The sequence below is a fragment of the Podarcis tiliguerta genome, assembly GCF_965153285.1.
Source record: "Podarcis tiliguerta genome assembly, chromosome: 14".
In the NCBI taxonomy this organism is placed as follows: Eukaryota; Metazoa; Chordata; class Lepidosauria; order Squamata; family Lacertidae; genus Podarcis; species Podarcis tiliguerta.
In genome coordinates this window covers 38,632,183-38,915,781 of record NC_139547.1, presented here as the reverse complement: position 1 = coordinate 38,915,781, position 283,599 = coordinate 38,632,183, and the positions used below count along the sequence as shown (strand labels likewise).

At 44.8% G+C, this 283,599-nt stretch overlaps 3 protein-coding genes and 2 long non-coding RNA genes across 10 annotated transcripts; 3 read left to right on the top strand and 2 right to left on the bottom strand.

Annotated features, from left to right (window-relative positions):
* Positions 1 to 1,408: 1,408 nt before the first annotated feature.
* On the bottom strand, positions 1,409 to 10,736 carry RSL1D1 (ribosomal L1 domain containing 1). Its single transcript, XM_083412557.1, has 9 exons — positions 10,612 to 10,736; positions 7,832 to 7,974; positions 7,268 to 7,406; positions 6,568 to 6,716; positions 6,372 to 6,473; positions 5,013 to 5,106; positions 4,676 to 4,798; positions 4,023 to 4,247; positions 1,409 to 2,114 (listed from the first exon to the last, which is right to left on the bottom strand). The coding sequence occupies exons 1-9, from the start codon at positions 10,648 to 10,650 to the stop codon at positions 1,938 to 1,940; spliced, it is 1,191 nt and encodes a 396-aa protein (XP_083268683.1). The 5' UTR covers positions 10,651 to 10,736; the 3' UTR covers positions 1,409 to 1,937.
* Positions 10,737 to 16,206: 5,470 nt separating this feature from the next.
* Positions 16,207 to 51,863, bottom strand: GSPT1 (G1 to S phase transition 1). 3 transcript variants are annotated; one of them, XM_083412544.1, is made up of 15 exons: positions 51,840 to 51,863; positions 35,598 to 35,645; positions 35,407 to 35,448; positions 33,394 to 33,621; positions 31,638 to 31,671; positions 30,844 to 30,921; positions 29,963 to 30,143; positions 29,100 to 29,254; positions 27,169 to 27,309; positions 25,875 to 25,968; positions 24,350 to 24,430; positions 21,245 to 21,418; positions 20,806 to 20,895; positions 19,189 to 19,357; positions 16,207 to 17,957 (listed from the first exon to the last, which is right to left on the bottom strand). In XM_083412544.1, the coding sequence occupies exons 3-15, from the start codon at positions 35,426 to 35,428 to the stop codon at positions 17,905 to 17,907; spliced, it is 1,500 nt and encodes a 499-aa protein (XP_083268670.1). In that variant the 5' UTR covers positions 35,429 to 35,448; positions 35,598 to 35,645; positions 51,840 to 51,863; the 3' UTR covers positions 16,207 to 17,904. The 3 variants fall into 3 exon arrangements, with proteins under 3 accessions (XP_083268670.1, XP_083268668.1, XP_083268669.1); XM_083412542.1 differs by lacking the exon at positions 51,840 to 51,863 and adding an exon at positions 50,018 to 50,698; XM_083412543.1 differs by lacking the exon at positions 51,840 to 51,863 and adding an exon at positions 50,018 to 50,690 and having other exon boundaries at positions 33,394 to 33,618.
* Positions 21,426 to 23,363, top strand: LOC310664036. The gene is made up of 2 exons (XR_014504755.1): positions 21,426 to 22,213; positions 22,267 to 23,363. It is a non-coding gene; the product is annotated as an uncharacterized lncRNA (long non-coding RNA).
* A 2,602-nt stretch (positions 51,864 to 54,465) lies between the features above and the next one.
* SNX29 (sorting nexin 29) lies at positions 54,466 to 276,528 on the top strand. Of its 4 annotated transcripts, none has more exons than XM_083412536.1 (22): positions 54,466 to 54,637; positions 62,398 to 62,462; positions 65,082 to 65,134; positions 67,108 to 67,232; positions 68,903 to 69,083; positions 70,697 to 70,767; positions 71,450 to 71,698; positions 72,905 to 73,283; positions 76,625 to 76,743; positions 80,735 to 80,816; positions 81,355 to 81,437; positions 89,240 to 89,303; positions 91,364 to 91,492; positions 102,805 to 102,887; positions 127,771 to 127,877; positions 153,319 to 153,435; positions 164,559 to 164,614; positions 165,389 to 165,470; positions 194,069 to 194,209; positions 215,765 to 215,904; positions 268,014 to 271,049; positions 271,472 to 276,528. In XM_083412536.1, the coding sequence occupies exons 1-21, from the start codon at positions 54,631 to 54,633 to the stop codon at positions 268,141 to 268,143; spliced, it is 2,463 nt and encodes an 820-aa protein (XP_083268662.1). In that variant the 5' UTR covers positions 54,466 to 54,630; the 3' UTR covers positions 268,144 to 271,049; positions 271,472 to 276,528. The 4 variants fall into 4 exon arrangements, with proteins under 4 accessions (XP_083268662.1, XP_083268664.1, XP_083268663.1 ...); XM_083412538.1 differs by lacking the exon at positions 271,472 to 276,528 and adding an exon at positions 267,471 to 267,507 and having other exon boundaries at positions 268,014 to 268,102; XM_083412537.1 differs by lacking the exons at positions 268,014 to 271,049; positions 271,472 to 276,528 and adding an exon at positions 225,108 to 225,210.
* On the top strand, positions 218,662 to 220,673 carry LOC310664037. The gene is made up of 2 exons (XR_014504756.1): positions 218,662 to 219,161; positions 219,550 to 220,673. It is a non-coding gene; the product is annotated as an uncharacterized lncRNA (long non-coding RNA).
* Positions 276,529 to 283,599: the final 7,071 nt, after the last annotated feature.

Below are 283,599 nucleotides of genomic sequence, written 5' to 3'. Positions count from 1 at the left end.
CCACCATTGGCTCTCTAATCTGGGGCTTTCAGTACCTGCACTTACAAAACTGGAGATGTGGCAATTGCAATCTTAGACCCCCCCCCAAAAAAAAAACCTTCCCTCTTGCAGAGCAAACGCCTCTTTTGTTATTCTTGCAGCAACATATGCCCTGTATCATTTGAAAACAAAGGAAATGTGCTATTAAATTCTTAAGTATTTGGTTTTACTCATTTGCAAATTTAATCAAAATCTATTAGACTGACTTTGCTTTCCATAATCACGTGGCAGCCCCAATTTCACTGGAGGCAAACTCTCACTATTCATGTTGGGTGGATGGGAACCTCATCTCTGGGGGCCAAAATGTAGCCCTTCAAGCCTCTGCAGGGCCATCTGGATTCTCCCAGGCCACACCCCTCACTGCCCCTGCTTCAACACCCCCCCCCTTGCATTTATGCTTAGCTGCAATGTGCGAACTATTCACACCTCCAGTTGGCCTTAATGAAGGACAGAGTGGGGTGTGTGAGTGTATAGAAAATAGCCTCCTGCAGAAAGGCAAACTTTGTATTTGTTGCTCAGTTCAGATTTGCCGATCGCTGGCATGTGGCTCCCAGAAAACTGCCCAGAAGGGAATGTGGTCCTTTGGCTGAAAAATCTTCTCCACCCCTGATGCACATATTCCATCTTACTAAAGCAGGGCTGTGACACCTTTTGGAGCCCATGCTTTTGGGGCTTTTCTTTCAGATCCACAAGTCCAGCAACTCACCAGCTGATCTCCAAAGACCAGTCTAGATATTAAACGAAGTAAACAGGGGTCAGAAGAAAGTAAAAAAGTACAAAAATCAACATCTCCATATTGAAACAGAGTTTAAATTTAGAATCATTTTTGTACTTTTTTTTGTTCTGTTCCACCCCTACCTGCACCCTGTCCAAAACAAAGAAACAAACATCAGCCCCTACTCTTTGTAACATCCAGACGGATGGCAAATACCGGAGAACCGGAAAGCTTATTTGCTATTTTTTGACATTTTGGTTGGTCCTGATCAAAGTCATGCCCAACTGTGGATTTTGAAAATAGCATGCAATCTAGAAGATGCAATTACTAATAGCAATCTGGAATTGATATTGGGGTTACTAGCAGTTTGCTAAATTAAGTATAATTTTCAACTAGGGTTAGAAGACAACAACTCAATTCTCAAATAAAATAAATATTCTCACCAGGTGAGAAGTATCTGAATAAATAATGTATTTGGAGTATTAGGAGGTGTTTTGTAAAAATAAAAAATCCTTGTTACCCAAGAGACTAAGGTTAGGAAATAGGCCCATTATTTAACTTTTTTGCTATAACTGTATGTCATATTAAATTGTATAATATAAAATAGATAATGAAGTACAGGCAAAAAAAAAAAAAAATGCAATGCACATGTCATAAAAGGAAAGTCTGACTTTATATAGATCTGAATAACACAGGTCTGTATTAGCGGTTAGAAACAAGATTACAGATTGCTAAGAAAAATGCTGGCTCTCTATAGCCACCCTGTTCTCAAGGTGACTTTTCTGCTGAACTCCATTGACTTTTACAAGCTGTGCTCAACAAAGTCATCCTATTGGTACAAAGACATCCAGTTGGGACACAGAACATCTCCCCTCTCTCCTTGCGTTCCCCACATCTGCTCCAGAGGGTTTGGAAGGAGGCGGGGTGGGGCACACGGGAGGACAGAAGAGTGAGCGGACAAGTCCTTGTGCTAACAGGACAACTTTGGTGGCTACAACCCTATGTTTAGGAAAGCAAGTTGGCAACGTGCTGCAATGCTGGTCATGTTGACTGCGGCACCTTCATTTCCCCAAGTTTAAGGAGTTTTCTTGGCAGACTTGACCAATTTCCCTGGTTTAAGGGTCACAAAATACTTTGCTTCTGTCTTCTTTGGGGTCTTTGTCTGCTCCTCCTCCAAGAAGTTTTAGCTTCGGGTTTTGGGTTTCTTGTCTCGTCCGAGCAATTTCGACCCAACTCCAGGTGTTTTCAGTTGCGGTCCTGGAGACGGGGATGTCTTCCTCTTGCCAAGGAGAGTTAGAGTTGCTGAAGCTTTTTTGCCTGCTTTGATTTCTTTTCCTGTGGCAGGACTAGGTTCTAGCACCTATATTGAAGAGGGAAAGCAAGAGAATAAAGGCACCCATCAGGAGTCAGCAGACTTTTTCCTTTTAAAAAATGATGATGGGAGCAATGATGAGCGGAATTCGGAACACACGGTAGTTTGATGTATGAACTCACCTGTTTTTGTTCACCATGATATGTGTTGAAAATAGAAAGATTTTATTTTTCTCCCCACTCACTACCAAATGTCACTGAGAATAAAAGCTAGTGTTGGCTCTTACATTTAAAGCCCTAAATGGCCTTGGCACTGTATACCTGAAGCAGCGTCTCCACCCCTGTTGTTCAGCCCAAACCCTGAGATCAAAGTCTGAGGGCCTTCTGGCAGCAACCTCACTGTGAGAAGTGAGGTTATAGGGAAGCACACAGAGGGCCTTCTTGGTAGTGGCGCCCACTGTGTGGAATGCCCTATCACCAGATATCAAGGAGATACAACCTTTAGAACATGGGTAGGCAAACCAACGCCCAGGGCTCAATCGCCTTCTAAATCCGGCCCATGGACAGTCCGGGAATCAGTGCATTTTTACATGAGTAGAATGTGCCCTTTTATTTAAAATGAATCTCTGGGTTATTTGTGGGGCATAGGAATTCATTCATATTTTTTCTTCCAAAATATAGTCCGGCCCCCCCACAAGGTCTGAGGGACAGTGGACCGGCCCCCTGCTGAAAGTTTGCTGACCCCTGCTTTAGAAGACATCTGAAGGCAGCCCTATATCAGGAGGTTTTTAGTGTTTAATGTCTTAATATGTTTTTGCATATGCTGAAAACCACCCAGAGTGACTGGGGCAACCCAGTCAGAAGAATGAAGTACAAATAAAGTAATAATTATTATTCGTATCTGGCACAAACTGCACCTGAACATCATTATTGGATTTTGTTCACCTATCAAGCAAAAAAATCTTTGCTTCCTTTCTTTCAAATCTCAAGCAAAAGATCCCCTGCCAGTTTGTCGCTTTCCCTTTCGACATTTTCTGTCCTTTGCAGATACAATGATCCCTTTCCCTGAAGCAGTGTAAATGCTTTTTCGTCTAGTGCACTCTTATGAAAATGTATTTGCCTATTTTCTTAAGTAAGTTACGTATTATATTTCATTTATTTTACAAGATTTATAACCCACCCTTCACTGTTAGATCCTGGGGTGGGTTACAGAGGTTTTGTCTAGAAATGGATAAAACCACCAAAATGGTAAAAACAAGTAAAATGGTTCCTGATGAAATAGTGAATTAACAAAAGAGGTGGAGTCCCCCCCACAAAAACCATATTAACTCTGTCAAAGGCAAGGGAAAGAGGTGTCTCTTCCGCATATGGAAAAAAACTGTAGAGTGAAGATAACCAAATTCACCTTTGAGGGGATGGAGTTCCACAATTTAGAGGCGGCCATGAAGAAACCCCTTTCCCGGCCTACCGTTCCCCCTGCTTCTGAGGGTGGCAAAACGACCACACAGATACCCTCACATTCCATTCCATGAGAGTACAACCTGTGCCCCTGTGCATACAAATACCGTACTTTTTGCTCTATAAGACTCACTTTTTCCCTCCTAAAAAGTAAGGGGAAATGTGTGTGCGTCTTATGGAGCGAATGCAGGCTGCGCAGCTATCCCAGAAGCCGGAACAGCAAGAGGGATTGCTGCTTTCACTGCGCAGCGATCCCTCTTGCTGTTCTGGCTTCTGAGATTCAGAATTTTTTTTCTTGTTTTCCTCCTCCAAAAACTAGGTGCGTCTTGTGGTCTGGTGCGTCTTATAGAGCGAAAAATACGGTAATTCACACAAACACACCCACAGCTTGTGCCTGTGTCCAGCATACCGTGTGGACAGCCCTGCAAGGTATCTGGAACAGAATCTTCCGTCAAGTTGAAGCTCCAATTGCAACTCAGCCAGAACAAGATTGGTTTACCTTCTCATTTTTCACACCGGGAGATGCTTCGATTGGAACCAGCTGTGGAATGTCTCCATCTTCATCTTCTTCCGACTTGACAACGGCAGAGACTGCTGCTGCTGCCTTCTTTCCCCCAGCAATGGCAGGAACCTGGTTGATTTCTCCTGTCGCCCCGGCTGTAGCCAAGTTCTTCTTTCCAGCTGTCTTTTTCCCTTTCTTTTTCTTCTTCTTTGCTTGGTTTTCCTGGAAGGCATTGATTAATTTCCTTAGCACCTTCATCAAGAGACCACACCAATACAGGCAAATGGGTACACACCATGTACCAATGCACATTTCCCAGAACGTTTTTGGATCTTCCCCCTAGTTCCACATACAGCCAACCCAGCACCCTCCGAATAGTAGAACTACAATTCCCAAATGTGCCTATTCGACTGCTTTGATCTGTGGAACCCAATACTCATTCTGCAGTCGTAAATCCACACCTACATTTTGGAACTCCCCGTCTATTGACCTTTACTGCTCTCTTTCCCGTGCCCACTTAAAACATTTTGTTTAAGCCTCTTCAGACATGCAGAAGTTACAAAATACTAAATAGTTGTAGTTATTTAACCAGCCAGGATGACCACTCTTGCTGAAAGTGCCCACTATGTACGCATGAGTCAGTCTCCTACCTGTTCAACTTCGGCATCTGGCTGTTTCTGAGGAATTCCTTTTATGGGATTACTACAGGTAAAGATCGGAAGAGCAACAGATTTGCTCATCTTGAGATGAAGGATCTTAACACTTTTCCAGATCTGCAGCAATTGTTGTTTTTATTTAAAAGAAAGAAAGAAAAGGAGGTTAATGAAAGAGGGCAGACACAAAGCAAACCACTTTAATAAAAAGATGGACGGCCCAATTCCATGCATATTTACTTGGAAATAAGCTCCACCAAGATTAATGGGATTTACTCCTGGATGAGTGGGCAGAGGAGATGCCTTAACCCCTCACCTGACTGAGCATCATTACCTGGGGGGCTTTCGTGGCTAACACTTTCACGGCAGCAACGACGTTTTCACAGATCTCCAAGGCCTCCATGCCACTATGACCAACACGTATAGAACTGAAAAAAGAGAGCAACACCTGGAGTCAATACCCTGCTGAATGGCAGTCCTTCAGCTGTCTGTTCTTTCCCTGTAAAACAGGGTGTTGCAGACTTTGGGGGAATGGCCTTGTGGGCCAAATGCAGAGGCCAGGTGGGGCAGGTTCAGCCTGTGGGCTCCCCATCACCTGCCCTGGAGGATCAGATTGAAGGCCCATCTAGTCTAGTATCCCGTGTCTTACAGTGGCCTCTGGGAAACTGAGAAGCAGGGCATGAACACAAGAGCCCTTTCCTGTCTGTATTTCCCAGCATTCCTCAGAGGAAAGCTGCCCTTGAACCTACAGGTTCCACCTTGGTGCTTATGGATCTAGATTGCTCTCTGCCACAGTCTCTCCCTGCTCACTAAACCCTGTTGCCTCTTCAGCTTCTGACACCTCCTTCTCCTTCTCCTCCTCCTCCCAGTCTGCTCCCTCTGACCACTCATCATCATCCCACCACCAGTTCCCTGGCTCTGAGCCTTCTTTCCTTGAGGATTCTCCAGCTTGGTGTCTCCTCTGCATCCAAGCCAGTCCATGACATCTTCCTTAAAATAAATACCAGGGTGAAGAACTACAAAGCATATAATGATAATGATAACACAGTCAACTTGCAACTCACTGGGAGATTGTAAAGCCAAAATCGCATATAGCCAAGACAACCCTGGAACTGTTCCCCACCCCTACCTTTCTGAAGTCGGTGCGCTGAGTGGGCCTCACTTACTGGCATCTGGGAGTCTCAGAGCCCGGTAAGAAAGCCTGAAAGCTCTTTCCACCCTGAAAGAACCGTTAAGCTGTCTATCTTGTGTGTGTTTAATCTGTGCAATTTCAGATGGCCAATTGCCAAGCCCGTAAGGCTGCGATCGCGCAAGTTAAATGTGCACAAGTTGCGAGTCAACAGTGGTTACCAATAATAAAATAATTTATATACCACCTTTAAGTTAAAGAAGAAATACCATGAATAGCCTGAGACAAGTCTGCTCCTTTATTAGCTTGGGTGGTAGTCAACTAAATTTTACGCAGAGCAGACCCACTGAAATGAACAAACAGGACTGAGTCAGGCCCATTAATTTCAAATAGTGTATGTTGAGTAAAAATTGGCTGAATATTTCCCTTTGTCTTTTGGAATTCCTTTGGGTTAGCATCATGTTGTAAAATGTCTCAAATGCCTGAGAAGCAACGCATAACTGCAGCCAGTAAATAAATTCATAGCCTGGATGATGATAGTTAAGTATCAAAATTAATACTTACTAGCAACAGCCCTTGTTCGTGACTGGAAGAATAGTGCCTTGGAGATGCTTGTTTATTTCCTTAGAGAGGTCCTTCGCTTTCAGATTCACAGACACAGGAGCCCTTATATGATAGAAAAACGCAAGATTTCAGGAAGAGTTCAGCATCCTTAGTAGCATTTGGTAGAAATGAAACATGGAGAAGTGAGGGGGCTTACTTTTTACTCCTATAGAAGTGTTTCCCTATGTGCGATGGCAGAAGCCGCCGAATCCGGTCATCAGCCAAAAAGAGAGAAAATCGACTCAGGAGGCGACGCTTTGCTTCGTAAGGTTTATATTCCTTTTTCAGTGTTTTGTAGGAGATGACCTTCAGATACAGGGGTGAGGTTGGTTAGATTACACTACAGCATTTAATTAAAAGATAAAATTATGATGATTACAGTTTATTTATATAGCACTTTAGGCTCAAAAAGCTTCTAGTGAAAAACAGAATATTGAAACAATAAAATAGAATTTGAAGGAACATAAAACGACATAATCACAATGATTCCAATGTATTTCATATGCCGCTTTAGACCTAAAGCAGTGAAGAGCATTTTCAAAATGAAATGTACAATAAAGCATAACATGACATGGATGCAAACCATTATGAGGCAGATTACTACATGGTATATAAATACTTTAAATCAGTTGTGGGGAACCTTTGGCCTGTCAGATGTGACAGGAGAACAACTCTAGTAACCATGCCTGCTAGGACTGATGGGAGTTCTAGCTCAGCAACATCTGCAGGGCCAAAGGTTCCCCTGATTTAGGGTACTTATATATCACTTAAATCACTGACATTTCTAAGATGAGGCCTTAGGCTGCATTCGTACGACAGGCTAAACCAACTGATGAAGCTCAGAGTTCTCTCTGTACCTCGCTGATCCTTGTGATCCCATGCTGGGACAAGAGTTTCCTGTATAAGTTCTCAGTCTGCTCAGCTGTTAAGCCTGGCTCATCTTTTGTGAATAGGCAAACATCTGATGTGGCCGGCAAAATATCATGAGGCAGTGTTCTAGAATGAAGAGAACAAGATTTTAAGAATGCACAGTAGTTTCCAGGAAAATAGATTATTTAATCAGTTAACACAGATAAGCTGCGAGGGTATGTTACCATTCTGATTTTTTTTTTTACGTGATTCTAATTATGTTTTTATTTTATTTTCTCAGTTATATTGAAAAGGTAGGCAAGGCTGAGAGGCAGTGGCTGGCCCAAGGTCACAAAGTGACCTTCATAGCTGAGTGGGGACTTGAACCCTGGTCTCCCAGGTCAAAGCTTGCTTGAATGTGGGCTGTGTCATTTTGGCTACATAAGTGATGTCACTCACAGCCTGGCCATTGGAAACAGAGGGAATGATTGACAATAGTCATGAATACAACTGAAGCAAAAGGCATCATGGTCAAAGACATTACAGCAGAGCAGCAAAACCCAGAGCCTTACATTTTGATGACTTGTTCACGTGGAGGGATTTTCCAAACGGTGACCATCAGAAATACATGCTGGTCCTCATTCAACAGCAGCTTCTCTGCCTTTTTTTGCTTACTGGCGCTGAATGCAAGGAGGGCCTGGGCTGCTTTTTTAATCTGAAAGAGCAAATTCACAAGAAGGTATCATTAAAAAAATTTGATAATCTCAAAGCAGGTAATAACCTCAGCTGAAACCTCAAATGAAGCATTACAGATGTTATAGAAAATGTGGGGTTGGCTTTTGCTGCCCAATTCCCGAAGGCACTGAGTCTCCTAAATCCATGATTGGTCAGAGATGAATGGATGGAGGCAAGGATCCAGTAGAAAGCAAGGCAGATCTTTTTTTTCTAGTTGCAACAGAGTCCCCGCCCCCTTGCAAGAAGGTGTGAGAGACCCAAAACAAGGGTGTGCAAGCCCCTATAAAGACTTTTGAAACTGCCCACCCCTTAGCCCAAAAACATCATAGAGACATCACAGAAGGAGGTGGTCTCCAGCAGTACTGTGAATGCAATTTCTCTCCTGTTTATCAAGGTACCCGATGAAGCCTTTCTGATTGCATTTGTCTGGGTAGCCCAGCCATTACGTTCAGGCTGCAAATACTTCTTTCCTGACTCTTTTTTAAAAAAATTACGCCTGTTGATAATTTGTTCACCTTCCAAGATACTTGCCAGACTGGGTTTGCAGGGAGGATTTGCAAGTGAAAAGAAAAATTGAAAAGTTTTCCCCATCCTCCTACTGCAGAAAAATATGTGAGGTACTTTGGGGAGAGTCAAAATGGCTTCAGAATTGCTCTCCTGTACTATTTAGACACATGGTTTATATACTTATATGTGTGTTTCTCCTGCCCACCTAGCAGTTCGAAAGCACATCAAAGTGCAAGTAGATAAATAGGTACCGCTCCGGTGGGTTTCCGGTGGTGTTTCCGTGCGCTGCTCTAGTTCACCAGAAGCGGCTTAGTCATGCTGGCCACATGACCCGGAAGCTGTACGCCGGCTCCCTCGGCCAATAAAGTGAGATGAGCGCTGCAACCCCAGAGTCGGTCACGACTGGATCTAATGGTCAGGGGTCCCTTTACCCTTTATGTGTGTTTACTGTATGCAATTATGAACATTATTCTATATCTGAGACCTTTGAATTCTTATAACACAGATGAACTCCACAAAACAGCATGATTAGTAACTAAACAAAATTTCTGATACAGAAACTACACCCACACTCCCCCTCCTGATACAGCAACCTCTCCAAAATGCATCCTTAGCAATAAAGTACTCCACATCCAAGCACCACTCTAGGCATTCCAACCAACCGTACAGATAACTAATCCCCAGCCAACCCATTATTAAAGGGCAAGTGTTTTGTCTACAAAAATACATAGCGGCATTAAGCATAATTTACAATGAGGTCAATCCTTCACCTCCATCTAGTGTAGGGATGGGAAACCTGTGACCCTCCAGATGTTGATGGACTCCAATTCCCATCATCCATGCTGCCTGAGGCTGATGGGAGTTGGAGTCCAGCAAGATCTGGAGGGCCCACAGGTTTCCAGCCCCTAATCTAGGCCAACACATTGGCATACAAGCAGCAAAGTAATCGCTTCACACCTTCCTTCATGTCATGCATCGTTTTATAAACTTCTATTATGCCACCTTTTACTCATCTTTTCTCTAACCTAAGAAGGCCCCAGAGCTGCAACCTGTCCTCATAAGGGTTTTGATCCATCCCTCTCGATTTTTGGTTGCTCTTTTCTGAGCTGGTATCAGAAAGCAGGGGCTGTCCTTTGCAAACAGTTCCAAGTTCCAATGTGTTTAAAAGTTACTTAGCATTCGGGTTTCTCTCCTACGGGGTTCGAAGTCACATCTAGCTGTTCTCTCTCCTCTTCTCTCTCTCCCCCCCCCCCCCCCCAATTTAGGGCTAGGCTGAGAGGGCCTGGCCCTGCTGAACTTCACCAGGGCCAGATTTAGGTAATGGGGCCCTTGCAACCAGTCCATGCAGAATGTAGGCACCCTATAGTGGTACCTCGGGTTAAGTACTTAATTCGCTCCGGAGGTCTGTTCTTAACCTGAAACTGTTCTTAACCTGAAGCACCACTTTAGCTAATGGGGCCTCCCGCTGCCACCACGCCACCAGAGCACGATTTCTGTTCTTATCCTGAAGCAAAGTTCTTAACCTGAAGCACTATTTCTGGGTTAGCGGAGTGTGTAACCTGAAGTGTATGTAACCCGAGATACAACTGTATGCAGAAATGAGCAAACCAGTGATATTTTAGGGAGCAGGCTAGCAGGCGGGGGCCATTACTTACATCACAGGAGCCAACACAACACAAAACACTGTTGCTCTATGTGGATTTTATTTTATTTGTTTTTTATCTTATATTTTGGAAATGTACATCCAGGTTCCCCCCTTTTAATTCTTTTGGGAGCCCCCAAGAGAGTGGGGCCCTAAGCTATAGCTTGTTTAGATGATACATAAATCCGGCGCTGTCAGATCTTGATGCCAGCTCCCCTCAGTCCTACTCCAGCACCTGTTTATCAGCACCCCGCCAGACTCCGAATCGCAGAACCGAGAGGCGCCCGTTGGTGCCGCGGAAAGCCCAGCGGCTGCCTCCGCTCCAGCGGGCGCCACGCCGGAGAGAAGCCCCCAAGTGCTGCATTCCCGCTGCCGCCCACCAAGAGGAGAGATAAGCCGCATCTTCATTGCGGGAACTTCCTTCCCCCTCCTCAGCCCCCCCCCCAAGCGGCGGCCGCCTCTCCTTACCTGCCCTTGATCCACAGGAAACTCCGCCGCTGGATCCATGCTGCTGCTTCTCCTCGTGCGCCAACACACCGCGGCGAGCGGCAATGACGTCACCCGCAGCCGACGCGTAAAAAAGGGGAGGGAGGGGTTTCAGCGGAGGCTGAGAGTGAACCAGCTAGACTTCCGGTCTAATCTCCATAGGAGCCGAGAGGGAGACGCTTCCTCTCTATGGTGAAACTGGAATGCTAGAGCGGCGAAGCTCGAATCTTGTTTCACTTCGGGCGCCATTTTTGGACTCTCTCGGGGCAGAGATGCAGGACAAGGGAGAAAACCCGAAATTTCAATGCAGCTGTTGCTGTGCTATTAATAACCTCCCACCCGCTCTAAATAAAAAGTAGCAAAGTCAGGAGTTGCAGCCCTGATGTCTTACCACCTGTTATTATTATTACAGTACTGTGATCATTGTTATTCCGCCTTTTCTCTAGCAGGGACTCAAGGCGGCTTACAGATGAAATAGAAACAGCTAAAAGCATTGGGGAAATGCGCTTTGAATTTTTAAACGTTTCAGAAAGGGAATCGTGCCTGCGCAAAGAGTCCCGTGGACCACCGTTTCTTCTGCTAAAAGCTGGATCTGGAATGAGAGGAAGTCCGAGGGGACGATTTAAGGAGATTGCTGCAACCACTGAAAGGCTTGTGGTTTTTCTGCAGGGACGGAGCACAGGGGGTCCTTGGGTTTTAACTTTTATTTCATAAAAATGTATACACAGCTTGTTTGTAGAACAACTGCAAAGTGGATTACAAAAAACAACAACAGTGGAATTGCAGGTAAAACAATCAAAACATTCAAAAACAATAGTTAAAAAACAACCCAGATAAAAGTATGCATCAGCCTTAAATACTTGGGTAGGCTATAAATAAAGCATGTGCCCAAAACAGTACAGAGAAGGCACCTGCGGATGCTAACCGAAAGCGGTCGAGTGGGCAGATCACAAGGAAAGTTGTCAAGGGTTTTATATACAAATATAAACCTTGAACTTGTCTGGGAATCTTTAGCTGGGAATGCATACCAACTTAACCTTAATATTTCTGCATTTCATAGTTACTGCTAGTGCTTAAGAGTGTCAGACCAGGGTCTGGGAAAACAGGGTTGAAATCCTCGCTTCACCCAAAAGGCTTATCTGTTCAGTCACTTTCTCTCAGCTTTAGAGAGTCACAGAATTGTTGAGATGATAAATTGGGAAAGTGGATAACTCTGTTTGCCACCTTGAGCTCCTAGGGTGGGGCAGAGGGAAGACAGGATGAAAATGTATGGGAAGCCCTCTCAGTGCTATGCATAGAAATCAGAAAACTGAAATAATAGTTTCATATGGATATGGGGTAATGTTGTTGTTTGGTCGTCTTAGTCGTGTACGACTCTCTGTGACCCCATGAACCAGAGCATGCCTTTGTGATAGGAATTTTGAGGTCTTAGATATATGGTAATGTTCATAACTGCACATACAAAGATCAGCACAGGAAGACCAACCTGAAGCCATTTTTATTCCTAAACTGAGCAAATGTTTTCTCTGCATGGTCAAAGTGGAAAAGCCTCCCCATTGTCTTTTCCTTCACAAATCCTGTCTTAAGGGTATGTCTGTGTTTGAATAGGGTGTGAGCCTGTGACATGACCCAGGAACTAAGTATTTATCACTACAAAAGAATGGCCAGGCTCCCCAGGCAATCCAATCAAGTAACCTGCCAGACAGGAGATAAACAACAACAGGAGAAAAACCATATTAAAAAACAATATTAAAATTTCTGTTTTAGACCGCCTTTTCTGTTCTGTAGGTGTGATGTATCTGAGGGGTGATCTTAGGTTACACCCCTTCTGTGATGTATGTATGATGTTTCTGGGGTGGTCTTGATCTACATGGTGGCAATTTTCAAAAGTCTATAAGGCCTTGCATGCCATTTTTCTGGGTCTCTCCTCTCTCCTGCGGGTGAGGGGAGCACCCTGTTGCAACAGATCAATAAAGATCAAGCCTACTAGCTGCTTTGCTTCTCAATATTCTCTGGTTGGCCTCTGTTATTCTCTCCTACCAATAAGGAAACTATGTAAGGACTCTATATGGGCTCTTGGATACCCCATAAGGGAAAAGGGCAATTTTTGTTTACAACACCTTGGAAACTCACTTTCCTCTCAGGGCACTTCCCTCTTATTTGCCAGGTCTTGGTTTTTAGATTGTCTCCCACTAGTTTTTCAAAATTATATACTTTATTACATATTTGATACCACTGAGTTGGGCAATGGTTTAGATTCATGTAAGATGCTTTAAGTACCGAGTCGTCAAAAACCTGCAGGTAGCAGGAGTATATTCTAATTTCATTTAAATGGAAAATAATGGATAAAATGATTGTCCATGTAAAGCAAAATTCTATAGCCGGGCAACAGAACCCATATCTGTTTACTTGGGAAATGCCTCCAAAAAGTCCTCAAGCTCTGCCAAATGCAGAATTTGAAAGGCAGCAGGGGAAACTGGCCCTAACCAGTAACAGTGGTGCTTTTTACATCCCAAAAATACAGCTTCTACATCACAGGTGGAACCTTTTTCAGACTGAGTGCTGCCAGGTAAGCCTCTCTGGGGAGAGCATTCTACAAATGGGGAGCCACCACAAAAAAGGAAATGTAGCATGTTAAGGAAATTTCTCACTCATCCTTGGGTACTCCTTTCCTGCAGTCTGATGTGATACAGCCCAGACACAAATGGTTACAGGCTTAGTGACAAGGCGGCAATATTCCCTTCACACTTTCATCTATGAGAGCAGTAGGGAGCCTGTGAGCTTCCAGGCGTTGCTGGACTACAACTCCCATCAGACCTAGCTGCTTGTAGTCTAGCAAAATCTGGAGGTGCACAGGTTCTCATTCAAATACTATAAGAAGCTAAGAATGCCATACATTGTAAAACTGCATCCTCCTGTCAGGCAAAGGCACTTACTAAATCTTTATGTGCAAACAATCTACTCTTAATTCCCACCTTAGAGCCGAACTCCTGTATTTGATGACACCCATTAAAATGTCGTAATACCCTAAATAATTTTAGCTGTACCATGCATATGTATGCATGTCAATTCTTTCCAAATATTTCATATTTGATAAATTTAACTCTGGTTTTGTCAGCAGTCCAATACCACTACCATCCTATCCATGATTTCGGTTCACATCCAATATTCAACCAGCAAAACAAGCAACCGTGTTTCGATTGGCCAGGGACACGACACTAAGCCTTGAGCTTTAAAAGAAGTCGCTGGAGGCATGACACAGGTTTTTAGTATTCTTTATTGGACCACAGTTTATTCAAGTTGTTTGACATGGAAGGTAAGGGGAGAAATAAGGCTGGAAAATGTGAGAGATTTTAGATGTTTTATGATTCCAACAAAAATGATTGACACTGGGTGGGTAGACTCTTCTCAAATGACATCTTCTGCGACACATAAAAGACAACGGATGTAAGATTTGAATCAATAAAAACCCTCAGTTTTTGCAACAGAGACCTGGGATTGGCACTTGCCATTGGCAGAAGGCAACCTTCATGCCATTTTCATTCATTGCAAGGATTGGGTTTGTTCAACTGTGTGCAGGAAATGCAGCAGTGTTTCCAATTTGTAGGTAGTAGAGGGCCAGGAGCCACAGGCTCTGGGGGTGAATGAAGCCCCCGCCCCTGACTGCTTAACACCCCCCTGGGTGTTTTCTTCCTAGCTGGAATGTGTCCTCATAGTGACTCCCGCTTGCCTATACAGGGTGCATATAGAAACCAGCTTACTGTATGAAAGTAAAATTTGCATTCATTGCTCCACCTGCCACTGGCATGAGGCCCACATGGATTGCCCAAGAGGATCCTCACCCTTTACAGAATATTAATCAGGAGGCTTTTATGGCACATTCAAGTTTTACGTTTAATCACTGCTTACATTACTAAGCTTTCAGATTCAAGAACACACTCCAAAGTCATTTATCATCAGCAGAGTTTGAAATAATAGTTTTAAGTCATGGCTATTAACACAATCAATCCTTTCCAATCTCACATTTCCAAGCCTTCTCCTCAAGCCTAGCCAGGGTTTCTATTTTTCCCCCTGGAAGAAAAATACAAAAGAGCCACAAACATTGATGAAGGGTTTTAACATGATTAGTGGCAAGATGTGGTCGTAGCACAGCTGCAAACTGTTTAACAGGAACTTCTTGACTTGACTTAGAAACATTCATTGATAAAATTGTAGAGTTGGAAGGGACCCCAAGGATCATCTAGACCAACCCCCTGCAATGCAGGAATATGCAGCTGTCCTATACAGGAATTGTACCTGCAACCTTGGCATTATTAGCACCGTGCTCTAACCAACGAAGCTATCCAAGCAGGAATTTATATCCTGTATATAAATTTGTGTGGAATGAGTAAACCAGAGGGTTTAAATTGGAACCTTTCTATCTTGAAGAGAAAAGATGGAGCCTCCAGAATTTACTTATTTGACTTAGGATACTAGCACTATCCTTCAGTCTTAATGCTTTCACAGCTCCTGAGGCACACACCTAGTGATGCCTCACATGAGTTCTGGTGCATGTAGGAAGCTCCCTTACCAATGAAGGTGCCTTCATTCAGTTCAATGGGCAGGGTAGAACTTGTGTGTAACTGGTGACCCTCCAGACATTGTTAAATCCCATCAACCCTGGACATTGGCCAGGCTTGCTGAGGCTGATGGGAGTTGTAGTTCAGCAATACCTGAAGTTCAGCATGATTCCTCAGACCTGCCCAAGAGGTTGTTTTACATTTACTAAGCTTGATTTAATACAATGAAGAGAAACTTGCAATCTAAATCACGTAACTGGAGAACTCTTTGGGACTTTAAAGCCTTAGGTTCTGAATGCAGTGGTAACACACATTAACACCCAAGCCCCCGTTTTCTTGAATCATGTCCTTTCCATTTCAATTATATTTAACCCTGGAATGAGTGCACTGCAAATATAACTGAATTCCATATGCCATATGACAACTTCAGTTAGCATTCCTATTCTTAAGTTCTGCAGTTCCTCAGCAAACACACATTTAGGGTAATGTAACTGATTCACCCACACTGATCACTGAGCCAAGGGGTGTGCTGCAAGTATGATATAAAGCACATGCAGAATGGAAGGCGAGAGGGGGGCTGAATTTTCGCACAGGGTGTCACTGAAATTTGAAAGACCAAAGTCTGCCCCTGTCCTCAAGTGCAACTTTTGCTCTAAAGAATGACTGCATTCAATGACTACTAGCTTATTTAGCTGCATCTCTGCCTCCAAGAATTGTCATTTGCTATATCAGGAAGAAAAAACCCTTCACCAACTACATTATTCACTAGCAATCATCTCAAAGGAAAGAGGCGGAGCTTGAGACACAAACACAGCACAACTTAACATCTGAAAATGGTAAGCTCATCACCTCAGGCAAATCTTTCAAAGACTCTTCCTTCAGCTTACGTTATAAAATAAGAAAAGGAAAAATCTGGATTATTTCTGAATTTTCAGCTTTATCTGAATTCTTTAGCTTTGTTTTAAAAGTTATCGACTTTAAAAGCTTTCAGATTCCCAGAAAAATAAAAGCCCAGAAATTTGCAGACATAATAAAATTTATTTAAATTTCATGCATTACGGTAGCTACAAGTGTAGTCATATGAAATTGAAGGACAATAAACTTTGCTTCGTCCATACAATGTAGCCTCAAGTGAAATGGATGGGAGGTTCCACAGTTACAAAGAAACAAAAAAGGGCAAACATTTTAAATTTAGAATTGTGTAAAATGAAACAGTCACATGACTGTAAACTTTAGGGGAAAGGGCACATTACTATTTGAACATACACTGCAAAGGATTTAATTGGAGAAGCACTTTGAACAATATTGGAAGTCAGCCTTCTTATATGAACCTAATAATGGAGATTTGCCATTAAACACTTTGAATATCATTGCACCTCCCTTTCAACTCTTTCCCTAATTGTTTATAGCAATGGTACAGACCAACATTCAGCCAAGTATAAAGTTTACAACCCCTGTTCCTTTGAACTGCCAACCACAAATCCTTTTATTCACTTTTGCTTTCCCTTAACTCAAATTGCTTTGATATGCAGAAATTTATAGACTGTGCTTGATTCTACTCTCAATTTTAATGAGCAAACAAACCTTCTGGATTAAATAAGTGGCACTTGCTGAATGAGCCATCATTCAGCCGCTGCCAGTTGAGTGAATACCTACCACTCCTCTATGGCCTATTTGGTTTGCTTCAAATCTCTTTTTTTAAAAAACAAAACAAAACCCAGCAACCAAAGATTCTCCCATCTTCCAAGTTAAAAGGTAGAATGAACAGCGCAACTTTATCATAAACTAGTACTTGTGCTTAGTTTTTAGACCAAACATCATGTACCAGCATTATTGCCAGAGATGTCACGTAACAGTCCTACTAATTTTATTGGTTAGCATTTTCTGCCAGAAAGGATTTGATGGTATAATTCAGGGCACTGTAGGTAGATCTAGCTCGCCCCAGTGCCTAAAAAAAATCAAGTTAAGTTTGTTTGTAGATAAAGTGATGCAACACTAATTAAATAGTACCATACTTGCATGAACATATTTAATTTTTTTTAATCCACCATAAGGAAAGGGAGAAAGAAAGTTTCTTTAGTACAAATTTTGTCAATTGTCTAATTGCTTCATTTATAACTTCGTCCGGGAGGCGGCAAAGGGAAAGAGTTGGGTTTCAGAAAAGCCTAAGTAATTGAATATTCAGATTACTTGGCAGGTTAAAAGCTAATGCAACAGGTGTTACATCTGGATAAAAACATTATTCAAAAGCAATTAAGATACTGAAAAAAGATTTCAAATTGAATAGTTTATTAACATGGTAATTGTCTTTGTAACATGTGCACACACGCTTGCACACTCTTAATGATCTGCCTTGAAAAATGTTTCAATATGCTGGGAGAGGGGAAATAAACATAAATCCTATAGATTTTTCATAATTCTAGGCAATTATGTCCACATCACTTACAAAGCTATTGCCAAATCTTTCCAAGGAAGCAGAATTTAGGAGGAAGGGGGAGGAAAAAAAAACTTTGGGGGGGAATTCAACAGTGGCATAGCAGAGCTCTCAATATGAGAAAGCTGACATAATGTGGACCTTTGCTGTGAAATCTCATCTTTGCAAATATAGGGAGAAGGTTATCAATGGGAAGAAAATAAGAAGGCGATGTGAAGTAGGCTTTTGCAGAGTCAATTTTTTCCCCTCACAGTATTTGTGCAGGCTTGTCAAAAACAATGCTTAATCCTTCTCTGGAACCAATTTCAGAACTTTTCCAATTGCAATGGTCTTACCTAAACAAAACACAGAAATGGTTTGTTAGGAGACATACATGTGTGAACCTTTAAAAAATCTTCCAAGTAAACAGTCACACAGATTTCACACAAAACCTGGTTTGCACTTAACAATGGGGGGGGGGGGGGTTAGCTTATTTGTACATGCAAGCCTGTCACAACCAACTATGGTTTGTTTGTGGTGAACAAACCAGAATATGAAACCATGCTTCTGATGCTGGCTTATGTATCTTGGCTTGCATGTTTTCTCGTTACCTCTGGACCTTGGGCTTAACCCTCCTTTGTTTTTGCATCTTGCCCTATACGCATGTGGCGATAAAGGAGCAAAGCAAGAAAATTTAGAAAATCAAACCAATGTTAAGTGGAATAAGCCACAGTTATTTTGCTTGTCAGAACCTGGTTTGTTCAACAAACTATGGCAGAAACAAGCCATTTAGTATTGCATATAAATGTAGAGAGTGCTACCTCAATCTACACACTAGTTTTTGCAGAGAAACTTATGCTCTTCTTAATGAACTGTAATAAAATCTTCCTTCCCAACAATGGAAATGGATACAGGGCTTCTGATTTTTTTTTTTTTGTACCAGAGAATCTGCATTTCAGCCCAAACCAATTTGCTCCCCCTAAATTCTATGCCAATTTTGAAATTCATCTGGATATTTACTAAACTTCAATTGATTTTCAACAACTGACATGCAGTGCTGTTTATATATGACAGTCAGCAGTTTGAGATACAGTGGTGCCTCGAGTTACATACGCTTCAGGTTACAGACTCCGCTAACCCAGAAATAGTACCTCGGGTTAAGAACTTTGCTTCAGGATGAGAACCGAAATCATGCAGCGGCAGCGCAGCAGGAGGCCCCATTAGCTAAAGTGGTGCTTCAGGTTAAGAACAGTTTCAGGTTAAGAATGGACCTCTGGAATGAATTAAACACTTAACCCGAGGTACCACTGTATCATCTTCCAGCCTTCCTCGCCCTGGTGCCCCTGCAGATGTTTTGGATTACAGCTTTCAGCATCCTGACCACTGGCCAGGTTGGCCAAGCCTCACAGGACTTGTAGTCCAAACATCTGGAAGGCACCAGGGTGGGGAAGGCTCTCATATACGTGCCTTCCAGAATTAAAGCTAGCCAAAGCCGATACATCCAAAGCATGGAATTTTATTTTCTATAATTCAGCAACACAAAGTAAAAAAAAAGCAAAAAACCAAGCCATTTTCAAATCCTCTTACCCTCATCTCTTAAGGTGAATCGACCCATCTGAGGGAAGTCTTTGAATGTCTCAAGGCAGATAGTTCCTGCCGTCCTTAAACGGGCAATACATACTTGATCTTGTTTAACAAAACGGGGCCGTGTCTTGCTTTTCTCTCCTGATTTTTTGTCTACCAGACAGATTAAGGCCTACAGAAGGAAAGAGAAAAGATATAAAGCATGTGCTCTCTTTTCCCAGCAGAAGCCCTGGTCCTTTAATAGCTGTTTATGAGGTGTCCAGCAGGAAAAACCACAACAGTTTCATTGTTATTTGGTTCTTCCCCACCCCCACCCCCTTAACCTGAAATAAAGCCTCTCTCAAAAGAAGCTCAACACCTCAACTGAAGTACAGGAAGAATGATAGGTTGTATCCAATGCTAGCACAATTCAGAGCAGACCCACTTAAATTACCGTATTTTTTGCTCTATAAGACTCACTTTTTCCCTCCTAAAAAGTAAGGGGAAATGTGTGTGTGTCTTATGGAGCGAATGCAGGCTGTGCAGCTATCCCAGAAGCCAGAACAGCAAGAGGGATTGCTGCTTTCACTGTGCAGTGATCCCTCTTGCTGTTCTGGCTTCTGAGATTCAGAATTCCCCCCCCCCCCTTGTTTTCCTCCTCCAAAAATGAGGTGCGTCTTGTGGTCTGGTGCGTCTTAGAGAGCGAAAAATACGGTAACAAGCACGGCTAACTTAGGTCCATTAATTTTAATGGGTGTACTCAGAGAATAACTTAGGTGGATGTACCACTATACAGTGGTGCCTCGCAAGACGAAAAGAATCCGTTCCGCGGGTCTTTTCGTCTTGCGGTTTTTTCGTCTTGCGAAGCAAGCCCATTGACGGAGTAGCGCTATTAGCGCTATTGACAATTTAAGGGCTAAAAACGGCTTTTTAAGGCTTGGGGGATTAGCGGTTTTGCTGCTAAAATGCTTTTAGCAGCTTAGCGATTCAGGAAAAGGGGTTTTGGAGCGGAAAAAAATTTCAAAATTTTTCGTCATTTTTCGTCTTGCGAAGCAAGCCCATAGGGAAATTCGTCTTGCGAAGTGCCTCTGCAGAAGGAAAACCCTTTCATCTTGCGGGTTTTCCGTCTTGTGAGGCATTCGTCTTGTGGGGCACCACTGTATATTCCTTTCACGAGGAGTTTTACCCTATGTTACTTCACCTGATACACACTTTCAATGTTCTTAGTAAAATACTATTTCAAAACATAATGATTTTGAATTACATGAATGCACTGGGCTATTAAATCAGGCATGCCCAAAGTCCATTTTGGGGGCCTAATCTGGCCCGCCGGTCGGTTTAATTCGGCCTGTGTGGCAGTTTATTTTAAAATCCTTAAAAAAGCTTAACAACTTTGGTCGGCCCTCACGGCCCTTCACTTCATTAAATCTGGCCCTCTTTGAAAAAAGTTTGGACTGCATTTAGCCATAAGTCATAACAACATGATGCTGAGACCATCTAATGGTGACAGTGGGAGATTACTAAATACACAGCAAAAACTGAGACAAAAAAACCCCATTTGCACAATTAATAGACACTTCACTCAAACCTTCTGCCACCATTGTGTATCTTTTAATCAAAGAAGATGAGAGAAATACTCACTGTGATCTCAACTTCTTCAATACAGGTATGAATATGCAGCACCGCATTGTAACCTGGGCAGATGATGGATTTATGCTCAATTATCACTATCTGTAATCAATAAGAATAACTAAGTAAACATAATGTAGAAAAACACCAATTTCTTATGGATATTGGATAGTAATTCCCTCATCTCTCTTTCCCTCTGGAGGAAGATATTGCTTCAAGCAGAAATATACGCTAGGAAAATTAACTAACTTGCAAGCAAACTGAATTTATTTTCTAGAAGGTGAAGACTTTCAAATCAAGGATTAACAATTTAATTCGCACATTGATACCACTGATTTCTGAACAAGATTTAATTGCTGATATACCCTCAACCTATGCATATCTGAATCAACCAACTTAGCATTATTCATTTATCGGTTGAAAATCAATCATGGTTTTCCAACAAACATACCTGAGCATCAAAAGTGCGTCCTGAATGACACAGGTTATTAAGATCACAGAGTATAAACCCTGGGAGGATCTCCTCCTCTTCAATTCCTTTCAGTCGAATCTTCAGATTTTCACCTGGAGCTACTGATTCAGTTTCTACATCATCGGAAAGGATCCCAAGGACTTCCACATTATGCTTCAAGAAAGCAACGTTAAGGCTTTAAAACGGTTTTATTTATTCATCAAACAAATTTTATATAACACTTGGTTGCAAAAAGCCAGATAAACATTTAAGTCATTTACAGCAACATAAGCTTAAACATTAGAATTGATAAAAACAGTTATCAGGAGTAGGTCGGCAATAAAACACCCGCTGTCAGTGAAGTTAACGTTTTTCAAATAAACCAAAACAGCACAGGCCTAGTGATCCCAGCAACTCTTCCCAGTAGGTCTTGCCCCAATGAGGCAGTAAAGTCCCCACCTTCTCATAGCTGCCTAAGGTGGAATCCACACACATATATAAAACGTTCTGAAAATGCTTTTTTAAAAAGTGTTTTTTTAAAAAAGGCTCAGCATCACCATTTCCATAAGGCTCAGCATCACCATCTAGTGCCATATTGTATGTTGCACTTAAAACAATTAAAACCTTTTATTTGCAGCTCGCAAACTCCTTGCCAGAGTTTTTTCCAAGCCACCTGAGACTTCTCTGTCTTTGCTCCACCCTCTTCATATCTCTTCTGGTTCTGGGAGATCAGGAGGCAGGGGAGCTGGCTTTTATATTGTGTAGTTAACTCCTCCCCCCCTTTAAAAAAAGTTTTGTATATTTGTACATTTGTACAAAAATACTTTTTAAAGTTTCCTTTTCTATAATGCAGTATGCATTCATTGCCCTGTTATTCAATTTATATATATATATATAAATCCTTCATTAAAAGTATATTTTAAAAAGTCTAACACAGAACCCCACATAGTGGGATCACAAACCACCGCAGTATGCCGGCCTATTGATGAACACACACAAATAAACTGATGGGCATTCTGCAGAGAACATTCATGTTTGCTCATGCTCAAGGCAAGCAGATTTAATTCTGCTGCTCCAGAGTTACTGGTGAAGTAACTGAATGCAATAGCCAGGAAGTCACTAAATATTTGCAGTCAGAAGAACATTTAAGGCAAAACTATCATATCCTCTTCTCCCTGGCCTTTTGCAAGGAAAAAGCCAAATACTGTTACAGAAGAAAGTGATTTGGGAGTGAATCGCATAATACAGGGTGCCACTTTCCAAACATCTTCACTTGCAAGCTAGTCAAACCTTTCCTTGCTCCAGACCACTCTAGCAATTTGCAACATTTCTCCCTCCCCCCAAAGTTGCTTACAATAATTTAAATACATGAGGCTGTATCCATTGCTAGTTTTACTCAGAAGACCCACTGAAATTAATGAACATGATTTATGTAGGTCCATTAATTTTAAAAGGTCTGCTCTGAGGAAAACTCCATTGGATACAAGGACGGGCATGGTAAAACTAAACTATCAAATCCAGAAACAAAAAAAAACCCTAAACAAAACAGTGCTTCCCCAACACATCTACTTTTCTCATCCTCTTCCCTTTATAGGTAAAGGTAAAGGGACCCCTGACCATTAGGTTCAGTTGTGGCAGACTCTGGGGTTGCAGCGCTCATCTCGCTTTATTGGCCGAGGGAGCTGGCGTACAGCTTCTGGGTCATGTGGCCAGCATGACTAAGCTGCTTCTGGCGAACCAGAGCAGCGCACGGAAACGCCGTTTACCTTCCCGCCGGAGCGGTACCTATTTGTCTACTTGCACTTTGACATGCTTTCGAACTGCTAGGTTGGCAGGAGCAGGGACCGAGCAACAGGAGCTCACCCCGTCACGGGGATTTGAACTGCCGGCCTTCTGATCGGCAAGTCCTAGGCTCTGTGGTTTAACCCACAGCGCCACCGCATCCCTTCTACCCTTTATACCTCGCACCAAAGGATCCTCTCCTCTCTCCCAGAAGGCTCCTCTATTAGCAGAAACTTCACTTTCCTCTGCCTCTCCAACACAATGACTATTAACTTAATCTTGCTATTTGGTAAGTCTAGAAACACATTTAAAATTTGTATTTTGAACGTTACCCCCCCCCCAAAAAAAAACCCCAGCCTCTGTTTTGTTGATGATTGGAGTCATGAAGGTAAGCAGAGAAAACTGGGTGTTGGTTATTTATATCTTTTGGAACCAGATGCCCCACGCTCAGATTTCAGACACAACATGAAACCAATACAGGGTTGTGAAACAAGGCAACTTGCTTGGAGGAGTATTTCTGAGAAACACCTGTTTTGAAAGGAGCCAACTCATGCCAAAATCAGATAAACCTGATGGTTTGTAGCAGTTTGCAGCAGGCACTTGGAGTTCTTAACATATAGCTTTTAACTTTCCATTGGTCTGTTAATAATGAACAGGGTTCACATAAAGTATGCAAGGCAGAGTAAGCTGGGTTTCAAAAGTTGCTCCAACAGATAGAGAATTCAGAACCACAAGGTATGAATTTTACATGGGTGCGTGAGACCCAAGCTCTGGAAAGCTTCCAGAAAAAGAAGTGCAACAGTGGAATTTTCTGCCTTAAAGACGGAAGAGATTGGTGATTTAGGATGACTTGTTTTCTACTTTTTCTAAGCAACCTTTTTAAAAAATGAAAAATCTGAAATGTTTTAGGCTATCTAGCACAGATAAGATATTTGAGCTGAAACTTAGCGAGCCTATGCATAAAAAGTAGCCACAGCATACACTCAACACTAAAGGACAGCATATTTCAAGCAGCTCAAGAGTTTGTCTGCGTTGGTGGCAAGATGAAACAACCCAACTCTGGTCAGGGCAAACCACAGCATTTCCGACTAGGATCCTGCTAATTGCAAATAAAAAAAACCCAGAAGCACATGTTTCAGGAGTTCCTCAAACTAAAACTAGGCTGATCATGTGCATATTTCTGCTTATTAGTGCCTAAGCACACTAAGCCTTCTCAAGAGCAAAAATGAAACCTCACAGGGGAATGCCGATTTTCAACCTCAGAATTATTCTGTAGGCTTAACACCAGAAAGTTAAGCTTCTTAAGAGGAAAACGTGCCGTACCTTGTTTGGCATCATCACAAGCTGCTGTCCTTTGCAGATAGAGCCTGATTCCAGCTTTCCCAGAACTACCGTGCCCATATCCTTCAACATGGAAAGAAAGGTTGTTTTTTAAATCAGCAAAATAGAGCCTACCGCGCTTTACAAAAGAGAATATCTGGCATAGTGCTAAGGAATTTCAATCAAAGCAGTAAGGAGCTTTTGCTGGAGATAAATTAAACCCAAGGGGTAAAATATTGCGAGTAACCACTAGGTAACTATATGCTCACATCTACATGTTATCACCCTTATATTTAAGATCACACGAGAGCACCTCCTTACCACCAGCAACTGCACCTTGTTAGGTGGCCACACAGACACTCTGAGGATAGGATAGGGTACAAAGACAAATCTTAATACTTGGGGGAGGGGAGAGAGATTTATTCGGGACTGAGGTTTAGGAATGCTAAACTTCAGCTGGTGTTAGCTGAATTTTAACTGGGTTACTCGTTTTTGTGAGACCTTCAGGACCTGGTGGTTTTAAACAGGTAAGCATGACATATTACCAACTCAGCTGTGGAATTTATCAAGTCTACCATAGACTAATGAAAGTCCTGCAACTATGATGCCGGTTAAATGCACTGGATTGGATTCCAAAGGCTCCCGTCCCTCATTCAAGGGGGACTCCCTCTGATACGAGGAAGAAAATCTTTGTATTCAACTCCTTGTGTAAGCAACTCTCAGTCAGTGATGCTGTCCAATTTTCAGTAGACACTTAAGACAAAGCTACGCCATTTTTAGTCCCACTGATACCAATGGGGAAAGTTTAATGTTTAAAATTCTGCTTAATTCTCTCATGCAAGTGAATGGGACTCAGTACTCAGTGCTCGCTGAATAACGTGACACATGCATTTCAGTTCATCTCAATCTTTTCATTGTGAGAAAATACACATATTGCTGTGACACTACATTTACAGAAAATGGAACCAGAAGAGTGCATTAAGGGTGCACACATGCACACTCCAGTTCAGTCACAGAATAACAAAGTCTTCAGCTTCAGAACTATAGGTTGCATGTTTTAATAATTCCATTGACTGCAGGGAAATGTTCTGAAATATTACTATGAGTTGTATTCAATGTTGCGCTAAAGAGATCATTTAGTAAGTGCAAATTATCTCTCCTCTCCTCTCCCTGCACATTCTTCTAGGGCTTCTCTTCCAGCTCTGAGGAGGGCCTGGGGGTGTAAACGGGGGAAGTTCTATCACGCTAGTGGAAAACTTTGTGCTAGCGCAATGAGTCAGCTGAATATGGCCCTATGTTCTTAACACTCCCAACTGTCATATGTCACCAAAACAGGTTAAGGTACAGTACCTAGATAATAGAGGAACAATTCAATTGCATTTTGCACATTTTAGTCCAATGGCAGGCTTTGGAGTAACATATTTTGGGGAAAGAAGGAAGCAGCCATCAGACACAGCTAACTATAAATGAGAAACTGAGCAACTAAAGCAATTGTGTCATATCTTCAAGGTAGCTGTTATTTGAGTACCTTATATTTATCAACAATTGGCAGCCTGATTGGTCCATCAACCGGTCTGTTGAAATTTGGCAAATTATCCAGATATGGAATAAACGGTAGCCCACTGAAAAAGAGAGCAGGGAAAATAATCTCATGCAAATCCATGGTATGTCTTTGTCTTGTTTAAGATTTTGACCTATAATGGTTCTTGGAGACAGTTAACTTCTGAAACAGTAACATTCTTCATGAGATGAATATACCTGCATCGCATTCATGAATTACCAACTTTTAAAGACACTGTATAAGCATAAATTCTACCAAATCTGATATAAAGTTATTTTCCCTACCATCATAAAAACATCTAAATATCCCTAGGAACTGCACAAAGGTTAGAAGATTGTAAGAATTCTCGCTTGCCATCTTAACTGAGGCAACAAAAAATACAGACAGGTGCCCTAGCTTTGATAATGGTTCATTTGAAAATGTAGCTTCAAAAATAATTTGAAGCTACCAACCTACCAGCAGTGCTTAAGGTTTAACCTGGATCAAATCTGCAGATAATCAAATTTTAACAGAAAGGATTTGCAGAAGGGCTATTTGAGCAGCCACTCGCCTTGTGATCCCATCAGTACTGGCCTGATCGCTTTTCTTCAAGCACACAAAACAAATATCAGCTCACAAACTGGGGTGTCTCTTAAGTAGTCTGCAGCACTCGCCCCACCTCAGTGCTCTAGGCAATCACTAAGAGGCTGGCCAATGGCAACCTTCCCATGGGCCTGCTCTCCCCAACACTCTGAACAACTACCTGGGCCTAAGCTGAAACTGCCTGTTTCAGAAAGTTTCCTCTTGACCCAGATTGGAAGTGTGCTGTGACAGACACCAACAGGTCTGTCAGGCTTGCTCTCGTCAATGATGATGATGATGATGATGATGATATAACAACAACAACAACCCAGCCAGCCAGCCTCTCTGGGCAGCTTCCAACATAATATAAAAACACAGTGAGATATCAAACATTTAAAGCTTCCTGATACAGGACAGCCTTCAGATGTCTTTGGAAAGTTGTGTAGTTTAGGCAGGTGCTTGAAACTCGCTTGTTCAGGCAGGCCTTTTACAGTTAATGGTGGTGGCTGCACTGAAGTGTGAAACTGTTTTGATTCTCTGCTGCTATGTGGGTCAGTAACAGCTATTTTTATTAAGACTACTTAAATATGATATTACAGGGTTTTATGACATGTGGCATTTTGCATTTGCTGCTTTGGATCTAGGTCTGCACAGAAAAGCACTGCATTACATTAAACAAAACAAAGATAAAGATACATACATATACCAAGGACAGAAGTCCGATTGTTCCTTGAGGTTTGCTCCAGTCAATCCAGAGCAGGGCATGAAGTGAATATCTTTTTTCGGATTGAAGCCAACTTTCTTCAAGAATGGCACCAATTTCTCTTTACATTCCTCATACCTGAAAGTTTCACCCAACAGAAGAAAAACCTTAACAGACTTTGGATGGTCTTGGAACAGCTATGTCAAAGGTGCTAGGGTGAGACACTGGGGCCAGGAGTTGTGTGATACTGCCAGTTTCGCTTTACATTTCACCTCACAATGCTTTCTTGATGGATATGAGCTTGAATCAAGTTTAAGTGAACATCTTTCCCAAATAGCAGACCTCTAAAACCACCTGCCTTTATCCAGAAACTTTGATGGAGCTGTTTATCTGTCAACAATCATAGGCACCAATGTAGAAGGGAGGCTATAGAGAGCAGGGGTGGGCAGACTTGTTAGATCTGCTTTGTATTAGCATCTGAAATCTACCAGCAAGAGCCAGATGGAAGAGACACATGCCAAATGAAAGAACAGGGTGTCTCTATGTACATTCTGATCCTAGGATTCATTTTCAGCACCAGAACTCAACTGACCTCATAGTTCTTTCATACAAAAGCCCACTCCTGGTTACCCTTTCTTCATTATAGTGGGCTAATGGAAAGGGGAGTGGGGCAAAAGGTCCCTTTTTGTCGCTGTTATTGTTAAGCAACTGGGAGCCACAAATCGTTGCCAGTCTACTGTAAATTTTGCCCTCCTCTTTGCCCTCCTCTACTATAAGGGATAGTCCTTGTATAAACAGGTTTAGAGGTTTGTGGGAATCAAGGAGAATGACATTGTGGTAGCCCTTGTAAAACTGTACTGTGTCAGAAGGCACATGGGTGAATCTGGCAGTGTTCTTTGCAAAGCACAGGCTTAGTATGTAAGGGGGAGATGTGAATTAGCAATTGTTCACTTATACTAGGTCAGACTATTCATTCAGCTAGCTCAGCAGTGACAGCAGATGCCCAGTCTCTCAGACAAAGACAGGGGTCTTCCTCCATTACTTACTACCTGAACCTTTAAAGGGGATGACAGGAACAAAATCTAGGACCCCTGAGCTATTAAGGTTAAAGGTAAAGGACCCCTGGACGGTTCGGTCTAGTCAAAGGCAACTATGGGGTTGCGGCACTCATGCGCTACTGGCGCATGGAGGACAGTGATGAGTGCCATGAGCTATTATAACCCTTTCTACAATATTAAAGGAAATATACAGTATTTAAACTTATTGTGAAGGCAAAAATGACGGCATGAAAACTTCATTGAGAATCAGCGGACCTCCTGAAATAAACTCCTATAGAAAACAGCCAGAGATGGGCTCTTCATCATGTCTAATTTGAGGGATTATTCCAAATTCTAGGGGCCATTCCAGTGACGTCCTTGCTGTCCCCATTCTAACTAACTACTGTGAGGGCATATAAAAGAGGGCTTGATGATCTGACTGCTTGATGATCTGATCGCCACATGAATACTAAGGTAGTAGAGCCACATGCAGGAATTTTAGGGTCAGCAGGGCTTGTGTGAAAAAGAGTCCTGTATTTCTGCAGCATGCATTTCAGTCATGTAATGCAGTGTTCCCCAACCTTGGGCCTCCAGCTGTTTTTGGACTACAACTCCCATCATCCCTCACTAGCAAGACCAGTGGTCAAGGATGATGGGAATTGTAGTCCAAAAACAGCTGGAGGCCCAAGGTTGGGAGTGATCTTGCACCCCAATGTCAACATTTAATCTTCCCTGTAGCTCTGGAACAACTCCACCTAGGTTTCCAGAATTTAGGACACCAGGGTATATTAGGTAGAAGACCAATCCCATTTCTAATACAAAAAGATAACATACACACTGTAGATAAAATACGTAAAAACAAAACAAGAATTTAACAAGAGTTCTACTCACCTTTCATTGCTCCAGTTCACAGTTGGATCATCCATTTTATTAATAAGAACTATTAAATGTTTTACGCCTGCAGTTTTCGCTAACATGGCATGCTCTCTCGTTTGTCCCCCTTTCTCAAAACCAGTTTCAAACTCTCCTTTCCTTGCAGAGATAACCTAGTTGGAAGGGAGATAAATCAACAATGTTTGAATTATTAGGGCTATAGCTCAATTCCTTGCTCTTCTCCAGTTAGAATTAAGAACTGTCAGAGATTTTAGGCTTTGCAAGGTGACCTATGTTGAGGATTGCTCCTTTAAGTCAACTGTTCAAATAATCTCAAGACTACAATTTTTATATAAAAAGCCATTATCTTACTACTACTAATTCCTTAGGAAAGGGTGTGTGGAACCTCAGGTTCAGGGGCCAAATGTGGCCCTCCAAGCCTTGATGTGTGGCCCTCGAAACTTTACACAAGCCTCACCATTCATTGTCCCTGCTTTCCACTCCAAATGTTTTTGTATGGTTAGAAGGTGTCCTTGAACTCTACTAACGGCTCTTTCTCATCCAGATGGGAGAATCGAGATGGGTGTGCAAACAAGTACAGAAAGTTTTCTACTACACCAAGGTAAAAATTAAATTTGTTGCTCCGTTCAATTTTGCCTCTACACCCACCCCTGCAGTGGCATGTGACCCCAGGCTGAAAAAGGTTCCATACCCCTGCCTTAGTTGATGCATACACAAAGTAAAAAATGAAATAATTTGAGACCATGAAACAGGTCACTACAGCTGCAAGAAATGTACTTCAATAAAAAACAGTAACAGGTCATCAGCTAAACATCTGCCAAGGGCTCCTTAACCCAGAGAAGGACTGAATAATTTCTTACCAACACAGCTAGATCAGCTTGAGAAGCACCACCAATCATATTTGGGACAAAGCTCTTATGCCCTGGAGCATCTAAAATTGTGAAGTGTTTCTTCTCCGTTTCGAAATAGGCACGGCCCACTTCCACTGTTTTACCTTTGTCTCTTTCTTCCTGGTTTGTGTCCAAGGCCCAGGAGAGGTACCTACAGGGAGAGGGAAAAGAGTGATCACACTAGCACTGTGTGGCTCAATGGTTCTCAAAAGCCAATCTAGACACACAAAAAATGTATCCAAACATTCCCAGGAACTCACAAGAACTGGGCAAGGCAGCTGAGTGTGCTTTCAAAGCCCAGCGTTCTAGCATGCAACTGAAGTAAAGGAGAGCATTTCTAGAAAACGTGTACCCACTGCCTTGCTAGCCATCTTCAGGAGAAGAAAAGGTTAGGAAGTAACCCCTACATAAACCCAGAGTGGAGTCCCTAAGGAAGCTGGATGGCAGCTAGATGGCATCTTGTATGCTTCCTTCAGGCAACTCCTGCAGCCAAGCTGGTGCTGATGTATTGCTTTCCTTTCCTTTGGACCCCATCAGTGAGGCTGAGAGGGGAGGTCCTGTCATCTGGGCAAGCCAGGACCTCCATATACACTGCCCAGGCTTGTGCCCTAGAGACGTCACTTCAGTGCTGCAAATGCAGCAAAGTTACTCTGAGTAGGACTAACAATGGCTGCAACCCATCAACTACGACAGGTAACAGAGGCTCCTCCTCACTCAGCCCCTAAGCTGGTATTCTCCTGAGTCAGAATCTGCTCTCCAGGAACTTTATCTATTTCTTGCCAAAGAGAGAGGGAAAAAACAATCCACATAGGTTAAAGCATGTTCATCATAAGATGTAGGGGGTTTCATACCAGGTTTCTCTGTTTTTTTCTTTCGCTTCTCTTTCATATTTTTCAAGTGTTCTTTTATCAACCATGCCTGTCAAGTACCTAGAAAAAAAAATAGATTCGTATATTGTTTAGAATGTAGAAGCTGCCTGCAGAAAGCAGCTTTATTTTTAAGGAGATAGAATGAGGTGGTAAATAAACCACCAGAAAGGTAAATAAACCATCCATACAGCTCACTGCTTCATTGGCATACACAGCAGCATATAAAGATAGCCAATCCACAGAAAATAGTTAAGACAAGCTGTTTTGGGACTACAATTCCCATCATCCCTGATCATTGGTTCTAGTAGATAGAAATGGGAGTTATAGTCCAATAACAGCTGGAAACCCAAGTCTGGGAAACCCTGGACTACAGTGCTGCATGAGAAGCAGGTTTTGATCAAACATTTACATTGAGAAACAGCATTTAGTATGGGCATATGACAATTTTGTAATCTGTATCAGGACTGGGGAAACCTGTGGCTCTCTGGATGTTGCTGGACTCCAACTTCCATCATCTCTATTGGTCATGCTGGCTGAGGCTGATGGGAGATGGAGTCCAATAACATCTGGAAGGCCTCATGTTCACCATCCTGGTCTAAACTGTAGAACTACAGGAAAGGTTAGGAAAATGTCTATGGGCATTTACAATAGACTTCACAATAGAAAGAAAACAATTGGAAAGAGATTCAGACTAATGCTGCACTGCAGGTAAGTCTACGTCAACAAAAGCAATCAAGCACAAACATTTCAAAGATTTGATAAATTAAGCTGCTTACATTATTTGTCCTCCAATTGTTGATTTGCCAGCATCTAGCCAAAAAAATGTAGAGAGCAATTTTTTAAGACAAATGGATTTTCAAAGTAAGCTTTCCCCAACCACCTAAGCTACTTCTGTCATTCCATTAAAGTGTTGGATTTCCCCATCATGATGTTCTGTTGTCTTTCATATTAGTATCACTAATGTTGCGAGGTCAAAAATTGCCTGTGGAAATGCTAAGAAAAATCTTCCATTGTTATAAATTTTCCTTTTCTAAAAATGCATTGCTTTATAAAATGAACTAGCAACAAAATGAGTAGATCGAATAACGGAGTTTAACTGGGCAGTTTGAGAGTGAAGTTGTTCAGTAAAGGAGGATGTAATGAACATATGAAGGCACACTAAGTGTGCAAATGATTTTGAAAGGATGTGAAGCAAAGTATGCCCTTTTCCATTCTCTGTATGCTGCGGCTTCTGTTTTTTTTTTTTTTTTTTAAAGTCCACAGCATTAGTTCTAGATGTCAGCGTCCTTAACAAGCGTTTTATTTATTTTACTCTCCCTGCAAGGAGACTTCTTATTAAGGAGAAAGAGCCCAGACACCACGTCATATGAGCAAGCAGGAATTCTAATTAGCAGTTCCTCCCCCCTCCCTGTTGCATTATGCATTAATCAACCATTTTAATTTCAGGGTTATCAGCTTTATGCGTAACTGCAACCAAGTCATTTAATTGACAGGCAATGCATATGCTAGAACAAGTGTCGGAAAACTTTGGCCCTCAATGTTGCTGAACTACAACTCCCATCAGCAAGCGTGGCCAGAGATGATGGGAATTGTAATTCAACAACATCCGGAGGGCCAAAGGTTCCCTGCATAGCCAGAGGCATTCCTGCATAGCAGGTACCACCGGACCTACCCTTACACACCCACTTGAAAGGATTCAGTAGCAAGCACTGAAAACACTGCTGTCTGAGACTCTAGAGCAGGGGTTGGCAAAGTTTTTGTGGCTTGGGCCGGTTCATGGTCCTGCAGACGCCACTGTGGGCTGGAGTGCACGCATGCACAAACACTATTTCTGGCACTCCTTCCAGCACGGAGGAGGCGTGTGCAGCTTCTCATTGGCTGCAGGAGCTTCCTGCAGCCAACGGGAAGCCGGTCAGCATCACGGAAGGCGGTCCCCGCTCTGCTCTGGTTTAGCGCGGCGCACGGGAGCCAACCGGGCGGGGGGGGGGGGGTCCATGGGCCAGTTAAATGACCCCCATGGGCCACTTGTGCCATGGGCCTTAGGTTGCCGACCCCTGCTCTAAAGAGCTGCTTCGAGTCAAAGAAGATAATACTGAGCTAGGCAGACAAATAGATTATGACAGCTTCCTATGCTTCAGATGTCTACTCAGCAGTAATTGTGAATGAGTCACTCTCTGCTGCACCTATTTGTTTTGGTGAGACACGGAAGAAAGGAAGGGTTGACTATGCACACTATTCTGAACTCTTCCAAGGAGGATAATTATTAGGTTGCCATCCCATAAAATTCTCTGGGACCGAGTCCCACTGAACTTCAAAGAAGACATGCCTAAGCCTGCACTGTCACTAGCAAACTTACTATATTCTTTAAACTTTTGCCAATCTGTATGAAAGGCAAACCTGCAATTTTATATAGAATCTAACATTAGCATCTAAAAAGGTATACTCTGAAAGCATTAAAGATGGTCCCCGTAATAAGATCAGGTTAAAAAACATATAATGCACCCACCCTCCCTGCGCTTATCAGCAGCTTACCTACATGTCCAATGAATACTACGTTTACGTGTTCTTTTTTGGGAGCACCTGGTGGTGCCATCATAGATTTAGGTTTTGGTAGTTCCTCTTCCTCCTCCATCATTTCCGGGGTGCCTTCCTCGGTAGGTCCTGCATCTCCAGAAGGTCCACTTGCTAACTCAGGTTCAATAGCTTCTTCTTTGTGATCCCATGATTCTTCAGGGGACATTTCCGTTTCTCCGTTTTCTACTGGAATTTAACAAAGAGTTTATCTGAACAAATGGAAAATTTTCATCTGCTTTCTTTTAGGAGAAAACAAAAGGTCAGCGGTACTTCAAAGGCAGGTATGTTACATCTAAGCAGTTAAAAGTTCTACTGCTGCAAGTTCCATCTTTTCTGATCTTGTTCTGCTGGCTGAGGCTTCTTTTCCAAAAGCTTTGTTCTAAACTGGATGTTACAAGTCATTTTCAAAGCATGCTACAATTCATAGGTATCAGCAGACTATTTTAAGACAATAGAATTTTCAGTTGCAGAACACACACAAAACACGTCACGATTATACAGTTTTTGAAGAGATTATACAGTTTTTGTATACCTATATTTATTCATTACTACTCAGTTTATGAGGATGACTGAACATTTGGTCCCTTCCCTCCTCATGTTCAAAGTGTTTCAAATATAATAACAGAAATGGAAGGGACCACAAGGGTCATCTAATCCAACCCCATGCAGTGCAAGGATCTTGCCCAACATGGGACTTGAATTTACAAACATGAGATTAAGAGCCTCATGTGCTACCTACTGAGCTAAGTTAAAATTGCCCATGAAAACTGGTCAGTCTACCTAAAGTATGAGACTATTTGAGAATTTGAAGCCCGACATCAATATACTCTTACTGGACATTCCACAATAGAGGTGGGAAGAATACGGGTAGGCAGACTTCAGGTGTTTGAAATCTACTCATAGTGACACCAGGTGACACTATGCTTTGAAATCTTGACTGTTGGTATTTCAAAGTGCAGCAGGAGACTGGATGAAAACCCTTTTGGAAACAGACCTGTGCTGCTCTTTGAATCTTTGGTTTTTGAAGCTTTAAAGAGCAGCTTGGGACTGCTTGCAAAACAAAGGGCTCTGCGCTGTTTGAAAACTCATCACCCTTTGCAAACAGCCCCGCACTGAGCTTTGGTTGCATGTGCACAGTCAAACCGAGAAGGGTTTAACCCCTATTCACCAGCTGATGAGCAGAGTTAAATCCGGCTCAGAGTTTGGATATGCACACTCTTCCACAGCAGTGGAATTGGGGTGTACAGTCAGTGAAGAACCAACCCCCTGCCCTGCCCACTAGCTGGCATTGGATCGACAGCATCTGTTGGGTAAGTAGGTAAGGCTTTAAAAGAATGGCCTCACGGGCCTAATTAGACACTCTGGAAGACATAAGATTGGCTCATGTGCCAGAGGTTCCCCATCCTTCAACTGAGGCAGGGACAAAAGGGTGAGTACAACACACTTGGTGGTATTCAAAGTTCTTGCTTCATTCAAGGAAGAGTATGCTCATGGAAGGGGTTATTGTGTGAATGGAAGCTTCTTCTGTTTGCAGAATGAAAACATTAGATACCATTCACTTAAGGAATTAAGGAAAATGCTTGACCACATGCTGATCCCAGAAGGAGTTTGTTTTCCGTATGAGATCACAGTCATTTTACACAAGAATTCAGTTCCATTCCCTCTCTTCAACCTGCGCTGCTGCTTTTAAAAGTCCAGTTTAAAGTGGAAGAAGCCCTTCTCAATACTTTCGTTTAACAAGTGGTAGTCAGAAACCTTTGCACACCAACTTCAAATCACCCAGACCTTTTGGTAGATGTTCAGATCTACCTTCTGCCCACTGGCTTGAAAGATTTTCAAATACAGGTACAAAGGGGCTACACTATGTTCTGTCACAATAAAACAGCAAAGACTCAATTAGCAGTATCTTCAATTAAACAAGTCAAGTGCTTTCAAACAGCACTTCTAGGTGTATTACATAACTGAACTTACCAACTGGTTCTGAGATTTCCATACTGACTGCAGCATTTGACCCTGTTGAAAGAGAATCAAATACAGAATGTTAAATTTGTGACATTAACTCAAGATGCCATGGTTAAACATGTTAGCAAAAGTTTAACAATGTATCCTAAATCACATAATTAGATCCACTTTAGATTTTCCAGCAAACACAAGCATATTACCTTCACAAGGTGACGGCTGTTCCTCTTGTGAAGATTCTGCTGATGCCCCTTAAACAAATAAGAGATTCAGCATTGATATAAATACAGAGATAACTGCCTTCAATAAAAGCTCAAGAACCAGAACAGCCAGCAAATCTGAAGTAGAAACAAGGAAAGGGCTCTAGGCTTTTCACCCTACTGTTTGCCCCCTTCCTGTTCCCTTAACTCCTTAAAATCGCAAGTGTTGAGACATGCACAAGAATATGTTTGGTGAGGTTTTTGGGACACTTTGCCCTGTTTTGCATGCGATGCTAACCCATTGTTTAAAGCCGCAGAAAGCCTTGAAATTGTGTGCTCTCTCTCCCCTCTTCCAGCAATGCCACAAGGACATCAAAAGCAACCACTTTTAAATGAACTAAAGTTCCCTGTAACACTCAAACTCAGGGAACACTGGTTAGCCAGTGGTTTGCTAGTAAGCCAGGATCATAAGCCATGGCTTGACCTTGGCTTGCTCAAACAAGCCATAGATTAAACTAATCAGTCTTGATATAATGTGGAGTTCTGGTCAATTAAAAAAAAAACCTTCTGAACATGCTTGGGTAGGGGTCCAAGAACAAGGCTCACTGCTGCTCATTCACGTAATCCTAAAACATGGTTTACTGCTGCTAAATGTGCCCTTTTAAAATTTGCCAATTTAAAAACAATCTTTTTTTGAATTGTAGCACACAAAAAGCTATCTATTTGCCCGTATCATCAAATGAATCAGACTTCAGAGGTTGTGATTCTAATGGCCCTGTTGTAAGCAGAATCAAAGCACTTTACAAACATGTTGAACTTTGAAGCACCACAGCGGTTAGGAGTAATTTTCCAAGTATCATTACATAGGACTAACATGCAGAAAGGAGATCTGGTGGTTTGTTTCCCAGATTCCCTACTATCTGGTTGATCCAAATACGAATTTGAAATGCTTCTGAAGCCCTTAAATTTCATTTTAATGCATTTGAACTTAGTTATGTTCACTATAAAAATTATGCATTATTTAAAGCTAGAAGGTCAAATACAGATTAGAATATTCACATAAAAGAAACTAAGTGCCAAAACAGCAAACTGAGAAAAAGAAAATACAAAAATGCACAAAAGCACCAAACTCGGGCTGCAGATTTCCGTAAGCCATAGGTAAAGGTAAAGGAACCTCTGACAATCAAGTCCAGTCGCGAACGACTCTGCGGTTGCGGCGCTCATCTCGCTTTACAGGCCGAGGGAGCCGACGTTTGTCTGCATAGTTTTTCCAGGTCAAGTGGCCAGCATGACTAAACTGCTTCTGGCAAAACCAGAGCAGCGCACAGAAATGCCGTTTACCTTCCCGCCGGAGCGGTACCTATTTATCTACTTGCACTGCGTGCTTTCTAACTGCTACGTTGGCAGGAGCAGGGACCAAACAATGGGAACTGACCCTGTCGCAGGGATTCGAACCACCGACATTTCGATCAGCAAGCCCAAGCGGCACAGTGGTTTAACCCACAGCACCACCCGCATCCCTATCCATAAGCCATAATGCCCAGCAAAATCTGGTTATATTTGGTGCTCACTTAATTTTCACATTTAAAATAACAAATCTCTCTTTTGGTGTAGGGTGGGAATCAGATGTGTGCTTGTACACCCCGCTTAGCATTTGGCAGTAATTCAGAATGCTGGCTTACAGCACACCAGTGGATTTGTAAAGTAAACGTACTGTCTGCTCACACTACTACAGGAACCAGACTCTCAGCCACTTTTTTGGTTCTGCTTGCGCTGCAGGCTCCAAAAGAATAGAGCAAAGCAGGCCATGCTGGCAGAAGGCCAATATTACAGGCACGAAGGGTGAATGCAGGTCAGGCAGAGCAGAACACAGAAGATAAAGGCAACAGCAATACCCTCTTCAGGGCAGTAATTAGAAATGCTAGATGGCACTAGACAGAGTGTACAGTTGTGCGGGAAGTGGCTGGCACTAATGACATATCCTCCAAGGGTAGTGATGTGAGTTTTCTGGAAAATGCTGCACTGGAAAAAATTCTGGAAATAAAACTTGATATAAATTATAGTAATGTGTAGTGGGTTAAAAAAAAAAACTCTTTCTAATGCCCTAGAGCAGGGTTTCCCAAACTTGGGTCTCCAGCTGTTTTTGGACTCCAATTCCCATCATTGCTGACAACTGGGTCCTGCTAGCTAGGGATGATGGGAGTTGTAGTAAAAAAAAAGAGCTGGAGACCCAATTTTGGGAAACCCTGCCCTAGAGCCAAGGAATCCAACATAGTGCCTCCAGATGTTGCTGGACTCCAACTCCCATTATCCATACCATTGGCAATGGTGGCTGAGGCTGATAGAAGTTGGGAGTCCAACAAGAGCTGGAGACCAGCGCTTGGCTACCTCTACCCTAGGGAGTGTTCTAATTCAGCATGTTTACTTTACCTTTATTTAGTAAACAAAGCTAATTCCCCACGTTAATTTTATGCCCCAATGCACCACAAGTATTTCACCTGAAATATTTGAGGAATCAAATTAAGGCACACTTAATGTGCTTTAAAGATGCTATTAAGGAGAACCGAACTGGAATATGTGCTTGTAAAAATCTAAATACATTATCACGTACTTCCCTCATTTTGTTTAAGCTTAAGAAAAACAAACAAGAGTACTGAAAACCGTTGGCGCAATAAATTTCAGCAACGCAAAGAACCATATGCAATTTGCTGACTTGCATAGGGACAATCACCTGAAAAACATTCATTACAGCTATGAAAACGTCAGGCTTGCCTAATATTCTTCAATATTGCTAATATATTTATGACATTGATCGCCCCCAATAGTGATAATAAATCCTTGCCTTGGAAATTTGCCCACCCCACATCACTGTCCAAAGGTTTAAACAATTCAGCCAGCAAGCCTTAACACGGTGTGCTACAACAAAATAATGATCAGGAGGCCCACATTTAGAACAGAGGAGAGGGCAGGCTTCCTCCAGAGACTCAACTCTTCCTCCTTTGCAATTTCATGGAGCCAATTATATGGGGGATGGAAGAATGCTCACCTCTTGAGGATCGGATGCTGGTAACAAAAGGGGGAAGTCATGACATCCACCCCCTTATCAAGAACACAAAGAAGCATCCAAATTGCTGCTGCTGGGGAACACAATCCTAGGCCCCATCTACACTATACAGTCAAAGCAGTATTGTACCACTTTAACAGTCATGGCTTCCTCTAAAGAATCCTGGGAAGTGTAGTTTATCAAGGGCGCTTAGTGTTCTTAGGAAGCCCCTATTCCCCTCACAGAACTACAGTTCCCAGACTTCTCTGAGAGAAAGGACTGCTGTCGAATCTCTGAAAATTGCAGCTCTGCGATGGAAATAGGAGTCCCAACAACTCTACACTTCCCAGGATTCTTTGGGGGAAGTCCTGGCCTTCTATGGGTTTGACATTTAGGCAATCCACTTGTCATTTCCTCCCTCATTCTTTGTAAGTCTCTGCAGGTCTAACCATCCACAGATAGGAGAAAGCAGTAAGAAAGGAAAACCAGCTGGCTTTTCAATTTGTTTCTCTCTTTTGCTTCAAGAGCAGTATGCGGTCACGAGAACCACTGCCTTAAAATAAGACAGGGGAGAAGGAAGGAGTTAATGCTACATAATCACTAGGGATGTAAACTGAACGATCTTAGAAATGTCGCAATCCTCTATCATTTGCAGTGAATTACTAATCCAAAAAATATGTTAGGGACAGGGAACTACTTTAAGTCACACTGAAGTGGCCGAACAAGCCCAGTGGGATTTAACGTTTCCTTTAAAGAGCAGGTGCCCATGTCATGCCACTACCTGCTTTTGAGAGTCCCCTTGTTTTCAAGAGCGGTTTACCACATGGCACGCTGGTGCTGCTCAAGAACTGCGCTTGTGCATGCAAAACGTTGGAAGCCGCCTATACTTATAAACATGGAATCTCCTATTCTTGTGCAATTACAGTGGTACCTCGGGTTAAGTACTTAATTCATTCCGGAGGTCCGTTCTTAACCTGAAACTGTTCTTAACCTGAAGCACCACTTTAGCTAGTGGGGCCTCCTGCTGCTGCCGTGCCGCCGGAGCATGATTTCTGTTCTCATCCTGAAGCAAAGTTCTTAACCCGAGGTACTATTTCTGGGTTAGTGGAGTCTGTAACCTGAAGCGTATGTAACCCGAGGTACCACTGTACTGTATATATTAATCATTTTTTTAAAAAGATGGAGAGAAAACAGGAAAATTAAACCAGAGTAGAGGTCAAAATCTTACTTTGAGCTTATGATGAGGGAATGAGACTTTGTGCTGACCATCAAGCAGTGGCTTTTTCCACTTGCCTTGCTCCACCCTCCAGCCTTCATAAGGGAACTGTTTCGAGAGGAAGAACTGTGAGGGGAACGAGACTTTGTGCTGGCCATCAGGCAATGGTTTTTTCCACCTGCCTGGCCCTTGGGGCCCTAGGAGCCTTCAGAATAGAGCTGCTGCCATAGGCATTATGGGTATGTGTCTTTTGAAGAACCGAGCAGAAGATTATGAGTCATGGGGTGAGGAGAGAGAGAGTGTGTGTGAATTCAACAGTGCTTCGTTTGGTTTTGGTTGTAAGATTGTAAATGTTAATTTTGTTTTGTGAATTATGAGTGCAGTAATGCTTTGTGAATCTTACATGACTTGTTGTGGTTGTGCTGCTTAGCCTATTTTTTTAGTTGTTTTATTCATAGTCTTTTATAGAAGGTGGTTGTTTTACTGATGATTTGTTAATTATTCTATATGATTTATGTTCTAACTGGGATGCTCTACTATGTTATAGTTATTTATTGTATGTAAGCCGCTTTGTGATTTGTGTGTGTGGAAAGCAGCATAGAAATATAATAAATAAAATAAAATAAATTTAGTAACATACAAAACTATCTAGTTCTAGTTAATCCTTTCTAGTTCAGGATTTAAGTACTCCTTCCAATAGCAACTGCATGATAAAAATAAATAAAAACTGTAGAATGCAGACCAAAACTACTTAAGCCTTTTTTGCAGTCAACTCACACTGCTGACTCATTCAGTGATGAACTACAAATCCAAACCCTTTTTCACCTGTACTATTGCGAAATCACGTTATCCTGAATCCTACAGCTGTGCATTTGATTTCTACCCATACCCCAAATGCAGAACTGCTGCACTTTTCTCTGCTGAATTTCATGTTAGTTTGGGTTGTTTTCTCCATTCCAACGCACGCATTCTTTCCCTCTCCCTCCTTCGGCAGCGCTTTTCTCCTCAGGGACGGAGCAATCTTGTCCCACGCCAGGTGCCGTCAAGGGTCGGCTCGCCTGCCTGCCCACCTCAGCAGGGTGGCGCTGCGAAGGGGGCGTGTGATGCCGGCTGCTGCTGCGTTTTCCTCCTGCTCCTCCCCCCTCCCTCAGTCCGCCCTTCCTTCCTTCTCCTCGCCCCTTTTCCACACCACTTCTTCACACGCTTTCTTCCTCGCCGCCTGCCTCCTTCATTCTTCCCATGGCGTTCAGGTGGATCATTGCGGTGGCACCGGCCGCCACTTGCGGGTTGGTGGGTAGCTCAGTCTTCTTCTCCGCAGTGCCTCTTGGGAAGCGGCAGCAGGTAGTGGGTAAAAGCTCCGGTGATGCCCTGGTTCCCCTACCTCCGTCTGCAGCTCCTCCGCTGGGGCTGCTTCTTCTGCCTTCGCCGGCCAACGCAGCCTCCTACCCCGTCATGGCACCTGGCTGGCTGGAGAAGCCCAACTGCGGCTATTGGGATGGCAACTGGGACAGGTAAAGTGAAGCATCTTCAGGCTTCTTCGTGGGCGGGTGAAAATCCTTCATTCCCCCCCCCCAAACATAGTCAGGACCCCCCACAAGGTCTGAGGGAGAGTGGACCAGCACCCTGCTGAAAAGGTTTGCTGACCCCTGCCTTAGGCTGTGCTTTCCTCCTCCAAGCTGCACAAGGAGAAAGAAAACTAAGTAATTCTGGGGGAAGTTCAATGTCCCCCACATCCATTCCTAATGTGCTTTAAATCCCTTCTCCACGTGGAAGCCTTGGTATTTTTCCAAGGCTTTTTAAATTTTGATTTCAGTCAGTCCGGTGCTGGACTTTTTGTTTGCTGTGCCATTTTATTTGTGCTTTTTGTTTGCGTGTGTTTATTTTATCATCATAAGAATTCTGTGTTTTAATGTGCATTGTTTATTTTTGCATCGTGAGCCACTTTAGGCGCAAATCATTGTGGAAGAGCAAAATATAAATAATAAACTTTACCATAATTGAGTGTGTGTGGGAGACAGAGAGAGGAGAGAAGTGTACATAACATATTAGCAAACTCTTTGCCCTAAATATTCCCCTGGAGATTATGCTCAATTATTGTTGTACACTTCAGTTGTGACTGTTACAAAGCCTCCTTTAACTCTGATGACTGCAACAGAAAGCCAAACTTGCTGGACTTTTCCATCTTTTTGCAAGGGCAAACTTTGGTACTGCTTTTGGACAACACCCTATTAGGCTTGTAAACAACTACTGTACTTGCCTGCCTGCCTGCCTGAGGCAAGTGAGTATCAGCTCCCTGCAATCTGGCAAGGCAACTCAACTTTCCCCATTTCAGACTATCAGTGCATTATATGGTTTTACCTGCTTTGGGAATTTGGGACTTCAGAAATTCTAAATAAACTACTAACAAACATGGGCAGATAATAAACACACAAATGTGCAAATGTAGCTTTTCAGGTAAGGCTGCACGTGTGGTGTCTCTTCTCATAAAAAAGAAACAATTTTTGTCATCTGTACTGTAACCAAGCCTACATACATGTAACTGAAATACACACACATTCCTCTTCTCTCCTTCCCTTGTATTCTCTATGCTGAATTACAGGTTGTGGAAGCCCCTCGGAGCAAGCACCTATCCTATTATACTCTATGAATAATCACACATATTGATAGCACAGAGAAAAAAGCTCACAGGGTGTTCAGCAACAAACACTGCCTTATCTGGTAAAGCTACAAAACAAATTACAGCAAAATTATTTAAATGTAAGCAACATCGTTATCACCAAGGCACATATGGACTCATTGGGAAAAAATCCTTATACAGGCACAATAAGAAGGAACTATCCTAAATTAAAAACATGACTGTTTTAGTAGCAACAGTAATGGGTGAGAGAGAAATCCATTTTGCTATGTGCAGTTGGCAACACAGGACAGACACCACATATTCGACAAGGATAAACAAAAACAGGAACCTTTTACATCATCCCAATTATTACATAATCAAAAATATGTGGTTTTGAAAAACTGAATCATATGTCTATAACAATGGGCTTGCACATATGAAGGCAGTTTCTGCTAGTGCTGTAGTAGAAAGTGAGGGGCAGATAGGGCTCATCAACCTGGCAAGGTAGGCCATCTAGGAGAACAAAATCGCTGATCCTAAACCTCCACGGCCTTGTGGGATATATTTGGGAGAAGAAAAGGCTATGGAGTAAACCCTACACAAATTTGGAGTGGAGTCCCTAAGATGGTTGGATGACACCTTGTATGCCTCCTTCCAGAAACTCCTGAAGTTAAACTGCCGCCAAACGTTTTGCTCTGCTTTCCTTTGGACCACGTCAGCGATGTGTCTTGGTGTCTGTGCAGCTCAGGACCTCCATACACACTGCCCAGGCATGCATCCTGGGAAGGTCACTTTGGTGCTGCTAACACAGCACTTTGACTTCACCCCTGGAAACGTACTCCATTGTCCCTTGAGACAGATAGATGCCACCACCAACAGCAACACCCTTACACTGAAACTTGTATCCCAAGGTAGAGGCCGCAACACACAATTTCGAATTCAGACTGCTTAACTATACAGTCGACTCTCAACTTACGCAGGAGTTACATTCTGGGGTTGGTGCACGAAGACAAAATCACATGTAGTCAAAGCATATTCTCCAAAGGTGAGTGCAATGGCAGGTGGGATTGCTGACACCCCCCCCCCCGGACACCTGCCCTCCTTTTCATTTTTTTCAGCCAAGTACATAAAGCTGAAGTCGCACAAGTTAAATGCACTTAAGTTGTGAGCTGACTATACTACCTTAGATGTCACCTGTGGCTCCTGACTTACCACACTTCATTTATTATACTTCATAAAAAAGACTGTGGAAAATAATACAGGGCAGAGACTACAACAAAAGGGAGAACTGGACATTCCAGATTGGTTCCTGAGAAGTTCAAAGAGCACCAAGAGACATTATTACCTGTGTGGTTGTCGAGTAAACAAAGCAGTGAATGTCTCAAAAGGAAACCCTCAAAGTGTAAGGGCTTTTGTTTTATTTTTCTATAGCAACAATGCATGGACAGTCCAGTCATGGAATATTTTCAAGAAGTCCTGTAATAAAACATTAGACCACATGGGCGGGGTATAAATAATAAAAATTTTATTATTATTGCTTCCAAATAAACTTTCCAATGTTACAGGTGTGTTTCTCTTAGTGCTAAATACAAAAAAATGGCACACACTGCATTTCACAGTTGTCTGACGTCCACACCCTCAGACCACAAAGCCTGCTCCCTATCTCAATTATTGTAATAATTAAATTTTTACCACGCCCTTCTACCAAAAGAAGCCCAGATGTTTGTGGCCTGGTTAGCATAATTTAGTGAAGAGGGAAAGGCACTAACTACAGTGAAACAAGCTCTGACATCTAACACATAATTGGGTTCAAATGAAGTCTATTTAATGTATACAGAAATGTTAAGAAACCATTTTGAAGAAACTGGTGAAACACGCATTTTAGAAGCTTGCAGATCTTCCAAAATGCTTTCTCTTTGTTTCTAACAATATCAACAAAAAATGTACTTCATGAGCCAAGGTATTAATCGCTAAATGAATTACATTGCCTACTGCTGACTGACACAACCCCTTTGTTTTCCCTGTGAACATTTAGCGAAGCAAATAATAAGCAATAATTAAAGTGAACTCTGCAATAAGGTCTGGGAGAAGACAAGGAAAGAACATTAAATATTTAACCGCCCAAAGACAGCAGTACTTGTTGAGCAGGAACTATGCCATCTCCTCGCTACATTTGGCCTTCCTGTTCAAAGACAAGAATGCAAGCAAGGTAGGATGATAGTCCCATCAACAGGCGCAAGATGAATCACCAGTTATTTTGTGTCAAGAGCAGTTCTGATCTCACAACACCATGTGGGCATCCCAGACTGCTTTTGCAGCACAGCAAGACTGATGGCAGAAATCAATTTCTGTAAAACACAACCCTAATCTATGCAAGAATGGGCAGACCCAGGATGACTTCAACCCCAATCCCAACCTACAAGCAAGTGCTTTCCATCTAAAAATGGAAGAGTCACCTACTTCAAGTTTGGAACAGCTGAGTTGCCTCCTTGCCAGATTTAAGATGCAGTGAAGGGCTTTGTGTGAAAAGGGTTGCCGGACGAAAGTCAGTCCTTCTCCACTCAATCTTTCTTTTTGCTTAGCAGCCTTACACACAGTAGTCAAAATGGGAAGTTACTATGAAATGTTAGGGTGTCTCTTTCAAGGCTGTCTCTTTCCAGGTTAGGGCCACAGCCTGCAGACGTGCCTAAGGCAGTGAAAGGCACTCTGGATGACACATGCTACAGGTGCCTTCAGTGGGAAAGTTACATCGTGAGTACCCTCAGACTGAAACCTGGTGACTGCAACCCCCTTCAGAACAAGTTGGCCACCACTGACCTGGGGAGATGAACATCTGTCTTGTCTGGATTGAGTCTTTTAGTTTTCATCTAGCTCAGGCTTCCTCAACCTTGGCCCTCCAGATGTTTTCAGACTTTCAATTCCCATCATCCCTGACCACTGGTCCTGCTAGCTAGAGATCATGGGAGTTGCAGGCCAAAAAACACCTAGAGGGCCGAGGTTGAGGAAGCTTGATCTAGCTCAAATTTGTCCTCTTCTCACCAGCTTTACATACTGCCTCCTTCTTGCAACAAAATCCTATCTCTACAGCTCCACACAACAAAATACTCATGATATTCCATGCTTTATGCCTATCATGTGGTTGAGCTCCTCACTGCAGGCCTTCGCTACAAAAGTTTAGGGCAGTATCCAACTGAGCTTTACAGAGTAGACCGTTGAATTTAATACTTACATTAGTAATGCTATTAATTTCAGTGGATAAACTAACAATCTGCTCAACATAGCAGTGAATAGTGATCTGGAAGTCCACTATCTCTCTTAAGAATTTCAGAACTAAGCATCAACAAAGATGAAAGAGAGAGCTGGCTGAGATAAGAGTGTTAAGAGATGGGACACCCATCCTCTATCAAGCAAGCCTTCCTAAACCTAAAAATAAAAAAAAGAAACTAGCCTGAACTCTCCAATAAAGACAAATCAAATATTGGAGTAAAGGTAGTTGAGTAGCTCTGTGTGTGTTACAAAGATTAAAGCAAAGATCAGGAATATAGTTACAAAGACATACAGAGTCGCATTGGCATTGATGCAGCTCCTTCTCCAAGTTAAGCAGACCTGAGCCTGGCAAGTAACCAGTGTTAGAAACTCAGATATATGAGCCCCTTAAATCAGGGATACAGTTGCCAGACAGAATACCTGGTGGCTATTTTCGGGCTGGATGGCTCAAAAGCCATATTTTTCAATATGAGTTTTTGGTTCCTGAATTTCATTTTGATTGGGAAGATAAAATATAGTGAATAGAATTCTACAGGGTGTGTTGCTAATGTGTGAAAACAGGCAAGATCCAAGGATCCCCAGGCATGCAGCTCCAGATGGTGGACAAATCAGGCACCAGCCTGGCAAATTTTGAACACTGCAAGTAACCCATGAATGTTGCCTTGAGTTCTGGAGACAAAAAGTAGGATAAAAGTGTAGCAAGTAAAATAAATAACCCCATGCTTTCTGTCTTACAAAAAATAGTCTACAGTAGCACTGTCGAATAAAATAAACTCCTGCATCACGTTGCTTAATGAACTGACTGGGTGTGGGTTGCTGCTCCTACCAAACACCCATTCAGCAAAAATTTAAAAGCCTCCCTTTTTAAGAATCACTGCTCCAGAAACATTTTCCAATGTTAAATTATGCCCAAGCAACTCTTCCAGACTGGCATTCTCCTCAGAATGCCACCTTTCCACAGTTCAAACCATGCTCAAGGTGGTTTACAAAGTGAAAACACACGCAACATAACAAAAGTAGTCACAAACAATAAAACAAAGCATTATAAAATACACAACCAAAGTGAACCACATAAATCACTACAAGAGCTCAACAGTGACAACAGCAACACCCCCCACAAAAAAACCCCAGCCCAACCCATGGTACCATATTGATAATGAATGCCTAAAGCTTTCTTACATACTCAAACCTGACTTAGCCACCACAAGCATATGTATATGAATTGAAACAGTAACTAACATCTTACATTCTGTATACAGATATATTCCAGGCTGTCAGAGGCTCTTCGATCACACAAGGATAGTAAGAAATTGAAGGAGAAAAAGTTCCTTTCATCTCTGAACTTTCACATGTACGGTACAGTATAACAGCTGCTGCTACTACAGATCCTGATCCCAATCTATGAAATGTTATGCACGAGGCCACACACACCACATATTATATCAGTATAGTGGCTTGGCGGCCTGTCAGCTAGCTGATATGAAAAAGACTTCATGGGAAGTGTTCATTTTCAGTCATTCCTAGTAATTAAGGGTGTCTTTGGGTACATATATATCATGTTTCAGCTATCAGTTGTGAAAGTACCCAAACAACTATGATATCCCCAGGAATATGTCAGTCAGTGTTGCCAAGCATCTTTATACCCATGTAGAGCAATATAGATATTCAACCAGTTAACTGAGATGATAGGAAACCGTGAGTGTGACGTTCTCAAGATATGCTTTACGTAATACATGCAATATCTTAGCTTGGACAAACTTTTATTTTCATAGGTAAAAAAGCAAGAAAGCTTTGAATTTATGAAGCAGAGTGGCAATCAGGACTTATTTGGAACCCAAGGCTTCATCTCATGTATTCTTATTTCAACCCTGGTAAATGTGCAGAAGTTACTAGACCCATCCCTCACAGAGCTATGTTAGTTATCTGCACCTCACTGACAACTTGAAATAACAAAAAGCCAACTTTCTCCCAACTAAAACAAAAAACACAAACGCTGCCTGCAAGCATTTTTTTTAACTTTACAAATGTTACCTAAAGAGTAGCTACTAGGAAGGATGTTTTTTGAACTCAATGGGGCTCACTTCTGAGTAACACATGCACAGGATTTTGCTGCAATTGAGCATCCCACTTCAAGCAGAAAGTAATCCAGGGACATTCCTTAGCTAACATGCTCAACTATAATTACTAGCTGTGATTTGGTCCTGACTACAAGATCATGCAGACACCCTATGAACACATTTAAGATTGGGGTAGGGGGAATAAAAACTTAAGCAGGTCTCAGTCTGGCCCATGACTACATAGGAGACTGTACAAGAGCATCATGTAAGCTGCACTGAGCTTTCTGAAGAAAGAATGGGATACAGACTCAGAATCAAGCCTACCTAATAAAGTAAAGCCAAGAGGAAAGTTGTTCAAAACTGGATAATTTACATTAAGGCAGTCTTGCCACAAATACTGTAAATCTTATGGAGATATTAGGAAAAGGCATGCTTTCCAATTCACAGTTCCCATTAGCATGTTGAACTATTCTTCCTGATTCACCTGATGACCTTGAAGCAATACATCTATCCCTTCCCCATTTCCAACCTAGCCACTGACTCAAGCACCCGCAGTAGGAAACACTAAGATTTAAGTTAAGGGAAAGCGCCAGTAACAGTATCATGGAAGTATAAAGCAGCCAGAGTATTTCATGGCATTTTAAGCATGAATAAGCTTAATCAACCTACAAAATAAGTAGCAGCATAAATCTGACACCATTAACCTAAGTTAAGTCAGATGCTTAGTACCACCTGGTGAAAAAGATGCCCATGTGCAAGATTCCAACTCCACCAGGGTTTTTGCTGCCTAGCAGGTAATACATCTGGATTTAAAAAAACAAAAAGGGCACTACCAAGAGTCCACAAGGACCCCTATATGAAACACAACATCTGAAGTGCACAACACACATTCAAATAAAGTTTTTGCTGATCTGATCATTCTACCCACTACCAATACTGTAAGAACTACCTTTCAAGTGTAATTCACCATGTTAAAATCTCTCACCTCATCCACTATATTACTTCTCTTGTGTATTCAGATTACAATATCCTCTTTTCTGCACTGGTTGCCTTCCTTATATTTTGCTACCTTGGAAGACAACCAGTGTAATGTAGTTGATAAGACTGCTGAACTAGGGAGAATCCATTTCCAGCACCCTGGGTGACTTTGGTTTGCTATTTTTCAGCCTAGCATACTGTGGGAGAAAGCCTCCTTAGAGGAGGAGCAAGGGGAAAAGGTAACAGCCTTTTTTTATATATTAAAACCCCGTCATGTTAACAGGTGGTTTAGGAACATAATGGCATCGAGGAAGTCTTTCCGAGTGGCTTTCATAGCAACTCTTCTAATAACCGGAAACAGACTTTTCCCCTCCTCTGCCAACGTAGGCAAGTGACGTCCTGCCTTGCATCACAGCCACTGAGCTGCCCTGAGTCACTCCTCATTTCTGCTTGTCCCAGTGCAGTCGGCATGGCTCCACACTACTGCCAGAAACAACCGCAACACAGGACCTCTCCCTACCCCAATCTCTCAGGTGTTCAAGGTTCCCCAAGGGTCACCCCAACCCCATTCAACTATCTTTCAAACACATACACTAAGACCTTCCCTGCTGTTCGCCTCATGGGCACATTGCTAAGTTGGCCCACGTTGGCCTTGCCTTCTCAGATCATAGTCAATTCCTCGTTCCCCATCTGCTACCACCCGTCGAACATGACCACCTCTCTGCCCCCATTTCTAAAAAGTTCAAATACCATACTGGGATTGCTCCTTTCCTTCTCCCTAATCTGGGCTCCTGGCCCACCAGCCTAAGTCACATTCTCCCTAAAAAAATCTCACACAACGCAGTAGGGAGGTTAGACCATCCAGCTGGGAGGAGAGAGGAGGCAAACATCTCCCACTAATGAAGATCGCTGGTTGGCCTTGGGCCAGCTGATCCTCTCTGAAGCCTACCTCGCAGGATTGTTGAGTTAAGCAGGTGAAGGGGGGGTGGCGAGGGAGAATAAATATACCACTTACTTACAGCTGGCTGTAATAAGGAACTGCACGTGATCTGAGCGCAAGTTGCTGTTTTTAATATATATATATTTGATCACTATGACTGTATTTTCATGGTTGCAATCCCACGCACGACTTACCTGGGGGCTCAACAGGGCCTGTTGAAACGCCCCAAAGTTCAAGGCCTCCAGAACCGAAGCAAACCCCCCCCTCCTCCCCAACCCCTTTTCCTTCCTCCCCGGCGAGGTTACCGTGTGGCAGCGACGTCAGGGGCGGCAGGCCCGGCGGGGGCGAAGGCGGCGGCGGGAGTCCCTGCGCGGGCGCGGAGGACGTGGAGGAGGAGGAGGAAGGCGACGACGAGGAGGCCGGGCCTGGGCCTCCCCTCAGGAAGGCCGGCACGAACTCGGCGGCGTGGACATTGGGCACGAAGGGCTTGGCGTTGACGTTGAGGTGCCGGCTGAAGGCCGCGCCCAGCAGCTCCTCCTGCTGCTCCGCCGAGGCGGCGTCGAGCTGGGCCGGGCTGGGCACCTCGGCGGAGGCAGCGCCGGGGGCGGAGGAGCCGGCCGGGCCAGCGCCGGGCTCGATATCCGCCTGGTCCCAGCAGTCGGGCGCCGAGTCGCTGCTGCTGCCGCTGCTGCCGTTCGCCTCCATTTTGTCTCTGCCCGCCCCCCCACAAGCCTCTGCGCTTCCCGAAGCGGCTCCCGACGTCCTGGGAGGAAAGCGGGCTGAGGTGGGGGGCGGCGGCGGCAGGAGGGGAAGGGGCGGGGGAGGGGAAAGCGCGGCAGCCGGGAACGCGGCACCACCGTCGTCGTCGTCTCCGCGCTCGCTCCGGCCGCTCCGCGTGTGCGTCCCACCGCCGCGACGCAGGATGGCCTCCTCGAGATGCCGTACGCCCTTCTCCTCACGCATCAGGGCCCGGCCGCCATTTTGGTAGTTCTCAGTCAGCCCCGCGTGCCTGCCTTCGGTAGGCACGCCGCCGGGCCTGGGGACTACAACTCCCGGGGGGCCGCGCGCCGGGTGACGAGGCGACGTGAGGGACGCCGCTCTCGCCCGCTTCCGCACCTCTCGCGAATCGAGCCGATGAGAAGACAACAACTCCCAGCGGCCATTGCGCAGTCTTCCTGTTTCAATCTCCAATCACCCCTTTCTCACTGGCAAGAAGAGGTCTTCGAAACGTAGCACTACAAGACCCAGAGGGCTTTGCGCTTCGCATTCGTAGGCGGGACCATGCGCTTACTCTCGAAAGGAGATGGGGAATGTAGTTTCGTGGATGTATAAGAAAGTTGATAGAAGCATTTCGTAAAAGGGAGGAAGTATAGACAGGGATATTCCTTCCACACTCCTCGCACAGAGGAGCGAGAAAGGACAAGTGGGTGCTGTTACCGAAGAGGGAAGGAGTAGTAATAAATATTTTCCAATCGAACGGATCAGATTGTGTTCCACGTGGTTGCTGCACAGCACGTGCTTGATAACATAGTTTGCCACATGGACAGTTTTATATATTGAATTTCTATCCCACCTTTTCTTCCAAGGAGCTCAAGGTGATGTACCTGTTCTTCCCCTCCTCGTGAAATTCTTCAACAACCCTGTGGAGTAAGCTGAGAGGCTGTGACTGCCCCCCCCCCCAGGTCACCCAGTGAGCTTCATGGCCAAGTAGGGATTTGAACCCTGGTCTCCAAGACCCAACACACTAACCACTATACCACACTGGTTCACACTGGTTTTCAACCTGCCTCTTCCCAGTCATTGTAATTAAACCAGTAGAGGCTGGTCCATTAGCGTGAATGGGGCACTGGCTCACCAACTGGCTCACCAACCAAAGTGTCTGCTTTCTTGCTTGCAACCAGCCCAGTGGGTAAACCAGGCTGTCTGCTTCCTGCTCCTTAGGTTATTATTTATTAAATTTGTATACCACCAACCTCCATCTGTAGATCTCAGGGTGTTTCACAACATAAAAATACAAGATTTAAAAAACCCATGAAATACATGGTGTGATATCTACCATGAAAGTACATTTTAGCACACATTTAAAACACATAGCTTCCCCCAAAGAATCATGCAATTGCAGTTTACCTCTCACAAAGCTCCTATAGGTCTCCCATGTTGCAAACGGCTTGGCAACACGCTGGCTCGGAGCAGACGCTCTGGCACCGTTTCGTACTCTGCTATCACCTGGTTCAATGTGTTGTCTGATTGTATCATGCAACAGGGTTTCACCCAAGCGGTGTGTGATGGCAGTTACCAGAACAATGTCGCCTGTACATGAAACCGAACAAATTAGCTGTGCGTGGAGTAACACAAGCCTGCTTCCAGGTGCTGTTCTTACCTGTGGTTCAGTAGGAATATTTCTTCCTGTACACAGCTACTGTTATCTGATTAAGTTCTGGGCGGCGGCATCCAGCACGTTTCTGCATCATTGGATAAGCACCACCTCCACTTCTCAGTTAAGCATGCAGAATCAGATGCTGGGCTCCCACATGTAGCCCTGGGCAGTGCTCCACAGCAGTGCTGTGCCAGAAGACCTGTCCTACTACCATCACATTTCAGCACAACATCGCTGCAGTATGAGAAAGGCAATGGGAAAAAAGAGGGCATTGAATGACCTGACCTGCTTGAACTGTAATAGTCTCAGGTAGCAAGACACTATGGTGCCTAACAGGTGCTTTTACAGTGTTGGTGAGAAAGTACTTGATGGTCCCTTTGATATTGTTGCCTCTCCAATTACAGGGTGAAAGACTGATGAATGATAGGTAAGAGGATAGGGAATTTTATTCTTATTATTATTCATTTATGTATTACCCACCCTTTACCCTAAGGTCCCAGGGCATGTTACAACATTAAAACACAATATTTAAAACAGTTTAAAACAAACAATTACAAAAATGAGATGGGTTCTTAAAATATATACTTCAAGTGTCAAAAGCCAGGGTAAAAAGGTGCACTTTCAGCAATCTCCAGAAGCTGTATATTGAAGAAGCCAGGAAGTGTGGCTGCATACACACCAGGCATTTAAAGCACCCTGTTCCAATATTGTGAACCGTAGTTTGTCAGTGGTGCTGGGAATTGTAGCTTTGTGCATTTTGAGAAACGCCAAAGATTTCGCTGACTCCACCCTGCCCGCATCACACAAATGGTCATGAGTCTACTCCTGTACCTTGCTTTGCTTCTGGACAATTTGAGCACACCCTTTCCCAGAGCTTCCTGTTCCAGGGAAAAGAGGAAGCTTGTGGAACAAGTCTGGGCACTTTGGATAGTCCTGTCCTTCAAGTTTGCAAAGGCCTCAAGTATTCCCAACTAGGATGGATGATTTGTTCATATAAAGGACTAGATGACAGCTGTGTTTACGCAGCCCTGTCCTTTTCTGGCTAGTTGGAGACAATGGGACACACCCTCATATTTTTTCTGTCCTTCAGTAATTGAACACGTAGAACAAAGCTCGTCCCCTCCTTGGAATATCCCCTATTAATTTTTTGCCCAGGGCTGCATGTATTGCTGTACAGTACTGCCTATGTGTGAAAGGTCATGTATTTAAGCTCTGGGTAGCAAAGCAGTCAGATTTACAAATTCATGTGTGTGTGTGACAAACCCCAGAGGGGCTATCCGATTTGGCGGTAATAAATTGTAATGGATTGCACTGGTCAGTTTAGTACCAGGCAGTGTGGGAATCGTCACCCACCCACCGCTGCCCTGTTCTTTATTTTGCCAGAACAAAGGTGGCAGCCCTATCTACCACCTTGCCCTAGAATGAGATATTGGAGACTGGCCGATTAATTATCTATTGCAGTGGGGATCCAGGCAGGGCTTTTCCCGCAAAGGTATCACAACTGCTTCCGAGCACAATACAAAGTGTTGGTGTTGACCTTTAAAGCCCTAAACGGCCTCAGCCCAGTATACCTGAAGGAGCATCTCCACCCCCATTGTTCTGCCCGGACACTGAGGTCCAGTGCCGAGGGCCTTCTGGCAGTTCACTCGCTGCGAGAAGCTAAGCTACAGAAAACCAGGCAGAGGGCCTTCTGAGTCGTGGCGCCCACCCTGTGGAATGCCCTCCCTTCAGATGTGAAGGAAATAAGTAGCGATCTTATCTTTAAGACATCTGAAGGCAGACCTGTTTGGGGAAGTTTTTAATATTTAATGCTGTATTGTTTTTAACACTCGATTGGAAGCCACCCAGAGTGGCTGGGGAAACTCAGCCTGATGGGCGGAGTATAAATAATAAATTATTTTATTATTATTATTATTATTATTATTATTATTATTACTACTACTACTACTATTAACTACCTGACATTCAGAAGACATCTGAAGGCAGCCCTGTTCAGGGAAGTTTTTAATGTGTGACATTTTAATGTATTTTTAATGTTTGTTGGAAGCCGCCCAGAGTGGCTGAGAAGACCCAGCCAGATGGGCGGGGTACAAATAATAAATTACTACAGTATTACTATTACTACTTGGGGAGCGCTGCAACCCCGCCTTGTTGCAAGGCGGCGGCAATTAACACGCAAATAATGAGTTGGGGGCCCAAAATCCGGGAAGCAGAGGGAGGGGAGACTCTCTGCTCAGAGCGACTGCAAGGAGAAGCAGGAGGAGGAAGAAAAAGACGAAGCAGCATGGTTTTACCCCACCCTCGCCGCCATGGAGACTACAATTCCCATGGCCCCCCGGCCTGAGATGGTTTCCGGGTTCTAAGTGTTTTGCTTCCGGGCTCCTTGAGGATCACTTCCGGGTGGAGGGGCAATGTGCTGTGGAGTGCTGGTGGCTTTGACGGGAGGGAGGAGCCCCGGCGGGAGCGGAGGAGGAGTCGGAAAAGTCGGAGGGGGGATCCCGAGGCTTTGCTTGCCCGCGGAGGGGAACTCCGTCGCCGGCCATGAGCGGTGAGTGGAGCAAGCTTTGCTTGGCAAGGGAGGAGGAGGAGGAGGTGGACGGGCTGGCTAGGTGCTGCTCTTTCGCACAACAACAACAGCAGCAAGGGTGGTGCTGGGGTGGGGTGTTAAGGAGTCCCTGCTCCCACCTTTCTGAATGCCGCTCTGTGCATGCTCAGACACACCTTGCCGCTCTGCTGACAGGGGAGCAGCAGCATCCCTGGAGCCAGCAACTGCATCTTACCATGACAAAAAAAGAGAGAGAGAAGGGTGTTCAGATAACGCCTTCCAGCGACTAATTTCCGATTGCAGTTTTTTTTTTAAACTAGCGCTTGTGTAGCTTGCTCATCGACGAATATTTCTCGTGGCCAGGGCTGCGAAAAAGTCAGTGTTGAGAATGCAACAGGACCCTACCTCTACTCTTGTGGTGGCAGATTGTTTTAAAACTGTTTTTGATGTTGTTGTTTTGATTGGTGTATCCTGCCCTGGGGCTTGATGGTGAAGGGCAGGCAAGGAATTGAAAGAATAGCAGCAGCAGCAGCAACATGAAATCAACAGTAAATGACAATGCAAACTCAAACCAAAGCCCACCTTTCCTCATGACATAGTGTATGAAGTTATGCAATGCCATAACCTTCAATGAGGCTGCATGGGGTGAGCTGGGCTGTAGATGCATGCAAATAAATAATTAAAGCTGCTAGCAAGGTAAATCTGGAATGGAATTAAAAGCACTGTTGTTTTTTTAGAAGTATTAGGACATTGCTCTCTGGCACTGGGTATTCTGTCCCTGTTCAGTAGTTTGCTGTCCCTTTCTCTAGACATTCCCTGTTCAGGGAAGTTTTTAATGTGTGACATTTTGATGTATTTTTAATCTTTGTTGGAAGCTGCCCAGAGTGGCTGGGGAAACCCAGCCAGATGTGCGGGGTACAAATAATAAATTATTATTACAGTGGTACCTTGGGTTACATACGCTTCAGGTTACATACGCTTCAGGTTACAGACTCCTCTAACCCAGAAATAGTGCTTCAGGTTAAGAACTTTGCTTCAGGATGAGAACAGAAATTGTGCTTCGGTGGCGCAGCAGCAGCAGGAGGCCCCATTAGCTAAAGTGGTCTTCAGGTTAAGAACAGTTTCAGGTTAAGTACGGACCTCCGGAATGAATTAAGTACTTAACATGAGGTCCCACTGTCTTATTATTCATGGGTTAGAGAACGTGGAGCTCTGGCAGCTGACTTACTCACATACTGTGGGATGCCTCCATTACTTTTTACGTCACAGCCTTCTGGTACTGAAATGAGAGCCAACTAGGTTCTACTCAAAGTAGACCCATTGCTATTAATGAACCCAAGATAATCATGCCTATTGATTTCAGTGGGTATGCTCTGAGTAGGGCTAGCATTGGATACAGCCCCTAAAACTTGGCCAAATGGATCTGCTTGCAGTTTCCTCCCACACCCTAACCATTTGGGCTTCTATGTATATCTACTTACAGTATTTACTTATGCCATTTGTAGCCTGCTTGTCCCCCAGGACCTCTTGCTCCAAGCAGTGGAGCGAGATCTCCCTCTTCTCCATTTTATTCTCACAGCAACCCTGTGTGGTGAGGTGGAGAGGTAGTGTAGCTAGCCCAAGGTCACCCAAGATGTTTGCGACTGAGTGGGGTATTGGCCTATCTCTTAGAGCTAAAGTATTTATCAACACCCCCCTCCAAATTTTCTCTAGAGTTTTCCATCCCTTTGTGGCAAAGTTACACAAGTCTGATGGTGATGAGCTGAATAACCGGAAATAGTTAATTGTCAATAGAATAGCTGACAATACTTCTGGTGAAATTGACACAATCTACGTTTGGTGAATTTAACATAAGTATAAGGAGTTTGGTTCTAGTTTGTGCAGACAGCCAAATCCTCCTGTTGCAAAAGCTGACCAGATATCAACTGTTTAGTTCCAATGGCTTTATAATAACTTCTGTTATTAAGCTAATTCTGTCTCTTTCAGTTCTAAGTTTTCATTAGTTGTTGTTGAGTCCATCTGTTTGGTAAATAATGATCCAGGAGTTAATAGTGGTTTCTTTTTGTTGTGCTTTACTTAAAGGTTTATGTTGCAACTTATATTGATTATGCTGCTTGTTTTTCAATGTTGTTTCCTTAAACCACAATAAAGTACTTATTATTGATATAAGGCATCTATATTATTTATGTTGATTAGTTAAACACTTTGAAAGTGCCTTAAATTTTCTAAGAAGAACTAGTCCAGGAGTGGAGGACCCGAGTCTTCGTTAGGATAACATAGGTTGAGATGCCTGTGCTATATTTGAAGCATATATTCCTGCAATGTCATCCAAAGTGCAATTTAAAATAATGCCATCTGTGATGGGAATCAATTTGCAAACAACTGAAGGCTGCAACAGGATTTTGATTTTATTTATTATTGTGTTTTCTCATCCTTCTTCCATGGAGTTTACAGCATTGTACATAACAGCTTTGTACTCCCATTTTATCCTTTTTATTGCTTTTCACAATTTATTTATTTATGATTTTCAGTTATATACATTTCAATAGTTTTACAGTCATTTTAACATTTCAAAACTCGACTTCCTCCTCCTGTGGTTTCGTAATTGTATTTTTATCATTTCCTGCATATTCTAAATTAACTTATTGTTTCATTCATCTACTTTAAGTATATACTTTTATGAAACTGCAGGTTATTACAAAAATCCTGCCAATGTCCTCAACAGTTTACAATTTTTTTTGTAAATATGAAATAAATCATTTCCATTCTTTTATAAAAAGTTTGTTACTCTGACTTCTTATTTTTCCAGTAAGTTTTCCATTTCTTCATAGTCCATAAGTTTTTTGTATCCATTTTTCTTTTGTCTGGACTTTTCTTCTTTCCATTTTTGGACAAATAACATTCTTGCCACTTAGTTGCATACATGAATAAATTTCTATACTGTTTAGGTAGTTCTGCTCCTTTAATTCCCAGAAGAAAAGCTTCTGGTTTTTTAAAAAATGTTATTTTAAACATCTTTTCCAGTTCATTATATATCATTTCCCAGTAAGCTTTAACCTTACTGCAAGATCACCACATATGATAAAAAGTACCTTCTTTCTCTCTGCATTTCCAACACTTATTCAATTTTGATTTATACATTTTTGCCAGTTTACTTGGTGTTGGATACCATCTATATAACATTTTAGTATAGTTTTCTCTTAAACCATAGCATGCTGTAAATTTGAGATCCATGTTCCACTATTGTTCCCACACTTCCATATCTATATTATAACCAATATCTATTGCCCAATGTATTGAAGAGTTTACCTGCTCATCCTTTGTCTCCCAATCCAATAATATCTTATACATTTTAGACAGCACTTTTACATTCCAACAGATCTCTCTCCAATTATGATATTTGTTCCCCAAACCCTTGTTTTCTATCTTTCTTAAATACTTCATTCAAATGATGATATTGTATTCATGTTGTTAACTTTCCTGATAAATCCTTAAACTCTTCTAATTTAAACTCTTTTCCCTCTTGTTTTACTAAATTTCTTTAAGTTGTCCAACCTTCTATCATATTCTTTTTCTTTACCATTATGGCTTCCAACGGTGAGAGCCAAAGTGGTGGTTTTGTCTCCAATATTTCTTTTGTATTTATCCCATACTCTATACAATTTTTTCCTAATTACTGTATGTACTGTACTGTATTACATAAAGGATTTGTAAATCCTTTATGTACTTTCACCTTTTCATACCACAAATAGGCGTTCCAACCAAAGATACTATCATGACCTTCTAAATCTAAGATATGTGGATTCTCCAGTGTCATCCATTCCTTCAACCAAGAAAGACAAGATGCTTCATAATACAATCTCATATCCGACAGGGAGAAATCCCCTCTCTCTTCTGCATCTATCAGTATTTTATATTTTATTTTCAGTTCATTTGCTCAATATGCCAGAGCCTGTTTTTGCATGCAGGGAAAGTCCCTAACTTACCAAGGGTTTGAGACCTATTGGCTCCCATCACCTAGTTTAGCTGGCTAGTCAAGGTTGTTCCTGAGGTGTGGCCGCTGTCACATGCTGACAGTTTTTAGAAGCTACAGGTGAGTGCAGGGTGGAGACCAAAGATGGACAAACTGGTCCAGACGGAGCATGATGTGACCCCCACCAGAGGCACTACCCATCCCTTAACACCCCTAACACCCCATCATATTATTCCTTTGGTATTGTTACTTCTCCAAGAGCAAAGGGACAGCTTTGCTGTTCTACCTCATTTAAAGCACTTGTATGGCACAGTTATCCGAGATTCCTGTTACACCTTAGTAGGAGGCAGAGGCAACTCTCTGGAGGCCAATTGGTGCCTGCTTCTGTGTCTTTCTCATACCAGGGCAATGTTGTGCTGAAAATTGATGGCAGTGGATCAAATATTTCAACAGAGCCTTATGGTAAGCAGACTGAGGCAGTTGGCTCAGGCAATAGGATCCAAGGATCACCTCTGCTACCACTGGAGAAGGAGCAATGGCTGCTTCTCATTTCGAGTGAGATCTCGTGAAAGCCCCACGAGATCTCGCTGGAAGCTGCAAGCTACAGTCTCAAGACCTGGTAAGCAAGGCTTTGGCATGGATGGCAAAGGGTGGTGGTATTCCGTGGGCAGAGCAGCAGCTTCCTGTTTTGCCTCGGGCAGTGAAACGGGGCAGGTCACCCCTGGTAAGCAGAGCACTCGCCTAGGGGAGAGGGTGTTTGCTTCTCAGAGACTTTCTGTAGCTCATTTGTAGCACATCTGCTTTGCATGCAGAAGGTACCCAGTTCAAACCCTGGTATCTCCAGTTAGAGCTGAGAGAGATCCCCATCTGAAATCCCGGAGAGCTGCTTCCAGTCCGTGTAGACAACGTTGAGCTCGATGGACCAATGGTTCGGCACAGCAGCTTCCTATGCTACTTCCTTCCTGATACTTAGCTTTCCTGATTCTCCCACCACGATCTATCATTGACCCTGTTCCCGTATGCCACAGATGGGAACCTCCAGAGGTTATTGAACCTTCGAGAAGAGCCCCAGCTGGCAGGGGCCCTCGTCAGGGTGAGCTGGACTCCCGCAGCATCACGGAGGCCAGTTTGGGTTATGAGCTTGAAATCTATACGTTTCAGAAACGCCGCAAATGCGGCAGCAGGCTGAGTAAGCGTTTTTTTGTTCACGCTGACTAATTGAATTTCAGTTCTACAAGCAGAGAGGGGAGTTTGGGGTTTGTTTGTTTTTTTGAAGCTGTGGTTCCGTCAGAGCTGGCTAATGCTGGAGTATATTATGAACAGTATTATTAGCATCATCATCATCATCTTAAAAACCACTGGTCCATCATTGAAAGCTACCTTTAATGTTTTATTGTCTACATGTAGTGTTCTGCATTCTGTACACTTCTGTTGCCTTTTATGAGATGGCAGTATATAAATACTTCTATAAATAAATAGAAATGGCAAGTCCCAGACAGTTGGTCCATGTAGCTCAGTATTGCCTCCTCTGACTGGCAAGTGGCTCTCCAGGGTTTAAAAGGCAGATTAGACAAGTTCATAGAAGGCAAGAGTATCGGTGACTACTAGTCATGGTGACTGTTCTTCCTCCAGGACCAGAGGCAGCAGCCTCTGAATGCCAGTTCCTGGGGAACAGCAGGTGAAAGGACTGCTGTGTTCATGTCTTGCGTTGTCAGCTTTCCAAAGTCACCTTGCTGGAAACAAGACTTTGGACTGGACAGCCCCTTGGTCCTACTCAGCAGAGCTCTTGCAAGTGCTGTTTTCTGCACGTCTGGTTCCTTGCAAACGCCTCTTGTCAAAACTACCGTATTTTTCCGTGTATAAGACTAGGTTTTTTTTAACCAAAAAAATAGGTTTGAAATTGGGGCTCATCTTATACACGGTTTTTGCTGGGGGTGTTTTCTTAATTTGGACTCCCCCAAAATAGGGGGCATCTTATACATGGGGGCGTATTATACACGGAAAAATACAGTACTTGGCATGAAAAGTGCCCCAGCTTCTATTGCTTCAGTCACATACACAGCTAAAGTTTAGGCAATATTTCTCATTCATTGGGTCCATTATGACACGGTCACCATTGGTTTCTCTCCTGCTGTCCTTGATACCTTCACTAGGAAGCAAAAATGCAAGTTGTCTGTTGAGTTTGACAGAGCTGTTTATCAGGCTTATGACTTAAAACAGCTGCAGTGGTTGCCAGTTTGTTCCCAGGCCCAATCCAAGATGCTCATGCTGGTGTTTAAATCCCTAAACAACTCAGGTCCCCAATACAGTTGTACCTTGGTTCTCAAATGCCTTGGTACTCAAACAGCTTGGAACCTAAACACTGTAAGCCTGGAAGTAAGTGTTCTGGTTTGCAAACTTTTTTCAGAAGCCAAACGTGCAGCGTTTTGAGTGCCACACTTCCATTTTGAGTGTTACACTGAGGTCTGTCTGTTTTTGCTATTTATTTTGCATTTTTGTTGCATTTTTTCTGACTGTGTGGAACCCAGTTCAGTTACTGATTGATTGATTGATTGATTGTGTGACTGCAGTACATTGTTTATTGCTTTCATTTTATGGTCAATGGTCTCGTTAGATAGTAAAATTCATGTTAAATCGCTGTTTTAGGGCTTGTTTTTAAAGTTCTGGAAAGGATTAATCCATTTTGCATTACTTTCTATGGGAAAGTGTGCCTTGGTTTTGGAATGCTTTGGTTTTGGAACGGACTTCTGGAAAGATTAAGTTTGAGAACCAAGATATCACTGTACCTGAAAGACTATCTTGTTCCCTGAAGACCCCCTTGGGGGTTATGATTGGCAGAGGGGGCCCCACTGGTGTTCCGGTGCCCTCAGGATTTTGCAGCGGTGGCAGCCCTGGAGAGGGCTTTCTTTGCAGGAGCCCATAAGTGGTGGAATTCCTTCCCTACTGAATTGCTAATCTTCATTAAACAGCTTTCAGTGAATGCTGAAGGCACACTTCTTTACCTTGGCTTTTGACATCTGAGGTGTATATTTTTAGGACCCACCTTATTTCTGTGATTATAAGTTGCTTTAACCTTTTTTGATGTGTTCTAATTGTTTAATTCATGCCTGAATAAGAAACAGCCTCCCAGGATATACATCTGACCCTTTGGCAGACATTCTTACTCCACTGTGCTTTTTCTCAAACATGACCTCTTAAAATGTTTTAATGACTGCTGTTTTGACAATTTGCATTTAAAATGTGCTTCATTTAAAAATTGTGAGGTGCTTTCAGTACAATATATCAGTTATCATAATTGATATAAAGGTAAAGGGACCCCTGACAATTAAATCCAGTCATGAACGACTCTGGGGTTGCAGCACTCATCTTGCTTTACAGGCTGAGGGAGCCGGTGTTTCTCCGCTTCTGCAAACAGTTTTTCTGGGTCGTGTGGCCAGCATGACTAAGCCACTTCTGGCGAAACCAGAGCAGCGCACGGAAACGCCGTTTACCTTCCCACCAGAGCGGTACCTATTTATCTACTTGCACTGGCGTGCTTTCGAACTGCTAGGTTGGCGGGAGCAGGGACTGAACAACGGGAGCTCACCCCATCGCGGGCATTTGAACCGCCAACCTTTTGATCGGCAAGCCCAAGAGGTTCAGTGATTTAACCCACAGCGCCACCCACGTATAAGTTGCTGTAATTAATGTGATTAGGGAAGGCACTGCTAGGGCAAAAAGCAAAGTATCCTCCCCCCTTAACTGGGCAGTATATTTAATATATAGCCCCCTCTGCTTTCTTGAATTCTAGGGTTGCAGAACAACGTGGCAAAAAGACAGTTTCTCCTGGAGAGATTATTGGATGCAGTTAAACAGGTAAGAAGTTGGGCCTACAAAGAGGAGAGGGTGCCTCCATACTTGAAACCTTTCTAATAATAGTTGGAGCTGTCTCATTTTGATGCAATTCTAAATAGCTGTGTTGAAATATGTGTGCTTGCTTTGTTTTTGCAATGTTCCCAAATAATCCTGGACCTTAAGGGCTCTTCCAGATGATCTTTTTATTGAGTTTTTACTGAGCTGTTTACTTGCATAAAGCTTAGGCGGAGGTTAAATGGTGCCCAGTCTGGTTTTTATGGAACAGGCATAGGCAAACTCCGGCCCTCCAGATGTTTGGGACTACAATTCCCATCATCCCTAGCTAATAGGACCAGTGGTCAGGGAAGATGGGAATTGTAGTCCCAAATATCTGGAGGGCCGGAGTTTGCCTATGCAAAAAGTCAGATTTTTTTTAAAAAAGTGTTTGCTGTATCTGGGCAATGGAACACTTCAATCCACTTAGATTTCTAGTATGCACTTGAATACCTTCTGCAAAATACTGACAGGCTGGAAGCACCCTCACTTTCCTTTGGCAAATCACCACTTAGTTTGAATAGCAGTTGGCCAGGACAAGTAAATCCGTAGAGCTCCAGAAATTTACTTGCCGGATCATCTGCGCTCATGGCTCCTTTCCTGTATTCAAAGTTAGTTGCAGAGGATTTGGAGAAGTTTGGCAGCTTTGGCCACATTTCTCATGCGGAAGCAATAGCAGAGACACTTGAACTGGCACCTCTTCTTTCTTTTTTGGCCTTCTGCAAATTTCTTTGCACTTTTATTTTGAGTACTTACTGGCTGCTCTTCAAGGAAAAGCTCCCAGTGCAGCTCGAGAAAAGAGGCAGTAACAATAAAGCTGTGGTTTGAAGAAAAGAAGTTGCACAAGTTCATCTAGCCATGAGACCAGGTTTGGAGAACTTTTAGCCTTCTCGATGTTGTGCGTCAGCTTGCATTAGTTCCAGCCAGCGTAGCTCAGCTGTCAGGGATGATGAGAGTCGTAGGCTAGCAGCATCTGGAATGCATGAGATTACAGTGGTGCCTCGCAAGACGAAAAGAATCCGTTCCGTGAGTCTCTTCGTCTAGCGGTTTTTTCGTCTTGCGAAGCAACCCCATCAGCGGATTAGCGCTATTAGCGGTTTAGCGGCTATTAGCGGCTATTAAAGGCTTAAGGGATTAGCGGATTAGCTGCTAAAAGGCTATTAGCAGCTTAGTGCCTTAGAAAAAGGGGGTGGGGAGCGGAAAAAAATCGCAGCAACTCGCAAGACATTTTCGTCTTGCGAAGCAAGCCCATAGGAAATTCGTTTTGCGAAGCACCTCCAGAACGGAAAACCCTTTCGTCTAGCGGGTTTTCCGTCTAGTGAGGCATTCGTCTTGCGGGGCACCACTGTATTCACCTCTGCCCTAAATCATCGGTAGGCAAACTAAGGCCCGGGGGCCGGTTGTGGCCCAGTCGCCTTCTAAATCCGGCCTGCGGATGGTCCGGGAATCAGCGTGTTTTTACATGAGTAGAGTTTGTGCTTCTATTTAAAATGCATCTCTGGGTTATTTATGGGGCCTGCCTGGTGTTTTTACATGAGTAGAATGTGTGCTTTTATTTAAAATGCATCTCTGGGCTATTTGTGGGGCATAGGAATTCATTCATTCCCCCCCCCTAAAATATAATCCGGCCCCCCACAAGGTCTGAGGGACAGTGGACCGGCCCCCTGCTGAAAAAGTTTGCTGACCCCTGGAGCCTAAATGATGGTCAGGAGTGCCACAGGCAACACTGGCCTCTGCCCCTCTTTCCTTCCCTCCGTCCTCTGATGCCCTCTTGCATCTCTGTCAGGCCACTAAGCCTGGGGGCATTCTCTTCCCAGGCCCCCTGGGGGGGGCGGCGGCATGAGGAGGCACTTCTCTTTAGGGTGGGAGGTGGCAGCTCAGAGACCAGGAGCGGCAGCCTGGAGGACTCCCAAGAAGAGAGGAGAGGAGGCTGAGGAAGCACTCCAAAAAGGAGGGTGTTCGAAAAAGGTGAGAGACTGACATCTCTGCAGGCAAGCGGGAGCACATAATTGAGATCCTGAGACCCACAGGGGTGCACAGAAAGAATACAATGGTAAAGAATGGTAAAGGGAGCCGTGGACTCAAAAAGGGTGAAAACCCTTGAACTAAGCCAATACATGTGGACTTTTGTAAAATGGAACGGCAGTTTGATTTTACAGCCAAACCTCATGCTTCTTTCACCTACCGTATTTTTTGCTCTATAAGACTCACTTTTTCCCTCCTAAAAAGTAAGGGGAAATGTGTGTGCATCTTATGGAGCGAATGCAGGCTGCGCAGCTATTCCAGAAGCCAGAACAGCAAGAGGGATTGCTGCTTTCACTGTGCAGCGATCCCTCTTGCTGTTCTGGCTTCTGAGATTCAGAATATATTTTTTTCTTGTTTTCCTCCTCCAAAAACTAGGTGCGTCTTGTGGTCTGGTGCGTCTTATAGAGCGAAAAATATGGTACCTAGTTCCAAAATCTTTTTTAAAAAAATAAAAATTGGCGTTTTAACTAAAGGTGTATGGTCACTCAATTAAGTTGAGCGTCAACATATTTAAAACTCTCCTCATCACGCCATTGATGCTGACATATCTGTTCATTACAGTGCCAGATCAGATTTGGAGGGAGGAAGGAGATTGCTTCCGATTCGGACAGCAGGTAAGTCTGAAAGGATATTGAATAAATGCCACTTGTTTTTAGTCATATGTGTCATCAGCTGGCTTAATGCTTCGTTTTGCCTGATATGTACATTCAGGCTAGTCTGGGAGAGGTAGTTGTTAGAGAGTTGTGTTTGTGCTGTGTGCAGGATGGTATGAGGCAAGCGTTTACAACCTCTGCAACGCATGGTGGGGCCAGTACCATAGGATGCACAACAGCAGCATCTTGCTTGACTTGCCACCCCCCCCCCAAATAAATTGGTCCTTGATGGGGGTTTCAATAATTGTTGGTCCTTCAGGTTCATCAAGATCCCCTGGGGATTGCTGTGACTAAGAAATAAGTTATTTCCCGCAATGGTATAATCTTTGTTGTTTTTCTTAGAATGGAAACTCTCTTGAGCTTATTTTGGGAAGAAGCGATGGCAGAACTTCCCCATTCTTCAGTTTCATTTCCATCTCAATGTGGGAAGATTTGTAGCGCTTGTTGGAAGTTATAAGGAGGTTTCATTATTTCTATGCCTTGTGGGGTTAATCAGGCTCTTGGGGAGATAACATCAGGTGTCAAAAGCCAGGGTCTTTAGCATTGGCCGAAAGCTTTCTAAGGAAGATTCCAGGCTTTGGGGAGGGAGTTCCACAATTTGGGGGTGCTAGAGAATGGCTTCTCCTGGGCCACCTCCACCCGAACCTCTGAGGGTGGTGGAGTTACCAAGAAGCCCCCCTCTGCCTATCTTAATCCCCAAGGATGTCTGTGGGGAAGTAGATGGTATTTGGCACCTGAGTCATTTAGAGATTTTAGTACTAACATGAGCACCTTAAATGAGGCCTGGAAATGAACTGACAACCAGTGTGGCTGTTTCATAGCAGGGATTATGTGCGATCTAAATGGAACCCCAGCCTGTAACGTAGCCACATGGGCATTCACAGCTTCTTTACTCCTCCCTGGCCCTTATTTGCAGCACCCTATGTCTGTGTGGCTTGGGGACGCGGGTGGCGCTGTGGGTTAAAGCACAGAGCCTAGGACTTGCCGATCAGAAGGTCGCCGGTTCGAATCCTTGCGACAGGGCAAGCTCCCATTGCTCAGTCCCTGCTCCTGCCAACCTAGTAGTTCGAAAGCACGTCAAAGTGCAAGTAGATAAATAGATACCGCTCCGGCGGGAAGGTAAACGGCCTTTCCGTGCTCTGCTCTGGTTCGCCAGAAGGGACTTAGTCATGCTGGCCACATGACCTGGAAGCTGTACGCCGGCTCCCTCGGCCAGTAAAGCGAGATGAGCACCGCAACCCCAGAGTCAGCCACGACTGGACCTAATGGTCAGGGGTCCCTTTGCCTTTACTTATGTCTGTGTGGCTTAGTGTGGCTTCCGAACCAGGGCTTGTGGCTCAGCTCTCTCCTCACTAACCACAAGTTGGAGCCAAGAACAAATCTTTAGGCATGCTGGCTCTGGAGACAGCCTGTAGTCATCGTGATGAGCAGACCAATGTCTTACCCTCCTTGACTTTGTCTAACCCTAAGCCACCTGAGTTGTTGACCGTCACCACGTCTTGTGGCAATGAATTCCACGGGTTAACAGTGGAATCCACCAGTTGCTCATGAATCCTGTGCACCTCTTTACCATTTCTTCCACCCAACCTCGAAATTCATGCCGTAGGACTTGTGAACTGAGTGTGTCTGTTTCTTTGGCTGGGTCTCTGCCTTGGGTTTGGCTCCCATTCCTTCTGCTTTCCCATCCTTCCCTGTTTTGCTGAGTAAAGTGGATAGGAAGCCTCTTTTGACCTTGACTTGCGGATGAGAAGCAGGAACCAGCAGGTTTTGAGGTCTGATTGCAGCAATCAGTGAAATAGGTTTCTGTGCTAAACCGGGGTATCGTTACCGTCTTGCATTGACTTAAGCTGGGAGGTGGAGAGTGCCTTTAAATCTTGTTTCACCCCTTCTCCCTTTCCTACGGTGCTTCTTATTAAGCTTTGTCTGTTTTGCAGAGTTACATGTCTCTGTGCTCAGTTCGAATCTGTGCTTCAGCATGGCTTGAAGAGGACCCGGGGATTAGCCTTAACAGCAGCAGCTATCAAGCAGGCAGCAGGCTTCTCCAGTAAAGCTGAAATGGGTAATTTGGGCTTCCAAGGCGCTCAGCTCTTTTTTTTCTTTTTTCATTTTGGTAAAAAAAAAAGTTTAAACAGTCTGTCTTGCATGTAAACAGCTGGCAACACATGAGATTTCAATAATGCTACTGGAATGGAAGACAAACGACTATTCTCATTAGTTTGGGTCTCTGCTGCTTCAAACGCACCATACATTTACAGCACATGACTTCCCCCAAGGAATCATGGGAACTGTAGTTTACACCTCCCAGAGCTACCATTCCCAGGACCTTTAACGAACTACAGTTTCCAGGGTTATTTCCCGGGGGTAGGGCGGGTCCTTTAAATGTATGGTGTGTGTGCACAGCCACCATTTTTTGTGGTGGGCTGCATGCATTATTTTGAGCCGATCCACATATATCCTACTTTTATTTTTTTTAATAACTTTTTTTATTCAAAATTAAAACAAAACATATTATCCAGAAACATATCATTCTTATTCCCCCCTCCCCCTACTTAACAGAGATAAACACTGGAGAGTTGCTGCCAGTCAGTGTAGACAATGCTGAGCAAAGCAGAACAATGGTTTGAGCCAGGATAATGTGATGCTGAGGCAAATGATAGGCCAGGCTGGTCTCATCATAACAGTCTGAAGAGGGTTTGCTAAATAGATGACTTGGAAAGCAAAAGCTTTTATAATCTCTTTACCCATTATCAAGCTTTTCAATTCCTTGGAATCTGTTTTTAATACTCTACTTAAAGAACAGGCACTTATCCTTAAACGTCTCTGTTAATTAAAATTCCCCCTAAATCAGGAGCAGAAATGTTCTCCCCTAAGCATACTTGCCTGGGAGGAAACCCTCTTGAACACAGTGGGACTTAGATCTGCACTGGATTGTGCTACGAGTTTGGCTATGCTATGCTAATTAAACGGTGAGTATGATGACCTTTCGACACAGGAGATTAGGTCTGGCGGTAAAAATTCAATTCTACAGGGATAGCTTGTGAATCGCTTCAAAGCTATTTCCATTCAAGAAGATACAGTATGTGGTTACATTATCAACCAGCTGGAAAACTGCTTTCAAAGCATTCAGCTAGCATTTTCAAGAACAGAATGGGTAGCTTGTTGCTTTAATTACCCTGCGTGCAATTGGCCGAAGATTAAAAAGTGTGACTTGAAATAATGATTATTTGGGAATTGTCACCAGGGTTATGAGGCCCTGTTCAGATGCAATGAGGCCACTCAAAAAACAACAACATGGTTTGTGTGAATCAGCAATGAGTTTAAGTATTCCCCCCCCCCCTATTTTTCTGCATTTTCCTCAATTGCTCAGCTGCAGAGGAGACTTCCTGGTTCCTTAGCCACTGTTTCCCATCCTGTGATGTTCTAACCAGGCACCTGTGGTTTCGGCACTTCCTGCAAATCCAGGCTTCCAACCCTGGTTTGTAGGGAGCCCTTTAACCAGGATCCTAGTTTGAATATCATGGGAAAGCATGGTTGAAGAAACCAGGATGTCTTCTCTGGCTGAGCTGAAGGGGAACTGGAGCTAAGTTATTGTTCGTGCTTTGTTGGAAAATGGCCCCCTTCCATCTGAATTGTGGAGTTGACGATGGCAGTACTTCTCTGTCTCCTGGGATTTTTGCCGATAAGATTTCAGATGATCTTATGTTCGCCTATGAATTCATACTTTTTCAGAGCCGGTGTTCTGGTACTATGTGAAAGAAGTTCTAAATAAACATGAGCTTCAGCGTTTCTACTCCCTGAGGAATATTACCACAGACGTTGGCAGAGGTCGTGCTTGGCTGCGCTGTGCACTGAATGAACATTCCTTAGAAAGATACTTTCACATGCTGCTTGCAGATAAAAGCAGGCTGAGGTAACTTCCCTTTTTTGACCCTTTTCCCGACAGGTAAATTTCTACTGGCAGAGGCTTCCTGATGAGCCGCCTGAAACTGCAGCAACAGGCTAAAATTTCTATTTATGGCATGGACAGATGACATACTCATTTGTTTTTAAATAGCAAAGTGTTGGATCATAATTTAAGTAATTGGCAGTTCTAGGCAATTCTGCTGCAGCAGAGGATAGATAGATAAGAATGATTCCAAATGCATTGGGGTACATTACAATTTTGTATGAGTCTTCAGTCACTGCCAATTTGGTTTTAAGGTACCCAAGAGGCTGTATGAAAAAAACCACAAACAGATACTGACCTTAGGCAAGTCACTGTGTATCAGCCTTGGCCTATATCATTTCACACACACACTCTTCCTGCTCAATCTTCCACATGCCCCCCTACATATTGACTTGGTTTAAGTGCAATTGTCTGATAAATCATGGTTTATTAGGTGGAGAATTAGCCTTGTGCCCATGCACTCTGTCACCATCCCTCCCCTTGACCTCCTGACTCGGTGCTTCGTTAAACCATGGTTTCCCATTGCATTCTGTTCACCTGCTGCCCTGAAGGCAAGTGTGGGATGGAGGCTGTCTCTCAGGTCTCATAATCCATGGCTTATTAGACTTGCTAGCTGCATCTGGCCCTGTCTAGCTCACTTATCTTCCATGGAAGAGTGCGCATGAGAGAGTTCTGTTTACTGTGCAAATAAAAGTCTGCATTAGCTCTATTTCTTCAGGATGCAGACTCTAATCCTCATAACACAGCTAAGGTCTCTGTAGATCAGAGTTTACCTATGCCTTAACCCTTCACTCCCTTGGTTAACCTATCATCTATAGTGGTCTTCTTCATCCTGGTGCCTTCTGAATGTTTTAGACCACAGCTCCCATCATCCACCACCATTGGCCATCCTGGCTGGGACTGGTAAAAACTGTAGTCCAACAATATCAGGAAAGCCACCTGTTGGGAAACTCCTGTATAGAGTGGCTGGTCTGGGCATAAGGCAAGGTTGGGAAGCAGATGAGTAATGCATGGGGTTGGGTTGAGGGACTGATGGCTATGAGGTTTGGTCACCCTGTTGTGTTTGGTGTTTGGCTATTGCTGTGGCTGTTAGCATTGTAGAGGGTGGTAGTGGGTATAGGTTGGCGGGTTCTTTATACACAGTCTTTATAGTAGCTTTAATGGGACGTTGGAGAAAGCCAGTCCCTGAGCTTTTAAAAATGCACTCTGCAATGTTAAGCCTCAGCAGCTTACAAAGTACTATAGATCATTACTATTGAGGAGTCCTTTGTCCATAACCGAGTTATGGCCTCTTCTCTAAACTGAGGCTGGCTTCACTCTGCCACAGTGCAGTCTTGGTATCTGATCTGTATCTTGAGAGTTGGAAGAGAGTAGTAAAAAAGTCTGACCTTTTTTTTAGATCATAAAGGTGTCATGGGCAACACATCTGCCACTTTTCTGCTCTCTTTCAGTTTGAGAAGTAGTGTAGCGCCTCTCCTGTCCCCACCCGAAAGGGAGTTAGTAAGAACCACAGCCTCTTCTGTATGTGTAGATTTGTTTACCTTTTTGTTCTGCCTTCTTCTTCTTTTAACATCTAGTGTCTTCTACGAAGACTGGTCCTTCATGATGGATGAAGAACGCTCTAGTATGATTCCCACCATGGCGGCTGGTATGTATCATCCAGTCTGATCTGTGGGGCAGTTTGTGGTGAAGACTGGACTAGAAATGTTTTAAACACGTAATGCTGGATAACATTTCTGGTACTGATAGGATGAAATGAATTTATTTATATGCTGCTTCCGTGCCAAAATGGCTTCTAAGCAGGTTACGCCTATAAAATCAATACACAGTTGAAATGCCCAACGACAGTTCCAATCTCAGTTAAAACAAACAGTTGATAAGCATGACAGTTAAAAACAGTTTAACCCCACCCCACGGTTTAAACAGTAAAATCACAAGTTCCTTTCAGGGGAATGCTTGCCTAAACAGTTGTTTCTTCAGGAGCTGGTGGAATGCCAATGCTGATGGGACCCTCTCATATTTTAGCAGGGAGAACATTGCCCAGGACTAATGCCACCACTGAAAAATCCCTCATCCGTGTTACCACAAGCTGATAATCATCAGATTGTAGCAAAACTAACTGGGTTCCATTAGCTGACTGTAGTGCCCTTGCTGGGCAACAGAGGGGAAGTTAAAAGGATCAAGTAGCCTTATAATGTTCTTTCTTTTCTTTTTGTGAACCGCTTTGAGGTTTCTTTTACAATCAATATACATTTTAGGAAATAAATATTTTTTTGTAAGTTTGTCCCCTGAGTTACATTGCATTTCCTTTTTTTTGCTTTTATATAAAGGGCTGCATTCTATTCTTTTTGCAATCAACATTGATAACAAGGATTTGAACGGGCAAAGCAAGTGCCCTCCCACAGTCTCTGACCTTCTCAAAGAATCCACACAGAATGTGACCTCGTTGTTGAAGGAATCTACTCAAGGAGTTAGCAGCCTCCTCAGAGAAATCACGGCGTCCTCTCCTGTTTCGATCTTAATCAAATCGGATCAAGATGCCGACCCCTTGCCCATTTTATCGAAGAGTCTTAGCGGTGGTAAGTCTTACTGAGCCGACTGCATTGACAGAGGTAGCCTGCAAGAAAAGAGGCTTGTTTTAGATGGTAGCTGTCATTTTGAACATTGGGAGGTTTTCACTCATACCTTATCTCTTAGGCAGCACCTCTTCCATGTACCCAGTTGTTTGCTTCTGCATGGTCTGATGCAATTGTTAGAGCGCAGGACTAGGACATGGGAGATCAGGGTTCGAAACCCCATTCAGCCACGAAACTCACTGGGTGACCTGGAGTCAGTCACTAATTCTTAGCCTAAGCTACCTCACAGGGTTGTTATGGGGGTAATGGGGAGGAGGAAGAACCACATGCCCTGCCTTGAGTTCTTTGGAGGAAAGGTGGGATGTAAATGCAAGAAATAAAGATTCATCATGCATAGGTGGTCAGGCAGCTGACACATTCAGATAAACACACGATAGGCCAGTTAAGTTGTAGGCTTTCTGTCTGTATCAAGGGGAAAAGGCACGCAAGAGACGGCGACTAGGTCAAGAGTTCTCGCTGTAAAGTTAAGAACGACAAGCTGCTACATTGTTCTAGGTCATATCTGCGTTCGCCGTCGGGAATCCATATGAGCTGTAGCAATAACGTGAAGAATAACTTCATAAGAAATTGGCTTCCTTTCTACAGCTGTGCAAAGCCTCCTTTTAAAAGCTCATAATTTGGCATGATGTCTGAACTGATAAAATTGCAACAATTTGCTTCACCTCTTGAAAATGCAAAAGTAGTGCTTAAGTTGCAGTTCACCTATACATTTGCGAATTCAACCCAAGTTTGGAATTTTAAAACCATGGCTATCACAAACCGTGGCTATCACAAAACCATGGTTTCAAATGACATGCTATAAAATCTTGATTCTAGAAATAAACTGGGCTTAGGCAATAATGATTAGGGTAGCTCAGTTGGTAGAGCATGAGACTCCTAATCTCAGGACTGTGGGTTTGAGCCCCAGATGGGATGAAAGACTCCTGCATTGCAGGGAATTGGACTAGATGACGCTTGTGGTCCCTTTCAACTCTACAGTTCTATTATTAGAATCCTGAAAAACTATTAGTTCACACTCTTCCCCCCCCCAGTTGCATATATGCTACCCTGTAAAATTAGAATAAGCTTTCTAAAATAACAAAACCACTTTTCTTATAGGCTGTGTGTTTTGAAATCTTCTGTGTTCATCTCTCTCTCTCTCTCCTGCAGATTTAAAATGCAGAAAAGATCGGATGAAGAAAAAGAAGAAAGTCACAAATATCATTTCGTTTGATGATGAGGAAGATGAGCAAAACCCGGGGGATGTCTTAAGGGGGATTGTTGCAGGGGAAAGCTCCGAAGAAAACTTGGACAGGTTTTCCCCTTACGTAGCTTCTCCCCCTGGCCCCGGAGAGACGCTAGCTAAACTGAGCGGGGACCAAAGTGTGCCTTTGTTGAAAAACGATTCTGTATATCTCAATGGGGACTGTGGCTTCCAAAAATTGGATGTGAAAAGTATAGACGATGAAGATGTGGATGAAAATGACGAAGCGTACAGCAAAATTTTAGGAAACCGCTGCATGGCAGAAGACACAGAGTCTTGTGGAAAGTGAGTATTCTGCAGTGTCCCAAGACATGTGGCTTTTCCCTATGTTAATTAAGAGGCAAACTCGAGAGATTCAGGGGTTGTTTTGCCTCGCATGGCTTTTCTCTTCAGCAGGTTTGGGGGCCAAATTCCACACTCGCAAGTCTCTCTCTCTGGCCCTCGTACCCCTTTCCCCAGGCCACTCCCCACCCTGGCCCTTCTTTGAACCCCCAAGTGTTTTTGCCTGGCTTGAAGGTTTCCTTGAACTCCGATACTGGCCCTAATTTGCCTGAATGGAGGCTAGAGATGGGTGTGCGAGTGTGTGCAGAAATTACCGTTCAAAGGAAAAAATGACATTTGTGGCTCCATCTGCTTTTGCCTCTGGCTCCGCCCCACACCTGGAAGGCTGCCCAAAAGGGAATGCAGCCCTTGGGCTGAAAAAGCTGCCCCACCCCTTGATCTTTGGGGGGATTTCATTTTCACCGCTTTCTGAACTGGGTGGCAGAGTCCTCCTTGCTACCTGTCCTGCCTTGGCCAAGTTTGTCATGAATCTTCTTGGACTTTGAAAAACAGCAACTCCCTCTCTCTCTCTCTCTCTCTCTCTGTGTGTGTGTGTGTTTGTGCATGCACGAGAACATATTTATCTAGAAGGCAATCATCCTTCTTAAAGATCTAGGAAGCTGCCTGCTACAGAGTCAGGCTACTGGTCCATCCAGGTCAGTATTGTCTATCCCAGTGTTTCCCAAACTTGGGTCTCCAGCTGTGTACAACTCTCATCATCCCTAGCTAGCAGGCCCCGTGGTCCGTGATGATAGGAATTGTAGCCCCAAAGCAGCTGGAGACCCAGGTTTTGAAAACAACTGGTCTACAGACAGAATGGCTGGTAGTGGATCTCCTGGGTTTCAGTCAGCTCCTAGCTCCCCCTGGGGATTGATCCTAGGTCCTTTTGCAACCAAGGCAAGTGCCCAACGACTGAGCCACAAAGGAAGCATGTGAGCCAAGGACTGTATAGTATACATTCAGCTGCCACAGCATTGCGTTAACCCAGTGCAGTGCTAGCCCTTGTCCAGTCCTGGTGAAGAGAAGCTCCATAGTCAAGTTTAGAAGAAGCAGCTTAGACAGTGGCTGGGAGCAGATAGCCAGAGCAGGGGAATGATGGGCAGGGACCCATGTATATCCACTGAAGAAACTGGCCAGCTCAGATACCAGATTGGAGCTTGATGCAAACTGTAGTGAAATACAGGCAGTTCTGCCACAGGGGGGCAGTTTGGATCCTCAGCGAGACCTGATCTCGGAAGAAATCACTTGGTACATTTACCTGAAGAGCTTGCAGAGCTGGCTTTGGATTTGGGTTAGACGTTTCCTGCAACAAAATCCCTTCTTGTTAGTAGAAACTCAAGACACTTTACAATCGCCCTCGATCAGTGTTTCCCAAAATGCGGAATACGTACCCCCAGTAGCACACGAAAGGGTTCAAATCGTACATAGCAGATTTTTAAAATTGTGCTTTTTTTTTTTTTTTAAAGCTGCAGAAAACAATTCATTAAAATTTGAATATATTATCTTCATCTGAGAAGGTGGTACATGATTACACTGTGGTAAATGATACCCCATTGGAGGCATTCCCTATCCAGATTAGACAGGGGCTGACTGTTTTTTATTTTGCCCTCGTGTTGAAGGCTTTCTTATTTTGGGAAGCCTTCTTGGAAGGACGATCTCACCCCATGTGCCATATCAACTTCTGGGCTTTAAAAATGTACCCTGTATTGTGTTCACAACATGATGCCGTTTTGCAGATTTTTTTATTTCTGCCATGCCTTGAAATTTTTGGATGTAAAGTGATTGATAGATGAAGCTTCTGGATTCATGCTTAGTGTCAAGCCCCCATCTGGTGCTTCTGTAGGTGAGGCTAATGATGGAGCTGAACCCATGCCCTCTGTGTCTGTATTCAAACCACTGCTCATGTCACAATAGCCATACAGAGTGTTTGCCTGGTACTGGGTGTTTTTGCAGAGTCTGGTGCTTCTTGCTTTGGGCAAGCAGTGTGGTGTAGTGGTCAGAGCGTTGGCCTAGGACCTGGGAAAACAGGATTCAGTTCCCTGCATAGCCGTGAAGCTCGCTGGGTGACCTTTGGCCAGTCACAGTCCCTCGCCTAATCTACCTTTGTTGTTGGCAGGGTAAAATGAGGAGAGGAGAACCATATGGATATGAATGTGGTAGCAATAAGGGAACAGTAAATAAATAAAAATAGCAAAAGTTTGGATAGCTGACCAGACACATTTACCAAAATGTTCATGGATGTTGATATATACTTTTGTATCTTGTGAGCTGCTTTGAACACACTTACTTTTTATTTTCAAGACAAAATTATGAAGTTAAAGTAACAATCTAGTAAGAAATAAATAAAAACAGAAGTGTGTCAGGGGGTGGGGGAGTACAAAATAACGACAGCCGGGTTCACAGCCATTGCCTAATAAAACTAAAGTACATTTTTGTCAGGGAACTGCCATCAGTGCTGGAGGGAGAGAGCAAGCTCCAGAGGGATTCCAGAGAGCGTCCCGGGATTGGGAGAGGCAGCCCATCTTCTGGGGAAGAGAATCAGCGTAGCACCAGTGGAGAAGGGGGGCAGATGGGGGAAGCGGCGAGGCAGTCCCATGACTCCTTGCCGGGGACCAGAGGGAGAGTAAGGGTCCTCCGCTGCCCACGCCCTTCTTGCGCAGAAGGCTTCCGCGCAGGGAGAGTAGGAGGAGACTAGGCGTCAAAGAGCTTCTTTGCTGGAAGAAGTTTAAGAAACGCCCACTGACGGATTCTGCCAGCGATTGAGACAGCCACGGGTGAGTGGCTGTCCGGACAGAAAAGGTTCACTCAGGCAACCCAGCCAGGTGTCGGCACCGGCTTACGCACGAGCAACCCCTAGAACCATTACAATTTTCAAGAGGCTGCACAATGCGTTGGATATTACAACAAAACCCAACCTAATACAACGAAAATGCAAAGCAAATGTTATGAAACCAAATAAAGCCACGTTTCATTGGGACTTGCCATCCCCATGATTGGCTTGTCATATAAGTAAAAAATGGTTGCCAACTTTTTTTGGGGGGGTTACATAGGTTTAGCTGCACCCCGAAACACTCTTAATTTATAACTCAGTTTCTCAGAAATGAGAATAAACATTACTTTATGCAACCAAATATTTGTACAACCTGAAAACTCCTTTCAGCCCTGTAGTCGACCCATCAGAAATTGATGAGAGACATAGTTTGCAGTTTGAACACACTTTTTGTTTTCGTGGAAAGGCTGTGTTCCAGTTAAAGCCTGATGTTATACACAATTTTTGTTTTTTGAAAAATGTGGTCGTTATTTAGACCGTCCGAGGGAGTCACGAGCAACTCGCTGGTTTGCGCCTGGTCTCCTCTGCAAGTCCTGAATGATGATTCTGATGAGTTGTTCCCTGTCAGTGCTGTAGGCTCTTTCTCCCAGACCGGTGAGTATCTATTGTTAACACTTGATATCTTTGCAGCCAAGTTCAAAGACCGCTTGAAACAAGTGCCGTATTTTTCGCTCCATAAGACACACCTGACCATAAGAGGCACCTAGTTTTTAGAGGAGGAAAGGGGGAAAGCCCAGTTTTTTGGGGGGGAATCAGCTCACAGTTGTGCAGCTTCTTCTGCAAAGGGGAAAAGCCCATTTTTTTTTGAGGATCAGCTCAAAGTTGTTGAGCTTACTTTGCAGAGGGAAAAAATCCTGTTTTTATGGGGTTCAACTCACAGTTCTACAGCTTCTTTAGGAAAGGAAAGGGAGCCGTTTCTACAGTTTCCAGACTGAGAATCTAATCAGGCAGTCACATGTCGTTGGGGAAACAGCCTCCGTCTGCAGAACATTCAACAGTGGAGGCCTGGGCAAGGGGCCGGGCCAGAAAGGGAGCCAGCGATTGACCACACATTAGCTCCATAAGATGCACAGACATTTCCTCTTACTTTTTAGGAGGAAAAAAGTGGGTCTTATGGAGCGAAAAATACAGTAACTGAAATGCATGGAGGGTGAGTGACATAACACAAAATGTTGGGCTATTTTAAAGGAGGCATGCAAGGAAGTAATTTTTTCTTTGACACTTTTCTCTCCCCTTGCCTATTGAGCCTTATGTATGTTTGTAGTGGAGAGGGAAATGTAGTATTGTTATTGCTATTATTGTTGTTTATAACAAATTTGCATTAAGAAGTTTACTTGCAACACAGTAAATAAAACCCCTACTTAAAAATACGCATCACAATAAACTGAAAACATATGGCTATACATTATCATTGTACTCGCTATTCCAGTGCATCGGGGGGGGGGGGAAATGCCCATTTCTCCATCAATTTATTTGGCTCACTTGCTCGTATTCTCCAATAATAGGTTGTCTTGGTCCTTTTCACTATAGTTCAAATATTTTTAATCCCCTCAAAGGTAGTGTGGGGAAGTTGGTTTCTTTCAAGAGCTTGTCTGTTCAGCTAAGTGAGCAACTGAAAAAGCCTGTACAATAAGAAGTCAAAGGCTGCTGACATTCCACTAGACCTCGGAGTAATTTATTAATAGAAGGAGGAGAGAAGACGAAATACAAATAGGTGTGTCCCGTGCAAATAGCTAACATGAAAAATATGGCTGACAAGGAAAATATAGTTCATCGCTGAACAGAAAGAGAGGTGCCAAGCCTGAAGATTGACAGTCACTTGTAAATCATCACATAGAATGAAAATTTGAGCTTTTGTGCAACTTGCATTCATCTCCCTGGGTCTCTTTTGGGTAGATGGTGCCCTTTTGTGTTTTTCTCTTTGGCAGCTATCAGTAAAAAAGACCTGAAAGGGTTAACCACTGCATCCAGTGCCCTCCTGTGGATTTAACTCTGCAGCATGGTATAAATAGTTGAAAGGCTTGCATACAATTGATCAAAGCCTCTCTTTTAAAAAGCCATTGTCAAGTGCCAAATGGAATGCATACCTTTCCATTAAAGGCTGAAAAGGGTTCAGGTGCCCTGCAATTCATGTCAATATTCTGCCCGCCTCCCAACCCCCCCCAAAACAGATAAACCCTTACGGTAGAGCACTGGAATCTTGTTATAAAAGGCTTTATTTTGGAGGGGAGGAAAACCCTAGCAAGAAGCAGCTCTCTGGGGCTAGCAAGGCAAGCTATTCAAGTGCCCGGACCACCTTCCTTCTCTCTCTGAGTGCAGACGGGACACAGCGCAAGGACCTGTCCTTTGCATTTGTTGTTTCGGCATCTTTTTTTCAACACACATCAACACTGAGAAGCCAGCGAGAGAATGACAAATGGCAAGAGTTCCTTTAGAGATCGAAAGAAGAGTGACACACGGCTTGAAGTGGCCTCTGGAAATGCCTGGCTAAGCGATCTTGTCCCATTGAATGCAAAAGGGAGGGGGGGGAGACTTTTCAAAATCCTGCTGTCAATCACCTGTCTGGCAGTCAAATTCCCTCCTCCCCTCCCCATTTCTTCTTTTTTTCTTTTCTCCTGCCTCTTGCACAGCCGATCAGGTATGGCTTGATGGAGCATCTAACTTTGAAAAGGACTGTTTTTGATCCTGAGGGAGCTGAAAAATAATGGCTATGGGGCATGGGGTCATACCCAACTAAGCAAACCCTCTGAATTTAATGAACCTAAGTTAGTCCTGCCCATCAACTTCAACAGGTGTGCACAAAGTGTAGATACAATTCATTATCTGTAGCTGTGCCTTAGTCCTTAAATACCACCATTCCGAACTTTTTTTTCCAGCCCAAGGTCCACATTTCTTGCTGGGCAAATTTCCAGCACCAGCTGGCAGCCAGAGCCTGAGCCAGAGGCGATAGTGAGCAGAGCAATAAATTGAATTTTACTTGCCTACTGTAGACTACTTTCTATTGATGCATATCTTCTAGTAACCTGGGTGTGAGTCTGTTTCCTTCTAAATGGGTTCCAGCCCTAGTCCCTTGACAAAGACAGATGTGGTCTCCCTTTCCCGAATCTAAACATCCAGGGCAAAACCAATATCCAGCCTGCAGACTGGACAGTGAATGCAGATTTTCCTCCATTGTTCTATAATAATTCTCTCCTTCAATGGACAAGCAAGAGACCTGGTTTAGTAGGGAATGGCTTGAGCCAGTTTTTCCTCTCCATGGTGGCTTTGGAAAGTCTTCATGAGCTGCAGAGTTGGCTCAGACTGCCCTGCCGGTAACATGGTTCTGACATTGGGAGTCAGGCTGGGGGCAGAAGTGTTTGGCTGCTGCGGGTGGAAGTTCCCAGAGGGCCTTGGTCCACGTAGTGAGCAAACCACCAAACCCCTGTCACCTTTCCACCTCTAAGGTTGGGGCAGGGGAATTATCCTTGACCTTGTCACTGATGGGTGGGGTGGGAACTGGGATCCTAGCAATCACAATTTTTGGCTTGTCTGCCAAAAGTTGTTCACTCCGGGCAGGACGCTGTTACTTTTCTGTAAATTGGCAGTGACCGCGACCCTCATCTCATTCAATGTGAGGACCAACTAGTGGTTGGGCTTTGCAAAGTGACTGTATAATGATGATGATGATGATGATGATAATTTATTATTTCTACCCCGCCCATCTGGCCGAGTTTCCCCAGCCACTCTGGGCGGCTTCCAACAAAGATTAAAAATACATTAAAATGTCACACATTAAAAACTTCCCTGAACAGGGCTGCCTTCAGATGTCTTCTAAACGTCAGGTAGTTGTTTATCTCTTTGACATCTGGTGGGAGGGCGTTCCACAGGGCGGGTGCCACTACCGAGAAGGCCCTCTGCCTGGTTCCTTGTAGCTTTGCTTCTCGCAGTGAGGGAACCGCTAAAAGGCCCTCGGCGCTAGACCTCAGCATCCGGGCAGAACGATGAGGGTGGAGATGCTCCTACAGGTATACTGGGCAGAGGCCATTTAGAGCTTGAAAGGTCAACACCAACACTTTGTATTGTGCTCGGAAATGTATAACATCTCTATTTTATTAGAGGTAGTGCTATACCTAATTTCTGTCAGCGGTCCTGGTTCCTGAATTCTTGTACTTAAAGGTTGCAGAATGCAGAAATGTTTTACAAATCTTTTTCTTTTACCAATTCATAAAGTTACTCTTAAGTCCCATTGAACTGAGTTATGTGAATTATAACTGCTTAGTAGTTAAGTCTAGCATTGCACAGTTTAGTGTGTGGTTTTTAGGGATCTGATTCTTGGCAAGCGGGCTGTCAGTCTTAAATAAAGATGTCCAGTAATTGGCGGATTTCAGCCTCCATACTGGCTGATTCCCTTGATTACAATATTTAATTCAGTGTATCATTGCACTCTATGAAATTGTCCCCGAGTGGATTTCTCACAAAGCTGAATTCTGAGACTGAAAATTAACAAGGCTGCGTTCAAAAGTGGACCAGTGCCTGGAAGAAAGTAACACTGAACTAGGACCTATGTCATCTTTCTTCTAACAGTGTTATCCATGTGCTCTTTTAGGTAACCTGGAGAATGGTGATGAGCATGAAACAGCTGATTTTTCAGTAGAATTGGCTCGGGGAAATGCCAACTCACATTACAGGTATAAGGCAGATTAAGATTTCTACTTTTCAAACAAGCCCATACAACTTTCTGTTTTCTTCTTGTCTAAAGCTTGGTATATGTGTAATGGCAAACCATGGTTTGGCAGTTTATGCTCGAGGTTCAAGCTTGCATGCTTCCTCTTTCTTTACTTACTTTGTTTATGCAAGCCATAGTTTACTGGTGCATCTGAGCCAAGGAAAAACTGATTAGCACAAACCATCATTTATGCCTGCAAACCCTGGGAGAAATGTGTTTCAAAATGAGGTGTGCATGGAAACTATAGTTCACGAAGGAAACTGGAGAGGGGAGCATGAGCCTGGGACTCTGTCAGGAGTAAAGTTAAGGGAGCTCAGTTTTCTGGGGAACTGGGTAATGTGGTGGCATGTAATGGATAACTAATACTAGTCATTATGGTGCCATCAAAATGAATGAGAGTTGAGCATTGAAATGGATTGTGCCCAGGCTTGTTCTTGTAGTTCAAATGTCTTCCGTAGGCTCTTTTTCAGGTTTACCTTTTTTTTTCTTTTTAAAATCAGGGAAGAAGTGAGCCCCCCTGTCAAAGAGAACTCTCTGCATGATCTGCTGCCCTCGGCCACTGTGCCAGAACCGATGACTGTTGGTAAGTCTCTGCTGAGCCGGATTCAGAAGGCTGTTGTTGTTGTCTTTCCATTCCACCCAAGCAAATGCTTTGTCAGGATAAGTTCCAGTTCAATGGCCAGCATTGGCAAGAGTTCCTATCAGTTTCATAGAACTGATTCAGCCGTCTCCTTGCGTAGTGGCCTCCTGATGTTTTCAGCTGCAACCCTCATCAGCCTTAGCCAGCAGGGCCAGTGGATAGAGATGGTTGGAGCTGTACCCTGACAGCATCTGGAGGGCATCAGATTAGGGTAGGCTGGGCTAATTCAAATTTTGGGGCTATAAATCGGTAGCCCAGTAGGCAGTGAAACACAATGTTTGGAATATAAAACCCCCAAAATTGGAAGCAAAACCCCTATAACTTGAGAAGAGCATTGCAGGATCAGACGAAAGGCTCAGTTAATCTTTCACTATGTTTCTAATAACAGTTGGCTAGATTTGCCTTGGGAGCATACAGCATCTTCTCCCCCTTATTGTGACCCCCAAGGTATAACTACGTGCAATCAGCAGGGAAAGAGGTGGGGAAAGCTCTGCTTTACTCCAAAGCGGTCTGTTGTTAATTCCATTACAGTGGTGCCCCGCAAGACGAATGCCTCGCAAGACGGAAAACCCGCTAGATGAAAGGGTTTTCCGTTTTGGAGGTGCTTCGCAGGACGAATTTGCTATGGGCTTGCTTCGCAAGACGAAAATGTCTTGCAATTCCTGGGGGTTTTTTTCCGCTCCCCACCCCCCTTTTCTAAGGCACTAAGCTGCTAATAGCCTTTTAGCAGCTAATCCGCTAATCCCTTAAGCCGTTAATAGCCGCTAATAGCCGTTAAACCGCTAATAGCGCTAATCCGCTAATGGGCTTGCTTCGCAAGACGAAAAAACCACTAGACGAAGAGACTCATGGAACGGATTCTTTTCGTCTTGCGAGGCACCACTGTATTAGTTATTGCCTTTATGGAATCTTCATAAATGAAATGAATTTGACTTCCCATCCAAAGGCGAACTCCTCCGTTGTCTTCCAAGACTGATGGATGCCAACAAATAGCAATCTCTTACTAAGGAAGAATCTCAAAAGCAATTTCACAATACATTGAAGACAGTCACACATATAAAAACAAATTGAAATGTGTTCGGATATTGACTGAGATCAAAAAAATATCCCTGTATGGAAGGGAGGAAAGACTTGAACCCAAAGAGAACAGAGAAGGAACTTGTCTGATATGCAGCTGGAGGGAGTTACCTTAGGCTGGTGCTTCCTGGTTCTGACCTTGTGCAGAACAGACCCTGATAAGTGTTGGCATACAACCAAGGAAATGGGGCAATTGGCAGGCCCCCAGCTGGCTCCAGCCCACCTGCTGGTATGCCAGGTGATCTCCAGTCCTTGTTGCAGCATCTGCAGCTCACAGCTTCAGAAGCTGGGGCACGCAACTCAGCAGAGATAACGCGCAAACAGAAGTGGCAGGAGAGGTTGTGTAAGCATATTTACAAGCAGTTTATTCAGCATACATCAGGACAAAAGGAAAACATGTCTGATCCCTTTCGTGTCCAAAGCAAGACAGCTAAAAGCGAAAGCTATACACAAATGGAAGTTCCCAGCAAGCTGTGCTGGAGTGTAAACAGGCATTATAGCCTCTTCTGCAGAGCAGTGATTGATTGGATATACAAAGGATGAGACCGTCTAGTCACTAGTGGGTTGTCTGTTGTGGAAGGATTTCAGCTGACCACCATTCTTTCAACCCAGGTTAGTCATGGCTGTGTATATCAAAGCCATTATTGCGTTGAGGCCAATATGCTGTGACATCTTGTATATCCATCACAGTCTCAAAGATAACCCTGGGAGTCCTGTCTTGTCTGTAGTGTCCAAGCACTGAATGATTATTTTGGTGACTTCTGTGTTCCATTGAGCATCTTCCAAAAGCATCACTTTGTTATAGTTTTTAGTGTCTGGGCCTAGGCTAAAATTATTACCTTCAGCATCATCTGTTTATTTGCATGCCAGTTTTCCACAAAATTGCGCCCAAATCCGCTCAGCCTCTCAACCAAACAACAATAAATATAACTATTCAAAAAACTTATCAAAAACAATTTTTAAAAATTCAGCAAATATGGAAAATAAATACATATTATAGGTAAAGAGCAAAGGCTTTTGAGATGTTCGTTCAGTATTTTGTCTGTTTCATAATGCACTTGGAGCTGAAATTTTGAAAGTGAGCCTTAAGTTTAACCTGCCATAAACATTCAGAACAGGCTGGGGATTTATATATGATTTATCGAAATCTGCATCTACCGTTATTTTTTAGGTGCTGAATTTGTTTGTGCAACGTGGCAGGGAGGTTTAATATCTGGAATGCGGAGCTTGTTTTGTCAAAACAGTTTTTAAAAATAAAACCGATTGGCAGCCGATAGATTTCCATAGATTGGCAGTAAAACATTCCGATGAGTATTAAAAAATTGTTTGAGTCTTCCTTGTGCAGGGTGCTAAAATATTGGTTACCAGTAGGAGGAGCAATTGCTCCTGCGCTCACTTGCTGCTTCTAACTCTTGGCCAATTTAGCAAAACCGTTATATGGGATAATTTTTCTCTGCTTTCGTGGGTGATATTTAACCTCATTTTCAGCTATCCTGGAAGTTGATTTAAACCCTTAAGCATCAAAGGTCAACCCAGGATACCTATAGAGCAGGAGACATTAAACATGAAAGATAAACGCTGGCTCACCTTTTAAGCAAAGAGGGTGTCTTCCGAAGTCGGTGTAGGAATTCCTCGCTTAACATACACGGTTTGCAAAATAAAATAAAAGTCCTAATAGGAAACTGAAGCAAAGTTGATTCCACATAGTATTTGGGCACTTATGTGGTCACCTGCAGCGGTCTCAAGTTGTGGTCCAATCCCCACTAACTCCAGCGTTCTCCAACCTGGTGCCCTGATGTTGTTTGGTTGTTGAGCTATGACTGCCACCATCCCTGACTGTTGGTTATGGTGGCTGGGTCTGATGGGAGTTGTAGGTCAAGCACATCAGAAAGCAGGTAGTTTAGCCTCCTTCACAGAATCACAGAATCACAGAACTGTAGAGTTGGAAGGGACCCTGAGGATCATCTAGTCCAACCCCCTGCAATGCAGGAATATGCAGCTTTCCCGTGCAGGGATTGAACCTGCAACCTTGGCATTATTAACACCACACTCTAACCAACTGAGCTATCTAGGCTGTTCCATTGATCTAGTGTTTAGAGTGTTGGACTCCTGGTAGTCAGTCAGTCAGTCAGTTTTATTGCACATAGCCAAAGGCTGCCACAATGTGCACAGAATCATTCAACAATTAAAATATGCTGGATTAATACAAAAAACTTAAAACATTGATCAATCAATCAATCAATCAATCGTTACAAATCATTACAAAGCAATACACAATTCCTACAGCCTACCTACAGGTTAAACAAGCATTTTGTTCAGAATATAGGGATCACTGGTTCTCGCAACCACCGATAAAAACTTGGCCACTGCTAATGTTCTAGCATTTGTCCGGTCTTCGAATAGGAACCTGACATAGTGAGCCTCTGATTTTCCCGGGAAAGGTACCAGCAAGGGTAGTATCAGTTTAGCCCTGGCTTGCTCATATTTTGCACAGTGCAACAAAATATGTTTTATGGAATCGATGTCTTGAGCACACGAGCAAAGTCTGTCCTGGTAGGGAACTCCTCTCAACCTGCCATCCAACACTGCAGAAGGAAAGACGTTTAGTCTGGCTTTGGTGAAAAGCCTTCGATAGTTTGGTACTGTCAGGTTTTTAATGTAAAACATTTATATTATCAAGGCATTACCTACTCTAAACAGAGCTATAAATATACCTTAATATACAGGTTAGGACATTAAACAATAAATTTTATAGGCTAAAATCATCACAAGGCCACTAATATATTAAAAAATAATGTTAATACAATGTGCAATTATATTCGGAGTTTGGTGATAAAGATAGAATATAGCTTGATGTAGATAGGTTCAAATAGATTCATCTCCTTTACAGTTGGTGACTCGCGGAGCACTCGCAGCATAAGAAAACACAGAAAGAACACACTGTCAAAAGGGAAGCAGCACAAACACCACTATAAAGCAACTAAAAATCAGCTATCTAAAAATTGCAAGCAAAACCCTCAGCAATAAAACAAAACAGTAAAAGCCTGTTGAAAGTTAGAATTTTTTCACCTTGGAGTGAGATTTCTAGCCATGGCGCTCTCTGTTTCCTATATTTCACAGTGGCTTAGTGCAGATTAACACTGTCTGATCTCTTAGCCACATTTGCTCGCTTGATTCTCCCTTTTCACCCATCTGCCCCTTCCCATTTTTCAGCTAACTGTGGTTCTTGTTATCTTTGTGCTGGCGATTTTGCTAACTGTAGTTAGTGCCAAACCACAGTTCATATTGTGAATCCACAACTTTCTGCTAGTTTCCCAAATACGTACCCAGATGCTGTGACAAATTGGAATAATTGAAATATATTAATATACAATAATGGTGAAATACATTGGAGCATATTAGCTGCCTGGTGTTGATCAGAGCTTTGGTCTGGTTCAGCTCTGTCTACACTGAGTGGCAGTGGCTATGTCTATGCATTTGCAAAGTATCTTGTTTTAATGTATGACTTTCCACCCTTCTATTACTAAGGAATGGGTTCTGAGTAGGGAGACTTCCAGCTGGTTGCATAGCAACTCACTTCTATAAACATGTAGCAGGTGTATAATACAAAGTACTGTGTGATAATAAAAGCCACAAGACCCACAGCTACAAGTGGTTTTTGACAGCAGTGTTTTGTTATGTTTTAAAGGCTGCAACCTATGTTTTGTTGAAAGAGAACTTTCTGCTCCTCCTTTCTTTCCTTGCCAAGTCTGGAAGCACCTCTTCCCCCTTTTTTGTCCAATGTGCTTTGCTAACACATCTCAAAGAACTTCCGCTCTTCAAAAGCGTAGCGACTCTCCTGGTCTTATCTGCATCAGATCACTTAGGAGCGTACTGTATTGTCTACACGGACTGCCAGCAGCTCTCCAGGGGGCCAGGAGTCTCTCCCATCCCTACCTGGAGATGCCACTGGGGACTAAACTGGGAAATTCTGCATGCAGGGCAGATGCTCTACCACTGAGCTTGTCCCCCTTTGCCTTAAATCCACCAATCTTCCTGAAACACTGGTCCTAAAAGTATTGCTTTCGGTTGCAGTCCTATGCACAAGCCTGGAAGTGAGTCCCATTGAAATCAGTGGGATTTCCTTCTGAGCAAAGAGCCATAGGATTGCTTTGTTTGTTTTCATTGGGACGCGGGTAGTGCTGTGGGTTAAACCACAGAGCCTAGGACTTGCCGATCAGAAGGTTGGCGGTTTGAATCCCGGCGACGAGGTGAGCTCCCGTTGCTCGGTCCCTGCTCCTGCCAACCTAGCAGTTCGAAAGCACGTCAAAGTGCAAGTAGATAAATAGGTATCGCTCCGGTGGGAAGGTAAACTGTTTCCGTGTGCTGCTCTGGTTCGCCAGAAGTGGCTTAGTCATGCTGGCCACATGACCCGGAAGCTGTCTGCGGACAAACATCGGCTCCCTCGGCCTATAGAGCGAGATGAGCACACAACCTCAGAGTCGGTCATGACTGGACCTAACGGTCAGGGGTACCTTTACTTTACTAACATTTTCATCAACAGAGAGGAAGCAAGGAGTAGGTTTTTTGTTTTCGTTTTTTTACTTCTGCCATTGTGTAATGTATATACAATTGAACAACAACAACTCCTCCCCAATAAATATGGCCATAGGATGAGGCCATCACTAGGTGATAGAGCCCATTTTGTTTTTTAGATTCTAAGCCATTTTTTAAACAACAACAACAACAACAACAACAACAAGAAAGCCAGTATTAAAAACTGCTCAAATGTCTGTATACAAGAGCTGTGTCCCTGTTATGAAGGTTCTTGGGGCAGGACTAAAGCTTTCCTATGTTATTTCCCATAAGCTGTTATGTTTCTGTTCCCTATAATGTGTCAGATTAATCTGTAAATTAAAAAGAAAAAACCACCACTCAGAGAAATCAAATTTATATTCTGGCATTGAGCTACAGAAGCAATCTGAGACTAAGGTCTTAGCCAAGAGTATATCTGGATATATGCTGACAGATGACTTCACTTTACAGCTCCTTCTCAAGAGGTGATTGTGAGCTATCCTTATCTAATCCTTGACTAGCCACCGAGAGTTTTTAAAATTAATAACGTGCCCTGGAGAAGGGGTACATCTGTACTAAAGCATGTCTCTTCCTGAGCACACGTTCTTCTGAGTTCTGTTTGTATTCCTGCTCCTACTGATAAATCTGTCAGACTAAGCCATTTGGAAGCAAAATGTTCCAAGACTCAGTGGCGCTCTCGGACAGTCCGTATTTTCCACCGCGGCCTAGTTGCTTATTGGGAGTCATAACACAAATGTCGCGGACATCAGATATCTGTGGAGGAAATTATTTAGCCTCTCTCTTGATTCCAAAAGCTTGCAGGCAGGGTGGTTGTGGTTTAGGTATTCATCTAAAGCTTTTTCAGCCCCTTCTTGGGCAATCTTTTGCAAGCCACATGCCATTGGTGGCTGGGGCCAGAGGCAAAAGGGGGCAGAGCAATAATGCAAAATTTACCTGCGTACAGTGGGCACCTTTGTACACTTGCACAACTCTCTTTGACCTTCAGGCAACCGAGAGGCATGATCAGGGTTTAAGGAGTCATTCCAGGCAGGCAAAAGCAGTCTAGGATAAGGTTACCAGATTTTTTTCAAAGAATCTGGGGACCCTTTTTTTTTGAAAAGAGAAAAAAAAATATTTTTAAAAAATCATTTAATTTTTTTTTTAAGAAGTAATATCTTCTCTTCTGGGTCTCCTCTGTCACTCGGCCTTCCCTTGGGCCCCGGCCTGATCTCTTGGAGCGCTATCTGCCATGGAGTTCGGGTCAGGCCTGGGCTCGGCCATGTGTCCTTGCCCTCCCGGTGCTCTCCTACCTCTCTTCTTCAGCGGTGGCAGTGGCAGCAGCAGCGCAGCAAGGTCGGGGCTCTCCTCTTTTTTTGCCTACCTCTTTCTCTTCCTTTTCCTTCTCCTTTGCTCCTTCTCCCTGCGTCGGCTCCGGGGTTTTTACAGGCCCTGGAGCACTGCTGGGCAGTCGGCCAGGTGGCCGGGCGCTCTCACTCCTGGCTAGATTTGGGTCATGAGGCGGGTCAGTGGTTCCCCCAGTTGACGCGCCGGGCACCCCCGGTTCCCCTTCGGCAGCAGCAGTCTCAGCAGCCTGGAGCCAGCCTGGTAGTGCAGTTGGCTCTGGCTGGCTTCAGGAGCTGCTCACTGCTCTGGCACCTGCCATTTTGCCTTGCCGGAAGTCCCCATATGATGCGTCTTGTGCCGTTGAACCAATCACGCAACATTCATTCCGTACTAATAAATCTACAACACTCACAATATAAATCCCGGGACATTAAATGAAATCCAGGGACGGATTTTGTCCGGGGACAGATTTGTAAATCAGGGGACTGTCCCCGGGAAACGGGGACATCTAGTAACCATAGTCTAGGAAGGAGTGTTAGGGTGAAGGAGTGTCTTAGAAAGTCAAACAAAGAGATTTGGAAGGCTGCATTTGACCCCTGGGCCTGAGATTCTCCACCTCTGTTCTAAATTTTACAATACATTAAAAACGCCACCACCAAGCAAAACACCACATTGGTAACGGGTATGAATTTCAGAGCTTTCGTTGTGTAAGACACGTAACTGGAGCGATATATTCCATTTCTCTCCCTGCCCCCTGTTTTCTTCCGCAGCTGAACTTCGGCAAGCCATTGTGGCCATGATGAATAGGAAGCATGAACTGGAAGAGCAGAGCAGGTAACCAGAGTGCAGTGCCTTGGTCAAGCTCATGCTAAGATGCCATATCCACAGCATTAGGGTGGGAGGAGTATTCCTGGATTGCATTTGCATGTGAAGGGGTCAAGAGGATGCTGCCCCACCAGACTTCTGCCTTTGTACCCCACTAAGTTTGCCTCCATGCTAGCGCACATATTGGTCCTGTGTTTGGTGCCAGCGTGAAGAGAGCCCTGTGGCCACATTCTTAGTCACACAGGGCAAGGAATACTCTACACTTAGTGGTGTGCAAGGGCTCCCCCGGTGATCAGGAACCCTGAGTGAAACACACCTGTACAGGTTTGGGGTCCCTTTACACTGACCCTGGAGTAAACGCATATCGTGGTCCTTGTATCCCTCTCTGCTAAACCAATAAGCTGTAAGGAATGGTGGGGGAAACGTGAAATGAGTCATCACTAGAGGTATGCATCTTGAATAATCGTTGCTGAACGTTCATACCATTTGATGTTTCCTAATAATCTGTTTCAAGCGCCGTTCATTAGCATTTGAATAAAACTGTAATTCTGGAGGAGCCACCGTTTTTATGTTTTTAGATAGCGCATGCATGTGCTGCAGACAGCACCGTCCCAGTAGAGGCATTCCCTCCTGTACGATGACACCTTTTGAATAGATTCATCGAGACGTTGCCTCCTGAGTCACAACCCATTGTTATACGCAGATGCTCGAGACGCTGTAGGTGAATGAAGGGCTCTGAATTGTAGGGAAGTTATACATGCCTAGTTGCGGCAAGCCAAAGATACGTGCGGCACACATGAGAGCTCTGTTCCCTTTATGGCAGAAGTGTTGGGAAACCAGTGGCCCTCCAGATCAGGCATCCCCAAACTCGGCCCTCCAGATGCTTTGGGACTACAACTCCCATCATCCCTAACTAACAGAACCAGTGGTCAGGGATGATGGGAGTTGTAGTCCCAAAACATCTGGAGGGCCGAGTTTGGGGATGCCTGCTCCAGATGTTCTTGTGGAACAGCAACTCCTATCAGCTCCAGCCAAACATGGCCGGTAGTGAAGAACGATGGGAGTGGGAGTCCCACAATACCCAGAGGGCCACAGGCTTCTGTCCCTGGAGGGCTGATGGACCATTCCTGGAGTAAACCCTGGGCCGCTAATTTGTAACAGCTGGCCTTGACATCAAAGCCAGGTCAACTGCAAAGCAGGTGAAACTTGTGTTACCATCTTCCTACTTTGCTATGGCTCCCCCCGAAGGGAGAGGAGACCTCTGGAACATCCCTGAAGGACTCTGTACTTACACACCATTGATTTGTAACAGCTGGCCTTCACACCAGACTTCTGGGTGGGGAGGTTAAAGGGTGTGTGTGGAAATTGTCGGTTTGATATGAATGACATTTGGATTAGGATGAGGTTGAGGTTTTGTTTATTTGCTAGTTAGTGGGCCAGAGTATTTCTTTGTTTATTATTTGATGGTGGCGCTGTGGGTTAAACCACAGAGCCTAGGGCTTGCCGATCAGGAGGTCGGCGGTTCGAATCCCCGCGACGGGGTGAGCTCCCGTTGCTCGGTCCCTGCTCCTACCAACATAGCAGTTCAAAAGCACATCAAAGTGCAAGTAGAGAAATAGGTACCACTCTAGTGGGAAGGTAAACGGCGTTTCTGTGCGCTGCTCTGGTTCGCCAGAAGCGGCTTAGTCTTGCTGGCCACATGACCTGGAAGTTGTACGCCGGCTCCCTCGGCCAATAAAGCGAGATGAGCACTGCAGCCCCAGAGTCGGCCACGACTGGACCTACTGGCCAGGGGTCCCTTTACCTTATACAGCTAGTATGTCTCCCCCCCCCCCCCGGATGTTATGTTCTATGAAATGCTAATGTATTGTGTAATTTCCCCCACCATTTCCCTCTAGGGTATAATGTATTGTATTTTTCTTCTTCTGTAAGTCACTTGGAGACCTTCAGGCGACGAGTGACGAATAAATTTAATGAATGAATGAATATTGAAACAGGCCTGCCTTGACAAGTGTGATGCCATGATGGACGGTGCTGTGTCCGTAACGCTGTGCCCTTTCCCCCCTTAGTTCCTTGCGGAACCTCCTTGACGGAGAGATGGAGCATTCTGCGGGGCTTCGGCAAGAAGTCAACAACCTGAAGAAGAAAGTTTCCGAGCAGGAAGAGCGCTACACCGTGAAGATCCAGGCCTTAGCAAGGTACGGAAGTGTGGGTGATGTGGCTTCCCTGGGTCTGGTGGAAGATAGCCTGGTGCTAGGGAAGCTTGCCTTTCCTTGGAGATGCTCCTCCACCCAAGACCTGTCTGGAGAACACTCAGGCTACCAACCTGTGGCTGGGAAGTGACTGTGTATGAGCAAATTGCCAATTATCTTCCTTTATTATCCAAGGCGATTTGTATCATGAATACGTCGAAATGAAAAGCTTTAATCCCTGTTGTGTGGGGGGGAACAACCCCCCCCCAAATGCCCACTACCTCAGGTTACATACGCTTCAGGTTACAGACTCCGCTAACCCAGAAATAGTGCTTCAGGTTAAGAACTTTGGTTCAGGATAAGAACAGAAATCGTGCTCCGGCGGCAGCAGGAGGCCCCATTAGCTAAAGTGGTGCTTCAGGTTAAGAACAGTTTCAGGTTAAGAACAGATCTCCGGAACGAATTAAGTACTTAACCCGATGTACCACTGTATTTACATTGATACTAGTTAACACATTATGTTTAGTGAGGTTATTATTTCCAAACAAAGAAAAAATCACTGTTAAAGCAACAGCAAATGTTTCTGGGTGTTCCCCCCCCCCTCTACATAATATTCACAAGGACCCATTTGGCTGAACCATGTCCACACGTTTGTGTGGAGTGTTCCACTGAAATGCAGAGAAGCTACGCAGCGGCAGTGCAAGTAGGGCTGGATGCAACTTCACCAACATATGGCAGGCAAAGAGCAAAACATACTTAGGATGGCACCATTCATATCCTTTCCTCTGCAAGCTCTGCTGTAATATTTAAGGTTTCACGGAAGATTGTGTCCTACGTGGATGAGGTCAGGCTCAGCTGCTGCCCCTTCCAGCTGTGCTTTCTTCTAGGTCAGGGGTTGGCAACCTAAGGCCCATGAGCCACAAGCAGCCCATGGGGGTCGTTTAACTGGTTAATGGACCCCCACCGCCTGCTCGGTCGGCTCCCGCGCGCCGCGCTAAACCGGCACGGAGCAGAGCGGGGACCACCTTCTGTAATGCTGGCCGGCTTCCCATTGGCCGCAGGAAGCTCCTGCGGCCAATGGGAAGCTGCGCACGCCTTCTCTGCACCAGAAGGAGCACCGGAAATAGCGTTTGTCCGTACGCACTCCGGCCCCCCACGGCGTCTGCGGGACTATGAACCAGCCCAAGCCACAAAAACTTTGCCAACCCCTGTTCTAGGTTGAGCAGACCAAGTTGGGTAGCTTCTGGGTTGTCCTTAGATCTCAACCCTCCACCCCAGTGGTCTTCAGCTGGTCTAGACCTAAGTCCCACCTCTCGACTCCCGAGCTGCAACATGGGACCCGCTTTCATATTTTCACTTTGGATTAATACTTAATAGTGCTAATGATGCACTTGTTTAATTCTAAAACGACAACCTGCAGATAAATATACGTGGTGTAACGCCAGCATTACTAATGAATGAAAACTAGTCATGAATGAATGAAAACTAGTCATGAATGAATGAAAACTAGGCATGAGCACCTGATTGGGCAAAAATATGTATCTTATTTTTTAAAAATGGTTCATTCTTTTCTCCTGCCACATCGCTACACTTGTGGAAATGGATACAGTGAGCATCTAATCGCAAGAACGGGCCCTAGTCCAAACTCACATGAGGTGCTCCTCTGGTCTGGTCAGCTTCAGCTGGAATCTCCTATGGTGGCAACAGCAACCCACTGGTTGAAGACCTATGTTCTATCCTTCAGAGCCCAGTCTTTGCCTTTATTTCAGAGTTCCAATTTTGAGTGCTGTAGACAGGCGTGGCAGCACCCAATGAAGGATGCTTTTTGCAAAGGGAGCTGCAACCAGCCCTATCACTGTCGGTCCCCTTCCTTTAGGGACCTTGCTTCTGGGTGCAGGGAACAAATGTTGTCTTGGGTACTGGAAATAGAAACTCCACAAAGGAAATCTGATATCTCCTCTTGTTGCACTTTAATTTGTTTACTGCTGTGTCTGTATCCCACCAAGGAGCTCTAGGGTGTGGTACGTGGTTCTTCCTCTCCCCATTTTCATCCTCACGACAATCCTGTGAGGTAGTTTAGACTAAGAGTGGCCCAAGAGTGAACTTTATGGCTGAATTGAGAATTTGAACCCTGGTTCCCAAGGTTCTAGTCCAGCATGTGCATTTTTTTCTCTCTTCTGGAATAGGTCAACCCAATTAGTAAGCTCTGTGCCTTGCAAATTCTTTCCCAATATGTTATTCCCATCTCTTTCTTTTTCTTTTCTTTTTTCCTTTTAAAAAAAGAGTGAATAGATTTTCTTAACAACACTGAGTTTTGTGCTATTTAGGGATGATGGATTATGTTTGAATGATGAGTAAGCAACTCAATAGATTTTGTTAAACCGGTTTCCTGTGTTTTTTTCTTCTTTTTCTGCTTGGTGTTGTTGTCTTGTTGATGCTCCAGTGCTCCATAATGCAACTCTGCTGTTTTCGATTTTGAAATTGGTTCCAAAAACCTGTCACCGTTCACCTTTTGCTGATTGATACATGCGGTAGTAACTCCATCTGTAGTCATTTCTACTGGAGTCTTCCTAGGTTGATTGCGGAACACAGGCGTGTTTTAACATTTCTCAGAAAGTTTGCGATATCGCTCAGTGTTAATACAAATAGGTCAGCTGTCAGCCTCAATGCAGCAACAAATATATCTAAGCCTTTGCTGCACAATTTTGAATAACAAAGAGAGACTCGAGCATCACACTTCTCAAAAGTATCTTGAATACTGGCTGTTGTAGCATATAAACAAGAGAGTCCTTTAGGTTGAAATTATGGGTCTCTCTACCCTCTGGAACAGTCTTTCTGTCCTAATTCCAAGCTGAGTCAACAGGCCTGTGTGTCATCTGTTGAAGCACTTAAGTAGGGATTGTGATGTCAGGTGACAACTTCAAAGCGGGCTGTTCTCAGCACCAATCAGCTGATCGTTGCTGGGTGCACACACCTTCAAAGGAGCTCGCTATAAGTACTGATCAGCTGATCAGTGGTTCCAGGAACCCCCTTTTGAAGTCCCTTTGTAGGTGCAATGTGAATCCAAGCAACACCTGCAAACAAAAAACTTCATTGGGGTTGAGGAGCCAAATTAGTCTGGTGGGCCAGATCTTTACCTTCTCCCACCCCTGCAAGCCAGCTTTCCCAGGTGGGTGGGGCCATGCATCTGCCAATCATCTGATGTCATTATGATGTCAGGTGACTGATAGGTGGGCAGTCCCACTCACCTCTCAGAGTTGAGCTGCCCATGTAGGGGTCGGCTTCTGCTCCGCCAGCGTGTTTCCTGCAGGGAACGCATTGGCAGGATTGCAGGATCCTGCAGGATTGAACCCTCTTCTCACCAACTGATGTCACCCAGTGGTAACAACTGATGGACGGGTGGGTGTCATCCTTTGGGCCAGCTAGGACCCCCAGAGAACCAGGATTGCCCCATGGGACAGAGGTTCCCCACCCTGGGCTCAATGGGCCAGTGGATTGACTTGGTATAAGGCATCTTCCTATGTTCAGCTGAGAAGAGTGCTTGTTCTGGGGATGTGGTTACTCTTTGGACAGCTAGCATGGACTTGTTAGAATTCCTGCTCCATGACTGCAGTCATGGGATTGTTGTCTATCACATGACGGTATATGTTTTGACTCCGCAGAGTGGGAAGTGAAGGAGACAGGATGTTTATGTTACTGTGTTCCATGAAGTGGGACTATTGTCCTTTGTTCTTTTTCTCTTTGCTGTCTGATGCTCGAGAGAGAGGGAGCCATGTTGCAGTGCTCCGTGTGTGTTTATATGTAAATAAAGTAGATTAGCCAAAATGCTGAGTTGCTGAGGGCTGTTACGCATGATGCCCAAACTCTGCGAATCCCTAATTGTGCCGGTGTCGGTTGGCATCGGTCACTGTGATGTTTGGGCTGAAGAAAGCTTAAGAAGCTCCCGAACGATTGACCAGGAGGGAGGGAACATGCCAGTCAGGTATGTGTCTCTGCCAGGGTCCTACTCAAGTGTAGGCTGAACAGGACTGTGGGGACACTGTCAGTACCCTGTAGTAGACTTCATAAATCCTTCAACTAAGACTGTTCAGCTTCCCGGCATGTCTCTTTAGGAAACGGAGTGGATGGCAATGGAAAGTAGCAAAAATTAGCTACTGACTAAGCTTAGATTCTTGGTATGAAAAGCTGAAGCTCTGAACGTGCCTTTTGCTCAGCTCTTCTTTCGGCGGTAGACTAAGCAGAGTGGATTTGCCCGAGTAACTCTACATATTAGTTGGCCAGAACTGGTTTTGAATTTGCATTTGAGGTGTCTGAAATCTTCCAAATGAAAGGGCATTCGTAATCATGCCATGTTTTGCAAAATAGAAGCACAACTTTCCCAAGCTCTTGCTGCTGTGTTTATCTTTTTTTCTTTTCTTTTTATTAAAATCAAATCTCATAAGTTATCATTTGGAAGTACAAGGAATGGGGCTGGAATCAACCATTTATCCCCAAGAACCGTGCAATTTTATTTGACAGCCAATCATAAGATCTCTATCTGTTTGTGTGTGTGTGTGTGTGTGTGCGCGCGCGTTTGTTTCCTTTTCCTTTGAGCTTTCACCAGGGCAGCAATTCTGCGAGGCAAGTAAGTGGAGAGGAATTGCAGTGTCATAGTCTCCCTATCTAAATTCTTTACCAAAGAAATGGTGATGGCTTAAATTGCTTTCGGAACAGAATTAAAACAAATTTCTAGAGAAGAGGCTTGCTTGCAGCTGTTGGCTATGGAACTTCTTATGTTCTGAGCAGAGGAACCAAGGAGGTGGCTTGTGAGATTCCCATTCCTGGAGACAGATGCTACCGTAGAGGAACCTTTAGGTTCTAGGCATACAGAGGCTGCTGCTCTACCCTGATTAATCTTGATGAATGCTCCTTGGTGAATATATCCTCAGTGTGCGGCATTCAGGCGGTGTTATCAGTTTCTACATTTTGTGTGATGGTTTTGTTCATGTTTTGGTATCTATAAAATTTAGTTCGCCTTCTGTAAAATCACCAGAAATTTTGTGTGTAAGTGTGTGTGTGAGAGAGATTCTGACTAAACATTAAAAATAATTTTCTGACAGTAAGAGCTATTTGACAGTGGAGCAGAGTGTGGTGGACTCTCCTTCATTGGATAAATAAAGGTTGGATCCACCTGTCACGGAGTCATTAGCATTTCTAATTGCATTGCAGTGGGTTGGACTAGATGAACCTTGGTTTTCCTCCCAACTCTACAATTCTATGATTCCAAGTACAGTAACAAGTAATAACAAGAAAAGCACAATATATAGCAGCATGTCAATTCAGAATGCCATTAAGACGATCAGTCATCAAAGCCAAGAGCAAAAAAGGAGGAAAGGAAGGAAGGAAGGAAGGAAGGAAGGAAAGAAGAAAATAGAAGGGAAAGGAGTCAAGAAGGGAAAGGGAAGAGAGGTAATAAACTGGCAGAGCTCTGCTATGGTGCAGTGATCCTGGTTTGTTTACACTACGGTGGAACCTCGGTTGTCAAGCATAACCCGTTCCGGAAGACCACTCGACTTCCGAGACGTTCAACAACCGAGGCGCAATTGCCGGTCGGCAAAATCCATTGAAAAAAAATGGAGAAACGCACCTCGGAAGCCATTCTACTTTCAAGGCACCTTCAGAAACAAAAGCATTCACTTCTTGGTTGTCGGTGTTTGGAAGCTGAAATGTTCGACTTCCGAAGCATTCGACAACCAAGGTTGCACTGCATCTGAAATGGGGAAGTCTGGGTTAGGAAGAACTGAGACAAATAAAACCATGGTTCAAGTTCATGGCTAGTGAACTGAAAGTAAGCTAGAGATCCTTCTTTTGGGTGTGATGTGGAACTGAAGTTTACACAAAACCAGTGGTCTAAGAGGGGAGCAACATGGGAGTGGCCATGATACTCCACACAGGTCGATAAACCATAGTTTACCAGAGGAGGAATATTAATATCTTAACTGGCTTGTAGTTCTTTAGCCTTTTATAACTTTGCACCTATGCTACTTCAAATCCATTTCAATTAAAAGCTTCGTTCATGGTTGAACTTTGATTTGTCAAAAGTCTGCGTTCTCTCCCTTCTGCATTACGGAAGGAGCAAATTTGTTTCCAGGATGGCATATAGCAATAACGTGTTTCACTGTGCAAACATCTGAAAAACGTAGTGTGTGCAAAAGTTTCCTTTCCAAACTTGGCAGTAAAATGCAAGTGCCTGAAATTTATTAAAACATTTCATTAAGCATTTAGGGTGCTAAATAATTTACTTAGGGTTAGCTGAATAGCAGCTAAATTACATAACATGAATTCCGACACTTGTAAAGCATGAATTTCATCCTTGAGCTCCAATCCCTCCCAAATGTAGAAACAGGACATTTTATGTAAGATTGTAACCAATCAAGTTTTTCTTGGAGTAGACCCACTGAAATTAATATACCTAAGTTAGGCATGCTCACTAATTTCAGTAGGTTTACTCTATTGATAGCTGGAACCCATTATTTTTATATTAGCATGGGAAGACCTGTAATTGACATCTTGAAATATTTCCAGAGAGTTTTCAGTAAGTGGAAAAAACCCCAAGATGAAATGTATCTAATGAATTCAAAGCAGGATAGGTGCAAAGTAATTTTAAAACGACAAAGTACTGTATCCAGCTGTGTCCAGAATTGCTGTTGTTGGCATCCATCTGTCTCGAGAGACAATGGAGTGCGCCTCCAAGGGTGAAGTCGGACCGCTGCTTTGACAGCACTGCAGTGACCTTCCCAGGGTGCAAGTCTGGGCAGTGTGTTCTGGGCTGCCCAGAAGACAAGACCGCTCTCTCACCCTCACTGATGTGGTCCAAAGGAAAGCAGAGCAGTAGCTTTGGGACCAGCTTGGCTGCAGGAGTTGATGGAAAGAGGCATGCAAGGTGCCCTCCAACTGTCTTAGGGACTGCACTCTGGATTTGTGTAGGGCTTACTCTTTAGCCTTTTCTTCTCCTGAAGATATCCCACAAGGCAGTGGACGTTGAGGATCAGAGTTTCCCTTTTCCTAGATGGGCAACCTTCCCAGGTTGACGATCCCCACCTGCCTCTCACTTTCCTCTACAGCACGTGCAGAAATTGTCTTCTTTCCCATGGGACTCACTATTGGTCTCGTCCACTCCATCTGCCAGAGCCTGTCTTCACATGCAGGGGAAATCCCTAGAAACACTGAAATTAGTGGAACAGCAATTTCTTTATCCTAATGCAAATTTGTTGCCTCATTCAAACTTTCATAAAAGTAATTTTGAATATTATTAAGGGCATATCCATATTCTGCTAAATAAAATTTACTTCACCATTGAGTAGTTGCAAAGACGTATCTAACTTTTGGGTTCTGTGTCCAGTTAGAAAACCGTATTTGAGAGGGATTGTTTAGAATAAAAACTACTCTCCCTCCCCCCAACTCATTATTTTAGGATGAGGCTGAAAATCCTTCTTATTTGTAAGCCATCCATTGCCAACTTATGTTATGCTACTCTAGTAAAAAACAAAAGTTTATGTTAGATAGATTTTATTTTATTTTCTAGCTCAATATGTCGTAAGTTGGTGATCCATCAGTTCCAATTGCCACTGGCAAACTCTAGCTTTATGCTTTTGAACCTTCCATATCAGGGACTAAGAATCATGAGTCCCAGACCTAGACATGCAAGGGAAAAATGAAGCCAACACGATGTACTTTAAATCTATAGTCATTTTTTGGCACTATAATCCCCCCCAAAGTGTCTGTAGATTATTAGGGATCACAAAGTCTGTGGTCACTATAAAGCACATAAAGTTAAAAGCAGTAAAAGCAATTAAAATGTAAATATACTTTTCATGGGTAGATTATAACTTTGTTTTATTGAGCTTTTCAGAATTACAATAACTTTGTTTCATTACGTCTCTCAGAACTGCAATAAACGGAAAGCTATAATCTTCCCGTTAACCCTTCTCTTGCATTCTTTAAAGGCTAAAACTTGGTGAGTTTAGTTAAATTGTTTTCTCTCTCGTTCAGATTCAAGTGATAATTTTAGCAGAGTTGCTCCCGTTCTGTAAAGATCAAGTCTGATGCTTGGTGTTTGGATTCTGCACGCGGAAGCAGTAAGAGTAATATACAGCATAAAATGCCTTCGGGATCTTCATTAAAATTTCATCGTTGTGTAACGTATACTCCGTGGCCACACAGGAATTTGTACAGTTCTGGAGGAGGCTGAATTAAGCAAAGTTGCACTGACCAGAAATCTGACTTGACAGCTCTGTAATTATTAAAGAAAATATACTGGCCAAGTCATTTCCCAGTGAATTCTTAGGAGATTTCTCCTGAAGGTAATGTCACTTTTATGTAGCAATCATTCCCCAAGTTGAGAAAATGTTCCCTTGATTTAACTAGCACTGTTCCAAAGAACAACAGCTAGTTCAGCCTTGCAAATGGAATGAACGGTTGTTGTTCGTCCATGCTAAACGAAGCAGCTCGTTTCTTGGACACTGATCATAAGCACCACCATGGGTTTTCAAGGTGTAACAAGTTTGAACATTTCTGTACCCTTATCCAACACCCCCAAATCATTTTGTTGTGATTTATTAGCCGAAATGCCCCCTGTTTGGGGGAGTTATGGCAGGTAAGGAACAGAAGAAGAGTCTGCTAAAACAGGCTGGTGGCCCAAATAGTCCAGCACCCTGTTCTCACAGTGGCTAATCTACAAGAAGCCCACAAGTTGGACCTGAGTAGAACAGTACTCTCCAGTAGCATTATTCCCTCTGGCAGTGGTGTTTAAACATTGCTATCATGTGCCCAGAGTTTGTACTTTCCAGAAACAATACATGATTCCCCTCCCCACAAACCTTTCTTTTGTTTGTGTGTGTGTGCAGTTCTGAGAAACGTAATGAAACAAGGTTATTGTAATTCTGAAAAGTGCAATAAAACAATATACTCAAAGTATATTTGAGTAAATGTGGTATATCTGAGAGGTAAAAATGCTGCCAAAGAAAAGAAAAGAAAAGAAAGAGTGGTACCTCAGCTTAAGAACTTAATTTGTTCTGGAGGTCCGTTCTTAACCTGAAACTGTTCTTAACCTGAGGTACCACTTTAGCTAATGGGACTTCCCACTGCCGCCGCCACACGGTTTCTGTTCTCATCCTGAAGCAAAGTTCTTAACCCGAGGTACTATTTCTGGGTTAGCGGAGTCTGTAACCTGAAGCGTCTGTAACCCGAGGTACCACTGTATGTTGAAGAATGATAATTCAGTCTGCTAACGTTGACCAGTGTTTTTGGAAAATTGCCCCTAGTTGGGACAAAGGAAAAAAACCAAAACACCCCAGTAGCAAAAAATGAGATTTCTTGGGATGTTTTTCGTGCCCTGGGCATTTTTTCGTTGAAAGAAACTTGCTTGGGCATATTTTGCTTGCTAATGCTAGTCATGGGGAGGGGAAGCAGAGGAGGCGAAAGTTCTGCTCCAGGCACCTTCTGATTCCTAAGAGGTTCCTCAGGCATTAGCCACATGCTTTCAAGCTTAGCTTTATTAAAACAAAGACAATAGGAAGAAAGTTAAGAGCATGGGGAGGCAAACTAAGGCCTGGGGGCCGGATCCGGCCGAATTGCCTTCTAAATCTGGCCCGCGGATGGCCTGGGAATCAGCGTGTTTTTACATGAGTAGAATGTGTGCTTTTATTTAAAACGAATCTCTGGGGAATTCGTTCATTTTTCCCCTTCCAAAATATAGTCTGGCCCCCCACAAGGTCTGAGGGACAGTGGACCAGCCACCTGCTGGAAAAGTTTCCTGACCCCTAGTTAAGAGGGTTAGGGTGGTTGCTTTCAATATCTATTAGCCAAGGTGGCTGTATAGAAAATTTGGGTTCAGGAGCAAATTTATTGGGCGAGGGATGTTGCCTTAATGGCCTGCTTCTGGGCTTTCTGGAGGCGTCTGATTGTCCACTTTGGAAAGGAGGTGGTGGACTTTTGCGCTGATTAAGGAGGGCTGTGTTTTTTATCCTTAAATATACACCTAGCATCAAACCCTGCACTGTAGAGAATCACGGCATCCATATCACCCTGGTCATGGAATGTTGTTGCTTTTCCTCTTACTCATGTATGTTCCTTTAATCTGTAATCTCACCCACAGTGGCACGCAAACACAAATGCTGTGTGGTGATTAGAGTGTCGGACTAGGACCTGGGAGAGCGGGGTTCGAATCCATGAAGCTCACTGGCTGGCCTTGGGCCCAGTCGCGCTCTCTCACCCTAACCTACCTCACAGGGGCTGTTGTGAGGATGAAATGGACAGAACTGTGCATGCTACTTGGAACTCCTTAGAGGCAAAGCAGAATATAAATGCAGTGATACATATATAAATGCAGTGACCCTACGGGACCGCCTCTCCTGGTATGTCCCACAGAAGAACTTACGGTCTGCAAATAAAAATATCCTGAAGATCCCAGGCCACAGAGAGGTTAGGCTGGCCTCAACTAGAGCCAGGGCCTTCTCGGCCACGGCTCCAATCTGGTGGAACGCTCTGTCACAAGAGACTAGGGCCCAGCGGGACCTGACATCTTTCCGCAGGGCCTGTAAGACAGAGCTGTTCCACCAGGCCTTTGGTCAGGGCGCAGCCTGACCCCCTCCTCTGGCAATCTGCACAGAATCTTGCTTAATGGTTGCCATCAATTTGATTTTAATTAATTTTTATAATGAAAAGTTTTTAGAATGTTGGATTATTTTGATTGTTGTTAGCCGCCCTGAGCCCAGCTTCGGCTGGGGAGGGCGGGGCATAAATAAATTATTATTATTATTATTATTATTATTATTATTATTATTATTTATTTATCCAGTAGTAACAATATAGTGAATCAAATCTCCATCTCTTTGCGCTTGCATGTCTCTGAAGCCGCCATCAATTAGTGCAGAGAAAGGGCATTGTACCCTCCAGATGTCGCTGGACCACAACTCCCATGGTCCTTGACCATTGACCATGTTGGCTGGGACTGATGGGAGTTGTAGTCCAGCAGCATCTGAAGGGCACCATCTTGACTATTGGTGGAGTAGACATTGCTGGTTTAGATGGACCAACAGCTTGACTTTGGCATAGGGCTGCTTTATCAGTTGATTTGCACAGCTGCCTCCTAGCTGCAACATCCATCCAGTCACATGAATCGGAGTTTTATGGCCATGGCCACAGTTCTACTATATCAGGTATTGGATCCCCGTGTTTGCAATTTATTTTATAACTTGCTCCAGAGTACTTACCTGTTCCCCACCTTTAAAGAAGAAGACGAAGAGCAATATTATTTGTTGCTGTTCTTGTATTTGCAGAGAAAACGAGGTGCTCAAAGTACAGCTGAAGAAGTATGTAGGAGCTGTCCAGATGCTGAAAAGAGAAGGTCAGACTGTGGAAGGTGAGTGTGGGGAAAAACGGTCGCTTGTGGCATTATTGACAGTGCTTCTGTTTGCTGGTACGAAATGCATTGCTAATGAATCATTGCCAAAATACAGTTTTGAAAAATACAAGATGCTCCCCATTGGTTAGTATGGAACATTTTAATCCTGTAATTTCACACGACAAGGGAGGCTATTATCGTTCTACTATTTTTCGGTAAGTCTTGACAAAAGAGCAATTGATGGCTTATGCTTGCCGGTCCTGTGCATGTTGTGCAGGGGTGATAAGGCAGCTTGCTTTTGTCTCTGTATTATTTATGTGGCGATTGTGGTTGGTGTTTCTTTTAGATCCATAAAGGAACCAAGGCCCTTTCTCCAACGGATGACAATAAGTGCTGCTTCTGCCTTAAGAGGTTTCTGTTTCTAGGGCAAAGTTGAGGAATGATTCCTTTAAAGCTCACTCCCTTTTTGTGCCCCCCTCTTTTCTTTTAAACACTCCTTTGTGATCGCTTGGAAACTATTTAAGATTTACAGAGCATTGTGGCTGTATCCTCAGTTCTGGGCTAATGCACAGCCTGTGCGAGTGTTTGTTTAGGTACTGTAGGCTGGATACAGATTTAGTGACCCACACTGGCACAATTGTACCTTTTTTTACCATCCCCTCCATTGGGTGGAGTTTGATTTGTGCAAAGTCCTTCCATCCCTCTTTTTCTGATTTTTTTCATCCCCCTTTGGGCAGCCTTTTCTGACACATTCCACATTCATGAGGAACCCCTGACTCTCTGGAGAGTCTTTTTGGAGGATGCAAGACTGCAGTGAGGAGAAGGGGACAGAAAAGCCCCATTGGCTGAACAGATTTTTGCTCTCTCAACTCTAGATCCAATCTCAACTCTAGATCCACCCAGGTTTTTGGCTGGGGCCAGAAGATCAGAACATGTTACTCGAGACTTTCAGAGTGCTGATGGGAACCTACACAAATCCTTCAGCAACTAAGGCCCAGGGGCTGGATCCGGCCAAATCACCTTCTGAATCTGGCCCACAGACAGTCCAGGAATCGGCATGTTTTTACATGAGTAGAATGTGTCCTTTTATTTAAAATGCATCTCTGGGTTATTTGTGGGGGATAGGAATTCGTTCATCCCCCCCCCCAAAAAAACCTACAATCCGGCCCCCACAAGGTCTGAGGGGCAGTGGACTGGCCCCCTGCTGAAAAAGTTTGCTGACCCCTGTCCTTCAGCATTCATCTGAGGCCCTTCTCATGGAGTTCCTCTGAGGGAGGTTCAGAGGCTGGCAGGAAGGGAGAGAACCATTTTGGGTTGTAGCTCCCCAGCTGTGGAATGTTCTTGGTGAAGCATGCCAGAAAAACCGTGTCTCAACTAAGCCACCTGACATTATAGGACGATGTGTTGAGATGCCTCTCACTGAGGAAAGATGAGGATCAGGAAAAGCTTTTCCCCAGACCTGCACACTTCATGCCTCATACTGGGGAGAGGAGCACCAGGAGGACCTCGTCTTCTGATCTTAGAGCATGGGGAAATCAATGCTGAAGATGCCTATTGAAGGCCTGCAAACAGGACCTGGGTACAAAAGCACTTCCCACACGTAGGATTCCCAGCAACCCCTCAGAGTGCCTCTGACAGTAGTGGTAGGACAAAGCCATTATGTCCAGTAGCTATTAAGAACCCTAGCCATGGAAACCAATATAGAAGTGTCTTCTTTCAGGCTGTTGGGTTGGATCCAGAGTAAATTTGTTTTTGTTTTTTTAAATATCTCATTGACTTGGGACAAGTTAGCTGTGACTTGGGTTTCGGCCCATTAAAATCTGTCCCCCTCGACACATTCTGATTTTCAGTAAAATGTGTTCTTCTCACTCCTCAGGTTTATTTTTATTCTGGAAGCAAATTGGCTGGAAGTGAGGGCTGCGTTCTTTTGCTGTATAGAATGACTGGCTGAAAAGAGAGAACTAGTACTTTTTAAACATACACACACACACAGGCACTTTCGATGGAGAAAATTAAATCTCTTGACAGGCGGTAAAAAGCCTTTTAGTACTTTTCTAGTGCTTTAAACTGCGGAAATAAGTTTTCCATTGGTATTCACAGCTTGAGCGCTTATAGATTGAGGGTTTTCTAAGCTCCTGGAGGAATTAAGTAACTTAATTCCTGTTTGTAAAACAATTTAAATCAATATAGCTATGTGATTCTTCTTGCAAGTATCATAGCCTGATTTTTTAATAAGAAATACGTAGACATAAATTCTATTCATGAATTTCCCTTGTAAGTGCACTCATCTATGCTCCCATAGCCCCCGCAAATTTTCCTACAAGAAACACTTTTTCCTGAAAAATCATATTTGTTTTTTTTTACTGAAAGTTTAAAGATTAGAGGATAAAATGTTTCAGCAGTTTATGTATTTCCATCATTAGTCTCTCACATAATTTATTATTATACAGCCACATTTATAGCCCTGTATTAAGCGTGAGTTGGCTGAATCACATTCTGCTGTTATGATGAGAAATTGAGGTGTGAGGAATAGGTTCTACTGCTTATGGTTAGAAAATAATTCATCAGACTGGTTTGAAATTTGGCAGTGTACGATGTGTAAATCTGAGAATGGCCTATGCTGAATTTGGGATCGAAAGGATAAGAAATTGGCTACGCTTAATTCCAAGTAAAGACATTTTTAATTTTCTTATATTTATCTCACCACCTTTCTTACTTCCTTTTAGCATTTGTATTCCATCTTTTATCCAAGGAGGTCACAGTGGTGTGCAGTATTCTCCTGTTCCTCAATTAACCCCCACAACAACCCTGTTGAGAGGCAATGAGGCTGAGAAGCAGTGACTGGCCCAAGATAACCCAGTGAGCTTCATGGCTGAGTGGGAATTTGAACCCTGGGCTCCCAGATCCTAGACCAGGGGCCAGCAAACTTTTTCAGCAGGGGGCCGGTCCACTGTCCCTCAGACCTTGCAGGGGGCCGGACTATATTTTTTGGGGGAAAAAAATGAACAAATCCCTGTGCCCAGAGATGCATTTTAAATAAAAGGGTACATTCTATTCATGTAAAAACACGCTGATTCCTGGACTGTCCATGGGCCGGATCCTGCCCCCAGGCCTTAGTTTGCCTACCCATGTCCTAGACCCACACTCAAACTGCAGCACCACACTTGCCATCTTCCGTCATGGAACCTAAAGTGGTCTTCCATCGCAGTACTATATTCAGAACTGCTTAGCTGCAGCAAGGTGATGGCTGGCCTTGTGTGTCTTCCTATGTTAAGGCTGAATAACCCCTTAGCCTACTAGAACAGTAAGCTCTTCAAGGCTGAGGCTTGGTCTGTGAGAATCTTACTTAGAAATAGCAAGCATTTTCATGCAACTTATACTTCCAGAGGCTAAGACTGGCCAGAAACCACCACCTTGCAACAGCAGAATGACCAAATCTATTGACTAACTTGACCAGAAAAATGCCTTCTTAATAGCGGCTACAAGCACGCTACACGATTAATGAGTAAAAGCACATACCAGAGCTAACAAAGCAAGCCATATCCTCAAACAGACTGTATAAATGGGAGAAATCTTTCTGGGGAAACTGCCCCAGCAAAGTCCTTCAGTTTGTTGAAAGTAAGCCATTCTCAGCACAACGCATTAAATCATTCCTAGGATTTCAGCCTATGGGTGGTAAATATATATACTGATAAATGTGAGAAAGACAGGCTGAAGTCAAGAGCACAGAAAGTCAATGTGGTGCCTTCCAGATGTTGGACTACAGGTCCCATCATCCCCAGCCAGCATAACCCCGATTAAGTTAGTGATGATGGGAGTTGTAGTCCAACAACATTTGGAGGGCTGCAAGTTGGCTATCCCTGATCAAGAGATTGCGTCGAGTGACTTGACTCTCCTGTCCCTGCATGGCTTTGACTTTGCGCTTCATTAGATAAATGTTTTGAAGCACTATGGGGTTGTTTTTTGGTGTACTGATTTGTATTAAAAAATATTCATGAGAACGATCCTTTTAAGCTGCTTAAAATACAAAAAATTATCCTTCATTAGATACTGACTTAGTGTAATTACTGGCGGGGGGGAGGGGAGGGGAGAGGAAATAACCTTGGCTAGCTATATTCTTCTGTGTTACAATTATGTAAATGAAGGAGTGATAGGAATAGAAACTGTGTGGGTTGGTCAGGTTTTACACAAGAAAAAAGGGGGTGGTGATAGAACGATAGTTTCTAAAAATGAACGGCTCTGCGCCATGCCTTCTGGTTGTCTTTCATCAGCTGTGGGTTACATTTCCATCACTGATACTAAGAATAAATTTGAGCTGCATATGTTTTATAATACATATGATTCCAAAAAGGATGTTTTGTTGGAGGCTGATTTATGTAAGGAAAAAGCTGTATTACTACAAACCTGCATATCTATCTATCTATCCATCCATCCATCCATCTATCTATCTATTTATGCATGTTGCTGCTATGGAAGTGCTATAGAAGGGTCCACAATTTTTGGCTGGTCTTAACGCACAAGCCAAAAGATGATGAACTCAGCGCTGAACAGCAAGGCATGTTCTGGTCTGAGGCCAGGTTCTAGGATGAAGGCTGCAAGGCTGGCCAGAGGTTTCAGGACCTCGGATAGCTCTGAGCAAGCCACTTGATCCAGCAAAGGCTGAGAGTGGACAGGCTTTTTAAAGCCTCTGCTACGCAGACTACCTCTCCCATGCTCTGTCCTGCCTGTCATTATGATGTTAGATGATGGGCAGATGGGTTGTCCCGCCTACCTATCACCTTCCCTTGTGCGTTGCTTTCCATGCACTCAACAGACAGTGGGTTGCCAGGCACTTGGGAATCACAATGTTTGACTTAGTGTTTGCACGTGAACCAGGCCATTGGCTGGGTTTCAGAGAACTGCAAAAGCAGTTCTGCAGCTCACTTGGTTGGAGCATGGTGCTTATAAGGCCAAGGTTGCATGTTCGAGCCCCGTAAGGGACAGCTGCATATTCCTGCATTTGTAGGGGGTTGGACTAGATCAGGGGTCATAAAACTTTTTCAGCAGGGGGCCGGTCCACTGTCCCTCAGACCTTGTGGGGGGCCGGATTATATTTTGGGAAAAAATAATGAGCGAATTCCTATGCCCCACAAATAACCCAGAGATGCATTTTAAATAAAAGGACACATTCTACTCATGTAAAAACACGCTGATTCCTGGACCGTCCGTGGGCCAGATTGAGAAGGCAATTGGGCCGCATCCGGCCCCTGGGCCTTAGTTTGCCTACCCATGGACTAGATGATGCTCAGGATCCCTTCCAACTCTATGATTCTATGTCTAAATATGCTTTGGGGCTTAGGAGTATTTAGGTTGTGGCTCCCAATGCCACCTGGCAAGCAAGTTCTGACACGGGGAAGGCTTTCCAGAGCAGGTTTATTTTATTTTTATTGTATTGAATTTATACGCTGGCCTCCATCCAAGGATCACAGGGTGGTTTTACAGTATAAAAACACAAAAATACATAACGTAATAACAAACAAAACAATACCCTCCAGTTTAAAAGGCCATAGATTATTTAATTAGTCAAAGACCTAGGAAAAGAGGAATGTCTTCACATGGTGTTTAAAGAAATGCGTTGAAGGCATTAGACAAACCTCCCTGGGGAGAACATTCACAAATGGGGAGCCACCACAAAAAAGGCCTGTTCTTGTGCTGCCCTCCTCTGGGCCTCTTGTGTTTGTAGTACAGTGGTACCTCTGGTTAAGTACTTAATTCGTTCCGGAGGTCTGTTCTTAACCTGAAACTGTTCTTAACCTGAAGCACCACTTTAGCTAATGGGGCCTCCTGCTGCTGCACCGCCAGAGCACGATTTCTGTTCTCATCCTGTAGCAAAGTTCTTAACCCGAGGTACTATTTCTGGGTTAGCAGAGTCTGTAACCCAAGGTACCACTGTATACAGTGGGTCTCTTCATAAGAGAGAGAAGTAGTCCCTCAAGGCATGTGCAAGCCTGAGGATACACCTAAAGAGAGATGCTTTTTTAGCATATGATAAAGCTTCTAGGAAGTGTGTGTCCTTTATTTTGTAACCTCTATTGGAAAAAAGTTATGTACAGTCATACCTCGGGTTACAGATGCTTCAGGTTGCGCGATTTCGGGGTTGCACACTGTGCTGAACCCGGAAGTTCCAGGCTTCGGCGCTCGCACATGCGCAGAAGCGCCGAATCACAACCTGTGCATGCGCTGACCCGCGCATGCGCTGCGGGTTGCGGACGCTGCGGGTTGCAAATGTGCTTTCCGCACGGATCACATTCGCAACCCGAGCGTCCACTGTACTTATTAGTTCTGGGTGCTGCTTATATCCAATTGCATTGGAAATGTTTAATCAGTCCGCTTCAGATTTACATACTGTATTTTGGCGAACGGATACCGTTGGATGGTTTACTGTACGTTTCCGAGCACAATTCAAAGTGTTGGTGCTGACCTTTAAAGCCCTAAATGGCCTCGGTCCAGTATACCTGAAGGAGCATCTCCACCCCCATCATTCAGCCCGGACACTGAGATCCAGCACCAAGGGCCTTCTGGCGGTTCCCTCATTGCAAGAAGTAAGGTTACAGGGAACCAGACAGAGGGCCTTCTTGGTAGTGGCACCCACCCTATGGAATGCCCTCCCATCAGACGTCAAGGAAATAAGCGAATCTCTGACTTTTAGAAGACATCTGAAGGCAACCCTGTTTAGGGAAGATTTTAATGATTGAAGTTTTAATGTATTTTTAATCTTTTGTTGGAAGCCACCCAGAGTGGCTGGGGAAACTCAGCCAGATGGGCGGGGTATAAATAATAAATTTTTATTATTATTATATTATAATTAATTTGTTATAATATCTGTATCATTAAGATGAACTATTTATCTGGATTGTCATATTGGGCTGAATCTGACACTAGTCCTGCCCAGAGGGTTACATCCAAGTAGACCCATTGAACTTAATGGGTGTGAGTTAGTCATGTCCATTAATTTAAGTGGGTCTGCTCTTGAGTAAAACTTCATTGAATGCAGACCACGATGTTTTGAAATGAATCAGTGTTTGGGTTGTTACTGTAATACTGCTTTATATTTTCTGTTGTTACGGGAGCCACTGTGGGCACAGTTATGTGGGAAAGCGACATACAAACTGAAATAATAAATACACGAATAAACAAAGAATATAAGATCCCCCTGGAACTGGCATTAAAGGCTTCAAGCTTTTGCAGTTGCTCAAATCATAGAATCATAGAGTTGGAAGAGACCGCAAGGGCCATTGAGTCCAACCCCCTGCCAAGCAGGAAACACAATCAGAGCACTCCTGACATATGGTTGTCAAGCCTCTGCTTAAAGACCTCCAAAGAAGGAGACTCCACCACACTCCTTGGCAGCAAATTCCACTGTCGAACAGCTCTTACTGTCAGGAAGTTCTTCCTAATGTTTAGGTGGAATCTTCTTTCTTGTAGTTTGGATCCATTGCTCCGTGTCCGCTTCTCTGGAGCAGCAGAAAACAACCTTTCTCCCTCCTCTATGTGACATCCTTTTACATATTTGAACATGGCTATCATATCACCCCTTAACCTCCTCTTCTCCAGGCTAAACATGCCCAGCTCCCTTAGCCGTTCCTCATAAGGCATCGTTTCCAGGCCTTTGACCATTTTGGTTGCCCTCCTCTGGACACGTTCCAGTTTGTCAGTGTCCTTCTTGAACTGTGGTGCCCAGAACTGGACACAGTACTCCAGGTGAGGTCTGACCAGTGCAGAATACAGTGGCACTATTACATCCCTTGATCTAGATGCTATACTCCTATTGATGCAGCCCAGAATTGCATTGGCTTTTTTTTTTTTTAGCCACAAAACATTTTTGAGGTAAATAGAGGGATGTCCAGGTTTCAAAGCTAAGCAGGGATTTGAGCTTCCAGTTCCCACATCTGAGCCCACCGTGCTAGCAACTGCTGCACCGCAGTTCATCTTTGACCTAAATAAAAACAAACCGAGAGATTTATTCAATTTTACTTAGGTGTCACTCAAATGACTTTTTTTTTAAAAAAGAGACTTTATAATTCCTTTAGGCACAACAGCTCAGAACTAATATTATCATTTGGTGGATGTCAAATCATCATAATAAAGCTAACAGTTATCTTCACTTGAAGCCTTTTTAATTTATTTGGTAATAAAAAACCCCCCACAATATATGTTCAAAGAATGAGTTCATTGCCGAATTAAAGTGGTTCTGCAGCACGTGGACGAAAAACTTTCTAAGACCGCAATTACATTTTAAATTTTCAGTTTAATTGTTTAGCTATGCCTATTTAATCCATTATAAGCATTTCTTATGAATATACATAACCTGAATATCAAATACTTAGAGATTCCCTTCCTTTGAACACAGAGGATACAGCTTCTTTATAAACTGTGAAAGTGCCAGGCTTAAGGAATCAAAGTATAATTCTCAAGTCATACGCAGGCAACTCCAAAGTGTGTGTGTCTGTGTGTGTGTTTTTAAACGGAGAGTGATACTTTTCAGTTTTATAGAAGCAGATAGATGTGTGCCAAGGAGATGGGATTGTGAGAAAGAATACTGTCCTGCTGGATCAGACTAAGGGCCAGCCTAGTCCAGCATCCTGTTCTCACAGTGACCAAGATGTCTGTGGAAAGCGCACAAGCGAAACCTAAGCACAACAGCACTCTGCCTCCCTATGGTTTACAGCAACTAGTGTACAGACCTGTTAAGGTCTTTGCCAGTATTCTGCTCTACTTTTTGTAAGTGAGCATTAGAGCAGAGGTTCCTAAACTTGGGTCTCTGGCTGTTTTCGGACTACAATTCCCATCATCCTTGACCACTGGTCCTGCCAGCTATGGATTATGGCAGCTGTAGTCCAAAAACAGCTGGAGACCCAAGTTTGGGAAACCCTGCATTAGAGGGTCCCTCAATTCTCCCTCTGTCTGTCCCTCCCTCGCTCCCTCTTTTTGCTTCAACACATTAAGATGGTTAAAAATTAAAGAAAAGGAAAAGGTCCCTTGGACGGTAAAGTCCAGTCAAAGGCGACTATGGGGTGCGGCGCTCATCTCGCTTTTCAGGCCGAGGGAATGAGCTCCGCTGGGAACAAAATAGTTAATTTAAAGCTCTGTTTTCCCCCCTTCCCCTTTCAAAATACCCTGCATAACATAGGGCTAAGGAGCTTGTTGTAGTTGTGGCCCTATCAGCTGTGTGAAAACTGACGAGTCCAACGAAAAGGGTAATGGCCGTATTTTTCCGTGTATAAGACTAAATTTTTTTTTACCAAAAAATTAGGTTTAAAATTGGGGCTCGTCTTATACACAGGTAGTGTTGAGGGATGTTTTCTTAATTTGGAGTCCCTAAAAGCAGGGGGCGTCTTATACATGGGGGTGTCTTATACATGGGAAAATGTGGTATATAACATGGGAAATTTCAGGGTCTCTTTGCTTTTAATTTATGCTGATGTGTCAGATGCTGGTAGCGCTTTGTCTTAAAAACCTCTTTCTTTTTGTTGTTGCAAATGACAAGGAACGCTGGAATAAACCAAAACTGACCCACTAATTTCCTTCCATTTTATTGCTGGAGATGAGATCTTCTATGTCTAAAATATATTAGTTTAGTTCTTAAATTTATCTTTTGAAGTAACTTGGGTATGGACAGATGGGGCAGTGGAATTCAGTCTTTTTTACATTTGGAAGTTTGTCAGGAGCCATTTCCCTGACATTCTGGCGAAAGCTGTATTCATCAGGGATACCAGAATTGTGTGGCTCACATAGATTTTCAATTTCAGCCCTGCTCCATCATAATTAATATGTTAGTTGTGAGTAATCTTCTTTACCTTCTTGCGTTATCCAAAGAAAAGGTCCTGATAAATAGACCTTAGAACACTGTGCATTTTAGGATTTAATGTAATTGCAGGGAATGGCTCAGAATAAATCAGATTATTGGGATTTGGATTTTCACATTACAAGGAAAGATATGGTTGGTGGCAAATATTTGTTTTTTTAAAAACTTTGCTGGAAAAGGAGAGAGAGCCTGGGAACTAGATGAAACGTGTTTCTAGTTGGAATAGGTTCAATGCTTGGCCATACGGGTTGCTAATCCTTGATACTACTGTTAATTGGGAAACTGGGGAACAAACCCTGGATGTTTCAGAGACATTTGTTTGCTGGAGGTGTAAGCAAGACTTCTAAATTGAAATATATGGCTATTTATTGCATTTATATTCCCACCTTTACTTCAAGGAGCTCAAGGCGGCATGTATTTTTTCTTCCCCTTCCCCTTTTGTCCCTTGCGACAACCCTGCGAGGTAGTTTAGGCTGAGAGAGATTGTGATGGTTCCAAGGTTGCCCTAGGACCTTCATGGCCAGGTAGAGATTTGAATCCTGGACTCCCAACTCCTAGTCCAACACAGCAACTGCTGCGCCGGTAGCTCCCATGTCTGTAGCCCTGAGGCCTCTAGTTCCTTTTGTCAGGAGGAAGGTAGTTGTCAGTTTCACCATGAAAGACAAAACAACCACTTGAAGTGGAAAGGAAACAGCTATCTTAACCAACCTTACATCATCATCAACAACAATTTTATTTATACCCCGCCCTCCCCGACCGAGACCTGGCTCAGGGCGGCTAACACCAAATATATAAAATACATTAAAAACACAAAATCAAACAATTAGTTTAAAATACAATTCGAATCACATTTAAAATCAAAATAAAATTGAGTGGGAACCCACAAATCATAACCGTAGGAGTAAGGAATTAAAATTTCACCAGGCCCAACCACTTGTGCTGGTCCCATATGGGCCAATAGAAATAGCCAGAGAGGCCACTTACATGCAGGGTCCCATAGAAAGAAGGGGGTCAGACTGGGCCCAGACCAAAGGCCTGTCGGAACAGCTCCGTCTTGCAGGCCCTGCCGAAAGATGTCCGAGAACAAGGCAGCTGCTGCATCTCTCGCAACTGCATAGTTGCAGTGTCACAAGTCTTTGTTTATTTGGTTATTGCCGGCTTCACCAATCTGCTTGGGTTGGGGGGAGTGGACAAAGTTTTGTCTTGAGTTTAAAAAATAATAATAATCTTTAGCCGACCAATCACACCAGTTAATTAGCTTACACACACATTGGTGGCATTCAACTAAACAATTGTGCAAGCAGAACAACTTCCTCCTGCACGGCATGACTCCCCATCTCCTTCCCCCACATGTGCCCTGTGCCATCCCCAAATCTGGTCTGGAACCTCCAGAAGAGAATGTCTTGTTGGGCAGGCAAAAATCCTTGCACTGATGGAACGCTTGCCTTAGGGCTGCTTTGAATACTGTCAGGAGCTCGGCCTACACTCGATTAGGACCCTGACAGAGACACATGCCTGACTGGCATGTTCCCTCCCTCCTGGTCGATCGTTTGGGAACTTCAGAAGCTTTCTTCTGCCCGAACATCACAGCGACCGATGCCAACCGAAACCGGCACACTTAGGGATCAGCAGAGTTTGCACAGTTGCGTAACAGACCTCAGCATTTTGGCTAATCTACTTTATTTACATATAAACACACACGGAGCACTGCAACATGGCTCCCTCTCTCTCTAGCATCAGACAGCAAAGAGAGAGAAAAAGGACAATAGTCTCACTTCACGGAACACAGTAACACAAACATCCTGTCTTTGTCACTTCCCACTCTGTGGAGTCAAAATACATACCATCATGTGAAAGACAACAATCCCATTACTGCAATCATGGAGCAGGAATTCTAATAAATCCCTATGTCTAGTTAGCAAGCCATCCTCTATCAAGTCTGACTTTTTGTCCATATAGCCCTAAGGTTCCTCAACAAGCAGGGGTCATAGATGGAGACCTCTCCCATCCCCCTGCTACCTGATAGTTTTAAATGGAGATTCCGGAAATTGAACCGGGGACCTTCTGGATGGAAAAGTTGTCCTCCGTTCACAACACTGACTACAGTAACATGTCCTCTGCCCTGATTTATTACCATTTCACGCACAAAATTCCTTGGGAAGGTTGTGTTTGCATTTTGTGCATGAGCAACATGTATAACCACAGGACACTTCTTCTGGCATGCCATATATTTATTTAACTGAACTCCTGCCTTTTGCCAGAGGCTAAGCAGAGATAACGAAATGTTCTTAAAATCTGAGAGCCGGTGTGGTTTGAAGTCTTGGAGGAGCGGTTGGGTAATAATGCAAGCAGCAGGTTAATTATCGAGTGATGTTTTCCATGTACTTCTCTTAACGCTGGAAGGGAAGGATTAATTTTTAAAGCAGTAATTTTATTGCAAACTCTTGGATTTGGGAGGTTGGTGAGTGCAGCCTGTGCGTCTCTTGCTCTTTCCTCCTCAAAATAATGGTACAGGATTTTATAACACTGAGGCAAGTGGCTTATCACAGTGTACACGGTGATATTTGTGTTGTTTCGCTGTTGTTGCCAGACATTTTATCAGTAGTCTACCACATTGCCTTAAGAGTTTTTGACTTCTTTCCTCTGAGGACCTCTCCAGCTGCTGGGTCAGCACAGCTGATCTGAGTTGGCACCGGCTGGCAGAGCTTACATGGTTTTATTATGTTGTTTTCCTTATGGGAAATATTAGTCCATTGCTGCTTTTGGACAGCAGTGATTTTATGTTGCTGTTTATCCCCTGTGTGGTACAGCTGACTTTACAAATAGCCCTCCTAATTTACCACCCTTCTTTCTTTGCAAATATGCTTTTAATCTCTTTATGTTCTAGAATGGTATTGAGCAATTGCTTCATTGGAAGTTAGGTGTGCCCAAGTCCTGTGGTGAGCAATGGGAGACAAGGGCTCACTTTAGCGCTCAACAGTCGGATGTTAAACAAGTTTACTTGGATGTCTCCCTGAATGCAAGCAACATTCCTTCCCAGTTGGGGTTTTCTGAAGTGACTGATTTGCATCACCTAAGCCTTGACCTGGATGGTGCTGAATTTTGGAGAAAGCTCACATTTCCCCTAGAAGTGCTACCTTTCCGTAAGATCGAAACCAAACCTCCTAGTTGCTCAACTGCCTGGTATAATTTAGAGTGACAAATACCTCGTCAGAAAGGAACAGCTGGAAATGCCCAAATACTTTATAAGGCATGTATAAGACGCCCCCTATTTTTGGGGACTCGGATTTAAGAAAATGGGGGGGGGGGAGATGGCCCAGAGTATAAGATGCCCCTTAATTTTTGACATTATTTTTTAGGGGGAAAACCTAGTCTTATACACAGAAAAATATGGTATATCCTGCCCTTGCACCCTTGCACATCCATTCTAAAGCATTAAAAAAAACCCCAACAGCATTCCAAAAGCATTTTCTCATCCAGCCATTTCAGCTTTGCCAGAAACAGTGCCTTTCAGCAATCCTGCCTGGATAAGCAGGGGCGTTTTAAGATTCTGAAACTCTGGGCAGACTGGCAGGCAACTGCCTTGGGAGTTGCTGGAGCTCTAATGTCGGAGGAAGTGAAGAAGGATCCTCTGGTAGATCATCAGCTGGAGCTAGGGATTCCAGGAAGCAAACACGTGTTATTTGAACAGGACGTGATAGAGGATCTGGGCTCTTGGGTAGTCAGCCCCAGCCAATGATTCCAGCATCTGTTATTGCAGAAGAACTCATTTCACAGGCACAAGTTGTTTCACAAGGAAAATCTAGGAGTGTAATTATAAGAGAGCTCCAGCGGACAAACCTTGATGTAAATCTTGCAGTCAACAACTCGCTGAGCTGAGATGATGAAGATGGGGATGATGGTGACGACACAGCGAGTGAATCTTACCTTCCTGGAGAGGATCTTATGTCTCTTCTGGATGCTGACATACATTCTGCTCACCCAAGTGTCATTATTGATGCTGATGCTATGTTTTCAGAAGATATTACTTTGGTTGTTCATGCTTTTGGCGCTCATCACTTTCCAGGCTTAGCTTGTCCCGAGTTCTCTTTCTTCCCTTAAAGAGAGACTCTGAGCTGTTGCGTGAATGTAAGTCTGTTTTTAATAATAATAATAATAATAATAATAATAATAATAATAATAATAATAATATCTTTATTGTCATTGCCCCCTTCGGGGACAACGAAATTACTTGACTGCTCCATAAAAACACTAATTAAACAATACAGTATAATACAGCAAGGGAGATTGGATGACTTTCAAAGTCTGGGCTTCCCATTCAGGGCCGAGATCGCTCTGGAGAAGAAGCTGTTCTTAAGACGGCTCATTCTTGTCTTCATCGTCCTGTATCTCTGTCCCGATGGCAAGAGCTCGAAGAGGCAGTGACCAGGATGCGATGGATCTTTTACTATGTCCAGTGCCTTCCTATGTCACCTTGTGGCATAAATCTGCTCTAAGGTGGAGAGTGGGCAGCCAACAATGCTCTCTGCTGCCTTAACAACCCTGCACAACCCCATCCTGTCCTGGGTAGTACAGCTTCCGTACCACACACGTAAGCCATAAGTGAGCACGCTCTCAATGGCACAGTGATAGAAGGCAAGCAGCAGTTTCTGCAGAAGATGGTTTTTCCTTAGTATTCTCAAAAAATACAGTCTCTGCTGCGCCTTCTTCACAAGCCCCCTTGTCATACATTTGTATGAAAGAAGGTGGCTTGATGGAGCCTCATTTGATAATGAAAGAGGCTCTACAAGCAAAGAAGGGGAGCCAAACCTTGACAAGAAGAATAAACCTGTCCAAAGCCCGGTCTCTTTAGGAGAGGACTTGCAGTGGTGGCTGGATAAGGATGGGATGAAATTTATTTCTATTGGTGCTTTATATTCTGAGCTTGTGGCAGCGAGCAGTAAAGGGGAGTTGTATCAGTGGAAATGGAGTGAATCTGAACTTTACAGAAATGCACAGAATCCTTCTATAAACTCAGCCAGATGGGGAAACTCAGCCAGATGGGCGGGGTATAAATAAATAAATTATTATTATTATTATTATTATTATTATTATTATTATTATACATCACCCACCTGCCGTGTACCTGGGATTAACCAACGAGAAAATCCTCCTCCTTTCTGCAAACAGCTTCAGAGCAACTGTTGCCACAGAAAACAATAAGGTAGCTACCTGGGTAGATGAATCCTTGAGTTCTGTAACTTCTAAACTAGAACATACGGCACAGACGTACTCTGAACTTCAAGGAGAGCATATAGTTTCCCTGCATTGCTGCACTCTTTACTCCTGTGCTCAGCTGGAGAATAACCTGTACTGGTGGGGTATAGTTCCTTTTAGCCAAAGGAAGAAGATGCTAGAAAAGGCTAGAGCCAAAAATAAAAAATCTAGTTGTTTTCAGATTCCTCCTAAAGGAATCAGTAATGAGGAAGATGGATACACCTCGCCAGGGAGGCCATTCCATAAATGGGGAACTGCCACTGAAAAGGCCATGTTGTGGGGCAGTGCCACCTGGGCAGCCCGCAATGGTTGACACCACAATCCAGGGGTCTCACCTTTATGGGGACAGTATCTGAAGAAGTGAATACTTGCGATGAGGTGAGGTTTGCTGCCTGTGGAAACACAACCACAAATCTCTTGCTGATTGTCCATCACAGGACACACATCCAAATATGATTCCTTTGTTGTCAGAGAGAAATTTTGCTTCTTAGATTAGTGATGGCGGAGATACAGACAGGTCTCACTTTATTGTGGTTAGAATCTGCTTTTGCAAAAGAAGTAAAAAAAAAAAAAAAGTATTTTCATTTTATTGTAGTTTTCTTTCTATATTTGTTCAATAGTTCTTTATTATTATTTATTAAAAAGATAGGAGGGCTAGTGCATTATCTTAGTCTCCCAGATACAGCATTCTGCTACCAACTAGGAGTATTTATGTGTACCTTAAGATGAAAGTTCTTACCTTATCATCTTAATAGTTAACAATTTGCCTGTTGGGATAACTGTTACAAAGGAGGAGGTGAAAAGGCTGGAGCTTTGCGCTAATCATTCCTAGCAGCAACTGAGCGATGCCATCAAGGCAGGTAATTCCTAATTGTCCTTGATTGCTCATTTCTTCATTGCTGGGATAACGCAAATTTGAGCCAAGATGGTTGTTGGCAGTGCGACATCGAGCACTTTGAGCCAAGCACGAGCTCATTCCACAAATAGTGCAACTGCCCGAGCCGCAAGACTGACAGGCCACCTGTTTCCTCCAGCTGTTTAAATGCTTGTCAGATCCACTTTAGCACCGTTTAAAAACCCACTTCTTACCTTGAGCCATGGCTTGAACAGCAGCATTCCCAGATATTTGCAGTTCAGTTCAGTCCAGTACTATTATTATTTTTGAATTAGCTGTGAACAAATATCCCAGCTCCTGTCCAAAACCCAACCACAGTGGTGCTTATTTGGAAGTAAGAAGCAAACTTTAATTGTAGCAGATCAATGGTACAGACTTAGTGGCTAGGAAAGTATCTAGTCCCGGTGCTCTTACAAAGCAAAGCGGTGGCAGCAGCATAACCAGTTCAAGAGGCAAAGACAAGGTTCAGCAGTCCAGGATAGGGCTGGCCGACATCTGGTTTTCAACATCATGATATATCACCAGCTGAACATCATGATATACCACAGTGTCTGAAATAGTGGTGGAGCTCCCATTGCTCGGTCCCTGCTCCTGCCAACCTAGAAGTTCGAAAGCACGTGAAAGTGCAAGTAGATAAATAGGTACCGCTCCGTCAGGAAGGTGAACGCCGTTTCCGTACGCTGCTCTGGTTCGCCAGAAGCGGCTTAGTCATGCTGGCCACATGACCCGGAAGCTGTCTGCGGACAAATGCCGGCTCCCTCGGCCAATAAAGCGAGATGAGCGCCGCAACCCCAGAGTCGGTCACGACTGGACCTAATGGTCAGGGGTCCCTTTACCTTTTTTTTAAGTAGAGGCATTGGCTGGCTTCATGGTTTTCCCCGCATCATGATTTTTGCATAGTGTGGATACACACACACACACACACACACACACCCTGATTCATGATATATTGCTAAGTCAAACATTATGAAACCAATATGGACTTCAAACGGGTTTTGGATGATACATCGATAAGTTGCTCAGCCCTAGTCCAGGATTGGTAGCAAGAGTTCCAAGACCTGACAGTTGTTCTAACATGTTTCCCTGCCTTCTAACCAAGTATTTAAGCAGGAGCAGAGAAGGCTCGGCTACTCACAAGAAGTTGTGTCCCTTCAGCAAATCCTGACCTGAAGACAGGCACTCAACTGGGGAGTGGGGGGGTATTCTCCCCTTCTCTTGATGCACCACATCTCTCTGGGAGTTCTTGCTGGGTGCACCTCCTCTCCCCCCAGTCTCTCCCAGTGTGTCACAGATGGCTGTACCTAAGATTTCCCTCTCATCCTCTAAGGGATGGGAAGGGCTTGGGTCTCTCACCTTGTCAGAGAGCCAGTGTGGTGTAGTGGTTAAGAGTGGTGGACTCATAATCTGGGGAACCGGGTTCGCATCTCCGCTCCTCCACATGCAGCTGCTGGGTGACCTTGGGCCAGTCACACTTCTTTGAAGTCTCTCAGCCCCACTCACCTCACAGAGTGTTTGTTGTGGGGGAGGAAGGGAAAGGAGATTGTTAGCCGCTTTGAGACTCCTGAAGGGGAGTGAAAGACGGGATATCAAATCCAAACTCTTCTTCTTGTCAGCTCCAAGAGCAGAGGAGGGCTTCATCAAGCTAGCTCTGCTGCATAGTCTCATTCCCTGCCCAACTTTGAGTCCATGTCCTCACTCTTGAATGTTTCCTGTTTTTGTTTTGGATCAGAGGATTCAGAGGGAGCCATGGCCATTAACGCATCTGCCTTAATGTTTCACTGCATATAGAAGTTATTTTTCAGACTGCATTTGCAGCAACGAAGTGTAGTTCATGCCAAGTGCAAATTGGATATATCTTTTGGTACGTGTGTCATCTACAGGGCAATTGAGAACCATCTCTATTAAATAAGACCCCTCTTCAACTTCAGTGGAATTCTGGCCAGATGAGAGAATATTTTAGCAAATCAACTTTTTTTTTTTAAGCAAAGCAATGTGCTCACCCAAGTAATTGCAGGCTGCTCCTCTTAGTGACAGAAACCTTTTGATCATTTCTCTTTGCATTGCGAAGTGGTTTTGACAAGCTCTTAAAATGAGGTTACCATTTAATTTCCATTAGCCAAAGCAACACTTCCTGAAACTCAACAGTTACCTAACCTTGCTGTAGCCCTTGTTGGAGGTAGGCTGGTGTCAATATTGCTACCATTTGTCTAATTAGTTGAAATTATTTTGTGGTTTTTCCCACCCCCTTGAGGGTGTGCAATAAGGTAAATGGTAGGAGAAATTATTTTTCATGTTTTTATGATGATAAAACTGGTGTTCAGCTGGTGTTCAAGGGACATGACAGAGTCATGGAATATAACAATACAGTGGTACCTCGGGTTAAGTGCTCAATTTGTTCCAGAGGTCCGTTCTTAACCTGAAGCACCACTTTAGCTAATGGGGCCTCCTGCTGCTGCTGCGCCGCCAGCGTGCTATTTCTGTTCTCATTCTGAAGCAAATTTCTTAACCTGAAGCACTATTTCTGGGTTAGCGGAGTCTGTAACCTGAAGCGTATGTAACCCGAGGTACCACTGTAACAATCATCATCATCATCATCATCAAGTCCTCCCGATCTGTTTCCCCCAGCGAGTTTAGAACTGATAGCACTGAGTCGTGTCCAGTGGTTTTGCCTTAAATGAGGAATCCACCATTTGTGGGTAGACAGGAAATGCTATTTTTTTTGTCAGTCTCCCCTGTCCATTTAAGCCATTGCCGCCGCCCTCATTCTGCCCCTGAGACTTTGTCTACAGCAGGAAGGGTGAAGCCTATATTGCCCTGTCATATTGAAGCACTTTCTGCTAGGGCAGGAGTGGTGAGCCTCAGGCTTGAGAACCGAGTCTGCCCCTCCAGGCCTTTCTCTTTGGTGCTTAGTACTCTACTCCGTCTACATCTACTCTCCACATCACATTGACAATTTCTAGGCCACACCTCTCACAAGCCTGGGGCCTCCTTGAGTGCTTTTGCCTGGCTAGATCACATTCTTGAGCTCTTGCTTGCTTGGAGGTGTGTGTGTGTGTGTGTGTGTGTGTAGAAGCACTATTTCTGGGTTAGCGGAGTCTGTAACCTGAAGCGTATGTGACCTGAAGCGTATGTAACCCAAGGTACCACTGTATTTTCTGAATTCTAAAAATACCTGGCCAGTACTGGGCACTCCCTGCTAGTCTATATCTATCTATATCTATATACCTACTGCTTGATTGCAAAAACACCCCTCAGTGGCTTACAAAAAGGATAAAACTATAAGCAAAATCAGCAGAAAAACAATTATTTTAAATAATCCAGAAATAAATAAAACCTAAAATAACTCACACAACCTCCCATTTCAGCAGCAGGGTTACATTTCCAGTGGTCCGCTCAGACTTTGGATGCCTTTATTTCCAGAAACTTCTGGTGTTGGGGCATGTAGAATATGGGACTTACGGGATTCTTGTGTGATTGGGGAATGGCGACAGGGAAAAAACCACAATTTTATACTGTGAATACTAGGAGTGGAGGGCCAGTGGGATTTGGGATTCCCTGCTGTTACAAACTCAGCAGCAGGCTCTTAATGCTTTTATTTATTGGGCCGATTGAAGTTCTCTGATCAAAGGCTCCATTCAAGCTCTTTGATTTCCCTCTTCCTCCTTCTGCACTGACTTCATTTGCTTTGTATCTGCCTATGACACTTGTAAGCAGTTTGACTGCTTGCTGAGCTTGGCAAACGCCAAACTCTCTGGCTGAAGGTCTGTGGCAAAGGGGCCCTTTTGATAAGGCTGGTTTGCTTAAATAATCAGAAAAAACAACAGCTCTCACTTTTTATGGATTCGTCTGTTTCTTCGTCCCATATGGCTTGGATCTGGACTGGGTTAGTTGGATTTGCTTCCCATCGGAAATCAATGGGACTTGACGTAACCATGACTAACACTTTGCATTGAATTTCAATAAGATACAAGTTCAGCTAACTTCGTCTGGATCTAACTCTCTGTTTTGCTCGTTTGCTGCTACGCATTTTCAACCACATTTCTCAGACTCAGTTTATTTGATTTTAAAAGGGGGCATTTCTCTTTCCCTCCCCCAGTCTGCTTTTTAGTCTTGTCCTATATAATGTCCTTCCACCCGCAGGTTAAAAACTGATTTATTCCAATAGACTTTTGCTCTTTACGGAAAGGCCTTTTAAATGTGTTGTGCCGTTGTTGTTGTTGTTGTTGTTGTTGTTGTTGTTGTTGTTGTTGTTGTTGTTGTTGTTGTATCTACTACCTGTGCAGTGATATATTTGAGTTTTTGTTGTTGTTGTTGTTTAGTCGTGTCCAACTCTTCGTGACCCCATGGACCAGAGCACGCCAGGCACTCCTGTCTTCTACTGCCTCCCACAGTTTGGTCAGGTTCATGTTTGTAGCTTCGAGAACACTGTCTAACCATCTCATCCTCTGTTGTCCCCTTCTCCTTGTGCCCTCAATCTTTCCCAACATCAGGGTCTTTTCCAGGGAAGCTTCCCTTCTCATGATTTGGTTTTTACTTCACTTTAATTCCATTATATTTTAATTACTTCTTAGCTATTATATTTTATATGTTCGTAGCTTTCTGTGTTTTAGCACTGTGTGTTTTAATTTTTGTAATCCACCTGGTTCTGGGGGAAAGGTGGGAAGCAAACAAGCAAGCAAGCAAGCAAACAAAACAAACAAACAAACAAACAAACAAACAAACAAACGGCTGCATTATGACAGACTTACCGCCTCTTTGAGCCCAGGGTCTGGGAGTCTCCTTATATAGTTCTGATGTACTTTTGCTATTGGTACATTTGTCCTGGGTGTTTAATATGTGGCTGAATGAGCTGGAAGGGCTTTTCAGATTGCTGGCCATTTACTGCAGGAGATTTTTTGGCAAGTTTCCCCTTCTTGTTTTTATTTAATTGTGTTTTATTCCGTTTGATTTCCTCCCTGCTTTTTAGTCCAGAAGGATCCCCACGGCAGCTTACAGAAACACAATAGAACTGTGCTATTGAACAGTACTGTCGCTGGGAGTGTTCTCATCTGCTTTCATCCCATCTTGCTTTCATGACTGCTGGAAATAATGTGAGATGAGATAAGTTCAGTGAGAATCCACCCACCCTCCCCAAATATACAGCTTAATCAAATGAAAAGTGTGTGTGTGTGTGTGTGTGTGTCTATATCTATATCTCTATATCTATATATCTCCCAACAAACACCAAGTAATATAATCAAGGAAGTAAAGTAAAGTAAAGTTCAGGGCTTCCCAAACATTTTCTTGCTCACAGTCCTATTTGATAGCGCTGAAAATGGCAGCGGCCCACAAGTCATGAGTTGAAGCAGAGCCAGGAATGTCCAATGGCCCTTGTTCCACCAGGATTTTGACACCTTTTGCACGTCAGAAAACTTTTCACTCCATATTGTCCCTGCTCCATATTGTCTCCACTATCTGGAAGCAGCTTTCTGGGGTTTCAGGCAGTGGGTCTCACCTAGCCCTTACCTGGAGATGCCGGAAATTGAACCCGGGACCGTCTGTATGTAAGGCGTATGTTCAACCACTAAGCTACGGCCCTTCCCCCTAGCTTCCCTCTAGCTTTCTAGGGTTAAAGCCGGTCATTAAAAAACTGGAAAGCTAGACCCCCTCTGGATATTCATTAATGGATTAAGGGTTGAAAGGGTTCGTTTTGGAATAAAAAAGCATAATGACTCTGATTCTTTGATGATAATAAAGTTCGCTTTTCACTCCCCAACATGCCTCTCAATATTCCCCCTTACTTTGCCTTGTCCATAATGTTTCCTTTGACTCATGCCACTTCACTCAGTAAGACTTCAAACATGCAGGTTCGTTTTTTGTGTGATGGCCCTGGCTACACAAATAAACAAGATTCATAACGTACAGGAATAATCCGTGTTATGTTTACTTGGAAGTTAATTCCTGCGGTGCTCAATCGGACTTAACTCCAGAATAAACACGTACAGGGTTGCGGCTTCTCGGCTGCTGACAGCTGATTCTGAACAACACAGAAACAGGCTGTGTGTGTGAGGAGGCGGATCAAGAGCCCCAAATCTCAGCCTCCTCTGGGCACTCCGACGGATGTATCGACCACTTGCCTTTTCGTCTTCTCCATAGGAATGTGCTCCTGCACCCCCTTCTTTAGCAATTTCATTTAAAGGTTTTGCGAGCTCTCTAATACCACCTAAGTATAACGTTCCTGCTCTTGCGATTTATTGATTTAAATATTTCGTGGAGCATACAGCCGGGCAGCGTGCAATGTCAAAACACAATGCTACAAGCATAACTTCCATTAATACATCAAAGGTGCATTGATAGGAATTAAGAAGAAGAAGAGTTTGGATTTGATATCCCGCCTTTCACTCCCCTTCAGGAGTCTCAAAGCGGCTAACATTCTCCTTCCCCTTCCTCCCCCACAACAAACACTCTGTGAGGTGAGTGGGGCTGAGAGACTTCAAAGAAGTGTGACTGGCCCAAGGTCACCCAGCAGCTGCATGTGGAGGAGCGGAGACGCGAACCCGGTTCCCCAGATTACGAGACTACCGCTCTTAACCACTACACCACACTGGCTCACAAGAGCTAGTGTAATGTAGCGGGTAGAATGTTGGACTATGACCTGGGAGATCAGGGTTTGAATCCCTCCCTGCTCAACCAGAAAGCGCACTAGGTGACTTTGGGCTGGCCACTTTCTCTCAGGCTAACCTACCTCAAAGGGTTGTTTTTTGAGGATAAAATGGGGAGGAAGAACCATGAACAGTGGTACCTCGGGTTAAGAACTTAATTTGTTCTGGAGGTCCGTTCTTAAACTGAAGCTGTTCTTAACCTGAGGTACCACTTTAGCTAATGGTGCCTCCTGCTGCTGCCGCATGATTTCTGTTCTCATCCTGAGGTAAAATTCTTAACCCGAGGTACTATTTCTGGGTTAGCGAGTCTGTAACCTGAAGTGTCTGTAACCTGAAGTGTCTGTAACCTGAGGTACCACTGTACACCACTATGAGCTCCTTGGAGGAAATAACTAATTAAAAAATGGCAACAAATCACTGTTCCGAAGCCCTATTTGAACAATACAATTAAAACCCACCCCATCGCTTCGATCTCTTCTTTTTCTTCTTTGTTGTTACTGCTTTTTGTGTATTGGAAAACGAAAGTAACTACATTTGTTGAAAAAGATGTCTAAAAGAAAGCAGAGGATGACTCTTGCCCAGCGGCAGAGCCTATGCCCACACTGCCTAGGGCGGGTGCGCTCCCGAGGGGGGCATGGCATGGAGGGTACCCTCCCAGGCTTGGGATACCCACTCGGATGCCCAGAGTGGCGTGCGTGCCCTGCAGCCAGGAACAGAGCGAGCCACCCATGGGGCAGAGCGAGCCGCCAATGGCGGATATTCAGCCGCTACCCACCCGTGACTCCTAAGCCTCCCCCAAGCTGTCAAAACGAAGGGGGAAGAGGGGAATGCCACTGGCAAAGCGGTGCAGCTCCCCCCCTTACCCCGACGGCTCCGGGTAGGCTTGGGAGTTGCGGGTGGGCGGTGAGCCCAGTGTCAACCCCCTCAGTGAGGGCACCCGGGGCGGTCCGCCCCCCTTCCTACGGCCCTGCTCTTGCCCAACTTCAATTGGCAAGGAGTCCACAGGGCAGGGCCTTCCATATTACATTGGTTTGGGTCTTAGCTTCTAAAAGAGGAGAAAACAAGCTTGTTCCATCCTCCCTATGACAGCCCTTTAGATAGCTTTATTCTAATGCTTTCTTTAGGATTGTGTGTGTGTGTGTGATTTATGCCGCATCTTCTTTCCAAAGTATTTTGTCTGCTCAGTGATCCCTGTACAAGTTGTGCTCAGTAAAGTACTTGTAGATTATTTTACGGCATTTAGTTCCAGAAACAGATCTGGAGGTTATTTTAAATGTGCTTACTTACTGCAGCAGAAAAAAACAAACTGTTGTTGAAAAAAATGGGGAGTGTGGGAAAGGCTCCCAACAGTGTAATAATGGTTTGATTAAAATATGGAATATCCTCATAACGATTAAATGAACCTATTTTTTAAAAGCTAGTTATAAACTAACCAAGTAAGTTCTTGAATCCTGCCCTTTACCTTTGGAAAGTTGTTTGTTCGCTATACAGTGTATATTTGAACACCTTTTAAGATACCATAATCAAATGTTACATTATGGCTTCTGAGATCAAGGAGCAAGTTTTCACCTAGGCTTGGATACAACCGGTCAGTTTTGAATCAAGATGGCGGACTGGATTTTTCAAAACGGCATGGATTTTAAGCACCCATTTCAGCCACTAATTTCAAAACTGCACTTATTTTTATTTTATTTTTAAATTGGTTTCCTAGAATGGCCCGTCTGTGCTCAGTATTGGCTTCTTACTTTGTTATGTTTTGGAGCAATAACTATTAAGGCAATATCCAGTGTTTTTGCTTTACTATAATTCTGTAGATAGTACATGAGAATATAAATACCACACCAGCAGGTCTTAAAGATGGTGAGGCAACCTTGCTGCACATAAATTCAGAGGGTCCGATCCTGTCACATACAGCTGATCAGCTGCCTACTACTGTGAGCGTTCAGCACCATCTACTACAAATTGTGAGACACACCTGGGGACAGGTGCAAAATCTGCCTGGCACTTTGGCCAACGGAATGGGCACAATGATCCCCATCACTAATTCCTTCTCACTTTTGGCTTTACATGCCTGTTTGTGTCCGGTTTCCTGGACACAGAGACGACTCAGCTCTGTGAGCCCAGCGGGCTTGGTGGCTCATGCAAACCAATTCTGAGGTCCAGTGGTGGTTTTGGGCCTGCAGTGCCTGAAGTTCTAGAAAGGATTGGGGGTTTTTTTAAATCCCGAGTTAAATTAGCGCTGTGCATTTTGTTTTTTTCTTTCAGTATTGCCAAACCTTTGGAACACAGATAGTGAGTTTGCCATTCCTGAGCAAAAACAAGTAGAAAACCACGAAGAACTGGCAAATGCTTATGAAAGAAAGCTAATTGAGGTAAGAGTGTTTTGCTATATAAAAAGTACCAGGTACAGTTGGAGTAATACTTCTTATGTGAAATTTGAAAGAAATTTTACAACCTTTTCTTAGTTTTGATAACCTTTAATTTCTTTCTTTCTTTCTTTCTTTCTTTCTTTCTTTCTTTCTTTCTTTCTTTTAAGGTTAATTATTTTAGATACTTAGGTTTTCTCGTTTAGGCTTCTGAAATGTATAAGCAGCTACTCCCTGCCCCCCCCAAAAAACCCCACCCATGGCTTGGTGTGAACAAGGAAACTTGAAGGCTACTGGAGAGGAAATTGTGGCTGGTTTGCTCTTCCTTAGTTGTTTTGTTGTTGTGTGCCATGGCACTGTGTCATAGTGGAGTGTAGCAGGTTTTCTGAATCTAGGGCTTATGGTTTAGCTCTTTTCAGGCTTGCCATAAACCACAACCAAGGCTTTTCCTATGGTTTCTGATGAAATTACTGGAAGTTTTGAGGAAGCAGACGAGTCAAGATAATACATTGTCTTTAAGTCACTTTTTAAAGGGTTGGGTTGGAAACAAATATCCCAGAGAATTACTACAATTGGAAATGTCAATATGTATGAATAGTCAATCATTTTGTGCAAGTACATTGTCTATATTTACCAGCTGGGTAAGTGACTTTGGGTTGTAGCTAGTGTTCCTTCTACTCATTTTAGACCCACTAAAATTAATTGACAATACTGATTCAGGCCCATTCATTTCAAAGGGTCTCCTTTGGATATCAAAAGAGTCTCTTCTGGATATCAGGGTCTAGACTTAGACATTGCCCAGTTAACTAAGCTAGCACTGCCAACAGCTAAAGTTCTAACTATTTATGGCTATAAATATGCAATACCAAACCAAAGAGGGTGATATTTCCTCACTGCTTTCCAAATTAGCAGGGCCTGTTTGACCCTTTTTTAATGCAGAATTTTAAAGGTCTTAGGTGGTCTTAGCACTGACTTTTCCTAGGTGCCTGTCTGTGCATCATAGGGCTGATCAGAAGATATTTTTGGTGGGCGGGGGAAACCAGCATTTACTTTACCTACTTTTCCTTTATCTTTCTTTCTCCAAGCAATGTGTGATGTCCTTTTCTCCACACACCCCCACCACACCCCGTGACAGTCTATTGAGCCTAGGGCTCGATAACAATTAACAATTTCTCACTCAGTTTTATAGTGAGAAATTATTCCCCACAGCTTAAATTAGTGGATGAACAGGTTTGTTTCTCGCTGTTTATGTGCCCGATAATAGCTCTGTTCAGAAGTGCCTCCAGGCATTCAGTGAAACCGTGGGGGGGACAAAGGTGATGGGATTCTGTCCTCAGTGTCAATATTTCTTCTGCTTCCTTACGATTGACAGAAGGTCTAAAGGGGGAACCTGCACATTCTCATCTGCACATGTCCAGGTGCCTCTAAAGATGCAGATTCTTTAAAACTGAACCAAAGAAAAACCAACAGCCACAGACGTAAAATACCACAACATGCAAAATACATTAAATTGGGTTGTAAAACAAAATATCAGGTGTAGCTAAACCACTTCTGAAGAAAGATACTTTGAAATATGGAAGTTAAGAGAAAGTTAAAAAGAAATAACGTAACCTAACCAGATTAAAAATTGTAATGTTTGAGAACAGCAGCCGAAAGATAGGTTAAGATTAAGAGTGATAAAGTGCAATATAAACTTAAGAAATGTGAAATGTAGTGATAATAGGGAGAATTGTCTGATAGGCTGAAGGAAGTCCAAAAGATGTATATGTTTAATGTGAATGTCAAATTTGGATAGAATGTGTATTGGAAATTGAATAAAAATTAATTATATATATAAAAAAAGAGAACAGCAGCCGAACAGGACAGGTTTTAACCAGGGATGAATGAATGAATCGGGGGAAGATTTTCTCTCGTGTTTTTTACAGCCAGAGTGAGAGATCTAGCCATGGGCTTTGTGAATAATTTGTTTGAACCTCCAAGATGCTGGTACAGGGACCCAGCATGTCATATTAGCCTTCCAAAGTTCAGGTATAATTGAATCAGGCCCTGGAGCTTTCCCTGACTTTAACTGGGAGATCAAGGACTTTATTTCCAGCTGGGTTACTGTAGCCCATGCTGGGAGTGCTTCAGGGACCTCCAAAGTATTGGGACTCCTGTGGGATTGGTGCTCCCGATTTGCTTGCCTGGAGGAGCTTGCGTACCTACAGTTGTACTCAAAAAGCTTGCATACTTCTTGCCAAATAGGTGACGGTCAGAAGCAGGGATGGGGAGAAATTTGATTCAGTTTTTGTCTGAAGGCCCGATTTGCACCATCCAAAACAGTATGCACACGAAACGCAACCATTGCTCCAAATTGCACTTCTCCAAATTTTGCAGTGAAATTCTTCAGCCAAGTGATGTGTACAGAAGTGCATATGCCAAGCTAAAATGTGCATCTATTAGTGAAAATAACAGAAAGAGATGCATTATGTTTTTGAAAGCATGCTTTGTAAAAAATGTGTACATCAGGCAAAAGGTGCGTGCAAAAATGCACCTATTAGTTCGCACAAGAACACTTAAGAATTTTCACGAGGACTTTTTGAAACAACAACAACAACATAAACTTGTAGATAATGTGAAGAACAGGACAGAAGGCTGGAAAAAGTAGAAACAGAAAGGAACTGGAATGGACAGATTTGCCCATCCCTAGTCAGTAGATGGACCCATCTAGTGTAGCAATGCCTGCTTCCTTTTCCGCACATGGACTTGAATGAATGGAGAGCACTTATGCACGGGGCTTTTGGTTTAACCCGCAAATAAATTGACCACAGAGGGGAGAGGAGTAGCACTAAGCAGCAAGCCCTCAACAGTGCTGTCTCCCATCTCTTTGCACACAGTGACACTTTAGTCGACGAAGATTGCCCTGCAGCTTAAATATTACAGTTAAGCCTCATGGATCAGTTTTAAGTTACCGTGATCTCAGAAGTTGGTTGGTGGTTAACCAAGACTCCTTTCTGTATTGTCAGTTTTTATAGGCCTCAGTGCTGAACTTGCTTTATGCATTATGAACAGCATTGGCTTAGATCTTAAGGAGTTTCTCTGTCCATGCGTGGCTGGGGAGCCTCAGGTTCTGCTTTACAGCCTGAGTGTGTTACTTGTCTGGAATGTGTTGCTGAACTCTGATCGTGCCTCTTGTTTGCCTGCATGGAGGACAGAGGGGTGTCTGTAGATTCTAGCCTGCCGTTCAAAGGTAAAATCTACACTCCTCACCATGCCCACTTTTGCCTCTGGTCTGGCCCCACTTCCCACTGGGTTGCGGCCTCTGGAAGGTTGCCCAGAAGGGAATGTGGCCCTCAAGCTAAAAGAGAGAGAGAGAGAGAGAGAGAGAGAGAGAGAGAGAGAGAGAGAGAAAGATTCCCCACTCGTGTTGGGGCAGTTTCTACCAACTTTGCCCTAGTTATCTGAAAGGGTGATGGAGTCTCCCTTTTTGGAGGTCTAAGCAGAGGCTGGGCTGCCATTTCTTTGGGATATGCTTGTTAGGATATTTCCGTTCCACCTTAAAAGGGAGCAGGATGTTTGTGTCACAGCCTGCGTATTTCCTGTTTCACAGGATGTTTCTGTTGTGTCTTTGCTTTTGTTTCTCTCTCTGTGCCGGAGACACTGAAGCAGGCAGTCATGTTTTCTCTTTGTTCTGACCAATGCTGAATAAAGTTGTAAATATGCTCTCCTGAGTGCATCTTTCGCTGTGTGCATTATCTGCTTATAGAGCGTGCATCAGCTCTGGAATGTGGCAAGCTATTCCTGGAGCTCGTGTCGCTAATTGCTGATACTGCGTGTCTACGGGAGATCGATGGATGTCCAGAGACGACGTGGAGTCATGATGGACTTTGCCTCCCTGGCAGTATCCCTGAGTTTTCTGCATCAGGAGTGGGTTTGAACTAGATGCCTATAAAACCCCTTTATGTGATTTTATGATGGGGGGTGGGTGGGTGGGTAGGGGAAGGGGCTGCAGTGGGAAGGCCGAGGCAGGAAAGGCCTGCTGGAATCCAAGCTGCCGTCCATTTCTTTGCTGGCTGAAGATAACACTTTGGGCCAGAAGCTTTAATATGCTGGTCATTCGGCCCCGGTGTTTGAAATGCTCTGTTGAGGCAGGCATACACTGGAGTTCCAGCTATGAATATTTATGGGTGGATGAGGCTCAGCTTCTGTCAGAAAAAAAGGTTAAATTTGGCACTTGAAATGTTTGACAAATCGTACAGCCCTCTTCAAATTCTGTTTGTCTGATGCACTTGAGGAAATATCTGCAGAGGTGCCTGCTTGTGACGGATTAATCCGAGTGTTGGATTTTGTCGCCCTCGTTAATGTCTCTTTACTACTCCTTCAATGTTGAGGGATATATATACGGTTGCAAATGCACCAGCTAAGGAGCAGAATCGTTTTCAAGACTCTGAGCTGCTGCTGGAGATTAGGAGACCACTGGGACTGTGGTTGTCAGACAGGAGACCCCAGAAGATCCTGCTGTACCACCAGGGCATGTGGGGCTAGAACTCACAGGAGCCTTCCTCTGAGCCCGAGGAACCAGGTGTCCCCCTCTGCATGTTGCTGGTCCATTGGTGCAGGGGGTGTCGAACAGAAGAGGAGAGAAGTGACCATCTTCAGACCGTGTGGCTGGCCCTTTAAGAACCTGGCGATCTCCACAAGGGGGTGGAGTCCCCAAGAGGTAGTCTGGCTTAAAAGGCCTGAATCTGCTCTTAGCCCTTGTTGGAGCAAGTTGCTTGCTTGCTTCCATGGCCCTGCATCCTGACCTACCTTGCTGCCTTCTCCAGGGGAACTGGCACCAGACTAGAACCTGATCCATGTTAATGTTTGCTACGTTGTACCTGTGCCTGTACAATGAAATCCCCATTCTGTTGCATTCCTCCTTCTCTAGCATGACCTTAAATTCCAGCATTGGCCAAGACAATGAATTGGAGGTCACAGTGCCGCCAGTTAAGGTATGAGTTGGGGGAAATGATCTGGTCAGTGGCCCAGCAAATCTAGCCACTGAACTTGTTTGCTCCTGGTAGACCAGTTCGATAGCTACTGCCCACTGTCAATCATGTGGTGTCATAGAAGAGAAGAAGAAGAAGAGTTTGGATTTGATATCCCACTTTATCACTACCCTAAGGAGTCTCAAAGCGGCTAACATTCTCCTTTCCCTTCCTCCCCCACAACAAACACTCTGTGAGGTGAGTGAGGCTGAGAGACTTCAGAGTAGTGTGACTAGCCCAAGGTCACCCAGCAGCTGAATGTGGAGGAGCGGAGACGCAAACCCGGTTCACCAGATTACGAGTCTACTGCTCTTAACCACTACACCACACTGGCCGGACCATGCATGGGGCGGGTTGAAGTAGCTGCCCTGGGCAGCGGAAGCCCAAGAGGCAATGCCCCTACAGGCGCCTTGCCACCTCCAACCAGTGGCGGCTTCTGGCGAAATCCAGCGAGCTCTTGTTGGAACCCACCGTTGCCGCTTTGCAGGTGCTGCCTCACAGCTTGGGTAAGGAGGGCTTTGGCAGGGATGGTGCAGGGCAGCACTTTCCTGTTTTGCCTCAGGTGGTGAAGCAGGGCACCTGGGTGTCACCATGATGTTAGGTGGCCTGATTCTCCAGTGCTCTCCTGGTTCTTTCTCCCCTTCCTTTTGGCAGGAACTAGCTGCACTCTGAATGTGGGACTAGTCAGTTGCAACTCTGTACACTTTCGTCTGGTGGTGCAAAGTTTGCTTGTTTGTTGGTTGGTTAATTATTGCTCCTTTTCCCATCAACGCTTAACCTTACAGGGTAACAAATAAATAAAATGAGAGGTTTCCTCGTTATGGCTGCCGCCGCCTCTATTCTTTTCCCCACTTCTCGGTCCCGTGGCTTCAGCAAGCCTGCCCTCCTGCCTCCGGCTGCTTAAGCCGGTCCCCAAGACACTGTGGTTTTGAATGTTACACATGGCGTGCTCCAGCATGCTAACTGGAAGAATTAGTTATAGCTGAGATTATCATCATCATCACAGCACGTAATCCCTCTGTAGTAGTCTCTTCCCAAAGGTCTCTGAGGCATAGGTGTGTCATGAAATGCAAACCATTACTTTGCAACTCCGGCGAGAGAATGAGTAATTGGGCCTTGCTAACATTACCCCTCCCACCCCATTCACGAGAGAATTCTCCTGAAAATTGCTCCCGTATCTGTGTTCCTGTGTCAAATGAGTCATATGTGCAACTCCACCAGAAGCATATAAACTGCCATTTTGATTCTGGAGTGGTTAACATTTATGGAGGCTGTCAGGGAGCACGTTTTTGCATAATGCTACCAAATCATTGCGGGCACAGGAGTTGTTCTTCTCAAGAGTTATTCACTGCGGAGTCATAGGATAAATGGTCTTAGATCCTGTTTCCCTGCCCCCCCCCCCCACCCGAGCAAGTGAGGCGATGGCCTTTCTTGTTAGAGGTGACAATTTTCAGTTTTACAGGGCTTGTTGTCTTCGTGTGTTGGCTGAAGAGTAAAGAAGACTGATGTGTCTCTTTTTAAATTAGGGATGGGGAACCATTTTGAATCTGACCCACCACATTCTCTTCTGGCCAATCTTCTGGCGACCGCATGCCAGCGACAGGCAGAGCTGGGGGCAAAAGTGGGCAGAGCAATTAATGTGAATTTTACCTTGGTGTAGCAGACTAATTTCTGAGCACACTTTCACACACAACTCTGTCCTTCATCCAGGCAAACAAGAAACATTGTACGGGTTCAAGGATACATTCCAGCCAGGCAAAAACACTGAAGGAGGGTGCAAAGCAAGGCCAGGGAGGGAGGGAGTCTGAGGGTAGGATGTGTGTGACCTGCAGAGAGGGTCAGATAGAGGGCTGCATTCAGCACCCGAGCTTGAGGTCCCCCATCCCTGTTCTATGGTAAGGAATTGGAAGGTTTGAATAGAGGTCATAATGGTTGTATTCAACGCTCCTTATTCCTTTTATAGTTGTGTGTGTGTGTTGATTTATGCTTCACCTTTAACAAGTTCCTGGCTTATAAAGAATTCACATTAGAGCAGAGTCCGTGTGGTGTAACAGTTAGAGTGTTGGACTAGGACCTAGAATCATAGAATCATAGAATCATAGAATCATAGAGTTGGAAGAGACCACAAGGGCCATCGAGTCCAACCCCCCGCCAAGCAGGAAACACCATCAGAGCACTCCTGACCTATGGTTGTCAAGCCTCTGCTTAAAGACCTCCAAAGAAGGAGACTCCACCAAACTCCTTGGCAGCAAATTCCACTGTCGAACAGCTCTTACTGTCAGGAAGTTCTTCCTAATGTTTAGGTGGAATCTTCTTTCTTGTAGTTTGGATCCATTGCTCCGTGTCCGTTTCTCTGGAGCAGCAGAAAACAACCTTTCTCCCTCCTCTATGTGACATCCTTTTATATATTTGAACATGGCTATCATATCACCCCTTAACCTCCTCTTCTCCAGGCTAAACATGCCCAGCTCCCTTAGCCGTTCCTCATGAGAACAGGGTTCAAATCCCCACTCAGCCATGAAACTCGCTGGGTGACCTTGGGCTAGTCACCATCTCTGAGCCTAGCCTACCTCACAGGATTGTTATGAGGATGAAATGTGAAGGAGGAGAACCATGTACTCTATCTTGAGATCCTTGGGAGATAAAGATGGTATATAAATGGAATACAAAAAAATACAGATTAAAAAAAAATGGAGTGAGACGATAATTTTAAAAGGGTAGCATAAAGAAGGGGACGCGGGTGGCACTGTGGTCTAAACCACAGAGCTTAGGGCTTGCCGATCGGAAGGTCGGCGGTTCGAATCCCAGCGACAGGGTGAGCTCCCGTTGCTCAGTCCCTGCTCCTGCCCACCTAGCAGTTCGAAAGCACATCAAAGTGCAAATAGATAAATAGGTACCGCTGCGGCAGGAAGGTAAACGGCGTTTCCGTGCGCTGCTCTGGGTTGCCAGAAGCAGCTTAGTCATGCTGGCCACATGACCAGAAAAACTGCCTGCAGACAAACGCCGGCTCCCTCGGCCTATAGAACAAGATGAGGGCGCAACCCCAGTCGTCCGCAACTGGACCTAACGGTCAGGGGTCCCTTTACCTTTAGCATAAAAGAGGGCAGTGTTAGATCATGCGGGTCAAATAGAAAACCATGGAAAAACAAAATGGCCTGAAATGACATCGAAGTAAGTGCTGGGCCAGTTTTTTTCCGAGGAGGCCATGCCACAATGGTGGTGCCGGCGCTGAGAAGGCCCTTCTGCGCAGTTGCCACCCACCACACTTCAGATAGGCTGCCTAAAGAAGAGCACCTTCTGGAGATCTTAGTGTATGGACAGACACGTGGGAGGCAAGCGGGTGTTACTGCGACCAGCCCTTCTTGTGACCAGCACTTGGAGTCGAGACTTAGAAACCTAACTGGTCACTGCTGCAGTTTCTCAAGGGGTTGGATGTAATGTGGCCATAAAGCCAATCCTAGTAAACAGCCTTGCGACTGCTGTTTCAGACTGATCATCAAAATAACATACTGTAGAGCTTCACAAGGCAACTCCACATTTAATGTGATTTAACCTGGTGGTTGCCAAGGCATGGTCCCCTGGGTATCTCTGCCCAGTTAGGCTCCATCTAAAGCTGAGAGAAGGTGGCTCTGTGCCACGGAGAACAACCTATGCCACCATTGACAAAGATGGTGCCATGAGCATTGCCTCTCTGATACCTCCCCCTTCCCCCTTGTCTCAGTGACTTCCCTTATTACTTAATTATTTGTGCAAGTTCTTCAAAGCCAACTAACTTCAGGAGCTTCAGGTTCTCAATACAGGCATTGTGATTATTTGTAATTTTAGTCCATGTCTTCAGATTTCCAGAAATTCTGCCTCTTAAGGCTTCAGTCATAAATTTTCATGAGAAACGCAAGGGGTTTTGCTGAGAGGAGGCCAGGCAATAGCCATTAGCATTCAGCAGGATTAGACTGATATTTCAGTTGTACACAGCTCTCAATGTATTTCCTCTCTCTCTCTCCTTCAATTCTATATATGTTATTGCAGAATGCTTTATAATTAACTGAACAAAAATATCATCTGATCCGCAGCTGTCACGGCTAAAGTGCGGTGGCACGCCGAACAATAGATAAATAGTTATGAAGTGTGTTAATCATAATGATACAGGGAAGGCCAATAACTGGCTCTGATCTAATCAGGAGTTTTACATAAATCGTTCTGAGGGTGGCACTTCCAATACCATATAATTACATCAGGAAATTGGGTGCGTGTTGAGTGTATTGGAATTCATTGGCAACCCACAGCGTAGTGTGTATCTGAAAAGTCAAGTTCAAGCAAACACCAGCTGCCTGTGGAAGAAGGGAAATGCCAAAAATGAGCAATACCAGGCCACCTGTAACTTGCATGTTCAGTTATTGATTTCTGACAGGCTAGAAGTGAGCTGATGGTGCAGCATTGATCCTGGCGCAGCTGCGAGGACTCCCTGTATGTTTCTGAGCCAATACGTGATGGCCAACCTGGGCTTTTGCCGTGGCTGAAGCTAAGCAAGATCCTTTCACACCATGGTTTCTGAGCAGTTCTTAATTCTTAACTATCATTAAGCCTCCATGTGGGCATTGCTGCAAAAAGAAGACTATAGCAGGAGATGAGAGGGTGATCTGCTTGAGATGAAATGAGTGCGTGAGTCTACATGGCAAGATCTCTAGCCCTTTCCCCCCCTGCCAATCGTCTTCTTCCCCTGGTCTTGCATAATGCATGAACAGGCACCAGTCAGCTTCCTCATTAACATGAGCCCATTGTGTTGCATTCAGTGGTGCTAGGCAGGAGGACTCTTAATACTAGCTGCTGGAAATGGCGTGTTGCACCCAGGTCCCGCTTGTGGGTCTCCCACAGGCATCTGGTCGGTCACTGCAAGAACGGGATGCTGGACTAGATGGGCCTGGACGTACTTATTGTTAGGTTTGCAAAGTATTTTGATGGGCAATGAGATCTGCAGCCCTGTCTCCTTGACACATAACCCCCTGCTTCTATAAAACTGAAAAGTATCACTCTTAAGATGCACAATCTTTGGAGAAGCGATATGCTCTGTGTTCAAGGAAAGGGGATCTCTGAAGTCTTTAATATTCATGTTATGTGTATTTATAGGCAATGCTTGTAATGGTTTAAATAGGCATAGCTAAATAATTAAACTGAAAATTTAAAATGTAATTACGATCTTAGAAGGTTTTCTGTCCGTGTGCTGTAGATTCACTTTAATCCAGCAGCGAACTCATTCTTTGAACATATATTGTGGATTTTTTAATGACCAAATAAATTAAAAAGGCTTCAAGAGAAGATAACAGTTAGCTTTATTATGATGATTTGACACCCACCAAATGATAATATTAGTCCTGAACTGCTGTGCCTCAAGGAATTATTCAGTCTCTTTAAAAGACAATCATTTGAGTGACACTTGAGCACAATTCAAGGAATTGATCCTTTTGGATGGTATCCAGCTAATTTTTTGCACAGAGTAGGTACATTGACATTAATGGACCTAACTTAGTCTTGTTCATTCATTTCTATGAGTCTGCTCTGAGTAAAACTTTGTTGGATGCAACCGTCTGCTTTTATTTGGGTCAAGGAGGTACTTTGGTGTGACATCTGGCTAGCGGAATAGTCTCAGATGTACTAAGGATTTGAATTGGTACCTTAAACACGCAACAGACATCCTCTAGCATTGAACTATGACCTTTCCTCATTCTTTTAGATGAGAGCTTTTATAAAACAGAATTCTTCATTTTGATAGGCTGCCTTTTCAGGTAGGTTTTCTGTAAGATCTAAGACTGATGCATCTGGATGGGGCGTCAATTAGAGTTTGTGGTGGTATGTGATAAATTAAAAGTTGCTGTCTATTAGGCTAGTGTTGCACACCACCGTAAACCACAGTTCAACTATTGTTTAAATGCATGCCGCCAAATTTAGGGTTTCTCCTACTCCTCTGTTACTGCTGTGATGCCAGAAGGCAAGCTGTGGTCTAAGCTTAGTGTCATATGTGAACCCAGGCTCATGATGTGTTCCTCTGCAAACTCAGGTTTGTTCTTAGCTGACTGCTCTGCTGTCCTCATCGTGAGCTTGGAGGTTTAGACTTTAGGGCAACGCAAGTGTTAATAGCCTGACTTGGCTGCATCACATTTCCAAAATCATTACGTTCTGAAATGTCTTCAACCTTGTGATCTTTGTCTCTTAACCTGAGCATCTGGTAATGTTCAAAACTCATTCAGAGGGAGAGTCTTTAGGCGAGTCCTTCAGGACACTCTGTGTGGCTGGTGCTTAGACGAAGGATGAGTCATTCTTTTCTTTTGGAACTCTGCATGTTCAAAAGGTCTCTCTGCGCACCATTTGCCACTTGCTCTCCTTAATATGCAACAAATTGCTGTTGCTTTTTTCCAGGAACATAAGGCTGGCTCTGATATTTCTCATAAAGATAATGTTAGGATTAAATGGAAATGAACCTTGATTCCTCGCCACTTCCCGTTGCCAACACCTCATCTCTTTGTATTTTATAATTGAAAATCAGTGTTCTTCATGGTTGAGCAGGCCAGCCCCATCCTTCTCCATCAGAACCTTAAGTGTCCTATGCATCTTCTACACCAGCTTTCCCTAACCTGTGTCCTTCAGATGTTTTGCAGTATATTTCCCATCAGCCCTAACCAGCACCGTGTCCTGACTGGCATGTTTTCTTAGGACGCCGTACCAGTAAATATTCTAAGGCCGCATCTAGTGTGACACTGCTTTAAATATAAACAGTCACGGCTTCCCCCACAGAATCCTGTGGTTCGTGAAGGGTTCTGAGAGTTTTTGAGAGGTCCATATTTCCCTCATAAATCTACAGTTCCCAGAGTTTCCTTATAAAAGGGATTGACTGTTAAAGCACTCTTTGAGTCGTAGCTCTGAGGGGAATAAGAGGAAGGCACGCTTGGCAAATCCACACCGTGATCAACTCCAGCTCGGAAACCAATGTCCCCACTGTGGAAGGACGTGTGGGTCCAGAATTGGCCTCCACAGTCCACATACAGACTCATTTTTAAAACCGTGTTCATGGAAGACAATCTTACTTGGCTACGAGTGATTGCCAAAGAAGAAGAAGGACCCCTTGAAATCTCCTGGTATCCTTAACAAACTACAATTCCCACAATTCTTTTGGGGAAGACACGGCTGCTGCTTTAAATCTATGGTGCAGATGGAGCCTTAGGTAAAGATGGGGAACTTGTAGCCTTCCATACATTGCTGGACTACAGCTCTGATTCACTCTGACCATTGGTTCGGCTGCCTCGGGTTGATGGGAGTGGGAGTCCCACAACACCTGGAGGGCCATAGGAGCACTCAGATTTGATGCTGCCTTCCCTACACTTGTTTCATCGTCAGGAATGGTTAGGGGAACTGTTACACCTGGCCCTGGCCGCACCTTCCTTTCTGGGAGCCTGCACATTTCCTCATTCCATTAAGCCATGGTTTGACTTAGCGCTCTGTGTGAGTGAGGGAAGACTCAGCCCGAGGCCACTTGAACTTCTCTGCTTTCTTTCCAAGAGCTTCATTAGAAAGTCAGCAAGCTGTCAGCCTCCTTAGGGTTCCTTGGCCTTGCCTCCAGGCTGCTCGAATCGCTCTTGCTTTGTCCCGCTGTGGCCTTCCTTTCCGCTATTCCGTCCTGGTCTGCCTGTCTATTTGCCTTGGTCTTTTTATTGCCCCCTGATTGTGTGTGTGTCTGTGTGTTTGTGCAATGCGCCGTGCGTCCTCAGGAGTCAGGAAGTCCATCTTTCCAATGAAATTTTAGTTTGCAAAAACACATTTATTCCCCCCAGCCCTTCACTTTTTGCTGCTTTGTCTCTGGCATAAAGATATCTGCGGGGAGCTGTTTTTCTGCTCACATCTCTCTGGTGTTTCTTACACTTGTTGGATTATTAGTAGCCAGTGTGATATAGTGGTTAAGAGTGGTGGACTCATAATCTGGGGAACTGGGTTCGCGTTTCCGCTCCTCCACATGCAGCTGCTGGGTGACCTTAGGCCAGGCACACTTCTCTGAAGTCTCTCAGCCCCACTCACCTCACAGAGTGTTTGTTGTGGGGGAGGAAGGGAAAAGGAGATTGTTAGCTGCTTTGAGACTCCTTAGGGTAGTGATAAAGTGGGATATCAAGTCCAAACTCTTCTTCTTCTTCTCTTCAAGCAACTCCACAGAGCATGCCTTTTGAGAGGCGAGAAAGATAGAAGCCGGCCGTCCATTGGGCACCAGCAGGGGAGCTCTTGTGTTGTATGTAACATCTCCTGGCTGGCATTAAGTGTGCTTCTTCCTCTGGTGGCTTCTAAGTAGGAACCAACTTCTGGCGCACAGATCTTGGCAGAGGGATGCGCAGCTCTGGCACACGATCCTCTCAGGCGTCTCGGTGTCAGTTTCCCTTGCCTGGATGCTCACAGCGATGTTGGTGGCCAACACTGTTTCTGCCAGAATCCGCCAGCTGCTGCACCCTCAGATGTCACTTCTGTTTCTTGGACGTGCCTTTTTAAATTCAGAACTGTGGCTCCCTAAATAAAAAGGCAGAATCACTCTTTTTTTCAGTTGGCAGTGCTGAAGTGAGGATGGGGAGGCCTGTAAAGTGGTACCTCGGGTTAAGAACTTGTTCTGGTGGTCTGTTCTTAACCTGAAACTGTTATTAACCTGAGGTACCACTTTAGCTAATGGGGCTTCCCGCTGCTGCCTCACGATTTCTGTTCTCATCCTGAAGCAAAGTTCTTAACCTGCGATACTATTTCTGGGTTAGCGGAGTCTGTAACCTCAAGTGTCTGTAACCTGAAGTACCACTGTATAGTGGTGAAGAAGGGTGTTCATGTCCTTAAATCAGACCTTTCCCTAAATGTCAGATGGGTGGGATACAAATAAATTATTATTATTATTATTATTATTATTATTATTATTAATGGGAATACTGCCTTAAATTTTTAGTTGTTTTACTTAAGTACATTGTTCAGAGCAAGGCTTCCCAAACTTGGGTCTCCTGCTGTTTTTGGACTACAATTCCCATCATCCCTGAGCTGCTGGTTCTGCTGGCTAGGGATGATGGGAGTTGTAGTCCAAAAAAAGCTGGAGACCCAAGTTTGGGAAACCCTGGTTTAGAGATACTTATCTAATTACGGGTAGTATAACGTGATATCAGTAGTACTGTAGATAGTTTGTAAAAGTAGGGTGTGAATGTGGAATTCGTATTGCATTTCATACATTGATTCCTTTTGGTTGGGATTTGTAAATGACTTAAGGACTTCTGTTGAAATTAGCTAGTTAAAATAAATAATCAAATGTCAAGGTGTGTGTGTGTGTGTGTGTATCCATCCATCCATCTGTGTATCTGTCTGTCTATAATATTTTGCTTCTTAATTTATTTCTTTTAGGCCCCATCTGCACATTTAAAGCAGTATCATACCGCTTTAAACAGTCATGGCTTCTCCCACAGAATCCTGGGAGTTGTAGTTTGTTAAGGGTGCTGAGCATTGTTCAGAGACCCCTATTCTCCTCACAGAGCTATGGTTCTTAAAGGTAAAGGTACCCCTGCCCGTAGGGGCCAGTCTTGCCAGACTCCAGGGTTGTGCGCTTAGTGTGGTTCTTAGTGTGGTTTAATTGTGCAGTTTAACAGGGAACTCAGGCTGAAACAGGTTTCCCACCACTATTCTCACAGAAGATGCCAGGGACTGATTTTCTGCATGCAAAACATGTAATGACTGATGGGGGCAGCCTCAACATAACATCAGGGCATTTCCCCTATGTGGAACTGGCATTTCCTGGTGCATCAGAAATGTTGTTAGTGGCACTGATCAGAGGATGCCTTTAAGTAGTTTGCTGTTTTGAAACGAGATAGTTTCAAAAATAGGCTCCAGGTGCTGTTCACCAGATTTATGGGTTGCCTTCCAAACCAGCCAAACAATATAGGCACCTGTGTGGTATTTAGGTTTTGTTTATAAGTTAAATTTAAATATAAAGCATGTTTATTCAGATTGTTAATTTACTATAGGAAAAAATGGAAGTGCATCCTGTTTTCTCTGTGTGTACATTTTTTACAGCTTAAAATAAGGCAGCCCTGATGCGAGTTGTGGCAGAAAGCAGATGGCATTACATTCTTTGGGATTAATTTCTGGTCTGATTTGGTATAATTTGGACATGTGCTGGTGGCATAATTATTGTGTGCATGGACATTGTACATTGTGGGACAGAAGGCAGGCAGTCTTACTGTAGCAGCCATTAGAATGTAAGACAACAAAAGTGGGTTCTGTGCTGCCTTTTGGTAGCAAAGGGACTGCAAGGTTGGAAGGATGAACATCCAGCATCATTGGTTCTAAGATCTCTCTGCCATTTCCATGCATGGCTCATAGTGGCCAATGTCACTTAAATACCTATGTGGACTGCCTCTATTAATCTATGCATTTAAATCAGGATCGATGGAATATTCTTACTGTTGATGTCAGCTGGCAAAGGGTGGTTGTTCTCTTTCTGTTATATTTGCAGTTAAAAGCTACATACATACATAAAAATATCTTCCTGTGGCCCTCCACATCATTAAAAACCGGTTGAATATTGATAGAAGACTATACAGTGGTATTGTGGGTTACAGATGCTTCAGGTTACGCGTTTTTGGGTTGCACACCGCACCGAACCTGGAAGTACCAGAACAGGTTACTTCTGGGTTTTGGCGCATGCACAGAAGTGCTAAAATCACACTTTGCACATGCGTGGAAGCGCCGAATCGCGACCTGCACCTGCACCTGCGCAGATGCAGTGCCGCGGGTTGCCTCCTGCAAGGATCACGTTCACAACCCGAGGTTCCACTGTACTGTATACATATATAAAATCCATTAAAACCATATAGTTTACATTAATGAAACACAATGGCACCAGCCTCCTCATTAAAAGTGGTCAGTTTCCAAAAGCCTGCTGGAATCAAAAAGGAGAAAGAGAGGACTATTATTAATGCATATAAAGTATGTACTCTTTTACTCGGTTTTGGCATCTCTGCTTTCCTGCAAGCTTGCAAGGTTCTTTATTGTAGGCAGAAGTCACTGTGCCCTATGATAACCCCAAATTCTCACCTCTGTTTTTCCATACATGAAACAGAATTTTGCTGTAAGCTTGTTGATTCTATTTATTAGCTTACTCAGATCTTTCAAAATAAGGAGATGCAAAATGTGAAATACTTTCAGTTGAGTGCATAGTTGTAAGAACAAAATATGTGCTTACAATATATTTTTTTAAAGTCTTAATTAGCTATTCATTTTCTTTTTTTAAAAAAGAGAGAGAATCTTACAGGTAAAGGAAACTAGCAGGGAGCAAATTAGCAGTCGGAAGTGTGTGAGAGTTTATTGATGGTTGAGGGAAAAATGGATGCCAGCAGGGAATTTTCAGTAATTACAGAGTAAGGAATTTTAACCAGAGTTAGTATAGCTCCTTTGGCTGCTTGTGAGTGATAATTACTACAATAGTAGGAAATCAGGTAAATTAAGTTGCACAACATGTTAGGCAAATTTAGATCTGCCGTTGCTATTTTTTCATTACGTGGGGAATTAAAAATAGGAAGTTAACCTGAACATTTATGATTTACACTTAAAGCCTCAGAAATCCAGACGCGAGGCGTGTATTCTGATTATCATCGTCCTTCCCTGGCAATGTCGCCTGTTCTTGATTTGCTTCATATCTGTGATGTCCCTGTGAGGAGCCTAACCTTTTAAAGACCTTTTACTGTTACTGCAAGGGACACGGGTGGCGCTGTGGGTTAAACCACAGAGCCTAGGACTTGCTGATCAGAAGGTCGGCTGTTCGAATCCTCGTGACAGCTGAGCTCCCATTGCTCGGTCCCTGCTCCTGCCAACTTAGCAGTTCGAAAGCATGTCAAAGTGCCAGTAGATAAATAGGTACCACTCTGGTGGGAAGGTAAACGGTGTTTCCGTGCGCTGCTCTGGTTCGCCAGAAGCGGCTTAGTCATGCTGGCCACATGACCCAGAAGCTGTACGCCGGCTCCCTCGGCCAATAAAGCGAGACGAGCGCCGCAACCCCAGAGTCGGCCACGACTGGACTTAATGGTCAGGGGTCCCTTTACCTTTACCTTTACTGTTACTGCACCTATTGTATTATGTACGTTTTTTCTATGGGTCATGAGCTCATGATCACTAGTATGTTCCTAGTGCTCAGATTAACATAATGCCACTCTTGGTTTTTTTCTCTTCCTATTTTACCTTCTCTTTTATCCGCCCTCCCTCCCATTTTTCCTCAGGATTACATAGATATCTCATAGAATCATAGAGTTGGAAGGGGTCCTGAGGATCATCTAGTCCAACCCCCTGCAATGCAGGAACATGCAGCTTTCCTTTACGGGGACTGAACCTGCAACTTTGGCGTTATCAGCAGCACACTCTAACCAACAGGTCTATGTGGATTACATGTTCAGATAAAATAGCCAGCCAGTCAGCGTTCCTCAAAGCACAAAGGCAATCATGTTTCTTCCCAGGATCATACACAGTCCCTCAAAAAGCCAAAATCGTGTACAGTCAAAACACATTAGGTTCAGTGGTGGGTGGGATCGCCAAAGTCTTATTTCAGTGGTGGGTGGGATTGCCCGCCCCCTTTCTACTCCTTTAAACACACACACACATTGCCAACAGCATAAAGCTGAATGCACACAAGTTAAATGCCCGTAACCTGTGTCATTAAATGGTGCCAAAAGATTTTCAATGTTGCATATTAATTTGTTGTGAGCTGCCCTGGGACCTTAACAGTGAAGGCCAGTCAATAAATCAAAATAATAATGATCATAACAATGTACCAGAGGACAGGTCCTTGCCCTAGGCAACTTATAACCTAGAATTCACCGCAGGGGACAGCCAATGAAATGGGAGGGTATATGGAAAGAATTCCATTTTCAGTTCTGTTACACATACAGTGGTACCTCGGGTTAAGAACTTAATTCGGTCTGGAGGTCCATTCTTAACCTGAAACTGTTCTTAACCTGAGGTACCACTTCAGCTAATGGGGCCTCCCGCTGCTGCCGTGCGATTTCTGAAGCAAAGTTCTTAACCCAAAGTACTATTTCTGGGTTAGCGGAGTCTGTAACCTGAAGCGTCTAACCTGAAGCGCCTGTAACCCGAGGTACCACTGTACTTTGACTTAGTGAGGCAGAAGTGAGGAGCCTGTGGGGTTGGGGGTTCCCTGTCCCTGCAGTAGGGTATGGAGTCTTTTTGGAGGGGAGGTTGTGCCTAAGGGAGCCGTGGGAAAGGTGGTTTTTGAGGAGTGTTTTGAAGTGTGGGTGATGCCTGGGGAAAGACTCCAAAGCCAGAAGAAAGGTGGAGGAGGTCTTTCCAAGGCTTGGGTTGATTTTCTTGATTATGATTTATATGCGGCCATCTGTCCTGGCAGCTCAGCAGCAAGCAGGAAAAGGTTGGCAGAGGACATTCTGCTCTGGCAAAGCTGGGAGCTCATGGGATCGCAGACAACGCCTTATGGGAGGCTGGATTCCTGCAGTACGAATCTAGCAGCTGTGCTGCTTCCAGGTATAGCAGGCTAGTTCAGGACCTGGGACAGCTCTCTGTGCAGTCACCCAGAAGCAATGGTGGTTGTTTTCACAGTGGCCCTATGGAGTGCCCAAGCCTTGCTCCTTAGATGCAAATTTAAGCAAGAATTTGAAGGGCCAGTGCCCAAACGTAAGCCCTGGTGATGCAGTGTTGCAAAGTAGCCTCAAGTGGCATCTCCTCTGACTTCTCTGCTGGGAACTTCCAGGGGGCTGGATGGGTACAGGGGCTTTCAGGCAATGGGATGGGTGAGTTGTGGGTTCTGGTTCCTCGTTTTAAGGAGTGTGACTCCCCTGGCTTCTGAGGAAGAGGCCAGTGTCAAAGCCTCTTTCATCCAGAGGACTCTTGTTTTTCCAGATCACTTGATATCTATCTATATCTTCTGTGGTCTCCTCGGTTGCATGGCCTTCCTCTGGGCCCTGGCTCTGTCACATGTCCTTGCCCTCCCAGTTCTCTCCTACCTCTCCTCAGCGGCGGCGTGGCAAGGTCAGGGCTCCCCTCTTTTTTCCCTTCCTCTTTCTCTCTCTTCCTTCTTCTCCTCTTCTCCTTCTCCCTGCGTCGGCTCCAGGGTTTTCCTGGCCCTGGAGCGCCACTGGGCAGTCAGCCGGGCACTCTCGCTCCCAGCTCGATTTGAGTTGCAGGGGGAGGGGGGTCAGCAGTTTCCCAAGTTGACGCACTGGGTGTCCTCAGCAGTGGCGGCGGCAGCAGTCTCAGCAGCCCAGAGCCAGCCTGGTAGCGCAGTTGACTCTGGCTGGCGTCAGGAGCTGCTCGCTGCCATGGCACCCGCCATTTTGCCTCGCTGGAAGTCCCCATATGATGTGTCTTGTGCCGTTGAACCAATCACACAACACTCATTCCCTACTCATAAATCTACAACACTGAAAATAGAAATCCGGGGACATTAAATGAAATCCGGGGACCTTCCGGGGACGGATTTTGTCCGGGGATAGATTTGTAAATCCGGGGACTGTCCCTGGGAAACGGGGACATCTGGTAACCATACAGAAGAGGCCTCTTGGTTCTCCCACCACCCTTAGAAGCTCAGGGATGGGGGTGGCGGCCAGGGAGAGCTCATTTTCTGCGGCAGCCCCCAAGTTATGGAGCTCTGTCCCACAGAGGTGCATCTGGAACCTTCATTATACAGTTTTTGACAGATGCTGAAGATGTACATCTTTACCATTTCTTTCCAACAGCCACACTTTTGTTTTATTTATTATGCATTTTGTTTCATAGAATTTATACAATGCTTGATTTTAAAAAAAATGTCAGTGTGGTTTTACAAAAAAGGAATAAAACAATAGAAACAGTTAAAACAACTCTTTAAAACATTCAAATAATTATTGAAACCAGCAATAAGTGAAAAACAGATTCTACATATATGGGTAGGCTTTTCTGAACAAAAATGTTTTTAGCCCCTGCTAAAATGCAGGAATATACAGCTGTCGCATACTGAGATCGAACCTGCAACCTTGGCATTATTAGCACCATTCTGTAACCATATGAGCAATCCATGGACTGGGTCCCGAATGATGATCTCACACATAAACGGATCCCAAGTTGCTTAGGTCATTGTATGCTAATAGTAGTAGATGTGGTCCTTGGTTTGAAAAAGGTTCACTTCCCTGGCTCTGCTAGATCCATGAGGTCAGCAGGTGATTAACATTCATGAGTGTGAAGTCACATGAAATCAGATCTGTGCCTTTTCCCCCCATCACTGTTGCATTATTCAACTTTATGTAGAGAAATTGCCGCAGAAACAAAGTTTATTAAAGAAATAATCATCCTGAGTAATTTGACAAGCTAATTGGTTGCATCACAAGAACAGTTGGCTTTCATGGCTATCAGCTGTAAAGCCAAGTGGTTTCTGTCTGAATATTACGCTAATAGGCTGGCGTTTCTCTTCTGAGTGTAATAGAAAATATGTCAGATTACTGAGGGCTCCTGCTGAGCACCCGGCTCACATTAATATTAATAAAGTTTTGAGATTGTTTGATCAAAATGTGTGATTTTAATAGAATGATCAGATTTCCTTCAGAGCTGTAGTTTCTTGAAACAGCTATGGGGATTTAGGTTCTGCTTTGATTGGAAATCATTTATGTCTCCCACCTCTGCATAAGAAAAGTTCTCTTCTCCCCCTCTTCACATCTGATTGCTTTATCTTAGAAACTGGATCATGCTGGATATTGCAGCATGCTGCAGTGGAGATTCCAAAAATGCTACTAGGACCAGTAGATTTTTATTTAGACGAAAACAATCACATTGAAAAGAAAGAGAATTGCTGACTCAATAGAAACGAGTGATTCAAATGTGCCAAGCTTGCTCTGTCCTGAAGCCTTGTGGTCCCTTTCGACGAGACCTGCTTCAACAGAGATAAATAGGGGTTTCCAAAAGCTGCGAAAAGCTACAGTAACATTCCACATGTTTTGACAGAGACTGTCAACTGAAATAGCACAGTTAGTGACAGAGCAATGACAGGGAAGACATGCTCAGAATAACAGCAGACCCCATAGCAGCCGTCCCCCCCCCCCCCGCAACTTGCTGGCTTCCAGATGCCTCAGCTTACAAACCTCATGACCATTGGCCACGTTGGCTGGCACTGGTAGTGGTTGTCACCCAATAGCAAAAAATAGCAAAAAAGGTAAAGGACCACTGGATGGTTAAGTCCAGTCAAAGGTGACTAGGGGGTTGCGGCAGTCATCTTGCTTTCAGGCCGAGGGAGCCGGCATTTGTCCACAGACAGCTCTCCGGGTCATGTGGCCAGCATGACTAAACTGCTTCTGGTGCAATGGAACTCCGTGACAGAAGCCAGAGCGCATGGAAATGCCGTTTACCTTCCTGCCGCAGCGTGATTTGTCTGTTGCATTGGCGTGCTTTCGAACTGCTAGGTTGGCAGGAGCTGGGACAGAGCTACGGGAGCTCACTCCATCGCGGGGATTCGAACCACCAACCTTCCGATCGGCAAGCCCAAGAGGATCAGTGGTTTAGACTACAGCACCACCGACGTCCCCCGCCCAATAGCATCTCCAGAGCATCAGGTTGGGGAAAGATGATAGAGGAGAATAAGGCATTGTGAGCTGAACGTATGGCTGGTCAAGTCAGAACTTTGCTCTGTCCAGCTCAATAATGTCAACCTGATTGGCAGCAGCTCTCCAAGGTCCATCATAAGAGGTCTTCCCCTCTGTGGCTTCCTACCTGGAAGTGCCAGAAATTGAACTGAGGATCTTTTGCATGCAAACATGTTGTCTGCCACCAAGCAAGCACCTTTAACTATAGCTTGATCCTGTGCATCACTTTGCTATGAGAAAGATCTTCTCCAGTTTCACTGTAGCTTTTGCTCCAACCTGTGAGCCCTTAGGGCAGGAGTGGGGAACCTTTGGTCCTCCAGGTATTGCTAGACTGCAGCTCCCATCATTCCTGTCCATTGGCCGTGCTTGTTGGGGCTGATGGGAGTTGTAGTTTAGCAACATCTGAAGGGCCACAGGTTCCCCACAGCTTTCTCTAGGGAGATGGTGGTGCTACGAAGACAAGATATCACCGCTGCTTGTTATTATGGTTTGTTTATTACAATTTATGTTCCTTCCTCCAACAAGCTCGGGCTGTGTATATGGTCCTTCCTTTTTACTCTTGTCCACACTGTGAAATAAGTTATGCTGAAAGCGGGAGAGAGTGCACATTTGTCTCAGAGTTTTGTGTTCTCTTGTTTTTAAAGAAATTTCATGTGAGCCCTAGTTTAGACATTTTTAGAGCGCTGACGAAATCTGGTGAAAGAGAGCAGAGATCAGTCCGTGAGATTCTTGTGGCATCCCTGATTATAGTGCTGGTTCAGAGGTTTTCTTCAGTTGACAGGTGTTTTATCTTTCAAGCAGGGGTTTTCAAAATCTTGCCTGAAGCACAAGTACCGTATTTTTTGCCCTATAGGACGCACTGTCCCATAAGGCGCACCTAATTTTTTTGGAGGGAAATAAAGGGAAAAGAGCTTCCCCCGACCCCAGCCCCTAGAATAGGCAACTCTCCGCAAGCCATGGGAGCCCAGCGCAGGGCTCCTGCGCCTTGCCGAGAGCTGCGCGAAGTCTGGGCGCCCTGAGCTCAGCGCGCCCAGCCTTCGGCATGCAGGCAACTCTCCGCAAGCCGCAGGAGCCCTGCGCTGCGGAGAGTTGCCTATTCTGGGGGCTGGGGTCGGGGGAAGCTCGGGCTTCCCCTTCCCCAGATTCCCCCCCGTGCCTGGGGGGGAAATAATTTCCCCCCCTTTATTTCCCCCCCAAAAAACTAGGTGCGCCTTATGGGACAGTGAAAGCCTGCATTCGCCCCATAGGATGCACACACATTTCCCCTTCATTTTTGGAGGGGAAAAAGTACGTCCTATGGGGCGAAAAATACGGTAATCAGCTGCTACGGTACAGTAGCAATATAGTGACATGTGGCTATGACGGGACAAGAAATGCCTGGCCCTCCAGATGTTACTGGGCGACAACTCCAGTGGTCAGGAATGATGGGATTGTAGTCCCACCAATATCTGGAGGACCAGGCTCCCCACAGGATAAACCAGGGTCAGAATGAATGGTTGCTAGCCACAATGGCTACATTTTTCCTCCACTGTCAGTGCCTCTGAATACTAGTCACTGAGAATTCAAGGTGGGAAGAGTGCTGCTGGGTTCAGACTCTGTTTGTGGGTTTCCTATTCTGTTTGTGGGTTTCCTATATCTGGCCACTGTGAGAACAGGATGCTGGACTAGACAGGGCTTTTTGTCTGATCCAGTAGGCTGTTCTCGTGATCAGAAAGACTCACATGTACCCTAGAGCAAAAACAAATTCCGAGTTTGAAAATGGCCTTCCTTTTCTTTTCAAACGTTCAATCTGCATACAGTACATGAATTTCAGAACTGGGTGTCTGCTTTACACGTCCATGCCTGATTTTGAATTCTGAGGAAAGATTGGCATTCCTTATGGTCTAACAGGCACAATCATTTAATGCACCGTTAATAATAATGTTTCTGCATATGGTTTTATATTGATTAAATAATCTTCCTAGCTACTTTCATAGGTTCAGGGTAGAACCATCATCCTGGGACTGTTATTCAGGCGGCAACTCGGGTGTGAATACATAATGCTCTAATTGTTAGCGTGGAATAAGTACACGCTCGATCTTATCTGAACAAGCTAGCACGGAGTAATTAACTAGGTTATCTTTAATTAAATCCAATGAGGCTGTGAAGTTACCCCCATAACAGAATTAAGTAGAACAGGAAAGCATAATGCAAATAGAAATGAATAACAATAATAATAAAAGGTTGGTGTCAAGGGAACACTGCAGCCTGGTCTGCATGACATAGAATTGTAGAGTTAGAAGGGACCCAAAGAGGGATCTAGTCCAACCTCATGCAAGGCAGGAATCAACCCAGGAACCCATGATCAACAGCCATCCAACCTCTGTTTTAAACCCCTTCCCCTTTAAGTAGAGTCCACCACTTTCCGAGATGAGTTAATGAGTAAGTTCCAGTGAAGAGCCATTGTAGCATCAATTCCGGGGGTGGAGACCACACGCAGGAATGAACCAAATATAGGAATGCAAGATGCTTTCTTATACTGAGTCAGGCCACTGGCCCGCATTGCCTGCACTGACTGACAGCAGCCCTCCAGGGTTTCAAACAGCATCCTCTCGGATATCTATCTGGAAATGCTGGGAATTGAACCTGGGACCTTCAGGATGTGAAGCAGACACTCTGCTCCTGCACTATGCAGGCTGCCAGGCAGGAAGAGCCATAGCTCAGTGATAGAGTGTCTGCCTTGCACACAGGAAATCCTGGGTTCAATCCCTGGCATTTCTGGGTAAGGCTGGGAAAAACTCCTACCTGAAGCCCCGAAGAGTCATCTGCTGGTTGCTGTAGACCAGGGGTCAGCAAAATTTTTCAGCAGGGGGCTGGTCCACTGTCCCTCATACCTTGTGGGGGGCCAGATTACAGTGGTACCTCAGGTTACATATGCTTCAGGTTACAGATGCTTCAGGCTACAGACTCCGCTAACCCAGAAATAGTACCTCAGACCAAATTAAGTTCTTAACCCGAGGTACCACTGCATATTTTTTGGGGGGAAATGAATGAATTCCTATGCCCCACAAATAACCCAGAGATGCATTTTAAATAAAAGCACACATTCTACTCATGTAAAAACACGCTGATTCCTGGACCATCCCCAGACCGGATTTAGAAGGCGATTGGGCCAGATCCGGCCCCCGGGCCTTAGTTTGCCAACCCATGGTGTAGATAGTACATTGCTACCTTGGGTTACATACGCTTCAGGTTACATATGCTTCAGGTTACAGACTCTGCTAACCCAGAAATAGTACCTCGGGTTAAGTACTTTGCTTCAGGATGAGAACAGAAATCGTTCTCCGGCGGCGCGTTGGCAGCGGGAGGCCCCATTAGCTAAAGTGGTGCTTCAGGTTAAGAACAGTTTCAGGTTAAGAACGGACATCCGGAACGAATTAAGTATGTAACCAGAGGTACCACTGTACTGAGCTGGATGGACGCAGTAGTCTGAATTGATATAAGGCAGTTTCTACATTCTTCTGCACTTTGCGGCTAGCGAGGAAAGAGCTCTGCCAGAAGCCCTGGTTTGGATGGTATGCAATATTGGCTCATCTTTGTGCAGTAGCAAAAAAAGGAAATGGGAGGGCTGTGAGCTCCTCTCCAGCAAACCTGCACATTCTCACTCAGGCATAGTACGGCTTATCGCGTTATATGGGAGCCTGGCCACTGTGTGCAGAATGTACTTACTTGGTATCCCACAGTATATTTGCTGCCCACTAACGTCGTTTCTTTTGTTGACAATATAAAAACGAAGTGGCTTTCAAAAATAAATAAATGGTATTGCTTGTTTTCCAGGTGGCCGAGATGCACGGGGAACTGATAGAATTCAACGAGAGGCTGCACCGTGCTTTGATGGCTAAAGAAGCTCTTGTGACTCAGATGAGACAGGAACTCATTGATTTGAGAGGACCGGTAGGTTTTTGAAAATAGTATAATACCCATAGTCATCTTGATCTGTTTATCCAGACTGGAGTCCTAGAAAGGGCCTCTGAAGCTGAACACTGGAAGGTTCAGGATAGATGAAAGAATGTACTGCTATACTGTTCAACTCACTCCTGCAGGATGCAGTGGTGGCCACGAATTTGGGTGGTTTTAAAAAAAAGGCTTAAGACAAATTCCTGGAGGTTGAAGCTGTTAATGGCTGCTATCCATCCCAGCTGTGTTCTTGCTTCCAGCATATCTCTGAATACCAGTTGCTGGGAATTGCATATGGAGAGGGTGCTGTTGTGCTCAGGTCCTGCTTCCACTGTGAAAAGAGGATGATGGAGTAGATGGGCCTTTGGATATTTTCCTTAGAGATTCGTAAACAGAGGTTGGAAGGACGCACGTACCTACGGGACCGCCCCTCCTGGTTTGCCCCGCGGAGGACCTTAAGCTCCACAAATGGAGGTCCTAAGTCGCAAGGTGGTTAGATTGGTCTCAACTAGGGCCAGGGCCTTTTCAGTACTGGCCCCGACTTGGTGGAACGCTCTGTCACAAGAGACTAGGGCCCTGCGGGACTTGACATCTTTCCGCAGGGCCTACAAGACAGAGCTGTTCCGCCTGGCATTTGGTTTGGACTCAGTCTGACCCTTATGTTTCCCTCCCCTTATGGTTTTGAACTATGGGCTACTATTAAAATGAGGCTGGATTTTAAATTGTATTTTAACCCGTATTTTAATTTTTCTTTTTCTTTTCCCCCTCTCCTATTACGTTTTTATTGTGATTTTATTTTTTTATTTTTTTTATAATATTTTATTAAAAATTTCCACATAAGAAAAAAGAAAAATACAAAAACAATAAAGAAAAAACAATTAAAAACAATTCAATTTTCATGATATATCTTGCCTTTGCTTGCTTCACAGACCTCCCCACACCTCCCCTCTTTGTATTCCAGTTCAGTTATTTATTCAGCAAATCCTTTCCCACTGCCTTATCCTTATGCGAGTCTTAATATGTTATGCCTTTAGCTTTTCGTCTATTAACATTCCATTTCTCCCTATTCCTTCATACCGTTGTTACTAAAAACCCCTTAACCTCAATCCAGCATCATTCTAACATTCATTAATTTTACAATATTTCTGTAAATAGTCTTTAAACTTCTTCCTTTTATTGTGATTTTACAGGTGTTAGCCACCCTGAGCCCGGCTCTGGCCGGGGAGAGCGGGGTATAAATAAAAAATTCTTATTCTTATTCTTATTTATTATCTGTCAGGGATTGTTTAGCTGTATTTCCTGCATTGCAGGGGTTTTGACTAGATGACTCTTGGGTGTCCCTTCCAGCTTCACAGTTCTATAAAAATATTTATAAATGCGCAGATGCTCAAATGTGAGACTTTTATTTATATATATAAAAGTCATTTCTTTGAACATTTGGCTTTATTTATCCAAGTAGAGGATAAGACATTTTGAAAGAGGTTAAAGATAAAGTAATCTGTGTCTAACAGATAATGTTGCATAAGCAGCTGTTAAAACAAGCGTTTGCTACCAGTTCCCAAATTTCTCAGCAAGGGCAGGAAAGGGGGAGGTGGAAAAATTAAAATAGCAGTGAGACACGTGGGTGTGGGAGGCTTTGATAACCACAGACAGCTTACTCTTTCTAGGAATTTTTTCTATCTTCTCACTGGAGAACACAAATATATTTCGCTGGTGTTAATCTGGCGAGTGTGGCAGCAAAATCTATTGAGCTGCCAGTTTTATTTACATCCGTATGAATGCAAATGCCCTGTACGCAAAGGAGACTGGGCAGCTGTGCTCATTTTTCTACAGTGACTAATCTACAACACATCCGCGGTGATTAAAGTTCACAAAATTAGATGCCAAAATTCAGTCCATCCTACTTTGGCTAACACAAAACCTGCGATGGTCTGATCTGGTTTTGAGAAAAGGAAGAATATCAAAACTTGAATGGCCCAAGGCAAGCAAGAAATTGAAAACTGCCACAGGCAACTAATACTGTTGCTTTAAAAAGCAAAGGTAATCAGGTTGGTCCATAAGGGGTAGCGGGGCAGCCCTTCAAAATCCATAGCTGGGCAATAATTTTATTGGAAACAACCAGCATATCATAGGATATTGGCAATCTTCCTTGTTCTCCAGAACTCTTCATCAGGCACAACTTGGTAACTGTAGGACCAGGTCTTCAGCCTCTGCTCCAATACAGAGATTGTAGACATAACAAATCTTTGGTTGTTGTTGTTTAGTTGTGTCCGACTCTTTGTGACCCCATGGACCAGAGCACGCCAGGCACTCCTGTCTTCCACTGTCTCCCGTAGTTTGTTCAAACTTCTAGAACACTGTCCAACCATCTCGTCCTCTGCCGTCCCCTTCTCCTTGTGCCCTCAATTTTTCCCAACATCGGGGTCTTTTCCAGGGAGTCTTCTCTTCTCAGGAGGTGGCCAAAGTATTGGAGCCTCAGCTTCAGGATCTATCCTTCCAGTGAGCACTCAGGGCTGATTTCCTTCAGAATGGATAGGTTTGATCTTCTTGCAGTCTTTGCTTTGCTTTGCTTTGATCAAGAGTCTCCTCCAGCGCCCTAATTCAAAAGCATCAATTCTTTGGTGATCAGCCTTCTTTATGGCCCAGCTCTCACCTCCATACATCACTACTGGGAAAACCATAGCTTTAACTACACAGACTCTCTGGTAGGTGCTGCAGTTGTGAAGTTTGCTCATGCAAGATGTAGTGATGGCCACCAACCTGGGTGGTTTTAGAAAAGTATTGGGCAAATCTATGGCGGATTTAGGCTATCAGTGGCTATTTTCCACTGCCATTGTTAGAGGCTGGGGATTTTAAGGATTGAGAAGGCTACAGAGCTCAGGTCCTGCTTGCTGGCTTCCCATAGGCATCTGTTTGGCCATTGTGAGAACAGGATGCTGGAATAGACGGGGAGTTGCCCTTACCCAGCAAGGCTCTTTTGGGAGTCTAAGGCCACACACCTATCTGAAGAAGTGTGCATGCACCCGAAAGCTTATACAGTGGTACCTCAGGTTACATATGCTTCAGGTTACATACGCTTCAGGTTACAGACTCTGCTGACCCAGAAATAGTACCTCGGGTTAAGAACTTTGCTTCAGGATGAGAACAGAAATTGTGCTCTGGCGGCGCAGCAGCAGCAGGAGACCCCATTAGCTAAAGTGGTACCTCAGGTTAAGAACAGTTTCAGGTTAAGTACGGACCTCTGGAACAAATTAAGTACTTAACCCGAGGTACCACTGTAACTAGAAAATGGGTAGGCAAACTAAGGCCCGGGGTCTGGATCTGGCCCAATCGCCTTCTAAATCTGGCCCGCAGACGTTCTGGGAATCTGTGTGTTTTTACATGAGTAGAATGTGTCCTTTTATTTAAAATGCATCTCTGGGCTATTTGTGGGGCATACGAATTCGTTCATTTCCCCTCAAAAAATATATTCCGGCCCCCCACAAAGTCTGAGGGACAGTGGACCGGCCCCCTGCTGAAAAAGTTTAAGGACCTCTGACCTAGAATAAACTTAGTTGGTCTCTAAGGTGCTACTGGACTATTTTTTATTTCGGCCACACACCTAGGTTTCCAAAATGAAGAAGCAACAGTTGCTAGACTGGAGAATGGTGTCACCTGGGGAGAGGAGGATATGGTTTGAGGAAAGTGGCAAGGGTCCAGCAGATTCATGGGGTTTCATAAACAGTGTGAGAAATGCAAGCACTCCTACAGAATGGAACAGCAGGATAAAGAGGGTCTTAGGAAAGCCACCTGTAAAAATAGGTAACTTTGGCCATGCCAGAGCTTAACTTTGAAACGTATTCTTTATTCATTCATTAATTTTGTGGAAAATGCATTTTTAAAGAAATGGGTCCCCCACTGGCATAGAAAAATATAGTAGTGGTAAATTTTCCATTGCAGTAAACGCTCAGCACCATACAGATGCTGTCTTCCTTCCTTCATCTTCATTGCCATCATCTGTGTTAAGAACTGGGACATTTCTGCCTGATTTCTTGATGTGGTTGCAAACTGATCTCCCACCATTTGGTAGGTTTGTAAATTTAGTCAGAATGTCTTCAAGAGGAGAACTAGTGGGGGCGTGGGGGTGGATATCATTATAAATAAGATTATGATGGATGACAAGGAGACGGTGTCCTTTGCAACAGACTCCTGTCCTTTTGAAGCCATATAAAATAATTAGGTGGCAGAATTCTTTATTATGTGCTTCACAAATACATTGGCATGGACTAGAGTTTAATTGCAGTGCTGCTAACTATAAATTTTGGAACGAAAGCTTAAGGGCAAGTTAAACTTAATGGTACATCCCATGGTGGATTTTGTAAGCAGAATAGCTCTGTTTAATTTCATCGTAGTCGTAGCTGAACATTGGGCATCAAATTTGCTTACTGAGTGTACTTTGACCCTCAGCCTTGCTTGTGAAATATCATTTCTTGACTGTCAGTAAGTAGGGAAACCTAGACTGCAGGTAAAACAAACAAATTGTGCGATCAGTAGAAATTCGGCAAATGTGGTCCGTGTGCTATGCAGGTTGCTTAGCTACTGCTCACAAAATGTCATCCTTTCTAACAGTGTTAGAAATAATATAATCATTAATAAATGCAAGGTATGAGAAAAAACATTGTAGAGATTATTATGTTATTACTATTAAATGTGCAACTATATTATTATTATTATTAATAATAATAATAATAATAATAATAATAATAATAATATTAGCTACCTTTCAGGATACAAATCCTTCTAAAGTGGCATATAAGTAAAATCAAAATGCACGAATAAACATGATCTACATATAAGTAGCCACCAGGATCCTTCCTACTGGGGAGCTGGTGGTAGATGGCATGTTGCGAGTGGCAGGGAAATAGGGGGCAAGTGGCTGGAGTAGGAAGAGGGATTTTGAGTCTGTGTTCCTTTGCTTTCTGTTCTCTCTGCTTAGTGTGGTCATTATATAAAGGTAAAGGTAAAGGTAAAGGTACCCCTGACCATTAGGTCCAGTCGTGACCAACTCTGGGGTTGTGGTGCTCATCTCGCTTTATTGGCCGAGGGAGCCGGCGTACAGCTTCCGGGTCATGTGGCCAGCATGACTGAGCCACTTCTGGCGAACCAGAGCAGCGCATGGAAACGCCGTTTACCTTCCCGCCGGAGCGGTACCTATTTATCTACTTCCACTTTGACGTGCTTTCAAACTGCTAGGTTGGCAGGAGCTGGGACCGAGCAATGGGAGCTCAGCTGTCGCGGCGATTCGAACAGCTGACCTTCTGATCGGCAAGTCTTAGGCTCTGTGGTTTAACCCACAGCGCCACCCACGTCCCTGGTCATTATCTAAACCGGGTTTAACCCCCCCCCTTTTGGGGGCTGTGGGCATGTTTTGATTTTTGAGCAAGTGTCATGGATACCGTCTTCTCTGGTCACTTCTCTGCCGTTCCCCTAAATTACCCCCCCCAAAAAAAAGCCAGAAGAAGAGAGTATTTGTGTGTGCATAAACAGGTACAGGGACGCGGGTGGCGCTGTGGGTAAAACCTCAGCACCTAGGACTTGCCGATCGCATGGTCAACGGTTCGAATCCCTGCGGCGGGGTGCGTTCCCGTCGTTCGGTCCCAGCGCCTGCCAACCTAGCAGTTCGAAAGCACCTCTGGGTGCAAGTAGATAAATAGGGACCGCTTACCAGCGGGAAGGTAAACGGCGTTCCGTGTGCTGCGCTGGCTCTCCAGATGCAGCTTGTCACGCTGGCCACGTGACCCGGAAGTGTCTCCGGACAGCGCTGGCTCCTGGCCTATAGAGTGGGATGAGCTCACAACCCTAGAGTCTGGCAAGACTGGCCTGTACGGGCAGGGGTACCTTTACCTTTAGCTTTTAAACACGTACAGGTTTCACCTGCATCCAGTGGAATTAATCCGAGCTTTGAAGAGACCATAGATATGAAAGAGGAAGCGTGAAAGAGCGTTGCACTTCCAATTTCCTCCTTCAGTTCTTTGCCCTTTTCAAGGGAGGGCCAAGGGTTCCCCATACCTGGGACACAAGGACCTGTCTCAGGACCAAGCTAGATGATACATTAGTATATTTCTGTGCCATTTAATGCAAGCCATTTTGTTTCACATAAATTGCCAGCGGGAGCACTCTGACCCAGCATGGGCCCCCCTACTATTGGGTGGGGGCGAGGGGGGCTGTAATCCTTTGTCTCCCACAGTGGTCCCAATTGGGAACTTATCACCGACATTTGCAATTTTGCTTGGGGGGGGGAAGACCCCCTGTTAAGCAAATGAGAATTTCCCTCCAACGCAAACAGCGTATATAATACACGGATCCATTTAGGCCAGTACTGTCTACTTCAGTGATGGCCAAACTTGGCCCTCCAGCTGGTTTGGGACTACAATTCCCATCATCCCTGACCACTGGTCCTGTTAGCTAAGGATGATGGGCGTTGTAGTCCCAAAACAGCTGGAGGGCCAAGTTTGGCCATCACTGGTCTACTTTGACTGCTGGTTGTTCTTGAGGGTCTTGGTCTGACTCTGCGGCTTCATTCTATATGTGTAGTTGCCAGATAAGTCTTACCTGTTTGTGCACTTAAAGCATGTACTCTGATGCTCTCCATTTCCCCCCCCCCCGCTCCCCCATTGCCTAATGTCTTTAAAGCATCAGATGATAAATGCCAAAAGTCTCCAGCTGAAATAATGTTGTTTAATCACTTCATTCCTCCTAGTCATCGAAGTACCCTTAGCTTCAAATGCATTTTTAAAGATGTCCAGCTTTGGAGAAATGTGGAATAATAAGCACTCTCCATCAATACAACATGTTTAAGCTATTCATAGCTGAAGGGAAGGGAATGTAAAGTGTAAGATTCCCTCTGTCCCTTTATATTCATCATGGAGTGAAGCAGCTAGATATTAAAAAATCTGGTTCAGTTTCCAGGTTGTGCTAGAGCTGTAAATATAGAAAAGCAGTAATATAAATGAAAAGTACTAGGAGCACTCTTTTATGAAAGAGAGGGGGGGCACAGCAGTTTTGCTACCTATCTATTGTGGTTTTGCCTCCTCTTAGCATATTTGGGTTCACTTTTTCTACCCAGACTTTCTTTTTGAAAGACCAACTCTAAACTAAATGCCCGCGTTTAATACTGCCTCCGAATTCCTAGGCCATAATGATGTGAAGTGTTTGCGAGTTATTCTGCGTCACCTGGTGCAAAATGAGGGGAATATATATCGAAATGTGTATGCAAGATGTATTTCTGTTGTGAGTAGCCTGCTACTTAATTGCTGCTGATTAATCACCCTTCAAGAAAATGGAGTATAATTTGCTGCAAAGAGGTATTTAAGAGATTACTGCGCAACAGTTGCAGGGAAACTTTTGGACCATTCAAAACTAGTGCTAAGGTTAAAGACACATACGGATCCTTCCCTTTCCTAGGTAGAGAACGGAGCTTGTTCTTCCTCCCAGTGACCCTCACTCCCTTTTCTTTCAACTTTTTTCTTCTTCTGCTCCTCCACTTTCTGTGTTGTTTATTAAAATTATTCTGTCCCCTGCTGGGCCACAGTAGTGTTGGAAGACATGCATCGATGGCAGAGAGGTACAGTGGTTAGAATTTCAGAACTAGGACTTGGGAGACCATGGTTCAAATTCCCACTCAGCCACGATTCTGACTGACCCGAGTGACAGTTAAAACTTTTTAAGAATTGTCACTGTTAAAAGCATTCTGAAAGCAGTTACATTTAAAAGCTTTCTCTCACCAACATTGTCAGAAACAGTGTCTTTCAGCGATCAAGTGCCTAGCTAATGTTTTCAATTTCCACTTGGAAGTCAATACAGTGGTACCTCGGTTTAAGAACAGTCCTGTTTATGAACTATTCGGTTTACGAACTCTGCAAAACCAGAAGTAGTGTTCCGGTTTGCGAACCTTACCTTGGTCTACAAACGGAAACTGAACAGTGGAAGGGCACCGGCAGTGGGAGGCCTCATTAGGGAAAGCGCGCCTCGTTTTAAGAACGGATCCGGTTTAAGAACGGACTTCAGGAATGGATTAAGTTCGTAAACAGAGGTACCCTCGCCATGGTGGGCATCTTACATATGGGGAACTGCCACTGAGAAGCTTCTATCATGATGGGTCAGTAGCATCCTAGCTGCTCCCAGAGGTGGCATCACCAATTGAGGCTTCACCTGCCAGTTGTAGGGACTGAGAGGGTTAATACTGGAGGTTTCCTCTTTTAAAAGCTGCATAATAACATTTGTATCATCTTCCAAGAAAACAGGGTAGCTTTGGCAATGGAGTGGCTAAGTGGGAGAGAGGTGATGTCCCCAGTTTGTGTGGGGCCTTAGAGAGGCATGAACAGTCTATATGGCTTTAGGTAAGCTGCCATCCATCAGCCCCAGGGCTCCTTCCCAACCAGTCTGCATTAGGAAGTTAATGACTTGCCTTTGTTTGTAAGTATTCATAGGGCAAGTTTTCCCAAACTTGGGTCTCCAGCTGTTGTTGGACTAGAACTCCCATCACCCCTAGCTAGCAGGACCAGTGGTCAGGGATGATGGGAACTGTAGTCCAAAAACAGCTGGAGACCCAAGTTTGAGAAAGCCTTCTTAGGGTATGTTCTCTGAATACTGTTCAACATGCTATATGAATGCTGGTTTATGATAATAAATAATTGGTAAAATATTCTGAACAATACCTTTATAATCTCATAGCAAATGGGTGTTGATCAGTAGATTGTTGTTCAGCGCTGTTCACCTGCATCACTGCAGTTTTCCAAGGCAGAAATTTTGTTCATGGTGATTTTTGGCCCCTTTCCACGGTTGCCGCACAACACAGAGGAAAATATGTACATCTAAAATCACATTACATTAGCATAATGACTTAGGCTTCCTCCAGAACTCTTGCAAATGACTTCCTCATTGAAGTCAGGAAAGGTGCATTGAAAGTGAGTCTGTATGCGCGGTGAAGATCTTACCGTGAGTTATTTCTCCCTGTTGTTCCTTTGTGATTGCTGCTACTTACGAATGTACCCCTGCGGGTCTGAAATTGAGGTACAATAATGGGAATCGGGACGTTAGTTTTCAATGGATGACTTTAATGTCCAATTGCATTTGCAGCAGATGTGCTAGGGGTCTCGGTTGACGATGATGATCCCATCTGGTGTTTCTGCCACCAAGCCCACACTGAATTAATCAGCAAACAGTATATTACCATGCAGCCTTAATATTAGACCCGTTCTTCCTGAAGAAGCTCCACCACACACACACCCCTGATGTAGGTTCAGTCACATCTGATACTGCCTGGTAGCACACTTTCTGGATGGGTTGGTGGTGCTGTTTTTCATGCACTTGCCGCAGGACATCAGTGGCAGAAATCCCAGAGAGCTGGGGATAGGTTTTTAAAATCATGCCCACCACCCCATTTTAAGGTCAGCTGCAGTGATCATTCAGTTTGCAACTTAAGGGTTAATGTTAAAGCCAACCAGCCAAGAGAGATATGGGTGGAGGTGTTGCTTAGTACCGTATTTTTCGCTCTATAGGACACACCAGACCACAAGACGCACTTAGCTTTTGGAGGAGGAAAACAAGGAAAAAATATTCTTAATCTCAGAAGCCAGAACAGCAAGAGGGATCGCTGCGCAGTGAAAGCAGCAATCCCTCTTGTTGTTCTGGCTTCTGGGATAGCTGCGCAGCCAGCATTCACTCCATAAGACGCACACACATTTCCCCTTACTTTTTAGGAGGGAAAAAGTGAGTCTTATAGAGCAAAAAAAAACGGTAACCGGTCAGATGGGCATGGTGTTCAGTGAGGGAATACTCTACCCTCATTGGCTGTTGAGTTCTGAGGGAGTTTTCTTCTGTATTTAGTTGTATATATCTTCCTGAAACGAACCTAAGAAAGACACAACCCCTCTGTTCCGTGTATGTAATATTTCAGTCTTGGCCACAGTAGCCATCCCCATTACATGTCATCCATGGGGGCTTTGCGGAGGGTCAGATTGGACCACAAAGAAGTGGGGCGGGAATGTTAGACAACTTGCTGTGAAAGATTGTGCTCTTAGAGCTGCATTAGCGCCAATCACAATTATCTAAATGTCTCTTGCAAAGGTTAGATGCTTCATGAATAATTCCTTCAGCTCCCTAACCTGAAACTCCTCTAGGTAAAATAATCAGCAACTTTTGATGGCAGAGATAATGGGGGCATAATTACATCAGAAGGTACTGCATTTTAAAGGACACTGATTTAAAGGTCGCCTGGTGCTAGAGTTACTGATGTCCAAAATGCAGCTGTGTAGTGCTTGCTTTGAAGGTTATTATTGTGTGTGCTAAAAAAAAATCTAGGCACTTTCTTTTTTAAAAAAATAATAATCCGATTCTAAAAATCAGAAGGATAATTAAGCATCAACTCATATGGAATATGGTGCTTATTTCTTAGGTAACTGTGGTTGGAATTTGTCAGAAGAGTTAATTAGACGTGAGAACGTGTCTCCCAAATTGGCATCCCACGAGAGGAATATCTTCCCCCCAGTATGCAAATTTAAATTGTTTTATCAAAACTCAATTTCTTTAATCAGGTAACATCACTAGTGCAAATGTGTTAATTGAGGTTCTTCAGAAAGCTTTCTCCTTGCAGGAAAAGAAAGAAAGAAAGTGAGTTAAAAGGCTACCCAGTCAGGAAGACAGATTGCAGTGAACCCCGTCTAGTGATAAAACAGATGTGAGACCTTTAAGACCATGTGATTTATTAGTTTTATTTTTTTATGTTTGTATCCTCTGGGTGATGTACATGGAGTTCTTCCAGTTTATTTTCACAACAGCCCTGTCCAGTAATAGGTTGGGTAAGAGGTGAGAAACTTTATTTAAGCACCTGTCTTCCATTACTTTATATATATGAAGTTTAAAGTGGTATGAGAATATACACATAACATACAAAATTCCAGAAGTGTTACCCAGACTTCTGTTCTGATAGGGACCACTGGGGTGGAAAGTGACATTCCTCCTATTGCTTTTAGATATTCGTTTTTGGGAATGTCCAGTCCCATATCTCTGCGCTTTGAGTCAACCAGATAGGCAATACCGTTGCTTAAACACAATTTAATCCCCTCTTCTTTCAACTGCAGGTTCCCGGAGATCTGAGCCAAACATCTGAGGACCAGAGCTTGTCCGATTTTGAAATGTAAGTTGGTAGAAGGTTTGAGACTTGATCTGACCTCTTTGCAGTGGCTCCGAGGGACGAAATAATGAATCAAATTCTTATACGTGAGGATATCCACAGCCTGCAGTATAACTAATGCACAGTTTATTTGCAATATTATCCCATGTATCCCTTTTGAGGGGGCAGGTTGGCAAATAATATAACCACCCACTAGGCCCTAAAGGTAAAGGGTAAAGGGACCCCTGACCATTAGGTCCAGTCGTGGCCGACTCTGGGGTTGCGGCGCTCATCTCGCTTTACTGGCCGAGGGAGCCGGCGTACAGCTTCTGGGTCATGTGGCCAGCATGACTAAGCCACTTCTGGCAAACCAGAGCAGCGCATGGAAATGCCGTTTACCTTCCCGCTGGAAATACCTTACCTATTTATCTACTTGCACTTTGTGCTTTCGAACTGCTAGGTTGGCAGGAGCAGGGACCGAGCAACGGGAGCTCACCCGTTGCAGGGATTTGAACCGCCAACCTTCTGATTGGCAAGTCCTAGGCTCTGTGGTTTAACCCACATAACCACCCATTAGGTCCTGCTTACAGCTTATTATAGGTGTGGGGAACCTCTGGCCTTCTGGACATTTCTAGACTACAACTCCCATCATCTCTGTCGGTCATACTGGCTGGAACTAATGGGTGTTTGAGTCCCAACAGCACCTGGAGAACCACAGGCTCCCCTCTTCTGGTTTACTACATTGTGCCTTGTTTCAGAATTGCACATACAGAGAGCTTTGTGGCTCTTTTTCCATAGATCTAATCGAGCTCTTATAAATGTCTGGATCCCCTCGGTCTTTCTGCGTGGGAAAGCAGCCAACGCGTTTCATGTCTACCAGGTGAGTTTCATGACTTTTAAGGGATCTCTCTCTTTTTTTAGGGTGGTGGTGGTGGATTCCATTGAACTCTTCCAAATATTTTACTAAAGTGTCTTCAATCATTCACAGGCCTGGTAATTGCTGAAATGTCTCAGCTTTGATTTATGTTGATATGGTTCTTTGGTTATGTAGAGTGCAGTTGTATGCCAGTATGTAAGAAAGTTGTGATGCTTTAATGTCATTAATAAGTGTGTTACATTTGGAACAGCAAAATTTCTTGCTTGGGGTGGAGTTCTAAATGCATGCGAAGATTAATTAAAGTGTGACGGATTGCAACAGAGATCCTGGCTTTCTTCTCATGCTCTGATTTGATGTTTTAAATATTCTGCTTCATAATAATTTCTTAGGTCCTATTAATGTGTAAGATTTGTTTCTTTGATGTGTAGCTAACAGCAAGTGACTATAGTACAATGGACATTTATCTAATGCCATTGATAAAGGTACCGTTACCAATGAATATACTTGGGAGTACATTTCTGCTTCTTAACTTTCTGCTTGTTCTGCCTCTTCTTAAGCTATTTCCTCTTCTCCTTTGATGTTGCAGCACAAATGGGCAACCCTGAGATCTAGACAGCTAAGGGAGATTGTGGAATTTGAAGGGGGAGTAGAATTCAGAAGTTCCACAAGTAACTTTTGCAAAATTAAACTGCTACGCATTTAAGCCAAAAGCCATGAGCTTTCTAGTAAAGCTTTGATTGTTTGTATATAAATAGATTCCAATTCTGAGCTTATACACCACAGGTTGGTTAGTAGGAAAATTGTTGAGGGTCTTTGTGGACCATTTAATTATTTTTTCTGTCTGCTGCAGCAATTATAATGTGCTGTGCTGTATGATTGCTACTTCTGTTGTTTCTTTTCCTTTATTGTGTTTTGGTGTATTACAAATTTGAATTCCACAGAGCAGAATTCAAAATTGAATTCCATAGAATTCTGTAGAATTCAGTGTTCTTTAGACACACCATGGACCACCTGAAGGAAGCCTGCAAACCACAGACCATAGTCTGGGAACCCCTGATCTAAATGATCTTACAGATCTGAATATGGGGCAGGTGGTCTTTATGGTAGCTTGGTCCTGCGTTGTTCAGGGCTTTGAACATGGCCTAGTAGCTAGTGCAGCTCTCTCAGCTCGGGTGTCACTTGTGTGCAGCCAAGTTGCTCCACTCAACAAGATTGGTGTCATGGAATGCTTGGATGCAGAGGAAAGGTGGGAGGCCCCAGCTGGGGAATTTCCAGGGGAAGAAGACTCAGAGCCTGGGGATTGGTGGTGGGATGGTGATGAGTGGTCAGAAGGAGAAGATGGACCAGACTGGGAGGAGGAGGTGTCAGAAGCTGAAGAGATCCCTACTTTTCCATCCAAAGCCACTGAATCTGGCGAAAGGGGAGGGCCTCTGCACTCAGCTTCCATCTCCTCCTCACCATCTGCCTCAGCCTGCCAACTAGACCTGAACCTGATGGCATCTCGGAAAAGCTGGAGCCAGTGTGGTGTAGTGGTTAAGAGCGGTAGACTCGTAATCTGGGGAACCGGGTTCACGTCTCCGCTCCTCCACATGCAGCTGCAGTCACACTTCTCTGAAGTCTCTCAGCCCCACTCACCTCACAGAGTGTTTGTTGTGGGGGAGGAAGGGAAAGGAGAATGTTAGCCGCTTTGAGACTCCTTCGGGTAGTGATAAAGTGGGATATCAAATCCAAACTCTAGCTGGCATAGAATTTTGAAGCTCTCTTATTTATTCACTACATTTATATCCCACCATTCCTCCCAAATGGGCTTCTGGCATTTTATAATTTTTTAAAAAACTGTGGCCAGGGTATAAACTGCCTAGTTTTGTAGATTTTTTAAAAATGCTATTTATGGTCATTCTTAAGCAATCCGGTTGGAGCCGTTCCTTTATCTGCTTGACATTTTCTTTTTCTTTCTCCAAAATTATTATTCCCAAAGGGAATGATCTCATATGTGTGTGTGTACACATGGGGGGGGGGGGAGAGTCATTGCATAGGTGTCTGGTTCGAAATTCAAACAATGAATAGCAAGTATTCTGCGCGTAAAAATCCTGAACTCTTCTCACCTCTGTTTTACATAAATGTTCGGTGAGAAATGCTAAAAATAAGTCCCAATTGTAATGTGTCTGAGGGGAAAAAACCCCTGTCCAAATTGGTCCCTAGTGCTTTCCAAAAGGAGTGATGTATTAATAGTACTACCTAAGGAATTCTTTTTACTTTCTATAATACAGGTTCTTTCTTGAGATATTATTTCTATGGATATAGGAAGAGTCGTACGAAGTATTTCCTTGAGTTAGAAACTAGGTTTCTCCACAACTGTTCTTTTGTAACCTTACTTTGTGTCCCATTATATCTGCAGTCGTACCTCGCAAGTTGAACGCCTTGCGAGACGAACGTTTTGGCTCCTGAATGCTGCAAACCTGCAAACCTTGTTCCGGTTTGTGAATGTTCTTTGGAACCTGAACACCCATCGCGGCTTCCGCAGCTTCCAATTGGCCGCAGGAGCTTCCTTCAGCCAATCAGAGGCCACGCCTTGGTTCCCAAACGTTTTGGAAGTCAAACAGACTTCCGGAACGGATTCTGTTCATCTGTAGGAGGTTTGGAATGCTGTACATCAGGAGCAGCCAACATGGTGCTGTCTAGATGTTGAGTGACTGTAGCTCCCATCAGTGTTAGAAACTGCGGTATGGAAGCTAGGAGCTAAATGGCGCAACAATGGAATGTCTAGGGGCACTTTTTTAATAAGAAGAATACAAAGCTGCAAACGAATGAACTGCAGCAAAAATATTATGTTCATTTTTCACATGGTCTCGTCCTTCCCCTGCCCACCCCCCTAATGCTCTTCAGAGGGTCTCTTCTCCAGTCTTCAGAGAGTAGCTGGAAGTGGGGAAACAGAAAAAGGCCCTCCTTTCCTTCCACTCTGCAGTTTTAAACTGAAGTCTTAAGCGCAGTACTATGGCCAGAGCTCAGAAACTTCTCTCGCTAATTAAATTCCCTGTCGCAAAAAGCGCCTAGAACAATGGGAGTTTCGAACCCTGGCTCGCATTAGGCAACATGAGGAAAAACAGATGAAGAGGAAAACAAGCAGCTTGAAGGGAGACAAGGTGGGAGGGGAGGAGTCAAATTGACCTGATGGAGTTAGTCCCATTGTCCCTTCTCCCCATCTGTTGTGGCCCAGGTGGAATGGCTGCTGCCCTGCAGAACTACAGCATTACAGGCCGCTGAGTAGGAAAGTGGTGCGAAAATGATTTGCAGACTTCTCCCATTTTGCCAAGCCACGATCTGTGCAGACCATCCACCAGAAAAAGCTTGAGTAGAACTTCTAAATCTTGTCTGTATGAACATATTGGAAACAAACATTCATATAAACGTATCAAAATAATTGATGCAAAAGGAAGCACTGCTTTGGTTGTAAAGCTCTTCTTGTTACTGTTCAAAGTTAAGAGAGAGAGAGAGATTATCGCCAACATACAAGTCAGACAAAGACACTAATCCCAGGGTGTATAAGCAGTTATTATTTCGGTAGCACTTCCTATTAAAAGGTGACAGTAATCTTATCGTAGTTGAGATTTAGAATGCTGCATACCATGCTACCAGGAAAAATCCATCTTGTAGGATGAACGCCTCTTTCTGCTCTGCAGAGCGCCTTGCGCATTCATCACGATAAATAATAACATGCGGAAAAGTCTCCCCAAACACCAGTCTCTTTTGTCTTTTTTTTTTTTTTGCAATGTATTTTATTTTGTTGGTGTTTTCATAGGCAAAGCATATGTGCCAGCGTATAATATTGCCTCACAGTTATCTCCCTTTTTACTGTGCAAAATCCCATTAAGCGCACGGGTCTTGCCAAGCTGCCATCTTTGGATCGCTGCAAAGAAAAATGCTTCTTCCTCCGTTTCATGTACAGGCCCATGAATCAGCATTTGGAAAGTTCACTTTAAAAGGGAATTGGTTCCGGTTCCGGTTCCAGTTCCAGTTCATCTCCTCCTTTCCCCCAAATAAGGAATCAATTCTGGTTCCAGTTTCGCCACCTCTGAAAAAAAGGAAGTCGTTCTATTCTAATTCAATTCACAATTCATTCACAAGGGCCTCAGCATTTTTGCCTTTCAGAATTTTACAAGCTGCTCTGCTAAAGTATAATGAGAAGACTACAAAGGCATCAAAGCACACAATGCAATGTGAACAATTGTTTTGTTTATTCCCCCCAACAATTATAACCTTTAGGCTTAAGCAGTAGCACCACTTTTCAGATAGGTAAAAATGGTAAATGTAGTAACCACAATCAAACCAAGCAGTTAAGTGCAACAAAACCTCTCCCTCTGTGTGTGTTTCTAAGCTGCCTGCCCTATTTTCCCCCCTCTACCCACCCTGGAATTGACAGCGTTTGTGGGGTTTGTGTTAGAGCTTTGGTACACCACAGAAAAGCTATGTGAATTTTTGGGGGGGATGAATGGCTAAGTTTTATTTGGCTCTAACCTCTAGATGGTGATAGTTACTAGCAACCTATTTGTGTTCCTGCAGCAACAAAATGATTCTTGTGGACATGTCTGTGATTCTCGTCTGTCCCATTTGCTTCTGACTCAGGTTTTTACCTCCTCCACAAATCTCTTTCGCAGACGCTGCAGTAAATCTAATAGTCCCCTACGGTGGGCAGCTGTTGGCATATCAAACATTGATAAATTATTGGGAATATAAACCCTGTCAGAAAGATGATTCGAGGGATGTTTGTTTACACAGTAATTGCAGCAGTAGAGCTGTATGAGTATGATAGTCTTTTTCTTTTTACAAAATTCTTTTACAACCCAAAATGCTATTGTTGGAAAGAGAGTAACCACCAGTCTGGATGCACGTTTATCTGATCAGCGCAGTGGCTGGCTTAAATCTACATATTTGAATGCAGGAATCAGAGAGACATTATTGTACAAACATTAATATCAGCTCTCAGAAAGAGCAATTGCATATGTATTTATCAAGGAAGTGGATAAGGCACTTGGGCTGGTTTGGGTGATTCCTGAGCTCTGGACACTTGTCCCTCCTGGCTGAAAAAATACAGCAGGGAGGAGACAGCTGTCTGGGCCAGGGACATGCCTCTTTACAAGAGTGACTGGTTCTTGCCTCTTTGAAGGAGGCAGTGATAAGATTGCTCCTTAAGAAACCACCCCTAGATTCTGAATATCTTAAGTAATTACCGTCCAGTTGCCAACCTCCCTTTTTTTGGGGGGGGGTTAAGGTTAAGGGACGCAAGTGGTGCTAAGGGACGCGGGTGGCGCTGTGGGTTAAACCACAGAGCCTAGGGCTTGCCGATCAGAAGGCCGGCGGTTCGAATCCCCGCGACGGGGTGAGCTCCCGTTGCTCAGTCCCTGCTCCTGACAACCTAGCAGTTTGAAAGCACGTCAAAGTGCAAGTAGATAAATAGGTACCGCTCCGGCGGGAAGGTAAATGGTGTTTCTGTGCGCTGCTCTGGTTTGCCAGAAGCGGCTTAGTCATGCTGGCCACATGACCCGGAAGCTGTACGCCAGCTCCCTCGGCCAATAAAGCGAGATGAGCGCCGCAACCCCAGAGTCGGTCACGACTGGACCTAATGGTCAGGGGTTCCTTTACCTTTACCTTTAAGGTTCTTAAGCGGGTGGTCACTGACCAGATCCAGGTGTTCTTGCAGGAGACTGGTTTTCTAGACCCATTTCAATTGGGTTTTTGGCCTGGCTTTGGTCACCTTATATGATGACCTCTTTTGGGAGAAAGACGGAGACAATGTGTCCCTGTTAATCCCCTTTGACCTTTTGGTGGCCTTCAATACCATCAACCACTGCATCCTCCTCGAGAGGCTATCCAAGTTGCGGGTGGGCAGCACTGATTTTCAGTGGTTCCAGTCCTACTTGGATAGTTGTCTTGCGCTTGGGGAGTGTTTTCGGCACCATGGGGCCTTCCCCGTGAGCAAGGTGCAGAGGGTGGCAGCATTAAAACAGACTTTTTCAGTGCTGGCTCCCCGACTGCTGAATGCTATCAGCAGAGAGATGCGCCTGGCACAATCATTATCAGCTTTTAGGCACCAGGCAAAATATGTGCCTGTTCAACGCAGGCATTTGGCTCTTAATTGGGGTCTTGTGGTGCGATGATTCTGGACACAGCTCAGTTGGCTAGAGGATGGGGTTGGTAATGCCAAGGTTGCAGGTCTGATCCCTGCATGGGACAGCTGAATGAATATTCCTGCATTGCAAGAGGTTGGACTATAAAATCCTCAGGATGTCTTTTGACTCTATGATTCTATGACACCATAGCTAGCCTGTATTGGTGTTCATCTTTTAGCTGGGTTGGGTAGGGTGTGTCCTTTTTATGTTATTGCAGGTGCTTTTAATCAGCAATGCTCTTTAACCTCTTTGGTGTATTTTAAATGTTGCATTACGTATGCTTTTTATCATTGCTAAATCTCTTTGAGACATTTTAAGTGGTAAGTGACAAATGATAATACAGTGGTACCTCTGGTTGCGAACGGGATCCGTTCTGGAGGGCCGTTCACAACCTGCAAAGAACACAACCTGCGTCTGCACGTCTTCGCACGCACGGGTCGTGATTCGCCACTTCTGCGCATGCACGTGATGTCACTTTGCACGTCTGCGCAGGCGCGAGCGGCGAAACCCGGAAGTAACCCTTTCCGGTACTTCTGGATCGCCGCGGGACGCAACCTGAAAATGCTCAACCTGAAGCAAACGTAACATGAGGTATAACTATAGTCAGTACTAAAGTTAGATAGTGGTCCCCTTTGCATATTGACCTAGCAGCACTGTTTGTTGAAAAATGAAGGCTTTCCCTTTCCTTTTCTGATACAATTATAAATAAAATTTTAAAATCAAAGACAAAAATGGAGGCTAAAAAGAATCTCTCCTCAATTTAAGCACCCCTCCATTAAGAACAATTACATCTAATTCTTATAATAGCTATAGCATAGTGCAGCTCTAATATCTTTGTACTTCAGTTGTATTACACTGGATAGTAACATCTATTTTGCAATTTTGCAAAAGGTGCCTAAGGCCACTTTGATTCTGGGAAAGCAGAAAGATGCCATCCGTGTATAATAGAACTGCTAATTTCTTGTGCATGAGGCTAACTGCAAAAAAGCAACTCCCTCGCAGCTTTTTAACCACATAATTAACATATAAATTGAGGATTGAGAATACAACCCTATCACATGCATGGAGAGGCAAAAGAAGAATCAGTTAACAAATCATTTGGGCCCATTCCGACTTTTAGTTCTGTTTTTGAGGATAAATCCTTGGGTGTGAGATCTTTACTTATTGTATGCAGAACAGAGGATAGATCCGCAAACACTTAGTTTAAAAAGGTACTTTGGTGATGCATGGATCGCTTGTAGCATATTCCTGCATAAAACCAAAAGAGTGATCGATTGTAGATTACTCCTCTAGTAGAACTTGCTTCCTCTTCTAATACATGATTAGCACCAGCCCACTCTTCAAGTCAATTTAGAACAAAATGGGCACAAATATTTTGTTACTACATTGATTTAAACACACGATGAGTGTAGTTATGTCAGAGCCACCAATGCCTAGATTCACCACCCTCCTGTTCTGATATATTTCTCCTGTACAAATGCTTGCTGTAATGGAAAAATAGTGCCAGAATAACCCAAGCATTAAAATAAAGACCTGTAATCAAAATATGCAGTAAAACAAACAACAGTAAGATTATTTATAGTTGCCCCCCCTCATCCCAATGGATTGCAAGATGTGTGCAAAGTACAAAGATGTACAATTGCATGAAAAACACAATAAATATAAAACCCTTTTAAAGAACAGGCGCAACTGAAACAACTGCTAAAACCCTCAAAGCAGGCTATCCACCTTAAACCAACTAACACACACTAAAACCCTTAGATATTTGGGCAAACTGGTAAGTCTTCAGTGGGCACCGGGATGACAGAAATGTTGGCACTGCACCAAGCATCCGTCTGAGGCAGGCATAGGCAAACTCGGCCCTCCAGATGTTTTGGGACTACAACTCCCATCATCCCTGACCACTGGTCCTGTTAGCTAGGGATGATGGGAGTTGTAGTCCCAAAACATCTGGAGGGCCGAATTTGCCTATGCCTGGCCTAAGGGGGAGGCATTCCAGAAACAACCCCATTGCAAAGAAGGCTTTCTCCCATTGAAACATAGCACAGCCCATCTGAAGGTGGACTATCAAGAAGAGGCTCCTCCACAGCTCTTAAGACCTAGGCAGGGAGGGATGGTCCTTCAAGGATATGCATCCCAAGCCATTTAGGGCTTCATAGGTGAGCATCGGCGTGTGGTGATTGGCCCAGAAGGGAATAGGCAGCCAGCGCGATTCCTTCAGAATTGATGTGACCTGAATCCATCCAGCTGTAACAGATAATTTTCTGGCAGCCACAATCTACTCTAGTTGGCCATCTCCAAGGGAAGCCCCATGTACAGCACATTGTAGTTCCAACACAATTGGACAGGCAGGAGGTTATCAGACTGGGTGTCATCGTAGCCAGGCTATCTCTGAGTGGTATGATTGTGGTTGGAGTCCCTCCTCAAAAAAAGACATTTCCCTCCACTATAAGCCATTTGCCACTCATTTTGCTAAAGCTTCTGCTTACAGTTCCAAGCCTTGTTTTACCCATGTATATTACTTTTAATCATCTTTTATTATCATTTTTTTAAAAAATGCTCAGAAATTACTATGCATGCAATCTGTATGCTATTGTTAAAATATGGCTTTGTTGAAATGAATGTTTATTCTTTATAATTAATCCTGTATCTCTGCCAAAGTAATGAGAGGGAGACAGAGAGCTACTCACATCTCAACTGACACGGTCCATTGTTCCATTTGTTCTTCCTTAGTCCCAAATGATTACTACAGATTTTTTTTGTGTTATTATTTTTTTAAAAAAACAAGATCGTTTTCAAAGAGCTCATAAATGCAGCCTCGCAGCTGTGTCAAAATGTAAAGTGCATCTGTTTTTTTTTTTGGGTGCTGCTTTTAGAGAGTTCACCTTGGGTTTTTTTCTGCCGCTGCAGTCAAAATCTGTGTTCTTTGGGGAAAATCAGAAGATGCATCTGCTTCCTTTATTTGGCTGTGCTCTGTTGTATTTATTTTTGGCGTTCCAATCACTTCATAAAAGAAGAATCCTAATTGGATTGTGTCGTGTTATCTTTGTGAGGGGAAAGGAAGAGCAAATTAGATGGGCAGGCTTTCCTATTGACTGGTATTTGATGTCGGGAAGGAGCTTTTTCCCACCTCAGATTGACTAGAGACCCTAGAGATTTTGTCTCTCTACACTCCCAGCCCTTTAGCTACTTTTATGTAGTAGTAAAGATGGGACGCGGGTGGCGCTTGGGACGCGGGTGGCGCTGTGGGTAAAACCTCAGCGCCTAGGACTTGCCGATCGTATGGTCGGTGGTTCGAATCCCCACGGTGGGGTGTGCTCCCGTCGTTCGGTCCCAGCGCATGCCAACCTAGCAGTTCGAAAGCACTCTCGGGTGCAAGTAGATAAATAGGGACCGCTTACCAGCGGGAAGGTAAACAGTGTTCCGTGTGCTGCGCTGGCTCGCCAGATGCAGCTTGTCACGCTGGCCACGTGACCCGGAAGTGTCTGCGGACAGCGCTGGCTCCCGGCCTATAGAGTGAGATGAGCGCACAACCCTAGAGTCTGGCAAGACTGGCCCGTACGGGCAGGGGTACCTTTACTAAAGATGCCAGAAACTTCTTCCTCTCCCACAACTTCTCCCTAGGCATGTGCAGTTGTTGTTTTTTTAAAAAAAGAGCAGAGTGCATGAAAAGTAACTGAATTAAAGAACTCTGGCGATGGGATGGTTCCTGAGGGTCATCTAGTCCAACCCTCTGCAATGCAAAAATCACAGCAAAGGGTTTCCTGACAGGTGACCCTCCAACTGTTGTTTAAATGCCTCCAATGAAGGGAAGCCCACCAACTTTTCGTAGCCCCGCAAGATAGAAGGGCTTTTTCGCTGGCTAGGGTCAGTTGTAATCCTTCTAACCTCCTTTGGGGTAGGTTTGCGGGTATGGCAGAAGGAGATAGGATATGCCCATGTGATGCCCACCTGGTGGAAACTCTAGCTCACATGGCCCTTAAATGTAAAATATATGATGATCTCTGCCAACAATTCATAGACCACCTCATAGACCAGTCAAATGCAGCGATGTGATAGGGTAATTGATTATTTGAAAACTGTATTTCAGTTGATCAAGTGGTTTTAATGGTTTTAATGTGTACTGTTATACAAATACTGTTAGGCAGGGATCAGCAAACCTTTCCAGCAGGGGGCCGGTCCACTGTCCCACAGACCTTGTGGGGGGCCGGACTATATTTTTTGGGGGGGGGAATGAACGAATTCCTATGTCCTACAAATAACCCAGAGATGCATTTTAGATAAAAGGACACATTCTACTCATGTAAAAACACACTGATTCCTGGACCGTCTGCCGGCCAGATTTAGAGGGCGATTGGGCCGGATCCGGCCCCTGGGCCTTAGTTTGCCTACCCATGCTGTTAGGGAATGCTGTTGAGTACTGTTGAGGAAAGGTGGTGGGAAGGGGTGTTTTGCAGCTGTTTGATTATTATCTAAAAATAAAAGTAAGCAAAGATATTGCAGGAAAGTTTTTATTCCATCGCCCCAGTCGCTGTGCAAACTCGGTTGGCAAAGAAGGTCTTCGTTGAGTCTACTTTTACTTTTAAACTTAAAGCCGCATGGAACCAAAAGTCACAAAGAATATATATTTTTCTTCCACTGCCATGCATTGAACTGTTTTGTAGATTGGCTGTAATCCACTGAAATCAACAAATTTATATGCACTCAGCTCTATTCCAGGTTGCGAACATGCTGTCCAACAGCTGATACAAAGCCCAACAGGCTCTGTCTATGATAAATAAAATTTTGGATTTCACCCTGAATCTGGGAGTGTTCAAACAAACTCTTCTGCATATACTTAGCTATTTAAATTGCTTTGATTTTCTCCTTATATGCAACTTGCTGAACATAAGTGCAACTGGTTTCAACTTTATTTAACTCCCAAGCAAAATTTGTATAGGATTGGAGGATCATTAGAAAACAAATCTTCAGATTAACAATTGGAAGAACAACAAAATAGATTTTGCACTTCTAACAAGGACAGACATCTTTTTGTAATGGATATTGAAGTCTTACAGTAAATTTTACTAGGGCTCATCTCGTGTGTTCTCAGATAATGCCTTATTGAAACAAAATGAAGCCCTAATGAGCTTTCTTGCAGGAATACAAGCTTACGACAGGCTTGTTTTGCTTAATGGTTTGAAACCACTGAGCCAAAATATTAGAGAAATGAAAAGAGGACACACAGCCATGTCCATAAAACCTAAATGAGGGTTTCCAGTTTGGATGAAGCAGTGGGAGAAATGATGGAGCTTTTGTTTGTATTTATATTTGTTTATTTATTTATTTTGCAACCAGGGAGCTCTTTAATGACTTTTAATTCTCCCTGCTGGTTGAACTGCCAAATTTTGAAGATGAATTTATTTTTTATTGATGTATTTTTATTACTTGGAAATGGCTCTCACTAATCCACAGCGCGCCATGTTTTGTTGCTCTTTGAAACACAACGCTGTCATTTACATGTAAATTGTCATCCGATTAGTGCCATAGCTTCCCCCCTCATGGGTGCTAGTGTGTTTTGTTCTAGTTTTGTTTTTGCCTCTTCAAAAAATAGTCCATTGGAAATTGGCTAGCCCTGCTGTTTGGGCAAAGAGTGGAAATGATTGTGACCTGCTGCGAGGCGAGAGGGAAATCAAAGCTCGCGGAACTGATACAAGGGGCCAATGATAGATTTTGGCCATCTTGGATGTTATGGTGCAGAAAATGAAGTAGGCCAGAAATGCTATCTTACAGGCACAGTTTTTAAAAATATCCGTATACTGGTTCCTGCTCATCTTCCGCAAAAGTGGATTAGGAGGGATTAGTTTCAGTAAGACTTTGCTAGCCTTGAGTCACACACGGCTCTACTTCTCCCGGGTTATAAGAATTTGTGATTCTGCTTTGATGATTTTCAGCTGTTTTTTCTAGCATTAAGCAACTTGGGGGGGGGGATTAAAAACACTTCGTAAATGAGTTATTTGGGTCCAGTGTTATGAAAAAGGAGCTTCCTTATTGCATTAAGGTGGAAGGTTGAATGGATGGAGTAGTTTGAGTGAATAATTAAGGTCAGGGCCTTTCTTTTAGGTGTTGATATACACCTCTTCCTCTGTAATGAGTCAGAACTCCTTTATATATTTTTTAATGTGGTGGCCCTTACTAAATAGCATTCCAATTACAAATAATTGATGCCAGCTTATAGTAACATCTTCCACTCCATTCCGTTCTGTGTAATGCTCCAGCCTTTGTTGTTGTTTTTCGTTCACTGTTCCAACTCTGTGTCTCAGTTCCAGCAAAGGGAACAGGGACCAGCTACAATTTAAAAGGAAAACTGGGATACAGTGGTACCTCGAGTTAAGTACTTAATTCGTTCCGGAGCTCCGTTCTTAACCTGAAACTGTTCTTAACCTGAAGCACCACTTTAGCTAATGGGGTCTCCCGCTGCTGCCGTGCCACCGGAGCACAATTTCTGTTCTCATCCTGAAGCAAAGTTCTTAACCCGAGGTACTATTTCTAGGTTAGTGGAGTCTGTAACCTGACGCGTATGTAACCTGAAGCGTATGTAACCCGAGGTACCACTGTACATGCATGTGCCTGCACAAAATACCATGCTCAAATGGCCACATGCAAAAAAAACGCTGTAGAAATACAGCAACTATCTATTAGGGTTCTGAGCTGATATGGCAGTTAGGCTATGGGTACCAGCAAGATGGTGGTAAAAATGGAAAAGGCCCATTCTCACGTTCCCACACTCTGGACTTCCCTTGGAAGAGTCACACGGAGGAAGGTCTCCGATGACAATCGCAGGGTCTGAGTCAGTGAGTTGCATAAGGCTTTATGGGTCTAAACTGGTGCTTTGAATATAGCCCAGAAATGAATTGATTGCACCCTTGGTGGAGCTACCCTTGCACATTATATTAACCTGACATTTTGAAATAATTAGGGGGGCAAAACTCTCTCAATAAATACGCCGGGCAACTCAAATATGTCCCCAGTTTAGAGCAGAATAATTTGCTGACATTTTGATAGGAATCAGACTTGACTCTTTATTTTTGCAAACTTGAAGGATGAAGGTCAAAAGATGCTTCTTCCAAAGGCCAGCATATTCCATAACTGGTTGTCTAATAAGTGAATCAATTTAGAACAATCTCTATGTCAGATGTGGCTAAAAGTTTGGTTGGCTGGGTGGCCATAGCTATGTAACTGGGGAGGAGGGCTGCAGAGTTTGTTTTTTCACCCAAGTTCGGCTGTCTGCTTTCAAGTTACACCCTAAAGAAGGCCCCCAAAGCTAAGTTTTTTCCTAAGTTATCACCGGAGCACCCCTAAGTTGGTCATTTCCATTATTGTTACTGGGTCTACTCTAGTGTAGAACTAACACTAGCTAGTATCCAATTTGCTGCCAGGGATCTTTGGGTTTTGAATTTTGCTAGAATTTCCAGCCTGGCTACTCTAAAGTACGAGAAACCCCATAATTGTGATTTAAGGGGCCTGCAAAAGCTATGCTAATATTGACTGGTTGAACGGTGCTAATACTGGCTGCCTAAATTAACGTCATATTATAATGGGATTAATGATTTTCCTTAAAAAATGTGTAGCTTTTAAGTGCTGCGTTTTAATTGTTTGGTATGTGGTTGTAACCATAAATAACGCAGGCTGACACTTGTGATTAATTGTTTTATTTAAACTCTTATTTCTAAACGTAGTGTTTTAACTGGTTTTTAATCTATTGCCAGATGTTAGACTGGCCATGTAAACAGGAGCAGAAGGAAAGTGATACCCACTGTGAGTGATGAGGTGCACTCAGTGTGTGATGAATGCGCCCCATGTAGCAGAAAAGGGTCAGCTGTTGACATGACTAAACGGAAGAAGAGGAGGAGGAATAATGATACTATGGTCACAGAAAGTGGTAAATGAGTTTACACGGCTAATTAGGATCCTCTCCCCATGCCTTCCATGTTAAGGATGGAGTGTGGGAAATTTCAATTCATTCAATTCAAATATAAGTTTGTTCTTCTAGCAAAAGGCCATGACAAACCAGCAGCAACTGTACCAATAGAAAAATAAAAGATCTCACATCCATAATATGAACCAACACCCATGATCTAAGAGGGAGGTTACCAGCTTGATTTTAAACTAGACCTCTGAATCACCACAACAATATATAGTGATTTTATCTAGCTCTCTTTTCCAGTTTTTTGTTGTTTTTTTTGCAGCCAGACCATTTCTGCCAGGGTGAACAAATGTTTCAGAAAGCGATCTCTTGGGTCTCTATATAAAGGGGCAGGCTAACAGATAATGAGTGATGTCTTCCACCTCAGATTGACCACAAATACAAAGTCTGCTGTTATATGAGACCTTGTTGTAGCGGCCATCCAAGACTACAGTGGGCATCACTTTGGAAACACAGCTCAATAAAGGCATTTTATAAGGAAGTGGATGAGAGTTTGGTCAGATAACTAGCTCTGTTCTCAAGAGCGGATACCAAGAGGAAAATGTGGTGTGTCTAATTATTTGCAGTTCCCTTCTAGATTCTGTCCAGAAGAGCAACTCCCTTAGTTGAAACTTATTCAAGGTCAAAGCAGAGCTCAGTTCAGGAGAAAAATATTAGTCTAAAACATAGTGACAAGCTGCTTTCCAGAGTGGTTATCACCCAATTCCATATAGTGCAGAGCAGGAAAATATTAAATAGGCATAGTAGCATTTTTAGAAATGTACTTTAACCGAGTGCAGTCCGCTCTTGCCTTAATTGTTGTCCACTCGAATTCTATATGAAGCAGAGCTTGTGATGGCAGAGTATAGCTTGGGGGTGGGGGGGTGTTCTGCACAGTTTCCAAAGCTTTTACGTAGCTTGATTCAGAGCCCCTCATTTCAATTCCATGGAGCATTTGAGTAAGCACTTTGCTACCTATGGCAGGCATAGGCAAACTCAGCCCTCCAGATGTTTTGGGACTACAACTCCCATCATCCATAGCTAACAGGACCAGTGGTCAGGGATGATGGGAGTTGTAGTCCCAAAACACCTGGAGGGCCGAGTTTGTCTATGCCTGACCTATGGGTTTCTGTGCTTTGACTTCTGCTACCCCCATATGACCCTTCCAAGAGAGGGTTTCGTTAAAGAGCACACACAGGTATCTAAATGAACATTCCCCTCCCTCTCCCCAGTAGCCTGTGATCCAAATACCATCTATACCTATGAAAAATCTTGCTCTTAGAGTAATTTATATGTAGGCTTTTTTGTTTACTAAACATCTTCAATAGATTTTTGAGGCCCTATCGGGAAAGAGAAAGGAGCACTAAATAATCTACATATCAGGTACAGTGGTATCTCGGGTTACAGACGCTTCAGGTTACAGACTCCGCTAACCCAGAAATAGTACCTCAGGTTAAGAACTTTGCTTCAGGATGAGAACAGAAATTGTGCTCCGGCGGTGCGGCGGCGGCAGCGGGAGGCCCCATTAGCTAAAGTGGTCCTTCAGGTTAAGAACAGTTTCAGGTTAAGAATGGACCTCCAGAATAAATTAAGTTCTTAACCCGAGGTACCACTGTATTAACCACAGTGATAAGTGATATAATTTTACAGCCCCCCTGCCTCCCCCCAAAGAATAACATGGTTGGCCACCATGGGCAAACAGGGTGCTGGACTAGATGGACCTAGTAGTGGTGTTCATCTTAGAATCTCCCTCACCACTCCTCCCTTCGAGGTTTTTGTCCCAACAATCTACCAGCATTTTGTACTCACTGGTTTGTTTTGGACTCCCCTTCTTTACTTTAGGCCCCCTTCCCCCTGCGTACTCATGGTTCCACCAGGTCTGCTGATGTTTCTTGGGCATTCTGCCTGCATAAGGATAATGACTCAGAGAAACGATGCCTTATGAGGAATGGCTATGGGAGCTGGGCATGTTTAGCCTGGAGAAGAGGAGGTTGAGGGGTGATATGATAGCCATGTTCAAATATATAAAAGGATGTCACATAGAGGAGGGAGAAAGGTTGTTTTCTGCTGCTCCAGAGAAGCGGACATGGAGCAATGGATCCAAACTACAAGAAAGAAGATTCCACCTAAACATTAGGAAGAACTTCCTGACAGTAAGAGCTGTTTGACAGTGGAATTTGCTGCCAAGGAGTGTGGTGGAGTCTCCTTCTTTGGACGTCTTTAAGCAGAGGCTTGACAACCATATGTCAGGAGTGCTCTGATGGTGTTTCCTGCTTGGCGGGGGGTTGGACTCGATGGCCCTTGTGGTCTCTTCCAACTCTATGATTCTAATGAGCTTGCTTATTAGTATGTGCAGCGGTCACTATTAACTCCGTAATGAGTAACTAAATATGAATAAAGAAGGCTCTTACCCCTGCAGGGGATAACTGTAGCTGATGAAATTTTATTGTTCTGGTCTGTATTTTATATTTTGCATCATATCTCTGTGTGACACGCGCTTAATGATACTGTACATTTCGCAAGAGCCTTTGGCTAGAAGCGATAAATACGAGTAACCATGGCACTGTGCCTTTCCCCCAGTGTAGCTGGAACTACCCCTTGGGCTATATTCAATCACGAAGCCTCGAAAACCCCCAAGGGGAAAAACTGCCAGAGGGAGTGAGGCTTCTGAGGGCCATTGCAGGCAGCCATTGGAAAGAGCCAAGAGTTTCAAATCGGCAAACCTCATGACAGATGCATTAAAATAGCAGTTTCGTGAGAAAAGTGGGGCATATAATATTAATTCTTGCAGGCGGGGGTGTGGGGATCTAAGTGGATGAGCTACTTGTTCTCAATCACTTATATTCCTAGGAGTTTATGGATGGTGTGTTTTAGCTGGGTATATTGGCGACCTGAAGTTGTGATATGACAGTCAACTGGACAAGGGACAACTCACTGAAGCTCCATCCAGTGAGTGACTTAGTAATAATAATAATAATAATAATAATAATAATAATAATAATAATTTATTATTTATACCTCGCCCATCTCCCATCTGGCTGGGCTTCCCCAGCCACTCTGGGCAGCTTCAAAAAATATATTAAAATACTGTAATACATCAAGCATTAAAAGCTTCCCTAAACAGGGCTGCCTTCAGATGTCTTCTAAAAGTCTGGTAGTTGTTCTTCTCTTTGACATCTGGTGGGAGGGCGTTCCACAGGGCGGGCGCCACTACTGAGAAGGCCCTCTGCCTGGTTCCCTGTAACATGGCTTCTTGCAGTGAGGGAACCACCAGAAGGCCCTTGGTGCTGGACCTCAGTGTCTGGGTAGAACGATGGGGGTGGAGACGCTCTTTCAGATATACTGGACCAAGGCCGTTTAGGGGTTTAAAGGTCAGCACCAACACTTTGAATTGTGCTCGGAAATGTACTGGGAGCCAATGTAGGTCTTTCAAGACCGGTGTTTATGGTCTCGGCGGCCGCTCCCAGTCACCAGTCTAGCTGCCGCCGAGAAGAATATGACCAGCCTTTTCTGGACAAGATTACACTCCCCACTAAAGTAGGGGTGGCTAACCTGTGGCTCTCCAGAGCTTGTGGGACTACAACTCCCAGTTGCCCCTAGCGAGCATTGCCACGGGCCAGGGATGATAGGAGTTGTAGTCTACCAGCTTCCAGAGGGCAGGAGGTTGGTCACACCTTGCCCTAAAGAATCAGGTGTGCAGCTTGAGATGCTGCTTGGTCCAGCTTTTGGAACGTAAGAGCGTGGCAAGTTGCCTTCTACTGAGTCAGTCCATTTTTTCACCTAGCTCAGCATTGTCTGCACTGACAGGCAACATCCCTCCAGGATTTCAGGCAGTGGCATTCCCAGTCCTACCTGGAGATGCCGGGGACAGAACTTAGGAAGTCCTGAATGCAAAACGGATGCTATGCCACGAAGTTAAGCTCCTTCCCATTTTGCACCACAAGCAAACTAGGTCACATTTTGAACTCATCTAATACATCATAGTGTACCCAATGCAGAGTCAGTTTAAAAGTGCATCAGGGAGAGAAACTTAAGTATATTTTTGTGAGAGTTGTCTGAAGAAAAACCTTGTAATTCCTGAACTGAGCTGAGGGTGTTTGCCTGTCGCTACCCTTCATGCATGGCTGTTCTCCTTGTGGGGGCCGAGATCCTGGGAAATCTTAAGGCACACAGATGGTAAGTACTCAGCTGTGGGATAGCTCAGTTGGTTAGAGCATAATACGGATTAACGCTAAGGTTGCAGGTGTTAGTTTCTGTTTGCCACTGAGGAGCTGCTTAGAGTCACAAGGCTCTGTTTACATTCCAGAGACAGTCCAGGCTATTGGAAGTCTTACGGGAGACAGGAGACGGATGTGACATTAGTGTTATCCTGTTCCTTTGTTCCTTTGTTTCAGTTGCTCTCTGCTTTCATAGGGAGAGGATGTATTTTTCTTTGCTGTCTGCTTAGCTTAGTAATAAAGCAGAGCATGTAGCCATAAATCTCATCACTTCCGCGTGCTGCTTAGGATTCTCTGCTGAATCGGGGATGTGCCTGAGGCCTCATCAAAGGCTCAGGTCGTTAATTATCGTCGGGGGTGATTCTGGAGGAAAATGAGCTTTATCAGCTGGGCCGAGCGGAGATCCCGACAGCAGGTTCGATCCGCTTATGGGACAGCTCCACATTCCTGCATTGCAGGGCGTTGGTCTAGATCAGCGGTTCTCAACCTGTGAGTCCCCAGATGTTGTTGGACTACAACTCCCATCATCCCTGAGCTCTGGCCTTGCTAGCTAGGGGTAGTGGGAGTTGTAGTTCAACAACATCTGGGGACCCACAGGTTGAGAAAGGCTGGACTAGATGTTCCTCAGGGTCCCTTCGAACTCTACAGTTCTATGGTTTCTGGCCCCGACTTGAGTGCCCTGTATTCCCCTTCTTGCCGTCATGCTGTTGATTTCTCAACACAACTGTATTGCTAGGCATTCTCTGCTCCTATGTGGCATGTGGCTCTGATGCCCGAGGAAATTGGCTTTTCTGTGGGATACCATGGAACACTGGCAATTAAAATAGCCTGTTTAACAGTAGCATAACTGTAGCATTTAAAGCTTCTATAATTGGATGTCTGAAACATTTGTTAAAGTCCCGAGAATCTTGGCTTTTGTTTGGGGAGTTGGGAAAAAGCGATTGTAAGTTTCTAGTTGCTATGGCGGTTGCGGAGAAAATAGAATCACTTTGGACCTCTTCAAAACCCAGTTTCCTAAAGATGTGCAGTCCTGTGCTTAAGGAACTGGTTTGAGGCTTCTGCGGGGTTTGGGACTGCAGTTCATTGGTGAACAACATGCCTTGGTATGACAGAAGTCCGGGTTCAATCTCTACTGGTATCTCCACTTTGAAGATGGCGGTAGGTGACCAGGTGTTAGGTGACAGGGAAGAGCTGTGCTTGAGACCCTGGAGAGCTACTGCCAGTCCGAGTAGACAGAACTGGCCTAGATCAGTGTTTCCCAGACTTGGGCCTTCAGCTGCTTTTGGACTACAGTTCCCATCATCCCTAACCACTGCTCTTGCTAGCTAGGGGTGATGGGAGTTGTAGTCCAAAAACACCTGAAGACCCAAGTTTGGGAAACATCAGCCTAGATGAATGGAGAGTCTCACTCCTGTGTTCTTATCCTCTCATCGTGCATAAAGCATAAAGTACGGGAGGCTCAGTGTGGCTCAGTAGTGGAGCATTTGCTCTGCCTGTGGATGGTCTTAGGTTCAATCCTTGGCATCTCCAGGTAGGGTTGGGAGAGCCCCCTGTCTCAAATCCTGGAGAGCTTGTTGCCTGTCACTTAAAACAGTATCAAGCTAATTGCACCCAATTGTCTAAATCAATATAAGGCAGCTTTCTCTCCCCCCCATTTTTTTTAATTTGCATTTCTGATAGATTTCAATACAAGAGGTGGAAAAAACATACTCTATTATATTTTTTTAAAAAATACAGTCACTGATGGACTTCCCTTCCTCTCCTTCCACGGTTCTTTTTATCTTCCACTTCCTCTCGAGTTTTCTTAGTTTCCATTTTAGGAACCACAGCTTTCTGTGGTTCCTAAAATGCCTGAGTTACCAATATAAATCCCGTGTGTGTGTGTCTTTGTTTGAACAGGAGGTCTCCCTTGAGCTTGTGATCCAGACCTAGGGGGATCCTTCGTATTCCTTTGTTAGAAGATTTTGCTTGGCACTGGCACTCTCCAAAGTTGTGCAAGGGGCACAGGGAAGAAAAGAAAGTGTGGGGTGTGTAGGTCGGATTCAGTGAGGTATTCCTGAAAAGAAGTGGGGTCACGCCAACCAGCAGGCACAGATCTTAACTATCCAAGCAGTTGGAGGTTATTCAGAGTGGACCTAGGTGTTGGGTGGAGGCACCAGCTTCTCAGGATGGTTGAGGGAGCCCAACACCCTCTGAACATTGAGGGGGCCTGGCCCTCTACAAAAGGAGGACACAAAAGTGCTTGGGCCGCTAGGAGACAGTGCCTATGATGTTGAGGAAGCCCAAGTAACCTCATATGTTAACATTGGGCCTTTTAAGGGATTGTCTCAGCTCTATCTTGAGATAAGCCCTCTTTCCTGAGTTTATCTTGCTTTTGCCTATGTGGAACCCAGGGCTTTTGAAGAAAGTGCTAATTAATTTTTGCTGGTAGCTAGATTCTTCACATTAAGTATTAGGACGTGAGAATATTTATTTATTCATGGCTTCCAAGAGACATTTTAAGAGATGGATTTGTACCAGGGTCAAAACAGGTCATATTGGGGATCTCCTTTTATATCACATTATGCCAGCTTTTTCTTGTGTCATGATCTACAGAAATGAACCATAGAAAAAGTTCAGTTTGGCTCACACCATTGCACAAGGTGGTTCTCCTCTCTTAGAGCAGCCCTGAGAGGTAGGTTAGGCTGAGAGATAGTGGTTGGCCCAAGATCACCCAGTGAATAGAGATGTGATCCTTGGTCTTCCCAGTGGTAGTCCAACTATTACCTCTGCTCTGGTTTTGAAATCTGCATTAGTGATGAACCTTTAACTACATAATTTTAAGCCTGCTTCTCTTTTGTGTCTTTCCCACAAATATAATTATTTCTCCTTTGTTTTAGCTGCTTATAATACCTAATATGTCATTTCCCCATTTCCTAATCAAGGTTTTAATACAAAACCATTTTTTTTTCCTGTACTCCACTACAGAGAAAATCATAGTGTTGGTGAATCATGTAGTTCAGTGTTGCATATTAAGCTGTAACCTGTTGTTAAGTAATTAAGGATCCCAATACACTGTAATTTAATTTTTAAAAGATGGCTGAAACGTTTATTCATTTCTCCTCTAAGTTGCTAATGGGTTTACCTGGTCTTCTTTTACTTGGAAAAAAAAGAAAGAAAGAAAAAATATGATTTAAGAACTAAATTTATCAGAGGAACTTACACCAGGACCTCACACCAAAGTGATTTTCTTTAAAAGGTATATAATTAAATATCAGGGGACACGTTACATTTTTCTGCATTGGCATCCGTATTTAAATCTTCATTATCTCAACGGGAAGTGGTAGGCACAAACTAAAATGTTTCAGTAAGTTTCATATTTGGCTCACTTGGAAAATATTGTAGGATATTGTGCAGCTGAAAAAGACAAATGTGATGATCATTGTAGTGAAACACCTTCCCTAGGAGAAAAGATTGTGTGGAGCAGGTGTGAGGAACATTTTAGCCCGCCAGATGTTGCTGAACTACAACCCCCATTATCCCTGCCCATTGGCCATGATGCTGGAGGTAATGGGCCAAATTTTCTCCACACCTGGCTAGCCAAAATAGTGTTGTTCAGATGTTGTTGGACTAGAAGTCCTATCATCTCTGACCATTGACCATGTTTGCTAGGACTGATAGGAGCTGTAGTCCAGCAACATTGGAGGAGGACCACATTGTCTACCCCGATGTGGAAGAAGGAGATAGAGTTTGTATATTTATTCTCCCTCTCTTATAATCCTAGAACCTGGTGGGGAACTTGCATTCCTCCTGATGTTGTTGAATTCCCCCAGCCAGCATGGCCAATGGTCAGACATATTGAAGTCCAAAGAAATCTGAAAGGCCACAAATTCCCTATCCCTGCATTAAACCCTCCTGTCAAATTAACTGACAGGAGATTCAGGACAGACAAAATATGAAAATTATTATATCATATGGTGCAAAATTGATTTATGGAATTGGCCACCCCAGGATTTGGTGGGACACATTCATGGAGTCTAAGACTATCAGTTGGAACTAGGCGTGATGGCTATATGCCTCTTGAGTAGCAGTTGGCGGAGAACAACTGTCTTGTTAACTCCTGGATAATTCCACAGTCGATAGCCTCAACATACGAAGGGAACTGCTTTGTTGTTGTTGTTTAGTCGTGTCCAGCTCTTCGTGACCCCATGGACCAGAGCATGCCAGGCACTCCTGTCTTGCACTGTCTCCCGCAGTTTGGTGAAACTCATGTTGGTAGCTTCGAGAACACTATCTAACCATCTCGTCCTCTGCCGTCCCCTTCTCCTTGTGCCCTCCATCTTTCCTAATATCAGGGTCTTTTCCAGGGAGGCTTCTCTTCTCATGAGATGGCCAAAGTATTGGAGCCTCCGCCTTGCCCCTGACATCTTTCCAGTTGGGGTGGCCTCCTCTTGGTTTGCTTCCAGTTTTAAGGACTTGCAATCCTGCCAGATTGGAGTTCTCCATGAGGGCATTATTACAGCATGTGACTGCTGATTGGGGAAAGGGGGCCATAGAAATTAGTGGTTTAGTTAGATTTCAAGAGCTTTCAAAACTGTGGTGTGGAAGGGTTCAGTCTTATCAGATGTTCTAGATGTTTCCCCCTCCCCCACATGCACTGTAACTCTCCAATGGTATGACTTTACTCTTCCATTGTGTCCCAAGACAGATGGATGCCGGTGACAGCACAACACCCACAGTTAAACTGCTTAACCTTCAATAATACACAACACAGCACCCCACCACCAACCCTTAATTTCAAAGGAGAAGAAGAGATTCAGCATTATATTTTGCTACAAAATAAATGGCACAGAATTTATAGTCACAGCTGCATTTCAGCAATTGGAAATTTAAGCTGTCAGAGCTAGAAGTTTGGGTGTGTTTGTAATGTCTTGAAATGATCATTTGCAGAACACCTGCATTCCCTCTGGAAAAACAAATCACCAGCAATTTGAAGCAAATTAAGATATTTCTGATTTGATCGACCCTGTCTCTAATTTTTGTGCCTCTTGCTTGGAATCTAGAACTTTCCCATCAGTATATAGCTCAATTACAACATTGTGCCAAACTGTGGATAAGGAAGCTTAGCCATAGTTTGGTTCAATGGATGATTTCTCATAATTTTCTTAAAACTAGATTGTGAGTCATCACATGTCGCCGAATCTTATTTTGTAGAATATGAATGCTCTCCCTTTATGAACCACCCTGGACCTTGTGGTCTTCATGAGACACCTTTCTCTGTGTCCCCACCTGTGGGGGGGGGGGGTATGGAGGCTAGCCACTTGGGAACAGGCCTTTTCAAGTGGAATGTTCTTCTCAGGAAGATGTGCATGTTGCCACCTCTGTCAGTTTTTAGGTGCCAGGCTAAAACCTTTATGTTCCCCCCAGACCTTGCATCAATTATCATTGCCTCCTATGGTGGTGCTCATCTTTGGAAGGTCTTTGGAACTACAGTTGGTGCAAACCATGGTTTAGCATGCTATGTGATTTGACTGCGACATGGTTACTCAGAAATAAATCCCACTGCATTCATCGGGGTTTATTTCCTAGTAGGAGGGTTTAGAATCCTAATCTATCAGCAAAACCTGGAATGCTTTGATAAATATGCAGCTTGATTAACTGAAGGGTTAAGCATTTATCCAAAGGGGTGAGGGGGAACATGGCATGAAATACTGTATTATTTCTCCAGGCCCTTTCATATGCTTCTTCAGCACCACATAGAAAGAAAACAGTGTGTGCCCTTGGAGCTCTTCCTGCACTGACGGGGCATTTGTTCTATCAAAGAACACAGAGGTTACTAACCTTTTTGTTCCCCTGGGGGGCATTTGCAAACTGGAGCAACTGTCATGGATAGCACATATACAAACACCCCAATCCAGCACCTGCCGCCACCTGTTTTGTTACTACAAAATACCGTATTTTTTGCTCTATAAGACTCACTTTTTCCCTCCTAAAAAGTAAGGGGAAATGTGTGTGCGTCTTATGGAGCGAATGCAGGCTGCGCAGCTATCCCAGAAGCCAGAACAGCAAGAGGGATTGCTGCTTTCACTGCTTCTGAGATTCAGATTTTTTTTTTCTTCTTGTTTTCCTCCTCCAAAAACTAGGTGTGTCTTGTGGTCTGGTGCGTCTTATAGAGCGAAAAATACGGTACTTCTTTCAAGCCTAATTTCAGTGGTGGGAGAGGATCCCGTGGGCACCAGGGAAAGTCTCCTGGGGCATGTGTGTGCCCATGGGCACCATGCTGGCAATTCCTGACACAATAGTGTAAGGGCATGCTTCAGTCTCATAAAAACTTTTCATACTGTAACTTTGGGTGCCATCATCTGAAGAAGCCTTTCTCTGGCTTGCACTGGTTTGGCTCAGAAGTTAGCCCTGAGGAAAGAGCAGGGAGAGAAAAGGGTCTGAAGGAGCCAGAAGCCCTGTGACAGGAGCTGGAGTCAAGCATAGGTCAGCAATAAAAAACACGATGTCTGTGAAGTTAACTCTTTATTCAATGAAACCAAGTCAGCGCAGGCTTAGTGATCCCAGCAACTCTTCCTGGTAGGTCTTCCCCCGATGAAGCCAATGTGAGGACTGAATGTCCCTGCCTTCCCACTGCTCTCTTAAGGCCTCCTCCTCTCCAGGTCTTTGGCCAGCAGTCACAAGCTGCATCTGCACACCACCAAACTGTCCTCTCTTCATTTCTCTGCATTTTCTAGGAGACTGGGGGGAGGGGAGCTGGTGGCAGCAAGAGGGAGAGACTCCCTGGATTCTTCAGCAGCCTGTCTCAACTGAGCCTCCTGAGTCTTGACCATTCTCCTCTCCAGCCTCTGCTTCAGCCTGGAGTCTGAACTGCTCTCTGCCACAGCCTCTTCCTGCTCACTGTTAACCCTGTTAACTCTTCTGCTTCTCACACCTCCCCCCCCCCCCCAGTCTTCTCCTTCCTCTTCCTCTGACCTCTCATCTTCATCCCACCACCAATCCCCTGGCTCTTCCCCTGGGGGGTTCCCTAGCTGGTGCCTCCCAGCACTCCTCTGCCTCCAGCCAATCCATGACATCTAGCAAATGTCAGCAAAAGGACTTGCTGAAGTTATCAGCTGAAAAGAGGACAATGAAGAGGAAGGAATGAATTGAGCTTGAGCAGCTAACAGGTTATAGTATCCATGCAACCAGCTTCAAACAGGACTCATGTATTTATTACTTAGCACACCGAAGTATAGTGGAACTTTGGTTCTTGAACGCCTTGGTACTCAAACATTTCAAACGCTGAAAACCCGGAAGTATGTGTTCCAGTTTTTGAATGTTTTTCAGAAGCTGAACGTCCGATGTGGCTGTCAGCTATTTTTTCCGAGGCGCTTGCGCCAATCAGAAGCCGTGCCTTGGTTTTTGAATGTTTCAGAACCAAGGTACCACTATAGATTTCAGAAGTGTGCGGACGGGGGGGAAAGTTCTTTCGTTTTCTCTCCTTCGTCTCTGATTCCTCCCTCCTCCCACACTAAACATACCTTACATAGCTCTCCCCCTGCCCCCCCGTTGGCCCAAACAGGAGCAGTGCTGGAACTGTTCTGCAACATTTTCTTACAGGTTCCCACCTGTAAACCTTCTCTCCTGCTGATGTACTCGAGTCCCATCAACTACTAGCTGCAGTTGATTGATTGCTTCCTGCGGTTGAGAAGCACTTGACCCAATACATTGAATTACCTTCAGAATATCAGGGATTTGTTCCCCGGAGCTTCCTTGTATCCTGTGCTTTGTCACTTTTATCGCCAGAGAAGCCTCCATGGCTGCTCACATTGAAAGTAGGAATGATTTGACTGGAAGGGAAGGCAGAATCCTCCTGAGAGACAATTTGAAAATAATGCTTTAATGGATCAGTAGTAAAGTAGGCCGTGCTAAGATGCTTCGTTCTGCTGTTTCTCGTAGGGTATTTAGGGGGAAAAAGTAATAAATTCTGAAATCACAACAAGGATCCTTAAATAAATATCCTACTGGAGGGTTTGTTTTGTTTTTCGTTACCAATGGCCAAACAGCAAGGTATACAAGGGGTTTGCATGGCTTCCGGGGAGTTAATGAAGCTGAATCAAAGTTATTAAGGAAGCTCGTAAGAGGCTGTAGCCTGAGCAGCAAGAGCCTGTATTCATAAATGAGCACCTGCCGAATGGCTATGTGGATTCGCCATCTGTATACATGTAGGAAGCTGCCTTCAGAAGCACAAAATAATAAACCAAAGAAGGAAATCCCATAGTAAGTTCTGCATAGGAAGCTGACTTCTACTGGATGCATCTAGTTCAGGGGTAGCCAGAGTGGTGTTGCTGGACTACAACTCCCATCATGCCTGGCCATTGGCCATAATACCTGGGACTGATGGGGGTTGGAGTCCAACAGCGTAGAGAGGGCACCAAAGCCCATCCCTTCTGAGTCCCAATTGTGTCTTCTATGAAAGCTCTTCAAGCTTTCAAGGAGGAATTGTTCCCATCATCTTGTGCCTGATTCTTCTAACTAAAGATTCTTCTAACTAAAGATGACAGGGTTTGAACCTTAGACTTTCTGCATCCAAAGCCAGTGCCCTAGCATTGAGTGATGGTCCCACTGTTGGAATGGGACCGAGATGGAAGTCGACTGGTACAGGGAGGATTATCAGTTTTTATGATTATGTATTTTCTGTTGTTATTTTATTGTGATTTTATGTTGTGAACCACCCTGAGTTCTATGGGTATAGGGCAGTATACCAATTTAATAAATAATAAATAATATAATAAATAATAACAATATTACTCATTGCTCTTGGCTCTGTGACAACTCCCCCTCCTCTCCTAGGTTGTGTGCAAAGTTGCTTCTCTAGTCCATTTGAGAGATCTGTTGAGGAATCCTATGATGATTGTGTCATTGGTATATATGGTGCTTTGCAGAGTACAAGAGGAAGGTTTATGCCCCAAGGAGCATGCAGTCTCAAAGGGAACAGGAGGCATGGGTAAAGGGGGAAAGAATCAGTCATGAGTTACAAATTCAGTTCCTGCTTTCAAGCTCTCCAGAGGCAAGGGCAGAGGAAGGGGGGTGCAGTGGGTGCGGGGTGCCCCAGATGTCACCACTGAGGAGGGTGACAAAATGCCCGGTGGCGCCGCGAGGCCTGCAGCACACCCGAGCCACCTATCTCTCCTGGGAGAGACATGGTGAATTGGGTACACGCAGGCTCTGAGCTGCCCAAATGGTCCACCTGATGCCTCTCTCTCCCCCCCCCAGCTGTAGGGCGGCTGAGTGGGAGGAGGCAGGCAGACTCCAGGGGCCCTGCGGTCTGCCCCGCCCCTATGGGCAACTCGCCCTGCCCTTGCCCCGCCCCTATGGGAGGCTCACCCCACCCCTGGGTGCCCTGCCACAGGCGCCTGAGTGGCTTACTCCGCTGCTGCCCAGAGGCATCGGTTGGCCACTGGAAGAATAGGTTGCTGGACTAGATGGACCTTTAGCCTGACGCAGCAGGCTTGCCTTCTAACAGTAATATACTCAAGTATCCTGCTGGGATAGCTCAGCTGATAGAGCTTAATCTCAGGGTTGTGGGTCCAAGCCCCACATCCGTTCATTGCAGGGGGGTGGACTGGATGACCCCATGGTCCCTTCCAACTCTACAGTTACACGATTCTAAGAGCATCTTATGGTGATGTGTTGTTGCTAGAAGTGCTGTACTTGCTTTCATTGTTGGCAGTATGTTATGTTCAGGTTTGGAGGCAGAGTGTCTCATGAGTGACAGCTGACAGGGAGCAAAGGGACCCCTGACCATTAGGTCCAGTTGCGGATGACTCTGGGGTTGCAGCACTCATCTCACTCTATTGGTTGAGGGAGCCGGCATACAGCTTCCGGGTCATGTGGCCAGCATGACTAAGCCGCTTCTGGTGAACCAGAGCAGCTCACGGAAATGCCGTTTATCTACCCGCCGGAGCAGTACCTATTTATCTACTTGCACTGTGTGCTTTCAAACTGCTAGGTGGGCAGGAGCAGGGACCGAGCAATGGGAGCTCACCCCGTTGGGGGATTCGAACCACCGACCTTCTGATCGGCAAGCCCTAGGCTCTGTGGTTTAACCCACAGCACCACCTGCATGCATCCCTTTGAGCAAATGTAGGAAGAGGACTTTTGCTCTCACCTCTTCCCAAAAGCCAGTGTGGGAAAACAGGGTCCTGGGCCTGATGGACTTCTAGTCTGACCCATCAGGGCTCTTCTGACATTCTGCATGGCTATACCATTGATTTAAAATGGATTTATTTCACAATCTACTTCCGACAGGTATATATAAGGATAAAAGATGATGAGTGGAATGTCTATCGAAGATACACGGAGTTCAGAGTCCTTCATCACAAGTTGCAGGCAAAATACCACCAAGTGAGAAGTTTTAACTTTCCACCGAAAAAGGCCATTGGGAACAAGGTAAGTGCGAATGAAAACGATGTGGACGCCTTGAGATGCAAAACACATTTGCAAAGCAGGGCATTTATTTATTATTTACTGTTAATCGTAGTGTTAGGAAATGCACAAATGTCTTTATGTCCATCAAAGCTTTGAGACAATGAGCAAAGGAATACATGCTTGCCCAAATGGGTCAAGGAATTATCCGAGTTTTAAAAAAAAGTTTTGCAAGATAAGAATTGGAACTATATCACATGGTCACACTGCATGTAAGTTTAGGGGGAGGTTAGGGAGGAGGAGGAATGAAGAAGGAAATGAAGCACCTAATATATATTCAGCACTGTAACCAACGTTGGTAAATTAGAGGATATTAAGCCCCAGGAGAGGCTGGCTGGATTCTGCCCCAGGAAGGAAGCAGCTGTGAGACTGGGGGGAAGTAGAGGCAAGGTGACTGTGTATCAAGGGTTCACATATGTGGCTGGGCACTCACTCATAGGTCAGTACTGAGTACAGTTACACCTCGGGTTATGAACGCTGTGGGTTGCTTGTTTTCGGGTTATGGACCATGCCGAACCCAGAAGTACCGGAACAGGTTACTTCCGGGTTTGAGCACTCGGCATGCGCAGAAGCACCGAATCATGTCACGCGCATGCGCAGACCCGGCGTTACGGGTTGTGAACGTGCCTCCCGCACGGATCACATGCGCAACCCGAGGTTCCACTGTGTAGGCTTTCTATGGTAGAGTTCTTCAACTTTGGGTCCCCAGACTGTTTTGGACCACAACTCCCATCAACCCTGACCATTGGCTAGGCTCGCTGAGGGTGCTGGGAGTTGTGGTCCAACCACTGCTGGGAACCCGAAGTTGAAAAATCCTGGTCTAGCCTCTAGAGGACTTGTGGATGCTACTTAACTGGGTTTCCTCACTGAACAATTTTTATCACCTCCCCAACATTTCCAAATCATTGGATGGTGGCCTGGAATGGGTTTGCAAATACCAGTGATGGGTTGTCTGAAGCATGTCCTTGCCCCTGCACCCCTAAATGACTCATAAATTTTGTCTGGGCTTGGCAGCTAGCTCAGATATGAGCTTGCTTACCAACCTTGACTTCTGACTGAAGTGGAGGGGCGAGGGTTCTTGACTGGGCAACAACACAGCTCCAATGCAACTGTGCAGAAGGAAGGACTCCTCCCTATTGTGCCAAACCTTAGAGAGGCTGGAAAAAACAGAGCATTTCAGATCTTTCTGGTGTCTAAGAGATTCCTGTCTCTTCTCCAAGCTCAGGAGAAGGACAGGGTCTATTCCACATTAGCAGAACACTGGTTCTTGTCCTTTAAAAAATGTGACTTAAAAAATGGAACTTTCATAATTTAAGTGGTGTGTAAGTATGATCATGAGTTGATAGTAAACCAAGTTTTACTCAGAGTAGACCTGTTAAAATTAACAGAACAGTAATCTTTTCCACAACTGGTTTTGCCCAAGAAATAAGAAACACATTAGCATTAACTGCAGCCATAAAATCCTAGTTTGTCTACATCTAATGGTAGTCCCCCCCCCAAAAAAAAGTAATTTAAAGCAAAACACACACGTGTGTGTGTTTAAAGATTTTGTTCTGTGTTGTAAGGTGGTCCTTCATTGTCTCTTTAAAAGTTCTGATGCTCTTCACAACTTTCCATTCAGATTTTTTCGTTGCATCTTTTCACATGTCTTTAGTAGACTTTTACCGGCACTTCTCTGAAGATCATTTGTATCATTTTTCTTTGCCATTGAAGGACGTGTACTTTTTGCTTTTGAGTGTCTGGTTGAAAAAGTCAAAATTCACACTCATAATCCAGTGCAAAATAAGATGTTAAAAATCCACACCTTAAAAAAAGCTGACAGTTACCTCAGAGGCAGAATCACCCTTGTCGACATCCTTGTCGCTCCCTTTTCGCACACTAGCAGTGATGCTGTTTCGTTTGGGCTGAATAAGAGAACACCACTCCCCTTAGCTGAACCTTGGCTACTGTCATGATCGCAGCTAGAGTAATCTGAACATTTATATTATCCAGAAGAGTTTGCAAGGTGTTCTAGAAGACATCTTCTTGAAATTAATTGAGTAGTCTGGCACGATGCCGGGTACAATCCATCTCCATCCCTTGAAGGCGATGGCAGAATGCCCAGGAAGTAGTTCACCATCCTGTCCTTCTGTGAAATAAAGTGTATTCAGAGCGATGCTGGGAATTTACAAGAATTGCCAATGTGTCTTGTGTTTTTTCCTAGAGCTGTGGTGAACTTTTCTTGGAATGCAGTTTTCTGAGTGGATCTGAGAGAGTTCTGTTTCTTGTCCTTCTTGGGATTTTCTCCGAATAGTCTCTACCATTTGGGGAGAGAACTGGCACACTTACTCAGCCGATTTACACTGGGAGGGAGGGCCTTACAAAATGGCGGCCAGGTTGCCAACGCAGTGGACGCTGCCACTGGTAGCGGCAACCAAGGCAAAGGACAAACTTGGAGGGTGGGGGAAAGGGAAACTGTGGCAGTGCCCATGGTGGACCCCATCCCCCCAAAAATGTGGGATATCTTATTCTCTTGTTGGATATATTTGGTGAAATTATCCTCCCAGTTTCTCTGCTTGCGGAAGGTTTTGATCGGTCATGGACGATACGGCTGTCAACAACTCTCAACTCTGAATATTATGTTCTCGCTCCACTGTCAGAGGCAGTATGCACCTGAATTACAAGTGGGTAGAGTACTCAGGTCTTGCAGATTCCCATAGGCATCTTGTTGCCCAGCATGAGAAAAGGATGTTATACTAGATGTGGCCCATTTAACTGTGGTTAGACTCTTTTTTTGAGCCCACAGTATGTTTCGTTTTATAGTATGAGTTTCGTTTTATCATTGATACTGCTGATATTTTACTGTTGTGTTCTGTGGTTTGTAGTGACACGATTTGTCTCTTTTTATATAAACCGCTCCGAAGCCACTTGCGACAAAAAGTGGTATATAAGAACTAGCAATTCTTGTTGTTGTTATTGTCATTATTACTACCGTATTTATGTGAATCTAATGCACCATCGAATCTAATGTGCACCTCAGTTTTCAAAACCTTGAAACCAAAAAAGTATTTGCTGGCAAATGTAAATGTGCCATCAAATCTAATGCGCACCCTAATTTTTGTGACGTAATTTGGCCAAAAAAGAGAGGCAGCAATGCTTCTGAGTATCAGTTGCTGGAAACCACAGGAGCAGAGAGTGCTCTTGCGTTCGAATCCTGCTTGCTGGTTTCCCACAGGCATCGGTTCAGTGAGTGTGAGGACAGGATACTGGACTAGATGGGCCTTGGCCTCATCCAGCAGGCTCTTTTTGCATTCCTATGGGGGGAAATAGGAATGTGCCTATATACTGCAAGTGTGTGAAGAGTACAGCAGTACCGTATCTCCTCCTGAATAACCTCTTCAGGGATGCCTCATGCATTTTGCTTTGGATTCTGTCAGTGTGGCCTCTGATTCGATTCTTGCTCTTTCATCCATAACTGAGGGGGCGTAGAAGTTAGTAAAGATTGAACATTGGGTCTTTTCATCTTGGAGATTAGGATGCATTTGCCATTGCTGCTGTGAGTCCTGCTACTCTGAAGTCCTGCTTTGGGGAGATAATCCAAAATAACATCTTGTATATATATTTACACATATCTGTTGTTCCATCTGACTGTAGGACAGGAAAGCGGTATTATTTCGCCCTGCGCATTTCTGTATGTTTCTCCGCAATGGAGAAGAGGAAAGAAAACAAATGCCTATAACTTTTGTCTTATTAACGTTTTATTTAATATGAGAAACTAGTGCTGTAGTGGAGACGAAATGAAGAGGAGTGCAGCTCCAGTATGTTTTTGTGGCATCATTTGCCAGAGCTTTGGTAACTAACGAATCCTTCTTGCTCTGGTGAGTGAATGAGGTGATAAGGAGGCTTTCAAGTTTGTTTGTAACAGATTAGCATAGGAGAAAGGGGGAGGGAATAATCAGGCAGAGCCTAGATGCATATTTTCTTTTCTTTGATGGGGTTTTCCTGTTCACCTCTAGCAAATTAAGCAGTAACGCTTCTTTGTAAGACTATTTACACTTCCAATTAAAAGTCAAAGGCTGAACTTCAGGTGCCTGGATATCTTTTGTTTAAAGCTTGGTGTGTTTTACAAGTCGAACCAACAGGCAGTCAGAAGTGCTGGATTCAGTGGAGCCTACTCCCAGGAAGCTATGCATAGGATTGCAGTTAAGGTAAAGGTAAAGGTACCCCTGCCCATACGGGCCAGTCTTGACAGACTCTAGGGTTGTGCGCCCATCTCACTCAAGAGGCCGGGAGCCAGCGCTGTCCAGAGACACTTCCGGGTCACGTGGCCAGCGTGACATCACTGCTCTGGCGAGCCAGCGCAGCACACGGAAACGCCGTTCACCTTCCCGCTGGTAAGCGGTCCCTATTTATCTACTTGCACCCGGGAGTGCTTTCGAACTGCTAGGTTGGCAGGTGCTGGGACCGAACAACGGGAGTGCACCCCACCACGGGGATTCGAACCGCCAACCTTTCGATCGGCAAGCCCTAGGCGCTGAGGCTTTTACCCACAGCGCCACCTGCGTCCCTGGATTGCAGTTACCCTGATCCTAATAAATGGGGTATTGTGCTATGTACTCCCAATCCTTAAGGTGTGGGTTGTGTGTGTGTAGACAGAGAAGAGAATGAGATAGGTGTGTTTGTGTGTTTGTGTTTGTGTTTGTGTTTGTGTTTGTGTTTGTGTTTGTGTGTGTGTGTGTGACAAATTAGCATGGAAGAAATCACAAAATCAGGAAAATAGTCATATATAGTCAACACAGCTGCCTGCATTAAAATAACAATAATTCCTTGGTCAAGGAAGTGGCTTGGGAACTGTCATGATGAGTTCCTGCACTTCAAAATGACGACGCAGCATGTAATATGAACAGAAATATAAACATTAAACAAAATGAAATAATGCATCCCTCATTTTTATTTTTATTTCATTTTGTTTAATGCTTAGAATTCTGTTCATATTACATGCTGCGTCGTAAGCCGCCCTGTACTCTCAAGGAAAGGATGGGATATAAAATAATAATAAATAATAATCCTCAATAGCCTTTTAAATGTCGAGAAATGTTGTGGGTATCAGCAAGCAGAGCCAATTACCATGGATGATGGGCGTTAAGAGTTCAGCAACATTGGGGGGGGGCAAAGGTACCCCACACCTGGCATATAGGAACTTAGGAAGCTGCCTTATATACCAGGTCAGGCTATTGATGCCCCTAAGGCCTGGGGGCCGGATCCGGCTCAATCGCCTTCTAAATCTGGCCCAGAATCAGCGTGTTTTTACATGAGTAGAATGTGTGCTTTTATTTAAAAAGCATCTCTGGGTTATTTGTGGGGCATAGGAATTCGTTCACCCTCCCCCAATTATAGTCCGGGCCCCCCCACAAGGTCTAAGGGACAGTGGACTGGCCCCCTGCTGAAAAAGTTTGCTGACCCCTGCTCTAGCCCCATACCATCTTGTAATGTGTCTGGCAGCTGCTCTCCAAGGCCTCAAGCAGAGCCTCTTTCTCATTACCTGCTTGCTACCTCCTGATCCTTTTAACTGCAGATGCCAGGGATTACTCAGAGGAAGTGTGGCTTGCAAAGCAAGGGCCATTCCGCTGAGCTCTAGTCCTTCCCCATTTAATTAGATGGCACCTTTTCGCTCTCGTAACAGCAGATTTTAAATCCCCGTCAGACTCTGCTCCAGAGCTGGGGTGAATTATACAGGTAGCTGTGGCACAGACTGTTCCAGTTAAATTAAGCTGGCCTGGAAGCTAGGCACACTGTGCTTTTAAAATCCATGAGGTAAACATGGATGAATATACTTTTGTTTCTGATATTGCCGGTTCTCTTCTCTCCCATCATTTCTTCCAGGAATGCCAGTAGAGTTTTAAATCCCAGAGCACGCAATCTGAGCGTTTGTGTGTGGGAGAGATATGAAATCCTGTATTTGGCTAAGAAAGCTAAGAAAGAGTGTCGATAGTTGCTGCCGTCATATTATCTGAATTACAAGTGAGTGGCTTGTTCTTTAGTAGCTGCTGATAGAAACTATCTAGACTGCACAAGCAGAGTTGAGAGATGTGTCGCTCAGCTTTAAGGATGTGTCAAAACAGAAGCGGATCTTCATCTTTTAATGATGGTGTGTATTTGATTCTGTAGAAAGAGAATAAAATCAGAGTTAGACCAAATGTTGGCCTACATGCAGGACATCTGTTTGCTCTCTGGTCCGACTTTCAGGATTTCAGGTAGACACAGTTTTCAAGCAAAAAAAGAGAGTGACTTCTCTTTGGCTCAGAGTTTCCAAGTGAGAGAATTGCAGAGAGCTAAGGTTATTCCCCTATCCAGAAAACATTTCCTTGGCAGAGTAGACCATGTCTCTCATTTTTGCTCCATAATCCAGCTGTCTGGCTTGAAGTCAGTCTCAATGAAGTGTGTGTAATAGGTTCTGACCATCTAGCCTCGACAAGTACTCGGGTGGCTTCATTCTGTGCTACCTGAAGTTTTGGGGTTCTGTTTATTTTTATTTGTTAATCTCGTATGTGTGTGCCTAATTTTTTGGGGGTGCTGAGATTTCTTAGGAGACTCTTATTCCCCTCACAGAGCTACAGTTCCCAGAGTGGTTTAACAATCCCTCCATCTTCCCACAGAACTCTGGGAATTGTAGCTCTGGGAGAATAATAAGAGTCTCCTAATAAGTCTTAGCACTCTTAACAAACTACAGTTCCCAAGATTCTCTGGAGGAAACCATGAATGTTTAAAGTGGCATATTGCTTTAAATATTAGGTGGGACTATTCAAGTCCTCTTCTTCTTTCCTACCCCCCTAATTTTATTAATTTAATTCTTCAGTTAATAGTAGAAAAAAATCTTACTTTATATACTTAAACCTGGAGGGGGAGACAAATCAATTTTAATAAATTTAAAATATGAAGCATTCACTTACATTTTGTCAAAGCATCTTAAAACGTGTAATTGGTTCACCTCCGCATTTGCTTTGGAACCCACTTCAAAGGCAGTCTCGCGAAGGGTGCATCGCCATAGCCTAGCCTGCATGACTGAAGCCATGCCTGCTTTCTCTATCTATGCTATACTTCAGTTTGGTTTCCCCTTCCTAGTTTTGCATGATTGTGGGGTAGAAAACCTTTAAATAAATACAGGGGAGGGGGATGAGTGAAACAACCTAGGTATGTAGAAGGGAAAGCTTTCAAGGATTAGAGGTTCTTTATATCTATATCTATATCTATATCTATCTATCTATCATCTATCTATCTATCTATCTATCTAATTACTATTCATTAAATTTGTAGACCACCCTTCATCACATGGCAGTTCACAACATAAATATGGAGATCTGGGAAAGGCATTGCTGTAGAGACAGGGAAGAGAGGCTGTTTTAGCAGAGGCATTCTGAATTGATTCGAAAAACAGAGATGTAACTTGAAGGACAGCCAAGCAAGATGCACAACTTCAGTTGGCCCTCAGAGTGCATCTATGTAACTGTTTTTCATGCGGGCGAAATAGTCTTTATTATTGCATCCCTCTAAAATTCATGCCTCATCTAAATCTCGTTAACATATTTTCAAATTAATGCATTTGATCGTTTGCCAAATGTCTGCCATTTGTAGACAACGGTATCAAAATTTATGCGGCCAGTTCTGCCACATAACTGCGCAAATAGCCCCATTCACATTTCCGCAGGTGTCATGTCTGGCCCATCAGCGCCGAAGACATGAATCGATTAGTTGCGGACTCTTTAAGAAAGACATAAAATAGCCATTATGTTTCATGTCCTATCAAGTCACAGTTAACGAGTATTAATGGAAGCAATTTAGGCTTAAGAATGATCTGATATTTTAAGGAGGCAATTCTACATTGGAGAGGACATTTTCACTTATTGAGTATGTGCCTATTTATTTATTTGTATTTAAAAGTAAGAGAAAAGGATATGGGCACCAGGAAGAGGTTATTTTTATAGGAGCTGCCTATGAAGTCTGTTATCAAAGGCCCCCGGTTAAAGTAACTTTCGGGTTGCAAACAAAAGCATGTGCAGAAGCGCTCTATTACGCCGTGCGCATGTGCAGAAGTGGCGCCTCATGTTGCAGACTTTTCGGGGTACGTCCGGACCCCCGGAATGAATTAAGTTCATATCTGGAGGGTCCACTGTAGTAACCAAAGGTATTAAATGCAACTGGGGCAAACTGTTTTTGCAGAATTTATATTCCATGCCATGGACTAGCTGGATGCAGAGGGAGTGGTGGGGAGGCACCAGCTGGGCAACCCCCAAGGGGACCCCCAGGGGAAGAAAGCTCAGAGCCAGGGGACTGGTGGGGGGACGACGATAAGTGGTCAGGGGAAGAAGAGAGAGCAGACTGGGAGGAGGAGGAAGTGTTGGAAGCTGAAGAGGCAACAGGGTTTAGTGAGCAGGAAGGGGCTGGGGCAGAGAGCAGTGCAGATTTGGAGGCTGGAGGGGAGTGGGGCCAAGAGACAGAGATGAGTCTCACCCTCCTGTTTCGACCAGCTCCCCTACCTCCCAGAACACACAAAGAAGTGAAGATGGCAGAACAATGAGAGGCAAGCCAAAGGAGCCTCAGGTTGCTGGGGAAGGAACTGTGGGAGGAGCCTTAGAGAAGGCTGGGAGCTTCAGACTCATTGGGGCAAGCCCTACGGAGAAGTGTTGTTGGGATCGCTAGGCCTGTTCTGTTTTGGTTTCTCAGAATAATTGCTGACCTACTCCTGACTCTGCCTCCTGCCACCCACCCTTCAATGAATTCTTCGATGTTGGCTTATAGTGCGTCTGACCATTGGTCCACCTAGCCTAGTATTGTTGCTACAGGGAAAAGCAGTACAGTAGTACCTCTGGTTAAGTACTTAATTCATTCCAGAGGTCCATTCTTAACTTGGAACTGTTCTTAACCTGAAGCACAACTTTAGCTAATGGGGCCTCCTGCTGCTGCCGCGCCACTGCTGCACAATTTATGTTCTCATCCTGAAGCAAAGTTCTTAACCTGAAGCAGAATTTATGGGTTAACGAAGTCTGTAACCAGAAGCATATGTAAGCTGAAGTGTATGTAACCAGAGGTACCACTGTAGCTCTGTGGCAGAGCAACTTGGACATCCCAGGTTCAGCCCCCAACGTTTCCAGGGAGAGACCCCCGTCTGAAACCCCAGAGAGTCTCTGCCAGCCACTATAAATAGTGAGCAAGATAGACCAGTGGACTGACTCAGTATACGGCAGCTTCTTGTGTTCCTATGCCATCTCTGACTGGCAGCACCTTCTCAGATTCATCTATCTGGAGATGCTGGCGATCAAACGTGGGGCCTTCTGCATATAAAGCAGGCATAGGCAAACTTGGTCCTCCAGATGTTTTGGGACTACAACTCCCATCATCCCTAGCCATAGCTGTCAACTTTCCCCTTTTCTTGCAAGGAATCCTATTCGGAATAAGGGAATTTCCCTTTAAAAAAGGGAAACGTTGACAGCTATGTCCCTAGCTAATAGGACCAGTGGTCAGGGAAGATGGAAATTGTAGTCCCAAAACATCTGGAGGGCCAAGTTTGCCTATGCCCTGATATAATGCATGTGCTCTAACGCTGTTTTGATGCTCCATGTAGTTCTCATCACTTCAATTATTGCCTTTAAAAAATAAACAAAGGGGGGAGGGAAGCATGCAGTTGTGTACTGAAAAATCACCAGACTTCGTGTGCTGCAGAGTCACTTCCCTAGGTAGCATTTGAAACAGTCTCCTGCTGTTGGCATGTGTGAATCAGGCCTGAGAGATGCAACTTGCAAGGCAGGAATGGAAGGAGACTTCTGGGCAAGCAGTCCATGAAGAGGACCTTGACATGGTTGAGGAGGAGTGAAGCAGCTCAGTGAGTACATTGAAAAAGGAGCAGGTAATCGGATCATTGTGTACAGAAGAGAGAGCATGGACGGAGGTGTAATGGAAGATGGAAGGGAGGGTGTAGTCAAAGGTGACTCCAAGGTTGTGTGGAGAAATGACAAAAGCATTTCCCCCGCCAGCAACAGATAGTTTCGGAAGTGAGAGAGAATTTGCTGGCAAGATTAACAGCTCCGTCTAGCATATCTCATTGGAGACAGACATCTTGTCAGCAAGACAAGACTTCTGGAATTGGATTGAAAGATGTAGAACAGCAGGCTTGGGTGTCATCAATGATGACTGCAGAAACTGTGAATGTGATAATCTTCCTTGACTCTTATTAAGATTGGGTTGCTAGATACTCCTTCGGGGGGGATAGACTAAGGGTATATGATCTATTTCTTGGATGATTCTGTTCCATTTTAGGCCCCATCTGCACTATATGTTTAAAGCAGTATCATATCACTTTAAATATTCATGGCTGCCCCCAAAGAATTCTGGGGACTGTAGTAGCCAAGAGTTGTTAGGAGAACCCTATTCTCACAGAGACAGGGTGGTGTAGTGCTTAATGCTTAGTGTTAGGCGAGAACCTGGCAGACCAGGGTTCGAATCCCCACTCAGCCAAGAAACTTGGTGGGTTAGCGTAACTGCCTTTCAGCCTAACCAACCTCACAGCATTGTTGTGGGGATTAAATGAAGAGGGGGAGAATCATGTATATCACCTCAGTTGGAGGGGGGGGGAAGAGATGGGATATAAATGCAATAAATAAAATTTTATAAATTGAAGAAATTCCCAGCGGGGCTTAATAATAAACCCATCTTTTGAAGAAACTCTGGGATTTGTAGCTCTGTGAGAGGAATAAAGGTAAAGGTACCCCTGCCCGTACGGGCCAGTCTTGACAGACTCTAGGGTTGTGCGCCCATCTCACTCTAGGCCAGCGCTGTCCGGAGACACTTCCGGGTCACGTGGCCAGCATGACATCGCTGCTCTGGCGAGCCAGAGCCGCACACGGAAACGCCGTTTACCTTCCCGCTAGTAAGCGGTCCCTATTTATCTACTTGCACCCGGGGGTGCTTTCGAACTGCTAGGTTGGCAGGCGCTGGGACCGAACAACGGGAGCGCACCCCGCCGCGGGGATTCGAACCGCCGACCTTTCGATCGGCAAGCCCTAGGCGCTGAGGCTTTTACCCACAGCGCCACCCGCGTCCCGCGTGAGAGGAATAGGGGTCTCTTAACAACTCTCAACACCCTTAACAAACTATAGACCCCAGGATTCTTTGGGCAAAGCAAGTGACCATTTTAAGTGGTAATAAAGTGCTTTAAATGCAGATTGGACCTAATTCTTAGTGCAGTGACACACACAAGAACTCCACCCCCCACTTCTGTCTAGATAGGGCTAATATGATAAACTGATTTGAGTTGTAATGTGATGCATGTTTTTGTAGATTACATAGCAATTTGCAAACTCAAAAAACAAATTGACTCCAGTTACACAGTGCTGGTTATCTCTCAGCCTTAATGCTTAAGCCTTCTTTTGTTAGGAAAATGCATCAGTGACTTAAATCTCTGAAACTAATGGGAGCAAAATGATTCTAATAAATTTTTAAATATATAGCTTGGAGACGATTTCCCAAAAGTGCATTCCAAATAACGTGCAGCGATATTTTTTAAACATGTCATTCTGAATGCAATTTAGCTTTGGCTTGCATACCTGTTTAAATAAGAGCAGCAAAGTACTTGAAAATCTTGTCACATTTATTGACTTAGTTACTTTCTCCTAGAATCTTCTTGTGCTCACAAGGCAAGGAGAATAAAATAAATAAATGTTAAGCCTGCTTCGAGACACTTCATAACTCTTTCAAGTGAAGTTTGTTGCTGATGTGGTTGTCTGGATATTCTGTTTGGAAATAAAATGTTTGCTAAAATACACAAGTTTGTGAAGTGCTACAAGATTGTCTTGTCATTAACAGTGCATTGTGGGAAATAAAAATGGCGGCTCCACCATACCCAGCCAGGGCAGGTGTCAGTGGTGGAGAGGTTTTCCAGGTCAGGAGCATCCCAGACTTTTGGGATTTCAGGACCGAAACCTGAGACATAGAAATGGCCCACAGTGGTGCATACCCTCCAACATTTCTCTGATGAAAACAGGGACGTTCCATTCCATAATGATAATTTTACTATTTATACCCTACACATCTTTCTGGGTTGTCCCAGCTACTCGGGGCAGCTTCCAACATATATAGAAACATAATAAAACATTTAAAAAACCTTCCCTATACAGGATTGCCTTCAGACAGCTTGGATAACTGCATACTCTCCAACATTTCTCCAATGAAAATAGAGACAGTCTAAGGAAAAGGGGGACATTCCACGATCAAATTAGAAATCGGGACGGCTTCTCTAAATAAGGGACATCCCTAGAAAATAGGGACCCTTGGAGGGTCTGGTGGTGTAATTAACTATGATACGTTAAACATTAACTACAGTCACTGAGAGCATATCATTCAAATAAAAAACACAGTCTAACGACTGAGTACATAGGTCACTGGTTGGACATTAAGATAGAAAGCTAAATGGAGTGTTCATTCCTTCTCACCTGCTTTGGGAAGACACTCCTTCTGTTGGGAAGGGTTTCGGCATTAGACACTGGCGTGTCATAATCCAGTGGTCTTCATGTAGTTCATAGCTCTGTTACCTTGTGAAAAATAACTTCTGTAATTGTCAGAGATCAAATGAAACACAAGTTGTGAAAGAATTTTAAGAATATTTTTTTGATCTGTCCTAAAATCATGGTTGGAAGATTTTAAGCTGCGCAAATAAACCACTAAGGATGATATTTAATTCTTACTCAGTGTAAACCCACTGAATAATAACAATATATTTATTTATACCTTGCCTTTTTCCCTCACAAGAAAATGAACAAGACTAAGTTAAATCCGTTAATTTCTCCACTTAACTGTTCTTAATTTTTAAAATGGTTGTAACCTGTCCTGGGACCTGCTAGTGAAAGGTAATAAATTTAACAATAATGATAATTTTTCAAATCTGGAACCTCTGTTTTTGTGCCCACCTTCCAGTTGTTTATTTGAACGTGACACCAGGTAAAATAGCTTTAGCCGAAAGCAAACTTTGGGCTTACTTTGAAACACACACTTCGAGCTTTATGTCAGCTTAGATGCCTTTAAAAGAGGATTAAACAAATTCATGGAGGATAAGGCTGTCAGTGGTTACCAGCCACAATGACTATGCTTTCCCCCCATAGTCAGAGTCAGCAATGCTTCCGAATACCAGTTGCTGGAAACCATAGGAGGAGAGAGTGGTGTTAGGTTTGGGTCCTGCCTGCAGATTTCCCACAGGCATCTGGTTGGCCACTGTGAGAACAGGACGCTGGACTAGATGAGTCACTGGCCTGATGCAACAGGCTCTTCTCATGTTCTTGTGTCAGAGGGACATGGCAGGCTTCAAGCTGGTGTGTGTGTGTGTGTGTTTATTTATTGACCTCAAACTACAGGGCAGTAGCACCCCACCAGGCTGGTGCAAAAGTGTAATACAGTGGTACCTCGGGTTACAGATGCTTCAGGTTACAGACGCTTCAGGTTACAGACTCCGCTAACCCAGAAATAGTACCTCAGGTTAAGAACTTTGCTTCAGGATGAGAACAGAAATCACGCGGTGGCAGTGGGAGGCCCCATTAGCTAAAGTGGTACCTCAGGTTAAGAACAGTTTCAGGTTAAGAACGGACCTCCATAACAAATTAAGTTCTTAACCAGAGGTACCACTGTACTATGGTTAACAGTGCTTCCCTCTCTGTCTCTGCTGTGTCAGACCACAACTTGGGTTAGCGGGATTTGGGATTGCCATGGGTATTTTTAAGGACATGTGAAATCACTGGGGCACGGGGCCTGGAGAGAGGAAGGTTATGATTTCAGGTCAAAGCTTAAGCAAGGGAGGCAAGTTGAAGTACATTGTGTGAAGTATTTATAGCATTGATAAAAGAAATTCGAGGTGGGATAGTATGCTCTCTGTTGCTGTTGTAGCAGTCACTTGAGAACAAGAAAATGAGTGAGATGTTTTCAAAGGGCAGCTGAAATCACCTTGAGCTTTTGAAGCATGGAGGGGCGGGGAATTCCTGTATGTTTCTGCAATTTTCTGAAAATTACAAATTAAGATTCACGGCCTTTTTATATGCAGCCTTTCTGCAAAGGCACTTAAGGTACTCTTCACTTTAAAAGGACACACACACGCACTGTAATTAAGTGTCTGTCTGCCTGAGCACATGGGTCTTCTTAGCTCCGTAGTAGATCATCCATCTTGGATGCTGGATGTCCCAGGTTCAGTTCCCAGCATTTCCAGGTATGGCTGGGAAAATCCTGTATCTGAAAACCTGAAGAGGAACTACCAGTCAGTGTACTTAGCTAGACAGACCAAAGGTTTGATGTGGTATAAGGCATTTTCATAGGTTCCTATATCCCTAGTTCCTAGGAAGGGGCAGAAAGAGCTGCTCCTGTAGGACTCCCATTCATCACTGACCCTCAGAGGCTTCCCCATTCCTGTGAATACTTATTTGCTTGCCCTCTTCTTCTGGGTCCAGTCTATGCAGCCACCCAAAGGGAGAGTGAAAGGCAAGCAAATGGTGACGCTCCCATCTCCCAACTCTTGTCATTGTTCACTTGCTTGGATAGGAAATGACAGCAAATAGCTGTCCCGTTGTGGTAGGTAAGTAAAGTTGCTTGTTGTTGGCATGCATCTGTTTCGAGAAACAATGGAGTGCGTCTCAAGGGGGTGAAGGCAAACCACGACATTGGTGCTGACCTTTAAAGCCCTAAACAGCCTCGGTCCTGTATACCTGAAGGAGCGTCTCCACCCCCATTGTTCAGCCCGGACACTGAGGTCCACCGCTGAGGGCCTTCTGGCAGTTCCCTCATTACGAGAAGTGAGGTTACAGGGAACCAGACAGAGGGCTTTCTTGGTAGTGGTGCCCGCCCTGTGGAATGCCCTCCCATCAGATGTGAAGGAAATAAGCAGCTATCTTATCTTTAAAAGACATCTGAAGGCAGCCCTGTTTAGGGAAGGTTTTAATATTTAATGCTGTATTGTTTTTAACACTCAATTGGGAGCCGCCCAGAGTGGCTGGGGAAACTCAGCCAGATGGGCGGGGTATAAATAGTAAGTTATTATTATTATTATTAGCACCAAAGTGACCTCCCCAAGGCGCAAGTCTGGGCAGTGTGTATGGTTGTTCTGGGCTGCCCAGACGAAAAGACTGCAAATCTTGACCTCACTGATGTGTGTCATGGACCAGGAATGAGCTGCACCTGCTGAACAGCAGCCTGAAGGTGGAGAAGGCTGAAGCCAGGTGGTTCTCATCAGTGCCTCCTCCTCTGTGTCCTTGAAGGCTGATCAGCTGCAGGTGGAGTCACTCTGCCTTCAGGCTGCTGTTGAGCAGGCGAAGCCCACGACACGCTGATTCAAAGGAAAAGCAGAACAATACATTCGGCACCTGCTTGGCTTCAGGAGTTGCTGGAAGCGGATGGCGTCCATGGCACCATCCAACCGTCTTAGGGACTCCACTCCAGATTTGTGCAGAGTTTGCTCCTGAGCTTTCCAAACTTTTCATGTTGGTGACAACACTTTTTAGTCATGCATCATTTCACAACACAGTGCTTTCCTTCTCCTAGATGGGCCACCTTCCCAGGTTGACGAGCCCCACCTGCCTCTCACTTCCCTCTACAGCAGGCATAGGCAAACTCAGCCATCCAGATGTTTTGGGACTACAACTCCCATCATCCCTGACCACTGGTCCTGTTAGCTAGGGATGATGGGAGTTGTAGTCCCAAAACATCTGGAGGACCAAGTTTGCCTATGCCTGCTCTATAGCATGTGCAGAAACTGCCTTCTTGAACACTGAACTCAGTATTGGTCTTGTCTGCTCAATCCATCGGAGCCTGTCTTCACATGCAAAGTGTGTCCCTAACTCACTGATAGTTTGAGACCCATTGGCTACCCTCACCTGGTTTAGCTGGCTAGTGGAAGCCGTTCCAGGGTGTGGCTGCTGTCACATTCTGACAGTTTCTAGGAGCCACCGTTGAGAGCTGAATGCAAGGTGGAGATGTGTTAAATTATGCTCATAGAGCTAACTTGATAAGTTTAAAGTCAGAGCAGCCCTCTTCGGTTGTATTTTTTTAAAAAAGAAAAAAAGAATGGACTAGACATGTTTCCACAGTATGCTCTGACTTCACTGAGTTTGAGTCCTAATCCATCTTCTGGTATAAAAAAATGAAAGTGCTCCCTTAGCTCTTCTTCCCTAAGACTGCCCTCCTTAGCAGCTTGTTTTGCCAGGCTGAACAGCAAATGATTGCATTAGAGCAGAGTGTAGCTTTTGGTCCTCAGCGGCATGCAGTAATCAGGGTGTCCATGTTGCAAAATAAAATAAAAAATGTCTTTTTAATGATCTATTTAGCTGGCTGGATAACACAGAGAATCATGCTGCTTATAGTATCCTGTGGAAGGGACAGTATTCGGAACATCTTCGATGAAACACCTCAGCCCATGTTAACCATCTGTCAGGCAATAATGTTGGTTTAAGACCAGCTGTGATTCGCAAAACCTCAAATTCCTGATGGAACTTTGCTCTCCTGTTTTGGTTTTGAGTTTCTCAATCAGAATTTGCTACTGGGCTTCCTTTCCCGCAAGTTGCAAAAAAAGAAAAATGTGCCACAAAGAAAATATCTGTATCCACAGATAAAGGTTTAGTGTGCTCTTGTAGCTGAATGATGTTGTAGTGTTCAGAAGTGGCAAACTAAGGCCCGGGGGCCAGATCCGGCCCAATCGCCTTCTCAATGAGAGCCAGCTTGGTGTAGTGGTTAAGAGCGGTAGTCTCGTAATCTGGTGAACCGGGTTCGCTTCCCCGCTCCTCCACATGCAGCTGCTGGGTGACCTTGGGCTAGTCACACTTCTCTGAAGTCTCTCAGCCTCACTCACCTCACAGAGTGTTTGTTGTGGGGGAGGAAGGGAAAGGAGAATGTTAGCCGCTTTGAGACTCCTTAAAGGGAGTGAATGGCGGGATATCAAATCCAAACTCTTCTTCTCTTCTTCTTCTTCAATCCAGCCCGTGGACGGTCCGGGAATCAGTGTGTTTTTACATGAGTAGAATGTGTCCTTTTATTTAAAATGCATCTCTGGGTTATTTGTAGGGCATAGGAATTCGTTCATATTTCCCCCCAAAATGTAGTCCAGCCCACCACAAGGTCTGAGGGACAGTGGACTGGCCCCCTGCTGAAAAAGTTTGCTGACCCCTGCTATAGATGGAGTAATCTTCTTGGATGGAGCTGCAGCTTTCCGCCCTGGACTCCATTAAAGAGAAGCTGCAGACGGAAGTGTCTTCATGATGGTGCCATTCTGCCTGTGGAGCACACTCCCTAAGGACCTTTGCCCATTTGCCATCAATACAAGTTTAGAAACTGTAGCTAAACAAAGGTGTTTCAGATAATTTGTTCTCGGATTACGCTGCAAATAATGAATTTTAAAAATAATTTCCCAGGTGGAGATCTTTTCAAGTCATGGTTCCTGTTAACTTTCTGATGAATTTGCATAAGAATCCCCAAATAGTGATTTTTGCAAGATCATTAAGTAGGTCCATAAAGGTTTCCTCTTCATTGAGCATCCATATCTCCTGTGAGAGTTTTTAAGCCGACAAAAACAAGAGTTTGTAATGTATTTTACCAATTAGTCAGTACTTATTGGTCTCTTTAGAACAATTACCAGTTTGATTCTTCAAATTTGAGACATGGATGTTTTTTCCAAAATACAAGCATAGATGCAAACCTACTTGGCTATACAGTATTTTCTGACTTGCCTATTTTTATTTTTTGCACTCTTAAGTGTTGCAATGAAAGAAGAGATCAGTTAAGCAGCACTAAGCTCCAGAGATTTGTGTCGTGAACCAATGTCTGACTGAGTTGCTTTGGATTAAATGGAACTTTCTTTGGGCCAATTTCTGCTGCGAGCTCTTGCACTAATAAATGCATAGTGTTGTGTGTTAGGGTCACATTAAAAACCCTGACCTCATCAGCAAACACAAGCAAAGGGAATTGGATACCTGGGTGAAAAAGGGAATGTGATGGGTCATGATTAAGAACATAAAAGGAGTCTTGATGGATCAGGCCCATCTAGTCCATCATTCTGCTCTCAGAGTGGCCAACCAGATATCTCTGGAAAACAAGCAAGCACTCTTTGGGGAGCAAATTCCATAGTTCAGTTATGCACTGCATGAATAAGTCTTTTCTTGTACCTGTCCTGAATTTTCCATCATTCACTTTTCACTGAACCTCCTAAGTTCTAGTGTTCTGAGGTGAGGGAGAAATATTTGCTTCTATCCTTTTTCTCCACACCAGGATGTCTTGCACACAGTCCTAATGACTTTCTGGCATTGTCTGTGTTCAGACAATCAAATTTTGCTTCAAAACGGCAGCCATAAAAAATACCCGTAGTGTAAATATTTGGGTAGCGCTACCATTATCTGTATTTCTGCTACCCAAATTACAAGACTGCTTGAATTAACCAGGTCTGTATTTACCTGTGATGGCTGAGTGAAGAGCACGGGATGGGATGTTGAGCCATTTTCTAGAACCTCGCCTATTTCACGTGGATACTGCAAATCCTGCTTTGTCTCCAGTCATAAGATGCCGATCTTTTTGTTTGTTCAGAGATGTGGTGGCAAAGGAGTCTCTGGTTCAAATATTGCTTTTGCTGTGAACCAAAAAATAAATACTGACTAATACAAATAACATAATAATAAACAATAGTGTCAGGACTCTTAATGGCCATTGCTGGGGGAAGAAAAGTTGGAGCAGTGGTGGATCCCGGGGCCACGCTGCCCTAATAATACTCATCAGCCTGACAAGGTTGCTGTAAGGATTTCTGAGAGCACGCATAGACATCTCTTTAGTGGGATAAATATGTAGTCTTGTGAGATTTAAACTCTGGTAAGGACTCTGTGGGTCTAATGCAAATGCACAGCATTCGTTGAAGTGCCGTATTTTGAATGAGGCAGTGAGTCTACTTTTTTTTTTTTTTAAAGCGGAAAGCTACTAGTTTTATTGAATTGGAATATAATTGTTGATTAACAAATGTAACTTTCTATATGGAAAATGTAACTTTCTATGTGGAAAATAATATCACAAAAAGTGAGGTCTTGAATACTGAGACTTATGAGGAATGCTTGAGGGAGCTGAGGATGTTTATCACAAAGAAGAGTGCATGGAGATATGATAGGCATCTTCAAATATCTAAAGGGATGTCACATGGAAGATGTGATTTCTCCTGCTCCACAGGATAGAACTCCAACCAATGGCTCCAAGTTACAAGAAAGGAGATTCTGACTAAGCATCAGGCAGATGAATGTAATGTAGTTCTAAGGAAGGGCAATCTCTTCCAAAATGAGTTGCCCATTCTCATACTTGGACATCCCAGTAGTACTTCCGTGGAACTGAATAGGGTTCTGAATAGGCTGTGGAAAAAAGCATACTGTTAGGTTGAAATGAGCATTTAATGTTTTAATCCTTTCATTTACTTCTACTGGCGGGGAGTGCTGGTCAATGCCCATTGAATGTTTCCTGTCCACCCACCTTCCTCTGGAGTAGGTGACTATATAATTGGCAAGTCTCTCATTCATATATATATATATATATATATATGCGCAGTAGCAGGTGGAGAGTCAGATTATGAACTGCTAAACTCCATTAAGTGACTACCAAATCTCTTTGGCGTTTTCCATTCCGGGCTTCCATCCAGATTTGTTTGTTTCTAATGTGTTGTTGACTGGGAGACCCTAGGTGCTGAATTGGAAGAGACCCAAATGAGCTATGCTGCTACTGCTGCTGTTTGTGCAGATGTAAATATAATCCTTGGCTGGTTCTCTTGGTTCTTACAAAAATAATAATGGTGAAAACTGATTTTCAAGAGAGAAAGCGGGGGGGGGGGGGGGGAGAAGGGTTGTCTGAAGGGTCTTGTTCAATGTTTCTTGATTGTGCTTTCCCCCTCTAAATCCAGAATCACAGGTTCTGGGTCTCCCCGCACCTAACCAGAAATGCAATGAAGTCTGCTCCCTCTTCTTCTCCTTCCCTGACTGTTGTCGGCAGAGGAGTCTATTGTGGCCTTAATACAGGATCAAGTGGCAACCATCCCAACTGCACCCTAGTCATAGTTGCACATGTCTTTCTTTAGGTGTGGCTAAGCTGTGGACCACATTATCCAGCATCCCAATAGGTTTTTTGTGCCCTCCTTAAAAAAAAAAAGATCTGCTGCTCACATAGGTCTCCCAGCATGATACTGTGAAAAGGTTTTTTTGTGGACCCCAAGACACCCCATAATTGTTTTAAAAGTAAAGGTTTGGCCATGCTGTCTGTTGGTCTGTTTGCCTGTCTGTCTGTCTGTCTCTCTCTCTCTCTCTCTCTCTCTCTCACACACACACAGGGCGGGGGGCATGTGTCAATAAGGCCCTTGCCCCAGAAAAGTTTAGCTACCCCTGCTTTAGTTTACATTGTGTCTGGATGTATTGCAATGTGCTTTATGTGGAGCTTCCTTTGAAAAGTATCCAGAATCTTCCACTGGTCCAGAATGGGACATCTAAGATAATGGCAGAATCTGACTCTTGGAACCAAATGATGCCATTAATAGAACACTTCCACTGGCTTCCACTGGGAGCAATTCAGAGTGCTGTCTGTTAGCTTTACAGGGCTCTGAATGGCTTCAGGTTCAGGATATCTAAAGGGCCAACTCCTCCTGTATGAACCTACCCAGCTGTGAGATCCAGTGGAAAAGCTCTCTCGTTCTCCCCTCCCCTTTTCCCCCAGCCCTTCAGTCACTGAGGTGTGGCTTGCAGGAATGTCTGAGATAGCCTTCCCTGAGTCTGCACCTAGGCTGTGACGCTCCCTACCTGAGGAAGCTCATCCCGCTGCCTCCCTTTGGTCTCTTGCCGCTTCATTGAGATGTTTCTTAGGCAGATCTTCATTTTGATGAGCTGAAAAAAATGACCTTTGTATCGAAGGAATGTTTTTTGTATCGATTCCTCGGATTTCATTTTCATTTGATGTGCTGTCATATGTCTCTGAAATCTCTTCTAATATTTTCCCCTGCAATGTGCGTGTTCTTGTATTTAGAATGTTTTAAGCTTCCTTGAACATCCTTATTTTTTAAGGAAAGGTCGTGGTTTTAATAACCAATCAATAGGATGTTTGCTAGTAATCCTGAAGGCAGCTTCTGAATTCCACTGCATTATTTGTACCAAAACGTTGTTTCGAGGCAAAATATATTTTATTTGCAAATACATTTAAACTGATACTAGATATAAGATCAGCTAGTCTATGACATCCTGAATGTCCTCCAGTCTACTCTTCAAACAGAAATTAACTTTAGGGACCAATTTCCATCTTCACATCAATGGTTCAGCTTTGAGGTTTGTTGGTGGTTGGATTATGGACCTTTTGGTGACGTTTCCATACTTTGGGTTATGCTGTCCATCTGCAGTACAGCTTGATTTTTATTTTTATTTTTTTAGGATGGGAACTCGATAATTACATTTTATATTTTTGCTTGGCACAAAAATTGAAGTCTGTGGCCTAATTCCATTTTCTCCTCCCTCCCACTCCCCTTAGGATGCAAAGTTTGTAGAAGAAAGGCGGAAACAGTTGCAGAATTACTTAAGGAATGTTATGAACAAAGTAATCCAGACTCTGCCAGAATTCGCTTCCAACCCTAAAAAAGAGACTCTTATCCAACTGATGCCCTTTTTTATGTAAGTAGCTTTCAAATGGATAGATACGCCTCAGTATGTTATTAAATAAATATACTGTATTTTCTTTCTCCTGTAACTTGAAAAATATTAACAGCGGCTGTCTTGAAATTTTTGCAATAACTGTGTGTGTGTGTTAGTAAGAATTGCCCATTAAATTCAAAAGGCTTGGTTGATTTTTATTTATTTTTAGAAAACTGAATCGTGAAATCACTCTTTTAAAAATTGAAAATGGACAACTTTGTGGCCGTTCATAGATCGAAATGAAAGAGGGAGAAAAATGCAGTTGGCTGTCCATTTATTGGATGATGGCGGGTGGTTACTGCCGTTCCATAACATGGTGGCATAAACGTTGGTGGAGTGGAGCAGGGACATAGGAGAGAACAGGTCTGGTTCTTTATTTACTGCAGGAGCAGTTTTGCCAGTGCTGCAAGACTGGGGGGGGGGGGGTTGGAGGAGAGACCTGGCACATGACCCCGTTGTTAGGTAAGCTGGGTCCAAGGTGATTTTGTGAACTTCATTGCTGATCATGGATGTAAACTCAGGTCTCCCCACCCCCCAGTCAGAAGTCACATCTACACCATGCATTGAAAGCATCCTGGGAACCGTAAGAAGCTGGGAATTGTAGCTCTGAGAAGGGCAAACTTCAGTCTCCAGGACCATTTGGAAGAAGGCTTGTGCTTTAAACATTTGGTATGGATGGAACCAAACTTCCAGCTGCTACACCACCCTTTTTTCGGCTCAGTATTCTGTAACTGAGAAAATACTCATATATTGGGCTTTCCTGGGGGGGGGGGTTGTTTTGGGGGGCAGCCACAACAAGTTCCTGGACTTCGACATTTCCCAGCGCACCACTGGGATGCAGATGTCCCGTTTCAGCTCTACCACCCATCATGAAATAATGAAATGATAAATGAAACAGGCCAAGAGATGGTGACTGGCCCAATGTCACCCAGTGAGCTTCATGGCTGAGTGGGGATTCGAATTCTGGTCTCCCAGGTCATGGTCCAAGAGTAACCATTATGCAACACTGGGTGGATGATAATCCCGGCATGACTGCACGCTTATGCCAACATTAACAGTAGCAGAAGTATTAGTAGTGATAAAATTGTTGCTGCTGTTATCTGCCGTTCTACTAAAACATTGGTAGACAAACTAAGGCCTGGGGGGCCGGATCCAGCCCAATCGCTTTCAAAATCTGGCCCATGGGCAGTCCAGGAATCAGCGTGTTTTTACATGAGTAGAATGTGTCTTTTTATTTTAAATGCATCTCTGGGTTATTTGTGGGGCATAGGAATTCGTTCATTTTTTTTCTTTTCAAAGTATACTCTGGCCCCCCACAAAGTCTGAGGGACAGTGGACCGGCCCCCTGCTGCAAAAGTTTGCTGACCCCTGTACTAAAAGTACCCAGCATACAATCGATACAGCTGAAAAAATGAGAGCACAACATCATCAAGATTAAAAGCATAGATTTTAAAATGGAGGTGCCCAGTAGACGTAAATAGCTTAGAAGGCCTTGGTAAACAGAAAGGATCTTTAAAGCCCTAAACAGCCTCGGTCCAGTATAGCTGAAGGAGCGTCTCCACCCCCATCGTTCTGCCCGGACATTGAGGTCTAGTTCCGACAGCCTTCTGGCGGTTCCCTCACTGCAAGAAGCCAAGTTACAGGGAACCAGGCAGAGGGCCTTCTCAGTAGTGGCACCCGCCCTGTGGAATGCCCTCCCACCAGATGTCAAAGAGAAAAACAACTACCAGACTTTTAGAAGACATCTGAAAGTTTAGGGAAGCTTTTAATGTTTAATAGACTATTGTATTTTAATATTCTGTTGGAAGCCGCCCAGAGTGGCTGGGGAAACCCAGCCAGATGGGCGGGGTATAAATAATAAATTATTATTATTATTATTATTATTATTATTATTATTATTATTATTATTATTATTTTCACTCAGGTGGTATCAGGCCAGCTTCCCTAGGAAAGCTGAGCCACAACCAGGATGCCACTTTGGAAAAGGCCCTCTTTCCCTGGTGTTTACCCATCAGTGACCTCGCTGGGACATGTGTGCCCCAATAGATGTTCTGTTATGCTGGGTGCCGACACTGGGGACTGCCAAGCCCCCACCAAACCACAAAAGAACCTGGAGCTGATATTGGCACATGCAATGGGATCAATCAGTCAGGATATGTCCATAAATACCATGTTCTAGCTAATTAAAACATAGCAGGGAGAAAACGTCACCGTTTACGAGTGCTCAGTTGGGCTGCGTGCTGTACCAAATCTATTAAGAGTAGGTGAGATTAGTCTGCAGAATGTAATATTTTTCTAGTACGAGATCTGTAGAAATAGGATTTTTGACTAAGGGTGAAGGGAGCAGGGCGGGAAAGAGAAGAGAGATTTGTGTTTAAAACATGCTCCTTAGTATTAGTCAGCTTGTCATTTTTTGACAGGGAAATTTCCATAATTTTCAAGATGTTCATATACAGTATTCCAGAGGGCTTTCATTTTAAAGCAAAATAAAATAAAAAATATATGAACGTCTTCAAGTTTTAATGAGCCTGCTCTCTATATCTCATGCTGCATCTGACATATTGATTCTGTGAAAAACAAAAACTTGCTGATTCCCTCTCAAATCTCAGTGGTGCCTCTTTACCCTTTTATGCCAGGAGCAATCTTTACTTGAAAACAAAAGATAGGCATGTCAGCTTCCAACTAAATATCATGTTTCTGATATTCTTTGTAGCACCATCTATCCTTTATGCAGAATCTGGTACATACATACCCTCCTGATATGGACCACGCATAGCGCAGCATATTCAGGGCATTATTTATTTTTTTAGTTAGTTAGTCAATTTCTGTACCACTTAATGTAGAAACTTTTCTCTAAGCAGTATACAGCAAACAACAACAACGAATGTTACAAAAATAGGCAATAGAAGCATTGATACAGAAATTGCTAATAAATACCGATAAATTCTGAAACCCTTCTCCACTCAACACACCTCAGACCCCTGTCTCTCACCCAGGATTCCTTCCATCGAGCTTGGCTCTCTACCCAGACCTAAGCAAACTCACAGATCATCCCTCAAAATCTCATCCCAAGAGGGTTCCTGGAACCTGCTGACATCAGTCTAGTCTCTCCCTCTAGACTTGCTTTTATAGGCAAGGGCCAAGGTTGCTGGAGCTTCCTTGGTCTTCCCTCAGCTGTGTCCCATTCAACACTCAAATCAGCTGCACTGCATATGACCACTTCCAGGATACAGCAGGTATAAGGTAAAGGTAAAAGGTAAAGGTACCCCTGCCTGTTTGGGCCAGTCTTGCCAGACTCTAGGGTTGTGCGCTCATCTCACTCTATAGGCCGGGAGCCAGCGCTGTCCGCAGACACTTCCGGGTCACGTGGCCAGCGTGACAAAGCTGCTCCGGCGAACCGGCACCAGAGCAGCACACGGAACGCCGTTTACCTTCCCGCTGGTAAGCGGTCCCTATTTATCTACTTGCACCCAGAGGTGCTTTCGAACTGCTAGGTTGGCAGGCACTGGAACCGAACAACGGGAGCGCACCCCGCCGCGGGGATTCGAACCGCCGACCATGTGATCGGCAAGTCCTAGGCACTGAGGTTTTACCCACAGCGCCACCCGTGTCCCTGTACAGCAGGTATAGTATCCAAAAAGCTATGGACCTTTGGAACTTCATTAACTACAAACACCAAAATTGGGGACCCCCTCCAAACCGGTGCCAAAGTTTTGTAATAGTTTTGTAGCACACACCCTGCGTTTTGCAGCACACCCTCCTCCCACAAACTGAGTAATTGATGCACTGGGGGTCGTAGGTATCGCCCCAAACTCCAACATGGTCTGATTAACTCCAAACTGGTGCCAAAGCTCTGCGATCGTTCTGCAGTGGAAGCACCATGTTTTGTGGCACCTCTAAAACCGAGTAATTGAGACTCAAAGTGTGAGTCATAGGCATCACCAGCACTGTCTGATTTGCTCCAAAGCGGTAGCAAAGTTTTGCAGTAGTTTTGCAACCTTTTTGTAGTGAAACCCCCACATTTTCCTCCAAAAGTGGGTTACTGTCTTGCTCAGTGTGGGGCCATACTAGTGTCTACTCTTCTTCCCCTTTGTTTTTCAATGATGGGGGTTGTAGCACAGCAATAATGGGAGGGTAATAGGTTCCCCCTTCCCTGCCCTCGGAGCCAGGAGGGGAAGCAATCATCTCCTGATCTCAGCGTCCCTTTTTTTTTGCTGCCTCCTGCAATGGACTATGCACAATTCATTTCAGGCAGGCCTGGAAAAGATGGACAGAAGCCGTTATAATTGGGGAGGGAAGTCCATTTCACTGCTATCCTTCATTGTCACAGCTCAATGGAGAGCATCTCTCTTGTGTTTCCTGTTCATGTGAAAACTATGGCTTCTTGATGTAAACAGAAAAACAGGTATTCATCAGTTAGAGGGGGGAAATGCAATCAAACAGAACCAACTAGCTGCTCATGTTTCTAATGGGAGAGCAAATACGTTGCTTTGCTTCTGTACTCTCGAGTGCAACTCCAAATCTCTGCACAGTCTAAGCGAATTATGTCTATGTTAACACCCCCTTCCCATTCCATCTTAAAATTATTACAGTTTGCAGATTTAAGATTATTACAGAGATGGAGTCCAGCAACATCTGGAGGGCCTCAGATTCCCATTCCCCGCTGTGTTTGTTGTTGTTGTTTGTTTAAACTACTTCTTGTAAAATATTAATATCTCGATATTGCAATAAAATCTAATTAAAATGCCCTTCCTTTATAGACAGCATGTAAATGTTGTTGTTTTTTTTTGCTCTCCAAAGGCTAGATTTCTGGAACAGGAAGATTAGCATTGCAAAACAGTGTGGGGTGCTTTAGAATCAGGTGGGATATTTTTTTAAAAAAAAAACATACCACAAACAAACATTTTACCTATCCATTACAGCAATATGTAAATTACATTTGAAATCAGGATGCAAACTCCTCTTCATTGTAAGCTGAAACCTAAGCTGTTCCAAAAGTGTGAAAAAAATTACGCCAGGAGCAATTTAATATCTATATGAAGCCATTGGGAATGTTATTAGGAGTTTTGGAGCAAGGTGTCATCAGAATGCTGATGATACACAACTCTACCTCTCTATAACATCTGAATCAGGAGAGACTCTGAAGATTCTGGATTGGTGTCTGAACACAGTGGTGGATTGGATTAGGCTGACCTGAGGTGCATATTTTCAGGACCCTCATTTTTTTGTGATTGCATTTTTTGTAAGTTTTTAAAGCTGTTTTTAATATAGTATTTAAAATTGTGGTAATCCACCCTGGGATCTTAGAATGGAGTGGATAATAATACAGTGGTACCTCGGGTTACATACGCTTCAGGTTACAGACTCCGCTAACCCAGAAATATTACCTCAGATTAAGAACTTTGTTTCAGGATGAGAACAGAAATTGTGCTCCGGTGGCGCGGCAGCAACAGGAGGCCCCATTAGCTAAAGTGGTGCTTCAGGTTAAGAACAGTTTCAGGTTAAGAACGGACCTCCGGAACAAATTAAATACTTAACCTGAGGTACCACTGTACTAAAAGTAGTAATAATACATACCCTGTGGTGTATAGAGTGTTAGGTGAGGGGTAGTCCCTCTAGTGGGGAACATATCATGTTCCTTTTGGGGTTGTTTGGTCCCCACCCTGCACTCAGCTCTCACCTGCGGTTCCCAGAAGCTGTCAGCATGTGACTTCAGCCGCACGGCGGGAAATGGCTTTGATTGGCCGGCTAAACCAGGTGAGAGTAGCCTATGAGTCTCAAACCCTTGGTGAGTTAGGGACTCCCCCTGCATGTGAAGACAGGCTATAGCAGATGGAGAGAATGAGACCAATAGTTGGTCCAACGATCAATAAAACGCTTTCTGCACCTGCTGTAGAGAGAGGGGTGAGGAGCAGATGGGACTTGTCAACCTGGGAAGGCATCCCATCTAGTATAAGGAAACTCTGGTCCTAAACCTCTGCTGCCTTACGGGATATCTGTCACGGTCTGGTTTACGGGCGGTTGAAGTCCCGGCTGAGAACATCGGGACCGGGGGCAAGACGGTGGGATGGGAGCAGAAACGGGAGTCTGGAAGCCAGGAGTCAGGAAACCAGGGTCTGAGGGTCAGAGAAACCAGGAGTCAAGGGTCCGAGGATCAGGAAGCAAGGAGTCAAGAAGCCAAATGCAGCAAGGCAGGAAGTGTGTTGCTGTGGCAAAGAGCCAAAGGGAAATGCTGACCTTATCACCCTTCCCAGCTCTTGCCACCAGGTGCTGTCAGTTACCAGTCAGCCTCACCTGTGTGTCCGCGCCTTGCCTATCCAGAACAAACTTAGGAAAGCCCCAGTCCTGCGAAGCCCTACCAGTCACAGGGCCTGGCTCCTGCATGCACTCCTGACAATATCTTTGGGGGAAGAAAAGGCTAAGGAGTAAATCCTATACAAATCTGGAGTGGAGTCCAGACGATTGGATGGCACCTTGTACGCCTCCTTCTGCAGCCAAGCTGGTGCCAAACATATTGCTCTGCTTTCCTTTGGACCACATCAGCGAGGCTGAGAGGGTGGTCTTGTCGTCTGGGCAGCCCGGGACCTCCATATACACTGCTCAGGCTTGCGCCCTGGGAAGGTCACTTGGGTGCTGCTAACACACCGACAACAGCACAGGAGACATAAGTTATGATTCTCCAGCGGTTAGACTTCACCGCCCATTATCTCTCAGGACGGATGGATGTCAACAACAACAATACAAACAGCTTCCTATAGCGTTAGCTGCCAGCACTACTGTTTCCCCAACCCCTGAGGTTCTTGGTTTGGGAAGCAGTAGCGCTATGGAGCCAACAGCCCTCCAGACACTGTTGGACCCCCCCCCTTCACCAGCCCCAACCCACATGGCGAGTGGTCAGGAATGATGAGAGCTGTAGCCCAACTGTATCTGGAGGACCAAAGGTTCCTCATCCCTGTCTCAAAACCCCATGAAGACAGATGGGTTGCTCTAGGCATTTTCAAACTTGTTTGCCCAAGGAATGCCTCATTTTCTTCAACTCACGGGAGCCTGTTTTCCTATATTCGCTTGAGGGCCCTGTGAGCCCGATTCGGCTCACGCAGAAACTCTCCAGTCCTGTCTGGACTTTGCCACGCGAGAGGCTTTTCTGTTCCATATAAGTTGCAGTTTGCTGTTCGATTCTAAAGTGTGATTGATTCACCTGCTTTCGTCTCATGAGTCACCATCACGTTCATGCTGCCTCCGCTTGCCAGAGTAGTCACAGAAAGAACAGCACTGATTCTTGGCCTTCCACTCTCCCAGAGCTCTTGTCGGGTTTGGAGCCGTAGCCAAAAGTTCCTGGGGCAGTGGATAATGAGAGAGGCTTGTTTGCCTGTGTTTATCATATTTAGCCGAGATGATGCCAAGATTCCCCTGTTGGGGGCATGTCTGACTAACAATGAGATTCAGAATCCCAAATGCTCTGAAACGACTCGGGATTACAAACGCGGTTGTTAAATTTGTTATGCTGAATAGGCTTGAGCACCACGATCACGATAATGCATACGGCTGCGATGTCTAGCATAATGATTTGCCCAGCGCCACAACACTTTGTCAGAGCATCCGCAGCCCTTAAATAAATATTTCTCCCATTTGCACAGCTGCATTCTGAAGGAACATTGCCAGTAACTTTCTCTAACATTCTTTTTTTATTATTATTGTTTCACTCCCCCCCCCACAGCAGTTGGTTTGTAACAAAAGTGCTCTGAAGGTGAATATAATAGATTTTAATGACACAAATTAAGCAATTTGAAGTGGCATCTATACTTTTAAAAACAAGCAAAGAACAACAAAAAGTCTTTGCTTTTTTTTTAAAAAAAAATTCACTTAGTAGAATATAAGCTTACAGTGTGAGGCAGCAGCAAAAAAAGCTTAAGGCAATTTTAGGTAGCGTCAACAGAAGTATAGTGTCCAGATCCAGATAAGTAATAATACTTCTATTCCGCCTTGGTCAGATCACACTTGGAGTACTGGGTCCACTTTTTGGCACCACAATTTAAGAAGGCTATTGATAAGCTGGAACGTGTGCAGAGGAAGGCAACAAAAATGCTCAGTGGTCCTGAAACTAAGCCTTATGAGGAACAGTTGAGGGAACTGGGTATGTTTGGCCTGAGTAAGAGAAGATATGATAGCCATCTTCAAATACCTAAAGGGCTGTCACTTGGAAGATGGAGAAAGTTTTTTTTTTCTCCCAGTGGATTCAAGTTACAAGGAGATTCCAACTAAACATCAGGAAGAAGTTTCTGATGGTAAGAGTTGTTTGATAGTGGCCTGGACTCCCTCAGAAGGTGATGGACTCAATGGACTTCATTGGAGGTTTTAAAGTAGAAGTGGAATGATCATCTGTCGTGGATGCTTTAGTTGAGATTTAGTTGCATTGCAGAGGGTTGGGCTAGATGACCCTTAGGGTCCCTTCCAACTCTACAATTCCATAACCCCATGATTCTTTAAATATAGATTATTTATTTTGCAGTCATAGACTTGAATAAAATAAAGCCAACAATATCGTAACATACAAAATATTTCAAAGTAGGCTGCAATATATAGTGGTACCTTGGGTTACAGACGCTTCAGTTTACAGACCCTTCAGGTTACAGACTCCGCTAACCCAGAAATAGTACCTCGGGTTAAGAACTTTGCTTCAGGATGAGAACAGAAATTGCGTGGCGGCAGCGGGAGGCCCCATTAGCTAAAGTGGTACCTCAAGTTAAGAACAGTTTCAGGTTAAGAACGGACCTCCAGAATGAATTAAGTTCTTAATCCAAGGTACCACTATATAAAGTATCAGGAATATCTAAAACATGTCTCAAATAAGATATACAACACAGCACCTTAAAATGGGAAAGTTAAGAGTGAGTCGGGGGGGGGGGATACCATAACCACATTAGAAATCACAATGCAGGAGAACAGCAGCCAGACAGGATAGCCTTCTTCAGGGAAGATTTGTGCAGCCAGAAAGAGAAATCTAGCCACAGTCTCAGTTAAAAAATTTATTGAATCTGCCACAGCATAGGCCAAATACCATTTGGAAGTCCTGCCTTGGAAACGTTGAGAGAATCGGATTCACCAGTCTGAATTGGTCATTTTTATAGAAATTACAGGCAAAAAGCACATCAGCCAAATATTCTATCACCTCCTCTCCACAGGGACAGAGCCATATATAGAGATAGAGATGGAGATATAGATATAGTATTGCTAAATCGTAAGTATATTTTTAAACTTTAAAAATATTTTAATATTTTTTTTGCCAGCTTATTAAACAGCACTTGACTGGGGGGGGTGAGGGGGGGGGCATGTCTCCATGTTTCAACATGGGTGTGGGTGGATTCTGGCACCAGTGCAGGCAGCTAAGGAGCTCCACCATCTGCTTCCAAGACACAATGGGAAGGCCCAGTTTTCATAGCTGCTGCTACAGCCTTATGCTTGTTCTGGTGAATTCTCCAAGTCTTCAGGGCAGCCTTGATTCCAGGAGCTGCTGGAAGAAGCATTTAAAAAAAGAAAGAATGGATTGCTGCAGGGCATCTAAACTTATGTTTGGTAATGCTACTGAATGTCACGGGTGGGGTGTGTTTTTCTTCCTTCTCGTGCTGGCAGGAGACTGTGAACACTGCAGGGAAAGTGCTTGAGCTGCCAAGTGTGAGGTTTTTTTCTTGAGTCTCCTGCTCTTCTCCCAATTCCTTAACGCGCCCCATCTTTTGAAAGGAGAAAAAGCTTGGTCTCAGGCTTGGGAATTTGCAAAGCATGGAGCAGAGGGCTATCAGTGGCTACTAGCCATTTGTCCCCTTTTGAACTTGTTGCATAGCCAAAGGTGAGAACTTTATTATCATTATCTATACAGTATAGCGGGACACGGGTGGCGTTGTGGGTTAAACCACAGAGCCTAGGACTTGCCGATCAGAAGGTCGGCGGTTCGAATCCCCGTGACGGGGTGAGCTCCCGTTGCTCGGTCCCTGCTCCTGCCAACCTAGCGGTTCAAAAGCACGTCAAAGTGCAAGTAGATAAATAGGTACTGCTCCGGCGGGAAGGTAAACAGCGTTTCCATGCGCAGCTCTGGTTCGCCAGAAGCGGCTTAGTCATGCTGGCCACATGACCCGGAAGCTGTATGCCGGCTCCCTCGGCCAATAAAGCAAGATGAGCATCGCAACCCCAGAGTCGGCCACGACTGGACCTAATGGTCAGGGGTCCCTTTACCTTTATACAGTATAGCAATTGTTTCCAGGGCTTAAGGTAAGCTTGCGAGTGCCACCTTAGAGAGCTCCTGTTCTGCTCATCCCCCTCCTCCTGTGCTGCTTTCTGGATTTCTTTATTAAAAATTATATTTAGTTAATTTTTTAACATGTACAATCAATACACAATTACATTTTCTCTCTCATTTTTGTTGACTTCCCACCCCATTTTCCATGGAGCTGCTGTTTCTCCCCTTCTGCTGCACCCTGTCTTCTGTCTGTTAAATGTTAAATCATAGCCACAATATTATAATCTAATTACTTCTGTTGCTCATAGCTCAAATCCTGCTTGTGAGTTCAGCATACTCTAACATTTCTTTAAGTAGCCCCCCAAAAAGCATCTATTCTTGCCTAAAACACTCATCATTAGATTCCCTTAATTTTTTTCCTGTTAGCTTTGCCAGTTCTGCATAATCCATTTTCTTGCCCATCCATTCTTCTCTGGTGCTTTCTGGATTTTTTAGGGAGTCCTTTGGAGTTGGAGAGGGTCTGGCTGGTTGTCCGGTGTCTAACCTTCTGCTTGATGCAGGAAAGTTGGAGCCCGAACATTTCTGACAGATGACTGAGGCTTGGCTTGAAGACTTTCGGTGAGGGAGACACCACACATTCCTCTAGATAATTGGTTAGGAACCTAGGATGCTGAGTCTGACTACTGGTCCACTTAGCACAGGGGTAGAGAATGTTTGGCCCTCCAGATTTTGGTGAAATACAACTCACATCAGCCCCAGCAATGGGCAATGGCCATGGATGATAAAGTCATGGAGTCATATACAGTGGTACCTCAGGTTACATACGCTTTAGGTTACAGACTCCGCTAACCCAGAAATAGTACCTCGGTTAAGAACCTTGCTTCAGGATGAGAACAGAAATCGTGCAGTGGTGGTGCAGAGGCAGCCGGAGGCCCCATTAGCTAAAGTGGTGCTTCAGGTTAAGAACAGTTTCAGGTTGATAAAATCGTGATATGGAATTATGAAAACATCGATGAGAGATGAGAGGCAGGACTGAGATTTGGAAATGCTTTGGAATTCATACCGTAGGGAGTCGCAAAATTAAGATTATAATTTGGAAGACAATTGGATTCCCCCCCCCATTCCCCCCCCCCCGGTTTGTGATTTGATATGTTAATTGGATGTTTTTTGTTGGAAAATTAATAAATGCTCTAACAAAAATGAAAACAAAGAACAGTTTCAGGTTAAGAACAGACCTCCAGAACGAATTAAGTTCTTAACCCGAGGCACCACTGTAATTGTAGATTTGGAAGGGAGCCGGAGGATAATCGTTTTTCAACCCCCTGCAACGCAGGAATGTGCAGCTGCCCCATACAGGGATCAAACCTGGTTGTTTATCAGCACCACGCTCTAACCAACTGGTGTGAGTTGTACTTCACCCGCATCTGGAGGGGCAAAGATTCCCCACACCTGATCTAGCTCATTGTTCTCTATGCCGGCTGTCAAGGTGTTTCAATCAGAGGACATGCAAACTATGGGGAGGAAATGTGCTTTTATTTATTTAAGGCATTTCTATGCAAGCCGGTTTCCAGGGTGATGTGCAATGTATGCAGATCACAATAGAGCAAAACAGATGTATTGATAATTTAAAAAGAGGTGGCAGCTATTCAGCTCTGAGGTTCTGATTGCTGGACTTTTTGGTGGTAGTCTAGGGCACTTCAATCTGCTAGGCGAAGGGAATGTGTGTTTGCCTTCTCCGCTGCCTCTGCAGAGTTTACGCGGCATCAGCTTGACAGCTTTCATTTGTAGCAAATCATAGAGTGCAGAATGTATTTGGAAATGAATCCACAGAGCTTGTCCCCCAAATTTATTCAAGCCACTGCTGTGCTAGAGTCCAAAAATAAATAAGACTGAAAAAAGTTGTTTTACCTTTATTTTGTGCAATTGTTTTCCCCCGGGGTATGTCCTTTATTCCGAGTTTGAAATGCCTTGATGACAGGGTCTATAAGAGAATATCAGGATCTTGGTGGTGTTCCATAGAACGGGCGTGCCATATTGCTGCTTTGTAAGATTGCGGGGTATTATGAAATCCCAACTTGATATTAAATCTTGCCTATAAAGCTGAAATCGGCTTAGCTTTCCAATGGCATGGCTCTTAAATGAGATTAGCATCTAAATAAGAGCAATAAGGCATTGCTCAGCGGAGTTAATTGCTGAGAATTGTTCAGCAATCCTTGCAAATAGATAAATCATGGGTATTTATGAATCTATTACCAGGAAGCAAATTCCACCAGTACTCCTTTGTAATGCAAAGCTACCTTTATCGAGGCTCATGAGGTGGAATAATTTAGCGCTTTACAGTATTTGAAGTGAGCGCTGCATAGAGTCAGCTGCATAGAGGGTCTTATCAGAGTTTACAGTTGCCGTTTAGGCGAGAAATACTCGCTGAGCATCCTCTTAGGCAAAAATAAATAAATAAAAGCCAGGCCGCGCTGACATTTTCTGAATTTACAACTACTGGCGCAAAACTGAGACAGTGGAAGGCAGGTTTTGTTTAGAAATATATCTGGAGTATTGATGGTGGCTTTTCATTCCTCTGGAGAGAGATAAGAAATAAATAACAGCAGGATTGTTACAGCTGGAGCTCCCAGCTACAGAGCTTTGGTTTTAAGTGTTGCATAGAAAGCAGAATTTTTCCAGGGTGATCTTTCATCCCATCCAAGGTTTTCCTTTCCGTGGAACTCCTGAAATTATAGCAGCCCTTGCAGGCTCTGCAGCTGACAACTTTGCTGAGAGCAATAGTTTGAGGTCAGGACCAGCAGAATCTGGCCATGGTCTATGGCAGGCAACAGGATCGCTCCCTCTAAGAATGAACTAAAACTGCCTTGTGGGTGTGATGGCCTGGGATTCCGATTCGGAGGATGAAACAGAGGAATCCCGGCCTGCACAGGAGTCCCCGCCTCCAGGGCCGGCTGAACTGGGGCCAGGCCTAGATGCTGAAGAGCCTGCACCTGTGGCAGTGAATCAGGAGCTGGCCCCAGGTGAAGCCCTTCTGGCCCCAGAGAGGCTTGACGACTCAGTGGCCACAGGTGAGCCTCCTCCAGGGCCCAGTAACCCTTCGGCCTCTCCTGATCTGCAGAGGTTTAGAGCAGAGAGGCGAAGGGAACTGGTTGCCCCCAGGAGGAGTGCTCGCCTTAAGGCCAGAGGAGGCGGGGCTCCTGAGGGCCGGGACCGCCCCTGGCCTTAGAAGAGGATAAAAGCCCAGTCAGCCCGGCCCCAGGTTGCGGGAGCAACGTCGTTGTTGGCTTCGGACCTTCCTGCGTTCCTGATCCCTGCTCGGCCTCCTGTTCCTGACTATCCGGTACTCCTGTTCCCTGCTCGGCCTCCTGTTCCCGACCATCCGGTGTCCTGTTCCCTGCACAGCCTCCTGTTCCAGCATTCCTGTTCACCGCCCGGCACTCTGCCTCGGACCTTGCCCCTCTTCGTGTGGACTTTGCTACACCCAAGGTACCTTACCCCCGGGACCAGCACAGTTTGCTCCCGCCCCCTCCCGCACTCCCCCTTCGTCGGGGTGCGTTCGGGAAGAGCCAGAGGCCATGGCTGAACAGGCGGCTGCACTGGTGGCTTTGGCCCAGGAGAACCAGGCCTTGTCTCACACCGTGCAGCAGCTCAGTGACGCGGTTGAGACACTTCAGCAACGCTTGGAAGCCCTACCGGCTCCTGGGGCCGACGCCCCGGCTCCGGGCAAATACCCAGTGGCTTTGCCTGAGAAATTTGATGGAGCCCCGGCCAGCTTTCCCATGTTCCTGGCCCAGGCCAAACTGTATATTCAGGGGCGAGCCCGGAACTTTCCTGACGACCGTACCAAGGTGCACTTTTTGATTAGCTTGTTAAAGGACCAGGCGGCCAAGTGGGCGTTGCCGCTACTCAGGCAAGACTCCCCCTTGCTGGCAGACTATACGGGGTTTTGCAATCGTTTGGAGGCCGCGTTCGGCAACCCCCAGAAAGAGAGTCAAGCCAACCGGGCGATTCGGCATTTGAAACAGGGCAAGTCCGCGGTGGCCACATATACCACGGAGTTCCGGCTGTTGGCACAGGACTTGACCTGGAATGACTCGGCACTGCGGGACCAGTATCTCGAAGGGCTTTCGGACGAGGTACTGGACCAGTTGGCCACAATGGAACGCCCCACCACGCTGGACACTCTCATTCAACGGAGTCTACAAATAGGCGACCGGTTGGAGGATCGTCGTCAGGCCCGGGGTCGCCGACACTTCCAGTTCACGGCACCAGCTTTTTCCGGCAGCCCCACGGTCACAACTGATTTAACGGAGGAGCCTATGCAGCTCGGGGCAGTGCGGCCACGCCTTTCCCCCGCAGAGAAGGCGCGGCGTCGGGATGGAAATCTCTGTCTTTACTGTGGCGGAAGTGGACACTTCGCTCGGTCCTGCCCTGAGAAACGCCAGCCGCAGGGAAACCGCCAACCCCAGTAGCTGATGGCCCTAGCTACCGGGGGTCCCAAACCGTACAGAATGGGCCCGCACCAATGGACTTGCAACATCTTATGGTTTCGGTACGTTTATACCCTCCAGGTGGGCCCTGGATCCTCACCCATGCTTTGGTAGATTCAGGGGCAACCCGCTCCTATATGGACGCTGCTTTTGCCGCCCATCATCAGGTGCCACTTCGGAACAAGCCAGTACCGGTCCAGGTGGAAGCGATTGACGGACGACTTCTGCGTTCAGGTGCCGTTACTCAGGAGACCCAGCCTCTGGTCCTGTGTCTCCAGCAGCACCGGGAGTTGCGAACTTTGGACATTGCCTCTATGCCCCGCTTCCCCCTGGTGCTCGGGATGGACTGGCTGGAAGCCCACAACGTTCAGATTGACTGGGTCAAACGGACCGTGCACTTCCCAGACCCATGTTCCCATGCTCAATCCGGAACGCTGGCGGCCGCGCCCTCAGAGGAGGCAGCACCCACGCTCCCAGCCGTGTACCAGGACTACCAGGACGTGTTCGAGGAACGGGGGGCAGACCAGCTGCCGCCGCATCGGCCTTTTGACTGCGGCATAGACCTCCAACCCGGAGCGCCTTTACCAGTGAGTCGCTTATATTCCCTAACAGAGCCAGAGCGCGAGGCTTTGCAGGACTTCTTGCGCAAAAACCTGGAGCGTGGGTTCATTAGGCCTTCCACCTCGCCCACCGCGGCGCCGGTGCTTTTTGTTAAGAAGAAATGTGGGGAACTCCGCCCTTGCCATGATTACCGAGCCCTGAACAAAATTACCGTCCCAGACCGGTACCCCTTGCCCCTTATCTCGGAGCTGCTGGAGCGGGTGCAAGGGGCACAGGTGTTCACCAAGCTGGACCTCCGGGGGGCCTACAACTTGATTCGGATCCGAGCCGGGGATGAGTGGAAGACAGCGTTTGGGACCCGGTACGGGCAGTTCGAATATTTGGTTATGCCTTTCGGTTTGTGCAACGCGCCTGCTGTGTTTCAACGCTACATCAACCACGTGTTTCAGGACCTGTTAGACAAGTACGTGGTGGTGTATTTGGATGACATACTGATTTACTCCCGTGACCCGGCTCGCCATGAGGGACATGTCCGGACCGTGCTGCAGCGCTTGCGTGAGCACCGTTTGTACGCAAAGCTCAGCAAGTGCGAGTTCCATCAGCGGACTGTGGACTTCCTTGGTCACCGGCTCTCTCCAGATGGGGTGCAAATGGACCCGGGGAAGGTGACAGCGGTTCAAGAATGGGCGGCACCCCGGAACCGCAAGGACCTACAGCGTTTCCTGGGGTTCGCCAATTACTACCGGTCCTTCATCGCTGATTATGCTCATCGCACCACCCCGTTGACCCGGCTACTGCGCCCAAAGACGCCGTTTTCCTGGGACAAGGAGGCAGAGGAGGCGTTTCAGGGGTTGAAGGCCTGTTTCCAGAGGGCACCAATCTTACAACATCCTGACCCCTCTCGACCCTTTGTGGTGGAGACCGACGCTTCCAGTACGGCTCTCGGTGCCGTCTTGTCTCAACAGATTGGTCCTGAAGCGCCACTCTTACCCTGTGCCTTCTATTCCCGCCAGCTCCTACCAGCGGAGCGTAACTATACTGTGTGGGAGCGGGAACTACTGGCCATCAAGGTAGCCTTTGAGGTCTGGCGCCACCATCTTGAGGGGGCACGACATCCGGTGGAGGTGAGAACCGACCACCGGAACCTGGAGTACCTCCAGACCACCCGCAAGCTGAACCAAAGGCAGATCCGGTGGGCGTTGTTCTTTTCCCGGTTCCAGTTCCGGATCCGCTACATCCCTAGCTCTCAGAATCAGAAGGCGGATGCCCTGTCCCGGAAACCTGACGACAACGCAGACACGGTACAGCAAGCAGAACCCACCACGATCCTACCTCCGGCTGCATTCCTGGCCACCCAGGAGGCGCAGCCACTGCAGGTTCGGGTGCGGGAACAGCAGCGGGTCGACGCTTGGGCCCAGGAACGACTCCGGGAGCTGGCTGAAGGGTCCAGCCCACAGTATCCGGGGCTGGTCCTGCATCAGGGCCTGCTGCTGCACCACGGTCGTCTGTACATCCCGCCAGGGCCACTACGGCTGGAGGTTCTCCGGATGGCCCATGATGCCCCAGCAGCGGGGCACTTTGGACGGTATCGGACCACCCATCTGGTCAGTCGAGAGTTTTGGTGGCCCCGCCTGAAGGCTGACGTGGCTCGCTACGTTGCTGGTTGTGATGTCTGCCGGCGCGCCAAGGGACCTACCGGGCGACCCCCCGGCCTACTTCAGCCATTGCCAGTTCCACCGCACCCTTGGCACACGGTTTCGTTGGACTTTGTAGTGGACTTACCCTCGTCTCGTGGCTGTACCTGCCTTCTGGTTTTCTCCGACCATTTCACCAAGATGGTGCACTGCGCTCCCTGTCCATCTGTACCCACAGCCAAGGAAACTGCTCAGCTGTACCTTCAGCATGTCTTCCGCCTGCATGGCCTACCTGAGCGCGTGGTGTCCGACCGGGGCGTTCAGTTCACATCCCGGTTCTGGCAAGCACTACACCAGACCCTCGGGACGGAGGTCTGCCTCTCGTCAGCCTACCACCCACAGACCGATGGCCAGACGGAACGGGCGAACGCGGTGCTGGAGCAGTACCTCCGGTGTTACTGCAGCTACCAGCAGGATGACTGGGTCGACCACCTGGCGTTGGCGGAGTTCGCCTACAATAACGCGGTGAATGCGTCCACCCAGCAGACCCCGTTCCAGGCCAGTTATGGTTATCATCCACGGCTGTTTCCAGAGGTGCTGCCAACATCCGCAGTCCCGGCGGTGACGGAGTGGCTTCAAGAGCTCCAGTCCCAGCAACAGCTTTTGGTGGAGCAACTGCACCAGGCCAAGGAAGCGTACAAGGCCCAGGCCGACCGCCACCGCCAGGTGGGGCCGGAACTTCGCGTCGGTGACCTGGTTTGGCTCTCCACTCGCCACCTCCACCCCTCTCGACCTTCGCGGAAGTTGGACGCCCGCTTCACCGGCCCGTTCCCTATCGTAGACCAAGTCTCTCCTGTGGCATTTCGTCTCCGGTTACCCGCAACCCTGAAGGTTCACCCGGTCTTCCACAGGTCCCTTTTGAGTCCGGTGGCCCCACCCGACGAGTTCCACCCGAACCGTCCCCGACCGCAGCCAGTGTTGGTTCGGGGAGAGCCTGAGTACGAGGTGGAACGCATCCTGGACTCCCGATACCGCAGGGGAAAGCTGCAGTATCTCATTGACTGGAAGGGGTACGGACCGGAGGACCGTTCCTGGGAACCAGCGGCCAACGTCCACGCACCTGCCTGCCTCCGAGAGTTCCATGCGACGTACCCCGGCAAGCCGGGTCCGGACCCTCGGTTGAGGGGGGGGCCTGGGAGGGGGGATGGTGTGATGGCCTGGGATTCCGATTCGGAGGATGAAACAGAGGAATCCCGGCCTGCACAGGAGTCCCCGCCTCCAGGGCCGGCTGAACTGGGGCCAGGCCTAGATGCTGAAGAGCCTGCACCTGTGGCAGTGAATCAGGAGCTGGCCCCAGGTGAAGCCCTTCTGGCCCCAGAGAGGCTTGACGACTCAGTGGCCACAGGTGAGCCTCCTCCAGGGCCCAGTAACCCTTCGGCCTCTCCTGATCTGCAGAGGTTTAGAGCAGAGAGGCGAAGGGAACTGGTTGCCCCCAGGAGGAGTGCTCGCCTTAAGGCCAGAGGAGGCGGGGCTCCTGAGGGCCGGGACCGCCCCTGGCCTTAGAAGAGGATAAAAGCCCAGTCAGCCCGGCCCCAGGTTGCGGGAGCAACGTCGTTGTTGGCTTCGGACCTTCCTGCGTTCCTGATCCCTGCTCGGCCTCCTGTTCCTGACTATCCGGTACTCCTGTTCCCTGCTCGGCCTCCTGTTCCCGACCATCCGGTGTCCTGTTCCCTGCACAGCCTCCTGTTCCAGCATTCCTGTTCACCGCCCGGCACTCTGCCTCGGACCTTGCCCCTCTTCGTGTGGACTTTGCTACACCCAAGGTACCTTACCCCCGGGACCAGCACAGTGGGGGAAAAAGGAGATGGGGAAGGAAGGAAGGAATTCAGGCAGGCTGGCAAAGGGTCTATCTGCCCCTTTCCCCCCACAGGGCCCATGTTTCATTTGTTCATGTACAGTGGTGCCTCACAAGACAAAATTAATTCGTCCCGCGAGTTTTTTCGTTATGCGAGTTTTTTCGTCTTGCGAAGCACCACTGCATTTAACTGACAACGGCGGGGAGGGGCGGGGAGAAGCAGGGCAGCTGCCGCAGCCGATACCTCAGACTCACCCGCGCATTGTGGCCACCGTGCGACGCGGCTGCTGGGGGGCAGCAGGGCTCAGGAGCGCGACTCCAGGGAGAGAGAGGCGCTGGCGCCAACGGCTCTCTGAGGGGAGCGCGCGAGGGGGGTGGGCAGCGGCGCGAGGCACCAACCGTCAGTCGGAAGGTGGGAGGGAGCCGGAGGAGCGGGGAAGCGAGCGTGCGTGCGTGTGTGCAGTGACCGTCGCCATGACACGAGAGGCAGGGCCGTTTCGTCTAGCAAAGCAAGCCCTTAGGGAAATCCGTCTTGCGAAGCACCTCAGAAAACGAAAAACCCTTTCGCCTTGCGAGTTTTTCATCTTCCGAGGCATTCGTCTTGCAGGGTACCACTGTAGTTGTTTCAGTATTTTAAAACTGTAAAACTTGGCAGAAAGGCGGTGTGTAAATGCAATCCGACCATCAGTAATAATAATCTCAGTGCCTCCATGCAGACAAGACTGGAGCCCAGTGGGAGCTGACAGTGAAGAACATACCAGTATGTGTGGCTTGGGTGAATTCCAGGGTATACAAAAGTACAAAAAAGTTTTTTACGAAGAAGGGGCAGCCCTTCTCTCCCCAGACCAGCTCCCGAGGGACCAAACATGCCCATCAAATCCAGCACCCTGTTCTCACAGTGGCCAACCAGTTGTCTAATGGAAACTACAACTGGGAAGGGTTTATAATAGTATAATCAGGGCTTTTTTTCCAGCCGGAACTCACCAAAACTCAGTTCTGGCACCTCTCAGGTAGGCGCCATTGCCATTATAGCAAGGGAGGCTTTCATAGTGAGTTCCAGCACCTCTTTTTCTAGAAAAATAGCACTTGTGTATAACATTATACATCCCCCTCAAACCCCAAATTGCTTTTGTGGTTGTCCTGGTTGTCTTAAAAGCACCTGCAGTCTCCACTTCCCTGCTTTGGTAGTAATGGGGGCAAGATTTCTTTAAAGGACACAGGCTGTCTCTCTGTAGCAAATGTAACCTCTCCACTCCACCCCCCCCTCCGGCCGCCAGCAGCAGCCTAGGAACAGGTTAACATTTCTCTCAAAAGTAGAACATGTAAACCACTTGAAGTTTGGGGTCCTTCCTGCAGTGATCTCGTTTCCTTGGCAACGAGCAGCGGCCATGCTCTCCTCCTCTGTCTTCCCTGTTTTAAAATGGAACGCTTCTGACATGCTGCTGGTCTGCTATGGTAACAGGTGGCCCTTGAAATCTATTAGCAAGGAATGGGCTCCCTAGCCAATAATGGGGTGGGGAGCAGGTGTTCATTTCCGATGACAAAAGGGAGAGGAAAGTGGTCGCAGGCTCCTCTTCTGTTTTTCACATGATTTGATTAAGACCTGGAATGCCCTGGAAGGGGCTGCTCTGTCTGTCTGTTGTTTGTGTCCCCCCCCCTTACATTTTTACATTTATCTACCTGAGAGTTTTCCTTCCTTCCTTCCTTGAAAGGTGATCTGCAGATCTGCACATTTCTGCTGTTAGATATTTTTTTTTATTTTTGCTCTCTGTGTGATAGACTAAAGGCTAGTGATTAACAGCCAATAGGAAGGCTTTTCTGAAGCTCTTGTAACGTTTTGCGACGTTAGCTGTGCAGTGAAGACAATCTTATAAGGTAGACCACTATTATTATCTCTATGTCACCACAGGGGTGCTAAGGCTTTAGAGAAAGGGGTGGGGAAACCTCAGGTCTGAGGGCCATCCAGCCTCCTCCCTCTGGCCCCTGGAATCCTCCCCAGCCACACTCCTCTTGGGCCTTGTTTCATACCCCAGATGTTGTTGTATGCATTGCTTGTCTTGGTGGAGGATAAAGGATGCTATGAAGGTGCATTTTGAGCGCAAGCCCCTCTTTATCCTGATATTGATTTACTAGCACCCGTAGCTGAACCCACCCTGAGAGCTCAGGGTGGTAGTAACTAACAGCTAAAATACAACTCCAGAATATCCGCAAGATACTAGAAGCACAACATCGGAACTAAAATTAACCTCTACCAGCTCAGTCCCATCTGTTAAAATAAATACCTGCTGCCTACATAGAAACGTAGGAAGTTTCCTTATACTGAGTCAGACCTTTGGTCCATCCAGGTCAGTATTATCTATGCTGACAGGCATTGGTTCTCCAGGGTTTCAGACAGGGGCAATTCTCATCCAGCCTGGAGATTCCCCGAAGAGACACTGCGACTCAGCGTAGACAATGTTAAGTATAATGGTTTAATTGGCACTGTAATGGAGAATGCCTGTATGTAGATTACTAAGGGTTAAACTGGGAATTTCCATCGAAGCTAAAGAAGTGCTCTCCAAGGGTGTAGCAGGTTAGTGATTAACTGTGAATGTTCTCTTCCCTGCCATGTGCCTGACTTAGATCAGATGAAAGAAATAGTAGAAATATATAATAATAATTGCAGTAGCACCTTAGAGACCAACTAAGTTTGTTCTTGGTATGAGCTTTCGTGTGCATGCACACTTCTTCAAATAGGATTGCATTCTACGCATATGGTTGCCTCCATTTTGTGTGAGTTGGAGTCTTTGTTCTCAAGCAGCCAAAGGATGTGATAATGAGGTCTCTCCTAAAGGGAAAACAGTCTCCAAGCTCTAATGGAGGCTGGAGAGAGAGAGAGAGAGAGAGAGCGCTCAGATTTTAGATTTGTTTGGAGTATTTCATATTTTATAAGAAGCTGACCCTGTGCTGGACATGCACACAATTGTATGGAATTATTTGGATGTATTTGTTCATTGTTTTTCTACTAGTTTTTCTTTGAAGACATTCTGGTTAGTAAAGCTCTGAATAATAATTATGGGTCTGGACAGTTTTTATTCCAAAAGGTATCCATTTTTATGCATCCGGTTGCTTCAAGCTGCACAATATTAATATTTGCAATAGACAATACAGAGCTTAATGGTAAGGACCAATGTTTTGACTGGATATACGGCAAATTTCTGTGCGTCTTTGAATTCCCTGGCCAATAAAAAATGGCCAGCAGTCCCACGGACACTTGCCTAAGGAACAGATTCTGCAGTGAGGCTTACTTCTGTGTAGACATGCATAGGATTGTGCTCTCAGTTAATTAATCCAGAATAGAGAGTATAGTATGCCCCTTTACATAGTCTGAGTACCATGGAGGCTACATTCCGGTAGCATCAATAGTGGAAGCCAGCTTACTTTAATCATCGACCTCAGCTTGTGGGCATTTCACACAAGTTTGATGTGCTCCTGCTGTTAGAATAAATGTGAAATGGAAACCACTGGTCATTTAAAAATTGAGAGGGAGACGAACACATAGATCTACGTGCTCCGGTGGAAACTTTGGCTGTGCATCATAATTCCCCATGGCCATGAATTGATAGAGCATCCACTTTGCATGCAGGTCCTAGGTTCAGTCCCCTGAATCTCTAGGTGGGCCTGGGAGGGAACCCAGCCTGAAATCCTGGTCAGTTATTGCCAGTCTCTGTATGCAAAATCCAGCAATATGGACCAGTGATTGACTCAGTTTAAGGCAGCATCCTCAGGGAAGGAAGGAGCAAAATATTACACTTGGTGGAGTGACAAATTGTCTTTCCTGTGGAGTGGCTGCTGTGTTTGTACGTAGCAATAATCCAAGAAATTTTGCTTCATAAAGCATGTGGTGTAGTCATCTCTCCCACTGCCCACTTAGCATGAAGCCTGAGCCTGAAATTCTGCTCTGTTTCTCCCTGACCAAGTAGGATTCCTGAGCCACCAGTAAAGTTTGACTTTAGTCGGGCTGGTGGTCTTGACTTGGTAGGGGAAAAAACCACCCGTCATCCTAGGTTCAGACATTGTGCTATGCCTGTTGGTGCACCACCTCCTTGGGGGGAGCAAAGCAGGAGTCACCAGTCTGCGTGCACAGTATGCTTTATAAAGCCAAGGGGGTGTGTGTGTGTTTAATTTTTTTTGCTTATTCTTAGTTGTGGAAAGGACTGATAATTAAGAACACAATAAGAGCCCTGCCAGACCTTTTGGAGTCTGCAAGCATATTGGCAGACTGGTGAAAGAAGATTCCACCTAAACATTAGGAAGAACTTCCTGACAGTAAGAGCTGTTCGACAGTGGAATTTGCTGCCAAGGAGTGTGGTGGAGTCTCCTTCTTTGGAGGTCTTTAAGCAGAGGCTTCACAACCATATGTCAGGAGTGCTCTGATGGTGTTTCCTGCTTGGCAGGGGGTTGGACTCAATGGCCCTTGTGGTCTCTTCCAACTCTATGATTCTATGATTCTATGAACTGCCCTGGGCACTTCAGTTCAACCCAAGCGCACGCTGTGAACTGTTATGTAAGATACAATAGACTGCTTCTTTCAAAACTAATTTCAGTGGGGAGAGGGGACCTGCTGGATCAGGACAACGGCCTGTCTAGTTCTCACTTGGCCAACCAGATGTCTGGGGAAGACTGAGTGCAACAGTGGTCTCCCCACATGCAATTCTCAGCAGCTGGTATTCAGAGGCGTAATGCCTCTGGCAGTGGAGGTAGAACACAGCCATCTTGGTTAGTGGCCATTGAAAGCCTCATCCTCCTTGAGATTGCCTAATCCTCTTTTAAAGCTAACCAAATTGGTGGTGGCCTTTTGAATTATGGTGCTGGAGGAGACTCTTGAGAGTCCCATGGACTGCAAGAAGATCAAACCTCTCTGTTCTGAAGGAAATCAGCCCTGAGTGCTCACTGGAAGGACAGATCCTGAAGCTGAGGCTCCAATACTTTGGCCACCTCATGAGAAGAGAAGACTCCCTGGAAAAGACCCTGATGCTGGGAAAGATGGAGGGCACAAGAAGAAGGGGATGACAGAGGACGAGATGGTTGGACAGTGTTCTCGAAGCTACCAGCATGAGTTTGACCAAACTGCGGGAGGCAGTGGAAGACAGGAATGCCTGGCGTGCTCTGGTCCATGGGGTCACGAAGAGTCGGACACGACTAAATGACAAAACAACAACAACAACAACAACAAAGTTGGTGGCCATCCCTGCCTCTTGTGAGAGCGAGTTCCCTAGCTAAGCTATGTGCTGCGTAAATAATTGATCCAGTTATATTGATACTAGGACCTTCTATGTAGGACTTAATAGCAAATACTGCTCTAAATCTTTTTTTAAAACAACAACAACAGATGCAATGGTTTTGAAATAAGATTTCCAAGAACAAAGACCAAACTGCTCTTTGGATTCACTTTAGCAGTGGCTCCCGCTGCGTTGAGTGAAAGTACAGCAGAGTCCATCTTTTGAGGATTCCTGATTTCTCACGGTAAGATTCCTCAGTTTATAAAAACCAAAACATGCAAAATGAACTTTCTCCTTTAGGGTTAATTAGAAAGTTAATCCAAAGTCCATTAAAGTTATTGAATATTCTCCCCAAAACTTCAGGGGAGCCCTTAAGTTAACAATAAAGCCAAGCACATTTAACCGAGGGGGAAAGGGAATGGTTATTACAGTAAATTAGTTCCTAGAGAATATTGAGGTTTTAATTATTATAAATGCCTTCCAGAATCGCCTAGTATCTTCATTAGCTGAGGCCTAAGATAACCCTGTTACCTTAATATACATTTTTTCACCCTGAGTAACTAATCTGGAATTGTTGAACAAATACCAGACAAGAATAATTTTAACACTGGCTGGGACTATGGAGCAGAAGAGAGAATTGGCATTACTTCCCAACTTTTACCTTATTGCGTAGAAGATGTCAAATTTAGTTTCAAGAACTACAACAGACCTGGAAGGCATCTGTTATTTTAGGGAAGAAAAAGTCATAGTTAGAAATAGTCTCACAGGAGAGTGCCTTAAGAAAGTATCCAGAATGCTGCTGCTAGCATTTTACTAAAAAAAAAAAAGCGGAAGCAAAAAAATAAAATAAAGCAATACTGATTTTGAACAGAATTTAATCCGCTTTCCCCCAGTAACTTGCTGCTGTACCTGGAATGACAATTGTTCGTTCTTATATAAGCATTTTTGCAGCGCTTCTCCCATCTGTACATGACACTTAGTAAACCTTAGAATACCCTGTAAGGTTGACCACGTGAAAGAGACAGGGGTTTGAGGCTGAGTGGCTTGACCAGGGCCACACAATGACCTGAAATTTGAAGAGGGACATCCAAACAGCTACTCATCCCCTTCTTAAGGTTCCAGGAGTCGCAAAGTCTGAAGAGAACCACCCAAACATGTTCATTTTAACACAAGTAGGACCCCCGCAGAAGTAGAAGGGACGCGGGTGGTGCTGCGGGTTAAACCACAGAGCCTAGGGCTTGCTGTTCAGAAGGTCGGCGGTTCGAATCCCCGCGACGGGGTGAGCTCCCGTTGCTCGGTCCCTGCTCCTGCCAACCTAGCAGTTCGAAAGCACGGCAAAGTGCAAGTAGATAAATAGGTACCACTCCGGCGGGAAGGTAGACGGCGTTTCCATGTGCTGCTCTGGTTCGCCAGAAGTGGCTTAGTCATGCTGGCCACATGACCTGGAAGCTGTACGCCGGCTCCCTCGGCCAATAAAGCGAGATGAGCGCCACAACCCCGGAGTTGGCCACGACTCAACCTAATGGTCAGGGGTCCCTTTACCTAGAACCCCTGCAGGATCAAGAACCTTGAGAAAGGTGGCGTGCATGTGGCCAGCATGACTAAGCTGCTTCTGGCGAACCAGAGCAGCACACGGAAACAATGTTTACCTTCCCGCTGCAATGGTACCTATTTATCTACTTGCACTTTAATGTGCTTTCAAACTGCTATGTTGGCAGGAGCAGGGACCGAGCAACGGGAGGTCACCTGTCGCGGGGATTCGAACCTTCTGATTGGCAAGTCCTAGGCTCTGTGGTTTAACCCACAGCGCCACCCGCATCCGGGGGAGCTGTATATCCCCTCTAATTGGCCCAAGTCATTTTGGCACCTGAGGCAAACCACAAAATGGTGTCCCCCCCCCTCCTCTCCAGGATAGAAGGGGTGAGTGAAGAACTACATCAGAAACAAGGGGTGGGGAAATAAAGATCTACACCAGAATCTTCTGCCTCTCTGGTTTCTGCTGCCTGAAGTGGTTGCCTTGCCTTGCCTTGTGGTTGGGCTGCTCCTGACTGCTGTACACAGCCTGGCCACAGTATTGCTCTGACGTGAATACTTTGATTGGCAGTAGCTTCCCATGGTCTCATGTGGGTCTTTCCTATGCTTGCTACCTGCATGCTTTTAACTGGAGAGATTGGATGGTGGACTGGACTTCTTTTGCTTGCAGAGCATGTGCTCTGCCACTGAGCTATGGCACCTCCACTTGGAGTGGGGCTTCCTTTCAGCTTAAGCAAGCAAAACGTAAACAGTCCCAATGGGGTACTTTCAAAGTGTCTCTTCCGGTCACTGTCCAATACAACCAAGCATCCCTGTGGATTGAATTTGGAATTCACAAGCAGATTTGCCACTGCACAATTATGTAATCCATTTTCAACAAGAACCCAGGCACTTCTCTTGTACAGGCATACTTCTTGCTATAATAAACCTCTTAAAATGTCACTATCAGTTCAGCTGCCCTTGAGGAATGTGTTTATGGAGTTTGCTATAATGAGGAAATTTAATTGAAGAAGTTCAAAATGAGTTAAGTGCTTCGTGTACACTGTTGCTTGGAATGAGCTTGTGCTTTAAATTGATATTTCTATGCGTACACAAACACACACAGCTGCCTCACATATGCTGTGAGGTAGCCCAGCATTTTAAAATTGATTTTGTTATGGGGAAGATGTAAAAGGTCACTCCTGCCCCCCCCCCCCATATCAATTGTCTATTGGGAGAACCTTAGGCTGTGGCATGGTTTGGACAAAACGTCACTCCTGCCAAATTGTGGAAGGAAGTGCGGTACGGAATACTTGACAAAGTTCATGTGAGCTATGGGAATAGGTGGATTCTCTGATTTTTGTCATGTTGATGCTCTGCAGCAGCTTTTTTTGGAAATAAATTTTCTTTTTGTCACAGATGAAACATAAATGACACATTCCTATAGGTCAGCCACGCCCAACTCCCAAGAGACTGTGATCTACTCACATTATAAAAATACTGGCTGTGATCTACCCATCGTTATTGACAAGCAAAGTTGTTGAGCTTTTTGGGGGGGAGCCAAAGCTTTTTCGGGGCGGGGGGGAGAAAGATCTACTACAAATGTCCAGTGATCTACCAGTAGATCATGATCTACCTGTGGGACGTGCCTGCTATAGGTATATAAATTGTGGCTCTCACTAAAGTAGAAGCCTGATGTTGTAGCAACAATAAGAGGCTTGGTGGTAAAGAAAGGTAAAGGACTGCTTGATGGTTAAGTGCAGCCAAAAGGCGACTGTGGGATTCTGGCGCTCATCTCGCTTTCAGGCCAAGGGAGTAAGCATTTGTCCGCAGACAGCTTTCTGGGTCATGTGGCCAGCAGGTCTAAACCACTTCTGGCACAGCGGAATACACTGACTGAAACCAGAGGGCACAGATACGCCGTTTACCTTCCTGCCACAGTGGTACCTATTCATCTGCTTGCACTGGTGTGCTTTTGAACTGCTAGGTTGGGACAGAGCAATGGGAGCTCACCCAGTCATGGGGATTTGAACCGCCGACCTTCTGATTGGCAAGCCCAAGAGGCCCAGTGGTTTAGACCACAGCGCCACCCGCGTCCCTGCTTGGTGGTGTGGATCAGGCTCTACCTAAAGGACAAAGCACAATAAGAAAGGACCAGTGACCCACAGTGGCTCATCACAGCTTCCCACAGCCTGAAGCAGCTGCAAAGGGGGGGAGGGGCTTCTTTAACAAAAATAAAATGTGGACATAGGCAATGCCTTTGGACCACCTCATATATCAGGGTTGGGGAAGCTTTTGCCCCCCAGGTGTTGCTGAACTACAATGCCAATAATCCTTGACCACTGGCCATTTTTTTCTAAGGCTGATAGGAATCCACATTCCCCCAGCCCCTGCACTGCTGCTATGCTTGACTAAGGGATACACAGCATGGATATTTCTTGGAAGCAATGTGGTGCTTTTCACAGCAAGCTGTTTCCTGCTTTGTTCTATGGGGACTGGAGGTAGCATTATTAGGAATTTGAAGGGTGCTTTTAAAGGATTGTGTAAGACTAGAGTGAGGTTGGGTAAGATGAGAGAGAGAGAGAAAGAAAGGCAGGCATCTTACCTGGTAAAGCAAAATAAATGCAGGTGATTTTTTATTTTTTTAAAGGGATGGAGCAGAAACATTTGTGTGCCTTTCAAATTACTTTTTAGGGCAGGCGAAGAAAGGAGCTTTCATGGAAAGCAAGGAGCCTGCAGAAAATGTGATGGTGTTTTTTTAAAAAAAGACAAAGCAAGGCTGGTACAGTAATCAAGATGGTTATGCACTTTTGCTTAAGTACTGTCTTGTTAATTTAGGAATGCCGCCCTCTAGATTAGGTCTTGAATATTTATGTATCCTTCCAAATGTTAAGGTGACATAAATCTGCCATGAGGTATCAGGTGGCTTCCGATGAGGGAGATGTCATTTGCCTTCCTCAACTTTTGATGTGGAAGAAGTGATGTGTGAATATACTCCATTTTGCTCTTCCATTGGTTAAAAAAAGAGGAAGTGGGGGGACCCCCTTCGCTTCTTTTCATTTGAGCTTTTATAAGAAAATCTTCCGGCTGCTGTCAGTCTCTGATATTGAAAGCAGCATGTTATTCACTCTGGGCAGCCACCAATAAAATTTCAGAATCCATCACCCAGTGATGGGTGTTCTTAATCTGCCTGCTACAAGCATCTGTGGCCTTTCGCTTCCTAATTCTGCAGTACATTTTAATAGAGCTGGCATTTTGCATTCTGGTGCCCTTCAGAGTCCATTAAATACATTCGTAGCAGCAAGATTTCAAACACTCTTAATGGAAACACAAGACACTTTCAAAATTAATAAGTGCTCTTTAATATGTTAAACAATGTTCACGTATCGTGATTCCAAATAACATCAAATACTTTATCACAATCTCCACTGCACAAGCTCAAGCTTGTTGTGCTCTAACATAATTTGAATGTCTAGTTTATTGTCCTTCAAAGAATGTGAAACATTTACTTTTTCTATTATGTAATAAAACCGGAAGAATAACATCTTGCAGTATGACGGGGGTGGGTGGGTTGTGTCATTTAGGGACTGGATACCACATTAGCAGCCACACCTCCCAAGTGGTCATCTCTTTGGACTGAGGGCCCAAACATGTAATAAAGGATATATTTGATTGGTACTTTTTATTCCAGGTTAGTTAACCAAGGCATCCACCTCTATTAGCCAGGATTCAAAGAACTGTACAACAAGTCATATGTGTCCAAGAGGGCTTTGGGTTTCTATTTTTAAATAGGCTATTCCTGCACTGACAGATATCAAATCACAAGAACCATGGCTCAAAGGGAGATCACACACTGCATGGAGAAGGTCCTGGGTTCAATCTCTGGCATTTCCCAGATACTTGCAAACCATTACCAGATCTGTGTGGGCCAATGCTCTGGCTTAGTGTTCTGGCTTCGCATAAGGGAATTTCCTTACTTTAGATTCTGGGGAGATTTTTCAAAAACAGTTTCTGATTGGGCTGATTAAAGGAAGAGTTAGGAGGAATTAAAGAACCTTTTAATGAGGGTGAAAGAGGAGAGTGCAAAATATGGTCTGAAGCTCAACATCAAAAAAACCTAAGATCATGGCCACTAGTCCTATCACCTCCTGGCAAATAGAAGGGGAAGAAATGGAGGCAGTGAGAGATTTTTCTTTCTTGGGTTCCATGATCACTGCAGATGGTGAGAGCAGTCACGAAATTAAAATACGCCTGCTTCTTGGGAGAAAAGCAATGACACATCCTAGACAGCATCTTAAAAAGCAGAGACATCACCTTGCCAACAAAGGTTCGCATTGTTAAAGCTATGGTTTTCCTAGTAGTGATGTATGGAAGTGAGAGCTGGACCATAAAGAAGGCTGATTGCTGAAGAATTGATGCTTTTGAATTATGGTGCTGTAGGAGACTCTTGAGAATCCCATGGACTGCAAGAAGATCAAACCTCTCCATTCTGAAGGAAATCAGCCCTGAGTGCTCACTGGAAGGACAAATCCTGAAGCTGAGGCTCCAATACTTTGGCCACCTCATGAGAAGAGAAGACTCCCTGGAAAAGATTGAGGGCACAAGGAGAAGGGACGACAGAGGACGAGATGGTTGGACAGTGTTCTCGAAGCTACCAGCATGAGTTTGACCAAGCTGCGGGAGGCAGTGGAAGACAGGAGTGCCTGGCATGCTCTGGTCCATGGGAAGAGTCGGACACAACTAAACAACTAAACAACTGTTAGGATAATTAGTCCGGTGCTGCCAGTAAATCTTCCCAGATTAATTTACTGGCCCCTCAGTCCAGCACGCTTCCGTTGCGTGAACTCTGCTTCACTCCTACAGCAGTAAAACACCTTAGCAGAATAAGCGCAGCATACGTGTGATAAAGGCTTAAATTAACGAAGGCAGATTCTTTCCTTAAAGTCTTTTATTGCTCCGATAACATTGGCAAAAATCCATCAGAGTTCAGCTCCATTTCTGCCAGCTGCTCTCACCGAGCGAGCTGCTGACACACTGACACTTTCGCTTTCACAGCACACAAAGAACATTCCAGTCTGCTCACGTGATTTCCTGGCAGACGTCCCAGGAAATCCCTCCCCTTTAGAGCCGAGGCATAGCAGTTTACCTCATTACTGCTCCCAACAGTTTGACCAAGCTGCGGGAGGCAGTGGAAGACAGGAGTGCCTGGCATGCTCTGGTCCATGGGAAGAGTCGGACACAACTAAACAACTAAACAACAACAAAGGAAGAATGGGAGATGTGAGAGCTATGTGAGATCTCAAGCGGCTAAACCAGAGAATAAAAAAATAGAATTTCTGGATGTTAGCATTATCAGACTTGGAATCAAGCAACAAGAACCATCTTTTAAGGTTGTGGACTTGTGTGGGGCATATCTCCATTCACCCAGCACACAGGAAATTTCTTCACTTATACAAGTGGGTATCATCCACCCCACAGCTGTAGACGTGTGGCTCTGGGTTGCATCCATGCTTACTTTACTCATAGTAGACACATTGAATTAATTAGCAGGACTAAATTAGGTCCATTAATTTAATTGGGTTTATGCTGAGTAAAACCTGGTTGGATTCAATTCTTTGGTTCTGCACCTGCGATCTATCAGTATTTGGCAACATTATGATTCAACCCGAGTTTTCCTCAAGAAGGGCAGGATCTACACCAAACGCTCTTCTGCCCAAGAGCCCACATTTCTGCAGTCAACATGGAGGAGAGTGATTCTGCACACACCTGTTTCTTATGCTCCAGATTAGTTCATCTTGATTCCTATTTGCTCAGTCTTCCGTTGCTGTTGCAGACTCACCCGTGGGAAGAACAAGATGCTGTCAAAGATGCCAAACAGCGCAGGCAGAAACTTCCTCACCACCACCCCAGTTTCCGCAGCTTGAATACAAATTTTGTTGCCATCGCTTGTGAAAAGAGATGATTCAGTTGATATTTCAGCTGAAAAGACACAAACTTTGCAAAAAAAACACACAGAAACAAACCTCTGTGTCTTGGCAAGACATTGAAATGGAAGAAGGATTACTCTTTCCCAGTATTTCAAAACCCTACCCTTCATTTGGGGGTTACATGAAACTTCTCTTGCAGTCGCATCAGAAATAATTTATCATGGAGAAACCCCTGAAAGCTTCTCTGCTCAATAATTCTATGTGTGTGGATCAAGTTACAATTGAGGCTCCTTGCCAGATATGTATAGGGAAACTGCCTCTCATCTTCATTTCCCTAGGGTGTCTCATGCAATATTGCAAGTCTAAATAGTTGCCTGCAACATTAAATAACTCACACAATATTAGCTTGTGGCCCTTTGCCCTGGCATCGTATGGTCACCTTGTCTGCCCTTCAGGCTGCGGAGTTAATAAGCTTGGTTGTCACATTGTTCCAGTGCACAAGGCAACATGCTCTGAAAACAAATAGACGCAATCACACTTGCACTGATTTATTATTTTGGGCAAGCTGACAAAGAAATACGGTACCACATAATGAAACTCGTTTCTAGTTTGATATTTGCAAGTTTGAAAACTGGAGCTGTGTTTCTCCAGGATAATGGAATGCCTGATGCTCTGCCTTGCTATTGATGACTGCTCTATTCTTTACTTTCCCTAATAAAATAAACAACATTATTTTAGCACACATTCCATCTTCTCTGGTAATAAAAGCAAAACATAAAGACAGGAATGTGCTGTTGGTATTTCTTCCATGGGCTGTTTCAGGTCTGATATTTTGCAGGTGTGTGTTAATTGTGATGTGTCTTAAAGCAGCATTTATCTCTCTCTCTTGGCAAATGCCCCATGTTGCACCCTTGTGCCATCTAAGCCAGAATGCTTGATTATTCAATCTCTTCCTACCTTGAAATGTAGGTAACATCCACACTCATCTCTTTAAAGCACTTCTATACCATGGCTGTCCAAGTGGTATAGGAGTTCCCAGTGACAGAGCATATACTTTGGCTGCAAAATCTCCCCGGTTCAGCTCTTAGCACTTCCTAGTTAAAAGAATCAGGTCGCAGGTGATGCCTAAGGCTTCAGTCTTGGACAGACTCTGAAGACTGGACAGTACTGGATTAGATGCTTTGTATATTCCCAAGTGAACAATTGATGGATATCACTTCCCTTTCCTCTGTGGTCCCATTCATATATGGATTATCTTGAACATCCCATTATCAGCTGTATTTTTCTGGCAGGATTCCCTTGTGATGGAAGCAGAAGCCTTGAAAGGGTAGAGAGTCAGACTTTACCCATAAAACCCTGTGCTCACCAGCTGTAATCCTTGCCTGTTCAGTTTTGCCACTACAGGGTGTTGTCATTGCTGCCTCTTTCTACCATTTAATGCCCAATTATACAGTGGTACCTCAGGTTACATACGCTTCAGGTTACATACGCTTCAGGTTACAGACTCCGCTAACCCAGAAATAGTGCTTCAGGTTAAGAATTTGCTTCAGGATGAGAACAGAAATCGTGCTCCAGCAGTGTGGCAGCAGCAGGAGGCCCCATTAGCTAAAGTAGTGCTTCAGGTTAAGAACAGTTTCAGGTTAAGAACGGACCTCTGGAACAAATTAAGTACTTAACCCAAGGTACTACTGTACTGCTATTTATAGCATGGCCCAGGAAACTTGCTGGACTCCAACTCCCATCCTCCCTAGCTACTATGGTGGATGATCAGTCATGATGATGATAATGGTGATGGGCGTTGTGTTCCAGCAACATCCATAGGGCGACAGGGGTGGGCCACCCCTGCTTTATAGCAATGAAAGGCTATGCACTCAGATTTTCTCCTGGACTTAAAGGACTGGAGAGTAGGGAGACAGAGAACACAAGAGTGTTTCAGTTGTATATGTTCTCTTCTGGCTCTTTAAATTGGAAATGACAGGATGATGAGAGCAGCTGGTTTCACTGGAAGAAAGACCTGGCTCCAAAGCCTGCCTGCCTTGTCATCTCATGCAGGCACTATGCTGCTTTTAGCATCAGCATTGCAACTGACACAGCTCTCACTCTCTATCTGCAGAGCAGCTGTGGTGGTCTCAGGCAAGTGGGACCAGTTATATCTGCTTAATTTGACTTCCATGTCTCAATCCTGGAGCAACCTTTTCTCTTCTGACAAGCACAGCACCCCTTGTCCTGTTCCACTGCCAGTCCATCACCCACCCACTCTCCACTTTCTTTCCTTAGAGCAAAAATGAAAGATCACCTGCTCATGAGAAGGTGGGCATCAGAACCTAGGGGGAAAGCCAAGAGGCTTAAGCCTTGGCTGGGGGGCTTATAGAAGGACAGAATGATGCTAGAAGGCAGTCCTTAAATGGTCCGCATGCCACTACTGGACAAATAGAAGCCCATGAGTAGCACTGTTTTTTCTAGGGCCTCTTTCGGTCAATGTCCCTGAATACTAGTTGTGCTTAACAGAATGGCATTATCAAAATGTCCTTAAAACCAGGACAGAGTCCAGCTTCTCCCCTCTTTCTGCCGCCCCTCCATTTCTGCTTTCAGCTTGGAATACAATAGAGATCTGATCTCTTTTGACATAGCTTTCTGCCAGTGTCTTACGTATTTGCTGATGCCAGCCCAGTTCACATTGTGAGGTTAGTGCAGTAAAACAGCTGAAACAACTTTTATTTGGCTTGACCTCAAGGACGTGCTGGATGATCAAAGCTCGTTTTGATCATCGCAGGCTTCCCTTTAGTAGGCTCCTCACGTGTGACTTTCATAAAAACCTAAGCTTTGCGATTAAAATTGAAGACTCTAATTTGTTTCTCTGGACACATGTGACTTGAACTTATGCTAGGCTTTGTCCATCATGGACATTGCATTTGTACCTATGTAGCTCTTTTCTCTTGTGATTTTCTTTTACTAGCATTTGCTGGACTAATTTGATGTGTGTGAGAGAGAGAGGCATGTCCATCCTATGAAAATTTAATCCATTGAGCTCAACAGGAAATAAAATAGGCTGCTTTTCCTTGTTTCAGCTCTTTGAAATAACTTTGCCACTAGAAGGTGTTGCATACTTTTTGTGTTAGGACCCTGCTTGAAGCATTTTTTTTTAGTTAAATAGTTTAACTCGCCCTGTAGAGTGTTTCTTTTTCTTTTACACAGGAGACCTTCAAGCATTTCAGGAACTGATTTGTGTCATTGCCAGGACTTAAGCAAAAGGCTTGGGAACCTGTAACCCTATAGATGCTGCCCCTTCCCATCGTCCCTAATCATTGGCCATGTTGGCTTGGGTTGATGGGAGTTTTGTTTTTTTTAATAAATATTTTATTAGGTTTTTTACACAAAAAATAAGACAAAAAAGAAAGAAAAAACAAGAAAAACAGAAAAAAGATGCAAAGTTACAAAAACACAGAACAACAAAAAACATCAAAAAGAAAAAACAGTAATAAAAACAATTCCACCTTCATGATATTTCTTGCATTTACTTATTTCTCCGACTTCCCCACACCTCCCTTCCCTGTATTCCAAATCATATATTTAATCAGCAAATCCCTTCCCTCTGTCTTAATTAATCTTTGTCTTAATTTTGATATCTTGATATAACTTAATCTTCTTATATCTTAAAATATTAAATCTTTTAATTTTAAAACTTTTTACTAATAACCTTTTACATTCAATCTGATGTCATTCTAACATTCATTGATCTTATAATATTTCTGTAGATAATCCTTGAATTTCTTCCAATCTTCTTTCACCGTCTCTTCTCCCTGGTCTCTGATTCTGCCGGTCATTTCAGCCAGTTCCATATAGTCCATTACTTTCATCTGCCATTCTTCCAGAGTGGGCTTGGGTTGATGGGAGTTGGAGTCCGGTAACATCTGAAGCTCCACAGGTTCCCCACCCCTGATAAGATCCTATCTGTGGAGCAGTCATTTGTCAAGATGAATGTGATTGGTTGGAGATGCCTTCAGAATAGAAGAGCATCCGAGCAATTTTGAACCCAAGCAATTTTGCTCTCAGGGCATATCCATCTTGTCACATATCTACTTAAGCTTCCAGTTGGCTCTGGCCTGTCCTGAAGCCACAGTCTTGAATTATCTTCTTCTTAATTTAGCTTGCACCCAGACCCTCAGTGAACTGTCCATGGTCCTAATGACACACTGGCTATCTTGTACTCTTGCCATGCTTTGCTGGTGCTTCAGCCTAAAATAGGAGACCTTGTAGTTGACCAATTTCAGTGCTTGCCCTGCATTGTGGAGAAGTTGGAGCTTCCTTTGATGTGCAGAACCATTTGCTAAGAATTAGGCCGGTGATCAGAGAGCATTTGGGCCCAGTTCACAGCAGGTTCCTGTATAACTCTGCAGGGAGTAACACTGGCTGGTTCCTACCACAACCTTGCCTGGCGAAGGGCATGAACTTTTCTTAGGGGAAACTTTGATAGATAGAGCATCTGCTCTGCAATATCAAACAGCGGGGGAAGTCAGTGGGATATAATAATTTTCTAGGCAGAACTATAATGTGTAATGAGCCCCAAGGCTGCTTTCACAAGAGACAATTGAATGGTCTGCACCATAATGTCAGATGGGGCCGGCGTGATGCGTGTTTGTAATGTTAACCTCTTTGCGCCCGTTGTTTTCCAGTGTGCAAAACAGAACAGACACTCTGTGGCAAAAAAAATAATAATCACAAGATGCAAGAAAATATTGTTGTCAGGACCAGCCAATGTTCAAAATAGAGTTTGAGAGCTTCCAAATGACACCAGACGCAGATGTTCAAGCATATTAGATAGCATCAGGAAAGAAAATGTTCTGAACCTGAAAAGATGCTCTCACCTTCTTCTTGTAGGTCAGCCTGGCACCTCTATATGTTTCATACGGAAGCTCCCATCGGCCCCAGGCAAGCAGAGCCATGCTGGCTGGAACTGATAAGAGTTATAGTCCAAAACATCAAGTTTGCAAAGGCTGGGAAGGTTATTTGAGTGCCTGAAGTGGTGGTGGAAGGTGGTTGGCTAGGTCACTGTCTCTTGGATTTAATGACTTGTCTTACATGGAGTCATGCTTTGATTTATGTAGCGACAGAAGTGCTTCCTTTGTGGGGAGATTAATAGGAGGAGAACATTTGCCCCAGCTTGTTTTCTGGTATTATATCCTAGCAATACATGTTTCTGTACACATCAGATCTTGCACAGGGTCAATTCTGGGCTGCTGGTGGAGAAAGCCCTTGTTAAGGATGAGCATCACATGCAGTGTCTTCAGAAATATTCAGATGTCTCCAGCTAAGTCCTGCTCAGAGTTATGTAGTCATGCTTCAGTGGGTCTACTCTGTGTAGGGAAACAACTTACTATGGCAACTAACATTGGAAACAACTTACTATGGCAAGCATTCAGTCTGTTGTTTTGGAGAGTGCCAGCCTCTCTAAGTGAAGCTTTCCCCACTGCCCGAAACAGAATTCTATTGTGGTTGGCATAGGTAAAGGTAAAGGAACCCCTGACCATTAGGTCCAGTCGTGACCGACTCTGGGGTTGCGGCGCTCATCTCTCTTTATTGGCCGAGGGAGCCGGCATACATCTTCCGGGTCATGTGGCCAGCATGACTAAGCCGCTTCTGGCGAACCAGAGCAGCGCACGGAAACGCCGTTTACCTTCCCGCCGGAGCGGTACCTATTTATCTACTTGCACTTTGCCATGCTTTCAAACTGCTAAGTTGGCAGGAGCAGGGACTGAGCAACAGGAGCTCACCCCATCGCGGGGATTCGAACCACCGACCTTCTGATTGGCAAGTCCTAGGCTCTGTGGTTTAACCCACAGCGCCACCCACGTCCCTTGTCATTGGCATACCCACCAACAAATTTGCAAGAGCTGTAACAGATCAGGCAACTAGAAAAAGAACTCTTGTTTCAAGCATGAGTCCTGAGCCCTCCCATCTGGAAGATCTTCAGAGGAAATGAGGAAACTGTGGCCCTCCAGATGTTGTTGCACTACAGCTCCCTTCATCTTTGACTATTGTGTCATACAGGCTGGGCCTGGTGGGAGTTGGAGTCCAATAACCTCTGAAGAACCAGAGGTTCCAGATCCCTGATGTACAGGCTGAGCTGCCTAATAATTGTGGATGCCAACACAAGGTGAGTGCTTTGTTGCTGCCGGTTAGTTCAAGGTGCTGGTTTTGGTGTATAAAGTATTCAACTGCTTGGGAGCAGGATACCTTAAAGATCATCTCACTGCTTATATCCTGCAGATGCCATCTTATCAGGAGGTCCATTCCACACAATCTAGAAAATCGGTCTGTAGCACTGTGGAACTTAGCATTTGGAATTCCCTCCCCTTAACTTTGAAATAGACACCTTCTCTGTTGTGTTTTCTGAAGACCTTCCTCTTTCAACAAGTATTTTAGGTAGAGATATTTCCCAGTCCGCATCTGCACTGGAATTGTTTTTTAATGTGTTTTTATTGTTTTATCACCTCTTGCTTGCTGCCCTGTGCTCCCTTGGGAGGAAGGGCGAAACAAAAAATTGACAGACAAACAAACAAACAAACAAACAAAGAAAGAAACAGTGTATTCTGAGAAGGGGGAGTGATAAAGTGGAACAATTTGCCCTGCCTTTTCCCTATGATTGTTTCAGAACATGAGCATTTTTAACTGTGTGTGAGAAAGCATCTTTAGCGATGGATATTTATACTGACATATGCTTAAAATTTCAATGTAACTCTCTCAGTTAAACAAGTGCTTCTTTCCTGGGCTTGAAGGTTCCATCCCTTGCATCTTAGTAGTTGGCAGGGCTGAGGGAGATGTTCTCAAGATTCAGGCATGGAGGAGACTTCTGCTGGAGACTGTTGACCTGTCTACTCCAGCCCACCCCAACTGGCCCTCTCCATATGTTGTTGATTCAGTCTCTAAGAGCTCCATTTTTCCTCTAGGACTGCCCAAAGCCAATCAGAATAGGCTAGTGGTTCCCAAACCCCACCCCTCCCCTTAAAGGTAAAGAGACCCCTGACCATTAGGTCCAGTCGTGACTGACTCTGGGGTTGCAGCGCTCATCTCGCTTTATTGGCCGAGGGAGCCAGCGTACAGCTTCCGGGTCATGTGGCCAGCATGACTAAGCCGCTTCTGGCGAACCAGAGCAGCGCACGGAAATGCTGTTTACCTTCCCACTGGAGCGGTACCTATTTATCTACTTGCACTTTGTGCTTTCGAACTGCTAGGTTGGCAGGAGCAGGGACCGAGCAACAGGAGCTCACCCCGTCGCGGGGATTCGAACCGCTGACCTTCTGATCGGCAAGTCCTAGGCTCTGTGGTTTAACCCACAGCGCCACCCGCTTCCAACCCCTCCCCTTAGCTCACTTGAAAATTGCTGAGGGTCTTGCCAGACCACTGAATGGTATTTCTGCCCACTGCAGCAATGGTGATGTGCTGCCCTAGATGCTGTAGAATGTTTAATTTTAATTTTAGGTCTTCTTTGATTTCTTTTTTAAAAATAGTATGACCATTTGAATTCTATAGAACCCCATAGAGCGAGTAGGATACTCTGTGAAGCAAGATACATAGCATCAGTAAAGACGTCAAAGATCTTCCTTTCCCCGCCTGCCCATGGAGCGCCATAGGTAGGCGCTTCGCTTTCTCATCTGTTGTGAAGCATTGCATCTGCAGCGTTTCCTATTCTGTGCTTGATGGTATCTTTTTATATTCTTTTTTTTTTTAAGAGTAGTAATTCTTTCTGGAGAGAAGCTTCTAAAAACATTTTTAACGGCTTTGTGTCTCTCTCTGTCTCATCGTGTTCCTTCTGTTTTCCCTTAATACCAGACAGATTGGCTATGGACTGTTTAAAAGTTAAATAGGTAATTAAGGCGGGCACGCTCCGTCTGTCTTTGTATGCAGGCGCCGTGCAAACATAGAGGGGAAGGGGTCTCCAGATAGTTTCTGTAAAAGCAGCTCAATGACATACGGTGTCTGTGGCTTCACAAGAGGGTAGCTTAGGAACCTTCCAGAACCTTAGCCAGTGTCAGGGAGCAGTGGTGGCTAGATACAGTGGTACCTCGCAAGACGAATGCCTCGGAAGACGAAAAACTCGCAAGACGAAAGAGTTTTTCGTTTTCTGAGTTGCTCTGCAAGACGGATTTCCCTATGGGCTTGCTTTGCAAGACGAAACGTCTTGCGCCTTTTTTAAAACCGCCAATGCATTCCTATGGGAAACCATCAATACACAGCGGTGCTTCGCAAGACGAAAAAATTCACAAGACGAAAAAACTCGCAGAACGAATTAATTTCGTCTTGCGAGGCATCACTGTACTGAGGAATGGGCACCAGGAGCAGCGGGGTTGGAGATGGACTTGGAAGAAGGTATCAGTGACTCGCAGGAGCCTGTAACAGCCAGGAGGTGAGAGTCAGGGGAAGCTGCAGAATTACCGTATTTTTTGCCCCATAGGGCGCACCGCCCCTTAGGACGCACCTAGTTTTTTTGGGGGGGGGGAAATAAAGGGAAAAAAATTATTTCCCCCCCAGGCACGGGGCTGGCGCGGGGGGAAGCCCGAGCTTCCCCCGACCCCGGCCCCCAGAACAGCCTGCTATCCGCAAGCCTAGGGAGCCGCGCCGGTCTCCGCAGGCTTGCGGAGAGCTGCGCGAAGCCCGGGCGCGCTCTTCAGCGCGCCCCAGGCTTCGGAATACAGGCAGCTCTGCCAACCTTTGGGAGCCCAGCACGGCTTCGTGGCGGGCTCCCTAGGGTTGCACAGAGCTTCAGGAAGCCCAGGAGCGCACGCAGCTCTGTGCAACCCTTGGGAGGCCGGCGCAACTTCGGGTTGCGCAGAGCTTCCTGAAGCCTGCATTCGCCCCATAGGACGCACACACATTTCCCCTTCATTTTTGGAGGGGAAAAATGCGTCCTATAGGGCGAAAAATACGGTAGTGAAGAACAGGTGCAGGAGGTGGGAGAGATACGTCAGGCTGGTGTAGAGCAGGCATAGGCAAACTCCGGCCCTCCAGATGTTTGGGACTACAGTTCCCATCATCCCTGACCACTGGTCCTGTTAGCTAGGGATGATGGGAATTGTAGTCCCAAACATCTGGAGGGCCCAAGTTTGCCTATGCCTGGTGTAGAGTCAAGGGCTTCCACACCTCCCGCTGCTGCTGCTGCTGCCTTCACCTCTCTTGCTCCACTGTCTCCCTGAAACCCGAGGAAGCCACTGGCAGGGATGAGAAACTGTGGTTTGTATCCAGTACTAGTTCAGCTCATAGGAGACCACTGAAATAATAGACATGGCTAACTCAGGCCCATGAATTTAATTTAGCTGACTACAACCCAATACTGGGCTGGATGGACAAAAGTCTGACCTGATAGAAGGCAGATTTCTGTCTTCCTTGAAATCTTTGGCCTTTGATTTACTTTGCCTACTGAAGTCTTCCTTGGAGAAGCACTACTGTGCTGAACATCACAGCTTGAAGAGCGAGCCCAGGGCCCTGAAAGCACAGCATGGGTCCAGGATGGAACAGGGAGTGAGATGGGGGGAAGCCATCTTCTTAAAGCAGTTACCTTGCAGATGCACCTCAGGCAGAACTTGGCACCGTGATAAAAGAGGAAGGAGCAGAATTGGCAATCAAAACAAAGGCTGGGCCCCATAATAATCAAGGACGCTTATGAGCCAAAACAATGGCCTGGTGGGAGGAAGGAATTGATTGCCGTGGCAGGAGGTCTTTGCTGCCTTCCTTGCTCTCTGAACTGGTGACAACTGCTAACTAGTGCTGGAGAAGACGAGCTTTGGATTATTGCCCTGTTAAACCTGTTTGCTGCCTTCCATCCCACTTGAGGTCTATCAAAAAGCTTGTGCGCAGCTGTTTAAGAGGGAAGGTACAAATCAAGAAGTCCCTGAATGAAGAAGAGCCCTGCTGGATAATAATAATAATAATAATAATAATAATAATAATAATAATAATAATTTATTATTTGTACTCCGCCCATCTGGCTGGGTTTCCCCAGCCACTCTGGGCGGCTTCCACAAAGACCAAAAATACACTAAGATGTCACACATTAAAAACTTCCCTTAAGATTCTTCTGAATGTCAGGTAGTTGTTTATCGCTTTGACATCTAATGGGAGGGCGTTCCACAGGGTGGGCACCACTACCGAGAAGACCCTCTGCCTGGTTCCCTGTCACTTTGCTTCTTGCAATGAGGGAACTGCCAGAAGGCCCTTGGCGCTGGACCTCAGTGTCCGGGTAGAATGATGGGGGTGGAGACGCTCCTTCAGGTATACTGGGCCAAGGCCATTTAGGGCTTGAAAGGTCAGCACCAACACTTTGAATTGTGCTTTGAAACGTACTGGGAGCCAATGTAGGTCTTTCAAGACCGGTGTTATGTGGTCTTGGCGGCCGCCCCCAGTCACCAGTCTAGCTGCCGCATTCTGGATTAGTTGTAGTTTCCAGGTCACCTTCAAAGGTAGCCCCACGTAGAGCGCATTGCAGTAGTCCAAGCGGGAGATAACTAGAGCATGCACCACTCTGGCAAGACAGTCTGCGGGCAGGTGGGGTCTCAGCCAAAGAGACCCTACCTGCCCGCAGACAGGGGATCAGGCCAAAGGCCCACCTAGTCCAGCATTCTACTCTCACCATGGCCAACCAAGTTCCCAGGAGTAACCAGCAAGCAGCAGTACTCGCCCCACCTGGGATTCCCAACAATTGGCATTCAGAAGTCATGCTACCTCTGACAGTGGACACTGAACATAGCCGCTTCCTGACCCAGCAGGACTATTCTCATGTTAGATGAATCCTTTAACCTGAACATGTTGGGATACTGCCAGGGAGACAAAGTCCATCATGACTCCACGTCGTCTCCGGACGTCCATCGATCTCCCACAGACACGCAGTATCAGCAATTAGCGACAGGAGCTCCAGAAATAGCTTCCCACATTCCAGAGCCGATGCACGCTCTTATCAGCAGATAATGCACAGCGAAAGATGCACCCAGGAGAGCATTATTTATAAGTTTATTTCTGCGTTGATCAGAACAAAGAAAAACATGACTGCCTGCTTCAGAGTTCCGGCAGAGAGAGAAACGAAAGCAAAGACACAACAGAAACATCCTGTGAAAACAGGAAATACGCAGACTCTGTGACTCAGCAAAGCCTGCTCCCTTTTAAGGTGGAACGGAAATATCCTAACAGAACATACATCCCATGTATTTTCTATTTGTGCATCCATTTAAAAAAAAATAATAATTAAAAGTTTTCTTGGTTTATAAAGGTATGCACAATGTCTCTTTTTTCAAGTTACATTTTCCATAGGTCAGTTTCATTTGTTGAGACATTAGGAGGAAAAAAGGGGGAAGAGGTGGAGGGGGCCATGGTGGGTGGGGGTCGGTTCAGGAGGTGATATTTCTATTTTGCTTAATGTAGGTGTGGGTTTTTGTGTTGGCGTCGTTTGTGCAGGTTCTCTTTGCTATTCACTCGTGTTCCTTTGGTGGTGAGAGAAATTGTGGTTGGCCTAGGGTGCGGTTGCTTGTTTGTCATTGGCTGTGTTGAACTTTGTTTTCGTGTGTGAGTGGGGTGGGTGGTGTTTTTGAATCAGGTTAGCCATGTTGATCCATTTGCTGTTGGTGGATTCTTGTCGTTGTCTTGTTGGGCTGTGTATGTGATGAAGGGGAGCCAATTGTGCCTCCATTTTGAGGTTGTTAAAACCTACAATTTGTTTTATTTATTTTATTTTATAACTCGCTCTTCATTGAATATTTCGATATCGGAGTGGGGAACAATGAAATAAAATGATAATGCAAATGTACAAACAATTGCAGAATCCATAAAAGCAAATCCAATAAACAAATTAACAGCTCCATTGTAAAACGAAGAAAACCAGGAAAGGCAACAATTAGGATATCGCCATAATAAATTGCACAGAGGATTATTCAGGAGAATAATTTCTCAGGTTTGCTTAAGCATTCATGTTTGGATGCTCCCTTACATCAGGTGCGGGGAACCTTTGGCCCTCCAGAAGTTGCTGAACTACAAATCTCATCATCCTGGGCCATTGACCATGCTTGCTGGGACTGATGGGAGTTGTAGTTCAGCAACATTCTGCTCTGTGGGTTAAACCACAGAGCCTAGGACTTGCCGATCAGAAGGTTGGTGGTTTTGAATCCCCACGATGGGGTGAGCTCCCGTTGCTCGGTCCCAGCTTCTGCCAACCTAGCAGTTCGAAAGCACGTTAAAGTGCAAGTAGATAAATAGGTACCGCTCCGGCGGGAAGGTAAACGGTGTTTCTGTGCGCTGCTCTGGTTCGCCAGAAGCGGCTTAGTCATGCTGGCCACATGACCCGGAAGCTGTATGTCGGCTCCCTTGGCCAATAAAGCGAGATGAGTGCCGCAACCCCAGAGTCAGCCACGACTGGACCTAATGGTCAGGGGTCCCTTTACCTTTAACATTCCGACAGGGGCAGAACATATGCAGGGGGGTAGGCTGTAGCTTAATGGTATAGCACATGCTTTGTGTACAGGAAGTCTTGGGTATTTCCAGGTAAAAACATGCCACCTCAATATTCTGTGGCCTTACCAGCAGGAGCAAGACAGTAGGGAGGGTTGCATGGTGCAGATGCACCAGCAAGGTGCAGTGGATTGGCTTTTTTGGTGTGTTTACAATGCACTGAACTTCCCGCTAGCTCACCTCTCCTCCTCCCAGTAAGCAGCAGTGACTCACCTGCTGGGAAAGGGAGAGGTTAAAAATTACTCTCTGAATGGTTTGAATAGCTGTTTTTCACTGTTTTATTGCTAATTTTATTATTTTATTCTCTTTGTAAACTGATTTCAGGTTATTTTTCTTTCTTGCAATCAGCAGTCTGTAGATTTCATGAAAGAAATAAAGAAAACCCACTTTCGATTCCCAGCCGCTGCCCCTGACAGCGGAGGCAGAACATTTCCCTTGTGGCTAGTAGCCATTATTATCCTCCATGAAAGCCTTGCATCTGTCCAAGATAGAAAAGTCCAGAAGGGAAATACACTGAGGTTTCTTCTTCTTCCTCCTCCTCCTCCTCCTCCTCCTCCTCCTCCTCCTCCTCCTCCTTTTCCTTCTCTTGCATTTTTTTTAGGAGGGGGGGGAGTTGGAGGGCTCAGGGTTGGATGTTGACAGGTTCCCCCCTCCTGCTTCCTAGACCATATGGAAGTAGTGTGATTTGATAGATAAAACACAGGGTTTCTTTTTAAAAAAATGAAACACAAAAGAAGAACATATTCATTTTAAAGCTTTTTACTTATTTTTTTGCCCATATAACATTTGTTTCCATGGAAGCAGATCTGGCCACTAACAGTGCGAAATGCTATTCAGCTGCTTGTAACTGTTCCCATTGGGGAGGGGGGCTGGGGGGAGAAAGAGAAAATGGGGGGTTACAATTCTGGTTGGCAGTAAATCTAATTTCTGTTGAGTGCATTGTGCGCACTTTCTTAATTTCAGCAGGTTGTGTTCAACTTGAGTCCTGCTCAGAGGAGATCCATTGAAATCAATGAACCTTTGTTGCTATTGGCATTTAATTACCCACCCTTTGCCCTTAGGTCCCAGTGTGGGTTACAGTATTAAAGCACAATATGTTCTTTATAGTGGATGAGCTGGGATAGCTCAGTTAGTAAAGTATGAGACCCTTAATCTCCAGGTTATGGGTTTGAGCCCCACGTCGGACAAAAGATTCCTCTGATTAAAAACAATTTAAGACAACTTTCAATCGTAAAAAGAAGCTGGGTCCTAAAAGCATACACCTCAGGTGTCAAACGCCAGGGTGAAAAAGTGTGTCCTCAGCATTATTCAAAAGCTGTATAATGAGGGGGCCAGATGAACCTTGGTGAGGAGTTCAATAGTAATGTCCATTAACTTCAATGGGTCTCCTCTGTATAGGACTAGCACTGAATGCCAATCACCAATGTTTTCTTTTAAGTGAGTATGAAGTGAGGTTTCATCAAAGGTATTTTCCTTTATAACCCCTGGTTATTCTTTTCATACGCAGGAGAAAAAGAAAGGAAAGCTCTCCCACCAGTCTCACAAACATTTCTGCGGAGAACCTCTATGGACTGTTTTAAGACCATGTAAAATGATGCCATAAACTTAATGCTATGTTCTTTTCTCCTAGCCAGTGTGGTGTAGTGGTTAAGAGCAGTGGACTCATAATCTGGTGAACCGGGTTCACTTCCCCGCTCCTCCACTTGCAGCTGCTGGGTGACCTTGGGCTAGTCACACTTCTCTGAAGTCTCTCAGCCTCACTCACCTCACAGAGTGTTTGTTGTGGGGGAGGAAGGGAAAGGAGAATCTTAGCCGCTTTGAGACTCCTTAAGGGGAGGGAAAGGCGGGATATCAAGTCCAAACTACTCCTCCTCCTCCTCCTCCTCCTCCTCCTCCTCTTCTTCTTCTTCTTCCTCTTCTTCTTCTGTGGAGACTGAATTGTATAATGAGAGAGGGGTATCAAGGACAGAGCTGGACTGAACTATCAGGTGAAAAACAATGTAGAAAAAGAGTCTTTGATAAATAGGGTCATTTTGACTATCTTCACATGCATGACCTCATTTCTTCATTTCCATTTCATTCCTGGCATGCACCCCAATTTTCCTTCCCAAAGGGAATCCCAAAGTGGTGAAACCAAAAAACAGGAAGCAGCTCAGTTAGCACTAAAATATTGGAAAATAAGTCAATTCATTCCAGTACAGGCTCACTGATAGAATAAATCTGTCGAATCTCCTCCTGCTCTGAATGTCTTCTGCCCACATCGCCACATTTGGTCTCCTTTGAGCAGTGATGGGAGCAGTGCAGATCTCTGCAAGACAGTCACAGGCCAGCCACCTTGTTCCTAGAAGTTAGCTTAAAACGATAACGCTCATGTCTAACAGGATGCCGAATCACAGATGTGATATTTTGCATAGAAAATAAAAACTTCTTCGAACCCACTTTGAGCAAGACCTTGCTTGCTTCGGTCCAAGGCAGAATCCTACTTTGGTTTTCCAAAACTTTGGATGTCTCCTCATCAAGAGCTGCTGCTGTCGGCATGCGCAGAGACTGTTGTGAAGGCATGCGTTGGAATGGCTACCATTCATGGAATTGGTTGAATCAGAGAGTTGGAAGGGACCCTGAGGATCATCTAGTCCAACCCCCTGCAATGCAGGAATATGCAGTTGTCCCTTATGGGGAGCTGCACCCCAGAAAGCAGCTGCCCCCTCTTAAAGGACCCTGTTGTCTGAAGGGTCTATTGTGCAGCATGTGCCTTCATTTTCTTCCTGGTGAGTTAGCTTAGGATCACAACCTAAAGCTTGGAACTGTGCACGTGTAACTGTGGGTAAGCTCAACAGAACAAACTGGGATGCTCTTCTGAGTTGAGTGTCCACGGGGTTGTTCTGCCAGTGTATTGGTTTGCAGTGAAGACTACTTACAGAAAGCAATGTTGGTTTCATGTTGACAAAGGAAGTAGGAACCCACTCTGAACATCAGCACACCTCTGCTAGTAATCCGGTTTCACAAAGCGTGTGTCTGGCTCTTATCGGGACGCTGGTTTTCCCCTCTAGAAATTCCGTGTTGCTTTTCCTACCTTTCTATCTTCAAGGGGCAGGAGGACAGATTTTTAAAGACTGGTTTTATTCCAAAGAACGGGCAAGTGGCTTCTCCCTAGGCCACTGTTGAGGTTGTTTTATGAATTTACCAGCAGGAGGAGCTACTATACTGATGAAATGCTCAGGGATAAAAGCTAAAGGGAGAGATGAGGGCACATGTGTACGTTGAGTTCTTGCTCTTTTAAAAAGAAAAAGAAAAGAAGGGGGGGGGGAGAGATAATTGGTTTTACATCAGGGTTCCTGGCCTCTGTCTTTCCATTATACCTGACAGAGGGTATACCAGGCCACAACTGAGAAGTGGGCCCGCAACTGCATAATTAATATGAATGCAGAGTTTTAACACAAGCCCTACCTTTGCAGTCTCATTCAGCGGCTGCAGAACTGACCTCCCCTTTTTCATTTGGAGTCACTTCAAAGGTGGACCATGGGTTCAGGTGATAGGGAATGAAGTGTGGTGCACCTCTCAGGCTTCCCCTTTGCACATGAAAGTGAAGCTTCAACTTTAAGAACAGGCCACCGTTCTGCATTGCAAGAAACTCAGGGAAGCATGGTTTGTTCTAGCAAAAGTTAACCATGGTTTCAGATTCTGGTTAGAACAAGCTACACTTCTCCAGGTTTGCAATGTAACACGGAACTGTGATCTCTTCTTTTCTCACACTCCTCATTCATGGGGAATACACAAGCCCTAGACTTTCTGTGGTCCATTCCTGATCACCTGAACCAGCCTTCCCCCATCTTGGACGCTCCAGATGCTTTGGACTACAACTCCCATCAGCCCCAGCTAGCAGGAACAGTGGTCAGGATTGTGGGGAGATGTAGTCCAGAAATCTAGAGAGCACCATGTTGGGAAAAGGCTGATCTAAACTACGGTTCAGGTGAAGTCAAAGCATTGCAGAGTAAATTAATATTGTAGTCAGAGCAGAGCCATCAGCCAAGCATAATAGGTGAGGAGGGTCCTAATTCCTACCCAGCTCTAACTTGTAAGTAAGAAGGAGGTCTTTATTCAGAGAAGTAATAGTACAGACAGGGCAGCAGACACAGTGCTCAGGAGGCATGAGACAGGAGTTCTGGAGCAGGGTAAGAAGTTCAGAACTGGCAGAAGTGATGAAAATGTCTCAACAAGTTTCCTTACCCCTCCTGCCAAGCTTTTAAGGCGGCATTTTTGAAACACTCTCACTTTGTGGGAATATTAATACAGTGGTACCTCGGGTTACAGGTGCTTCAGGTTACAGACGCTTCAGGTTACAGACTGTACTAACCCAGAGATAGTATCTCGGGTTAAGAACTTTGCTTCAGGATGAGAACAGAAATCGTGCGGCGGCGGCGCAGCGGCAGTGGGAGGCCCCATTAGCTAAAGTGGTACCTCAGGTTAAGAACAGTTTCAGGTTAAGAACGGACCTCCAGAATGAATTAAGTTCTTAACCTGAGGTACAACTGTACTGTAAGCAGAAGCTCCGTCGGAACGGGTCCCATCTGCAAGAGCCACACCTCGTTCTAGAAAAGAAGGCCCCTGGCTTAGTTGCTGCATTCTCCTGCTCAGCCTCCTTGCCCCAGGCTGATTAAAGCCCTCCCCAGCCTCTGCTGAGGCTCTTTGGTCTACAAGAAGGTCAGAGGGGAAAGCGGGCATCTCCACTCCCCCTTCCCAAGCGCCAGAAATCAGTGTGGAAGGGGAAGATGCCCCCCCTCCAACCCAGATTCCCACCACCACCCTTTTCCTTCCTACTCGTGCATCAGAGCCTGCCAACCCAAGCCTGATCCAGGGCGAGACCATGATGTTTTGGCACCTGAGGTGAACCACTGGGAAGAAGGGGCAACCGATGCTTGAACTGGGAATTGAAGGCAGATGCAGAGCCCAGGAAACCCAGGAGGGCGGCCCCTGTCATTTCTTCCTTAGGGGGTAGGAAAGCGCTGCTGCTGGGAGACCAGTAGTTTCTCCAGTTCACCAGAAGGCTGCTGTGCAGGCAGCACTGAGGCAGGGTGCTGAGGAAGCAGCAGATCTGGCCCCAGTAAGTGTGCTGCATCCGCTACTGGTGCTGTTCTTTGGAGGACAGATCTGCCGCCCTCCACACAGTGGAGGTCACTTCACCTTGCCTCATGGGATGGGATGGCCCTTGGGTTCATGCAGTGGTCTTCACTTAGCATAAGCATATTCCAAGAGTATTCCAAGGATGCCCCTGTTTTCATCCATGAAATGTATGGGAGGATGGAATGGGGGCTATCAAAGCACAAATTGAAATCAGCTGTGGGAAAGCGCCAGACTACACATTACATTGTTTTGCGTTGAGTGCAAGATTCTGTTTTATTTTTTAATTCAGCTGGAACCCCCTCCACCCATGCAAATAGCAGGTGCAGGGCTGTTGATGGTCTATCTCAGAACCATAGCACGGGGCAAAGGGTTAACACCCCCTCAAAACCTCCCCCAAGGTCACGATTCAGAGTTGCTCCTCCATCACCACTACCCTGGCACTGGCTGCTTGTGGGGAGAAAATCCTTGCAAATCATGCAATTAGCAGTAAAGTGTTCCTTGGTCCACTGAGAGCTGGGGCATCCTGTCAAGTGTTCCGTGCAGTGTGAAGTTTATGCTTTCTGATGGGATGTCATAGCAGAGCAACCTACACTCCCCCCCCCCGCCATCACAGAATTATTTTTATAGCAGCAGCTGCAGCGCACATAGTTTGTGCCCCAACATTATTTACTGGGATCCTGCAGAGTCAGGCTGGTAGCACTGCTGCATTTCAGAATTGGTGATGGGTGGGAGACTCACCAAGCCCTGGAAGTCTGAGAGCAGAGATTCATTTGCCTTAAGCAACTGCGAGGCAGGGTGCAATTTCCTCCCCCCAGCCTGATTTTTATTGAAAGGCAAGCAAAGCAATAAAAGTGGTAATTTGTAAAGCTTGCTATTACACAAGAGGGACTGGTTTCTACTTAAAAGTATTGTGATGGATGTGAATTTCCTGTATTTTTCTTTGATGTTTATGTGCTTCCTGGTTGTTCAGGAGGAAAACACTCGGTGCTTTAGTGGTTGCTAGTTAAAAATACGGCATGATTAAGGTTCTCCCATAGAACGTTAATTCTGATCTTTCTTTCTTTCTTTTAACCCTGAGTGGTTTTTATTGTGTATTCTTTTGGAAGCAGAGATGGAAATTTTCAATGATAAGTGTAGATGGGATTACAAGTAAAAAAAAGGTATAGGACCCCTGGATGGTTAAGTCCAGTCAAAGGTGACTATGGGGTGTGGTGCTCATCTCGCTTTCAGGCCAAGGGAGCTGGCATTTGTCCACAGACAGTTTCCGGGTCATGTGGCCAGCATGACTAAACCCCTTCTGGCGCAACGGAACACCGTGACAGAAGCCAGAGTGCACTGAAATGCTGTTTACCTTCCCGCCGCAGTGGTACCCATTTATCTACTTGCACTGGCATGTTTTCGAACTGCTAGGTTGGCAGGAGCTGGGACAGCAACAGGAGCTCACCCCATTGCGGGGATTAGAACCGCCGGCCTTCCGACCGGCAAACCCAAAAGGCTTAGTGGTTTAGACCACAGCGCCACCCACGTCCCTAGATGGAATTGCATCAGAGTGCTGCCACCCCACTTCTAAAGATTTGTGCTTGGCACATCTGCCAGTGATGCTGACTTTGCAGCGCCTGGCATCACGTCATGTCTTGTGGCAAACCTCAGTCAACAGTATGTATCACCCTGAACTAGGCTTGCTGTATTGAGGATGAAGCAGCTCCTAAAGACCTGGTCTCTAAGCAAAGAGATCAGGGCTTTCAAAGCCACACACTTCACCTTGTATGCCTTCCCGTTAACGTCTCTTAGTTTGAGGCATTAGGTGAAAGCTTCCTGCCACCCTGCAAGCCTTTGATTGCTCTTGATTACCACCACTTTTCGAGTCATCGTTGTGACGCTGTTAACTGTCTGCTTGGCGTTGGATCAATGTACCATTTAAAATGTTTTGTGGGGTTTTTTTTTGCATTGATTCTAGATAGATTGCTGTGGTCATTAATTTAACGCAGTGGTGGCAAACTGCTGGCTCACAGATTGCACTGGCCTTCAAGCCAAGGCACCAGTGCCAGGCAACGTTGCACTGTCTCCATTCTTTGGATTGTCTGAAAGGTTCTCCTCCCCATTATAGGGCTGGGCAGAGAGGAAGCTCCGCCAGCTTTTGAGCCATGCCCACCTTTGAGCCAAACCCATCATCGACATGCCATCTTCAGAGGAGCTGTAACCAGGCAACAGGGCCCCAAGGCCAAAAAGGGTTGGTCACCTCCATTTTAATGTGGGTGTGGCAGCACCTGGAGAAGGGTGGTGATGTGTGGCTGCATTTTAAGTTGCGCTGCACCCCCATAACCTTTGGGGAGTTTGGTAGGGTTCAAAATGATGTCCGTGCCTGCGTGCATGCATCTGTGCGTGTGCATGAGGCATAAAATACTCTTGTGGAGCCCACTGAGAAAACAAAGAAAAGTACAACCTTATTCCTTTTATACTGTAGTTTTCGGAGGAGTCTGTAGCCTGTGAGTGACTGCTGGGTAAGCAATATTTTTTCCAATAATTGTTTGTAGTAGACAAGTAAGTTCCTTTCAAGCAATTCATTCATGAAAGTCGGTCTATTGCAGGTCAGAATAGACTGTGAAGCTCCTCAAGTATTACTAACATGTATCATTGTGCATCAATACATCGGTCCATCATTAGCACAACGTTCATCAGAGCACCATCAGTTTCTTGTATTGTCTATCACTTCTGGTGGTTAGTGTGGCCTCCAAATTCCAGGCCATGGAGTTTTGCATTTTTTTGTATTATTGTGTTTGCAAGAACATAATGGTGTACTTGATTAATCCATTCCCTAGGTCACTATGTGAGTAGTGTACAGATCCAGTAAACTAATTGTAGATATGGATAATACACACATCAGCACATACATTTGTGTTCTGATATCTGCTTTCCCCACGTACTGGGGTGGGTGGGAATACAGGTTTGTTTAATGCACAGTATGAACTTGTCCATGGCTTGTCCCCCCCCCCTTTCCTGTTTCTAGTGATTTCCAACCCACGGGAGATTCTGCAAGCAAAAGCAACAGGCCACGCGGGACGACCCGGTTTCCAAGGCTGTCTCGGAGCCATCAAAGAGACCCACGGAACCCAGAGCCTCAGAGTGGTGACCTTTGACTTTTTGGATAATTAGGACCAACTAGCACCGTGTACTTTAAGCTGCCTTTTGATTTGGTTCTGTCCTGTGCGGTTGACGACACAAGCCTGTGGGCAGAAAGAAAAGACAACAGCACTGAATTTATAACCAGAAGGGGAATCACCTGCCGTAAGGGTCCCTATTCTGATTAAACAGGTCACAGTTGAGGTGGCCACCATTTTCCAAAACAATCGGAGGCCTTTTGGCCCAGGACTAAAAATAAATAAATAGGATTGGTTCATATTTTCTTTGGCTTCTCAAGAGTCACACTCTAGCCCCTTTCATATATTGGAGTTTATGTAGTTTTGATGCGATCGCTTTGTGTTCAGATCCTCAAAGGAATGTCATAAGGCTTGTGGATTCACTGGGATGCCATTTTCCAGCAGTACAATTGCAGCTGGAACTCTTGGGGTATTTATTTTATTTTCTGCCTCCTTTCTCCCCCCACCTTCCCCCCCCCCCCAAATCAAGCAACTGTTCGTTGGAACCTGGTTGATGTTTCTGGTCAGATCCTCTGGCATATGACAAATGAACCTGTGGCACCATTGATTCCTCAAGCAAAATCCATGATTTAAGGGGAGGTGGGCCACACTGAAACCAGAAATGTGCTAGTGGCAGTGGGTGAGATCCAGGGCAATAGGCGAGTGTGGTGGGGAGGGCATTTTTACAGAAGACAAGAGAGTTTCCCAGCGATTTGCCTGAACTCCCATTATTGGTTTCTTGGTGGCATGTTATTATTAAAAGTAGTAATAATCTCAGTGCCAAAATAAGTAGGCGCTTGAGGCTATTCTTTCCACCGCTTCCTGCTTAAGGCACATGAAGCGACGCTGCTGAGGGCTTCCAAATGCAAGCGCCTCTGTTGCTTGTCACCTTTCGCTGAAATGTTTTCGGGTAAGGATGTGGCCTGGACAGCTGAAAGGGAAGCTGTTGTTAAGACTGATCGGAATCCTAATACGATTTAACTGGAGTGCAGTTCGCTACACCCACACTTTGCACTGCCATAGATAGCAAATGACACCGTAGCTTTTTCTTTTTTACTTTCCATAATAAGCTTCACCCAATACTACATCTCTGTGAGAGTTGTGTTGTCGTTGTTTTTTTAAATCAAGGATAAACTCTGTTCCTTTCGCCGCTTTGCACCAGCACAGCAGGTCTGTTGCATCATGTTAGGCTCATTTTGCAGCCAAGGCACGACAGGACGGCATCTCTCACATTATGTTTACAGAAACCAACCGGTCCGTGGTTGAGTCCTATTGCAACACTGGTGATGGGACTGTGTCCTCTCCTGCACCTGAGGGCAGCAAGCTAGCTTAGGGGATGGAGGGCAAGCTGCCTGGCACACACACAGCATGTGCCGTTGAAGGCAGGTGCCTCATTCTACCCAACGGTAGAGCCATAGTGCTATTTTGTGCTCCCATCCTTCCCAAGCGCCCTCCTTCATCCACAGATCTAACACTACTTTTCTGGAGATCCATCTGTTCTGTTGTTTTAGGTGCTCGCCCCCCACCCCCAATAATAGCAGTATTATCATTTTCTCATACGCGGTGCATGAATTACATGGAGCTGGTTCCCCTCGGCCCCACAGATTCCCCAAATGCACAGATACCATCATGCATCGGGACTATTTAACAGGAAGTGTTTGCAAACCCTCCCAATGGAGAAAAGAAAACCGTGTGCTCTTGTCACTGAAGTGTTCAGCTTGTAGATGGTGCTTTCCTTGGGACAAAAGTCTCCTGACTTTGGGGGTAACAGAGAAGATCTGGGTACTATTAGTTTTGAGATTTGCCACACAGCAAGATGTTGTTTGGATGCATTTGCTGCCTTTTGTTTTGTTTTAGATTGCAAACCCGCAGGCAGGGTTTTTAGGTCAGGGATGCGGGGGGACCTGTGGCCTTCGGGATGCTGTCGGACACCAGCTCCCATCAGCCCCAGCCAGTGTGGCTAATGGCCAGGAATGATGGGAGTTGGAGTCCGGCAACATCTGGATGGCCAAAGAAGAAGAAGAGTTTGGATTTGATATCCCGCTTTATCACTACCGTAAAGGTAAAGGGACCCTGACCGTTAGGTCCAGTCTTGGACAACTCTAGGGTTGCGGCATACAGCTTCCAGGTCATGTGGCCAGCATGACTAAGCCGCTTCTGGTGAATCAGAGCAGAAACGCCATTTTACCTTCCCACCAGAGTGGTACCTATTTATCTACTTGCACAGCATGCTTTCAAACTGCTAGGTTGGCAGGAGCAGGGACTGAGCAACGGGAGCTCACCCCGTCGCGGGGATTCGAACCGCCAACCTTCTGATCAGCAAGCCCTAGGCTCTGTAGTTTAACTCACAGATCCTAAGGAGTCTCAAAGCAGCTAACAATCTCCTTTTCCCTTCCTCCCCTACAACAAACACTCTGTGAGGTGAGTGGGGCTGAGAGACTTCAGAGAAGTGTGACTAGCCCAAGGTCACCCAGCAGCTGCATGTGGAGGAGCAGAGACGCGAACCCGGTTCACCAGATTACGAGTCTACTGCTCTTAACCACTACACCACCCCTTGTCCCTGTTTCAGCTGAAGTCCGTGGGCAGAACCATCCCTTATATGACTAGCCCTATTTATATGATCAAAAAAAAGAGGGGGGAAATCAGTGTGCATCAAAACTATCTGATTTGGCTTCACCTGGACTATACGTCTATGTCTGACCAGTTGATCAGATAAAACAATGTCCCATTCATTAGTAAATTATTCCTCTTGCAAAGGAACTTTTTGAGGATTGGGCCATTACCAATCTGGCTGCTGATAGTAACATAAACACCAGATTTTTATAAGCATTAGGAGGATTGGCGTCATTCTCTAAAGAAAGAAGGGCCACAGAGAGATCTGGAGGCAAATGTTATTGAGGAATACAGTGGTGCCCCGCAAGACGAATGCCTCGTAAGGCGGAAAACCCGCTAGACGAAAGGGTTTTCTGTTTTGGAGGTGCTTCGCAAAACGAATTTGCTATGGGCTTGCTTCGCAAGACGAAAATGTCTTGCGATTCCTGGGGTTTTTTCCCCCCTCCCCGCCTTTTTCCCAAGCCCCTAAGCCGCTTAACAGCTGTTCGCTAAGCCGCTTAACAGCTGATCTAAGCCGCTTATCAGCTGATCTAAGCTGCTAATAGCCTTTTAGCAGCTAATCCGCTAATCCCTTAAGCCTTTAATAGCCACTAATACCCGCTAAACCGCTAATAGCGCTAATCCGCTAATGGGCTTGCTTCGCAAGACGAAAAAAACCGCAAGACGAAGAGACTCACGGAACGGATTATTTTCGTCTTGCGAGGCACCACTGTAGTTGCTATCATTGAGAAAACCCAGCCCCAGAATCTCCTCACATTCCCACATTTCACAAACACACACCCCATTTGTGTGCAAATAGGCTTAACTTTTTTTATTAAACCAAGCGTCCCATTAAGTTAGATAAATCAAAGTGTGTGTGTTGAAATAATTCAGAAGACCCCCACAAAATATGTCCGTTATATCACAACTTGTTAAAAAAGGATTAATCATTTTTAAGTCTCTCCTATTTGCACAGGACATTGCTCAGGGAGCAGCAATAAACAAATCTGCCTCAATTTGAGGAAACAGGCCTCCAGCCGTAAAACACGGTGACAGAGTTTAGTGCAGCAAGCCGTTGAGAGATAAGGCACAATGGCAGTAAATTTGGAATTTGGCTCACGGAGGAAAGCCATATGCAGAGGTTCAATTTGCCATCCTGAAATGAATGCTTCATTGTATAAGGTGGGGAGAGAGAAAACATGTTTAGTTGTTAGCTGTCAAATGAAATGAATAGGAATGTATTAAGGACTAGCTTCCACGGGCTTCATGCGGCAGTAATGAATGGGGCTTGGAACGGCTGAGGTGCTAAGGAGAAGGCACTTGTCATGTCGTATTAATAGTGAAGAAAGTGGCACCAACTTGTAAGCATTTCAGATCTGAAAACTCAGGCAAAGCAAACCCAGAAAGGGGCCTTTTTGAGAAAGGGGTCTCTGTGCGCATGTGTGTAGAAGACGAAAGTATATTTCATTCAGTGCATCTAATGTTTCAGCTGCAGTAAAAGAGAGAGTCCTTGTGAATTGCTGGCCTTTCTTGCAGAGCCCAAGGAAATTTGGCAGCCTGCTCAAGAGTCCCCTTATCCCAATTCCCCCTTCAGTCCAAGATGCTCTATTTATTATGTTTCTTCCGGATACTCCAGAGTCTCCTCTTGATGCCCCCATTTTGCTCTGCCCACAATCCCGTATTCAGGATGCCACCTTTGAACATTCAGAGCGATGCCCACAGGAAACTCAAGAGCAGCGACTGCCGAAGGCGAACGGAATTAAGAACCAAAAACGCTCCCTCCATGGCCTTCAGTAGAAGATGAGTGTCCCCTTTTTATTTAACCGACTCAGCTTCACCTAAGTTATCCATCTCCATTCATTTCATGGGCTAACATTGGGTGCAACCCTTCATTATTAAGAGTTACTTTCTTGAACTCTTTGTTTGGTTGCAAACTTTTGGAGTTTGGGTGCAAATAGAGAGAAAGGGTTGTTGTTGTTTAGTCATTTCTGACTCTTCATGACCCCTTGAATCAGAGCATGCCAGGCACTCCTGTCTTCCACTGCCTCCACCAGTTTGGTCAAACTCATGCTGGTAGCTTCGAGAACACTGCCCAACCATCTCGTCCTCTGTCATCCCCTTCTCCTTGTGCCCTCCATCTTTCCCAACATCAGGGTCTTTTCCAGGGAGTCTTCTCTTCTCATGAGGTGGCCAAAGTATTGGAGTCTCAGCTTCAATCTGTCCTTCCAGTGAGCACTCAGGGCTGATTTCCTTCAGAATGGAGAGGTTTGATCTTCTTGCAGTCCATGGGACTCTCAAGAGTCTCCACCAGCACCATAATTCAAAAGCATCAATTCTTTGGCAGTCAGCCTTCTTTATGGTCCAGCTCTCACTTCCATATATCACTACTGGGAAAACCATAGCTTTAACTAAACGGACCTTTGTTGGCAAGGTGATGTCTCTGCTTTTTAAGATGCTGCCTAGGTTTGTCAAGATGCTGTCTAGAGGGAAATGTCAAAACAGGGTCCGAAGGCAGCAAACTGCAAAAAAAAAGTACAGATCACGACAGATCATTTTCACTTAATGCTACTAGGACTCAGGTGTCGAAAGAATGTATGAGGGGCTATCCCTGCCCCTATATGCAAGTAACACTATGCCCCCCTCCCACAATCTGGACATTCAGCTGGCTCTAGCTGCATTTATATCACTTCCATGACAGGGAGGCTGATCTGGACCAGGGTCCCCCCACATGGAGAAGCTCTCCATCCATACAGATGCATATGCATAGAGTCCTTCTGCAAGGCAGCCAAATATGCTGCTCAGGGTGTCCTGGCTCCAGCTAATGCCTTTGGTGGTAGAGGGCCATCCTTGGCTTGTATCCAAAATATTGCTAAGTCACTTATCCCATCAGTGCAAGAATTTCTGCTTGTGCAACAGAACTCCCCCCCCCTTCCCCTGATATCCTTGTGCTAATGGGAAAAGGACATTGGATACCACCCCTTCTTTGCTTTTAGTGAATCTGTAGGATTTCTGGATCCTCCTAAAACCATCCTCTTATTTCCCAACAACCTGTTGACATGGACTATGGTGCCCATGAGAGCTTGTGCCGCAAATAATTTGTTAGGTTCAAGGTTGACACGGCCACCCCTCTGGAAGTCTTGCATAGCAGCTAAAACACCACCCTGAATGGAACTCACTTTTCCTTTTTTTGTCCCACTGATGTCATGCTGCTCAGTTATCACAAGGGGGGATCTAAACCACGCTTCTGCAATTCACCGGGTCACTCAGTCAGGAGCTCTGTGTTCTTTAGTGCAATATGAAACTTGCGTCCCCGTTGGCCTTTGGAGTAAATCACTCTTGAGAACACATCTGAGCTTCGTTGTTTCTGTGTGAAAGAGAATTGAACTTGTTTACTCCTATTGCATTTTCACACTGCCTTCCTTTCGGCCCTTCCCACCTTTCTCAGTATTAATTTAGTAGCTCTTCAGTAATGCCCTTTTTGCAAGCACAGAAGATGTGCAGTACCTAATATATCACTTTAATGCGTTGAGAGAAAAACCAAGAAATTTGAAAAGAAATCTACCTTCTGTTTTGTTCTACCAGGGGGTGGGGAACCTTTTATCTTCTGCCCACCCTGTGGACCAGCTTGGGACAACTGGGTGAGTTGTCTGGCCCACCATTCAGTGTTGACCTCTGAGGCGAGGGTGGATAGTGACCAAGCGGGATTTAACTCCTTTTGCATCAATCCTGCTTTCTGCAGGGATCTAGCTAACCTGCGTCACACCTGATTTCAGGTGTGGGTTTGGTGTATGTGATTTGGGGTGAGGAGAAGAGCCTTGTGAGACAAACTGGGAGACCTGGTGGGCCAGATTTGGCCCACACGCCAGAGCTTCCCCACCCCTACATTACATTTTAATGAAAGAACGCAATTTGGGGACTGTATTTATGTGCTGTTGTTTATTACCGCTACCTGGCGCTTTGCAACTCATCTGTGGCATACATGCACTTTACAAACAGTTAATTTACAGTTCCTGTTTTTGTATACCCTGGGTGAGCTTGTGCACGTGCTACCTGTGGCCCGCAGCCCTTGTATACAAGAAGCTCCTCCTGTAGCGATCTGCATTCCTTAGGCTGATTTCCCCCTTTCACAGCTGGGCTTTGGGAAAGCCCAGGTAGGGGCTTGTTTCCGGTTGGGTCCAGGCACCATATTTTTCGCTCTATAAGACGCACTTTTCCCCTCCTAAAAAGTAAGTAGAAATGTGTGTGCGTCTTATGGAGTGAATGCAGGCTGCGCAGCTATCGCTGAAGCCAGAAGAGCAAGAGGGATTGGTGCAGAAGAGCAAGAGGGATAGCCACGCAAAGCCTCTTGAGCGCAGCCGGAGCGCTCCTCCCTCTTCGCTCAAGAGGCTTTGCATTGCTTTCTTGTTTCTTGTTTTCCTCCTCTAAAAACTAGGTGCGTCTTATGGTCGGGTGCGTCTTATAGAGCGAAAAATACGGTAAGCTGATCCTACCTACCACATTCCTAGGGGATGCATTATTCTTTGTTTCTTTGTGGAGAGTTTTGTACCCCCACTTTTTTAGTGCTGGTGCACCACTCAGAGCAAGATTATGTTAGCGCTACCTCGGTCCTTTGGGGAAATGAAAAGATGTGAACTAGGAGCAAAGAACTCGATATATCCATCTTCCCCCTTTCATTTCCTGTTTTTGTTTTCCTTATGCTATAAGCACTCATTGTTCCTGAATTCTTCAAAACTACTGGTAATAGACTGTCAGTCTTCCTAAGCTGTGAGCTGCAGAATTGGATCCCGCTATACCACATCTATGGCAGGTGCTGCTGCTACCAACCCCTCCTTCATCCCTGGAAACTTGGGATGGTTATGCACCACCCAGAGGCTGACACAACTCCAGAGTTCAAAGCAAATTGACCTCCCTTTATCCCAGCCCTATAGTTTCCAGTGACAGGTGGATAGCATATGAGAAAGGCAGCCATAACAAGGCATGTGATCTTGGATGACTGACCACATGATAACTGATTCTAGTTGAGAATACTACCATACTTGTAGCTAACCTGGGGATCTAGAGCTTTAGGGAAGCTCTGAAAAAAATATATATTGCTGCATTTCTATATTCACAAGGCCTGTTTTCCTTCCCCCGCCTGTTCTCTACCAATGTCAATTGACTGAAACGTTCTCCATGATACCACTGAAGGAGAAATCACTCTTCTCCTCTGCATTTCCATAAAGTGGCTTCTTCAATAGATGTCTCAGCCTGCGTATAATCAATTCTTCTGAGCATTTTGCTGCTGGGATACATGTAACTCCAATTACACAGTGACAATTTGCTGGCATGCATTACTTCTTTCTCCAGTGAATATTGAATGATCTGAAATGGTAGATATCCAGATGGTTCTAAATATAATTAAATGACGGAAAACCGAAAACTCTTTAAGACGCAACTTACCTACACTTTTGTAAAGCCGCACATACTGAAAGTAATGGATAGAAGAAGCAATTTGGATTTTTGCTCCGTTTAACTTTTGAGCGTAAGAAATAGGGTATTAAGTCTGAGATAGTATCTGTATATATGGTAGCCAAATCTGGTTCTATAAACTAATAGTGTTATTTTAACCCATCTTCTATTATATTATTTCGAATCTTATGTATATATAATTTTTTTTAAAAAAAACAACAAACCACTTATTTGTATTAATATTTCTTTCGTTGCGGAAATATTCAGTGACAATTTTGTTATAACCTGGCCGGAAAATGTGCTAATTTGGAACTGAGGAAATAAAACAACATTTTGTATGTTTAAGAGAGAGATTGCCAGCGTGATTATTGTATTATATTGTTTGCGTAAGTCAGTGTGTGAGTTGGGATTGCTTTGAACAGCAGGATCCCATACATGTCTGCTCAGAGGTAAATCCCACTGAGACCGATGGGTCTTCGACACAGGTGTCAGAGGCTGGACTGAGGAGTAATGGTGGGAGCCATTGTTCTGAATCTTCCCAAGGGCAGGAGGACAGTATTGATTTAGAACAGTGGTTTGCAGAGGGGCGCAGTCCAGAGGGGAAAAGCTGGGAAATACTGGGTGAGGAACAGCTAGAAGAGGAAACGCCAGGAGAGAGACAGATGGCAGATTCAGTGTCTTTGGAAAGCATTCCTGATCCCACGTAAGACTAGACGGGCTTTGAGAGTGATAGAACAGAGAGCACAGAAATTCTGGGACACAATCTACAATGAAATGAAAAAACTATTAAAAATTACATTTCATAAAAAGCCAGAAACATTCCTTCTTGGGATAAGAGTAGAATTCCAAAAGAAAAAAATAAGGCAATTTTTCTATGCAATAACGGCGATAGCCAAAAATTGGAAGGGTAATTATATACCAACTAAAGAAGAATGGCTACAGAAGTTAAGTACTTGGAACTTGCTAAGCTAACCGAAGCCTTAAGGAATAAGTCTAACAAAACTATCCAGAAGGAATGGGAATGCCTAAATACTTATTTATCGAATCAAGGTTGAACAATCAGGATTTGGCTGGGTTTAGAATAAACCAGTAAGTGAGAATATGAGTCCTCATACCAAGGTGAGGAATATAATGAAATACAGAGAATCTGTTTTAGCCACAGGAAATGAACTGCTGTGTGATTGACAGAAGTCAAAACCAAAAATCCAGAAAAGCCAGTACCTCAGGAGAGAAATGGCACCCTGGGATGTCTTTCTTAGTTATTTACTGCTTATATTCTTAGTTATTTAGTTTACTGTTTATATTCTTTGAAGTTGTTCCATTTTCGTATCGTTCTTATTTTTGTACCTATTTTGTTTTTGTTTGTATGTAGGAGTGTGTGTGTGTTTCTTTTCTTTTTCTTTTGTCTTTATTTTTGCCAGATGTATGTATGCTTTGCCTTTGCTTTGTATTTGCATAATAAATCAATTTTAAAAAAAGATAGAACAGGGAGCACAGTGGCAACAAGCTCAGATTACCTGATGTAGGAGTGACGTAGATTAATGGGGGACAGAGGGGGTAAACCTTTACTGGGAGCAACACCATTTCTAGAGAGATATCCTTTGTCTCTCGCTGTGATTATTAAAGAAACAAACTGGTAAGAATGCTACTTTCATTTGATCTGCTTATTTACTGCCACCTGGGGAGGGATTCAATTCCCCGAAGCCTGACAACAGGTGAGTTTAGAATTCTAGGCTCAGGTTATGATCCTAGTCCAAAACAATGGGATTTAAAAAAACAACGTAACAGCCTGCTGGATTAGGCCAATAGCTCAGCATCCTGTTCTCACAGTGGCCAAACAGATGCCTGTGGGAAACCCGTAAGCACGACTCAAACCCCAGAGCACCCTTCCTGCAGTTTCCAGAACTGATTTTCAGAAGCGTTAATGCTTCCATCACTAGCCTGCCTGCCACTTCTGTAGGCCTTGGCTTTCTATTTAGGAATATAACACGTGACACATACCTGTGTCTTTGTCCATTCAAGAAGAGATTTGAAAATGCTTTGTTGATGTGTATCATTTCCCAAGCAAACAAAAAAAAGGGGGGGGGCATGATTTAAGGAGCCTTCCAAGAGTGAAGAGGGGACAACAGAAACGAAATGTAATTATTTGTCATTCAGCATTCAGGTTTCTAATATAATCCCTGATTCACCAGTGTGTGTTCATGTCAGAATGGTTTGGGCACAATTCTGGCTTACATGTGTTGCGAATGATTGCATTTTTAAGAGACCCCCCCCCCAAAAAAATTAGACATTTGTACACCTCTCGCTTGAAATTCTAGGATAGCTGTTTGAAAAGGTCCCTAATGCAATCCCTGGCTTCTCCAGTTAAAAGGGATCAGATGATCCAAAAGGCACCCTTCTTCTTGGAGAAACTGGAGATCATCTGCCAGCCAAGAGTGCAGTAGAAAATATTGGTCTAGGTGGACAAATGTAAGAAAGCTTCCTGAAGCTGAAATTCAGTACATCCTAACTCCATTTTGCTGTGATTATTAGAAAAGTCTTGAGTGAGAGGTATTGGTGGACTCCTACCTAGAAACAAGATCAAAGGCTACTCCAAATGATTCTGAGACTTCCAGACCACCCAGAAAATTGGCATGTCACACAAGTCACTGGATGCTAGAAAAGTCTGAAAAGCTGATACTTTTGTGTCAACCATTCACAAGGATTGAAAAATTTACTTCCTAAGAGAGGGTAGTATTACAATCCAGAGCAAACCCATCTGCCCATGGGATGAAAGGTTGAAAAGTAGACATTCTGTTCCCTTGGATTCAGAGGAAAAGCACTTCCAGTACCAGCAAAAACTCTAGGCCCCAAACATGGCAGGGATGGGGAACTTGCAAATCACCAGATAATGGACCACCTCCCACCAACCCCAGCCAACACGGTCAATGGTTGGGGGTGATTGAGCTGTAGTCCAGCAAAATCTGGAAGGCCAAAGGTTGTCTCTACCTGGAAGTGAAAACCTAGTTGGTTGCGTGTATTTTCATGTAGTGCAATGTTTGCATTTTAGAAAAGATAGTGCCTAAGACTACAGCAAACCAGCCAGCCAGCTAATTACGACACACTTGTGCACCAATCACACAAATCATCCAGCTAATTTAATCAAGAGACACTTGCGACTGTCAGTGCCACTTATGACCATCAATTCCAGCCCATTGTTTACTAAGAGCGTGGCTGCCTAAGAATCCATTGGGATTTCAGTTGCATGAAGAGAATGCTGAAATGGAAAAGGCAAGAGAATCGCCAATCATTTCAGTTCTTCAACATGCGCATCTTTGCTATGTCTGGAATTTGGAAGTGCATTAGAAATTATATATGTGTTATTAAATTATACTTCATTGTAAAGTTAAAGGGACCTCTGACGATTAGGTCCAGTCGTGGCTGACTCTGGGTTGTGGTGCTCATCTCGCTTTATTGGCCGAGGGAGCCAGCATACAGCTTCCGGGTCATGTGGCCAGCATGACTAAGCCGCTTCTGGCAAAGCAGAGCAGCGCACGGAAACGTCGTTTACCTTCCCGCTGGAGTGGTACCTATTTATCTACTTACACTTTGACGTGCTCTTGAACTGCTAGGTTGGCAGGAGCAGGGACCGAGCAACGGGAGCTCACCCCGTCATTCGGATTCGAACCGCCGACCTTCTGATCGGCAAGTCCTAGGCTCTGTGGTTTAACCCACAGCGCTACCTACGTCCAGTACTGCATTTGGGGAGGGGTTATATAAAAACACCAGAAGAGCCTAGTGATTCAGGCCAGTGGCAGATCTCCTCTAGCATCCTCTTCTCACAGTGGCCAACCAGATGCTTAGCTGGGATTGGGAAGCCAAAAAAACAGGGACCAAGAGAAGAAGAAGAATGTGCCATTAAGCACACTGTGGACATAGGGATGATTCCAGCACTGCAGAGACTTGGGACTAGATGATTGTTGGGATCCCTTCCAACTCTACAATTATATGATCCTACAGAGTGAGTGAGGGTAGCCCTAGTCAGATGTTTGGTTTAATCATGTTTGACGAACACATAGAAGGGAGCTGTGCCATGTGTGCCCTTCCTGCCCCCCCCACACCCCCAACCCTGCCAAGTCCACTTCCAGACTGATGGTCTGAAGGGAGCTGGATGTGCTTAGAATACCTCCCATGAAATGGAACTCTGTGTTGAGTTTGCAACTGGGAGGATTCTGAGCTAACTCAGAGTCTCCTTTAGGACCTTCAAACTTAACATGTCAAGGTTAGACGTGGACAGCAGGTGGGGCATCCTCTCCATGTGTTCTTCAAACATGGCTAGACCTAACACTGGAATAGGGCTATCCTCACTTGCTCATGCCAGGCAGTTTAGCTTCATTCTTCCAAGCCAACTCAAGCCAGGCTTCCCACAGCTGTCGGGTCCAGGCAGTGGCGTAGCGTGGGTTGTCAGCACCCGGGGCAAGGCAAGTAATTTGCGCCCCCCCCCCCGCTGCACTGTCCCTCTCCCAGATAGTCCCTCGCTCTCTCTCCGCACCGCACGCCTGGCACCCTCCCCTCCACAGTGGGCGGCGACCCGGCGGATCGGATCGGATTCGCACAGCCAGCACTGCAGTGAGAGAGAGTGAGTGAGCCAGGTAGGGGCAGAGAGCTGCGAGTATGAGCGCCCCCCCCCCAGATGTTGCGCCTGGTGCGGCCGGCCCCCCCTGCACCCCCCACGCTACGCCACTGGGTCCAGGCTCCATCAAAGGTGCTGTTCATCCATAACTCTTGACTACCTTCCATGCCCTTTTCCAATTGATCTTACTTCCAGGAGCTTGCATGATTTTCTGTCATCTTGAAGGCTTAGATCCCGGCAATTGTAGGCCCAGCTGGGTCCCTCAGTAGTCTCTGGTTCCCATGGCTACGACATCAAATCCCAGAATTCATCTCTGCTGCTGAAGCCAAGTTCTGTCATATCGTTGGCCATTCTGAAAGCTTTTTGTTGTTGGTTTGTTTTGGAGTTTTCACCACCATCTCCGGAATGGGCATTTTATGCTCCAGACATGTTTTGGCACATCTCTGGGGCTGGCACTTTGGATCAAACTATCAGCTGCCTTCACCCAGAGGACGTGTCTCATCTGGTGATCTTCTCAGTTCCTGGCAGGTGACAAATAGCTGTCTATTGACACAAGTCCGGGCTGTCCAACTGCAGTGTCTGTTACGATATTTTGTTTTGGGAAAACCTATAAATTGTATACACTTTACTTAGGACACTCGATAGCACATAACTCAAGAGCCTGGTCTTGTTTGACTCCATTGATGTAGCTACTCAAGGAAGCCTGTGCCTTAAATATAAGATTAACAAAATGAATCGATAGGGCCCTTCAGTGCCACACAGTACGGTAAAGCGGGAGAGCTGTTGACAGATCTTCTTACCAGATCTAGACGTGAGATACAAGTGAATCCTTCAGCCAATATCTCCTGGAAATGTCTTTGATGCTACTTAAATCTCTTCTTAAGGCTTTTCTCACTTGATAAAGCACTAGGAGAAATAACTACACCCTCCCTCTCCTATTCTCTGAGCTTTAGGGAGGTAGCACTACACTAAAGCACTTGTGTTTTGTGTGTATTACACACACAAAATCAGGCAATGAAATGAAACTGGCATCCTTTGCATGTAGTCTGGTGTGTAAGCAGAAGCAGGTGAACTGGAAGCTAATTCATTTGCCCGAGAACGAGGAAACTAAAAACAAGGAGGAGTAATGCAGTTACTCTTCCATCCTTGAAAGGTCCTGGGGATGGTGGAGAACCAAGGACCTAACTGAGAACATAAGAAGGGCCTGCTGGACCAGGCCAATGGCCCATCTAGTCCAGCATCCAGTTCTCACTGTGGCCAACCAAGATGCCATACCCTCCAACATGTTGAGCCCCCAAACCAGAACACGTGTCTTCCCATCCATGCTCCCGCACTAGTCATATGACGTGCCTGCACAGGACAACAGAGCCCAAAAAACACACTTATTTGGGGACGAAGTCTTGCAGGAAAAAACAATATGTCCTGGTCTTCCCAGGACACTTGTGGGGTGTGAGATGCCTGTGGAAAGCCTGCAAGCAGGACCTGAGCACAAGAGCTCTCTCCCCTGCCGTGGTTTCCACCAACTGGTACAGTGGTACCTTGGTTCTCAGACTTAATCTGTTCCGGAAGTCAGTTCCAAATCCAAAGCGTTCCGAAACCAAGGTGAACTTTCCCATAGAAAGTAATGCAAAATAAATTAATCCGTTCCAGACTTTTAAAAACAACCCCTAAAACAGCAATAATCAATGTACTGTACTATAAAATAAATAAGACACTATTGTAGATGGAACTCTAAGCAGTTTACAGATAAAAATGTTTGTTGTTGTTTAGTTGTGTCCAACTCTTCGTGACCCCATGGACCAGAGCACGCCAGGCACTCCTGTCTTCCACTGCCTCCTGCAGTTTGGTCAAACTCATGCTGGTAGCTTCGAGAACACTGTCCAACCATCTCGTCCTCTGTCGTCCCCTTCTCCTTGTGCCCTCAATCTTTCCCAGCATCAGGGTCTTTTCCAGGGAGTCTTAAGAACTGCTAAAAACATAGGAAAGAACAATAATTAAGAATGAATTAAACACTGATAGAATTAAAACTATGCATGCATATTAACATCTATTAACACTATGCCAATAATTACAACAAAAGCAGCAAGGCACTGGTCCTTTCATTAAAAGCAGTCAGCCTGTTGGAACAAGAAAGTCTTCACCTGCTGGCAAAAGGACAAGAAGGAGGGAGCCAGTCTAGCTTCTCTAGGGAGGGACTTCCAGAGTTTGGGAGCAGCCACTGAGAAGGCCCTGTCCTGTGTCTCCACCAAGCATGCCTGGGAAGGTGTCAGAACTGCCCTGGGAATCGTCTTGGGGCAGAAAGGCAGCATAAAAATCAAATAAATATCTGTTATAAAAGTAACATAGAAAAATACAGAAATTATAGAAAGCAGAAATGCCAACCTGATTCTGTATTCCAGCCGATCACTAGGGACACAAACGGCCTCTGTGTCCAGGAGTGTTTATGCCCAGCTCAGGTTGACAATGTTCTGGAAACTGCGGCTGGTGCAGAACTCAGCTGCTAGGTTAGTAAGTTGTGGCAGTTCAATGGAGCTATGTGTCACTGATCCTGAAAGCATTGTCCTGGATGCCAACTCCTGGGTCCAATCCAGGGTGTTAATTCTAGTGCACAAAGCCCTAAATTGCTTAGCACCCAATTACCTAAAAGAGCATCTCCCCCAGGATCAACCACCTCAGACTACGATTGGAAGAAGAGGCCTTCTTGGTGGTTCCAGCTGATCCACCCAGGGTGGCTGGGGCAACCCAGTCAGATGGGTGGGTGTCATGGTATTGACGGAGAACGCAGGGGAGGAGGAGAGACAGTT

What these genes read in the sequence shown, in the direction of transcription:
- GSPT1 (XM_083412542.1), bottom strand. Translation starts at nt 50,675, where the DNA reads ATGCGTGAGGAGAAGGGCGTACGGCATCTCGAGGAGGCCATCCTGCGT. An exon ending in GTGAACTGGAGCAATGAAAG is followed by an intron (nt 27,310 to 29,099) that starts GTGAGTAGAACT and finishes TGAAACTTTCAG; the next exon opens with GTATGAGGAATGTAAAGAGA. An exon ending in TTGAAGAAGTTGAGATCACA is followed by an intron (nt 19,358 to 20,805) that starts GTGAGTATTTCT and finishes TTCCTTCTGTAG; the next exon opens with GCCTTAATCTGTCTGGTAGA.
- SNX29 (XM_083412536.1), top strand. An exon ending in AGGCTCTTTCTCCCAGACCG is followed by an intron (nt 76,744 to 80,734) that starts GTGAGTATCTAT and finishes GTGCTCTTTTAG; the next exon opens with GTAACCTGGAGAATGGTGAT. An exon ending in AAAAGGCCATTGGGAACAAG is followed by an intron (nt 194,210 to 215,764) that starts GTAAGTGCGAAT and finishes CACTCCCCTTAG; the next exon opens with GATGCAAAGTTTGTAGAAGA.
- RSL1D1 (XM_083412557.1), bottom strand. Translation starts at nt 10,650, where the DNA reads ATGGATCCAGCGGCGGAGTTTCCTGTGGATCAAGGGCAG. An exon ending in CGTGAACAAGTCATCAAAAT is followed by an intron (nt 7,407 to 7,831) that starts GTAAGGCTCTGG and finishes TCTTCATTCTAG; the next exon opens with AACACTGCCTCATGATATTT. An exon ending in ACGAACAAGGGCTGTTGCTA is followed by an intron (nt 5,107 to 6,371) that starts GTAAGTATTAAT and finishes CTCTTTTTTCAG; the next exon opens with TTCTATACGTGTTGGTCATA.